Source organism: Liolophura sinensis, chromosome 7, assembly GCF_032854445.1.
Source record: "Liolophura sinensis isolate JHLJ2023 chromosome 7, CUHK_Ljap_v2, whole genome shotgun sequence".
Taxonomy (NCBI): domain Eukaryota; kingdom Metazoa; phylum Mollusca; class Polyplacophora; order Chitonida; family Chitonidae; genus Liolophura; species Liolophura sinensis.
Window position 1 is genome coordinate 51,207,353 of NC_088301.1, and position 288,358 is coordinate 51,495,710.

The 288,358-nt window shown below is 37.1% G+C and overlaps 18 protein-coding genes and 2 non-coding genes across 36 annotated transcripts; 7 read left to right on the forward strand and 13 right to left on the reverse strand.

Moving 5' to 3' along the window:
- Window positions 1–3,930: 3,930 nt before the first annotated feature.
- Window positions 3,931–20,098, reverse strand: LOC135470354 (probable cytochrome P450 CYP44). Of its 6 annotated transcripts, none has more exons than XM_064749238.1 (10): window positions 20,014–20,098; window positions 16,574–16,944; window positions 15,657–15,885; window positions 14,948–15,138; window positions 13,770–13,965; window positions 12,307–12,481; window positions 10,294–10,460; window positions 8,294–8,372; window positions 6,684–6,843; window positions 3,931–4,329 (listed from the first exon to the last, which is right to left on the reverse strand). In XM_064749238.1, the coding sequence occupies exons 2-10, from the start codon at window positions 16,824–16,826 to the stop codon at window positions 4,175–4,177; spliced, it is 1,605 nt and encodes a 534-aa protein (XP_064605308.1). In that variant the 5' UTR covers window positions 16,827–16,944; window positions 20,014–20,098; the 3' UTR covers window positions 3,931–4,174. The 6 variants fall into 6 exon arrangements, with proteins under 6 accessions (XP_064605308.1, XP_064605304.1, XP_064605305.1 ...); XM_064749234.1 differs by having other exon boundaries at window positions 19,942–20,096; XM_064749235.1 differs by having other exon boundaries at window positions 19,834–20,096.
- A 200-nt stretch (window positions 20,099–20,298) lies between these two features.
- On the forward strand, window positions 20,299–57,855 carry LOC135470529 (cortactin-binding protein 2-like). Of its 2 annotated transcripts, none has more exons than XM_064749531.1 (22): window positions 20,299–20,608; window positions 22,591–22,692; window positions 23,843–24,082; window positions 24,902–25,009; window positions 26,059–27,171; window positions 36,500–36,617; window positions 42,416–42,616; window positions 43,207–43,306; window positions 44,426–44,576; window positions 45,353–45,556; window positions 45,866–45,983; window positions 46,378–46,692; window positions 47,407–47,502; window positions 49,407–49,483; window positions 49,837–49,923; window positions 50,407–50,506; window positions 50,656–50,829; window positions 50,990–51,065; window positions 51,486–51,782; window positions 52,108–52,277; window positions 53,309–53,486; window positions 53,858–57,855. In XM_064749531.1, exons 1-22 carry the CDS (start codon window positions 20,498–20,500, stop codon window positions 55,200–55,202), a joined length of 5,481 nt encoding a protein of 1,826 aa, XP_064605601.1. In that variant the 5' UTR covers window positions 20,299–20,497; the 3' UTR covers window positions 55,203–57,855. The 2 variants fall into 2 exon arrangements, with proteins under 2 accessions (XP_064605601.1, XP_064605602.1); XM_064749532.1 differs by having other exon boundaries at window positions 26,059–27,087.
- Window positions 57,856–63,840: 5,985 nt separating this feature from the next.
- Window positions 63,841–66,226, reverse strand: LOC135471537 (BTB/POZ domain-containing protein 3-like). Of its 2 annotated transcripts, XM_064750804.1 has the most exons (3): window positions 65,961–66,226; window positions 64,964–65,655; window positions 64,589–64,764 (listed from the first exon to the last, which is right to left on the reverse strand). In XM_064750804.1, exons 1-3 carry the CDS (start codon window positions 66,206–66,208, stop codon window positions 64,715–64,717), a joined length of 990 nt encoding a protein of 329 aa, XP_064606874.1. In that variant the 5' UTR covers window positions 66,209–66,226; the 3' UTR covers window positions 64,589–64,714. The 2 variants fall into 2 exon arrangements, with proteins under 2 accessions (XP_064606873.1, XP_064606874.1); XM_064750803.1 differs by having other exon boundaries at window positions 63,841–65,655.
- A 14,340-nt stretch (window positions 66,227–80,566) lies between these two features.
- On the reverse strand, window positions 80,567–86,429 carry LOC135471010 (alpha-N-acetylgalactosaminidase-like). Its single transcript, XM_064750057.1, is given in 9 exon segments — window positions 80,567–80,827; window positions 81,389–81,484; window positions 81,486–81,587; window positions 82,193–82,354; window positions 82,980–83,071; window positions 83,806–83,980; window positions 84,431–84,605; window positions 85,550–85,714; window positions 86,340–86,429. Coding segments are annotated over 8 exon segments (1,221 nt in total). The 5' UTR covers window positions 85,708–85,714; window positions 86,340–86,429.
- Window positions 86,430–90,668: 4,239 nt separating this feature from the next.
- LOC135471854 (intraflagellar transport protein 122 homolog) lies at window positions 90,669–112,287 on the reverse strand. Of its 4 annotated transcripts, none has more exons than XM_064751256.1 (29): window positions 112,195–112,287; window positions 109,796–110,026; window positions 109,355–109,431; window positions 108,249–108,382; window positions 107,763–107,833; window positions 106,629–106,658; window positions 105,853–105,928; window positions 103,941–104,132; window positions 103,421–103,559; window positions 102,904–102,962; window positions 102,399–102,542; window positions 101,908–102,045; window positions 101,473–101,637; window positions 100,513–100,632; window positions 100,057–100,175; window positions 99,579–99,732; window positions 99,034–99,195; window positions 98,236–98,402; window positions 97,794–97,965; window positions 97,109–97,211; window positions 96,445–96,585; window positions 95,681–95,778; window positions 94,941–95,047; window positions 94,168–94,333; window positions 93,627–93,738; window positions 92,769–92,900; window positions 92,423–92,505; window positions 91,821–91,982; window positions 90,669–91,476 (listed from the first exon to the last, which is right to left on the reverse strand). In XM_064751256.1, exons 1-29 carry the CDS (start codon window positions 112,251–112,253, stop codon window positions 91,396–91,398), a joined length of 3,594 nt encoding a protein of 1,197 aa, XP_064607326.1. In that variant the 5' UTR covers window positions 112,254–112,287; the 3' UTR covers window positions 90,669–91,395. The 4 variants fall into 4 exon arrangements, with proteins under 4 accessions (XP_064607326.1, XP_064607325.1, XP_064607328.1 ...); XM_064751255.1 differs by having other exon boundaries at window positions 91,821–91,985; XM_064751258.1 differs by lacking the exon at window positions 106,629–106,658.
- On the reverse strand, window positions 98,758–98,883 carry LOC135471982 (small nucleolar RNA SNORD67). The gene has a single exon (XR_010444492.1). It is a non-coding gene; the product is annotated as a small nucleolar RNA SNORD67 (small nucleolar RNA).
- Window positions 100,823–100,951, reverse strand: LOC135471986 (small nucleolar RNA SNORD67). Its single transcript, XR_010444496.1, has one exon. It is a non-coding gene; the product is annotated as a small nucleolar RNA SNORD67 (small nucleolar RNA).
- A 227-nt stretch (window positions 112,288–112,514) lies between the features above and the next one.
- LOC135470211 (helicase ARIP4-like) lies at window positions 112,515–138,910 on the forward strand. The gene is given in 23 exon segments (XM_064749023.1): window positions 112,515–112,620; window positions 119,313–119,946; window positions 120,405–120,611; window positions 120,613–120,697; window positions 120,837–121,015; window positions 121,422–121,529; window positions 122,223–122,521; window positions 123,009–123,345; window positions 124,352–124,519; window positions 124,991–125,105; window positions 125,495–125,722; window positions 126,239–126,416; window positions 126,901–127,095; window positions 127,567–127,685; window positions 128,371–128,474; window positions 129,239–129,338; window positions 129,814–130,019; window positions 130,498–130,571; window positions 131,002–131,103; window positions 132,597–132,784; window positions 133,725–133,885; window positions 134,315–134,542; window positions 134,784–138,910. Coding segments are annotated over 22 exon segments (5,214 nt in total). The 5' UTR covers window positions 112,515–112,620; window positions 119,313–119,429; the 3' UTR covers window positions 136,100–138,910.
- Window positions 138,911–140,377: 1,467 nt separating this feature from the next.
- LOC135471891 (ras-related protein Rap1) lies at window positions 140,378–154,144 on the reverse strand. The gene is made up of 8 exons (XM_064751309.1): window positions 154,100–154,144; window positions 149,099–149,177; window positions 144,423–144,491; window positions 144,065–144,121; window positions 143,690–143,830; window positions 143,174–143,314; window positions 142,493–142,599; window positions 140,378–142,186 (listed from the first exon to the last, which is right to left on the reverse strand). The coding sequence occupies exons 2-7, from the start codon at window positions 149,153–149,155 to the stop codon at window positions 142,510–142,512; spliced, it is 555 nt and encodes a 184-aa protein (XP_064607379.1). The 5' UTR covers window positions 149,156–149,177; window positions 154,100–154,144; the 3' UTR covers window positions 140,378–142,186; window positions 142,493–142,509.
- A 4,009-nt stretch (window positions 154,145–158,153) lies between these two features.
- Window positions 158,154–176,963, reverse strand: LOC135469945 (F-box/WD repeat-containing protein 7-like). The gene is made up of 14 exons (XM_064748604.1): window positions 176,913–176,963; window positions 173,692–174,754; window positions 172,732–172,797; window positions 171,200–171,344; window positions 170,266–170,426; window positions 169,849–169,939; window positions 168,410–168,474; window positions 167,929–168,054; window positions 166,183–166,272; window positions 165,849–165,937; window positions 165,542–165,620; window positions 165,142–165,335; window positions 164,220–164,277; window positions 158,154–163,660 (listed from the first exon to the last, which is right to left on the reverse strand). The coding sequence occupies exons 2-14, from the start codon at window positions 174,619–174,621 to the stop codon at window positions 163,517–163,519; spliced, it is 2,238 nt and encodes a 745-aa protein (XP_064604674.1). The 5' UTR covers window positions 174,622–174,754; window positions 176,913–176,963; the 3' UTR covers window positions 158,154–163,516.
- A 283-nt stretch (window positions 176,964–177,246) lies between these two features.
- LOC135471636 (ragulator complex protein LAMTOR5-like) lies at window positions 177,247–186,944 on the forward strand. Of its 2 annotated transcripts, none has more exons than XM_064750940.1 (4): window positions 177,247–177,361; window positions 180,100–180,161; window positions 183,983–184,100; window positions 186,534–186,944. In XM_064750940.1, the coding sequence occupies exons 1-4, from the start codon at window positions 177,327–177,329 to the stop codon at window positions 186,592–186,594; spliced, it is 276 nt and encodes a 91-aa protein (XP_064607010.1). In that variant the 5' UTR covers window positions 177,247–177,326; the 3' UTR covers window positions 186,595–186,944. The 2 variants fall into 2 exon arrangements, with proteins under 2 accessions (XP_064607010.1, XP_064607011.1); XM_064750941.1 differs by lacking the exon at window positions 177,247–177,361 and adding an exon at window positions 177,526–177,602.
- A 2,673-nt stretch (window positions 186,945–189,617) lies between these two features.
- Window positions 189,618–189,995, reverse strand: LOC135471011 (uncharacterized). The gene has a single exon (XM_064750058.1). It carries the CDS (start codon window positions 189,993–189,995, stop codon window positions 189,618–189,620), a length of 378 nt encoding a protein of 125 aa, XP_064606128.1.
- Window positions 189,996–194,792: 4,797 nt separating this feature from the next.
- LOC135471904 (PX domain-containing protein kinase-like protein) lies at window positions 194,793–213,421 on the reverse strand. Of its 3 annotated transcripts, none has more exons than XM_064751329.1 (15): window positions 213,315–213,421; window positions 212,136–212,324; window positions 211,738–211,834; window positions 211,314–211,391; window positions 210,779–210,852; window positions 210,464–210,538; window positions 209,870–210,113; window positions 209,333–209,463; window positions 208,798–208,915; window positions 207,802–207,880; window positions 206,215–206,341; window positions 205,777–205,860; window positions 204,766–204,874; window positions 199,602–199,645; window positions 196,142–196,272 (listed from the first exon to the last, which is right to left on the reverse strand). In XM_064751329.1, the coding sequence occupies exons 1-14, from the start codon at window positions 213,414–213,416 to the stop codon at window positions 199,632–199,634; spliced, it is 1,521 nt and encodes a 506-aa protein (XP_064607399.1). In that variant the 5' UTR covers window positions 213,417–213,421; the 3' UTR covers window positions 196,142–196,272; window positions 199,602–199,631. The 3 variants fall into 3 exon arrangements, with proteins under 3 accessions (XP_064607398.1, XP_064607399.1, XP_064607400.1); XM_064751330.1 differs by having other exon boundaries at window positions 196,147–196,272; window positions 199,623–199,645; XM_064751328.1 differs by lacking the exon at window positions 199,602–199,645 and having other exon boundaries at window positions 194,793–196,272.
- A 6,922-nt stretch (window positions 213,422–220,343) lies between these two features.
- On the reverse strand, window positions 220,344–227,453 carry LOC135471293 (MICOS complex subunit MIC19-like). The gene is made up of 7 exons (XM_064750464.1): window positions 227,345–227,453; window positions 224,860–224,908; window positions 224,689–224,717; window positions 224,240–224,344; window positions 223,659–223,729; window positions 221,857–221,992; window positions 220,344–220,813 (listed from the first exon to the last, which is right to left on the reverse strand). The coding sequence occupies exons 1-7, from the start codon at window positions 227,411–227,413 to the stop codon at window positions 220,790–220,792; spliced, it is 483 nt and encodes a 160-aa protein (XP_064606534.1). The 5' UTR covers window positions 227,414–227,453; the 3' UTR covers window positions 220,344–220,789.
- An 84-nt stretch (window positions 227,454–227,537) lies between these two features.
- On the forward strand, window positions 227,538–239,483 carry LOC135469598 (rabenosyn-5-like). Of its 2 annotated transcripts, none has more exons than XM_064748091.1 (9): window positions 227,538–227,670; window positions 229,096–229,265; window positions 229,984–230,127; window positions 230,803–230,946; window positions 231,600–231,761; window positions 232,034–232,239; window positions 232,734–232,804; window positions 233,064–233,150; window positions 235,113–239,483. In XM_064748091.1, exons 2-9 carry the CDS (start codon window positions 229,130–229,132, stop codon window positions 235,645–235,647), a joined length of 1,485 nt encoding a protein of 494 aa, XP_064604161.1. In that variant the 5' UTR covers window positions 227,538–227,670; window positions 229,096–229,129; the 3' UTR covers window positions 235,648–239,483. The 2 variants fall into 2 exon arrangements, with proteins under 2 accessions (XP_064604161.1, XP_064604160.1); XM_064748090.1 differs by having other exon boundaries at window positions 227,540–227,670; window positions 229,113–229,265.
- A 26-nt stretch (window positions 239,484–239,509) lies between these two features.
- On the reverse strand, window positions 239,510–244,617 carry LOC135469599 (small ribosomal subunit protein mS25-like). The gene is made up of 4 exons (XM_064748093.1): window positions 244,292–244,617; window positions 242,722–242,828; window positions 241,714–241,801; window positions 239,510–241,346 (listed from the first exon to the last, which is right to left on the reverse strand). Exons 1-4 carry the CDS (start codon window positions 244,426–244,428, stop codon window positions 241,136–241,138), a joined length of 543 nt encoding a protein of 180 aa, XP_064604163.1. The 5' UTR covers window positions 244,429–244,617; the 3' UTR covers window positions 239,510–241,135.
- Window positions 244,618–244,709: 92 nt separating this feature from the next.
- Window positions 244,710–251,224, forward strand: LOC135469597 (uncharacterized). Its single transcript, XM_064748089.1, has 5 exons — window positions 244,710–244,827; window positions 245,076–246,406; window positions 247,676–247,840; window positions 248,161–248,406; window positions 248,882–251,224. The coding sequence occupies exons 1-5, from the start codon at window positions 244,710–244,712 to the stop codon at window positions 249,167–249,169; spliced, it is 2,148 nt and encodes a 715-aa protein (XP_064604159.1). The 3' UTR covers window positions 249,170–251,224.
- A 2,393-nt stretch (window positions 251,225–253,617) lies between these two features.
- Window positions 253,618–258,516, forward strand: LOC135470385 (testis-expressed protein 264 homolog). 2 transcript variants are annotated; one of them, XM_064749295.1, is made up of 4 exons: window positions 253,618–253,964; window positions 254,420–254,632; window positions 254,924–255,191; window positions 256,930–258,516. In XM_064749295.1, coding segments are annotated over exons 1-4 (744 nt in total). In that variant the 5' UTR covers window positions 253,618–253,703; the 3' UTR covers window positions 256,932–258,516. The 2 variants fall into 2 exon arrangements, with proteins under 2 accessions (XP_064605365.1, XP_064605364.1); XM_064749294.1 differs by lacking the exon at window positions 256,930–258,516 and having other exon boundaries at window positions 254,924–255,477.
- A 13,680-nt stretch (window positions 258,517–272,196) lies between these two features.
- LOC135471096 (deoxyribonuclease-1-like) lies at window positions 272,197–278,959 on the forward strand. Of its 2 annotated transcripts, XM_064750146.1 has the most exons (8): window positions 272,197–272,380; window positions 273,360–273,632; window positions 274,380–274,474; window positions 275,024–275,107; window positions 275,364–275,482; window positions 275,875–276,142; window positions 276,391–276,487; window positions 276,789–278,959. In XM_064750146.1, exons 2-8 carry the CDS (start codon window positions 273,471–273,473, stop codon window positions 276,972–276,974), a joined length of 1,011 nt encoding a protein of 336 aa, XP_064606216.1. In that variant the 5' UTR covers window positions 272,197–272,380; window positions 273,360–273,470; the 3' UTR covers window positions 276,975–278,959. The 2 variants fall into 2 exon arrangements, with proteins under 2 accessions (XP_064606216.1, XP_064606215.1); XM_064750145.1 differs by having other exon boundaries at window positions 276,391–276,898.
- Window positions 278,960–283,208: 4,249 nt separating this feature from the next.
- LOC135471012 (monocarboxylate transporter 12-like) lies at window positions 283,209–283,757 on the reverse strand (the record flags this gene model as incomplete). Its single annotated transcript, XM_064750059.1, has 1 exon — window positions 283,209–283,757. A coding segment is annotated over exon 1 (540 nt), but the record flags the coding sequence as incomplete, so codon positions are not given.
- Window positions 283,758–288,358: the final 4,601 nt, after the last annotated feature.

The window sequence follows — 288,358 nt, forward strand, 5'->3', positions numbered from 1 at the left end:
CAGATTTCTGGTGTCCATGGCAACTGTGTGGAAATGAAAAGTTTGAACGACATCAGCACAATAGGAGTCATTCCACTTCTCAGAGGATTGGAGTGAATCCTTTTCTTACTTAATGAAGACTGCAGATTTCACCGTAGAAATCATATGGTTCTACACAGGGATTCCACATTTGGCATTCCAGCCCATGGGGAGAAAGTACGTGTATGTCCAATTTTTCAGATACCTGGGAAAAAAATCTCATGACTTAAAGCTTTTCAACCAGTAGAAGATGAATTCGAACAACAAAACTTTTCTTTCACAAGCAGAAACCTGGTAAACATATACTGTTGCTGTAACTGTTTTATGTAACCATGTCAGCATTTGAGATATGGATTTCATATTATGGCTCTGTTTGGAAGCAGCCATATGTATGTGTATTGGAGCTGACCTGGTTCTCTGTTAAGTGTACAGAAAAAGAGTCGTCACATAATTGGTTCTGAATTAGTTGCACAGTGGACACAAGACATTAGCTAGGATATGGATGTCCAAAATACCCCTCTTTCATCCCCCAAAATCTAAAAAAAAATGAAAGAAAACTTTAAAAATAAATGGCAGGACATCATGTTGCTTAATTTACCTTCATATAGATTATTTCATGTGCCATTCGAGGTGTGCATTGATTGCACTACTGGTACATCAAGTTTGAATGGAGAAATCAGAGAAAATAGTGTACATGAAAGTGCAATAATGGATTAACTCCCTGAATGGAGGTAATTGTGAAAATTATGACCTGATTGTAATTAAACGTATGCAAGCACAAGTTTAGATCATAGGGAAGATGTAGGCTATGCTAAATTTGAATTCATGGAGATTCATGAGTAGGAAGAGTTGCATGGACAAATTCTGAATACATGGAGGAGCACTATTATGCAAAGTTCTAAAATTGGGGTAATTATTCAAATAATCAAGCTTGAACTTAAGTAAGCACAAGTTCAGAAGGTAGGCAAGATGTATGATATAAGTTTTCTCAAAATTGGTGCAGCAGTTTTGGAGGAGATGCATGGACAAAATCCTGTCTACAGACAGACTGGGTGATTGGGGTATACCCCCTCAACAAAGGTATAATAATGACATGGAATGAATGAATTCTTGGGGTTTAATGTCGTACTTAACATTTTTTCAGTCATATGACGATGAGGAGTCATTAGGTGTGTGTACAGACACTGTGTCTTCTTGTGGCAGGCCAAGTCCAAGCCATGAAAGTGCTGCTGCCACTGAAGTATCATCCCAAAGACACCAGACATGACATCCCACCCAATCACATTATACTGACCCGGGTCAACCAGTCCTGTTTCCTTGCTCTGACCTCTCAGTGCCAAGCGAGGCAGCAATAAGTACCAATAAAGTCTTTGGCATGACCCGAATCGGGCTTGATCCCGGGTGTCCCGACTTCGAAACGGACGCTCTAACCATTAGCCCTCAGAAGCGGTATAATAACCACTAGGACAATACTTACTTGTAAGCAAAGCAACTATAAATCTGGTCTTCTGGAAAGGCATATTTTTTGGACTGACGTTGCAACTTTTACCAAAATACACCTTACCAGAAGACATATTTTCTGGATGACTGACAACATCCACTCTCATATAGGATATTACCTCTTGAACTTTTCAATCAAGAAAAACGACATATGAAAGTCTACTAAAAATATGACTTTAAGAAGAAATCTGTGAGCAACTCATATACTTCATTAAAATGGTAATACTGTACTTGTACTTAAAACTGGATACAAACACCATTCAACATTACTTTATCACCTTTTCCATCGGTTTTATGATGTGTTAGCGTTAATGGTAAAAGCACTCAGAAGATTACATGCTTTCTTCTGAAGATTTCTCTCCAGTCATTTGCTCTGTGAACCATATAGAGCTTCTAGAAGTGCATGGTGGTATAGTATAGGAGGGATGGGGGTATCACAAATCAGGATATTCTATACTAGGGTAATATTTTACTCCATCTTAGTCTTGAAATAGTGAATATGCAACCTTGAAAATAATTACGAAAATCAATATCACATGAAAACATACACAAATCTATAAAAAGCCATGCACTTCTTCGACAAACGGCGAAACAATGTGGGCGATTGGTTAATCAAGTATACTTTGGACTTCATGTATAAAGAAACAACGTAACAGTAGATTATGCAGAACTCATCAATAATATCATTTCGACCCTCTACATAGTTAATGAATGTTGTACAATATATTTAATTAGTATATAACTTTTAAAAATTTTTCAATCATAATTCAAGTGATAAATCTTGTGTTTTAAGCTATATGTACCATCATTTGCCAAGTACACGCACCTGACAAACCTCTGCACTTCAAGCGCTATGCATCCCGACAACTGAGAACTGGATGAAGAGAGCACTTCAGTCAGTGGTCAGTCAGCTTAGATGATAGCACTTCAGTAATCGGCCAATCAGTTGAGGTGAGAGCACTTCAGCCCGCGGCCAATCAGTTGAGGTGAGAGCACTTTAGTCAGCGACCAATCAGTTGAGGTGAAAGAACTTCAGTCAGCAGTAAATCAGTTGAAGTGAAAGCACTTCAGTCAGTTGTCACTCAATTGAGGTGAAAGCACTTCAGTCAGCTGTCAATCAGTTGAGGTGAGAGCACTTCAGTCAGCCACCAATCAGCTGAGGTGAAAGCACTTCAGTCAGCAGTCAATCAGTTGAGGTGAAAGCACTTCAGTCAGCTGTCAATCAGTTGAGGTGAAAGCACTTCAGTCAGTTGTCAATCAGCTGAGGTGAAAGCACTTCAGTCAGTTGTCAATCAGCTGACGTGAAAGCACTTCAGTCAGTTGTCAATCAGTTGAGGGGAAAGCACTTCAGTCACCGACCAATCAGCTGACGTGAAAGCACTTCAGTCTCCAACCAATCATTGAGGTGAAAGTATTTCAGAGAGCGGCCAATCAATTGAGGTGAAAGCACCTCAGTCAGTTGTCAATCAGCTGAGGTGAAAGCACTTCAGTCAGCCACCAATCAGCTGAGGTGAAAGCACTTCAGTCAGCAGTCAATCAGCTGAGGGGAAAGCATTTCAGTCATCAACCAATCAGCTGAGGTGAAAGCACTTCAGTCATCGACCAATCAGCTGAGGTGAAAGCACTTCAGTCAGTTGTCAATCAGTTGAGGGGAAAGCACTTCAGTCAGTTGTTAATCAGTTGAGAAGAAAGCACTTCAGTCACCGACCAATCAGCTGAGGTAAAAGCACTTCAGTCACCGACTAATCAGTGGAGGTGAAAGCATTTCAGAGAGCGGCCAAGCAGTTGAGGTGAAAGCACTTCAGTCAGTTGTCAATCGGCTGAGGTGAAAGCACTTCAGTCAGCCACCAATCAGCTGAGGTGAAAGCACTTCAGTCAGCAGTCAATCAGTTGAGGTGAAAGCACTTCAGTCAGTTGTCAATCAGTTGAGGGGAAAGCACTTCAGTCAGTTGTCAATCAGTTGAGGGGAAAGCACTTCAGTCAGTTGTCAATCAGCTGAGGTGAAAGCACTTCAGTCACCGACCAATCAGTTGAGGTGAAAGCACTTCAGAGAGCAGCCAATCAGTTGAGGTGAGCCAGCGAGAACACAATTTCTAATGTTTGCAAAAATACTTCATACATATTTCAATTTCTAACATTTACAAACTTAATACCAGTGCAGGTCGTATTTACGCGAACACATATCACAAAAAACATGAATATATTGTACAAAGTCTAACCTTTACAAAATTACTACATTTAGTGCCATGTATAACATCCACAAGTTTATACATGTACAAGACAAGAAATTCTAACCATCACAAATGTGTTTAACAACACAAATACATATATAGATCAGAAGTAAAAAATATCTGTATCAAGCATTTGGAAGTTATATCCTCCCCCCCCCCCCCCCCCCCCCCCACCCCCCCGCCACACACACAAAAATTAATTTGATACTTACGATTTGGCACTGATTACATGAATTCAAATTTAAATATTTCTTCTGAGTAAAAGGTATTACAATTAGACATGATATGAAGAACCCAATGGCTGATTAGTACAGTATAATAATAACATGTTCAGAAAAAGTTTAATTCATTCTCTGGTCTACAGTGACTCATCGGTTCATCAGTTTAATTCACTTTTGGCTTCAAAAGGATAGATCCTTCCATATCTATTTTCTGTCCACAAATGTGAAGTTTGCAGGTTTCTTTGGAGACAATAATAATTCGTACTTCACAACCATGTCAGAGTTGTGCCATTGAATGTGAAACTTCCTCACAAGCTTTGTCAGCATCACATACAGCTCTTGTTCTGCAAATCGCCTTCCTATAAAACACAAAAAAGATCTGTCAAAGGCATCCTTTTTTAATTACTGAAATAATTCAATACGTGACTTACTTTGTCTGACATTGAAAGTTTCACCAATGAATGTGAATTATGAACTTTGTGAATTACTTGGAGTATCCTACAAGTAAGCCCCCTAAACGGTCAAATTTACATCTAACTTTCATTTCAATCTACAAATTTTAACAAATTAATGACAGGGTAGTCTTTCCAATAATTTCTGTCACTGCAAGATGCTCCATTCAGGTATCCATACAGTGATGGGAGTCTAGACATTTTTTTCAGCTTTCAGTATCATCCTTACTAATACTTCACCAGTTCTGCAAACAGAGATGATGAAGTCTTAAACAATCTTAGACAATATTCTTAAAGGATAAGACAGCATGTGACTAAAACATATTTCACTTGAAAGAAGGATGCTCAACATTTCTAAAAACCATCATACTTTATTTTTCTGAAGTGATTTCAACGAATAAGATGTAAAGCAAAATGATAACACTGAAGTAATGGCTAGTGTGAATCGAGGCAGCAATCTTGGTAATTTTATTCAATCAAACGTGAGTCAATTTCATTGCATGGTCGAGGATGTGACATTGCCTTAACCCATTCACTCCATGAAGTGATAGCTCATAACACCAAGCTACTACACAAGACAGCATTTAGAGATCATTTACAATCATTTAGTTTTGTGTACATTATCCTGTATATGGGGCTATTTTCACACAGTGTTGTGTTACAGGTGTGTATTATTCCCTGACAATCACAGATCTAAATATTAATAGTAAGCAATATTTAACAACTGTTTAAAAATTTAAGCCGAACAGTACTGTCTAAGCCAATACAGCATTCATCTCCCCACTAGGCTCCACCTGTTTATTCACATGTTCAAAATCCACAAATGTATGTAAATTATAATTCACTTTAGTGTTTAGGAAGCAGTTCATAATTAATAGATATCAGAGGATGGAGGTAGAGTTAGTGAGAATGAACCCTTCGGATTCTGATGCTTTACTGTTTATTGTGAACAGAAGACATCTTATCGGATAACGCTAAAATTACATCTTCTGAAGTAATAATTTTTTTTCTGAATTTATCACAATTGACATGGCTAAAGAATTTTTGCTTAGCTCATTCTTCTTTCTTGCAGGCCAAAGATTTTTTTTTTTGTTTGCTATTTCACTTTTAAAAGAAGCAGAAAAATTATTCAAGTGTGGTGTTGGAGCTGGTGTGCTTTCCCTGACATATGCAATAACCAAATCACCAAGTCACTGCACTAGGGATAAACAAGGGCTAATTGATACAATTCTTGACCCATAAAAAGTAACCATACATTCTTACATCTCTAACACTACTTTCATGGTAACTGAGCACAGCCATACTGCTACATGTATGTTTTGATAAGAATATCAATCCTATCTCTCCTCTGTAACATTACATGCCTACAGATCTACTTTAATGCATACGCTATACCCCAAGAGTTTTCCCATTGGAGAAACACCATACAGGCTAATATATTATGCCCTAGAATCCACAAAAAAATATTTATTTAATGCATAAAATAGAGATACTGTTGACAACGAAAGACAAACAAACCAACCACAGTTGTCTAAACCTATGTCATCAGCCCAAGTAGGGCTTAGATTTATTTCCATGTTTTAAAAATTCAGCATAATTCTGAGTACTACATAAGCTTAGTGTACCAAGAGTTATTTTATTTATTTATTTGATCAATAGTTTATGCTGTAGAGACATACATGAACTCAAGAATATTGCAGGTATAAGGAAACTGCCTATGCATTGTTGGTTACTCGGACTTTCATCGCCAACATCCATATATTATCCAGCATTATCTGCCTAGATAATAATCTGTGAAATACCACCAATGAAAATACCGTCACTGTCCGACAAAGATGCATAAATAAATGTTCACTATTTACATACACTGAAAATACACATTACTGATAGCAATAGCTGCTCTGTTAGAATGTTTTGTCTCTGCTAGATGTAAATAAAAATACTTATCTGTGCGGGAAACCTTTGCTGAACATTATTGTATATGTAAGGTTTTAAATTCAAGGAAATAATTATTTATTTATTTATGGACATTCTCCCCCAAAGTGTATTTATTTCTGCCTCAGTCCACTATGTGGAAACACATTATCAGATGGTAAGAAATCTACTTTGTGACTTTTATCTGAATTATTCATAGATTTCACATTATTAAACAACACTAATAAGATTTTAAACCCCAAATTACAAGCAAAGGTCACAATGTAGAAATATAAATGTTATAGATGATACATGGGCGTATAATATGTAAACATGTGAATATTTACCAATACACATCCGAGGGCCATGGCCAAAGGGGATCATGATGAAAGGGTGTATGTTCTGGGCTGAATCATTTTTGATCCAACGTTCAGGAAGATACTTCTCTGGGTCCGCAAAGTACTCAGCTGACATACACATGACAAAGTTGTGCAGATCAATACGTACCTGTAATAAGTTAGAAAATACCTGTATCATGCAAACCACTGAAATAGCCCTTTTGCTTGACTCATGATGGTTAATTAAGACTCAAAGGGCATTTCACTGTTAATGTATAGGCTTTCCAAATTTAATCACTAATCAAGTAAATCAAAAAGGCAACATTAAATGACAAATATCCAATCTCTACACGTAGATGTTTATAGCTAAACATGGTGCGTATGTGACGTGACATTTTATATTACAAGTGTAGCAGACCTTTAAATTTAAGTCATCAGTCTCACTCCATACAACTTTAAATTAGTCCATTCTAACAGATGATAATGTCCATAGTTTTACTTAAACTTCTCATTAAGGTTATTAATATGCGCCTATATCAGCTGTATTTATGATCTCTCCCCAAATGTTGGGTGAGCTGTGCACCAAGACTAAAAATAAATGTAGGCCTGTAGATGAACATGAAATCTGCTCAAATTACAATTTCTTTCACCCCCCGACCCCCCCACCCTAGGACGTTACACTGTAAGTGTTGACAGTGCACAAAGTTTTTTAAAGATTGGTTGAGTACACTGCATTCAAAGTTGACCTTAACTACTACAGACAAAAAATAGACACAGACAAATAAAAAACGACCTAATATTTGGTCCGTGACTAAGTTGCTTGTTTTTTTCCTGATTCTGAGATTTGTACCGATCTTAAATACTGAAAAGAAAATGGAAGTTTGACACCAATAATAATATTTTATGACATTTAGTTGCCTCAGAAAAAAGGTTTTGGTCATTTATAGTAATTTAAGTGAAATCTGCTGACTTATAATATATTCATTCATTAATATGTACACAAAGTTTGACAATGATCAAGCATGCCTGTAGAGTGGAGCAAAATTAGAACTCAACAAAAAGGTTAAAAGGTACGCCACACAAACGTTGGCACAGAGCATAACAAAGATTTTCTACTTTATTTTATTCTGTGCTTCCATCCGAAAAGAAAAGAAAACCACGTAAAGTCAACTTCTGTCAATATGGCACACCACAACAACCAAACAAAATAAATTACTATACATAACTGCATCACCCTGTTGTCACTCCCCGGGATGGAGTGGGTATCAGAGTCCATATAATTATTGACCACTTTCCACATGCTTACTTTTCGTCAGAATTTAAAGCACTGTATTTGACACTATTCTGATTCAGAGAGTTCTACTGATGTTAGAAATTTGTCTGGCTGAATGGTAAGACTATGCATATATGTTTTAAGGAAAAGGACCAAGAGTAGTATTTTATTACATTTACTTACCTCTAAAGATGTAATTTTTGGGTGAATTTTTAGGTCAAACATATATACTGTTCATAAATAGATATAAGTGTTCAACTCATCTGATCTGCACATTTGTATCGGTTAAGCACACTCAGGTAAAAAGTATATGAACTCTTCTTTGCCTTTCTGACAAAAGACTCACCCCCGCAGGTATCTGATAGCCTCCAATCACCATGTCCCTGGGGGCCAAACGGGAGGTTTCAGGTCCCGTTGGGAACAACCTGTACACAATGTAAATACTGCACAATGTACTGAGCTCTTTCTTTGACACAAATACACCCAACCTCTCCCATTGACAAATTATCCTTACACAGCATTTCATCCATATATTAAGTCATATACTAATGTGTCATGGTAATTTGTAAATGAAACAAACTCAGTTTGTTTGAATAAATAAATACATAGCCATGTGAATCAAGTCAAGTTGAATTATTTCATTTTGCCCTTGGACAACACTTGCCAGAAATATCCCTCTCTATACATTGGGGATAAATACAAGTGAATCTTTGGTAAATGACTTAAAGGTTCGCACATGAGTTACTATTGTTTAATTTGCACAATCTGAGATGGCAGCAAGATGACAGAAGAGAGTGATTAGTCCCCAGCCTGTTTCATTGCCCCGCATGGCACTTTGAAGCTCTGCTTGTTAATCCTTGCCACATGGGGTTATGTAATGTGTGCCGGTCTCCAGGCTAGTAAACCTACATAAACATCTCTTAGTATACCAATGAATGAAATTGAAGAAAGAATTAAGACAGGCGATGTCTCTTACAAACCTTTAAATTCCAAACACTGTCTCAAAGCATGACCACTCTAAACAAGGAATGTACAAGCATAATGCAGACGAACCTCCTGTGCGTCCTATTGCCGAAGAGTTCCTTTTCCCACATTTCTCTATAGGGAATCTCCATTTAACACAGAAAACATACTCCACACGAGGTTTCCAAAAATTACCAAGATTTACTTTTACCCCTTTTGGGCAGCACTGTGTGTCAGTGGGGCATATCAGAAGATAGGATTTGTTTTAGTTGTTTTAACATTTGGAGTTTGCACAACACTGTCACTGGCTTTATAAACAAAATGTCTTATAATCTCCTGTATACAGTTTTGCCAAGGCATGATTTATAAGACAGCAAAAATCACATGATTGATGGGCAGACACCTGGAAATTTCTAATCCGGTGATTGTAAATGGCTTGTATCTATATGTAGATAAAACCAATCTGTATGACTAAAATTTCATCTGAAGGGGCTCGATTACATATTAAGTAAATTAAGTATTCATGTTTACAAAATATGGGCGGAAGTTGACAGTCTTTCAAATTATGCCAGCAGAGCCAACGCATGTGTGTACTGTGTAGGTGTCACTTTAATTGAAATCTAACATGTTCACTTCATCTGCTGGTAGGGCTCCTTTGCAAGTATGCATTCGTGGTGTGCTAAATTCTGCAACAGCTTTGAATATGGAGAGCCCTGCAGTTTAAAAACAGATATTTGACACAACATGACACATCACATGCATAAAGGTACTGGGTAGTTACGCTTGATCTCCACAGAGTTTTCTCCTAAATTCCCATTTATTACAAAATAACCACAATAAAAAAATCAACCGGTTGCAAAGTGCATGTACTAAAATTATCATGATTAAAACTGAGGAAAACATGAACTATTGATAGCAGGAGACTAACTGCTCAGTGAAGCGCGAGTTTGTTCATTACATTCTTGAACTGTCAGTACAATTCCCAGACATCTCCTGAAGCTCTCCCGCAGGGCCCAGTCAGTGAGAGCCACAATCAAAGCAATAAATCATGGGATACACTTTCCAAGTTCGAGGGCAAAACTTAAGGTGATTTACCGTCCATTATTTTCTTTACCATAGAGGCCAATCAGCAAAATTTGTTGCGTGCGTGATTACATAGTTATATATACTCGCCTTAGCATTTCTGCTTGTCACCATTTTGGGTTGTCTACTGTCTTTTTTCAAGCCATGTTTATGCGAAATCCTGACTGCCTTTGTTTTAAATTTACCTGTAGCTTAATGGACCTACAGAGTGCTGTATTTAAGCTTTTAAAACATGTTGCCGAGAAGAAAAATGTAACAGCATTGGTCAGAATTTCAAAAGCAGCAAGTAAATTACTCCACCTGAAAGTTTCCTTGACACAGGCTTTGAGATAGGGCATTTTGCCCAATTTTTCCACAGTGACAGGCTCATCTCCAGGGAAAGTCTGCTCAATTTCTCTGGACAACTTATCTTGTACTTCTGGATTCTTTGCTAAACAGTACATGTTAAAAAGCAGCATGGGAGAAGTCTGAAAGGGAATAAAAACATAAAATGTTACACAGATATAGAGTGGAGAAATTTATAATCAATTTCAAATTCAATATTTCTAAGTAAATATACTAGATGAAGAATCAACAGAGAAACTTCCAAGACTTCATGAATGCAAATAGCCAGATCCACCATCCAGACAAAATCAATTAGTGGTAATCAAATGTAACATAGTAATTTTTTTTTAATAGCCCGGATTATTATGACCTTCATCATCAAATAATTTTAATTTTACTGGTTTAAAGTAGTAATACAGTTTGAAACATGTAATCATGTGACCCACATTACAATTCCTATGAGCTGCCAAAGTTAATGGAGTCCTGGTTTACATGATCGCAAATGGGGCCTCCCAATACATCACCTTGCTGAACATGGATCAGAATACCTATCACCATTAATGCCTTTGTAGAATGCATGAGCTATTGCTACAACTGCATATTACATTTCTTTAAGGACTGATTAATGCCACATCGGCAATTCAGCGATGTTGTTGCGACAATTCTTTAATGAATCAAAGTTTTAATTTACCATGATTTGGTCATAAGACTTTCATGAATTTCCATGTATGTGACCAAAACATGTTTTCTCCACTTATAGTCTCTTGAAAATATGGAACAGCTGATTGCAACGTAAATATGCCCTTCCATAAAATGGACATATCAATTTATTGCATACTGCCTCAATTAACTGTTCAGAACATGTGCACTGAACAAAACAACGAAAACTTAACAAAAAGGTCTAATCACTTGCCGACATTGACAACCACCTTTCTCATATCACAACATACATTGTACTTCATCTTACTTCATAATGGCCAGCTTAAAATGCCTCAACATATAATGAAATACTCATTTTTTTCTGTTTAAACCTACATGATAAGTGTACTTGAATTTTAATGTAACCTAATTCCTCAACCTTTTAGCATATGAAAGAGAAACTTTCAGTGTAATTTTTGCACATTTATAATTACATTTTGGACACAAAACCACATTGGTTGGATTGGTGAATTTCAGGGCTTCACAAAAGGATAAGTATAGTGTCTTTCGAATATGCTTGAATACTCATGTCAAAAGGCTGAAAAGTGAATGACTGAGTGATTGCTTGGGATTTGACATCGTACTTAACAATTTTTCAGTCACATGACGACGAAAGAGTCCTTAAAGTGCATGTAATGTGCCTCCTTTTTGCAGGACGGATTTCCACCACTCTTTTATTTAGTCCTGCTTCACTGATAGCCACCCCGCCAGAGCCTTTATTCTGATACGGGTCAACCAGTCGTTCATCCCATTATGTTGAATGCCAAGCGGAGGAAGGTACAACTTCCTCCTTTAAGGTCTTAGGTGTGATCTGACCCAGGATTGATTCTGGATCTATTACCTCCCCACACGGATGCTCTACCAACTGTCCTATCGGGGCCAGCCAAAAGGTTGAAGAATTACAGTATATGCTGCTCTAGGTTTACAAAAAATACCATTATTACCTAGTCAATATATCACTAGTGAGAATGGTCCATCATGATTGTGTAGATGGAGTTCAATGCATACTATCACTTCGAGCATTATCTTGGTTCGTTCACAATGGAGTCTTTGAAGCAGGCCTGTCCTAATGTTGACATATGTAAATGACCTAAAATGTTGACCACAAAAGTTTTAGATGCAAATAAATGTCATAAAATATTACTACTTGTTCTGAAACTTACATTTTACCAGTGGGATAATATCCTACCTTTTAAATAATTTTCTTAGACCAATTCTCAAAATCAGGCCAAATAAGTCAACACAGTCATTGTAACTCTTATCAAATGCTGCATGTTTCATTTTACTCACTGTGCTCTGTGGATCACTAAACAGTGACAGAGTCAGGATGGTGACATCATCATAGCTCAGCCCTTTCCTGGATAGCAGGTAGGACATGAACATGTATTTGTCCTCAGCTAATTGGCCCTTCTTCTGCAGGTCATCAATCGCAGAAATTGTCTGCTCCATGTTACGTAATACATAACTGTCCAAACAAGATGAAGTAAACATAAAATGTTAATTTCTACAGAATAATGCAGCTTTTAGATTATAAACATGATGTGAATCCAACAATTGTCTTAATATTCAATTACAAACTTAATTTTGGTTGAGCTTTCAAGAAACTGTCTGACTATCCAAACAAAGCAAACTATTAAACTATTTAACTGATAAAATAATCCTGGGGGTAAGACTGTTGTTGTTTAACAAGACTACAATATGTTTCTCATCTAAACAAAATGCCTTGAAATGTACTAAAATACCCATTAACACACTTACATGAAATACACTAGTCATGTGTTTCCAAGAATATTGAAAAAAATATGTCAGGGTCTAATAAAACTGGTCATTTTACAAGCCTGTCACCAAAAATTAATGCAAATGACTCCAATGACCTTAAATGGATAAGCCAATGTTTACAAGCCTGTCATAAAATATAACCTACAATGACCTAGAAGATACTGTCTCAGGTCACCAAAAATGAATAGGCTTCTTCCCAATGCAAAATATTTTTCACATAAATAGTGATGGTAGACAGACGGTAACAGACAGACAAATGCTGAGTGCAACAATAATACAACTAGGTCAAATCTGGCCAAGAGGTAATCACCACCATGGAGTCAGGATTATTCTAGCAAGACAAACTCGATACTTTATGTTATCATTACATCCAACCAAAACTATCATTGGGTCAGTTCAACCAGATTTGCAGAAAATCAGTGTGGAATCTCTGGGTGATTGGTCTACACTTAACAAAATGGGGTCAGGATTGTTATTACATAAAAATTACCTTCGGGCCAGGAGTGTTGTATCTACACAAAATTACATAAACTGTACAAGAAAATGGTTTGTTTTATTTCTGATTCTGAGTTAATACAAGCATTTAAAGTATGAAATTCTACAGCAGCAAATTAGGAACATAAACTCCTGAGTGAGATTAAGTTACTTGAATGAAAATGTTTCCATTTTGCAACATTTCAAAATAACCTTTTCAATGGGAAAACTGCACAGAGTCTGCAAAGGTTTATGCACACAACAGGCGAACGTAGAATCCAATACTTCAAAAGCTTATAACTCACAAAATTCGTAACAAATAAAACCAACCTGATTTCTTGGCTAACTTTTGATGGAAATTCTTCTGATGTAAACTTTACTTTTACATATCCCATTTTCTTTTATCTCCACAAAACTACAAGGGATATGATTATTGTACATGTGGTCAGGCTTACTGTCTAAATCTAAACAAGAAAGCAGGAGATAATGCTTTCCATTACCTGTACAAGAAACCCTCTGCAGCCTCTAACTTTTTCCACTTGGGTGTGGGAACAAATTCATGAAGAGGAAGGGAAAACTTCAGCTGTGAAGAAACCTTAAAAATCGTTCTCACTGCATCAATTGCCTGTTGTGCTTCTACATTTCCTTCATCATCCAAGCAACCAAATCTCTTTTCAAAGCATACTAATCCAGAGGCTGAAAAAATTAACACAAACCCCTATGCTTCAGGTGAAAAATATCCATGGGTGAAACAACACTAGATGGATGGCTACATTTAGCCTGGGAACACTCAGCCACTCAGCAGTCTGCCTCAGTTTCGCTCGGAATGCCTTCTGTATTCATTCAAGCAACATTTGTGCCATGCAATAATATTAGTACTTTTAAACACACATTTTTTTTTATGTCATATTCATATGATGCAATGTGCCATATCCATTCTTTAAATCATGATAGAACAAATAATATGTCATGAGAATGGTAATGTGCGACAAAACCCAATGCATGAATGCAACTCACAAACAGAACAGAACTAATTGTCGTATTTTCAATTAATTTGTCGCATTCGATAAATTGCACCTTGAGAATGCAGCTCTGTGATTTCATTATAGGATTTCTATAAGATTGATAACAGAAATTAGTAATTACAGACTAAATTATGCATCAAACTTTCACTGATTGATTCATCTATTGGTATGATGGTAGGCAATCCACATCTCACTGATGTGACAATACTGTCCAGGCCTCAAAATTTAAATTAATTTGCTTAACCTGATACAAGGGTACAGCATAATTGGCACAACCTATTGTTGTTTTTTTTTTTATTTCTTTTTTACTTCAGAAACATCTGGTAAACTGAAGTCTGGTTAAGTCTGGGAAGTTTGAAAGCCGAGAAGATGAAATTCAGCATTGGGTATATGGCAATGACGGGCAATTCACTCCGAGTAGCCATGTTGAATAGAAGCTATAATGGACTGGTCCAATCACTAGCATTTAAAGGTCACATGTTATTTTGGCTTTGATGCTTATCAGCTCTTGATTCTCAGTCATGGTGTAAAGACAAACAACTGCTTATAGCAAGTTTGAACTGAAGTTGGCAAAAGATAACAGGATTGAATAAGAGAGGAAACTTCTGATAAGGTCCTATTATGTTGAGACCGGACAAAAACAAGATACCTACATTCCATAGACCACTTTGCAAACTCATTAAGGGTATTAGGAACTTCTCCTTTGACATCACGGATCTTGCTTATTCGTCGAATGAAGTCATCAGCAACGCAAGCTACATGTGGGAAAAATGCCGAAACTTCTTTTGGTCTCATCATCATCTGCTGAACAGCTGACCTCAGTCTATACCACTCTTCTCCATTCCTTAGAAAAACGAAAACATCACAACTACTAATCCAATACCAGTTTCAGCCGTCAGGTTAATAGCACTGTCATATCCCATAACAGAACAAAAATAAATGCAACTGCCCACAACCTGGCTTCAACAAATGTAAGAACGCTCAACACATATGGTTACATGTATAAACCAGACTAGACTGGACATTAGCTTTGAGAGACCAACAAACAACTCTAACAATCATTCACTATCTGCAAATTCCATCCCATATCCACAGTGCAAAAACTACAAATAACTGATGTGGTAATACCCAAATACCCATGCACATCATCACATGATCTCTTTCATTCCTTCAAAGTTTTATGAAAATCATATCAAAACTGTAGGGGGAAAAGCTAATGATTATGAACAGACGGAAAATCTGATCGTTACATCACCCCTGGGATTAATATAAGATTAGACCCAGATCACTCCACATATGTTCGGGGAATAAAATTCAACTGTTCAAATCATTATTTTTAAAATGCATCAGTAGTTTCCATACATGTTTCCTAGTCCTGGAGAATATTTCTGTTTTTTTCGATACAACTGAGTTGCTTCTACCAGAGGCGGTACATAGGGCAGTTTCTCTTCATTTCTGTAATACTGCTTTACCAACTCTGGATGGAAGAGATGCACAGAGGTGTGGCCGAGTAGAGTCTCTTTCACGATTGGACCATACATCCTGTGGCGCTCCAACAAAGCATCCACATACCTTTCAATTTTAAAACGGCCTGGTAAAAGAAGACAGAGGAAAACTGGAGAAATGTGTCCATCATTGCTATGGAATTGGGTGAACAGTGAATCTATGCTAATGAAACATAAGTTTACACTATTTACCTAAAAAAAAAGTTCCAACACTGGAAAGCATAAATTTGAGATTAACATTAAAAACCTGAAGTCCATCAGCAGAAAACAAAAACCAAATAAAAAAACAATCATATATACAAAATATGATTTAGTACCAAATAAATGTATCCACAAACACAGCTACAAATCAACAGAAATGTACCTGGCGCATCAACAGCAAGCCACACTTTTTCTATTAACTTTTTTGGGAGTCTGAAGTTTAATTTCTGTTTTATAAGTGAACAGAAAGAATATAAGCAGCTACTGTGAAATAAGAAGTCCATCTCAACAAAAGAGTCTTAAACTAATAATCAAAAATGGTGGTTTGCAAAGTTCAAATGCTTCAGAGGATTGCAATGTTATGGTCTTTCTTATTCTCAGATAATGAGCTGATAATTCAGCATTGTTTTGAAAACCGCAAGAAAGCTACTTTCATTTCGGCATTTTGAGAACTATGCAGGCAACTAGAGCAAGTTCCAGATTAGTGAAATTAACTATTTAGAGAAAGGAAACACTGGCAACTGATCTCAGAGTTTACCCCTAACATCTGCACATTTAGTAACAAGAACTCACCCAAACGATATTCAAGCAATGTTCCTATGTAAGGCAACCCTTTGGGACCTGGCATTTCAGAGAATGCTTTAGCATTTCTGAAGTCTATATCTTCTTCTTTCTTGGACTTTCCAAAGCTACTAATAGAGCCAACCTCAGTGCATGTGGATCTACATACAGTCTTCAATACCTCGGAGCCTAGAGCATACTTGCAGTTGAGAAGAGTTCTTTGTGGATAGAATATTTTCAGTGAACATAATTGCATCCCATTCATCTTGTAATTGATAAAAACAGCGCTACAACCAATTTAGTTGAACTTCAGAGTACAATCTAGAGAAAGTTCTTTGGTGACACCAGCCTGTGGACTTTAACCATGGTCATCTCTCTCCAATCTGAAACATACATAAAATCAGAATATACTCACACCTACAAGATCAATCTTTACTTTACAAGTTACAACACTTAACAGTTTAAATACAAATGATTCAACTGTTACAGCATTTCCAGTTTGCACAAACTATAGATACATGTATACATGTAGGTTGACATATTCTAACTCGAAATATTACAAACTGGCTGCATCATATCTTCACGGCAGTTAACTAGCTATAAAAATATATTTATAGAAAACTAAACATCCGTATTTGCCAAAAACTTGAGGATGATCATAGATTTCCCTCCTCTGCTCCCACCAAAATGCTGGCAGCCACCATATAAGTTAAATATTCTTGAATAAAGAGTAAAACACCAATGAAATAAGTAAATGAAACCCACTGAATATAACCAGAATCATTGACAAAGGCAGTCCCTACTTATGCAGACGTAATGGTTGAAGGATGTCACTATGTGGGTCACACCAGGATTCGAACTCGGGTCTTAGCAGCAAAAGTCCAGCGCTCTACCAGCTGAGCTAAAGGGAAATTCCCACTAGCTACTGCTAGTATAAGCACTGGAAAGCTGCTCCTGTACTCTACTCCCCACTCAAATCCTTCCCTTCTCCCAAGGCATATCGACGTTCCCAGGCCCAGAGCTCCACGCTTTTTGCAACCTGTTAGGTCACAGCACCAGTGCAGTTGTTAAAGGATTTCACCACGTGGTTCACACCAGGATTCAAACTCAGGTCTCACTACCTGAAGTCCAGCGCTCTACCAACTGAGCTAAAGGGTAATTTCCACTAGTTAATTCACATAGATAACTAAATAAGCAAATGAAATCCACTGAATGTAATAAGAATCATTGACAGAGCAGTCCCTATTTATGTAGTGCATTCTTCACACTGCACCATGGAGTATGGGAGTTTAAATTAAAACACTAAACCAGCTGGTGTCTATCATGTTATGACAAAATATAGCCATCAATAAAATTTCTTTGGTGGGAGTAACCAAACCTAATCAGAAAAAATGGATCAACTCAAGATGGGAATCTAGAGAAAGACATACAAATTCCATCAAATGCTCTCTAGAAACTTTTAGAGTTCACTGGTCATTTTTTTTAGGGTCCACAGGTTATTACTCCCAACAAACATATTCTTAATAATGGCCTCTACGCCGCCTCAGTTGTAAGGAATGAAATTGCCTACACAATTTTAAAGCAGTCAGAAATGTAGTAAGTTCTATATTTAGGTTTACACTTAAAAGAAAATTACGACAACATCGATAAAGTATCGCTCATGTTTAAAAAGCATAACATTTTATTTTTGTGATATATTGCAATTCAAAGTAAGCAAAATCATGCAAACTGAGACAATCAAATCTCCCCAAGGTTATCAGTTTTATCCAATCAGGCATTAGCTATTTGCGGATGTGTCTCACTTTGTTTTGCCATGATTGTCATTCTATGAAGTGACACTTATCCACTAACTAAACATGGTTATTACTCTAAGTAATTTATGTCATATACTACATGATGTATGATTGTCACATCAAAACTTCAAGAAAAAAAGCACATAGTGTAGGGTTATGGTGTTTCTAGCACAAAATTTCTGTACATCCATTTGTGTTCCTCAAGTTGATCTCTGCTAGAACATAAGGACAGAAATTCTGATTGGTTGCCAGACACCCTTACAAATATATCAGGAAGAAGGTGATGACAATCACGTGTATTGTTCAGCAATATGCCTGCTATGGACAATTCTAATCTTAGAAAACTTGCCTGTTTTTTTTAACACTGTGTAATTGTCAACTGTCCTTTGGTTTGTTAACTACAGAAATTCTCAGATCTAGATTTATGCAATTTGAAGAGAAATTTGAATCAGTTAATGTCCTCGTAAAAAGCAGTAAATATTTCTCACTGCAGTGTTATCTATAATTATTATACTGACTTCCCCAAACAAAAGTTTTTAGTCACTGGCTATCCAAATAAAGTACATGTAATATGATTTAGTATGCTAATTTACTCAGGCATGGTTTACTTGTGGCTAGCGACAGGCAAGTTTACTTTTTGCCTGTCAGTGGCAAAAATCATCTGACATCTAGACATGTGGAAATTTTGGAGCCCTGAAAAAGTAAGGGTCTACAAACTTGTTGCCTTTGACATGTATTTGAAAGCCAAAACTGTTGTCTTAAATGCCTTGCCAAACAAGCGTGCATTAGCCTTTTCAAATAGAGCGTGCTCTGATGTTGATTAATTTGTAACCATCTAGAGATAAACAATATTGGGCTTTGAACTAACATGAGTCGGTATTTCAGGAATCTCATGAGTTCATGCATGTAGAGATGAGAGATGGTGGGACATCTTGCAAACTAAGGTGGCTAAAAGGCTTGATATAGGAGTTACTAACGGCAGCATCGGATCACACACCCAGCTATGCAAGATGTGTGTTCGTCAATCAAGTACCAAGAAATCTCTTCCTTTTGACTGTTAGTTTGTGAGAGCCCCATCCTGCCTCATCCATATCTGCATCAACTTGCAAGACTCCTGAAAATGAAAAACCCTGAATTTGAGGAATCTCACAACCTGTCTCGTCCAGGTTGGTGACGAGACATGGTGGGGGCTAAAACTTGTGATTGTATGGCAGCTGATAACGGCAATGATGCTGTTGGTCAAACAGACCCGGCTATACAAGATGTGTATTCCCTCTAGCAAGTACTATAAAATTTCGCCTTTTAGCTGCGTTAGTGTGCAAGAGCCCCCAACTCGTCCACATCTGCACAAACTGGCGGGACTCCTGAAACGCCAACATTGAGACTTCTGTTGGGCTCTACTATTAAATTAAATCAACATACTACGTTTAGTAGTTCAAAAAATATAACCAAAATCTTTCCATATAGACATGGAGGTACCTCCTTGCACAATTCTAGGGCTAGCCTTAACAGAGTGTTAACTAAGAATTCGAATTGTTGTTAAAATTGTGCTGCTAGGCATAGACGCGAATCGAAACTAGTGTGTACCAGTGCATCTAAAGTCCTCAACTAAGCTCTGACGATCTGCCTAAACTTCCAAAATGCAGGTTAGTGGTGGACCTTATGTCACAGTGACGTGACTGTGCTGACTGTCTTTCTGACAGTAACAGTTACATCCAGCGGGCCCCTTGCACTGCGACAGTTTTAACCCCAGCGCGTAGCAGACAGCGGAAGTACCTAATGACAGGTGTCCGCAGAGAAGAAAATCCTTAATAATCAAAACTATCCATGTGATAAAAGTTGACCAATATTTATTCTATAAGGTATTTTAAAACCAAAAAGAATGATATGTAAACTCAAATGAAATTGACCAGTCACGTGACAGAATTATTTGTGTGACTTAAGTCGACAACAAAAGCGCAATGATGCAGACAAAACAGAGATGCTGCTGGCGTGTTGTTTGTGAGATGTCTGCGATTTGACAGTGCCTAATTTGGTGGTGTGAGAATAGAAGTGAAATGTAAAACTTTCACCTTGACGAACGGTTCTATCGCTGGGCATTTACGGGAGAGAGGGTCACCCGCGGGAAAATAATCTGAGCAAGATGGCGTCGAGAAACATTAGAGGTGCATCACCGACACCGACGGTGTTAAAACACGATCTAGATGCCTCACCGTTTGATCCTACGGACAAAATACAGTCCAATACGTTAAAGGTACAATAGAACTTTACAACTCTAGTAATTGGAGACATTTGTCATATTTATTAAATGTCAGATAGATAAGTGAACTTAATGGTGAAGACTGACTCGCTATAGGGGCCTACTTGCTGTCATACAATGCACATCAGCAGTGTAGTATGTGTTGTACAATTGACATCAACTTACTTTTACTCTTACTAATTACTAACTCGTAATAATTTATTCCTCAGGACATTTAGTTATTATTTTGTACAGATTTATTATATTGTGTTTCTTGAAACTTCTCAATAGTTACATGGCGTTAAGCTGTAATCGTTCATTCATTAGTTACAAGTAGTAAGGTAACGGCTAATCTTCGGATCAAAATGAACATGTCTATAGGATATCAAATGGTGTCTGAACTGGGAAGAGTTAAGTATGATGATTTTCTCTTCCCAGGTATGATGAATTCCAAATTGTGTATGGTATAAGATTTTGACATTATATGACCAGGCAACTATGTAATTTTATTTTATTAAGTTATAAATAAATATATAATAAATAAAGTACTATGGAATATTTTGACAGGACTTAGACTTATGGGTGGATGGAACCTGATTTAGTTTTAATAAATGTCAAAGCCCTTCTGCAGATACCTGACAAAAAACAGTCAACAGAAACTGTATTCGAATAAAACCATATTGGTCAAGGACATGATAATATCAACTCTGGAGATGGTTGTTGTACCCTCTACTTCATTTTAGATTTGCCTACCTTTATAAGAGCCTGTATACATTGTAACACCAAGTAGCTTGGTAGCTCTGAGCCGCAAAGAAGCGATTTATTATTTAGTAATGTTTGAGTGGAAACAGTTGTACATATATATATGTATATGTATATTATATATATATATATATATATATATATATATATATATATATATATATATATTAAAATATATGGTATATTTGAGTGTATAATGGTTATATAATAGTTTTAATTTTATGAACTTTTCAAAAATCACCATGTCCAACATACAGCCACCTATTTGAGCTAGCATTCAGATTTTCCTTTGTCATTTCATTTCTGTCATAGTGTCATTGGTGAAAGTTGGTTGGAAATGTGTAATATATAGTCAAGTGAAGTAGCAATGAGAGATAGCAATACCTCTGCAGAGAAGAGTTTTACTCTATTACCTTGCACCCTGACAGCTGCATTGCTCTGCATAAAAGAAAGCGCACGCAGCGCTGTGTACACGTAGCTGCCATGGCGACGTAATACCTATAGTACTTGTTGCTATGGAAGTTATGTTCACACTTTTTTGTGAAATTTCGTGAAGCGGGCCACTGGGACGTATCCAGAGTCAATTCAGTTTGTGAAAATGCTCAAACTAAACAAGCTGTATTAAAACTAACAAGTAAATTAATCAAAAATATGATTTTTTACGAATAGTTTTTTCATTCACAGACTTACAAGCTTTTAGAAAGCATCATTTTGAGTTGCATTTTTAAAATTTCTTTTTGCATAGTCACAGTGTCACCATTAGACATGTTAAAGTTTGGGATCAGAACTTTAAATGTTTTTTCTAGATATGACCTTGCGGACAGAAATTAACACTTGTGATAGCTGTGCAGAATAATTTCTGTGAAAAAGAAAAAAAAATATGAGGTGAAATTTTATTTATCAGTAAGCCTTCAAATACCACCTATTGCTACCAGTTACAGTTGTGGATGATGTCAACTCTTTATTTGAAGAAATCTTGTGCAAAATATCCTACAAGACATTGAGGCCATCTTCCATTGTGACAGCACCACTTTTTGACATGTTTATAATTATAGTGCCAGTCTAGGACATCAGACTATATCAAGTCATAAATGTGGTATAGCTTTCACCCTTTTAGAAAAAGTGCTGTGTTTCTCCCCAATAATGTGCACTCTGCCACATTTTTTACCTGCCCCCTTAATTTATCCTTTGTGGTCTGCATTTGATATGTAATCGTATTACATTTTTCCTTACAGCGCCACCCGAAAATGGATTTGAGCAAGAGTGATCTGTTAAAGTTGCTGAGTTACCTCGAAGGAGAACTCCAAGCTAGAGATGTTGTCATAGCAACATTGAAGGTATACAGTGTATCTTTGTCACCTGAATTGTCCTAAAGACTGGAAACTTACTGCCAAAAATTGGCAGAGTGAATAATGTTGTTCAGAACTCCTGTAATGTTGAAACACTCTGGTAAATGATAGTCCTGTTAAAATGGGTCATATTTGTTGTCTGTACATAGGCAAAATGTATAGGCTTTAAACAACAGCATGAGCTGCACCTATTCTTAATTCTATCAATGATTGGTTTGACTTTGAATTTGACGTTAAGTTGTCACATACTATTCACTTATGTACGATTTTTTTTTTAAGCAATGAAATAAAAAACTGCTATTTTCTGTATTGATCATGTTAAAATTTTTCCTGGTCTATATGGGGGCCTCTGTTGCTAAAGTGGTTAGTGTGCCAGCACGGTGCAATGACCCAGGAGCCACTGACCAATGTGGTTGCTGTGAGTTCAAGTCTTGCCTCATCACTTCCTCTCCGGCCATATGTGGAAATTGCAGGCCACTATCATATAAGTGAAATATTCTTGAGTAGGGCATAAAACACCAATCAGATAAATAAATAAATCAGCTAGTAAATGTTTAAAGTACAATTTACTTATATTATGGATTTCCTTGACAATGTATTTATTACAGAATGTGAAATAATTTAGAGCTTATGTGTTTTGTTTATTTTAAAATAGAAAATGTGTATATAATAAACAGTGAATCCAGAATATATTTCTGCAATGTTTACACATACATAGCTGTCAGCAGACTGATAGATATGAATTTTAATGTTTATTTGAACCTATTCTGTGTAAAGTTACCAGCAGCATTGACAACACATGTGTATTTTCCATTGTGAATTTAAAAGATGATAAAGTGTATATTTAATTTAAAATAGTTAATTTCTAAAAAGTTTAATAAAAAAAGAGACTTGAAGTTCTGGGAAAGTCCTTGTTTTGAGTCTACATTTAAATATATGTTCAAATCAATGTTACGGTTAACAGGTATTGATAAGTTACTGAATGTAAGATTTGATAAATAAAAATATTAGTACATTCTTCTAGGAATAGTGTCAGTTATGGTGTCTGATTTGTGAATTCATGTGTATATACATACAGGAAGTTCAGGTGTTGGCTGCATCATTATTTTATGTGCTGTTTTGTTCTGTTCTCTGTTAGGCTGAAAAGGCCAAACAGTTACTCTACCAGGCAAAATATGGAAGATTTGGCTTAGGAGATCCTTTCATGGCTTTGCAAAGGGACTCGGACAACATGAAAGACAGCAGTTTTGATGAAACTGCCATTAAACTGATGTACGACAACCAACTGGCTCAACTAGAGAACCTCATAGCAACACAACGAAAAGCTCAGGTTAAAATGAGGGAGCAGTTAAATGCTGCTGAAAAACGATTTCACAAGGTGTGTAGTCAGGTGCTGTTAACAGTATATTTTAAGCCGTTGTTCACACAAACATGCTTTGAACTAACTTAAAAACATAACACAGATGTTAATAGGAAGCTTTCCCTATTGGGCTCTATTCTTTTTTATTCACTACAATGTTGACTGTCATTGTAGAAGTGAAAAATTCAAGATAGTATATGTCATAAAACACTAATGTCATAAATAGATAATAGGAAGTTTTTGTCTTCCTCAGTAATCTGCCACTATTGATTAATTTCATTGGACTGATGTACGAATATTAAATTGTGAGATGGTATCGGCGTCAAAGGCACATGCCTTTCAGTTGCTGGGGTGCATGAGGTGCATGCTCAAAACTGGCCTAGGACAGATAATTTGTAGATTCCCAGCTCTCACTGCTTGTGAGGCTTGGTGACAATAAATGGTCGTTTATATTGTCTAATGTTCATTGATGACCACTTGTCTTCCACCAATATACTGGTACATACCTGTATATCACACATGGAAAAGTTCGTCAGTAATCGGTGCTTGGTCCTTGGCACTCCTGTTTCCTCCACTCATAAAACTGAGCACCATTGCATAAGTGGGAAATTGTTGAGTGTGGCTTTAAAGAAATAAATAAAATAAATGAATAAATTATGTGTTGGTATGTAAGCTTTTGCAGTTACAATCTGTTGAATTTGAGTGAATTAGCTTGACAAAAACTGTAAACCTTGAAAAAGGTAGTTAGGATCTGTCACCTCACCTAAAATATCTACTGAAGTCTACCTGTGTGCATGATGTGTATCAAATACATAACCTGTTTCTGACAAATTGTAGGCTACAGCTGAATTGGAGGATGAAAAACGCAAACATGCTCAGGATACTGCTCAAGGCGATGATGTCACCTACATGCTTGAAAAAGAGAGAGAGCGCTTAAAACAAGAGGTCTGTAATGAATTCCACCCGACTAAATAAATCATAAATGGTAGATGATAACATTGAACCCTGGATGGCAGTAGATAATGGTTAAGCATGTAGTATCAGTTATTCTGTTTAATACAGAAACTGACTCCTTTTACCTCTCACCTGTCTGCAAAATAAAACCAAGTTCTTAAATGTTAAAAATGTAGAACTGAATTTCATGAAAACAGTTATACGGGAACAAGTTTTACTGCTTTAGCTATAGACTATTATAGCTGTCTGAAACCACCTCTGATGTTAATTTTTAGCAATGTTATATAACTCTATTAAATTACATTGATAATTTTATTTTTTAATTGGGGCCTCCATGGCTGAGTTGGTTAGCGCACTTGCGCAGCTTAATGACCCAGGAGTCTCTCACCAATGCGGTCCCTGTGAGTTCAAGTCCAGCTCATGCTGGCTTCCTCTCCGGCCATACGTGGGAAGGTCTTCAGCAACCTGCGGAGGGTCGTGGGCTTTCCCTGGGCTGTGCCCGGTTTCCACCCACCATAATGCTGGCCGCCGTCATATAAGTGAAATATTCTTGAGTACGGCGTAAAACACCACTCAAATAAATAATTTTTAATCAACCATGCGTGGGAAGGTCTGTTAGCAACCTGCAGATGGTCGCTTTGAGTTCAAGTCCAGCTCATGCTGGCTTCCTCTCCGGCTGCATGTGGGAAGACCTTCAGCAATCTGCGGAGGGTCGTGGGTTCCCCCGAGCTCTGCCCAGTTTCCTCCCACCATAATGCTGACCACCATTGTATCGGTGAAATATTCCTGAGTACGGCGTGAATCACCAATCAAGTAAATACATAAATAATTTAATTAAGAGCCCTGCTTCATCTCACCATAATGCTGGCTTCCATGGTGTAAGTGAAATACAAGTGTCCTTGAATACAATGTGAAGGCCAATCAAATAAATAAAAAATTTAGTGAAGCTGTTAATTTATGTTTGTAGATTTTAGAAATTTGCATTTGTATTGGTCTGTACATATTAAAGTAAATCTTGATATTTTCTATTTTAAAATTAGGTTGATTTTGAAAAAAATCAGAACAAGCGTCTCGAGAAAGATTTGAAGAAATCTCTTGCCAGTTTAGAAGAGGAGAGAGCAAATTCAGGCAAACATAAGCAAGTTGCTCTCATGTTGATTAAAGAGAGAAAGAAGTTGGAAGACATCTTGTTATTAGAGAAACACAAGCGCAGCACTGCTGAAAGTCTGCTAAACTCAGACAAGACCAAAATTAGAGACATTGTTGACGGGCTTGAAGAGGAAAACAAAAGATCCCTAAAAATGGAAGCTGTCATGGAGAAAAAGTTAAGTGAATTTGATGTGGAGAGAGAACAGCTTCGAAATAAATTTTCACGTGAAGAAAGCCGCTCATGTGAACTTCAGGCTAGTGTTGAATCGTTGACCCAACAGTTGGAGGCTATGCAGCTCCAGTTGTCTCAGGAGCGAGCAGCATCATGTGCCAAACCACAAAGCATAGAAATAAGAAGCAGTGTGTCACCAAGCAAAACCAAAGAAGGTAGCCGAGAGGGGTCACATGCTTCATCTCAAATGGCAGTTCCTGGCCTTTATGCAACCCCTCAATTACGAAAGCCTGTGACACCTGCAAAACCTACAGACAAACCTCTTGCCAGTAACTCACTTGTGGTAGGCCAAGGAGATTTAGGACCAGCCAATACTGACACGACAAGCCCTAGAGGTGCTATAAATTCAGGAACTACTGGCTCAGCTATGTTCACGATGCCTTCTGGAGGAAAAGTCTCAGTTCATGTTGGGGGCAGTGGTGTAGGTAACTCCCCCCGCAAACCTGTGGCAGCTGGCCGAGGCACCCCTCCTCCAATTCCCCCAAACAAGCCGGTGTTAACCTCCCCTTTACCTGGGGGAATCAGTGTGGCAAGGGAAGGGGTCACCAGAGCTGTCAGCCCCAAACCAGTTCCTCCTCCAAAGGTGGGGATAGCACTGAGCAAGGATAGACCTGGTGGGGTACAATCTGATGGACAGGGAGATATGGGACAAAGGCCTTCCAAACCTGTGCAAATCCCTGTCAATCAGGTGAGCGTAGTCTCTAATCAGCCAGGGGCTGTGCGAGGAAGGAGTCCAGTACGGGACACTTCTCCATTGCGAAAGACAACCCAGGTTTGTGTTAATGCTAAGTGAAGGGAGGGACAGCATCTTTTTTATAATCCAAATTCCACACAAATAGCAGCCTCATGATCATGTCATGTTTCACCCTTGTAGTGGACTTTTTTTTATCCTAAGTTTCAAGTATTTTGCAAAAACTGTTTAATGAAATGAGTGGTCGGAGATTGAACTTTTTATGAAAATACTTCATCTGTCTAGTCAGAGAATTTATTGGTTTGCTCTTCCAGACCATGTGATGTCCTTTAAAGCCAAATCATACCAGATGTTGCGATGACAGGCAATAAAGATTCTTTCTGACAGAAGGCAAACTGAAAAAGTCCTTGTAGTCTTCATTGATGTTGTAACTCTGGTCTTTTTGATTTTCTTTGATGTAGCAAATTTCCATTTTTTTTTTTTTGTTTTGTTTAGACCAAGTCTTCTCCCTTCATAGCATGCTGCTTTCTTTTTTCTGTATACCTTGATTTTCTTTTTTATCCTTTTTTAATTTGGTAAAATCCTCACCTCATGACATCTTATACATGTAGTTGTTCTGTGTGGTTATCTTCACATACTATAATTGAACATTTGGTTTTTGTCTGATATTATCATGGAAAGAAGAGTTGCTTGATGCTGGTCATATGGGTGGTTGGTGAATCATATTGTTTAGTGATATGAATGGCCTCTCACCTTACAATTCATTTGGTTTCATCTCTTATTTTTATCTAAAGCACTGCTTTAGCTTGATATATCTCTATCTTGATTTTGCCATAATACAGCAGATGTGTGGTGGTTAAAGGAACAACCCAAAAGAACAGGATGCATGGTTTTACTTAAGACAGTAACCCTGTTGAAAAAATGTACAGGATTGTGATTGTTGATGCAGTTGTTCATACACCAGTTTTGAACAATACATAATGCAATTCCAGGACAGTATGGGATTGTTGTGAATTGTATGAATAGAAATTGTGGGATAGACTTAATGATAGGGATACCTCTTTACTTTATAGCATTGAGATTGGTTTGCCACGTTCCCAGTTTAGCCTCCAAATTAGCTGCTCTGATTCATTACACCCAAAAACCTGAAACTCGGTTCTGTCGCCTGCGCTGTCCTCAAAGTTTCAAAAAGAGATCCTGTGATCAAATGTAATTCTATATTCATATCACCTGATTATGCAAGAATAATGAACATGCAATTATCACAAATATACCCAATGCATCCACTCAGGCAGCATCCAGACTTTGCAAACAGCCATTTTCAAATCACGTCTCCATTGGTAGAATGGACTCAGCTGATATGAAGCTGAGATTATCTTTTTTTAACCGTAGATGCTTATGTTTATTCTGTTCATTATTAAAATAAAAAGAATGTAAATGTTTCTCAGTAGTCAATCTCTCTTTGAATGGTGTAATCTTATTGTTATTAATCCAAACGTTGCAAGAGTTCACTTTTTTCCGGTCAAAGCCAGCTCCTGCTGAATCAAATAACTGCAAACAAGCGAAATCTGTCTCGCTGTTGATCCATCAGATGCAATGGTGTTAATTGTGATGTTTATGATAAATATTATTCACAAATAACTAGGTGATATACATGTAGTCATAGTTACTGAAGGATTAAAGGAAACATGTTTTTATAGCACAGACCGAGTACCAGGTGGAAGAGTACAGTTACAGCTTCTGTATTTTTGAAAGCTAAGCTGGGAAGAATGAAACAGATCATAGGTCTGAAACAAAATGATACACAAAGATATCTTAATCTATTCAGTGATGATCTAAAAAGAAATGCCTATTACATGGTTTGTAGGACGTTTGATGAAAGGATACATGAAAGTGCTCAAACCCTCTAAGAATCCATTTGGAATAAAAATATTCAAGTTTCTTCACATGTAGCATATACACATAATCAGTTCTTGGTCAGAAATTAACCATAATGGCTGGTATTCTGTGTGTTTAGAGTACACCTCATCAGCTACATATCTCTGCCATAGTAATAACATCTGAAGAGATAAGAATCCCACAGGTACATGTGTGTGCAGTCACGTAAGGTAAAAAAATGTACTGAAAAAATAGCTTCATTTTAGTACAAATGTACATCATGTATATGTACGCTGAGTACCTTGTGGTTTGAGAAAAATGCCATGTATGCTAATTCCCCAAAATAAACGGCAGCCATAAATGCAAATTTACAGAACCTTATCATTATACACGTAGCTGCAGCACTTGTGCAGTCACATAGTGGGACTCTGTGGACATGCGTACTGTCCAACTCCATAATGACATGACCACCGAGTCTATATTGGGGAACATTTATTAACAGTCCAAGGACATCTGTAACCATGTTAGCCTTATTTCATTGCAAGGTGAATATATTTAAAATAGTTGAATGGGTATGTTTCTGTCATCATTGTATAATCAGTGCACACATGCACTGTAGTATGATACAGTAACACACACATTCACGGTGTAGCTGCCTTGTCAGTTTTGGGAAGAACATAAACAAGGTTGTGGGCACATACTTTATGTATATCCAACAGTTCAATTGCTAGCGAGGGGACAAATCACCCCAACAGACCAGTATCAGTTTGAAACTACATATGTGCAGACAGTCATAAAGACATCTACTCACTAACGTGTGTGCAAATGACTACTGATGGAAATATTTTGGATAATGGCTAAGTGTAAATATTTATTATACATGTAGGTATCAAATATCTGCCCATTTTTGACTGTTTCAGGGTACTTATTTATTCATTTATTTATTCATTTCAAGTGAGTAGAAATACCTGCATGCATTTGATTTTTATATCATTCGATTATTTTGTTCTTGTTTTTGAACCAAAAAAAAATTTTCATTTTAGTTACATACATGTACAATATCATTTTTGCTGTTGCACCACACTAACAGTATTAGCAATGATAATGTTTTCTATGTTCGTGTCTGTGTTAGTGCAAAGGAAACATGCATTGTGAAGAGTGAAAGAGTTTGGCCCAGACAAAATCTGTCTCAGCTTCCTCTGTACCTGTAACAAACACATCAGCAGCTGAGAAGGTGGATGGACTTTGCCATCGTCTTTCAATTTTTTATAAACAAGGAAAGAGCCCAGCTCATCAGAAGCTCTGGCTGCATCTAACCTGAAGATGCTCCTAGACAGATTGACATGTTACAAAGCATCCCAAGATGACCTGATATGTTTACAGGGTGCCTGTAAGATTCCTAAAAGTTACACATCGGATTTTTAGAGCAACACCATTGTGCTTTTTGAGTGTGTCATTGTTTATGACATTGGCATGTGTACCTAAGTTTTATTAAGGGAGCATTTCTATATAATGTACACATTTTTCGGTTAAAATCATGAATAAAAAATCAAATAGTGTAGGCCTTACCAGTTTTGACACACAAAAAAAACAAACATAAATATGTATATGGATTGTTGATTGTGATTTTTATAGCCTGGTATGAATTAAACAGAGCATGTAAAGTATGGCTTACATGGGAGGCACTTAGTAATAAAGTTATTTTAGAAGGGGTGTGGAAAGATGTTAAAATCAAGGGTGGAGTTACTCTTATTGTGCAACACACTTGAGAGTTATGGAGAGAAACTGCCCCAAACGTGCCTGATTGACAGTAAGGAACATTTAATGCAGCACTGTTCAGAAGCATATTAAAATTTCCCTATCATAAATTGATATCATACAAATTAACTAACCTGTCCTTAGATCGGCCTAACCAGAAATACAAAATGTAGTCAATGGCAATAACAAAAAAAGACATTTTCAGGGTCTACCCTACTTTGGTCCCTTTCTTGGTGGGTTTGTCCCAGTCACGTGATTTATGTGGCCACTCACAATGTCATGTCACTACCCGGTATGGAAATGTTATCATATTTCATGAACAGATATGATTGCCTTGTACTCTTTTGGTTTGGATAGTGTCACATGAGGTTAATTATTTACATAGACAACACACTTGACCTCAATTTGTGCTAGGGAAATTTTAATGCATGTGTGAACAAGGGTAAATGTTCCTTGCGATCAATCTAACACATTTGGGACTGTTTCCCTTTGTATCTCTCGCAGCTGCATTGCTGGATGAGTTACCACATGCCGCAACTACTAGTAACGAAGGTGTAATCTATTCACGAACAATTCTTCCCAACAATCTCCATGTACAACAGAAGTCATAGCCCAACCTCAGCAGAACATATTGGAACAATTCATTGGCAACAGGGCATTAAAAAAAAAAAAAAAAAAGCAAAAGAAAAAAAGGCTTGCTCACATCTGGTCTATCTACATGTATAACATAAGCAAGCCTTCCACTTAGAGGGTTTACATGCCTGACATTCACCATCAGTGAAATCTTGAAATGTTCCAAGTATTGCCTCAGAAAACTTCTAATCAGAGAAAAGATGTTGTGACAAAGACACCTGTGCTTGGTGATAATTATGGTCTCCATGCAACACTTTCAAACTACCATACGGGTATGATGTTTGTACATTGAAACTCATCACCCATCAAATTGCTGATAAAAAAGCACACAAAATAATCCAATAGTGCACATACATTATGACGACGAGTCAACAGCAAAACAGTGCTTGCTTGAAACCGAGGAATGTGACTAGGTGTACAAATTAAATCACACTCACTTTGTGAGTGGTATGGTATGCACACACCTTCTCAAAATTAAAACCAAAGCCAACATAAATGCAGTTCAGTATTAAATTTTGTACCCTTCTGAAAGGCTCTCTAGTTGCCCAAAATGCAGAGTTGTATTGCTAGCTTGATGCTAGAAAATAAAAATATTTTTAGCTAAAATTTCTTATACAGTTGTAAATAAGAAAACTTTACAATACACTGCAGATTGCAGAACTTGTACTATGATATTTCATGTTTTAAAAGAACATTGAAAGACAGTAACAGAAACATGCTGGCATTGACAGTACTGTTGTAACAAGAGGATACTACATGATGCACAATACACCAGGACCCTGAGCTCATGAGATACATGTACCTTAAACTAGGTGAACTATGGTAAGCATGCGGCAGAACTGTTTGCTGGACCAGTAGCTGCATACGTGTATATGTTTTGGGGGCTAAGGCAGCTATGGTACCTAGGAGACTGGTATTATCAATTTGGCAGCTGGCCAGGCTAGTAGACAGATACACCATATTCTCTGGAGCTTGAACATAAGGCTTTACGACTTCCTATTATTATAAGCTGCCAGGTTGTTTCGCTTCCTTGATACACTGGTATTAGACTGGTGCAATGTTTTGTGCTAAGGTAAACAATAAGACCATCAAGTTGGAAGAATAGCCAGGAAGGCATGTGATTAGTATAATACATGTATGTACAAAGATTTTGAAAAAGGCATCTACGAATAACACATCATATAAAATTAAACATAGTTCCATGCTTGCAGTTAGAGTTGGTAAATTACTACATTTTTATGAACATGTGTAAACTGACTAGTGTTCAAGATCAATATCTGTAAAAGGAGAAAAATGTTTCCACTGAGTTAAAACTTCTCATGAAAGTATCGTACCAGAAGTAGAGAGTCTACATGTACTTCTAGATTGTGCATGAAGATTAAATTTTTTTAACACATTTTGTTCAACAGTCACTGGAGTCTAAATAAATGTGCATTTGATAGGCTTCTCCCGTCATAGAGTACACTGCACATAAAGAATGGTAACATAAAATGATTGACAGAAAGTCAAGTCTGGACCTGCAGTGGTGACCTACATGTATCCAATAGCGAAGTGCAGCTTAAATGGCACAAGACCTCTAACTTTGTTGGTTTCACCTTACAATGACAGTATTACAACGTTTGTATGTTGGTACAGGTACATCATACACTTAAAAGTAACATGTAATTCACAATTCGTTCTATATCTTGATTCATTGCCATCTGGCTAAACAATGCACTGTCACAATTGCCTTGTGAAGTATTTTGGCATAAAACATGTTCATAACTTGCAAACCTGTAGTACTGCAGTCTGCTTGCAGATACACCTTGAGTATTGTATTCCATCTATATTAAGTTATTATAAATGTACTTGGTAAGTATCCACACTTCCATAACTATGCATTGGGTTGTAGTTACAGGACTCTAGTTGTTGTACATGTACCATGCAATAGTGGGCTTGTGTGTACATTAATGTACCATGTGTACTGTGTATGTACTGTGTACCCCCATGGACATTTCATGTGTAAGATAATCTGATTACTGGCAGCCAAAGTGCATACATGTATATGGTAGCCTGTAATGGGGTGTCCCATACAATCAGTATCCCCGTGTTATACTTCATTATAAACTATGCGCATGTGCTACTAGTAATTAGTTGTCGTACATGTAAATGGCTTGTGATGTTTTTGTGTATTGTTCATTAAATGTAAATGTATAAATATAAACCTTAATATTTAATTTACATACAGTTTGCCCTTAATAAAACAGCAAGAAATAAATTATTTATGAAAGATAAAATTGGGATAAAAGTATGTCTGTAAGTTAAAAAAAAAACAAAAAAAGGAAGGAATGATTCTTATGCTAAGCATAGATCATTGTACATGCATGCATGAATATCATGATCAGTTGCATAAATTTTTTTCTGAAGTATTAAATATACTTGAACAAGTATTTAAACTGGGTACTCCTAAAATAAAAGCATTTTTTAGTTCGCCTGTATACAGTATAGGTGTAGCTTATGTCATATGTCTTATGAGCATCAGCGTCCAATAATAGAGAAAGCAATGTTAAACAAAATGTTAGTGGTGGTTTCTCAAGAAGTACTGCATGTATTGAGCTCAGGATTTGCACACATGTAGAGCAGAATAGCACAAGGGGGAGATTCCATTGTTGATTCGGTGTGTACATATTAAGTGCTGTAAATTACTGAATTCCTGACTTAGTGTATTATGTATTAGAATCAGTGTTGTACAAAATGTTGGTGGTGTCTGAAAAAAAAAAAACTCAGCTAAATGTTTGCTCACCTGTAGAGCACGGTAGTATAATGGGAATTTTTCATTGTTGATTAGATGTGTACATGTTAAGTACCATAAATTACTGAATTTCTGACTTCACTATCACTGGTAGACAAAATGTTTGAGTTGGTATATTAACAAATATTTTATGTATTGACATGAAGCTTTACATGCATTCAAAGCACAATGGCACAAGGGGGATGTTCCATCACTGATGCTCTGTGAACATATTAATTACCGTAAATTACCATATTCACGATTTCGGTTCTTTATGCTTGGAGCTTAAGATTTGCATTCATGTGTCTTATTCAGGTGAGGTCTTTGGTAGCCTTGCTACCAGTTTTAAGTTTAGATTTTAAACATCAGGGTTTTTGTCATAAATACAAGAAGTGAACCATGGTATTAGTTAGTGCCCCATTCAATCACTGGGACACTAGATCAGGTAAGGGCTTATTGCCAGTAATAAACACTCTTAAATATCAAAAAGTGAAGAAAGATTCACATGTTAGTGTGATTTATAATTATTTATACTTTGTTTATACAGATATACTTGCAGGTATATATTCTACAAGTTCATTGTATGTATTGAATGATTGTAGATTCAGTGGTTTTAAGTAAACCAGGTTGTAAATTTTCATGAGTTTGAGGATCTAAAATAGTAGGGGGTGTGCAGCCAAAGACAAGTACAAGTTGTCTGTCTTGTACGATCTTTGTCTGAGACTTGTCATTTAATTTTTTATTTCACCATTTGACATGTTGAATAAGTACTGTAGTCAAAAATATGAATAATTTACATGTGCATGTAGTTATATGTGCCTAACACACTGTACTAGTGTAACGGCGACAAGTTCATCCTGTTTAAAACCATTACATGTTTATAAAACTGATGATGCTCCTATCACTTTATTTAATTGCTATAGAACTGTTGTCCATATCACTCCATGTTGTTATTCTCGTGAATATTTTGTGAAATCAGTTGCATGTTTGGTTAATGTTGTATAATGTATGTGCCAATCTCACACTTGGAATATTTCACTGTCATATGCTTTTCGGTAATTCATATATCCAAAGAATTCAGTTTTGGGAGGTGCTGTACATTTATGTACTTATTCATCTGTTGCCCTATTTGTGCATGTATCCCTACTTGTATGTATGTGTATATGACATAGTTCAGGAACATTCCTGACTTTCCCCTATTCTTTCCTGTAATGTCCATGTAGCAAATTAGTGCACAGATCCATAATGATCATGTTCATTTGTGTTTCATATTGATTCACTATTTTTAGCTTGCAAGATGACGCATTAGAAAAGAAAAAATAAATCCCCGATGATCATCTGTAATGTTTTTTCCTTCAGCTCTCCTAGGGTACATGTATGTTAAAATATTGGATGTTAAGGTTATGAAGTTATATCGTGGATGATTCATAATGTGAGAAGACAGCTTAATATTACAAATTGCTTTCTTTTTAAGAAAGGCTTTGTTATGTGTTAGTCAAATGTGCAAGATCCATCATTTTCCATACATACATACAAGTACAGTGCTGCATTTTCTATAAATATCATGGTTAGAGTTTTCACTGTGAGGTAGACAAGTTAGACAGAATGACGTCTTTATACTGTAGAATGCAGTTAAATTATGATGTATCCTAACACAGTCAAATGATTTGGGGTTTTTCCTTTTCCTAATTCTATGTCTTTTAGCCTGATCATATCCACTCTACAAGAACATCTGATTAGCTATGTTCATAGGATTTATTTGGGGAAATTGCTAGAAAGAATTTTTTTTCTGTATTGAGCATGAGATACCATGTAAAGTAAGTCAACACAAGCAATTTGAAACATGTACCAATATACATTATAAGATGTAATATACTTAACTTATTTTGAAGGCCAAATAGAATGCTTCCACAGAAAATTCTGACCTGTTTTATCCACATAATTGAGATACTATAACTTGTTAACAAAGTATGCATACTACCTTTGGCCTTGTTCATATGTTCATATTGATGGTAATGAGACCTTTTTCAATTTTTTTTTCATAGCTTGTAGCTATATTCACTACAAGTACCATGCATCTTCTTGTTTAGTCATGTAGTTGAAGAAACTAGTAGTTTAAAATGGCCATGAGTTATTGAAGTGAATTTAGTGTAAGTGTAAAATAAGACTCGGACCTCTCCCAACTACTGTGTTGCCCCCTGGCAGACTTTTGGAATCTCTGATCTCCCTCCCCCTCTTCCTGATCTCGTTTGTCTCCCCCTCCCTTTTCTGCCCGAAACCTACAGCTACTTTTATACGCTATGAATGTTGTTTGCATCTTGTTGCATTTTGATATTGGCCCTGTAGATTGCGCTCTCTGCTTTGTTCCAGTCCATGACTGTCTCTCAGTCTTCATCTGATGGAAGTGTGAGTGGGTCCCAACCTCACCTGGACTTTTTGGGGCAAGAAATGGCAGACCTCCAACAAGTTCTTATTTCCATGGCATCAGGTAATGTTGGTAACTTTTCTTGTAGTCTTTCTTTCTTGTGCTGGAAGCCTACAATCCTGTATTTGTGTCATATATGTGATACATGTTTTATTTATCAAATCTACATTATTTAGTTTTATTATAATAGTATCCCTCACATATCTGTGTAATTGTTCACACAAAAGTTTGACAGAAAACACAATGTAATTAACCTGCAATCCCATGTATACTAAGAAAACTAAAAAAAAAATATATGTTTATAATTTTTCATTATGGGGAAAGTATTAACTTCAAAGTCCTACAACACAGATCTAAATTGTGTACATGTACATACAAAAAACATAAAATTTTCTAAACGACTACAGAAAATGTGCATGTTGCTGTATGTATACCAGGAACTCACGGCCCAAAAGTTTGGTCGTCTGTCTCAGACTATTATTGGTGGACATGCATACATGGGTGGAAACATTCAAAGCTCAAATTCTGTGTCACATAAAGTCATAACATATACATGACAATACCACATAAACAAAGAAGCATGTATAAAACTACCGGCTTTATGGGTTGTGGGTTGTATCAAGTTTATGGTATCAAGAGCCATTATGTTTGATCTGCAAGTTTCATACACATGTAAACAGACAGATTTCTGAAAGCAACCCACATGTACATTCAGACACTATTTCTTACTGTTTTCAATACCTGTGTCTGTTAGACATCACATATACGTTAGACATTGGTCTAACATGTGACTTACATGTAGTAGGTTACCTTGTACATGTAATCAGCTTGTGCTTTGTAACAAAATATATCATGAAGACCATAGCAAAAAACAAATTAAGCACTCAAGGGTGTGAATAACTGATTAATTTGCTAATGGTGAGATTGCATGAGGTTGACATTTACTGTGTCTGGTTAAACGTGATACGACAATTTGGATGTTGCGACCGGCTGTGAAATGAAGTCAAGCCCACCCACTTGAGTTGCCTGGAAATGTCATCAAGAAGAATTTTAGATTGAACCATTAAAACATGGACATAATTCGGCCCAAGCACAGAACTGTGTTTTAAGGCAATTTGGGTGGATACCCTGGTGTTATGTAAAATTCCAGTTGCATAGCATGTCCACATAAATAGATGTTTTGTACACCCTACAAACTGCTGAATTACTCTGACATTTTATCAGAGCAGCAAGTTAAAATTCAAGTTTTTCTTTGAATTAACTCTGCATTTTGTGGGTTTCCCTACCAATTCAGAAATATATCAAATACATGTATGTATATAGAATACATCAGAGTGTACGTGAATTGGTTTCTTCAGTAATGCTTTTGATCAGCTGTAGTGGCAAGTAAATTGTCAGCTATAAAGATAAAATGGTGATAATAATTGCTCAGTATGTTTTAATATTTTTAGAGTTGTGCAGTAAATACATGAATACAAGACGAAAAAAATAAAAATGGTGACCTTGTGTCTCTGTTTGAACAATAATGGGGTGTCAAATATCAGAGAAATGTCTGTGAAAAAATACTCTTGTTACATGAATTCTGTGGTGCTTACATGGCTGCATGTTGTATGTTGATGTATGTGAGTGTACCACTTTATCTAAAGTTTCTTATCTGCTTGAGGGCTCAGAGCAATAACCAAATTATGACACAAATCGATACAGTGAACGTGTATGCCATCAACCTTCAGCGCAGTGGATGGCATTGAGGATGATTAGGGAAGACAGATAAGAGGTAGCTAATGGATTTCTACCAGGCCAGATTTAGATTTCTCTGTTGGGAGATGAGAGCACTCTGGTGGCGGCGTGACGTCAATCATCATCAACTGGTTTTCCCACATACACATCCACACTCTTATAGCTGTTGAATTATTGCTCTACTGCATATACATGTATATTACAGTCAACAAATATACACCAGTATAATTGTACTGTGCTGCTAGCCCAACTGATCACAGTGGGAAAGTGTGTATTATACTGACCTTTGCTATAGGCATCTCTACACGTGCACAGATTTAAACCATTAATCAGGGTATTATGTTAAAAAAATAAAGAACAAACAAGAATATAACATGCTTATATATCAGGCTTATATGTACTTTGGGAATCATGTTAGACTGGCAAGGTGAGGCTGTTCAGGTGAGAGACTATATACTTGTACATATACGTACGACATGTCCTTGGGTTGATATTCACTGGTTAAGGGCTTGGTTTCAGACACACACATGTATGCATGTACACATACATGCCAGCATATATGTGCCAGCATTTTACAGTACATGTTTGTGTTAGTGTACCTTCACATTGTTCACCAATTATATTATTTATACATATATTATTTACATTGTATAATATAAAGGTCATATATGATCCCTTCCTGCAATTGAAGTGAAAGTCATGTATTACAGTGTGAAAAGGTTACATTTGACTATAATATTGGTTTCAGAGAAAAATGTCTATGAATAACGAATGGTATAGTACTGTAAAATATAAATATAATAAGTTAAATAAGTTGAAAAAAAGTAAGTTAACAAGAATTTCACTTGTGTTATAAGTAGAGTAAACCTACAGAATCTTGTATCAGTCACCAGTGGAAGTCTTCAGGTTGAGTATGTGACTGTAAAATTCAGTGTCTGGATACTCTTAAAATTTCATTTTGTGGTTTGTCAAACATTTTCAGATTAACAGCTGTTTCACTTCCATGGTAAAGAAAAATGTTGTTGTTATATGTTTAGTTTTGGTTAGATTAGAATTAATTTATGATGCGATGGATTATTTTTTGTTCACTGAGTTAATTTGAGTGCATGTGTATGTAACATGTTACAGCACTTTTGATTATGCATGACTGCACAAAATTCTTTTATTTGAATACGTGTTTACAATTAATGTAATGCACAGTCAAAAAATAATCAAAACCTGAAGGCACTGTATCATTTAATTTTTGATGTAATATGAATTTCGAAATTATCCTTTTCGAAAATCTTACTTGTAGCTGTGACCAAATGTTGTCTGTTGTGATGGTTCAAAGTACAGGCATAGCTTATGTCGTACCCCAAGCATTGACGTCTGTGTCCAATAACAGGGGAATCAATGCTAAAGAATATGTTAGAAGTAGTATCGTAAAAGGTACTGCATGTTTTGAGCTCTACATTACTCTACATGTATGTTTTGCATACATGTAGAGTAAAATGACACAAGCGCAATTTTCCATCAAAGATGCAATCTATTTGTATTAATTACCGTAAGTTGCAAAATTTATGACTAAGTGCATACAAGAATCAATGTTAAGGTAAATGTTATCAGAAAAAGTAATGCATGTATTGATCAGAGGTTTTGCATGCTTGCAAAGTGCAGTGACACAAGGTTATGTTTGTTGATGTCCTGTGTGCATATTAATTACTGTAAATTACAAAATTCACAACTTCCGTATGTACTGTATTGATTAGAAGTTTTGCATTTATGTGCTTCCTAAAGGCGAGGTCTTTGGTAGCCTTTGCTATAAGTTACATCGTCACAGTTGTTGGCATCATAATTTCCTTTAGATGATTCCACTAATCTCTCCTATACTTGAGCTGTTCGTATCTTGCATTATCAAATAGTAATGCATCAAAAGAAAACATATTTTAAAGTCAGTTTCATTTTGGCAGTAGTGGTAATTTTGTATGAACACATTCTTGTATGCCTTTAACACTTGTGCTACATTTATTGTGTTTACTTTTTATGTACTGAAAAGTGTGTGGTGGTGATGTTTGTGTGTACATGGATTTTAGATAACCCAGGCAATATTTTATCGATTTTAATGGCCATCTATTGCACCTGATATGTCTTCATAATTTTAAAATTTTTGTTTATATCATGGTTTAATTTTGTTCACATTAGATTTACTCAGAAGGAATCTTCCAAGAGTTTGGGTGACAAGAATTACCATAGGGTTAAATCATTCTGTGGTCACTATGATGTACAGTAGCTATGGGTGTACCATGTGCATGTATATGTACAGGTATTTTGCTCTGTCCCCAGAAAATGCAGATAAAACACACAATGTCTGATGAAAACAAAGGATGGAAAACCATATTATTTAATCGCCGTTATAAATTCCATGTAGAGTGTTTCATATGGTCGATATGTTGTTACTCCTGACATTTTACACATATTGGAATGAAGTTGAATATTTAATCAGCATATCTCATTTATAATGGAGTAAAGGGACACTTTTGTTTCTGCCTGGCGCTAGTCTTGCATGATGTGGAGCGCACTATTACCGACACATTCTGATCAGAAATCAATATATACATGCACATGGATGTTGTACATGTATCTATTCCTATTCACGAAATAATCAGTGCTTACTCTCTCAGCTAGTCCTTGTTTTTTTTTTTTTGATATACATATATAAAGGTCATGCGCATGTACTTGTTTTAACCACCTGATGAGGCACATGTACATTTCTTGCTACTCATCATTCACGATGGCATGTATCTGCACGCTCTCTGCACACCAATCTCCATCGCATTGCGTTGGAACATGTATCAGCAGGCATGGTAGAAGCAGACTTTTGCAAATATTCTATCTTTTGCTTCAAGTTTTGTTGAAGGCGAATTGTGCAAAAAGTTCTCATGGTTCTTTTTTATGTTAATTTTGTGGCTTTACAGGGACCAAAGGCTCAACATTGATTTGAAATTTCCATTTTTTCCCTTCGTTCAAGAAAGAAACAGCATCATCAGGTACATGCGCATGTGTTTGGGGAGGAGAAACAGGGTGGGAAGTGCGCATTTTGTCTCAAATTTTATTCCCTCAGTGCGTGTATTGGTACATGTAGCTACATCTTGTGCAATAAATAGATAATACAAGAAAGAAACAACAGTTTTATTACTGCCTTTGGTGGCCCTTACAGGTGTGGATACATGTAGTCAGCAGCCTGTTTTCACACAGGTGGATTTATGATCCATATTTTGGACATGTGCAAGAAACTCAAGGCAGCTCATTTTCACATTTTTGACAGGATTTACAGTTTATTCATTTTGGGCTAAATACATGTACATGTGTGTGTACGTATCAGTATTTATTACTAACATACATGTATTAATTAGGTGTTGATAGACTTCAATATAGTAAGATTATTCATTTTCTCTATGTACACATGTATGTGTTGTTCCTCATAAATCTATGTAACATGTCCTGTTTACACACAAAATAGACAATCACATTGTCATGCCTTGTGTGGTCTACATTGTCTCATCAACACTTTTCATTAATTTTTAATGAGTTGTGTTGATTTACAGTTTTGTCATTTAATGGATTTTCCATGTCATACATTTTTGCATCACTCCATTGTTTGTTTTTTATCTCATATATATATATATATATAGTTTCCAGTCTTTATCTACTGTCGTAATTTCTACATGTAAATGCTATACACTATGGGAATAATTAACACCACCATGCCATGTTGTGACTGAGTGCTGGGTGTGATCTGTCATCTGTGTGAAGAGTTGATTGGGTAGATAAAATAAGACCCCATCTTAAATGCATCAGACATTTTCCCTTTATGAAATTTAGTCAAGTCCTGACTTACAGGTAAATGTATATCAGGGAATGAAACATGTGAGTAGTTTATGGTATATATCTTACATTTAGTCAATAATTTCAATTTAATGTTAATCTGGAAGTAGATACTAAAATGTGTATTAAGTAAAGAAAACATTAGTATGTAAATATAATATCGGATTAAATTAAACAAACATCATGTATGCCAGAGTGCACCTTTATGTACATGAGCAACTTTCTGTAAGAAATGTCCTTTTTCTGTTTCTTCTTAACAGGTGAAAGTAGTGCATATTCTGTAAATTTGTGTAGTTCATATCCTCCGTCTGTTCATTCCTCGCCACTACATCAGTATGCTGCTACAGGAAATGTTACTCAGCTTTCTGCACTCATCTCCACCTCATCATCCCATGATGTTAACCAACCTCTGCTGGACGGAACCTCAGCACTGCATGCTGCTGTTCAGGGTGGACATGAAGGTAAGGCAACTCCAGTTCAGAAGTGTTAATATAACTCGGTACAAATGAGGCTGAGGTGTTTAGTGCACCAGAATGACCCAGGAACCTCTCACCAGTGCTGTTGCTTTGAGTTCAGGTCCAGCTCATGCTGGCTTCCTCTGCCAGCAACACGGTTGTCCAGTTTCCTCCCATCTTAATGCTGGTTGTTCTTGAGCATGGCGTAAAAAAAACAATTAAAAAAATAAGTAAAGAATCAAAAGTATAAATTTCATGGATCATGGTGCTTTTGGATTACGGTGTATGTTAATAATTATCCAAAGGAGGTACTGCAGTCCTAATAGGAATATGAACATAAAGAACATTTAATCATTTTGAAAACTTTCTGTGACTTTACAGGAATCTGCTTGGATTACCTTAGGTTTATGAGAGTCAAGACGAGATTTGGATTCTCATAGAAAGTACAGCCCTAAATGAATAGAAATGTTTGTATCATAAAGTTGATAAAATTGCATAATTATTTAAGGTGTGCTGTGAGCAAGAATTATTTTTATTAAATTGGGTGTGCTAAGTACCTTAAAAATGATTCAACCTTTGACATCTTTCTTTTGTAGAGTGTGTAAGGATATTACTAGAATCGGAAGGAAACCCAAACTCTCTAAGAGAGGATCTCATCACACCTATTCACATTGCTGCAGGAGAGGGTCATTACAGGTAAAGACGTAGACGTTTTCAATTGTTTGTGTAGTATTAATGTTAGTTGTTGCAGTCGTGCCTGTCTTACTGAAAACAATTGAGAACAAATTCATGGTTGTTTACCAAATGTGTTGAAAGTTGATTATTACCTAAGACCAGAGTAATTTTTTTGTCTGTGTGATAAACCTTTCTTAGGCCACAGGTCATGCAGTATTTTTCTGTGGTAGTCTTGATTTCCATCTGTGGATGGATGTTGTAGCTTATTCATCTGTTTTACTTTGTGGCTATTCTCAAAAACTAATTAAGATAGACAGTTCAAATATGGTACACTGTAACATTGTTTTTTCCCCTGTTGAACAGTTTTTTTGGGGTTTCTAGTAATCAGGTCACAACCACTCAAACAGAATACGGTAAATGACCTGAAGTTTTGACCTGGGATTCCGAAAGTGTATCCCAGGATTCATTACGTTGGTTGTGGTTGTTACTAACTGAGCGCCGCGCGAGGGCATCAAGGGTCGTGATAGTTTAAGAATGTAATAAACAAGCTCATGCTTCACTGAGCAGTTAGTCTATGCTCCTACCACCAATAGTTCATGTTTTCCTCGGTTTTACTCATAATAATTTTAGTACATGTACTTTGCAACAGGTTGATTGTTTTATTATTGTTATCTTGTGATAAATGGGAATTTGGGAGGAAACTATTTCGGATACCTGCACACCTCACTGTCAGTGACTTGACCCCATGTGGCGAGGATTAGCAACCAGAAATGCTAAGTTCCATAAGGGGTAATGAAACAGGGGGGTGGTGGGGTGGCTAATCACTCTCTTCTGTCATCTTGCCACCAGCTCAGATCGTGCAAAAATAAATGAAAGTAATTCCTTACAACAACAAAGAAAAGGTTGGGTTCTAGTTTTATCCACAAACAATCTGAATTATTACTCAAATTATCATCCAAGATGAATCTGCCTTTATGCTGTTTATGTTTGTTTATGACACTGTCATACATGTACAGACAGTAAGCTACTGCAGATCAAGACAAAATTTACAGGTGTAATTCATAATTTTTTGTTCATTTTAGTTGTACATGTAGCATTGTTACTGTATTTCAAAAAGAAGTGGTGTGTGTATATTTACAGCTGCTTGAAATTGCTGATTGAGCACAATGGTGATGTACACAGGACTGACCAGGCTAAATGGACTCCACTTCATTGGGCTGCTACTAATGGATATGAAGATTGCTGTAGGCTTCTGCTGGACTCAGGAGCCAAAATTGACCAAACAACAGATGTAAGATATTTTATCTGTCTACTTAAATCAGTGCATTGTTAAAACTTGTACACGTTGGAGTTTAGGCATTATCTGATAGATGGTGTAAATGATCAATCCCAAGATGAAATAGTGTCCCTAGATCATCTGTGATTCTCGATTGCCATTGGCTGATTAGACGGGTAGAGGTGTTGACATACACTTGTCAAGGCTGCAGGCCAAGCCCAATATGGGTATGTGATATTTATACCCTGCACTGTAATTCAGCTGCATAGGCTCATGTCATTTTTCTCTGTGAAGCTGAATTTACGCCTTGCACATCAAAATTACGGCGCAGGCTACATTCCGTGGCGAATCATTGTGATGTCCCTGTATGATTTTTCTCAGCTCAGTTTACATATATGGGAGACTGACTTTCCATTTGATAAATATTGTAGGGACAAGATCGGTATCTTCGCGTCAGAAAGGATATATGGCTGTTTAAACCCTTTTCAACATGTGGATAACGTATATTAGTTTGTTCATGATAGTATATATTCTAAGGATGTAAGAATTCACTATGATCATCTTCAAAGAAAACATTAACAATGTTAAGTAGAAAATACTTTTATTAAAACAGATGATATGATACAAATTCAGTGCAAGATTTTTTCATTTGTGCAGGCTGATTGAAAAATGAATGTCCGTTGACATTTTGATCTAGTTCCTGGCATTTTAATTTGTGCTAAAATACTAGTAACATGAAGCTCAGCTCAGCTTGGAATAAGTTGCTTTGTACTCATTAAATGTATTTACAGGAGAACTGGACTCCATTACACACAGCAGTGAATTCAGGCCGTGTGAACACGCTAAAACTGCTGCTAAAATATGTGGGGACGGGACCATCTATAAAAGACCACAGTGCTGATAAGGAGTTTTCTGAGTCATCTTACAACCTGGCCAATCTGGTAGACAAAGATGGTTGGACTATCGCTCATCTGGCTGCACTGAGACACAAAGAGGTAATAATCCCCCATCATGTGTCTCAGGATGGTTAACAATGATCAGAAGTTGAAGTTGTAAAGATTGTCTGAAGGTGAACAAGTTAAAAGTGTTAAGATTCCAAGAACTGGTTCATGCTGTGGATCATTTTGAAATGTGGAGGCAAAGCGAATAATAATCAATTGCCAGCATGTAACATTCCTCAAGATAATAGCCTTTGAAGTGGTACAGTGTATTTTAAATTAGGTGTATTTCTTTGTTTATTTAAACAAAACTGAAACTTAGTATCTGCATTTGTCTTAAAAATTGCTTCTCTTGTGGCATTCTAGGATTGCCTTCAAGTGATATTGGAGAGATGCCCTATAGATCTTGACATGGGAGATAACTGGGGTAGAACAGTATATGATGTCGCCTCTGCTGCATGCAAAGAATTTCTGGCACAAATAGGTATATTTTGTATAATGTAGTAATCAGAATACGCATAATCACACTGACCAATTTGTGCTTCGCTTTATTATCCCATACCCTTTAATGTACACTTTTACATGTGTGTAGGTATGTTTTAAAACAGAGGCTTTACATTATATAAAAGTTAGGTTTTGTTTATGGTATCCTTCTAAATTTTTAGCATTTTTTTACCATACTGTTCAGTCGGATATTTCAGTTATCCATTTCAGATGTTGCATTATTATTGTTTAGTGATATCTCCTGAACGATTGAAGGTTTGGCATAGTGAAGGTGTGTGGTTAGGACTGCTTAAGTAGACTGTCTTCATTCACTGGTGATGGTTTGAGAGATTTGTTTTTGTAACAGGACAACAGTGTGATGTTTTATTCCCCAGCCACCCCTAATTCAAGGAGTTGTACAGTGTCCATCAGCATGATGCCTTTGCCAGGCACAGAAGACACATCCATCCAGGTGGCCAGGAAAGAAACTGAGGTTATTGTTGGCACCTTCCACATCAGGCCAAGTACCACCTGGCAGCACTTGGAGGATTGTGTTAGAAGTTTGTTGTCGAACTACTTTAAGAAGCTAGAACTTGGCCTGAAGACGAGGAAGACATCTCGTTTGGAGCCAGATGCCAACTATATTGACTGTCCACCCCAGCCATTCACATTAGGCTTGTCACCGGGCTCTGTCAAGCAATTCAGTATAGGTAAGGCATAGAGCAGCACTTTTTCTGTTAATGAATGTTTGACTTGAGAGTAGTATGCCATTGATAGAAGAAACCAGAATGCTCATTGATTCACATAAATGCGGTTTATGTTTGAGAACACGCTAGATTTGCTTTCAAATTTCATTGATTTCAATCCACGTACATACCTTGTTCGATAAAATGCTGTTGAGTTCAGTTTGGTTATGCGGTATGTCAATGGGAATGCAGTTCCATTCCTCTATATTCATGATTATGACTGCCTGTGAGTGCAAGACACAGATTCCCCAAGTTATACAAAAAGTGTGATGTGATGTCATCAGGAAGGAATTCTTGCCAAACACCTGTCATGGGATTGTGTTGAACTAAATCGAATCTGTCCACGTCAATCCACATCGGAAGACAGTGTTGGGACCGAAAATCTTTTCCAGGTGATTGCAAATTCAATGAAAATAGGTACTTAAGGCTTGCCCATGGTTTGGATCACAAAGCATAGGCAGTCAGTTCAGAACAATTTCTTGAGTTTAATGTTTTGAGATTTCCTCAACTCAGTATTGGCCAAAGGATGTGGGTCAAATACCTGACCCAAAGGCCAATGCTTGGAACCCAAAGCACTTAGTTACAAAGTATACCACATATTATGATAACACATTTTGTGCATATTTGACAAAGTTTTAGATTGGGTTGCACAGTAATGGTTAGCAATGTTTGTTACAGGCCTGTACTGCTGGACTGCTGGGGCTGTGTTTGATCTGATGCCATATGAAATAATGTGCAATAATAACTCCTACCAAATACAAGTTCATCTTGGTGGTAAGTTAAACCAGAAATGTATGACAGTTCTATTCAAAACAATTTTGGAAGATATACTAGTGTCAGAATCTCAGCCCAGTTATTGGGTGATACTAAGGAAGGAATTTGTTGTTTGTTAATACAGTAAATGACCTAAAGGTTAGAACGTGAGTTACCGTCATTCACTTTCGCACGATCTGAGGTAGCAGCAAGATGACAGAAGAGAGTGATTAACCATGGCATGGCACGTGCAGCTCTGGTTGCTAATCTTTGCCACATGGGTCAAGTCACTGACAGTGAGGTGTGCAGGTCTCCCAACTAGTAGGCCTACAGGGGCCGTACATGGGAAGGTCTGCCAGCATCCTGCAGATGGACGTGGGTTTCCTCCGGGCTGTCAGGTTTCCTCCCACAATAATGCTGGGCACTGTTGTATAAGTGAAATATTCTTGAATACGCCGTAAAACACCAGTCAAATAAATAAATAGTATCCTTACATGTACATCTCTAAATATACCCATGAATGAAATCGAAGAAAGTATCAAGATGAGCGATGTCCATTACAAACCTTTAATTTCTAAACACTGTTTAAAAGCATGACCGTGCAAAACAAAGACTGTACATGCACAATCTACACTGCAGATAAACCAGTTATTCGGGAATGGCCTACATGGAAGTCAGCTCACACTGTTACCTGGTGAACGGTAATCTGCTGAGAGCCGTCATTATGCAATGAATATGTGTACAAATGTATTTTAGCTAAAAAGGATTTTCACTAATAAATATCTGTCATCAGCTTCCCATGTCCATGTAATTACAATTTAGCATGTCAGTCTGCGGCGAGCGTTTCGTTTTGTTACAATCAGAACTGCCCTATTGCAGAAGAGTTACCTTTCCTGCTTTTTGAAATCTGGAATCCCCAATTAAACACAGAAAACATAATATCCCCCATTAAACACAGAAAACGGTTTCTGAAAACTATCATGATTAACTTTGAATCTGGTTCAGTAGCATTGTGTGGGAGTCTGGCATATAGAGAGACCGGATTTGTTTGAGTTCGCACAACACTGTCACTAGCTTTATATGTTTTGTGATTTCCTGAATACAGTTTTGCCCAGTCGTGATGTAAATGTCATGAGTGACTGATAAGATTATTGTTATGCCCTTCACCAGCAAAAATCACATGATCGCTTGGTAGACGCTTGGAAATTTTGAGTTCTGTGATTGTGGCTTGTGTCTACATGTAGGTAGAAGCCATCTATACGACTAAAATTTCATCTGAGTGGATTCAATTAAGTGATAAGTAAATTAAGTATTCATTTCCCAAAATATGGGCAGAAGTTGACAGTCTTTCAAATTACACCAGAATGAACAAGAAATGTTGAGCTGCAGCAGTGCAAACGCATGTGTGTAGGTGTCACTTTAATCACAGTTTGACATCTTCATCTTGTCAGTTAGGCCTAGTTTACAAAGTATGTATTGATTTGTGGTTTGCTAAATTTTGCTACAGCTTTGTATAAGCCCTGCAGTCCACATGCATAAAGGTACTGGGTACTTTTTGTAAATCAACAAATTCAAAATGCTGTTTTATCCTAATAAATCTATATTTAAGGCCACATGCAACGGTTAAACCCTCATCATCTTAAAACCAGGGATACATGTAAATGATAAGGATTGAGATCCTCCGGATTGTTTCCCTCCATTCCAAAAAATGTTTTGAGTGACATTACCTTAGAACATATGCCAGATTACACATTCAGTCAGGCAAGAAATTAACACAGATTTGGTTTTTGAAGACTCTTCAGTTTTAAGGAGTAAATGGTATTAGTTATTGTAAATCCTTTTGAACCTGGGTGTTAGCTCTACTTTATAAGGTAGCATTCATGTGGTTTTACTGTTTCTGCGTGATGTCTTATGGAAATATGAAGATGGAGATGGTGCCCATGATCATGTCAGCTTTGAAACTCTTGTCCCAGTGGCCATGGTACAGAATTACTTACGATTGGTAAATATGCATTATGTTTTTGTGTGTTCCCTATATATTTAAGTATTTGATAAGAATGTTATTAAACAATGGTTACAAGATTGTGTATATATGACCATGCAATAAGTGGCTTATACAGTTTCTTCACACAGTTAGTCGCAGAATTTATAAATCAGATGTATTTGAATGATTTTGTGAAGTTACAGTACTGTAATTGTTCAACCTTCTCACATGTTTGTAAGGTGTTTATTTAAGCACATTCGGAAGGCATTATTTTGTGTAGACTGATATAATTGTTCTTTTTCTGAAGTCCTGAAATTGGCCCAACGAACCAATGTTGTTTTGTCTCTAAAATCAATTTTAAAATTTCACAGATCGAGCAGTATAGAAGTGTTGTGTTCTATGGCCCTGTTAGTAGTGGAAAGTCTCTCCTGGCTGACAGACTGGCTAACTGTGTCAAGGTAATGAATACTTGTGAAGTGCATAAATTTTCCATTTAAAATAGCAATATTTTAGTATTACTGAATTCTGTGATCTATGGTTTGTCTTTCTTCCCGGCATCTTTTTCTTACGATTATCTGCACTATTGTAATGAAACTTAAAGGATACATGAAAAGGTTCTATGAACCGTAGAGTATGCTTTCAAGGAAATTGATCTGATATGTCAAGACAGTGAGAAAAAAACTTCCATTTTTGAGGCATATTTAAAATTTTTTAGTAACTCCTTACCTTATGCTTATGTTGACGTCACCACAGCTAAACAGATACTCATTTTCCAGACTGTGTGCTGGGATCTTAGGAAAGATGTAGTTTAAAGCCCTTTTTAAGCCCAAAGAGAAAGCTGAGAAGCGTTTTTGGTAATTTCATATGTATCCTTTATAAAAACTGAAAGTGAGTTACGTTTCATATTTCACCAAACCAACTGTCCTGTGCATTTGTTCCAGAGAAAAGAAGTTGCTCAAGGTCACATGCCAGAAGTGATACAGGTTACATGTACAGAAAGTTTCACTCCAAAGGACCTGGTAACTGTTCTCGTTGAAAAAGGTAAGGCATTTAGCAGAAACAATGAACTTGAGATTTACCTTTATTGTTATGTGTCGCTTTTGCAAACAAAAGCTCTGATTAACGTTCACATGCCACTGACTAATGTCTTGGATATAAATAATAAATTTTGGTTGCCCTCTGTCTTACAGGCTGTATAGTTAATGGCAAATCCTCATCAGCTGATATGAACGTCAAATCTGGGGAAGTCAGGGCACCAATCCTAGTGTTGAATGAACTTGATAAGGTGAACATCTCGGAGGTGTTTGGGGATCTGCTTGACTGTCTGGAGCATAGAGGGGAAAACTTTGCCTTTAAGTTGAAAGGTATGGCTTAAGTTTTGGGGTTTTGGGGGGTTTTTTGTAACTCCAGTCACAAAATAAATATTTGTTGGTGTTCTTCAGAAAACCTTCTTAAGTGAGTTCATATACTTTTTCTCCACTTCTGTATATACTTGTGGCTTATTTTTGTACACATATATTTCAGGATACGAGGACCCAGAGGCAGGCTTGTTCCACTTTGTTGATAACTTTTACCTAATAGCTACCATGGATAGAACAAGGTAATGAGTGAAATTTTCGATTAATAACATACTGTAAATCCTGGCTTCATGATTTATAGATTAAGTGGTTGAAAGGATCAGCTAAAATGGTTGTTTTACATACATGTGTATTTTTACAGTTATATTTGTTGGCAAAAAAAATGTACTATAATTCAAACAGCTGGGAGCATAAGTTTTATTTTGCATTTGAATTGGTCATATGTACATTAGGAATATCCATGTAGTATAGTAAAGGTACTCATAATAAAGTGAGACTGTTGAGTGGTATATCAAAAAGCACATACCAATGCATCACACAGTTGACAACATGAGAAAAGTTTTATGCTGTGTTCATTTATACTTATTTGTCTGAGATATTAGTGTTAATAATGTAGCCTCTATCTTTATAAAATGTATTTGCTTGTGTCATATGTTATCCAGATCTACAGGCCTCGAGCTCTCTGTACAGCAGCGATTTCGCTGGGTGCATTTCCGTGTGGACACGGAGCCTATCCAGCATCTCTTAGCGAGACACCTCCAAAGGCGCCTCATTCATACCTACAAGGGGAGCCAACCCCTGCTGGATGACCCTGTGTACAAGGCTGTGGAATGGGTGGTGTGCGTCTGGCAGAGGCTGAATGATGGCCTCTCCAAACTGGGTCTTCCAGAAGTGGCATTTGGCCCTGGTCTATTTTTCAACTGTCCCATGTTACCCAACAGACCTTATGACACATTGAAGTAAGTACTGGTGAAACAGAACAAACTGATGGAATACTTACTTGTACATCTAGATGAATGACCAGCACCTATGACTATCTTGATAAAAATTCAGTTAACTGAAATCAAACTATGAATAACAATCAATCAATCTATGTATTCAATGACACAAGTATGTCAGTTGGGGATAGGAAACCACTATGATAAGCAGCCTGTTGTCTCACTTCAGTCAGCAGTTTGCCGTTAACAGTAATTTAGCAGATACCTGAATGATGGAATCCTGTATGTATTTGTGTGTAAATGGTGATTTTGGTGATTGAATGTGTATCATGTTGTCTGATCACAGCTGGCTACGAGATGTTTGGAACACAAGGATTGCTCCAGTAGTGACCGATGCTGTGGTCAAGGGGACAGGTGCCGAGGCTTCTCATGGTGGTCAGCAGAAGGTGGCTAACACTGCCCTCTATGTCCTTATGCAGAGATCTGTAGTCTCTGGCTGTCCAATTACAGGATCAGGTATGTCAGATTCACATACACCCACAAAAGCATGAAATAAGACAATATGAAATTTTCTCAATGTTCCAATCCACAAATATCATTTGAATATGTGTTTACTTATAATTTTGGTGGTCAGTATCACTGAAGATCACAGTTGCCTGTTACAACTGAGAGTATTTCCTTGCCTTGCTTTTCTGGAGAGAGTATAATTTTACCTGTAGTTTTGGATTCTATGAACACTAGGAACCTTGGTATCAAGGAGGCAAGTGATTGCTGGGCCATTTAGGTGCTAAGAGTGATTTCTGGGCCATCTAGGTGCTAAGAGTGATTGCTGGGCCGGTTTGGTGCTAAGAGTGATTGCTGGGCCAGTAAGGTGCTCTTCCATGACATTCATTCCATCACACTAGTCATCAATTTCTTGTCAAAGCACAGAACTTCATTGTGGACACTAAAGTTTCCCCCACTGATGAAGATGCTGTGAGCATGTTTGAAATATTCTTGATTATCAGTCTATCATATATTATATTGAACCACAAAGCTCTGGTACATGTAATTTGAAGATTAGAACTTTCCATCAGTTATATGTAGTTTCATCAGCTGTGAAGAAGGTGTTCTTGTCTGATGTCGTGAGTTTAAGATGTTAACTCTTAAAATGTTATGGTAGGCCTTCACATTGCAAGAACAACATTGATTTCAAAATTTACTGTGTTCGTGATGAATCTACAGTCTGACGTGTGTACTTCTTTTTTGAAGTTGTGTAAGTCATTTTTGGACATATCATTTTAAATCAAGACCTCGAACAAAGAAAAAAGATCCCATAGTAAGTGTGCATGAAAGGCTGTCCACTTGGAGAAGAATTTTTTTTACTAAAATTACTAACACATTAAGATGGAATGCTGCAGAATGTGCATTTTTTAAATATATATTTAGTGCAAAACATGTGCCAAAGTATTATTTCTTAAAGAACGTTTGAAAAGGAAAATTTTGCATGTTATTGACTGAATAATTCACAGGCGTGTTACATTTGTTTGTCTACATTTGTATTTCAGAGCGAGAGAAATACCTGTCCACATTCCAGGGGAGTAATGAACTAGATATTCCTATCCGAACTCGGTCACATTCCAACCTAGACTCGTTCCTTTCTCCCAATGCACCTCTGTCTCCAACTGTCCAGCTCAAATGTATTCTTGGTATGCCTTCAGCAGAGGAAGGAAAAAAGCGACATAGGTGAGACAGGATTAATATTGATGCCAGAATAGCACAATTGGGTGTAAACATCTCGTTATTATTTCTCCCTGAACTTTAGGCTGTCTTATCTGCAGGAATTCTGCAGAACTAACGGGCTCAAAATTTTTGGGTTTGAGAAACTGTTTTCCCTAGTCTTGTCCTGAACTGATAAACATCAGTGTGTATCCGGTTGTTAGCTTGAGTTTGACATAGTAGAAAACTATTTACCATACAGGCCTTGTTTTTGTACATAATTACAATGCTATATTTGAAGATACATGTATTGTTGCATTTGTACATCATCACATTGTTTGGTAACATACTTTTAACACGTACAGTTTCTCTATTGTGTCTACTTCTGTTTTCTACAGTTCATTACAAGCTGGTTCTCAGCAGCATGATGCATGTTCCCCAGAGCAGTCAAACTGGGAGCTGCCCCATAAAACCCCCAGTTCACGATTAACTAGTGGTAAATCGGTCTCAGACACAGATTTGACAGCCTCCTTACCAAAGGTTCGAAGACTTGAGATTAGGACCCCAAACCTGCTGAGTCCAGGTTCTGTGGTATCCAGGAGTCGCAGCAGTTCCGGAAGCACTATACCTCGATACAGCTCTTTACCAGTGAAACTGCCAAGTGGCTCTGGCGGCAAGACGCCATCTCCAGGAGAGGGATCATCAAGTTTAAACAGAGGTAGCTTCAAGTTTCCATCAACATCAACTCCAACAGCTTTCTCGTTTTCAAACATTTCCACTTCTCCTACATTCACCACCAAGCTTCCTCGAGCTGTTACAGTGTTCAAAACCACGCTGTCTAGTGTTGGTCAGAATGGTGGCAAGGCACCAGGATGCCAGCCCAGCCAGTTCTCTGGCAAAGATATTTTTGCTAAAGGACATTCTTCAGGATCAAGAAATAAGGATGACCTTCTTGGTGTTGCAAAAGCCTCCCCAAGATTAAGCAGTCCAAGGCGCTATAGTCCGAAAAACAGCTCAAATAGTCCAATTATTGCAGCACAGATACCTTTAAAAGTAGGACATGATGCTGAAAAGGAAACAAATGCTGAAACAGGTGCTGAAAGAATGGATAGTTCAACAGAACCTCCCAATCCGAAAAGTCCCAAAAGGGATAATTCATTTGCAATGCCTTTACATGTAGAAACCTGCTCCCTCCCAATGTGTGAACCAAGAACTAGCCCCTTCAGAATTATTGAACCCAGCCCTACTGTTATTCCCAAGGATTGGTCACAGCCTGACAATGATCTTAAAACATTGGACAGAGGCGAATGGTCACACTATCAGACATCGACAAATATACTCAATGGTCCTGTAGCTGTGTTAAGATCCAGTCCGAGTCCTGTTGTGTCACCAGGACCACATAGTGCTAGAGTCTTTCTTTTAAGTGGTCACAAAACTGTTGCTGATAATACTAACTTACCACAGAGTCAACATTCACCAGACGAGAAGGATGCTCGGGTCGAGTCCACACAAGCTGATCTGGCTGACGTCGGAAATGGTTCTGTAAAGGGTCACAGAACTGCATATTTACGTTCAGATGTTATAGCTGTTGATAGGGCTACAGGGGAGACAAATTCAGCCAGTCTAATTAAAACAGATCCTGGAACAGACTTGGAATTTTCACCGGGGAGATCTGAGGGCAAGTCAGCAATGGAGGCATTAGCTAAGGTTCTTCAAGGTGAAGAACGGGTTTCACTGTGTTAGCAGTAATACAGTGAAAGTCTACTACTGGTAGTGACCATATAGAACTTCTATGTCTTCTGATACATCGGTCATTATCTAAAATCTAAACTCCTAATACACTTTTGAACAACTGGGCCCTCACCACTGTCTTATAGTGTTGCCAATACATGTAGTGACTGTTATGTCACCCGTCCAAATGATAGCCAATGAACAATATTATATGACTAAATCTTCATGCATTCTTGCACCATTGTTCCACATTGTATTCTTGCAACTGTTGTATTTTACAGATCTATGCCTTGTTACCTTCCCTCTTTCATGTGATACACTGTGAATTGAGACAAGTGTGTAAATGGTATGCAATGTAAATAAAAGTATTACACACATTGTGCTCTACTTTTGGTATGACAGTCTTGTGGTCTCGCTTCGTGCTGAAGTCTGAAGATTAAAGGACTGTTACATGAACATGTAGTGTATGGAAATCTCTGATGGTGGATCACATCTTTAGACAGATTATATGAAAATGTGTCTCTTGCCAGTTCATTAAGTTTTTTTTTTATTTTGTCAAAGTTGACCATATTGCATGTGTGTCTGGAAGCTGTTCTAGTAAAGAAGTGAAGGGATGAAACTTAGGTGTGGTAATATTCCTCAGTGATTACTGGTGTGTGAATTAGAACATGTTTGTGATAATCATTTAACAAATGCTGTTATGTAGATTTCAAGTAAGATAACAGGGAATTTATAATCTTGCTCTTAAGCACTTTTCAGTTATTGAGGAATTTATCCTGTGTGCATTTATAAAATGGTGAAATCACTCGTCATTCTCATATATCACTGATGATCCATGCATAAGTGTGTTATGTCTTTAGTATCCATGTACATGTAAGGGATGTACTGCTATGAAGTTGTACAAAGTATTCATGAAATGTCATTGCCTACCAAGTGCTCTGTACCTATATCCAAGAGGATAATAAATTTAATTGGATACACCATTATGTCATACCACATTTGTACAGGGGTATTCTCTACTACATGGACAGTACACTGGATGTACTTTTCCTTTGAAGGAATTCTGTCTCATCTATACATGTGTATGTACTTGTAAGGATGTAGAGGATAATGCGTAAGTTTCACTGGTCTCCACTTTGCATATTTTGCAATTTCCAAACGCATGGGTGCTAATTGCTATTAATCTTGGATTTATGCATATGAGATGCATAAGAAGGTTCTTTTATTCTTGGTGTTTTTTTTCTTGTAGTGAAATGGAGATATTGTAAGTTTGCTTGAAAGTGTTTGTGATAATGATATAAGGATAACATATCTTTGGGTTATTTATTTATGTATTCATATTGCAGCACAAATTAAGAGCCATTTTTATACAAAATATTGTGTAATTTGTGGGTTGTTTTTAATACATCAGCTTTAGTTGTATAAGTATGAATGTACATGAAAGTTTTTCTTTAATGCTTTTAGACAAGGCATGGGATTTAGGTTGTAGTGCTTTTTTGTTATTGGTCCATTTTAAAGTTTTTGTTCTGTTTTTGTGATATATGTGTATATAACAAGATACGTGTAATCGAGAAATTGACCATTGTATGCAATGTGTGTTTTTGTTTGCTTCTTGCTACATGAAAAGCTGTGGATGTGTGAGGTGCATTATTATATTAAATAATTATGAAGATAATCTAAGCCCAGAAGTGTAATAGATAAGCAATACTGTTTAGAATACGTATTAGAACAATTTGTGAAAACATACTTTTCCCTAACCCCTTGCATCAGAATAGATGATTATTCCCAATTGTTTACAACATACCTCAGCCAAGGCATATACCACCCATTTATTGAAATTTCTCATATTTGTAACTCATGATTTACTTCCCACTTCAATAATGTGTCCAATTTTTAAAATTTTTTTCAGCAGATACAATTTTCATATCAGATGGGTGGTAATATTTTACTGTTGCTCTCATCATCAGTCTACATGAACATATAATTTAATGTAGACCAAAGCTACGTGTACAATTCCAAAAAGTAGAGATCGCTGATTGTTAGTTTCTGTGTTTCAATTTCTTAAATAAACAATCAGAAATGTACTGTTTTGTAAGGAACAATAATGCAGGTCTGGTTAAGTTTTTTTAAAACAATTGCTTTTTTATTATAGATTTTCAACAGTGAAGTCTTGAACTGTTGTCATAGTAGATTAAGGTGAATTGATTTGTAGAAGTGATAAATTAGGAAAATCTTATTAGACTAATCCACTCGATGGACGGATAAAAATTTCCAGCAGGTTCGTGTCTGTTGAAGGATTTATCTCAAAATATCTCTTTGTATGTGAAAACTTATACTGCACATTAACGCGTATTTTCCTGCGGAATGGGTACTCGGGTCCAAGCTGCTGTGGCCATTGTTCTCTTGCGCGACACAGGTAATACATCAGTTTGTTTGCAAAAGGTCAGCGGAACGTCAGGCAAGAACAATAGAGTACAAATCTTTTTCGGGCAGGAAAGATTCCCAGTTTTGTTGAGGTGTGTGGATAAAGACCTGATAATGGAATCAACTATACACTGTATTTGTATGATGTGTCCGATATAGTAAGACATTTAGTACATGCTTTGTGTTCAGATTCTTAATTTTTGATGTGTCTCAAAAGGATTGATTATACATTACTTGTAAAGGAAAAGTTGTTATCGTGATTTATTCTGTTTCGGTGTCAAAATGTGACCTTGGGCCGAGTCTGCACACGGCCAGATTACAAACTATCTGTGACCGAAAAATATTGGAATCGCGAGCAGATGCCACAAAGAATGGACGCAGATATGAGGGGTCTGAAGAACAAAATCTTGTGCAGCGTGCAAGGTCCGATCTTCTATACCTCAGACCTGTAGTAGTGCAATGGGGTAATTCTTAATGAGTAACGCAGTTGCTTGAGTTCGGAGACAAACGGCCCCAAATGTATCGGATTGACGGTAAGGAACATTTACTGCTGTTCACATGCCCATTAAATCTTCTCTCGCATAAATCGAAGTCGGCGGCATGTTCCTACAAATTAACTAACCTCTTAGGTTGGCCTAACCATAAATTGTCCGTAGCAGTAACACAAATTGACAATTTCAGGGTCTGCTGTACTGGAGCTACCATCACGATAACTCACAAACTGGTATGAGCTCGGAAAATGTGATTATTTTTTATTAACAGACGTGAATGCCGTAGACTCATTTGGTTCGGCGAGCTTCATAATAGAGAGCGTACGGTTGATGTCTATTTATGCGAGGGAAGATTTCGCACGTGTGTGAACGGTTTAGTCTCGTTTCGCCTACTTCTTGAATTTTAATTAGAAAATGTAAGTAGGCGAAAGGAGACTCTGTCTGCATTTCTTAATCCGTGAACAATAGGGGGGTTATGGATTACCGCGCAGGGAACTTAACATGGGGCGCCCCCATGGTAAGTTAGATAAATTTAAAGTTGTGGTAAGATTAACACAAGAATATAACGTACACTGGTAAACTTTTTATTTGTTTAAAATTTTTAAATAACATATTACAAGTAACATACAATACACGTACACATCAAACAGATACTAACCAAGGTGCACGACTCTGGAAGCACGGTTAGCAAGCTCCACAGCATCAATTTACCAGCTGTCATACCCCTCATCTTCACTTGTCCTAAAAAAACTCATCCAAGTTTCTGTACTTTCTTCTCTTCGGTTGCTGCCTCCATCACCTTAGTGCTTGGTGCTTCAGACACAGCGTTAGCCCAAACGTCAACGTCATAAGTTATATCTACACAAACTGACGTGTCAAGGCACAGGTCATCGCATTCAGGTAATACTAGAGGTAAGGTGACTGCTCGGCGAACAACGGCTTTAATGTCCGGGTCATCACGGTATGGTTGCTGCAATCCATGCATGCTTCTACGCATTTCCCCAAATGGCTTGTGAAAAATGGAAAAAAACAACCTTTGACTTGGGAATCAGGGAAGACAGCGCCGGCGGCATTGTGAAACGGTTTCTCAAAGTCAGCCTGAATTGTGGGTAGACGGAATTCTAAACCAAAATTCGTGGCAATTTGTTTCAGTAATCTCAGCAGAAGTTCATACGTTGATAGCTGTTCAAGGGATGGCATGTCCGACGTGGAAACCGTGGAGGGTGTAGACCTGGTCAAACATGGCCGGAGCGATGTAATATGTTCCATCACACAAGACAGTGGGTGACTGGCAGATTTCGGTCAGGTTTTTTTTAGTGGAAAACAAAAGTATTTTGTCATCTATCATCTGCTTGAGGACTGTATGGTATGGTCTTTTCCCGGTAGACTCTAGATCGAATGATGTAGTTTGATGGAAATATGCAGGCTTCTGTTAGATCTATTTCATTTATCTTCGTTTCTTTCTTTCTGTTTACTCTTTACTTAAATCCATTCCACATGAGCGTCACTCCGCCTCTCTTAGATGTAACGTACTTCAGTCTTGTCTGTTCAGCTGCCATGGTAGAGAATGTTGCACTTCACCATGCTCGAATTATTTATAAGCCACTAAGCCAGAAATTGAGAACTTCACAAAATGACGCTACGTCATGGAATATACTTTTTCTCGTACAGTTATGTATTAAATAGCTATGCTTCGTTATATGCATATAACGATATTCCCAAAACATATTTGCTTAAGCAAAACAACTTAAGGAGTTTCACTACATACAACGATTAGGCTACCATTGGTGAGATGCTTCGTTGTCCACTGAGTTGCTAGACTTTCATTGTTAAGATCTCTGTGAAATTTGGCGAAATCATATATCGGCACTGTATAGGTATTCCAATTGGTACAATTTGTTTACCACTTTCTGGCTGACCTAAATACTGTATGCATAAATTATCGAAGATTTATCTTCACCAGGAAACTACCATACGTGGGAAGGTCTGCCATCAAACTGCGGATGGTCGGAGGTTTCCACCAGGCTCTGCCCGATTTTGCCCCCCTCCATTTATCTTCATGAAATGTAAAACAATGCAAAGAATGGTAAAAGGAGAGGAAGCGCTTGATGCCGTAAGCTGAGGCAAGGTACCGGTACTCAAAAGCTGTGAACTCGAGGACAACTGTCAACGAGAGCATCGCATACCTCGGTATCATGTTTTCACGAAATTATAAACCTAAAAACTTAACTTACTGCTTTGTATAGCACCAAAGAGTTGTCTCGCGTGTCTACAACTGATGCACCTTCGATTTTTCCTAGATCTAGTCCACTCTACATACACCATCGATAACTGGTCTTACTTTGATCCTTTGATTCAACATAACGTCTACCATCACACGAAAAACCCATAACAGAACCAAAATCAAGCCCTTTGAAACATCCTAGACACTGTTATGTTGCATTCTCCAAGTTCCATGGTGGTTAGTAAGACTAGAAAATAAGTTTTGAGGCGAATTTTTCACATTAAATGCCTGTATTTGAATATTTCATTCAGTACGAATTCGAAATCACCGTTCCTCCCACCCTGCAAGTCATCGCGTGACGTCATGGAGATACGCCCTAGATTTATAGATCACAGATTTTGGCCCAAACGCTTCGATAAATAAGCAGTTATGAATGCTGATATTTCCAAGAAAAAAATCAAAGCCCATCGTCTTATAGCACACTAATGGTCTGTGTCATCTTTACTGTTCACACAAATCTCAGATTTTCTCAATGTTTTCTAGACCCACAGTTAAATGTGTGGTTTACTTCCAACCGTTCATATATATCGATATCAATACGCATCTCATTTACATTGTTGTCAAAAAAAAATCACGTTGAACGTCTTTTCCATCAACCACCTAAATCCGTTCAAAATAAATTATGGAATAAATAGAATATGCAATTCGTGATCCATTATATCAAATTTATTGAACTTGTGATGTGATTTTTATTTGTTTATCGCCAAAGGCTAGGGACAAATAACACCACTCGTTTAATAAATTTGGTATAATGGGTCACGAATTGTAGGCAATATATCCACTATAAATAAATCACCAGGAAGCTACAGACTCTCCAGATGGTACGTTTCATCTGGACCTGTATATGGACAAAGACCAAGACGGTTTGCTGTCTGGCAGACTTTACAAGAGGGTCAGTTTCAGTTTTGACATTGTAAATTATCCTTAACTGCTCAATATAACAATATACATGGCGTTTGAATATCTCACCTTGTGGTATATTAGATCATGTGTGCTATGTCACGATTTTAGTCAACGTCATAAGTTATATCTACACAAACTGACCTGTCAAGGTTATTCCACCAAACCTCTTCGCCCCAAGTTTCTCAAATTTTACAATGAGCATGTTATTGTTTCGTAAGTAAACCTGAACAGAGCGTCCAGAATCTTCTTCATAATTGTATCTAATTTCTCTTAATCCTGGGCATGGGGGTGTATATCCATGTGTTGAATTAGGTCGCCATGTTGGGTATATGAACAGTTGAAATAAACGAGCAGCTGTAATAGATTTTTTTGATTATCGACAACATATATACTAGCATGATACATGGACACGGTTTGTATACTGTTTTCACCAATTCACATAGAACATACATTGCGCCTTTCCAACATCACTGAGATCTGTTGCCTGCTTCTCTTTGTATGATTCCGTTCCAATTTCGCACTTGAATAGTTTTTCAGTTCTTTGGTGGTTTGTGTTAAACTTCGTTTATGAATTGACCTTTGCGATTACTTAATTTAATTCTTTATTTGTTTACTGAGGATATCCCACAACCCATGGGTCACTAGGGGGTCTCCTCAAACTTATATACATCATACATTTATATAATCAAAACTTGATAGTGAAGAATAACATATTTACAATACACATAGGCGTCCAATACTGCACACACTCATATACTTCATTAAGTACCGATTATATAACAGATTTAAGAATGGGTTTCAGTCTTAGCACTTTGTATCTTAAAAGGAGCTTGTTTGAACTACTTGTTTGATTACTGACTTGGAAGGTCAAATATAGTACAAATGGTTAACGAATATAACAGAAATGTGTGTTTCGGAACAGAGATTTTTATCTACTCTAGGCATTATGATTACTGTTACATCAATACCCCATTTTTTGACGAAAAGGCTCCTGGTATGACTTTGGTCATGTACCAGTCCACTCGTTTTGTGGATGACATGCCAATGACACATCAAAGATTTGAATTGTCAGCCGTTGTGATTTCAGTGCCTGATTTTGAATAGTGCATGTGCATGTAAGTCGTGTTGGTCACACCGGCGATGTTCATAGAGTATGTGAGTACTACGTCACCGATTGGTCATAGAATTGTCTGGAGTTCCTTGTATATTCCTATATTTCAAGGAGATAATTCTTCTTTATGTTCTTGGGTGTCCGTGGTAAAATAAGCACCGTAGGCCTATAAGCGCAGCACAGTGACTCAGGAGCCTCTCACCAATGCGGTTACAGTGAGTTCAAGTCCAGCTCATGCTGGCTTCCTTTCCGGTCGTGCTTAGGTAGGCCTGACAGCAACTTACAAATGGAACGCCACACCGAAGATACAAAAGGCACGAATCTATGCATGCGTCGAAATAGATATTCGTATACCATGCAGCCGTCAACCAATAGTGGTAAAACAAAGCCTCACCCATGCCCTCACATTATACTCACACGGGGCCAACCAGTGTTTGGGTCCATTCCTCTAGTGCTATTGTGCAAAGCATAATAGTACCAACAATACTCCATGTAGATGGTGCCAGGGGCTGGTTATCTGGATGTATAGGTGTACTTCAAGTCAGCGTCGGTGGATAGCAGTATATCTGTACTCGTTATGTTCTGGTGTATATTGTTTCCTCTACCGGAAACAATGGGACACATAGCGACTGCTTTTTCTTTGGACCCCCTAGGCCAGGTTTCTGTAATTTTCTCATGTCATGAAAATTAATTTGAGAAGAAACGTGGAAGTCATATTGGTTAAAGCAGTAGGCCTATGTGAGGCCTCGGATCAACTTTGGAACTAGCCCCATACGTGTATGTTTGGCGAATTGGGCCGTTTGTTTCTGTATATTGTGCGATTTTCATAAACTTCTGTAAGCAGGTTCATTTTGTGTAACCTCGGATTAAGTTTGAAAACCACATGGATCCTGCATAAAGCTTGAACATTTAACTATTACCTTGATTAGGAGGTAGATGCAGAATCAACACGAGGCAGGAACGTCACTTGCGTCAACACTTTGTGGTAATCCAATGGAATTAGCTTACAGAGGAATTTCAACTGATTACACCAAGTGAAATGTAACCAAAGGCCATATGACAGGCGTATAGGCCTAAAATTTAGCGTGAGTTTCAACTGAGTGGGGTTCACTCGGAATTCCGCTTCCAATGTATTTTCTCCACATATATTTATCCCATTAAAGCAGTTACGTAAAGTAATGTCTTTTTTATGCATTCAACATTCATTCTAATCGCTTCAAATTGTGTTCAAACTCTATGGTGTTCAAATTAACGGAAGATTTTTATATATGGCGTTAATTGGTCCAAACAAATTTTTCTTACAAAATAAGCCAAAACGTAATTGTCTTTCAAGTGAAGAAAGGTAACAGTTTAATAAGACAACACTAGACCAAATGTATATTCACATCGATAAAGTATACCGCATGAAACTTAAAAACGTACCTTTTTATTGTGGTGATGTTGCATAACCAATATACTGCCACACAATTAGCAATAAGCAACTTCAGTGAGAAAATCGAAGAGTCGGCATGTCATCCAGTTCAACTAATCAAACGCGAGTTATTTCTACAACCCGATAACACTCCTTTCATTCCTTTCTTGCGAAGATCTTTTTGTCTTTTAGGCCTATGAGTTTGAGGTACGAGTGACGCCACATCGTGTTTCCGGTTCATCTAACACTACTTGCGTATATCCCAAGGCCTCGTAAGATTTGCAGATTAAAAGTTTATCAGAAGAATGAACAAAATGGATGTGACCCATTTGGTGTGTTTCCAACCCTCTTGTTGTATTACTGGCATACTGAATACACACATTCTGTAATATATCTGTTTCGCAGGTTGGCGTCCAACAATGACCCAATTTGGATTTCGGAACGATATTTTAAATTAACCATTTATATTCTGTGAAAATATAACATAGATTTACAATCAAAAAGCATTCAAGGGGTTATTCAAAAAGCTTGTTCTAAGGAAGGACGCATGAAAAAGCCAGAAATGTCCCTAGGCCCAAATTCACTAGCACCTACAGTAAAAATTAAAATTGTGTGGATAGCGGATACTTCCGGTGTGTCATTTTCGGAATCCACTTGAAATCATCAATGAATCATTCCTCATAACCATAAACACTGAAAGATTCGCAATTCCACACTTTCGTCATTATATTTATCGCCAATAATTAAACAGAAGTTTTTTCACTACGGCTTCGCCGCTGTTTTGAAAAGTTGTGGTCACTTCACCTGCGTGAACTTCCTCTTTAGGGTACCTGTTAGAAACGAAGTCGTAACAATCGCATATCTCATTGCAATCACATTCCTCCAATTTTCTTTCAATTGTTAAATGGACGCCGTAATTCTTCCCAGGTGTGATAAAAATTGAAAACTCTCTGAAATCAATGAAAATATCATATAAGATTTCCTTTGCAGAACTTTGCTGGTGAGAGCGTATTAAAGGATTTTGCTTGTGATCGAGATGTTTTAGGCCCAGAATGACTGACTCATCCTTGTTATATTCCAGAATTTGGACTGAACCTTTCATAAAACCAAAACACCCACAACGCTGAATGCTGCCCTTAACTGTAATACCTGACAGCACAAGTTCGGTGTTAGTGGTGAACTGGAATTTATCTTCTATTCCCTGGCACCAAAATCGACACCGCCCGTCTTCTTCAAACCTAGAAATGGTCAGGGTCATCTCCTCTTTGCGTGGCTGACAAAAGATGTCGTGTGGATTGGACAACTTCCTAGTAAATATCTGGAATAGATTGATTGTTTCCTGGGGTGTTAACAAGTTTAAAGAACTGCCAACAATCTCCTCGGAAAACTTTTGGGGGGAAATCAATGGAAACCGTATTAAATTAACAAGAGGTTCCGCCAGGACTCGCCTGTTTTCGAAAACGGTGCAGTCGAGCGAATGTCGATTGCACTCTGCCACAACCCATGCCTGTATGGCTTGGTAAATGATAAATTCGTCAGCATGGAGGGTATTGGCGGCAAGAATTCGTTCCACAGTAGAGCGAGACAGCGAGAGAAAACCGTCCGTTTTCAACACCTCCTTCGTGTGTAAGTCAATAAAAACTAAACAGTGATGTTGAAGGTCCTTTACCCCGAAAAGCGTGGCTTTCTCCAGAAGTTCACAGACGTTAGTCATGCTGATGGTCCTGATGAGAAACTTTGAACACTTCTGTACCAAACCCGTGATGAAGTACTTGTGAGAAGCACTTAGCACATCCAACACATCCTCTTGACATAGGACAACCTCGTCCGTGTATATGTATCTGTGGAATTCAGATTATAGATTGATGTAGATTAGATGTCAGATTGAACCTTAATGTTATGTTTGCGAAAGAACTGTTAAAACTGTTGCTGCATAGAAAAAGAAATTCCATGTGTCTTTTGCATTCTTAGGTTCAAATAGGGCCTTCTTAAATTCAGTCAAAATCCTCAGTGGCCAAGTGAGCAAAATACTTGAACTCAAGATTTCAAGTAAGGAATAATTTAATATAGGAGATTAGTCAAGGTAAAACATGTTACATCATTAACAGGCATTATCTACGCGGGTCAGTGTGTATTTATGTATTACCTCAGTAACTCAGCAAAGGCGGATGATTCGATGTCATGTATCTCTATTTTACCACATTCCCCAGCCACAGGACCAAAAAACATTGCCTGGAAAACTGGACTCCTCAGCGACAGTATAAGCTTATGAGCCATTAGGGACACAACAGGGTCTTCTTCCACAAAATGAAACTCGACGTCAGACAAATGATTGTTATCCAGGGCATACTCCAAACTGCTCACTATGTTTTTCCCCAACTGCCAGTCTTCCATTTTACTGATTTCGGTGTCCATCACCTATATGAGAGAACTGCTTTAATGAACGAGTTGGAAAACATGCAAGCAATGAATCAGCGAAGTATCTGTCCACCGAACGCTGTCAAGAGGCAATGAGCTTATCAGCCCGAAAACCGCGTATTAGCAAATACCCTGCAAAAGCAAAGTTTCTGATAGACTCGAAAGCAGCAAGGCCATAATATAATTTAATTTTACTAAAATAAAAAGGGTTATGAAGATTTTCAAGTAGGTTTTTACGGAATACGGCATTGTAAGGGAAAAACACAATGTAAAAACCTCAACGTTATCGTCATAAAACAACACTTCTGAGAATTGCATCAAAAGTATCTCCGCTTATTTTTGCTATTTTCTAGAGAATTAAATGCATTTAAATTCTTGATCTTAGTGTAAAATTGGGTTTATGGCTTTTCATTTTTGCTCTAAATCATGTATTCAAATACTGAAAGACTAGCTCTTTATATCTGTCCATGCACATTACATAATGCAGAATGCAGAAGAATTATTGTCTCTATAAACATAAATCTGGCCTTAGAAATCCTGGGAACTACAAACCATAATTTTTGTGCACCACGTCGAAAAAAAAATTATAGACCTCATTAACATATATACGGCAATTATATGTCATGTAGTATTGGGCGTTTACATCTATATACAGTACAAGGGAATTGTTTGATTCAATGAATTCAAGTGAATTTATGATTTTGAGCAAATCATTCTATTTTCTCAGGCTGTATTTTCTCTAAGATAAATTAATAACCATTTATACAAAAAAAAACAGTGTTGTCATTCTCTTTGTTTTTTTTCAAAGGTCTTTGATACTGTAAACCACATATTTTTTATAAAACACATTTTTACAGTCTATATCTTCCACAGAATTAGTTATAAAGATATATACATGTACCTATTCAATTAACAGAACTCCACATCTCTCGTTTTCCTAACCTTCTGCAACCGAAATCTGTTTTGTGGCGCAGTTATTTATTGTCGTTCCCTTTCTCCTCCTCGTGTACATGGATTACATCTAACATTACTAATGTAGTTCACTTAATTTATATTTACAGATTACATAAGTGCAATAATTTCCTCCGCAAATGCTATAGAAACAATGAGTAAGATTCCAAACATTAATGTGCATGAACAAAACAATTCAAATGTTCATCAAACCAAGACAATATCAGAAGACAAAAATTGCACAACATACCTAAACAGTCGCAAGCAGAGAAAGGGAATAGGTAAAAAGCAAATCTGACTCACGCAATCACGCCATATCCAACTAACTCTGATTTTATGTATATGACATTAAATTGCGTATTTATTTCCTCAATTTGTGCCCGAACTTCCTACTTTCATGTAATTTTTATTATTTAGATAAAATATGTCTATCTCTTCCGCATTGACAATAACTGCGTTCCATCTGCTAATGATGAGCATGTAGCGACTGTTGAACAATGGGTTGATCAATGAGTTTTTCTGGAACCAAGTAGCTGAAGAGCATCTGTTGCAAGAACAAACCCTTGTGTGCGAAAGTAAGAGAGAATGCCCGAGTGCGACAAAGAAATTAAACACCTGGACAATGCTTCCCTTTTATCTGCCATGTTTTGTGGGACACAGACTGCTCCTTTTTGAAAACGATGAGTTTCCGTTAAAAATCTTTAAGAAGAAAAAGGCAAAAGTTGAGTGGAAATGTTGGTGGTTATAAGTAACTTTAAACCTCTTCTTGGAGCTAGAGCTGTTAAGCACATGCAGTAATCAAGGTTAAATCTGAGAACATCATGACTGAAAGAAACTCTACTGTTTTAATATTGTCCTGCCTCCCTACAAAGAAGTTTTTCATGTTGATGGTGAAACTCCATTTAAAAGTATTCAAGACTGTGACTGCTGTTAAGCTATCTTGCAGAAAGGTACCGGCTGCTCTCCTGCCAAGGTGACCAAATAGGCATTGTAGCTCCTCTTTCAGTTCCTACTGATTGGATTTCCGCTATAGTGCTGACAGCAAAGTCCGATGGACAGATCAGTTGTGTATCGACTCAAAACCTTTGAACACGGAGAAAAATTGCCACAACGTACGGTTCAATCCTACTTTCCCGAGATCAGTTATTGACAACTTGAGCGCGCAACAAATTGGTTTAAAGATGAAACATTTATGATAAGCCATATTGTGTCGACTGCCTGAAACAAGTATGCAAGTCGAGCTTATGCTGGTTCCCTTCCCTCCTGTAGGTTGTAAGCAACCTGCGAATGGTCATGGGTTCCCAGGCTTCACCTTGTTTCCTCCCACTCTCATGCTTGCCCCCTCGTATAAGTGAAATATTCCTAAAACATCAATCAAATAAATAAGTAAATAAACCTGCCCTACAATATTATGCTTAAATAGTATTCCACCGATCTCCCAAACTTTACAACTACTTTATTATTATTTTATTACCGGGACTGGTCTGGAAAAAAGTGGAAATAGAATCATTTCTACAGCTTTACCGTTATATGTGCACAAGATCATCTGCAGTCACTTTTACATCATCTATTTAAGACCTGAAACTAAACGACTCTAACCACCCTGTTATATCCGTAAGTCATACATAATACATTTTATTTCAGTTACAAAAGGGTGATTACACATAAATGTCTATGAAACATGTGGCCAAAACATTCCTCGCCAAATTGAGGTAAATCCCATTTGTGTTCACGTTTGGCAGCTACTTTTCCCTCTAAGTAAGCATTTTTATATCAAGTTTCTGCCATGATTAAGCATAGCGACTCATACCTTCGATCGAACTGAACAATCAAAATATGGAGGTCTATTAATTCGCAGCGATCGATAGCAGTACAGGTAGAGAGGGAAGACAATTCATAGATGCTATAAACGTTATCTTTGATGTGTTCTTATAAATTCACGCCGAACATTGTAAACCTGTGACTGGTCGGAGCAAAATATTTCTCGCCCGTATCTGTGCACAAAGACTTATGCACTTATTTCTAGATGTCCGTGTGTTACCTAAGCCATAGTACATTAGCTATTCTAACATAACTTAAAACTATCCTTACCAAAGTGAAGCAATTGTCTTTTGCGACCTGCCTGGGATATATAGTAAGTATTTTATTTTAAATCAACGTGTTTTTTCCCTTTACACCAGAATACTGGCAGTCAAAAGTATGCATTCAAAGGGGTTAACAGCGCGGCAAAGCTGTCAACTTACACGCACCAAAATTAAAATCTAACAGCACATTTTCTTTGTGGCATTCACAGATTATGAGAAACATTTCACCAGACTGATGTCATTTTCTGTTGGCCAGGGAAGACACTTTAGTGTGATCCCGTCGGATATCTCGCGTACCAAGATTACCGCGCTTAAAACACGTGGCGAAATTATGCCTTACCAAAGTGAGGCGGTGAAATTTGTAGCTTGACTGACCACACTAGATGGCCACATTCTGAATAAAGCGCTTTCCTCTCAGATTTATGACACCATTCTGTACTTTGAGAGGAAACCCAAATTCACTGACTCATATCCTCTGTGTAATTAAACAACTTATGGAAACATGGAGCTCTTTTCATAAACGACGATCGATAAGAAGACAAGTGAAGAAGGGAGGTAATTCACCCACTTCATATACCTTATGTTTCACGTTTACATTCACGCCAAACTATGTGAAACTGTGACTCGTCCGAATGAGAACGAATATATTTCTCGCCACTATCTATACACAAAATGAGCTGCACTCATTTTTACATGTTCGCTTTTTACGTGAACCATAATAGGCTACATACGTTACATACTCTTACCTACGTTGAAACCACCCTCATAAACTAAAACGAATGTCATACGACCTGGCCGGGGAAATACAGTGATTAGTTCACTTCAAAATCAACCTCTTTTTTCTCTTTAACATCAGATTATTGTCAGTGGAAAGTATCCATTGAAAGGCGTTCTCGCTCGTACCCGACATGTATAGATAAGGCTACCAGCCAACACCACAATAAAAATCTAACAGCACATTTTCTTTGCGGCATTCACGGTTTATGATAATGTCGTTTTTTGTTGGCCAAGGAAATGATGCTTGGGTGGTTCGTCGGATATCTCATATACCAACATTACGGCACTTAAAACATGTGGCCAAAGCTGGCCCCAGACGACTACTTCAACTCCTTTCTTTACATTGGGTTGGCAGAGTATCGTAGCCACAGGGGGAACCAATGGTAAACCATGCACCGATTCACGCCATGTCCGTTAAGTCCTTTCCAAACAATGGCAGCAGTCCAAAAAAGGTGTCAACTTTGACCAGAAATGGTCTGCCGTGTCGTGAATACGGGGCTGGTGTGCCATTACCGAATGGATTTTACCTGGGATGTTGCATGTGCAGGCGAGTTGAGAGGTAACAGCAACAGTTGACACCACTTTTGGACTGCAGCCATTGTTTAGAAAGGACTTATCGGACATGGTGTGAATCGGTGTATGGTTAACCCCCTGTGACTACAACAGCCAGCCCAATATAAACAGAGGAGCTGAAGTAGCCACCTGGGGCTAGGCCAACACATTTGTGGTGAAATTGGCGGTGAAATTTGTGGCCCAAGTAGCAACACGGGATGGCCACATTCTGAATAAAGCGCTTTCTTCTAACATTTCTGACACCGTTCTGTACTTTGAGAGGGACACAAATTCACTGACTCATATCCTCAATGTAATCAAGCAAGTTGTGAATGTATGGAGGTCTTTTCATCCGCGACGATGGACCGGAATGCTAGTAAAGAAGGGAGGTAATTCACCCAGTTCGTATACCTTACGATTCATGTTTGTTTTACATTCACGCCAATCTGTGTATAACTGTGTCTCGTCGGCACAAAACGACTATATTTCTCGCCACTATTTGTGCACAAAATCATCAAAACAAACTTAACAGGTTTTTTTCCCTCTCTCTCTCTCTGAAGTCAAAATACTGTCAGTGGAAAGTATCCATTGAAAGGCGTTTCTGTTTGTAATCCCTAAACGCAAACGTAAGGCCGTCAACTTACACGCACCAAAGTAAAAATCTAGCAACACGTACCACTTTTGTGGCATTCACGGTTTATAATAAGCACTTCACGGGACTAATGTCGTTTTCTGCTTGCCAAGGAAATGAAGTTTGTGTGTGCACCGAAGTAGGTCACTGTAACTCGCTTCTTTAGAATGATTCCTGTAGAACCTTAGATTTTCTTCTTCATTTCGTAAGTGATGCTAGGATCGGGCAACCGTCAGTCAAACACAACAAGTTTTTAATCAAACAGCAGCCTTGTTTGAATCGCTCGACAGTGAAACAGACAGGTTGCCCAAGGGGTCATGTCCGATAATGTATAAGTTCCACTTTGTGACAACGATTATACCTTCATTGGGTATAATATTTTCGTTTAATAGAAAGTTTGATAAAAAGTAACAAGCAAAATGCCCATGTATATGATGCAGCCCTTCGCTTTCAAACGGTATACCGTACCGATAACCGCGATGGATTACTAGAAACCTCGTCAGCGTCAACTCACCTCCTTTCATATCCTGTTCAAACGCGCCTTTATAGGCCTGTCTCTTCCAAAGGAAAGGACTACTGAATGTTTTCACGTATCTGTATGTTTTATTCAAAAACAAGCATTTTGGTACGTGTTTTTAAACCACCAGCAAAAGTGCTCACTACCTTTGTTGAAATGCGGAAATATATGTTGATATACAAGAGAAATATAACTTACTCACTTTCAGTCTTCTGGAATTTTCTTTGTGGATGTGTATACTGATCACAGTTAGGCCTATCACTTCCTGTTCACGAATGTATAGTTTTTGAACCATTTACTAGTTTCGCAAGGTCAACAAACAACAGACTGATGGTTTAGGCCTACATATTTAGAGCCTGATCAGTAGCACTGAACGTTAACACATATTCATAGGAGGTGTATGGAACGAGCGGTCTCAGACACTGTGGGCTGGACTTAATTTATTTTTTGAAGGCACCAGGCAGATTAAATAATTTAATCATATGTCAAAATTTTCAAAACATGAATAATTGTAACTATTGTTCTTTTCATTAACATGTACATAACTACGATATAAACAGAGGTTTCCGACTGTACATAACTACGATATAAACAGAGGTTTCCGACTGTACATAACTACGATATAAACAGAGGTTTCCAACTATGCATAACTACGATATAAACAGAGGTTTCCGACGGGGGAGAACAAACGGTCGTAGTTACTAGGGGTAGCCAGTCTTTTATATGTCCTTAACATTTGTCTGCAAAATGTTTGGTAGAACTTTTGTAAGCATGTTCTATGTGCTGTAGTAACAACGTCCATTTTTACAAATTACATGTTTTATAAATTGGAAGTCCTGCACGTTTGCACGTTTACGGAAATATTTCTTAATTTGGTGTAGTGGTTAGCTTTGAGGAGCTTCCATATTTATTAAACACTCTTTGAATATGTTCTCACCACCACACTAGACTGCACAAAGCTTCTTTTGCAAGGTCCTCGTCGAATTCTGTTCTCGTTAACCAACTCCTTTGTACATAAAGGTTTTAGCAAATAAGGATGTATTGAAAATGTTCGAAGTTACACTATTAAGGTTACACTTCATACGAGTCATGAATTATTGGTATCAAACCATCCATTAGTATTCGGCCTTGAACATTCTGCGTTAGGAAATTCATCATCCCATATAAATACCCATGGAATGCACGTGTATGTATATACTCAGAGTTTGAGTTGACAAGAAGCTTCCGGCTATCAACAGACACCCCTTAAGCATGACCATGTCTTATTCAGTTGCTAGAAAAACAAATTTAAAGTTATTACATGTAGGTAGCAAAACATGTCTTTTACTTTAAATTACACAGTTCACAGTGTCTTTTATAAGGATGGACTTCAGCACTTGTATTCATCCTTATATGTGAGATGTTTTTATATATTTATTCCGTACACATAGTAACCGACTCCATTTGCAACTGCTCGTCCATGCAAGGAAACCATTTTAAATACGTTCATTTCTGGACACATGTAATTTCAAACAATGGAGCACAGATTTGGATTATGAATTACCCATGCATGTGTGCAACCTAGAAGGACATGTTGCCATTTGTTTTAAAGGAAGCCCGATAAATACTTGATCTAGACAAATTCGGTGGACGACTGTGGACGTAATCAGAAGTGATTACATGTTGCTCTCAAAAGCTGGGTTATGTTTTCCTTTGGAAACTCTCATGGCTCTCCCATTTTTTCTATCTATGACAAAAAACTTGAAAGCAATTCCTATGAACGCGCAGACGGATACCGCCAAAATAATTGCGAGGCAGGTAACCATGGCATCATGTGATGCCGTCGACATCCTTCCGTCATTTGCCATCCTTGTCTGCACTTAATGAATCCTACCTATTAAGAAGAAAGAAATATGTTTGCATTTACAATGTAAAATAGGATAAGACATTTTTAGATACCGGTCACTAAAAAGGCAGGAAATTAATTAATTGGCTGATATATTTTGGTTTTCTTTAATTTACACCATTTCTTCATAGATAGACGGTTTTTCTAACACCTTCATTCTTGATTAGCTTTGTGTGCTCCATTGTATTTGTACTGATTTTCTGGGCAATTACTGAGTGTGCGAGCAATGTTAATAAGAAGCTTATGCTTTTTTTCTATAACCACTGAAAAAAGACGCGACTTTTACCTTACAGAACGGGCGAGAACCATCATCTCACTATCAGATAGTGATTAATAAATATGCATGGCCTACTATTAAAACACAACATACTGTAAACAAAACTTACCGTCTGCTTTCGCTGTAACGTCCAGTGGGGGACATGCACGTGAATGAAGGATGGGTATACTATGTTTTTATTGTGACTGCTTTCACAGCTGGCTGAAAATGTACAAGAAATACATGTGTGTTATTTGCAGGAAAAGATTTAACTCGTATACGTCGCGTGGGTATCTGGTAATCGTGGAATTGGGGGCAACATCTCAAGGAATAAACCCTCGCTCAAGTCAAAAAAGAAAGTGTCGAAAGGCATTATGCTTCGTCTCCTTAATAAACCAGGACCGTAGGTGGGAAGGTCTGGCAGCAACCTGCAGATGGTCGTGGGTTTCCCCGGCTCTGCCCGGTTTCCTCCCACCATAATGCTGGCCGCCGTCGTATAAGTGAAATATTCTTGAGTACGACGTAAAACACCAATCAAGTAAATAAATAAATAAGTAAATAAACAAACCAGGATGACAAGGCATCTCCGAGATCACACCTCTTGCGTTTTTTCCATGCGATTGTTTTGAAAGTCTAAACATTAACATCAGTGTATTTTATTTTACCTAAGTCTGCTTAATCCTTGTTGTTAGGATCATTTAAATTGTTACTTTTTAAGCATTTAAATGAACAGAATAAAAGCCTGCCTGATGTAAATTTCCAATACGCCGGATTTCACGTTGTCAACTATCACACGGTTGTCCCTGCTCTACACGGTTTTACTCTGTATGCTGTATTTCAGATCTTGTAAATAATGTTAATAAGGTAACTACATAAGTAGAAAGTTTAAAATAAGACATATGTACAAATATATGCACATATACATTCATATATATATATATATATATATATATATATATATATATATATATATATATATATATATATATATATATATATGCCAACGTGCTACAGACATATATCGGACAAAAACTACATGTGTATAACTAATAACTACATATATATATAATATTAACTGTTCCAGTAGAACATCACTGATATTATCAGAGCACTGACATGGCAGTATACTTTTTCACCTGATATAAGAATGAATGCAGAATATTGTGCAACATTGATCTCTTGTCCGTTTTCGTTAACGTTGTAGATATTTTACTCGATGATATAATGAATACATTATTGGCATTTAAATGTGTATGTACATGTATATGAATGATACACAAGATGATGAATATATATGTGTGTGAAATGTCTCCGAGTAAACTACCACGTACTCAGATTGTATAAGCCTACATTTTGAACAGCTTATTTGGGGAAAAATTGGAATCTTACAACGGATGTATACTCACCTGTAACAGGGACTGGTGTTTGCTCTGACTTGGTATTGCTCTGTATATGCGTACGACCTGTTTTTCTTTTTCTTCAAACGAATATAACCCGTTTTTGCATCGCTGCATGACTGCATGCATGGTATATAAAAACATATCTTAAGGCTTGTAAATACCCAAGCATAAATAGCCTATTTCAGACTGAAATCCATTATACGTGATCTCTCACGTATTTCTACATTGCTGAATAGGACGTTCCGGGTCAACAAAGTTAATCTGTCACCTTTATATATCGCTAGGGTTACGATGGGACTACTTAAATTTCTCGCTGTATAGTTTATATATATATGGGGATACGCGCTCACTAATACACATACTAATACATGTAATTTTTGCTTGGAGTTCTACGTCGTACTTAACAATTTTTCAGTCATATGACGACGAGAAATCTTCAGGTGTGCGTACATATACTGTGTCTTCTTTTGGCAGGTCGAATTCATCCATGCCGTCAACGTGATGCATTTAAGTACCACGCCGAAGACACGAGACATGATACCCCATCCAGTTACATTTTACTGACACCGCGCCAACAACAGAGGCAGTGATTACGATGAATGAGGAATGCATATAGTGGTTCTCTCCACTCTGGTCTTAACGAAACTATTTATCTCTCTCCGCGGTTGAGTCCATTTTAGCCAGAGTATGCATGGGGAACTTAACAGAGTCCACAGACAAACACATGGGTGACTTTTCCATGGCCTGGTGGCGTTCATTAGAGAGGCTCCCAGGATTTGGACCCGACTGTAGTCCTATAGCCTAGCCTACATATAGTTCTCATGGTTGCAGGCTGTTATCATAACAATCTACTGGAGTTGTTCAGTTGTGCTTAAGATTCACGTTCTTGTGGATTCGACACCTAAGTATAAAATGAAGAACTATATCATTAATACGTAACATTCACCCACAAAAAAAAAAAAAAACGACAGGTCTTAAAAACGTAGGAAGGCTCATCCCCCCTGCCCCGACGACCCCGGTTCCGCAGCCCATGACCCTTTGTTAAAAGCAGGAAGTATACTGCCCACAATCACGACTATACTCTCTATCACTATTTTAACATATTATGTACGTAAACACTTTCATATGGATTTAACACAGGTTTGTGTGTTAGCAATACATGTATATATCGTCGATACAGGTATTAAAGGATTAGTGTTCAGATTTTTCATTTACTCATAATTAGCTACCTGTGTATAAACTGTTAAATTGAGTCTGAAAAAAGGGGTACATTAATCGGAGTAATATGGCACTTGAAATCACTAGATAATGAGGCTGGTTTTATGCATTTTTATGCGGACCGCAGTCGATGAAAGCCTCGGGCTTAACTGAACTTAAAACTGATAGACAGCAAATCTATCTACACTAAGACGGGCGTCCACATTTATATTGTACACAACCATATAGGCATATATGACAACAGCAACAGGCATATCGCATACAGATATAAATTTAGAATACCTCGTGGAATAGAATGATATTTATTATGAAGCGGAGAGAGGAAAAGAGTAGCGAATAAATATTACATTCTAAAGATAAATACATGAAATGTACAGTGTAAACTATAACTCACCAGACCGTATTACCAGTGGGGCTGGAAACGCCTTGACAAAGATCAACGTCGTCCATTATGGATTCAAACTGAAACTGATGGAAGGGAGATGTTACGACGTGGATTTAAGCAGCTAGAGGTAGGTGGAGTAGTGATTGGTGCCGTTATCCGTGTCACACCATTGCGACAAACTTGATCGACTCTGACTGGCTGAGCAGCCATGAATATGTCGTATCCGAACATTTCTCAGCCAAGTCAGTGTACTCGGACTAACCGCATTAAAGAAAAAGATGTGGGGTGGTGTATAACTTAGATTTGCCTCTCCTTTTAAAAACCTCACATGATCTGCGCGAGCGGGCTTGTTCACTGTCTTTAAGTGGGCCGCCATGCGAGGCAGTACTTTGGAAGCCTAAAGACCAGGTTACGCGACTAGATTCGATAGATCTGTGAACCAATGCTTTCTTGATATTTTCAAGGGTTTACCTAGAGCGCCAGCTTCATAGATGCGTCGGCTGTTAAAATACATGAGTGTAGTCCGGTCGCTCGCTGCTCCTCTGAATGGCTTTGTCTGACGGAGTTATCACGGGCAGTTTAGGTTGAGAATGACAGAAAAGTCTGAGTCTTCTTGGGCGGTCATTGACGCTGAGCTGTGGCTCTGTTTGCTACCGCGAGGGGGCTCCATTTTTTGCTTTCGCTCTGATTCTAGGTCGGCGTGGAAAGGTACTGCCATGTCAGAAGGTACACCCAGTAAGGGACCTGCTGGGCATGTAATGACAATGGTTGTAATCGGCGTCAATGCCGTTTCCAGCAGAAGTGTAGCAAATGGGGGGGGGGGGGGGGGTGCTTCTGCAAGAGACTGTTATGCTTCAAAAAGGGAGTAGTGGATCCCAAATTACAGATGCAGAAACAGTCATGTCAGTAGACAACAAGGCCATGAATGAGCCCTGGTGTAAATCCATTTTAGGACTGCCAGCTGACGACGGTACACGTAATAAGCATTCTGTGAAATTAACATCGCATTTATCTTAGGTATGTTGTCTCGGCCCTTCCCTTATATGTTGCTCAAAATTATGTGAATATTTAGCGAGCTATGCTAGTTGTCAAGATAGGGTTGTATTGCCAGCAGGGTTTAAGAAAGGTTTTTCTTTCCAATACACTGGTCCTCATTTCCCAACAGATTGTACAAAGTTATTATCTGTGCAGGAGGCCGAGGAAGTAGCTCTACGCAAAATTTAGAAAGAGGTCAGCCTTGGACGGGTCGCAGGCCCATTTTCATTTGAGCCCATATCAATACTGCGCATATCACCCCTAGGGTTAGTGCCAAAGAATCACCAGGAAAATTTCGTCTCATTCATCCCCTTTTCCTACCCAGTGGGGACCTGTCTGAAGGATTTCACAGACTAATCGGTTTGCTCGGTATCATACTCTAAAGTTGGTGACGCTAGTGAGCTGAAAAAGGTGCCTTAGTAGCCTGACATAAAGTCTGCATTCAGATTCCTCCCTGTACATTCGGGCGATTTTGACCAGTTAGAGTTTAAATTTCGCGGGGAATACTACTTCGACAAATGTATACCCAGGGGTTGTAAAATTTTGGAAACATTCAGTGTATTCGTTGAATGATGTGTAAAACGACACAGTGGCTTAGACTCGGTATTGCATTACCTAGATGATTTTTTTCTTTGGGGCCGACGTGCTAGACCCGATTGTCAATCCCAGTTAGCAGCCTTTAGGCAGATATACCATAACTTTGGTTTTCCTTTAACAGAGGATTATGACCACTTGGGATTGCCTTACTTACCTAATGTTAGATCTAGACTCCGAAAAAATGTTAGTTCGCGTGCCTGAAGAGAAACTGGCCGATCTCTCAAGCAAAATTTGCCATACATCAGAGATGGAGAAATTAACTTTAAGGGAGTTGCAGTCATCGTACCAGATAGGGATTTCTGTACGCGGCTAGTCGATACCACGGTGGGCATAGCTAAACTTCACCACTATATTCGTATCACACATGAAATGAAGGCAGATCTTGGGATGTGGAGGTAATTTCTGAGCACGTGTAATGGGCTCTTTCTGAATACATATTGGTGTGATACTGACTCCATTGAGTTGTTTACCGATTCAGCTGGAGGATTTGGTAGGGGTGCATATTTCAGTGGGAGACGGGAATATGGAACCTGGCCCGCAACATCAGCATGAGAACGAAGTGGTGAAGGATATCACGTTTCGGGAGGCCCCGCATGCGGACCGACAACCAACCCCAATGCCGGAATGGCTGTGGGCGATTTGACGAGTGAAGCGGGCCGGCTCTTAAAGGCATCTTATCTTATTCTCCAAATGGAAGGCGTATACCAATCTTGCTTTACGAAGGGATGTGGGTAACTCACTGTGCCCTGTGACAGCTATGCAGAGTTATCTGTCCGACCCATTCAAGGGAGACAACTCTTTCTGCACTATGACAGTACCGAGCTCACCCACTATCAATTTTCAGCTATGATAAGGGCTGTGCTATAGTATTTAGGTATTACGTCTGATAATTACTCCACGTATTCTTTTCGCATCGTGGCTTGGACAACTGCTGCCAGTATGGGGTTCAATGCAGCTGATATTAAACGTTTAGGCCGTTGGCGCACAGATGCATGTCAAAGTTAAATAAGAATCCCCCGCATCAATTGGTTTATATGTGGTTCCTACATTAATATCCCTAGTTATCATGTGCTCCAGTCATGTACTCTGGGCGAGCAAAAGAGCGGCATAGACACCCGGGGGTAAGGACTTGGCTTGTCAATGCGGCTACCCATAGACATCACATGCATGGGGAGGCGAGGTATGAAGTGGGGTCAGCTGCTTTTAAGGCGAACTTGGCCCGGATGAAGAAGGTAATTACAATGGCGCTGATAACAGTATAGTATGCTTGTCTGCGAAAAAACCCAGTGGGCATTTGGGGCCTGCCAGAGTAATAACCCTGGGGACAGCTCTGTTGGAATGTAGGTATTGATTGTCAGGGGTGCAAAATCCCAGGGGACAATCTGTGTGTTTAATTTAACTTATAAGTATCAGTTTGACCTTTTGGGTAATAATTTGAGGTGGGGAATTCAAATGGGGAGCCCGCCGGAGTTTTACCCAGGGGAATCCAGTAGGGGTGGTGCGTTAGGGCATTTTTTTCGACAGCCAGCAATAGGTTTTGTGTTATCCATGAAAGCCCAATGCCATTACAAACATACTTGGCTTTTGCGAGAATACAGCCGTGGCCATTTCTTCCATATCTGATGCGTTCAGTGTTTTTGGGTTTACTTAATAATGCGAGTTATGCGGATTAAATCCTGGTTACAAAAGGAATTTGATGGACTATTCTAGACTAACTAACTAAGTTTAAACATTAGCTAATGCTGTTCAGTTATTTTCTCTGTAAGTGAACATAATGTTTTGAGGTTTATCAGGTAACCCGCAAAGAGCTGTGGCCTACTCATTGTTTTTCATCCTTTTTCTCTATCAACAGATCTGATTGGCGAGGTGTAAGGAAGACATTCCTTTGTATGATGTTTAGCACGGTTCAGACAAATACATTTATTTATACGTGGAAAACCATCAAAGAATGTCAATTGCAGTTTCAAAAAAAAAAAAAGCACGAATATAATGTATTTGACAACAGGTGTATTTAGAGTTATGGCTTCACCAGGAAACAAAAACTCATCAATGATGAGGTTTCGCTACAGCTAAAAATACCCCCGTGGGGTCTACTTGTATCGTAATGGTGTCCTTTGGTCTGAACATGCCAACTGCGAAACCATCGAATGCTTCCGTGACGTTGTAACCCTGTTTATGTGACAGTCCCAACGATTTGAGCGTCAATCCCATTGTGGTTGGCGTCCCTCCTGTGCTTTTACTAAGGACAGCAAATGCCACAGATCCGTGAGGAAGGATAGGCCTCGCCCAGACTTCTATTGCGCCTTCCTGAAAACAAAACCACGTCATATACCTTTGTGCCAGTGTCAAAGTGCTTTTAACAGCTATACTAACTTGCCACGGTTGCCTTGACTTTGCGTGTACGTTTGGATTTGCAGGATTTTATCTTTAACACTGTTTTTGCTTAAAAAAACATCTTTTTTGTCCATGCTGATGTCGTTTTACTCCCTACGTGGTATTCCTGTATAAACTAGGATTCTGTTGGTGGAAAAGGCATTCCCGAGGCCTCGTCCCTTTACATTGTTTTCATGTGCAATGATTCTTTATTAGTTATGAGTAATTTTAGACCAATGATGTCGAGTAAATTACAATGACCAGTTCTGCATTTTTGATACCTAATTCTTATGGTGCAAGAAAATTGCTACTATGTAAGCATTCACATTAAAAGCTAAACCGGATTTCAACGATTACACGTGACCGTTTGCCTACAATCACACGGTCGTCGCTGGTCTATGACGACAGCAAACATGGTGCATGTTAATTTACCGTTAAAAAGCTGGTTATATTCACTTTTCCCCTTGAAAATGACCCTAATATGCTGATTCTTACCGTTACGAGCCGTTTGCCCTGGATCCCCAAAGGATCCTGATTAATCGCTATAACATTGGTGTTAAGCAACAGATTCTTGGACTGGGGGTCAATTTTTGCGTAAATCTGTCGACATGAACAAAGGGGAGGCCATGATTGCCCACAACGCCATCTGAGCTCTCTGCTGTTGGTAGCTTAAGCCAAAGTCACCGAGGATCAACTGAAGTGTGAAATGTCGGGACTCATTTAAAATGAAATCATGTTTATTAAAAAATATTAAAACGCAATAAATATGACGAGAGACAATTGTAAATCTGATATTAAACGGAGTGACTAAAAGACTAAAGGATTTTATATTACTCAGTGCGGTATATGCAGGGCAAAATACAATTGCGATTTCAAAAATATTATTCATTGTCCAGAAACATCATGAAAACCCGGGTTTGATCTCAGATCTGAGTCCGTCTTGCTCTAACCATTAGACCACCGAAGTGGTCATATGGCGCAAGGCATTCAGTGCTATGGATTACGATAAGTAATAGATCGTAGTTGATTTTAATGGAATGATACAGTGAACATTACAAACGAACACATTTTCATGACAGCTTTCTCTTTTCAGCTTCTAAATTGTAATAAAGGCTGGCGGCAGCGGAGGGTCAACATTTTTCTCTTTGGTTAATGAGATCAGGCTGAATCACGAAGTATCATAGACCTATTACTGGAGGAACAGCAGGTACAGCGTAAATGTACAGCACAGTCAATTTCTGTTACATTTTACCTGTCTGCTACATCCCATAAATTGTATATGCTTAATGAAGTGCTTACCATATCAGGGTCGTTGAAATTTCCGGGTCCGGCAACAGCAGAGAAGTTACCAGTGTCATTGCCATAATATTCGATGATGTTTATCACTGAATCCCAAGAGTCCTGGACATCAGCATAATTTCTCCAGATGTTACAATATTTGGCGATTTTCGGATAATTCGGCTAAAAGGCGAGACAGAATATGACATTTCGAATATAGAAATCTTGAAATCCTTGGGGAAATTTTAAAGACGAATTTTTACGATAATAAAAAAGAATTTGGCAACAATTGCATTTCATCATTGTACTTCATGTTTGGTAATATATATATATATATATATATATATATATATATTTATATATATATATATATATTTTTTTTTTTTTTTTTTTTATTTGATTGGTGTTTTACGCCGTACTCAAGAATATTTCACTTATACGACGGCGGCCAGCATTATGGTGGGAGGAAACCTGTGTCACCAACCTGTGGATGGTCGTGGGTTCCCCCCCCCGGGCTCTGCCCAGTCTACTACCAACATACTACTGGCCGCCTTGGTATAAATGAAATATTCTTGAGTACAGCGTAAAACATCAATCAAATAAATAAATAAATAAATATATGGGTGGTTGGAACAATAAGAGATACGACATCATATGGGAAATCTACTCTGAAAATAACGCATACGTACCAGAGCTAGATTCGAATACTCTCACCTGTTTATCAAGTCCTATCGGGGTAACGTGAACCAACCCACATGGCTAGACTCGTGAGGACTATATTTATGGTAATAAATATGCATATACTTACAATTCCAGATCCTACTATATAAGCTGGCCAGCTACAGGAATAGAGTATAGGGCGACCAGTTTTGTTGAGGAACTCAGACATCAAAGGATAACCTTTAAATACATCAAAGGATAACCTTTAAATACAAATTATACATCATGGGAATTTCAAAATCCTTGCTGAGCCTCGAGTTTCTGAAGAAATACAAAAAAGGATTTATATCTGTAAATATTCGGGCGGCTATACCAGGTCGCGGTTGTTTCAAACAGCTGCTTGTCATTGATTGTCTTTCAACATCGATGGTTTTTGTGATACGTATATGTTTAGAAACATTTTGGGAGTAAAATATGAAATAATTACCACTGTGTTCTTTATTGGCATACATGCACTTACAAATGGATTGTGAAATAGCTTAAAAAACCCGAGCTAAACAGTATCGTTTTACGGAAAATGTAAAAAAAAAAAATAAACAGTTTCATTTTGGATGCATATTTTGTATTTCCTAATACCCCTTTTTTAGGCATATTTTCAGCAAATGATGGGAAATATTCGGAAATGGCGTCATCTGTGAACGCATTGGGAACACAGGATCAGCTTAGTTACCCAAATTGGACCTAGCTCTCCCCACAACAGACTTCTTTTGACATCTGTTACCGTTGACGTCATCACAGCAGGCTACTTAATTTCCGCACTGACCGCTGGGATCTTTAGAAAAGTGTGGTTTAAAACCATTTTTGCGCTCCAAGGAGAAAGCTGAGAAGCCTTTTTATGTTAGGCCTCGTAATATATTAAAAATAAATAAAATTAAAAACAAGCATTTCGTGTATTCTTTAAGAAATAATCATACCTACATCCATGTCGGAGAGATCGGAATAGCATCCGTCCAATTTTAGCATATCTACCTCCCATTCTGCGAATGTCTGAGCATCAGTTTGTAGAAAGAATTTGCTGCCGGGATAGCCTCCACACGTCAGGATACCGAAATCACCATATATTCCCAGTTTAAGGCCTTTAGAATGAACCTACAATGGTGGTAAATGTTTGCAATCTAAGTGGCATTTTAAAACCTCCACCTTTTATTCACTATATAGGACACACGAGTGGCGTGTTCGAACATGGTCTTCGTCAAGAAAATTTCCTACTCCTACGCTTTCACGGTTCGTAGGATCGGAGGTGTCGATGACGTTCGTGTAGCCGCATGCGCAGCCGTTATTGACGACCACTTGTCTTCGACCAAAATGGCCTAACATATCAAAGGTCCGTGGTTTGTCCCGAACATAAAACTGACCGCCATCGTATAAGTAAAAACTTTTTTAGTGTATGGTGTTAAACAGTCAAACATAAATCTCCCGCATAAGATCGGAAGCAATTTTCATAATTTATGCCAGAGCGAAGATGATAATTTCTGGATTACATTGGAGTACAATGTATAGGTCCCTATAATAAAAAAAACATTTCTTGAAACCTCTTACATATTTCGCCAAGTTTTTGATGCCGTCTGGAAAACGCTTTGGGTCTGCCTGAAGCCTGAAATTAGCGTCTCTCTGCTTGGATGCCCAACAGTCGTCTATGTTCACATAGGTGTACCCAGCGTCTCTGTACCCATCGGCGACCATTCTGTCCGCCATTTCCATGAACAGAGATTGCCTGTAGACAAATAAGGCAGTTACATGTAGGTTAACGGGCACCGTGGCAAGTCACTATTAAAAGTCTTGATTTGAACCAGTTTAGCAAATGATAATTCGCGTTTAATGAAGATTTAAAATGTATTGTGTAAATAATGCAGTTATATGTTAACAAAATGGACTTGATACAATACTGTACCACAAACTGTTCCTCTCAAAGCCAAACAACACATACAAATTTGACTTCCTGCAGCACGTTAAGTGAAAAGCGCATATATGTCACGAGGCATGCATGTAACGTGGATTTCTACAACTGTTTATCAATATTGTGATCGTGTCATGTACTATAGATTCAAACCCAAACTGCATACTAGGTCGTGTAAAACAATATTGAAGTGATATTGGCTTCCTCAATCGGTGTTCGGCTTTTGCGTGATCTGATCCATTGGTTTCAGTTTTTCCCTCGAAATGCTGTCACCATTGGCAATATTTATAAACTAAATCCTATGGTATATATTGGCACAGGGGCTATATCTGAAAGGACCTAAATATAGTCAAAATAATAATGTCAACTATGTGGCTACTTTCAGACTAACTCATTGTAAAAGTTGTGCCATATTGGTGGCTCCATGTACGTGTTATTTCACAAAAGATAGCGAAATAGTACATATAGACTGATACAAAGTGTGATATAGCCCTCTTCCACAAAATTCATATCGATACATGTATGTGGTAGAGCACATGGCCATACTGTAAAATTTGAATACTTTTATTGATGTGGAAATTCATGTATCACTGCCTTGTGCTTGGCAGTTCATAAATACCAATAATTAATACATAGACCATAAAGTGAAAAATTCTTGAATATGGCGTTAAACAATAATGAAATAAATAAATGAAATAATTAGTGCCGCGCCTATGTAGTGTTTATAATATTCGAAAACTACACATGACTGCATACTGTACCCGATACAGTTTTTAGGGTCGTCGGCACAGTCGATGTCACAACGGAATCTCTCCCAAGCAAGCCACCCCATTGGGGGCGTCAGTGCCAGCCCATTATCCAACCCTTCTAACGCCGAGAAGAGAGCTCCCAGCAGCATACAACAAACGACGACTCGCATAGTTCACCTATAGGTATAAACAGACGGAGACAAAAGCTAATACAATATGCTGATAATATACCGATTTACCCGAGAACCATTAGATATAATTTCATTTTCACCATATCATGTGTTAGATTTATTTAATTTATTTGACTGGTGTTGAAGAGTATTTTTGTTGTACGACGAGGAAACCATTTACCATGCAGATGCCTGACAAAGCTCCTGACTTAAACCGCAGCTGAAGCATGCGGTGAAAGTTGCATTGTTCTATTATTATGAAAGCATCATGTGAAAAGCCATAGGCCCTACATTCAGCCGTCACAATTCTTTATATTTGTTTTAAGCACTACTTGGATTGTGCTGTAAATTTACATGTGCTAAGCCTTTAACCTTATTTGTTTAGTTTTATTTTATTCTACGATGCCTTGTAGGGGCCTATATGTAATAGCTGTTAAGGATAAAACGTATGGCGAATGGTTATGACGCATTGTGATAGTTACCTTGCCTTGTTATTTGGTAAAAATAATATCTCCAGATTGTAAGTCACAACTGGAAAGAATGAGTAAAACTATACATACTTCTGAACGTAAATAAAACGAAACTCGTTTAATTGTCAACTAAACAAAGGAATTGTGCAGCAAATACCTTACCTCAGACAGATGCTGTGTCCGCTTACAAACAGCAGTTTATATATCGCGTACTAGACGATCCGCAAAGTTTGCAGATATGGGCATCTAAATAACTAAGCAATCGTCACAAGACCTGTGTGACCTGGATATAGTCTTTAAAGGGGCGTACAGATATACCAGTAGTTATACATATAAGTGACCCACGTATGAAGAGCAGACTGAGTTCAACATGCATCTGAACCCTATGTTGTTATCTGTGAACATAATCAATCGTTCACATTCACGTATGATACATATAGACAAGAAGCTATACATTTGTGTTATAGCTCCTGGTAGAAGTATGCAAACTTGCCAGTGGAGGATACCTATACAGGCATGAATGGGTTGAAAGATGTCTACATTTGGTTTGCTCTCACACATCGGGTGTGGCTTTTGAAATTATTGTCACAGAAAGATTTTTCTAGAAATGTGTTCTGTTTATTAAAAAACCCGATTAAAGTGTATATAAGCCCTTGGAGTTCATCAGACATTATCAACAATAGAAGGTAAACTTTCGTGTGTAGTAGGGAGAGAACTTGGGGTAGGTATTATTAATTAAATAATTTCCACAGTGTATATTTTTTTTCCGAAAAGCTGATAGAATATCAGTAGTTGAGAATGTATGTTTGGTGTCCCATTGAGGATTCATTTTTGTGGGTTTGAGGAGTCGTTTTTTTGTGGTGATGCCCCGGCTGGGCAGGTTGGTGGTGACGTCACACCTGCCAGCCCGAAGGGTTGGCAGATGTTACAGGTGTGACGTCACCCCTTCGCTGGGGAAGTTTGGTGGGTTTTTTCCACGCCGCGGGGCATATGTGATGTGATGTGTGGAGTACAGTATAACAGTATAGGGGGAAAAAAAGAGAAAAAAAGAAGCAAATCGTCGGCTTGTAAAGTGGCGTGGGACAGCTCGAAAAGAGCTCCCGCGCGCCAAAACGGACCAATGGGCGAGCCGGATTTGCCCCAAAACGGCCCAATGGAGGGCCCGCAAAACGGACCAATCGGCGTGCGAGAAGGGGTTACGTAAGAAAAAACGAACCAATCAGCGTGCGGTTGAGTTCCGCGTGGATAGGATAAAAGCCGGTGAAGACGTCACACCTGCAACATCTGCCAGCCCTTCGGGCTGGCAGGTGTGACGTCACCACCAACCTGCCCAGCCTGCCCCAGCCAGGACATCACCACAAAAAACGACTCCTCAAAACCACAAAAATGAATCCTCAATGGGACACCAAACGTACATTCTCAACTACTAATATCATTTATGAAATGTCATTCAGTTCAAGCATTCGTAACCAATTTTCTGTCGTTAACTACCATTATTCTGCATAGGGTCTTTTTTAGTTTAGTCATTATTGATCAGAGAAGTTCATTACCTCAACGGACCGTTGATATACGAATGTCTGTTATGACACCTCCACTGGCCAACTTTCAGGCACCTATGGTTTGTGAAAAAGTTGTATAATTGAACGTAAAACTCCAATATGGGAATCGAAAGCGTTAGCAAGGATCAAAGCCGCGTAACACTGCTCACACGTAACATAACTGGTAGTTGCCACTTTCTGCCTAAAAAGAACAATAAAAAAAAAAACAAAAAAAAAACCAGAATACTTGGGAAAGAAACAGAGAGGATTCTCAGATTATTAATAATGTTATAAATTTTATGTGTAAAGAAAGTAAGTCACGAGAGTTTGTAATGGTTTATTCGAGGCCTACTGTATGCGATAAGTTATACGTGTCTTTATTTCTTTTGTTTTTCATTTTTTATATTCACTTGTGTTCTGAACTACCTTCTCTGAAATAAAAAAAATTGTCATTATTATATATCGCTGACGCTACCATCGTCCACAAACCGTGGCGTTACGTGAAGCAGGAACTTGAGCCGATGTAACATCAAAAATGGATTGTAACGCAAAGTAGGATTTGTTAATTTATTATACAGTTTGAAGTTATAAGTTCTCTACTGCATTGGTTCCTGCTGCAGAGTTGTTGTGGTGAGCTGGGGAACGAACCTCAATAAAATGGTGTCATGGTCCTACTACAAGGCGTTTGGAAGGTCCTTATTGTTGGCTGACTGGTTCCCTGCCCCTGATGTCAGATGGCACTAATCGCTTCAGCATTCAAGGTACGCGTAATACGTCAGGGAACCATGGCCGATTCCGTAAAGCCATTTCTGACTTAAGTCAAAATTTTAAATCTCATTTACATCGCGTAATTTTTGGTACTGGAAGTACAAATTTGGACACTTTTATCTTTACCTAATACTGGCCAGAAGGACACTTTTAATTTCTAAAACCGACATATAAGCTTTATGGTCGTATTTCAATTTTTGACATAACTCTGAAATGCCATTTTGGACCTCACTATTTATAAATTCGATGTGACGTCAGTAAAGTAGATGTAACACATATGACTTTATTACGAAGACTACAGGTAATTGTTTTGTTGACCGAGACAAAGAAAATGTTTACGATTAACCTTCTGAAATTGATCCGAAAATGCACTAAGTGCCTATAGGCAAATAGCATTGATTAAGGCCCTATTCCGTCATCATCGTCCTCTTTCAGAGGAATACCAGCAATACAACTAGGCCTCCAATGTATATCAAACGATAATACATAGTAATCCTACGCATACACACGTTCTTAACTGCTTTACCACTAAACTATAACTCATTCCTTGCAGGCATACACACACACACGCATATATATTTTAACAATCAACACAAAACTGTGAATTTCTACCTTATCGCTTCTTGTGATATTGGTTATATGCGGTGTAAACAACAAAAGCATATATCTTTAATGCATAGGTTTTGAAGATTACTTTTTTTGTAGATAACATTTATCACGTGATTCTGGCTAATTATTGCCTTAGTCTTACACGGGAAATATTTTATTTCACCAGCTTATTATAGAAAGCTTCCCGAGGCCGCGTCAGTATCAGAGGACAAGATCTCAAACAACAAAATCATGTTCAAAGGACAGAAACTGCAAGAAAAGTTGAGACAATACCGTGATATATTAGTGAAATGAGTTGCCAAAGATCAAAAACGAGTATTTGAGGTGTTTATGAGCAAATTGCGTGGACTAGTTACAGATGTGTTGACAGATATGTTCGTCAGTGTTATTACTTCGAGACAGAGCCTGCAAGACAAGTCGCAAGTCACCATTATACAACATAAAGTCCGACCGTGTGCATACATAACTACAGATACCTCTCCGCCCATACATGTATTTCATTTTTTTTTTCTTTCTTTTTTCAGTCGTGAAACGAAAAAGACAGGTAGAGATTACGGTGGCAATATTCAACAAGTAAGTTCTTTTAGAATCAGAATCAAATTGTGCCTCTCTCTGAAGGTAACCTTCCTCCTGTTGAAGTTCGTTACTGCAGGCTATAGAACTCTATCAAGATCACATGGCTGTAAATAAGGATGCGTCGAAAGCTTCCAGGGATAAAGGCTAAAAAGGTGCATGTGCAAGCAGATATCTTCATATAGGTCTTGCTAGTTCCTCACAGCACCGCAGAAAAGGGAAGAGGTAAAACATCAATCAAATAAATAAATAAATACATAAGTGTCACTAAATCTAAAGCATGTAAGAGAAAGTAGTTCACCTAATGTCACACGATTATTTGGACTTCAAGTTTCCCGGTCAGCTTTGTCGATGAGATCAACATCTACTTTCACATTCTCCATGATATGTAGCGATATTGCAACATGTAGTTTATTGTGATCTGAAGGGCAAGTGTGGGCGGGCTTATCAACTGAGGATTGAACCAGCAATCTTTTGATTTCCAGTCCATGGCTCTACCATTTGGCTTTAGTCTGGAGGTAAAAGTGTATACTCAAAACTCAGGCATCGCTGGATCAAATCTCCATCTCACAAGCCTGGTCACATTAATTTGTTCACTACAAGTATGCTCCCGCAGTGATTGTAACAAAGGCCAATTAAGGCGTCCTCTTCTGAACTCCTTAGATGTTCAAGAGAACACGAAGTCAGGTAATAATGTTACGTTGGATTAAACTTCTGCTGATGAACAAGAATACAACAAAGATTAGTACGATATATGATATCTGAATCCAGCTTCTAGTTTTTATGGCTAGGGACAAGGGGCTAACGTCAACGCATGGTTTGCTACAAATGACTACTTTTAACAAAGTTAATAACATATTTATATATACTGTACTGATCACAGTTATCAATTTTCTGATATTCACTTTTGTGATGAAATAAGTTTGATCAACATTCGATGACTAATGTAATACATGTTATAAAAGTAACTCAAGGCAAAAATTTGTGAAAACAGAATTGATATCTACATTGTTTAATAACATTTAATATATAATTCCTATGGCAAATAAATAACTACATCAAATAACATCTGTACATATGCGTGTATAAATAAAATTAAAAAAAAGACACAATTGGGGGTTTTGTACAAAGCATTAACATTTGGACGGAACTTTCAAGCAAATCAGAGCATAAATTTCAAAACAGATCTATAAAACGGTGGTTGTAAGTAACTGTAGCCATCAAAATTTTCATACTGTCTTCTTCCAATTGATTGCATTGTTTCCAAGAGTATCAACAACCAACAAATCAACAGTAACAGCGATGGTACCTTATCTTGATATCAAAACATTGCCTAAATTCATCGCACATAAGTTTCATAATGATTTAATAAGATGCATATTTTTCAGGCTACAAGGGAAGATCACAGAACACATAAAAGGTGAGAGGATACATTATGTCTGTTGTAATAGTTCACTGATCATTCACACCTCACAATATTTTACACACAAGCTCTTTACACAATTCATCTGGACATATTTACATACACTAATAAGGCATCACAGTAAATGTTATAATCCAGATATTAACAATAATAAGAAAGAATTACTTTTTTTGTTTTCACTATCATTTTCACAAATACAATGTACACCCTCCACAAAAGTGGAAGGTACATCATGGAGAGGACGGATAGAGAAATTTGTGTATTTCATCTGAATTCCTGAAGTATCATAATTGCTGTATCTAAATACTCAATCTTCACATGAACTCCTACAGAATGGACAGTAGCCCTTCTGCAAGTACTGCAGCTCAAAATCGTCTGTGTGGAACATCTGCAAGAAAACAACAGAGACATGTTACAAGTGTGTCTCAAAACTATTTATTTCAAACTATATATACATAAGTACATAAATGTCTCAACCCTAAATTAAAGTTCCAACTGAACTACTCCAGGATACTTTTAATACAAACACTTGTTAAGCTTTTTGCTGAAATGTCAGATAATGAACATTTTCGATAAAAGTGATTTATTTGAGTTAAAATTAAATCCGGTAAAAATTCATCTAACTGATCTGCTGGACAGATATGAAATATTTGTGAGAAACAGAAGTAGTGACAGAATAATCTGCAATGGATTTGGAGTACAATTCACATGGATTCAGAGAGAAAAACTTACCTTATTACAGTATGAGCACTTTGTTATGGAAACATCTGGTAGTAGAGACTTGAAATACTGGTATCTCAAAGGCTTATTCCACTTCAAGATGTATACTTCTCCCCTGTTCATGGTCTGTAGGACAGCTCTGTTGACGACCACCGGGGTGAAATCAGATCCACCCTGCTGTGAAGAAGATCAGGTACAATCAGTAATCTGCAATGTCTGGTACACATCTACACTGTATCTTATCCTACAAAAAAGGATTACCACTTATCCTAACTCTAATTCTTCAACATTTTTAATCACAACTATGACCAATATTTTGAAACATTCTGAGAGAACTACGGAGTGTAGAGAAATCTGCACAGTTTTATGATGCTGACAACTTTTGGTGTCATTTTCATAATAAAAGTATGCATAAATTCCCTTTAAAAAAGTGCTTTACAGGTCAAAACGGCCGAAGATATACAGTATGTCTAGTAAGCCATTCAGATTAATGATTAAAGTGTTAACTGCTGTTTAACCTGTGATTTCTTTAAAAAATGAACCTATATGTTGATATTTAATTTATATTAACATGTATTGTTTAAGCTGTGAGACACCCACAGAGAGGAATTTACCTCAAAAGTCATTAGTCGAGCAGTGAAAGGATCATCAGTGTCCGACCCCTCTGGTTCATCTCCAATTCTCAAGGACTGAAAATCTAACAACAAGTTGAGGAAAAACTGCACTATGAACTGTTAAGTCAAATTTATAACCTGAAAAGTCACAAAGTGTTCAAATGAGAAAAAAGCAAAGCATTTTGTTTAATCTTTATTCAGCTGGTTAAACAGAGTTTCTTTTCTAAAGTTAATATAAACGAACAGATTTCTGGAATGACTGTTTTCTTCCATACTCATCCCTGCAATTAAGTGTATGTTCAAAATCTTGGAATATAAGTTTAGGTTTAAAATTATCAAAGGATACTGTTCATTTTGGTTTCCTGCCATGGCGAGGAAAACTCTTTCTTGGGCTTAGGAATGGACATATCCAGGATCTGAACTGCTTCTACATCAGAGATTCCATCTTCCAAGACAAATTCAACCAACGGCAGCACCTCTGGGAACAAAATGACAGTCATAAGTTATAACATATCTACAGAATGGATTGTGATGATGTGATTCTTTCAGACTGGTCATATTTCAGATTTGACGGCTTTCACTATGCTTTGGTGGCAAGAAGTCACTGAAAGTGCTTTGTAGTGTGCTCTTGTTTGAAGTCTGCTGGAGACTACCTGTTGTGAACTATTAATTTGGCACAAGCTGGTGATTTACAAAGGTTTCCTAAACCCATCAAACTGATTGCTGCCATGTTTTTGAACATGGTATTCAACAACAATCACATAAATAAATAAATATAAAATGGCCAAAACACACTCTATGTCCAAACAAAATCAGAAAAATATGCACCCACGAGGAAAGGCATGAATGCTTGAGGTGAAACAAGTATTACATGCTTAGTTACTTGGTTACTCTGTGATAGGATATGGAAATATATGGTGTCAGTAATTCTCATCATGAAGGTGACTGACACCATATATTTCTGAATATAAATTTACCCTGCAAAAGATTCATTAATTTAGCCCAGAAGATCAATGCATCTGTGAATCGCTTCAGTGATGTAAACTGTTTTCTTAAAAAACACAAACGGAAATAGACTACTCAACAGGCACATTTGACACTCCCTCAGGATACAGGAATATACATGTCCCAAATGTGGCTGTTGTTATTCAACAAAAAGAGGAGTATTTGTCAGATGCGGAATAAAACTATATATGTTACATACCAAATGAGACAAAGGAGTGCACAAATGGCTGTCTACAGTTGATGCACTGATTGCCATTGTTATTCAGAAGTGGATTGGTTGTAGAGCAGCGGTAACACAGTGGTAACAAGTCCTTTAAAAAGAAATACATATATAAATAAATTAACGGACGGAAAATAATTAACAGTAATTACTAATCAAATAATATGACTGAACAGTAGATTTTATAAACCAATTAAAATGAGAAGTAGATTACAGATCAATATTATTATGTGAAAAACTCAATTTGTGTCAAATGTTCAGAAATAAATTACTATTCCGATAATAATGTACAGTGGTGTCAGCATAATGACAGTAAATTCCTCACCAATGATACAAAAAAAAAAAAAAAGATGCAATCATTTGATCCAAATTGAACACTGAATATCTCTGATACGACATCAGTATGTGCCTTGACTCTTCCTTGGGTCACATAATGGTCAAATTAAACACGATGTGTATATGTACTTGTACTGTTATAGTGCTGACTGTAATGTTGGAATGGTGATCTCGTTGTACATACTTCACCATCATGAAAAGGCTTGGACCGTATAGATATACTCCCAAGGTCAATGGCTTCCTGGAACCTCACTGGAATCCTTAGTGACTGCATTTTTTCAAAAGCATACCTGGCCAGCTTGTAGGCACCCAGATGTTTGCTCTGCTTGGCGAGTGCATACAATGTAGCTCTGAAGTTTTGGTTAAGGACAAAAATCATGTTATCATGCCTGTACTAGACTTTGACTCTGGTGTTTTAAAATACCAATATGAACAGATGGATAAAAAAGCCAATGTTAAAGAAACGATCTTAGACTTCAGTCCAAATTTTAATCCCTGAATTTGGTCTGTTCCTTTCTGTTAGTTTAGCGGCAATTTAATGTACTCTGTCAAGCAATATTTTGACCTTGTTACATAAGAAATAACAACTTTAAAGTGATATAAAATTTTGAGTTACACAAAAGTCTAATTGCTTTGTGATCCTGAGGCCTGAACATTATCAAACACATACATGTATCACATTATCATCAAGATGCTTTGACAGATTTCAATCAACAAATCGTGTTAGGTGAAAACATTACTTTTGAATATTACTTGTAGATGAATATGTTCCTTTTTTGGCCAACCAGAAAATGGTTTCAACTGAGTACATTTACCTGTGAATTTCAGCTGATCCTTTGTTCAGGGTCAAGACTGATGTGTCTTCTCAATTGGCCTTTCTTGGTAATAAAGGTAATACTATGCATTAAAAACAGCTGATAAAAACCCTGTTTGCTTATAATGCTTTACAAAGGATACACTTTGGACACTCCATGAGGGGCTTGGAATGCCATGGCGTCACTGTGAATGAGATACCTGGACATATTGAAGAGGGCCTCTGGGAGGTTTGATGTGAAGGGCTCATCCTGAGGAAATAAGCATCATAGTTGACATTACCCAAGATTAAATGTTTTTTTTTTAAGTTTACAATCTGCATATTTTATACATCTTACTTCTTTTTTGATGTATCACACGGCAACAGACAAGTCGTAGGCAAGTCATGATGTTCTGTGGGTGCAATTTTCCTTTAAATACATACAAATTGATAAACTAGGTTAAATATTTAAGCCTCATCAAAATCATAATCTTTATTGTATATTGTGTACAAACAAGTAAGTTAAACACAACCTTAATTCCTCAACATTTTTGCATATGAAGGAGCATCTTTCAGTGCAAATTTATGCACCTATTTCATCTGATTTGGAGAAAAACTACATTGGCTGGGTTACCAAATTTCAGGGCTTCACAAAAGTGTAATTTTATGAGTATACATGAACCAATGCCCTCAGAATATGGTAAAATAATAAACACCTTTCCAACATTTGAAAAGTCTGAAGAATTACAGTAACCCATGACATGTAATCCAACACAAAACATGTATAATAAATGAACTATACATTTAGAGAAAATTCCTTGCATGCATTGTGTGCAAACTTTAGAGGGCTGAAAAAAGTTTACACTCAGGAATGCTTCAGAAAGCCTCAAAATTGAAAACTTACTGTGTATCTCTGTATGGAATGATAAACATAATACAACTCTGCTTTCCGCTGGAAGTCTGCAAACATATGTAGCATCTCTTCCTTCTTGGACGAATCCTCTGTAATAGTAAATGACTGTGAATCACAATGTAGTACACTACTTATGACGAGGTTGAACACATGTATTACAAAATACTTTCAGAAGAAATTGAATGACAATGAAAATCAGGAATCTGGTGCCTACTTTTCAAAAATACTTATTGCATGGAAAATTGCATCAAAATCAATTAAACACTCACTTCTACCAGTAAAACCAACATGTAGCTTCAAATCATAGAAAACAATGTGTAACAGATATCTTTTAAATACTTGAAGATTTAATTAGAAAACAAGAAATTAGAAACTACAAGACCCCTCACTAGGGGATTTGTATCATTAAATTTCACTAAATGAAATATATGTGTGGCGCGACATTTCACATTAAAGGTGGCCTTAAGATTTGACACGAAAGTGAACAATCACACGACATGCAACTCACTTTAAATTAGCCTAATAAATTTATAGTACCCTCACCCACCGACCTTGCATGCTGGCTGTGTACATCAACTCTGAGAATAAAGGATTCAGTAGAAAAGGGTGATAGAAAAAGAACTTTTAGGGCTTGCCATTGCTGGTTATTAAAATGTGTTAAATCTGCTGAAATTGATATATCACTTTTATCATGCCATGACACATGTGTCTACTGACATATGACTCAATATCTGACACTTAAACGTAACACTTACGATCAGCAATGTCCAAGCACTGCATAGAGAGCTTCCAGAAGTAGTAGCCTGCATCGCTGAAGCGACTCTCCATCACAGCGTTGTGTGTCAGCTGCTCCAGCACCTTCACAGCCTCTGCCTGAAGACCTGCCTTGTGGAATGCTGAATGTAAAACACAAACATTATGATCACTTTCAATTTTTCAGCCTTCTTGTCCATACACAAGTATGCTCACTTGTTTCCTTTTTTTGTGATTCAGAGGGGAATGTTATATTGATGAAGCATTTAAACACATTTTAACAATTTTACAATGTTGAATTGTCTTTGATAATATTTCATGAGTAAAAAAGTAAAAATATGTCCAAGCACAACTACATTTGTTAAAACTTAGCTAAATCTGACGAAATTATTTCCAGTATATTCCTGAATACAAAAATAACAGTTTGTGTAATCTTTACCAGGCAATCTCAGTATTATTTCTATTCTTTTGTAAAATGAATAAACCATATGCATTAACTGGTCAGTTATTCATTAAAACTCAATTCTACAATATTATATTAAAGAACAACTCTTATGCAGCCGTCAACACTCACTCAACTGTGCTTGTGATACATTAATTTACACCTGTAAGATATGCTGTAACATGCTGAATTAATTAGATAATCACTGGAGTTGACAGGGTTACCTTGTTGAGCCTCCTCAAAGCGATCATTTTCTGCCAGCCACTGAGCATATGGGATGTACACATCATTCTTGTACTCAGTATGCTTCTCTACCAAAGTGAAGGCCTGGAGAGGAAACAATAACAGCCAACTGTGAACAGTTATTGATGAGATGATTTAAAAGCAGTTTTAAAGTCAAGTACATGTAGGACAGCTAATGCCATTAGGGGTTCAAGAAGGTTATTTCTGCTCTCCAAAACAACTCACAAGTACAAATAGAGTTGATCTGAACAGAATTTCTGATCTAGCAATCACACTTTAAGGGCTATAGTAAAATAAAATTTCAATTTTACAGAATGCTGTAAAATGCAAATGGAACATCCCAAAAATTTCCATAGTTAGCCTATCTCATAATAAAAGAGTGTCAATTAAGAATGGCCAATTATAAAGTCTTAAAACGATCCAACTCATCCTGCTTATTACACAGATCTTCCGATCAATATACAAAGAACTGGTAATTTTAGTTAACATCTCTGACAGTGATAATTCTGCAATGCTGCTAATGTGGCACAAAACCATAATCATCCACAAATTTAAATGAGTGATATCAATGTAATGGACCCTTCTGTTTATTGAATTTGTTCAGTTAGAAATGCTGAAGTATTTTACTTTGAAAAATTTCCAAAAAAGCTAGGTACCAGTACTCACATCATCCCAATGCCTGGCCTCCACATGAAGCTTTATGAGGGACTTTATGTCTCCCATTTTGTTATACACTTCTGCTGCATAACCATACTGCTCTAAGTTTTTCAGGTAAGTGGCACACTTTATTAGAGACTCTCGGTCAGCCTTATCCAGCCGACGGGCAACATCAATTAACCTGTTGGGAGAAAACATTGTAGTTAGATGATCCCATATTAAACACTTCACAGGCATTAATACTTTCAAACTTAAATCAGTGTTATAAATCTTACATCATAAATACCAGCTGATTATTTAGATTCTGAGGTTCCCTGGTGTTAATTAAATTCAGATGACACAATTCAGCTTGAAATCAGCATAGGTATCACAAAGGTAGCTCTTTATGTACAGTAAGACGGAGAAATTTGTAAATACTTCTATATCAGGAGGAACAGTGTACAGGCCTTACATGTCTGCCCAACCATGGTCTCCGATGATGTCAATGGCCTTTATGTACTCTCCTGCTGATATGTACATTTCTGCAGCAGCCTTTGGTTCATTGCTGCTCTTTGCCCAATCTGCTTGCTTTGAAATTAACATCTTCTTATCCAAAGGATCACCCGAGCCAATGAACTCCTACAGATGAATACTCAGTTTCATGTTAATTTATCTCTAAAATGTATCTTCAGTATACATAAAAAACATTCTTAGAAAGGTATATATCAGCCTATATCATGTTACTGGTAAATGTAGTTTTTCATTTTACTTACTAATAAGTTTATTTATGGATGTCATGCTTTAATTTTCTAAGTGTACTCTTCCATTTACTTCACTGTTAATCCAACTTCAAGATGAACAGATCCTGGAATGAATTGTTTAGGTTAAATTTACATCATCTTGGTATACTTGCAAACAATGCATATATTCAAGGTTCAACTGAATTCCAAAACTGCACAGGCACAAATATCAAGTACATTGCAGTGCAAAGTGTGATACTTCAGATGGCCCCTGTGCACCTGATTTGGTCTACACAGAACCTTCAGCAAGGCTTTCAGCTGTTAGAGTCTACACCACATATGTCGACTTCACAGAATGTGCAACTCATCACTAGTAAACACATCGCATTTCATGTACAACTGCAAATCTATGTTTCAATGACACAAAAAACTTATCAAGATGTATGATGATTACTTGTTGCTGCTTCTTTCTGTACAAAAAGCTGAGAAGCTGGACAAACTGCAAGCTATACTACTTTATAGATGCTTACCTTTGCATAGTCAAACATACGTAGATCTGTGTACATATTGAGAGCCTTCTGCTCCTGTCCAGCTCTCTTGTAGAGTTTTGCTGCCTCTTGGAACTTTCCTTGGTAAGCATATACATCAGCCAGGAAAACCATGTTGTCGTTTTCTCCCCTTTTTCTTCTCTCCTGTAAAAGCGAGAAAAATATGTTCATGGAAATGTAATCATGCAAATAATCCAATTTCTGGTACTAGTTCTAATTATCAAGAGGATATTAGAGGTGGTGTTACCATCAGATAGTCATTACCTGTGTCAGTCATAGGTAGTGATATTTCCATACATGAATAATCTGGATACAATACAGATCAGACATAAACACTGAAGGAGCTGACAACATAAAAGAAACATGGATATGTACGGTATTTTTCTTGTTGCTCAACATTAATAATAATAATAATAATAATATCAGCTAAACAACAATAAATTAAAAATTAAAATTTTATCCTTCTTGAAATGACTTTTTAAAATTGGATCACATAAATTTTCAATAACTTTTTAGACTGCACTCGCCTCAATGGAGTGAATAAGCTCAAGATATCTCAGGTCTCTGATGCGAATGAAAGCCTTCTTTGCTGTAACAAAGTCTAGCCCCTCTAGTGCATCGTGAGCTAAGGCTTCCCAGTCTCCATCTGTCACACCTAGGCAGGCTACATTGTACGCCTCTCTACAATCAATAATGTACACAATAATGTATATTTAATATGTATCTCAACAACTAAACAATCTTAATAGTTTTGCAGACTGAATATCTATGGGAAAATATATTTCATACTGGCATAATATTAATTTGGTGAAAAAACAAATGCTTGTACATGTACTGGAATATAAAAGTTAGCTCAGGTACACACAAGTTGTTGAACGACTTACACTTTCCCCCGAAAAAAATGAAATTTGTGGAAAATGTCATAAAATAATGGATAAAATTTTAAGTCATTAACCATAAATCATAACTAACACAGAAAACAATTATAAAATGTACAAAACTTACTTGAAGAGTTTTTTCTCCAAGTACTGATACATTGAAGCAGACTGCGGAACTTCAACAGAAGACATGGCGTATACGTGCAAGCAGAATATTTTAGAGCCACTAAATCCCACAACGAAGCCCTGCAATAGTAAACACAGTAAAAAGACTTCATCATAATGATGTCAAAGAAAAGTTTATAAACTGAAAACATGAAATATGTTTTGTAGAGCTTTCGCACACCTAGATAAAATAAGTATGTCACTTAAAACACTGAACAACTCCATCAAGTATTAAATATTCAATATTAATTATCTCGATACAATATATAATGTTGTCAAATATAGAATGGTGTATGTCATTCATATAACTTTGTACGTCTAACATAATTTTTTAGCACGATAGGTCTTGGGGTTTTAAGCCCCCTCAAAGTATATACAAATATGCCTATACTGAAATCTTTCAGCAAAATTATCTCACCTGTAACTTCTGCTGATGCACCGGAAAATTGCTGGCCTTGATATTGAGAATTCCATTGCCAGAGAAGCACAGCATGTCTTCACAGTGAGTATTCCATGCTACACTGTTTGCATTTGGCTCCTAGGTGACAAATTCACAAGAAATGCATATTAAAATGCTTAAATATGTTTACAATATATCATTAACAAACAAGCTAAACTAATGTTTTATACTGTTCAGTCACAGGAAAAACATGGAAACAAATTTTCAATCATATGTATGCTTTAACACCTGGGATTCTGTGTGTAACGTTTGTCTTTAGGTAATGATGTGATACTTCAGATGGCCCCTGTGCACCTGGGTTGGTCTACAGAGAACCTTCAACAAGGTTTACAGCTGTGACAGTCTAACATCACACATGCCGACTACACAGAATGTGCAACTCATCACTAGTATCGTATCCTATTATACACATCACTTTCACATATAAAACAGTAAAATACACTCCATAACAATAATTTTGCGTATCTTATGTTTAGCAAAGAGAGTTTTTGTGAGGTTTGATTGACTACATGTACTTATCAGAAAAAATGAAGCGTACCAAATGTATCGTTTTAAGCCTTCATGTGCTTCTGAAAGGGCATTTTAACATTCCAAATTTTAGGTGAAATACAGTTTTCATTATTACTTTAACAGAAAACATTATTATTAGGCTTCCTGGCTGAGAGAGTCGCAGTGCTGGGATGCTGCAACTATCAGACCCTTGATCAATGAGGTCTTGTGTTCAAACAGAGAGTTTGCTGTTTTAGCTGCAGCATTAAGTCAGGAGGTTTTTCAGGTACCTGGCAAAGGCTTTTAATTTACTATGAGAAATCTGGTTTCTTCCACCAATAAACTTCAATCCAGTCAAATTAACAAAACAATCTTCAGCATAGCATTAAATACCAATCATTCAATCAATTATAGGGTAGATATGCTAACCTGAAAGAGCAGATCCTTGGATGTGAGATCGTAAACCAAACAGGTGTTGTTTTCATCTACGACTGCTAACTTGGTTCTGCTAGAGCTCAGGTCTAGACACCTAATTGCTGTGTTTTGTTTCAACAAAGCAATAGGGAAGGCATTGTCTACAAATATCTTCAGAATCTGAAACACAAAGCCAGTATCCAACGTACTAGTTTGTATCTAAAAGTCACAGAATTCAAAGCAATAAAGAACATATATGTAATTGTATTCAGAGAAAAAACAAAATCATTTGGGCTCCAAAGCGTACATATTTTGTAAGTGTCTGACGAAATAATATTCTTATATTGAACAACACATAAATTAACCCTCTGTACATGTAATATGCCAATGGTCACAGAACTGTAAAGCAGCCAGAGTGAAATGTTTACACCTATATTTCTCTGTACTCACCTGTCCGTTTTTGAGACCCACAAGCAGTCCCTCACGCCCAGCTGGTCCACCTATCACTTTGATGTAGCGAATCAGAGACTCCATGGTCCATTCTCGCTCTCTTGCTCCTTGGAAAGATAAACACTGCAACTTCCTCTCCTGGAAGAAAGAGTCAAAGATTAGTCAATGCAGGCTTCATATGCAGTTACAATGTACATAACATACAGTTGTAGAAGCAGTCCAAGATACATGTAGTATTAAAGTTACATTTCCAACAATTTCCACAGGCTTTCTTTCAAGCAGACCTAAGTATGGCATTATAAATATGTGTATAGTATTCAAAGAATTTCCAAATGCCACATTGGAAACCATACAGATACTACATTTCACAAACTATTTTGACTATGACTAAATTTCTCACTCTGCTTGAGATTTTGTGTTGAATCAGAATCTTTTCTCTTTGAAATAAATATTTACACATTGCAGCTTTCTGCCACCAAATTATGTCTTACCTGGCAAAGTACGATGTGATTTGAGCATACCACCAGCAGATTACAGTCGTACTTCTTGTTGATCTTCTCCCTCACTTTGTAATGCATGTCTTCTGAGTCATTAGAGTATAGCTCATACACAACAATTTTGTCAGGCAGTTGGACCTAAAAATGGCAGTTATGAAATTAAACATACATTTACTTATTTAAAAAACATAGAACATGTGGCTCAAAGACCCAGCTGAATATATTGTTTTAAATATTTTCAAACAACATCCACATAGCAAATGCAACTGATGAATATTCATGGTACATGAACTTCCATAATAAAATGTACCTGTATCTAATAAATATCCATGTAAATGAAGACCTAAGTGGCAGGTTTCATTTTTTTGGTTACTGGCGGTGTAATTTGATATATTTATTTCTCTTTCTTTACCGCTGTTTAGAACCATGCTTACAGTGATAAGTTTTCATGTTGCTTTCAATATAATTTCAGTAAATTCAGATAAAATAGATCACATACCGCTAGTCTGTGCTTGTAGATGGCAATTTTCTTCACTAAATCTCTGCACTTGATTCTCACTGTAACAAAATTCAAAGAAAAATAGTATGATAATTTTGGGTGTTAAATAATTAATGCCAATTGTAAGATTAACAAAAAATAGTTAACACAAAGAAGAAGGGCAGTTCAACTTGACATCCTCCAGTGTTACGTACATGTACAATACTTGAAACTACACAACTTCAGATTGCTGAAATTTATTGTCCCTGAGCTTTCATCACAAAGATCAAGGTGCAAACTTGATCAAAAAGCAAAGTGGGATGTTATTTTTTTTTTTACAATCTATCAATTAGCTTTGTCTTGACAAAAAATAACTCGCAGTCAAATATGTCCGAGTCAGAAAGTCTTAAATATGACAGATTTCTAAATATAAAAAGTTCTATCAACATTAATCCAGTGTGATTATATGCTTTGTCTAATTGAAGCCTTACACAAGGAAGCACTTTCTTTAACACATTCATAAATATTTTTTTTTTACCTTTCTGTTCTGTTATAAGATGCTGAATAATTATATCTGTCATGTTATCCCTGAAGGCATATCTGTCTTTGTAAAGTCCATGGACTGTACTGAAAATCAGCTGATAATACGCAATTGTCCCATCTTGGCAACCAATAGCCTGTAAATTCACAAAATTGTGGACAATTGTTTCAATGATTACGGGGGATATCATATTTGCTTACAGTATCAAATAAATATCTCTCACAACTGTTCTGAGATTTGCTGTTGCGAATCACAACACTTTATCTTTGGACAATTGTGAAAAACAGTCACTGAAGTCTGTATGCAATGGCATTCTAGAAGTATCCTGCATTCTAAAGGAAAAGCTATGTACTCTCAAATTCACATGAAAGTGAACAATGAAGCTCTTCAGTGTAGTCCTTCACAAAAAGCTGCATTCCCATAGTTATGATATTGTCATACATCATATCACAATAAAGCATACAGAAGTCTTGGACCCACTTTGTTTATAAATAAACTACTTTTGTCCATCACGTACCACATAGTTGGAATCTGGCTTGACAGCAGCACACCACACCCAAGAGTTCTGGTCTCCAATGGTGCCCAGCCTAACCCCCTCCTTGGTATGCAAACAGCACTGTTTGTTACTTCCTGCCACAACGACATACTCTCCTTTAGAAAACCAGTTCACACAGGTAGGATCACACCCCAGCACCCGGTCTTTGCCAATCTGAAACATACACATCCCAAGCATTAGAAGGTCATGTACCAGAACTGGCTTTTACTACTCATACCCCCAAGCAGATCCCCAGATACAAAATCTGATTTCCCCTTAAACTGATTCCGTTGAAAACGGAAGAAAAATGGTAGAATTTGGTGATCTACTTCACCACAATTGAGCCACTCATGAAAATGTGACGCCAGGGCGGCACATATCCTGCAGCCATGTGAGGCTTCTTGTGTATAACACAGACCATAGGAGACCATCACTATACTTTTACAACTAATTTCAACATTATAATTCCATGCCCATGTGTGGCTTGCGACTACAGTAACATAACGATGTATACTGTAAAGTTAAATACAAGGCAAAAAAATACAAATACAAGATACAAGGTATCTCACAGATTGAGAAAGCATGGACCAGATCTTATGAAAAAACACTTTTCGATTACACAGGACTTGATCATAGTTGCATGAGACTTGCTAATTCAGCCAGGCCTACTAAAAGAAAACACCAAAGGTCGAGGTTTATATCCCAATATAAAGCCAAACAAAAAGATTTAATGAAGCACAGAAGTTATTAAGTTACATGTTTGTCTGAAACTGCAGGCTATGACACCGACTGCTGGGAGTTGCTAATCTTTGCCATGGAATAACCACTAGGCTACAGGGCAGCCATCCAGCTCAGTTCACATCTTGCCTACAGACTGCTGTGTGCGCGTGAGATACCACTGCATGTCGTACCTTGAATCAAGTGATAGGAACCCACACAAAATTTAAATGTATATTTCCAGTTACAAATCACTGTTTCCATTGAATATAATTTCCCTACTTATTTTTGATGGTAATACTTTTTGAAAACATGACAGATTGGCTCAACTGCTACTTTCACCAGTGCTGAGCGACAAACTGTTCTTGTCACTGCCACTCACAATCCAAATGCATGGTTCCTCCTGTCTGGACTTTGCCATCGACTGCAAAACCGTGCCAAATTTTCCACTGGTACTACCATGCTCCCAAAGATGTCCAATTTGTGTCAGACAACAGTGGCTGGTGTGTGAGCAGAAATTGGTTGTTGTATTGCCAAGTCGCTATGCTGTACCGGTAAATGTTTTTCAGCAATCTAATGCAACTCATCTTTCAAAATAATTATTATAAAACTGTTTTAATTATGTGATTTTCAGGGTGCTAATTAAGAGGGCAATACATTGCTGGCAGGTCTTTGTGGCATGAAGTCACTCTGCCAGGGATCCACCGCTGACAAGATAGGGGAATTGTCCAACTTTGATGTTTTTTTTTTTTTATGGAATTAGATGTGTAGTTCACAAACTATTTTTTAAACTGCGGTTTAATACAGAGATGCATACCATAAACATTGTGTCTAGGGAACGTTTAGAGTAAAAATAGTCTTTGGGGATCTCCTTTAACCATCCAGATTCAACATGAGCACAGTGATACTACCAAATAACAGAAATACTTCTGGATTTTCAAATGTGCTTGGTTGCTGTCGCCTCCCCTGGTACCATGGATGTCATGTATTCACTAAATGTGTACAAAGCTTCAATCATGTAGTTGATGAACTATGTACAATATGATGAATTCATAAATGAGAGTTTTATACCAACATTAAAATAATGTGTGTGGATCATAACTGTGAGAAATAAGAATCATTTAATTCTTTAAGGTGATATGATCTAGTGAGGTGTATCCAAAAATTCACAACAAACCTGCTTTCCAGAGAGCTGATAAAACGACAGTTTCTGTCCCCAATCTGCCACTGCCAAAACATCATAAGCCTCATCTCTGTGGGAGGAAAATTCCAGATCACATTTTAACAAGTCATAAAATGAGTTATGATCCAGATCTAACTGAATTAAATTTCCATGAAAATTTGCACAAACATTTCTTTTATTTGTTCATTTGTTTATTTATTTATTTGATTGGTGTTTAATGCCATACCTAAGAAGATTTCACTTATATGACAGTGAAGATTTCTTTTATAACTCACTTCTAACTGCAACTCTACATTAATAATGTCCTTCATCAACTACAATACAAATGTTTTTTCCCCAGCTAAAAATCAGTTTTAGTTAGTTCATAGTAGACAATGACATACCTGTATTTTCCAAACATTTATTTGTTCCTTTCCTTTTTTTTAAACATAAATCATATACTGAATCACATATTGATTATATATCTTTATATGTATTATATTCTTTCAGATCTTCCCATACTTGAACACAAACAGTGAATGTGCCTACGTGTGAATAGGTCAATAGGACTCCTTATGATGACTTAAAATTGCTGTGCTGTTCAGAATCTGTGGCCATCCAACTCATGGCTTACAACATGAACAACTGATTTATCAAATATAAAAAAAAAGAGAAAGAACCAGAAAAAAAGCCAAAAATGAAAACATGCTGGTATCAAAATTATACCATAAATTTTCTCAATACAGGTGAAAATTTAGCATATTTAACACATTCATTTAATTTCTGTATACCTGCAGTTTCGAGATTTTCCATACATACAACTGAAAGAAATTTCATAAAATGTGTAAAAATTCAACATTACCTCTTACTTAATATTCAACAAAACTTACAAGGGCATGTTAGAACAATGTGTACTATTACCATATAAATAAAAAATAATTCTCTCCTGATCTAGCTACCTCAATGCTCATGATATACATGCATGTGGCAATTTAACATCTTTGACTGCATGCTACAAATGAATTGAGAAACTATCACTAACATACCTGACAAAATTTTTGACTGTTGTAAATTCTGTTAATGTAATTTTTCCTCAGGGACAGATGTACGCAAATGCTAATTCAGATAAATAAATCCATGAATGATTACAATCCATGAATGATTACAATCCACTCATGACTACAGTCTAAACTTAAATCAGTACTCATCTGTACATCTGTAATGATAAAAGAGGACTTGAAAGGCACTGGTAAATTCCAGTTACACTTAAAAGGCAAGGGTTTTCCTTCTCTTCAAACTCTGCTTCTGTTTTTAACGATTATAACTAATTGCAAGCCTGAAATAACATTTCAACTGATTACATGTAATGGACACTGGATAAACAATATACAAGGAAATATTATCATAGTAACTAAACCTTGACAGGGAATGTGGCTGAAGTTGTACTCTTTGACTAACACAGAATCAGAGTCGACTACCAAAACAAACCAAACCAAAATACATTTCCGGGATAGTTGACCTGATTGTTTCTGGGAATTTTAGAGCCAAGCAGCTCAATACATACAATTGGAAATGGTGTTTACAAGGTATATGCTTTATATGACTGAAGATAGGACCAGGGAAATGACTGTTGATCCAGAAATACATCCCAGAAGCTTTACAACAACAACAACAATCTGCTATGATAAAGTCCAGTCAAATCCTTTGGTCAATGCAAATTATGTTGATTAGATATAATGTCATTGCATCAGGATTTGGGTCTGTTTTGGCAGAGGTACAAGTAGAACAAAGAGTTTTACTATTCTAAAGGCTATTGAGAGTAAAGAAGTGGCTGGAGAATTACTAAGAGGTAATACTTTGCATCACACTTTTCTTATACATGTAAAAGAACGTAAGAAAAGAATGCAAAATTCTGATTTACTCACTTGCTTGGGTTCCAGGATATGGACCATACAGGACCACCAGGCCGCTCAATCTTCACCTTCTCCTCCCCGGACTGAAAGAAAAGAAGATTTCAGAAGATTAAAACATAACATAGAGACGATGAAGAGCTACAGAAAATTTTAACCTCTGATAATACTCTCTGCAACGATGACCAATGGAAGGTGTCCCAAACAGTACAGCTATAAATATGTGTGTAAGTATAGACTAATTTTTTCTTTTAAATTCAAATTGAATTTCACTTGCTTTGTGCCATACCTTCACACATTCGAATATAGCCATTACTCACCTCAAAAAGAAACACATGAAGCATAAAACAACAAAATATACAGGTATGTACATACAACCCTTATTTTAGTGACCTTAACATATTGATGTCTTTATCGATAATAAGAATTAGTACATTTTCCCTTTAAGCCAAGTTTATCAAACATTTTCTGAAAATATTTTTGGAGGTTCTTGTATCTTACCTTATTTCTGATGGTCACAAACCCTGTGAACAATCCCAAGGCTAGGTACTGCCCATCATTTGTCCAACTGCAGCTTGTTATCCGTGCTCCAACCTTGTGTTTGTTTACAGACTTTTGTTCAGGTGACCAAAGGCCTAGAAAACAACAATATATCTAAGAGGGTACTAACTGTAACAAAAACAGCAGTGCGGTTTTGAGATACTTAACAAGTTGATACACGTATGAGAATTAAAGTTTAATATAGACAGTAACAAAGAGACAATGTATTTAAAGGACAAAAAAGCACCTGGCTAAAACATATTTCCATTGAAAGCAAGATACTCAAGCTTTTCCAAAAATATCATGCTTTATTATTTTAATGAGATATCACAGAATAACATGTAGAACAAAATGACAATATTCCACAAATGGCTGGTGTGAATTGAGGCATACATCTTGAGAATTTTCTCCAATCCAACACGTTGCTATCAGATTGTGCAACCAATGCTGTGACATGGCCTTTACCCATTCACCCCATGAAGTGACATATGATAACACAGAACTTTTAATAGGGGTCAAAATCACCACCACAACCCCTCCTGAGGCTGCAACCTGAACGGGGAATACCGCAGCCATGCATCTGCAGACTTTAAACACGGTAGTTGGAGTTCCTTGTAAATGATATAGCAGGCCTTCTGCATTAACAGTTCAAGAGGGGGAAGAAACATCCTTTCAGCATGTCCAAATTTCCAAGACAGCTATTTATGACTTGGGCCACCATCGCCGAAGTTCACAACTTTTATCTGCTACAGACTACTGCTTAGGCAATTATGTGGAAAATACCTTTGATGTTAGAGAGCTAGAGTAATTGTGACGTCCCCTAGCCCTTGATAATGGAGACGTGCTAAAGCTGTGTCAAGACGAAGTTTCATTAACCTTTCACTGGGCTGAAAAAAATCTAAAAATATTTAATGTGGTTTTGAGATACTTAGAATCTTTTGGCTTTCATGGCACATTAACAGTAGTCAGGTGCTGTCTCTCACAGAAATTCTAAACAATTCATGTGACATGATAATGTACCATACTGATTTCTGTTCACAAGTGTTTTCTTTAACAAACATACTCACCAAAATCAGTACATGCACAGCTGGCTAACTGGTGGCTGATTGGGTTGTACGCCATACACTGTATTGCATCATTATGGCTTAAAATTAAAAAAGATTCCATTTATTCAGTATTTTAGAATTACATCACTGAAATGTCAGAGCAAGACACATACTGTAGAGTTACCAAATCTGAAGTTTCATACCAGCTTATTCCACTTCAGGTTATTTTCAACATGTGGGTATCCAACATACATGTTTAGACCCTATGATGTAAAAAGTAAGTATTTCCAAATACCCTATCCTGGCAGACCACAGAAATTCAGATAAATTACATCTATATCCAAACATGAAAATTTAAAGGCCAGTAACAGGAAGAGGTGATATTTCGACCCTCTGAAGTACATGTCAAAATTTAACTTTCTCTCAGGCACAAGCATTGACAGCACTGTACATGGGACTTACGTGTATTTCAAGATTCCTTCCAGTTTACTTGTCCAGATTATAACGCTCTTGTCAGCAGAGCCTGAAGCAAAACGCTTTCCATCTCTGGCATAAGTTACACAATAAACTGTATCTTTGTGTCCCTTCAGAGGTTGAATGAGCGTTCCATCTGTTGCATCATACACCAGAACCCGGTTACCAGCAGCGACCACAACCTGGCTTCCGTCTGGTTTGAAACACAGATCCCAAATGCTGAAAAAAAAAGCAATGCTGGTTCATTACTTTGTTATAATTGTTATATTAAAACTGCCATCGTGAGAAAAAAATACATCTTATCATCTGAACATTTGTTTAGTCTTCTTTTGAAAAAAAAAAAAGAAACAAAAAAAACCCATAAAACAATAACAGGTATCATTAATTCTTGAATAATAATTCAGGGCATGTAGAAATTTGTCCTGATGATACATGAAAAAGAGGAAACTATCTCACACACCTCATCAGTTTGTCATATTTAGCACTTCTATACAATGTGAAATGTTTCAAGTGCACTGTGATTGATCACTAAAAACCAGACAGGCACAGGCAAAAGTAGACAGACTGATCTGGATACAAAACCAATGTCAGAGTACGCTAATGCAGTTAAGGTTGCCTGCCCTTGTCAAATAACTTTGATTATTGAGCATTCAAAGAATCTTTGGCCCATGCATCCTTGGAAATTGATGATCAATGCTGTGCTTGGTGGAAACTGACAGACGAAAAATGTAAAGGAGCATGTGTTGCTGCTAAATAATGCAACATATGCATTCCACAGGTAAGTTTTGTTTCGAACACCCTTGGCTCCCTAAATGCCAAGGGAAATGTATCAGATTTAGTTCGCACTCTGATGCTGGTTTGGAATCATCACTGGCTAAACAGACAAAGGTAACCACATATGAATCTCGGATTAAACAAAATGGTTTTCAGTGGCAGTCACGAGATCTTGAAAAAATCCAGCTCAAAACATCATGAGCTCTCTGACTTTGGCTCAGTGTGTTATTTTAGAGTTCTGACATTCAACAAAGCACTGAGAACATACATATCAAAACACAAAATCAAACAGAAAAACTAAATTTTGAATACTACCTTCATAATTTACTACCCTCACCAATGACAGTCTTATAGACACATTAATGTTGAAGGTACAAAGCGGCTCAAAAATGAGAGTCATTTTGAAAGGTGACTTGATCTATATGCAGTTTCTGAAATGTAACCGTGAATTTTTGGAGTTGAACACATGCACTGAAAACTAGTATGACATGTTCATTGTCATCTGTTGGCACAGTTTCAATCTCTATAATCCAAACAAGGAGGACATGAAGTCAGAACTTGATTTTTTAGAGCAGGTAAGTGTTACCATGAGCACGAACATCTTTGAAGCCAGTTCCAGAGGGGGTAACATTTGGGAATGTGTGGCAGTTTTTTGGCGAGAACGGCATGGATGCATGTCTATATCTAGATGGGCTATGTCTGGCTATGCAATCGTTTGACGATATCTTTGTTATAGCACATAATCTGACCTTGACCTAATGCTTGTCAGATATAAAACAGATCTGACCAAAATCATTTTCACAGCGTTCTCCATTTCAAAATATGAAGTTACTTGCTTGTCAAGTATGCTGAGGATGTCAGCACAGCTGGTTGCTTTTCTTTTTTTTTTTTTTTTTTGACCAGAACTTGAAGCAGATATTGTGATAAGCTGGATGACATGCTGCAGCTCCATTTAGCATGATTAAAAGTTAAGTGTATATGACACTTGTGATGTAAGAACAAGTGAAAATGTAAATGGGAGAAAAAGAGATTGTTCAAAATGACCTTACCAGGCAAAAAACTGTGGATGAGACGAGAATGACTGTAAGTGCTTTGATGTAAGTGAAGCAAGAAGATAAGGTGGGTAATTCAGCATTAGGAATGTTGTTTGGAAACTCTAATCATTCTAAATGCCGCGAATTCTCACTTGAACCGCAGCATGCCATCAGTTTTTCCTTCAAACGTCGTGACAAACTGCCACAGCAACAGCACCATGTTTTTAAATAGAGAGCGCTCTGGCTTTGGTTTGGGGCCTTACCCAGCAGTAACAAAATTTTGTTAAAGCTAACATAAGACCAATGTTGGGCTATTTCACTCGTGGAGTTACATTAAGAGATGTGACGACATAGCTATATACAAACGTATTTACAAGTAATCCATCTGAAAACAACAAGCATGAACTTGACTATAGAATTAAACTATATTTATAAAAGGAAAACAAGACAACATGTGTTGTTGTTGCAGGTCGCACATTAACGATATACGACAGTCTAGGGGGAAAAAACAAACAAAAGCAAAACAGAAACGAAATGAAACCCAAAACGCGAAGAATATTGGGAAGACCGATAATTTACCATTGTTCTACTTTCTCCCTATCGTGGACTTGATCAAGCCAGGTTGGTACAGCCCTCATCTTTACGGTATCTACTGAAAACAAACATTCACAAATATTTGGAATGCAGTTCCGCCGCTAAGCATGCGCACAAGACAAAAGCGGTGCGCGTATAAAGTTTTTAAGAAAAAGAAGACAAAAAAAATATTTACGTCCATGAACACCTGACAAAAATATTTTAGCATGTTTTTAAAATGCATGTATGTACGATATTTTCATCTTTAAAGTATTTGCACAGATCTGTAATGCAGTGCATCACGCATCAGTACTAAGCGGAAGAAAGACACCTAAAGCTCCTTTAGACGTAGAAGAGTTCGTTTGCACTTATCATAAATTGATTGATTTACACACAAAAGAAAATGAGCCGGTAATTGGATATTGTTGTTTGGTGAGTATTTTAATCTGAGGTACTTTTGTATGAAGTATCATTTTAGTTCAAGGCCGGTTGAATGGCCCAGTGGAATCAGAGAGTCCAAGGAAGAACGTTTCATAGTTGACAAGGCCAAGGAAAAATCCAGGAAATACGGCGCTCACGTGACTTTGTTTCGCTTTCCCGTCATTTAGAGACGCGTTTCTTTGAAACGCCTCGATGAGATCATTTAGATTTGTTTATGATTAAGACTTAAACTGATCCAATTATTTCCGACGGCCCATCAACTAAGAACTTCGTTCTGATTATCGGTACTCTGGTTTTATCTGATCGGTCAATTGTTATGTAAGCGAGGGCTGTACACTGTCAAACACATTTTTAGACATATAAATAAATAACCATGGAAGGGTGTTAGTGATACTTATGCAGCCAACTAGCACACATTATGATGTTTGCAAAATATTTTAACTATTCACAATCCATAGGAAAGGTTCTGGATTGTGAACCAATGCTCTACAATACATGTACGTGTTAGTTACACATTACTGGGGTGAACAAATACTTGTTAAATCATTATGTATATCCAGGTACACATCTCCTACACATAAGACACCTTCAGCCACTTGCTTTGTGCTTTGGAGCATCAAAGATGTATGTTCCTAAACCAATAGTATGTGAGTAGCCAAGAAATGTGCTATGAACATTTAATATTGGGTAAGGTCTAGTTTATAGCCAGAGACCTTGGTCTAAGGGTGGGTTATATATACTGAATGGAAGGGACCCCTGGCCACCCGTAGCCAGAGTTATGTGGACTCTGTTCTGATATAATGCTTACAAAGAGCTACCCCCTAGTTCATTTCCGATGTATGCACATTAGATTCCTCCTGAATGCACAGATAACATGTCAATTCGGAAAGCTCAAATATTTATGCACATTTTGCCACAATTACTACTTGCCTATAGATCACCATTCACCTGTAAATCTTATCCGAAATCGAAAATAGGCTCGTATATAGTAGGCTGCCATGTTTTTAAAATCTGGGTCAGCTAGGCCTGCATGCGCAGTAGTGTTGAAATTTAGAATGGAGTGGTTGCTGAAGACAACCCCCCTTTTCTACTGCCAACTTAATTTGACATTTCGCACAAATTGTGGGGTCCGTTATTCTGCTTCATGGCCTTCAGACAGTTGCAAATTCGCACCTCTGCAGTAACATGGCTTTCTATGTGTCAGAACTGATGGCCAGCTAATCAAAACAAGGTATACAATGGATGAAAGGTCAACCACGCATGCGTGTCAAGCAACAACCCGATTTTTTAGGTGGGTATGTTGACATGGCATGTGAGAGTCACAACTGTGAATTATATTGGATTTACCAGCCTTAAAGGATACAGAATGTGGCAAAAATTGCCAGAGGAACAGAGAATATCTTGGTGAACATAATTTATGGGAGTTTTGCCCGGTAAATGCATGTATTAGTTCATTTTGTTTTAAAAATACAACTGTTTTAACCTGGATGACTCATCTGCTGTGATCTATGCTGTACCCCATATCGAAAGATTACAGCTGAAATTCTTGGCTAGTCTAGTTCATGGCTGGGATGACGTCCATAGCAAAATCTGTGCATTGTAATAGAGCCTTCCATCGAGCAAATCAGTGGAAGAAAAACACTTGCCAAAATGTAGAGCGTCCGCTTCAGGAGGCAGGAGGCAATCCTGGGTCGAGTCACACCTAAGACCTTAAAGGTCTCTAACTTCATAGCTTGGCGTTCAGCATGAAGGGAATAATGCAAAGACTGGTTGACCCATATCAGTAAAATGGCTCGGGCAGGGCATCTTAAGTGCCTTCGGTAAGACCTCTCAGTGAAGCCGCACATAATAAAAGAGCGGTGGGAATTCGTCCTGCAACAAAGGGGGCACATTACATGCACTTTAAGCATTCCTTCATTGTCATATGACTGAAAAATTGTTGAGTACAACGTTAAACCCCATGCACTCACTCACTTGCCAAAATTTAAGTCTCGTGTGCAGAAGTTAGGTGAATTACATTTGCTGACGGCTTTACAGCTTTATGAACAATTTTTGTCTCTTCTGGAGTTTATATGGATGGTGATTCCATGACTCCTTTTTGCGCCTTACTCACAAATGTAAGAACATCAACAATTTAAATGTGCAGATATTGTTTTTGTGCATGTGCACACCGATGTTTGAATTTTTAATGTCAAAGACACATCAACTTGCTGTCAAAGGGTCAATTTCTTGTCATTTTAAAAGCATCTGGTACTTCACACCTCTTTTTTCCCCTAGAATAAGCTTTCAAAATGATATTGTTGTCCACCTTTGGATGTTTAGCTGTTTTATAGATTGGAATACTCTATTCCAAGTAAGGTTGCGACATAGGTTTAGATGATGTCAGTTTTAAAGTATGATTGATTGATGCACCAAGAGCTCAGTCAGGTAGACATTTTATTATGCGGGATAGCTCAGAACCGAACTTAGTTCCAAGTACATGAAGTAGTTTTAGAGCCAACCCCCTAAAAACAATGCTGACAGTCTTTTTTGTGCCTTTGTATGTTGCATCATTGTAAAATGCATAAGCCATGAAATTAAAAATGTACATTTCAAAAGTGAAATAATGAGTTCTGATGGGGAAAGTGAGGATGGTGAAATGATATGCTCACAGAGAGTCATTAAATCACAGGTGATCAGAAACAAATACAAACAAATGTGACTGGTCTTATGAAGCATAGAATCAACTGACCATCACAAAATCAACTAACAAGTTGCATTTCACAAAATGACTTCAAGTGTTTCACATTTCTGACCAACTGTTCTTTAATATTAGTGAAGCTTTCAAGAAAAGTTTTACATGTAATTCTGAGATGGGGAAAAAATTCATATATTATGTGTTAGATGTTATGCAACTGACCGTTCAAAAAGGCCCCGACTGAAATTCTTTTTTCGTGTTTTTACAGGTGCCAATTTTTTTTTATTTTACTTCATTGAATTACTGGATTTTTTTTTTGCCAACTGTTTGAAATATGGCTCTGTTTACAGGTGACAGGAGCTCTTTTGAAATATAAAATTTCCTCTCCCACTTTTGAGCAAAGTGAGCATTGTAGCGCTTCAACTATATAACGTATCCGATACTCGGAGATCGAGATACATGTGAAGAGTTTTCACCTGTATCTATTTGGATACCCGTGAAATAGAGTTGCTATATTTTTGAGGTGATGTATACCTTACTGAACTGATGATCAGTGTCGTTGTGTTTCCATACAGTGTTGAGATGTCAAATTAATTACTCATTTTGTGAGATAATTATTGTGAAACTTTCAAGGAAATCTTGTAAACATCACAGGCATCAGAATCTTATGACAGCAAAATATAGCATTCTCCTTGGTCCAGTTCACAAAAACACATCAAATTTCGTGAAATTGAATTGGTGAGAATTGTGTGGCTCTGGTTATAACCAACCTGAAATGCTCACTGATGAAACCTGGACTCAAGCCTACACCTTCAAGGACCAATCACTAAGCCTATAGCTGAGTTCTTCTGGTACCCTACATGCCTAGATCCCCAAGCTTTTTTTGTTGTGAATTAATTACTGGTATAATCATAAACTGATACCTTACTAAATCATAATACATGTACTTGCTGTATACTTGATGATCAAAGCGGAAGATTTTTGTTTTAAAATCTTCATTATCAAAGAACCCCCAACAGAACCCCTTGTATGTTGGCATCCACCATTGTGTTAATCTCATTTCACATATATCAGAAGGCCCCCACACCAGCCCCTTCTGTTGGCAACCTAAAATGCCTTTATTTTAGATCCCAAAATACTGTCAGGGAGATCCCAAAATTTAAAAAAGGTTAGTCAGATGTGTGGATAGTTTTTCTCCCTGTCAAAACTCCATGCTAGGGAGCATGTAGCTGGGAATATATTGGTACATGTATAATTTCCTGAACTGTCATTGATATCACCACTGCCAGATGCTTTGGTGGGTAGAAAATGTATCTATTTACTGATACATTGTGGTAAGGTTGAAACAATGTGACACTGGAAAGGGCAGGTCCCTTTCAGATCCAGTTCACATACAAAGACAAAGCTGATATGTTCCATTCGTAAATCATGTAACACAATATGATTTTGGCTTGCCGGCTCCTCCTCCTCATATATAAATGTTTTGGGCAGTCTATATAAGGTCAAATCTGGTTATCAGAGCTGAGGCTCTCTTGGGTGCTTACACTCTTCATACTTTCAGCCAAGCATGTACATTGAATGATGTATTGAGGATACAGTAAATGTTTGATCCTTCACATGAAGGAAGAATCCCCTAAATCTAATACACTTTAATTAAAATTAGGAAATTCAGGAAAATGGAAATAGATTTCTCAGTATGTGTTACTAGGTCATGAGGTTCTACTTCACTCTGTCAAAGTATCACCTGGACAAGACAGGGGCACAGGAAGCAATTTAAAAGTGGGGCTGGGCCAAGAGTCCCAGCAAAAAAGGCAAGGGTCCAGGGGCTGCGAAGGCCCCAGAAGCTCTGAAGGAGCTACATGTATATCCCTTAAAGATGATTTGCTGTATCTTAGATATGTCAATTGAGGTGGTATTGACTATTTAAGCCTGCCTGAAAAAATTGAAATAGACATTTAGCTCAATTGTTGAAGCTTTTGCCTGGAGAACCATGGGTCAACAAAGAACATTATAACAATTTATCCAGAATTCAACATTAAATTTATGCATGTCATAGAAAGGTTGGTGTAGATTGACTAATACAAGCATTTAACTGGTGTGGAAACCAATGCGGTCGTTGTGAGCTCATGTCCAGCTCATGTTGGCTTCCTCTCCGGCCGTACGTGAGAAGGTCTGTCGGAAATCTGCGGATGGTTGTGGGTTTCCCCCGGGCTGTGCCCGGTTTCCACCCACCATAATGCTGGCCGCCGTCATATAAGTGAAATATTATTGAGTACGGCGTAAAAACACCAATACAATAAAGAAATAAATTAACTGGTATGGTGGAAAGAAACATCCATGTTTTTACTGGGCCTTGGTGGTAAACTTGCAGGCCTATTAGCACTGGTTTGCTTTCGATTGAGATCAATGTCATTCACATGAATACATACACTTTTTGATCGGGCCTTTGGCTCAGAAAAAAGGCGTGCGTCTGATTTCGGGGAATTGTCAGTAACACGCCAAAGTCGGTGGTTACAACGGTCACTTATCTTTCCTTCACTAATGAATCTTGCAACCCGTCCTAAGTGAAATGATCTTGGAATGATGATAAACCATAATGAAATAAATAGCTCAACACCGATGAGTGCATATATTATACAAATATATTCATTATTCTGCTTTTTGGGCTGAATAGAACTGCAACGTCATCGCATTGAAACACAGTCACTAAATAAGATAAATAGATTGTGTTTGGAGACAAATGAGTCCACTTTTTTGTCAAATTACACTGAAGATGATTTGCTCTTCCATGGGAATTGTATACATTAATATATGCTACTTCTGCATGTGTACTGAAAGTTAAAACAAGCAAACCTACATAAACCTATGTAATTTTGGCATATTTGGCACATTATCAGTTTGGAAAAACAGGTATATATAACTGATGATACATATGTATAACTATATCATATGATCTGGAAAAGCAAAATCTTTGAGAAATAATCAAAATTCACAACCTCACCACAATTGCAGCCATGCATGGATGCAGAAAATACAAAACCGACATTGCAGAAAAATTATTTAAAAAAAAGACCGTTATTTCAGCACATGTGGCATTTGTATTTTGTATGTCAAAAACCGCCTAAGCTAAGTAACTCTCAAAAAATGAAAGGAAAACAATAAAATGAACTATATGTCAAACTCCATGAATGTCCAGGTAGTTGGATTTATTTTAAAGTTGAACTCGACGAAGTTTGTCAGGTGGCTCCATTGCAATCGACTGACGAGTCCCATCTAAGGGAGCTAACTCGTAAACATATATAAATATGTAGCCCCAATGTTTTACCATGTTTACCATGTTTAGTTTACAGAGAAAATATATTTGCAATAGTGTGATGTTTTAATCGGCAAAGGGGCCTGTTTGTGTTACAAGTATATATATATTGCGGAACCTGAAAGTGGAGGAGCCAAAAGATATTCTGGCCCTCTCACTTTTGAAAGTAAGTGTGGTGGGGGGTGGGTGGGGTGGGGGGGGGGGGGGTGCATGGTCCACCACCCCACCCCGCGTGATTTTGGTTATATTTTAACATGATTGCCTCCTCTGCACAGAACCTGAAACTGCTAGCACAAACTGTTGACTTAAATTACACGGAGGGCTCGTAACAATGTTTAACAGATGTTTACTTCTTTTATTGTAAAGATGTAACAAAATTTATTTTGAGAATTGACAAATGTTGGGTGACATTTTGAGGAAGTTTAATATTAGTTTAATACAAACTCTTATTAAACAAACAATATTTAAATTTTGACCGTATATTATCATAATGAAGAACCTCAGTCAAATAAATAAATTTGTGAGACTACTGAAACGTCACAGTATGGCTACTGTTCCTAAAGATATCCTTCAATAATGGTTATTAGACATGATTGGGTATTGACATCATCACTACTTTAATGAAGGAATAATATATTGTTGGAACTACGTTTGATATAGATATGTAAGTTATAATTATTTCTTTGTTTCCAGATTTTGACAGAGGACTCCAATGAGAATCTATCACCCAAGTACAGTAGGAGCAGTGAAAACTATGGACATAAAAATGTTACAATGTTAGCAGTTTTGTGAATGATGATGGACTCCACAATGGCAGAGAACAGCTGCCAACTGAGTGATGAGAAGTTTATAGGCAATAACATATTGCAGCAAGATGAAAGCCTTGATTCTTACCTGGATGGTCAGTCAGTATCTGCAACCCCAGCTGGGAGTTTGAAGAGTGGAGGTCTTGCAGAGCTAGAGGAAGAGGGAGACACTAGTTCCAAGTTCAGTTTCAGTGGTTCAGATGAGCAGGACTTGTCTGACATTATATCAGATAGGAACATAATGGATGACAATTCTAATAGTAACATCAACACAGCTCAGAATAGCAATGAAGACAGCAGTAATGGTGCAGGAGAGAATGAGGATTCAAGTGATGATGATGATGATGATGATGATGATGATGCAGAAGTTAGTGAGGAATCAGATCAGTCTGATGGGGAAAAAGATGATGAAGAAGACGAAGAAGATGATGATGGTGGGGACAATGAGGGCAATGAAAATGATGATGATCAGCAGGGTGATAAAGAAGTAAAAAATGAAGGAGAAATGGAAGTTGATAAAGGTAAGGCACTTGTGATATAGCATGTGGACCCCAGACAATTCTGACCTACATGTATTTATTTTTTTAGTTTCCAAAGTATCATTTTAGTTTTACACTGTCATGTTGAATACCTGTGTGGTACCATTACAGACAAAGACAGTTGTCACTGATTTGATGTGATTTGACATGATTTGACATGTGGCCAGACATTGCAGTTGCAGTGAAGTACATGTATTATTATACAAGTACACCTATGTACATGTAGTTGTATTAAGGTGAAAGTGGCACTGAGCACATATATTTGTAAAGCAGAAAAGAAAAAAATGCAGGCTATAGATATTCACAATAACTTGTCTTGTTAGGATATCTGCTAGCTTTTAAATGTGTTTGTCATTATGAAATCTCTGTCTTGCAATCCTTGAAATTTTAATGGATACTGCTAATTTGTCGTTACTATTGTGTTGATTGTTTCATTGCAGAAGAATTACCGACACCAGTTGTAAAAGCAGAAGCTGAAATTGATGCCAGTAAAACTTCTTTAACCTCACCAACGGAGGCAGCACAGGAGCCTTCCCAAGATCAACACCAAGATGTGGATGAGAAAAAGTCATTAGGAAGTGGCAAAAAAACGATCAAATACTACGCAGGATGGATCAAAGAAGAAGAAAAGAAAGGTTACCAAAGATAAGAAACAGAAAAACAAAAAGAAAACGTCACAATCAAAGAAGTCAGGGAAGAAGAAGAAATCTTCACATGAAAGAAAGAACATCAGGTAAAACTGTTGCAAATTCACTGTATATCACATACATTATCGAAATGAAATCATTTATAATCTTCATACAAACTCTTCATTCAAACATTACATGTATTTAATAAAATACTACTAAACTGGTGTGTCTTTGGTATATTAGAGAAATCCTGAAAGAAGATGAACTGGAATCTGAAACGGTTGCTGCCCAAGCTGCAGAATTAGAAAGACGAAAGAGATTAATGGATCTTAAAGGTGTGCAAAGGGAGACCAGGCAATCAGAGAGTGAAGAACCATGTGGTCTGCCTGAGAAGGACTCAGAATTAAGATCTCTGTTGCAAGGTAAGACACTTTCTCAGTTGTCTTTATAAAGTCTTGTGGTTGCATTGTGGAGCTAAGCCCTGAAATGATGCGTGCATATACCTGGCTGGTACTGCATACATATAACATTTCTTTGTGAGTGAACTGTTTACCTGTGGACAAATGTATCTTTACATTGCAGAATTTATTCCAATTGGATGTACTAGCCCAGTAATCTGTAAGCAAAATTGATCTCTTAAAGGAGCTTCCAATGGCCTGTTAAATGTGTCCAATTGTAAGTGCAGTACGGACAGGGCCGTGCATATGAGTATAATTTTAGTTACATGTACATGTACATTTTGAACATATAACTTGCTTTATGTCATAAAACATTTAAAGAGATAACCACATTTAAGTACATGGAATGTGCTTTTTTGTCATATTCTAGCTGCTGAAGCTGAGGTGTGTGCTACTTCCAATGATGATATTATCTTAATGGAGACTGAAGATGAGAAGATAAAAATGGCTCCTAAACCACCCCCACCCCCAGTTCCGCGTAAGTCCACACTCATACTTTATACCAGATTTAGAGATTGCAAGGTTGTTAATATCCTACATTTGTTCACATTCAAAACACAATCACCATCAAAATTTTTTTTTTTTTTTTTTTATTAATTTATCCCACACTTTTGTGAAAAAGGGATGGATATTAAGCTAAGTTTGTCTGTCTTACATATTTCATTTCATGCAATGATTCTTCCAAATATTGTTTGATTTAAATAAAATAAATAAGGTTTGGTTTCCTGGAGCCTTAGATCAAGTTGTAAAACCATCCTTTGTATGTAAGTTTTGCATACTTTACCATTTTCTTGATTGTGTAACCCCAGATTATGTTCCAATAGCATATGAATCCGAGCCTTATTTTGTAAATTTAATGGTATCCTTCATTCCGATTGGTCAGCAACCTGCGGTTGGTCATGGGTTTCCCCTGGCTCTTTCCGCTTTCATTGCACCATAATGCTGGTTGCCTTTGTGTAAGTGATGTATTCTTGAGTATGGTGTAAAACACAAATCAAAATAAACCAAAATAAATAAATCATTCTGATTGTCATTGTTTACTGTCCAATATAATAACTGTTTCAAATATCCAATTTTGATCAAATTTCTTGATATTCATTAAATCCATAATATTTCTTTTTATTTGTCTTTTGACTGATATTGATACTTGTTGTGTCTGTGTTTTCCTCAGATGATGTGATCACCCTGAGCAGTGATGATGAAGAGGAGGAAATAGTTGGACGGGTTGGAAGTCAGGGCTCAACAGCAGCACGGACAGAGGAGGACTACGATGATGAAGATCTGTGTGGTACTCAGGAGGAGGAGGAGGAGGATTCCACTGACGACCCCAATGACAGTGGGTTCCATATCAATGATCAGGAGAACCAGCCAGATGCGCAGGGTCGTGTTCTAGTCAATGTGAAACACCCAAGTGAAGATCCTGATGTGTTTCTGGCTCCTCAGATAGCTCGAGTAATCAAGCCCCACCAGGTAAGTGTAAAAGAGTAAAATGCTGGACGCTGTTGTATATGTACAATATTCGCCAATCAAATAACTCGATCGTCAGTGCAGATACACCCAAGTGAGGGTTCAAAACCATCCTTGAATTGGGAATTTGTTTCATTACTTGTGGAGCCTTGAAAACAATAGTCCAATGTTTGTTGAAGACGGCTTGTCTTCCCCCAATATGCTGTGCATATCTGTACTGTATGTCACTTTTGAGAAGGTTTGTGTGTAACTTGCCAATAGTTGGTGGTTTACCTTTGCCTTGGGCACTCCATTTTCATGTAGACTTAAAACTGATTGCCTGCTTGTTAGTGAAAACATATACTGTGTGCATGCATACCGGTGTGCACACCCAATACCAAGCAATTTTATTGTGCTATTTATGTAATGTGATTTATTTTCCTTTATCATATTTATCATCATTTAACATTACTGATGAGAGAGATACATGTGTGTTTTTTTTTTATTTCAGATCGGTGGCATTCGGTTTCTTTATGACAATTTGGTAGAGTCTTTATCCAGATTCAAATCAAGTGCAGGGTTTGGCTGTATTCTGGCTCATAGTATGGGCCTTGGTAAAACTATTCAGTTGGTAGCTTTCATTGATGTCTTCTTGAGGGAGACAACTGCAAAGACTGTACTGTGCATTGTGCCTATAAACACATTACAGAACTGGATGTCAGAGTTTAATATGTGGCTGCCATCACCTGGGTCAGAGAATTTAAGAAAGGGTGATCGGCCAAGAATGCAGAAAGTGTACTTGTTAAATGACAGTCACAAGACCATGTCCGCCAGGGCTAGTGTAATAGGTGAGACTGCTTTTCAAACACTCTTCTAATAACTAATTCTGCTATTTCTTTTTTATTCGTTTTCACTTTCATTGTACCACCCACATCAAAGTTGGTGGTGGTGGCAGTGGGTGATGGTGTGCTGAAATCTCCTCATCAGTCTCTCTGTCCATAGACAAGATTTTGCCTGCTCAACTGCTCCTGAAGTGAAAATTGGTATACATCTCCCCATGATCCATAATTATTTTCATTTTCTTCACGTCATTATGTACAAAAATTACCCACCTTGAGGTTCTTTGAAGTGTACAGATGTGATTTTTTGTTGTATTTCTTAGTTTTCATGGCAATAAGTTCAATGTTGACAAAGTTTTCCTCTTCAGGTGCATCGAGCGTTAATGTTTTTTTCACATGTATAAATGTAACCTAAAGGTGACTTAATGTACCACTTATAATGACCTTAAAGTTTAATATTTTCATTATCTTCTATCAGTCTGCATAGCATTGTCATTTTCATTTACAGCTATCTTTTCCTGTATGTTGCCTCAACTTATATAGTTTGGCATGAGAATGAATGAATGACTATGACTTAACGCCACATTGGCAATTTTGCAGACATATTTTGGCAAGAAAAAGTTTAAAACCTGCGCCAGTCACTCAACATAAACCACAATAGATATGGTTACAACCACTTCAATAATAACCAAACCTTTAGTTAAAACTCGAAAAACCATTGCAATGAGAAGTAATGTTATCACAGTGACAAAATTAGAGCAATTTGAAGCCTTTTGAATTCAAACATTATCACATTTAAATTGCTGAGTCTGAGAGGCAAGAGTATTTTGATCAAAAGTACTCTTTTTCATATGATCATCTATTATTTATTTGCCTGAGTGTAAAACAGGGATAATTGTAAAGATAAAGTACCTGGTGTAATTTTGCTTAAAGTGACAAATAAGAATCTTGTTAGGGAAGATAAAGGTAAATGTGACATTGTCACTTTTGAACAAATTTTTGCTCAAATTTGTAGAAAACTGGTGTGTCACTGGAGGTGTGTTACTGATGGGCTACGAAATGTACAGGCTTCTTTGCTCACGAAAAAACCCAATTTATCAGAAACCAAAGAGGCCCAAAAAATGTGCAAAGCCAGAAATCATAGACCTTGAGGAGGAGGATAGGAACAAAATGTTGCTTGTTGGTAAGTGAAGGATGAAGAAATATTTTTCTTGTTATTTGCCTGTTCTCCCTCTTTTGGCAGCACAGAAAGGTTGTACTTTAATTAATTCAACTGAAAAAGGCAGCATGTTTTTAATTTTAGCGGATACATAGAACTCCAAATTTAACCAACTGAGATTCAGAAATGGATTTTTTTAACAGGGAGAGGTTGAAAGAAATGTTTGTCCTCCTGCCAGGCATGTGCAAGTATGACATCCACACTGGTACATCATACATCATGAATTGAAAGAGAAATGTACATATAGTGATAAAAATACATGTAGCTGCACTTTCTGAGTGATACTTTTTCTCTGCATTCTGACAGATGTATAGGATCATGTTTCCTAAGCTTTGTGTAGAAAACAAACCATGTTGCACCTTGAGAGAAGGATGGAGGTTTATTATGATCCCCTGTTTTGTTTGTGTGATTAACATGAATGTGTTTTCTTTGCAGACATTCAGTCGGCCTTGGTGCGCCCTGGTCCTGACCTGGTTGTGTGTGACGAGGGACACAGGATTAAAAACAGTCATGCTGGGATTTCACAGTCTTTGAAAAATATCAGGACAAAGTAGGTGGTTTATTGTATATTATTTGTGGGCTATTATAGTTCTTGTCTATAGCACAGTAGATTTATGGAAATATTTTAACATTTATTTACAAAGAAACACACACAATGGTTGGTTATGTCTTGAAATGAAAAGAGCCTTCTTATGTACTTCATTGGTGTTTTATACAGCTCAAATATTTGAGGAAACCTTGGTGAATTATGGAATCTCACTGTGTACCAGGTACACCTGGTCTGACCAGCATCATGAATGTACATGTACCTGTTGTTGTTATGCTTTTTCATGGTTTCCTATAGCTAATGCTGTCATATAAATTACAGATTTGTTTTCGGCAGTCTGTCAGTTTTTTTTGATTTGGATTGTTTACGCTTCGTTCCTTGTTTGTTTGCAGGAGAAGAGTTGTACTGACGGGATATCCACTTCAGAACAACCTTTTGGAATACTGGTGTATGGTGGACTTTGTGCGTCCAAACTATCTTGGGTCTAAGACGGAATTCTGCAATATGTTTGAGAGGCCCATAATGAATGGCCAGTGTGTTGACAGTACGATTAAGGACATCAAGATTATGAGGTACAGAGCCCATGTTCTTCATAGTCTGCTAGAGGGCTTTGTGCAAAGGTATGATTACGTGTATTCTTTGTGCTTCAATATCTCATCTCTGAGCTATTCAAATAAACATTTTAGTTGGAATGATGGTACCTTAATCATCTTCATATAATAAATGGCTGCTGTATGGCTACATGTATATCTAATAAAACTGTTCTCTCCATACCATACTGACTCCTTCTCTTGTCTGACTAGGAAGCTGTCACGCTTGAATCCGGATCTCAAAGTCTTTTCTGGGGCTTTGTGTGGCCTTCTTCAGGTCATGACAAGTTTCCTCCATCCTTAATGTAAATAAAAGTTTTATATCTCATGATCAGTTATGTAAGTGTTTAGAGATACGTGAAATGATAGTGATGCACAAGAGCAGGTAGACAGGAATTATTCTGGTAGCAACTCATGTGCTGTGAGGTAGCCACAAGTTTTACTTTCACTACTTCCACTGTTTGACAAACCTTGATTGTGAACAGTACTGAAGCTGTCACCCTGATGAATTTACATGTATCATTTATACTCTGCTTTTTAATGAAGGCGTGGCCACACTGTACTCCGATACAACCTTCCACCGAAACAAGAGTTTGTGTTCCTTGTTAAACTGTCACCTATCCAACGAGCTGTGTATAAACAGTTCATGGAGTGCATTGAGAGTGGAACTATGTCCTCCTGGGAAACAACAAATCCTTTGAAGGCCTTTTCAGTCTGTTGTAAGGTGAGTTAATAAGGTATTTTCTCAGATGTAAAATCCCGGCAGGCTGAATATTCTGTTGACCTGGGCATCCCAATATTTTTGGCTATATTTTCTTTCTCTGCCAATTGTTAAAACAAAACAGAGGAAGGATTCCTGAGAGACCAAAGCAATCTAAACTGAACATCGAATTCTGACAACAACAAAAATCTTACCTAAATCCTCATGTTATAGTTTTTATTGCATTATATCCTACAAATTACCTTTTACCCCAATGATGAAAGATTGTCTGCTCTCTGCAATAAGTTGTTTCAGTTGATAAGATTGCCTAAGATCTTTTTAGACGCAGGTTCATACTAATCCTGCATCTAATACACAAAAATAAACATTGGGTTTTTTTCTTTTTTTTTTTAATTTTTTTTTTTTTGTGTCTTAGGAAAGGATACACAAATGGGAGTTAAACATGCACATGCAGTATTTGCATAGATTCATCGGTTTGTTTTTACAGATTTGGAATCACCCTGATGTCCTTCACAAAGTTCTTGCCCAGAAGCGCATGAGTGCTGCTGATGACAACGATCTGGACATTGACACAGAGTCAAAAGCAAATGGAGAGGCTGGAAAATCCAAGAAGAAGAAACGGGTTAATAATCTACCTTCGGATGAAAGTTATGGAGAGAAAAATGTCATATCATATGACTGGGTATGTGATCTTGGCTTGGTTGTTTCTGACTTATCCATGTACTTTTAATTTATTTCTAATGATGCTTGCTGGCTGAACAGTCATATGTTAGCCAAAGTGGTCTTGGGCTTTTCTGGGTTGCAGATATATGTTAAGGTGGGAGGTGGGATCAGTTACCTGAAATGCTGTGGATCTTCACGCTCTGTCCAGTTACTTGTTTCTCTTGAGACTGAAGTACATGTGGTACTTTAATATAACAAAACATGCACCATATCTGTGGTTGAATTTGTTAAGGATTTAGGGTTTGTGAGTGAGGAAGTCTAGCATGCATGCCAAAACCAAGTATGAGCATGAAGAACAAGTTCTGACAGCAAGCAGCAGCAAATGCTTTGTACTGCCTCCAGATTGCTTCTCATTCAGAATGCTTTTCACAGATGCATTACGTTCATTCCTTTGCCATGCCTTGTGTTGTGTGATTCCTGTTATTTCCAGGCTGAACCAGTCATGAAAGACTACCGGGAAGGTCTGTTGGAAAGTGGTGGGAAAATGGTGCTGCTTTTTGAGATTCTACAGAAGAGTTTGTCACTAGGAGAAAAGATGCTTGTTTTCAGGTAAAAACGCTGGTCCATGTTCTTGGATTTAAACATTTGTCCACCGATGAACTTGACTATCAGAGTAGAAATGGTAAATTTCTGAGTATGTCATTAAAGTGACATGGTCGCCCAAAATTTTGATTTTTAAGCAAATTCTGAGGGCGACATCTTAACGAAAGTTTAAAGTTCATTCATAAACTAAATCACTCACATTGAAATAAAAAATATTCTTTGATTATTTAGCTTGTACAAGCCCAGAGAAGTCCTGCTGTTATTCGAATTCAACACAAAGAGGCTGGGCCATTTTGCGTCATTAATGTTCAACCGGAACAGCCCAAAGCATTTCCGCAGCGTTTGGAAAGTTTGCTATGATACCAACTTTTGACCAGTCAACGAACTCGGATAATTTTGAATAATGATAAACATAGATACATGCTGAGTACAGCAGTTTAAACAGCATTGAGAAAAGATTACAAATAATCTTCTCATTAAACTAAGAGTCAGAAACGTGCATGTGTTCGAAGGTAAAACCCCTTGATAAACCCCTTACCTTATGATAAACCCCTATGATAAACACTGATAATTTGTGAAACTGTAACTACTTTCAGTACAAAAACTTTTACGTTGAGTGAAAAACCAAACCATGTGATCTGAAATTTAGTAGAAAGTATCTTTACTTTATGCTTTTCCTGTCCTTTTCCAGTCAGAGCCTTTTCACATTGAACATCATTGAAGAGTTCCTGAGCAAACAGAAAGTTGACAGGCCAAACCTTGATGAGTACTGGTGCAGGAATAAGAACTATTTTCGTAAGTACTTTGTAGAACACAACATTGTCATGGATAAGATTTGAGAAGAAATATTATATGTACAGCTGTTATAACTGATTGCATCTTCAAGTAATTACCCTTGATAATTTTACTTTTGCAATTGTGTGACTGTCAGTATGCGCCGATTGTTTAGGGCATTAGGCCTAATTCCTCTCGGCTATTATACGCTCAAATTTTCATGTAACTACCTTTAAAACATGTCCGCAGCATATGTTACCATGGTAGTTAATCAGCTTAGTCTTTGGAACCAGGCCTTTACTGTCTTTTTGACAATAACATGTATTAAGATAGGATATCGTAAAAAGTTCTCATGTTTTCTGTTCAGCATAAACTTCTACCTTACATAATGGAAGAGTATATGCCCACACATGTTTATAATGGGACTGAGTGTCTGTATATCAGAAGCATTTTATACTTTTTCTGTATTTCAGTTGACATATTTTTTTGTTTATACAATTAATCATGTTCTATAAACAACAGTGGGAGCCTCCATGGCTGAGGTAGTTAGTGTGACAAGGCATTGCAATGATTGAGGAGCCTCTAACCAATGCTTCCTCTCCCACTGTACACAGAATCTCTGCTGGCAAGCTGTGGATGGTTGTGGGGTTCCACCGGGCCCTGCGCTGTTTCCTCTCTCACCATAATTCTATCCACTGTCATAAAGGTGAAATATTCTTGAGTACGACATAAAACACAAATCAAATGAATAAATAAATAAATAAACATTGTTGTTGATGTTTCAGGGTTGGATGGCGCCACAGCTGGGACTGACAGGGAAAAGCTGATAAACCAGTTCAATGCGCCTGATAATGACAGAGTTTGGCTGTTCCTGCTGTCGACCAGGTGGGGTTGATTTGTATTTAAACACAACATATTTACACTCTGCAATTAGAGTGAAACTTCTGTGAAACTATTTTGCAGTTTGAATGCCTTTGCCTTTTGCTAGGGAAGAACCAAGTAAGACATATAACATAAGGTTTTTCAGGTGTAAACTGCACAGTCCTCCTGTCTTTGACCTTGTAGAATATTAGTGAGCAGGTGTTTACAGCGAATGACAGGCACCACATGGATTAATACAGCCTAACAGCCTAACCTGGTTCATTGAAACATTAGAATGTTTCTTGTTTTTATAGAATAGTTCAATGCAAGTTGTGATTTATCATCTCTTCGTCAGTAGGAAATCTTCCACATGATGGAATTAGAGTTGATAAAAATTTTGCTCTTTTCTGCCTGTGTGATTCTGAAAATTCCTCTGAATGTGGATTTAGTTTTTGGTGTCCACAATTCTTCATGACATATGTTTTCTGTTGTTGTGTAGAGCTGGCTCTTTAGGCATAAATTTGATTGGAGCTAACCGAGTGGTTGTCATGGATGCATCATGGAACCCATGCCACGACTGCCAAGCTGTGTGTCGTGTGTATCGCTATGGGCAGCAGAAGAACTGTTATGTTTACCGCTTTGTGAGCGAGAACACATTGGAGAAAAAAATCTACGAACGACAGATTAATAAGCAAGGCATGTCTGGTGAGTACTGCTTACTGTGTTTGCTTTGCTTCAAAGCAGTTAATCTCTCCTTCAGTGCAGAAGACAGTATAAATGTTATTTTTGGGACTTACGCATTATATGTTAGCTTTGTATCATTTTATCTATATCAACAGCCTTTTGAGTAGGCGGGTTCCAGCTGGCTATGATGGTTAAAGCATCTGTGCTTCTAGTGTCAGAGCAGCTTTTGTTTTCTTTCAACTGCAATTTTAAATCCAGAGTTTTGCCAGATACCTGACGGAGGTTGGTGGTTTACTCAAGGTACTTTCCTGTCCTACACCCTTAAGCCTGACCACCTTCATATAAGTGAAATATTGTTAAATTCTGCATATTAAAATCAGTATAATGAATTAGTAAATTTTGTGTATGGAATAAATACAAATTTGTAATTAAGGTGTATGTTCAGAGTAATTTGCCATCTCTTGAAATTTGAGTCTTGAAACGAAGATTTTTTTTTTAGACCGAGTTGTGGATGAATTGAATCCAGAGAACAATTTCACCAGAGGACAAGTAGAATCTCTCCTTCATTATGAGGTACAAGAATTTATGTTGAAAAATTTTTGAGTTTACTCCCCAGCAGTTTTTCAGACCTTATATACACCTAAATTACAAGTGATATCATGGTATGGCATTTATCTCCATTACCAGAGTAGAATCCATTTGAAAACATGAAGTGAAATGACTTAAATTTATACACACTTTATTTGAAGTATTACTTTCTTTCTAATTACTTCCTTTCTCTCTAATATGTTAATGGGGTTTTATACCATATCAGGTTGCTTTATAAAATTTACTTACTGACCCTTGACCATTTTACAGATTTCTTGAATAAGTAACAAATAAATAACATTGTTGAACAACAAAATGAGTAATTTAAATTTTTGATTACCTTTTAACCCTGCTATTCAGGATTATGATGTTAGTATAGAATTTACTATTTATTTATTTTTTTTATATCCCAAAGGACAAAGATTTTCCTGCCCCAGATTTGTCCAATGCTGATGAAATGTTTGATGATGATGTCCTTCTCCATACATTGAAGAAACACAACAACTGGGTTACACAGGTATGGAAACCCTAGATCAGTGAGAACAAACTACTTGGCGAAGATCGGTAGTTTACTCTGAGCTGATTTTGCCAGCCATAAAGGAAATATAAATGAAACATCACTCAAAGAACAGAAATCTGTCACAATCTGATGTACTACTTTCTAGCTACAGATCAAAGATCTGTGTAGAGGTACATGTAGTTTTAAGTGTTGTAGTGCATGATATTGCTAGAAATAAGTAATAGCTTTTCTTTTAGGTCACTATAGTTACATACGTGCACTTTGAACTCTCAAAGATGGCAAAACGTACTAAGGATGACAGTGAATCTAGGTGCCGAGTGAGACATTCAAATACCAGCCTTCAGTAATTTGATATACATGTATCTACCATAGTTACCATAATTCTTCAACCTTTTCAACCGCTACTACAACCAACATTTCAAAACATTCTGACAAAACTGTGGCGTGTCGAGAAATAATTTTTAGCACCATTTTCATAGTAATTGTGTGCAAAAATTTCACTCAAAAAAATACTTTAGTGGCTGTAAAGGTTAAAGATTACAGGGTAGTTACCAGTAAGAGGTTTGAAGCGTATACAACTTCCTGTTCTCACTTCCTTAAATGATTTTTGTTGCTTGTGTATATGCAAGAAAAAGTAGGTATTAAAGTTACAAGCAAACTCTGACTGGGTTTTGGAGTATTTGGATGCACAAAGACAAATGCAAACAGCTACATTGAAAGGGGAAAAATGTGGACAGCTATGATTGGATTTGAACTTTTACCTAATGGTTTTGACTGTGCTAACAATCCATGTCTGGGTTGATGAGCGGTCTCTTGACTTAGCCAGGCTCTTGTGTACTTTAGTACGCAATAAATAAGCTTACTTGTATCATAATAACAAGCATACAATTAATGAGAACTTGGCACTTCCTAAATTTGTACTGTAGCACCTACATTGATCTTCATGAAGCATAATTTGTGTATGTATTGTTGGCTCATCTGGCAAAGAGTGTTTACCTGATGGTTTTCTCCACTCATATATCTAATGGTTGGAAAAATTCTGCAGTATGTTGTAAAACAGCAATAGAATAAAACCAATACATACATCAATGCTTTTCTAAGAAAGGCACTACCCTAATATCTCAACCACTACCTTAATTCCTCAACCTTTCCTTTATGAAAGAGCAACTTGTGAAAGTACAATTTGTGTACATTTTTCATTCAGTTATGGACACAAAAGTACTTCGGTCAAATTGGCTAAATTTCAGGGTCTCACACAGAGGATAATTTTATCAGTGTGCACAGTATAATGCTTTCAGAATATGCTTGAATAAACACTTTGCAAACACGAGAAAGGTTTGAAGAATTGCAATATCACACCTAAATGTATTGAATTAACTGAAATTTGTCCATTTTATGTGTACAAGTGCTTTCCTTTTATTCACATCATCCTTTGTAAATTGATAGTGAAATATTATTGTGATTTTAACCCTAGATTTTCTCTTCTCCAGCTGCCATTCACCCATGAATCTCTGTTGATTGACAAGAAGGAACTGAGACTCTCCAAGCAGGAGAAGAGGCTGGCAAAACAAAGTTATGCTATGGAAAAGAAGCTGAATGTGTCCTACTCACGGCCTTCATATGCTGCTTATTACCCAAAATATGCACCAGGAGGGCGCTTCACTCCAAGAGGAGCAAGGTATTACATTTATTTGACATTTTTGTGCCAGCTAATTCCAAAAGTGATGTTCAAATTCTTTGTTATTGTAAGATCAAAGGCTGGTGAAGAAAATTATCCCTAAACTTAATGTGATATTTTATATATGAATTCTGTTTTGTGACGACCTGTTAATAGAATTGCAGCTGGACAGAATGTGCTTGTCATAAAAACTACTAAAGGTGTGTACATACGAACAAGTGACGGGAAGATTTTCGCTGTGAGATCTCGCGCAGATCAACAGAGCATTCAGAGTGAGATCTCAAACCAAACAACCTCTGTAAATTATTTATTTATTTATTTGATTGGTGTTTTACGCCGTACTCAAGAATATTTCACTTATACGACGGCGGTCAGCATTATGGTGGGTGGAAACCGGGCAGAGCCCAGGGGAAACCCACAACCATCCGCAGGTTGCTGCCAGACCTTCCCACGTACGGCCGGAGAGGAAGCCTACATGAGCTGGACTTGAACTCACAACGACCACATTGGTGAGGGACTCCTGGGTCATTATGCTGCACTAGCACGCTAACAAACTGAGCCGTTACATAAAATGTACTTCACGAAATATACTTCAGTATAACACCTCGGGTGTCATGTCTGGTAGCTTTAACATGGTGCTCCAAATTTCACAAGACTGGGATCATCTTGTCCCCAGAATACACTGTAAAGAAGTAAGGAAGATGAGCTTAATGTTTACACAGAGCTCAAGTAATTGGTCTGCTTGTAAACATCTTGAATTTGTGATAAAAACTGAGGCATAATAACACTAGAATGCTGTGGCCATTTTATGTTGTGTGTTGATAAGGAGACATTTTTGGTGAAAAACATCCTACTGAGCCTTCACTGAATTATTTTTTGAGTTAACATGTGAATACGTAAATAATTTTTGTTGCTATGTGCTTCTTGTACCTGTCTCCAGCCCAAAACATGGACGTCCCATTGCCAGTGTTAAGCCAATCATGTCCACTCCTGTACCAGTGCAGTCCCACCCTGTCCTTGGCCCAAGTGGTCAGTCCACTTTCCCATTGCAGCAGCTTGTCCGGCCAGGTGTGTCTGTTCACCAGGTCATTACAACCACAGGTAAGCTAAACAGCAACAGAAACAACTTAAACTTTCAAAATATCTGTTATCACGCTCTATTATGCAATAGAAAGTCGTAATATGTACAGATATATTTTGACAAAATACATTTTTAAATTCAGTTATGTATTATTTATTTATTTGATTGGTGTTTACACCATACTCGAATATTTCACTTATACACTGACGGCCAGCATTATGGTGTGAGGAAACGGGCATCTGCAGGTTGCTGACAGCTTTGATGTATTAAGATATGACATTGGAGTAAGGAGGTCTAATGAAAAGCACAAATGTAGTATTTTGTCTTCTTTTTAGGCATGGGTAGTGAAGGTATAATTAAAAATTTTCCATTCTTGTCTCTCATTTTCTGAGTAATACAGGAAATAAATCATTAACTATATGTCAAAGCCATGTCATTTATTGTTCCAGATATTGTTTTACCTGGGTCCAACACAGCCTCCAATGCACGACCTGTTAATAGAATTGCAGCTGGACAGAATGTGCTTGTCATAAAAACTACTAAAGGTGTGTACATACGAACAAGTGACGGGAAGATTTTCGCTGTGAGATCTCGCGCAGATCAACAGAGCATTCAGAGTGAGATCTCAAACCAAACAACCTCATCGAATATACATATGACCACTCCAACTACAACAAGTAAGTTCATTGATGTGTTCGGTTGTAAATGTAGTAGATTCCATTTGTTGTAATAGATTAACAGTGGGAAAATATTTGTTGTAAGATTTCTGCTTCTGATGAGAAACTCATTGTTAAAAAAAAAAACTATTTTCGATACTGGAGTGATTTTCACCACTGATTGTTCAAGTGTATAACATCCACACTCTGTGCTATTTTCTTGTACTGTATGCCTGTTCCCTTTTGCTTTGTTTACTAACAGACAGTATGGCTGGAAATATCAACCCCCTGGTAGGCATGGCCAAGCAGGTTGAAAGAACTCTTCAGAAAAGAGGTGACCCTTCAGCATCAAAGAACTGTGATCTGTTGGCAAATATATATGCACAGACAAAGACAGTCAACAGTCTTCTAAACAAACCCCTTGAGCCAGACAACACAGCTGAAACAAAGTCTAAAGAGACTCCAGTGAGCACTACACCCTCCATCCAGCTACAAAGGAGTGTCCCTAAAGTTGTACCCACTGTCACAGCAACTCTGAGTAACAAACTAGCAGGGGTAAAAACGTACAGGAAAGAACAGGAAAGTTCTCCAAAAACATCGACTTCAAGTTCTGCTCTAATAGACAGCCTGTTTGACTCTGAATCTGAGTCTGAATCTGAGTCTGTGGGTAAAACTCCAGGAGATGTTCAGTCGTTCGAAACAAACATGAACACAAGCAAAAATTTTAAAATGGTGGCACCCTTCGAACCTAACGTATCAAAGGAAGCAGTTACCAATGGCAACCAGCTTTGGCCTTTGAAGTCTTTTGAAAGTGACTCTCAAGCTAGAGGTGGAACTGAGAATAATACAAGGGCAAATAATCAAATGGGTACTCACATTTCACAGCCGTCAACAACAATGATTAATAGTTATCCCATTAGGAGATTTGAGTCAGATTGGTCGTCTGGGTTGACTAGTTCACCATCTGATGTGTCGAGAGAGAGCCGTGACCTTGACTTTGATTCAAGGACAATGGGAGATGTTGACAAAGTGTTGCGAGTGTCCCCGCAACGCCCAGCCAGCGATTTTCTCAGTGATAGTCAAGATTCTCAGTCAAGTGAACGAAGTCAGGATCTGAGTTCATCGTCGTTCAACATGCCAAGTTTTGACTCCTTACAGAACTACAATTCATCACCTTACCCACCTATCACATCATCTGTTCCATACAACGTCCCATTAACTTCTTCCATGATGATGCCTAGTATACCAGACTTCTCTAGTTTCCCATCCATGTCCAATTACCCTGTCCAGCGAGGCTATGGCCAATACCCAATCCCTAGCTACCCTTACCATATGTCCCACCCAATGCTTCTCCCTCAACCAAATATGGATGTCCCAAGTGACTACCTCCGGTACTCTCGACCAATTTCTCAGCACACGGTGAACATGGACACGTTGTCGGGGTCAAATGTGCTGAGCATGCCCCCATATCGTGGTTCTCCCATCACAGACATGCTGCCGATCCCACCATCTCGTCATAAATCGTCTGCATCGTCCACTGGTAATCTCCCTGTCTCTCAAGACAACTCCATGCTCTGAAGAAGTATATTCCTTGTCATCTTTCTTCAGTCGTAAATCTGCCCTGTATAACATTGGCATTGGTGTGTGTTCAAAACTTTTTCCCAGTCACAAGAATATTTATTTTGGAATACCTGGAAAGTCCTGTGTGAATGTGTTTTTAGTTAACAAAAGTCCATGCGTAGTACTTCTCCCTGGCCTGTTTATAAAAGGTGTAAAAAACTACTGCCAAGCAGTGAACTCCCCAAAACAACCCTATCCATTTCTGTATACGTGTCGATTCATTAATTTCTGTCACTCACGATTGAGCTAATGTTGAGATGAATTGTGTATCATCCCATGTAGTGATATGAAGCAGCCCTTTGATTTTTTTATCTTCATTTTTTAGTTATATCTTACTCAGAAATGAGAAACTTTACCTTGTATCAAAACAAAATGCTGGTTTGCATCATTCCATGGAGAATTCTGGAATGGTACTTTTGTTTAATGGCAAAGTTTGCTTTGTCAGATATTTGCATGATCTTGTCAGTTGGCAACACCCATTAGGCGTAGAGTTCATCAAAGTGGCAGTGGCTGGTTAATTAAGTTGAATCATGTCATGTTAATAGTTTAGGCACATATGAAAGATCAAGTAGATGTAACTCTACGTGCAAACAATGATTCTTTATGGTAGAAAAGATCAAGCCAGATGTCCTAAAGATTAGAAAAGTAGTACTGTCTTTTGAACATGTTGGGAGGTTGTTCATTGTGAATGGTAAAATGAAGAGTACATGTTAAATCAGGATAAACTGGATTATGATGAGTGAAATCATAAAAACACTTGTGTGAGCTAAGACATCGAATACACATATTATCATTTCAAAATGAAAGGGAGTAAGGAGTAACATTTATATGTAGTTTGTTATAAATTCGTGTCATGCCTGCAGTCAACTTTCATATGTCATCTATTAAGTAAAAACAACTTCTTTAGGCTGGTACATGTATATCTTTTTTCAAGGTACCAGTACTGTACATAAACTATGTTAAATGCATATATCTTCAGAATAGTGATGGCATTAATAGTTTCTGTAGGGGGCTTGATTGCAGATAAAAAGATTTTCTCACATTTCATTATATCACTAGGTTCATTGTGTGTCAAAGCTTTTAGATGCGTACATTAACTTGTTCTCAGGAGTGCTTTATTAATTTATTTAACATGTGGTTGATCTTACATAAATTGCACAATTTGGATAGGTGATATAATTATAAACTGCTTATCTGTATGTTTATTCTTTTAAAAAATGTTTACATGTGTATGCTTGTTGATGAGAATTTTGATGTGCCATTTTCTCATTTTTCTGTGTTTCATGTATTATATTGATATGAAACTAGCTGTACTTATGTACATCACGTTAGGATCAGTTATTAATTTGATTAACAATTCACAATGATTTCAAATCATTCTGACCATATGGGAGCTTAACAGGAATCTGGCAACTTTTTATATTAAGTTATTACTCGTTAATAAGAAATATGAAGAATCAAATAACATACTTTTTTTTTTTTGCTAGGTATTTATTTTTACTATGGTAACACTTCTGTTATTGTGAGGATAGATGCTGCATGAAACCTGGTGACAACTTAGTTTTGCCATTTTGGCAATATGACAAAGGTATACACCAGGTGTTTACTGTCAGCTGTTACAGGTACATGTGATCTCAGTGTTTCTGCCCGAATAAAACTATTTCATGACAAGATTTGATGAAAGAATTCATATATCTGACAACTTTAGTTCCTGTAATCTTGAGTCTACAGGCACGTCAGCTGTGTGAAGCAATTTCAGTATTGGAGAAGGTAGCAGGCTTGATAATTATAGGAGTCCTATTTAACCATTGTGCTTGTTTATTTTTTGTGCCATTTTATTTGTGTTGTGTTTTTCTAAAATTTTGATTGTGTGTTCTTGTTGGAAACCTGAAGCTTAAAGGATGTCAGTAGCACATCTAAAATCTTTTTCTTTCTCGTTTTTGTTTAATAATATCTGATATTAAAATTTAACATTGGACTGTTATCTGACACATGCAAAGGTTTTTAGAAACCCACATCTAAACAGTACATACATGCTTCATTATACAGTGTTTTAACTGTCCTGCATTTTGGCATAGGCAGACCTTGGGGGTAAACATAAGGTTTGTACATGTAGATCCCTAGACATACTGGGTATTGCATTGTGATGAAAATATGTTATTGATACGTATGGTATTGGTCATTATGTAAATTTGTTAAAGCAAGATTAGCCCCCAAGTTCATCCAGTTTGCTTAAATACTTGTTTTAGGCTCTTGGTTTTACTGCTTGTAAATTGCTGAGATGTATATTTATTGTGTGATACATAATGTGTAGTATGATTTACACTGTTATTATGAGAAATTCTTTATCCATTGTAGTTTAACCCCCATTGTAGCTAGGTCAAAACAGATATGTCCAATTTGTCTTTTGTACATGTAAAATGGTTTTAGCTTTATGCTAAAATCATCTGTGTTGTTTCAGTACAAGTACACCATTGTATATTAAACTAAATAAATACATGCATATTACAACTTCTTAGTAGTTAATCCAATTGCTATTTGTACCAGCACTGTAAAGGATGCTGTTGAGATTATGTGCAGTGCATAGAAATAGGAAAAAAGTTTATTGGTCCTGGTTTTTTCTCGGGCCTTACGTGGGAATGTGGCTCAGCCACCTGAGGATGGTTGTGAGTTTCCCCCAGCACAATGCTGGCCACCGTCATAAAAGTGAAATATTCTTGAGTACAGCATAAAACACCAATCAGTCAAATTTAATGTAGACCTACGTGTACCACCATACGCATGAAACTTGGTCCTCACTGGATAAGACGTCAAAGTGGTCATTTTTGGTTGGCCTGGCTACTGGAGTTTATTATTTTTGAAAAGATGTGATACATAAATATGTACAAACTGTATTATCCAATCAGTGAAGTAGATAAGTTACCTAAACTAAATCTAATCACTATTTCATTGGAAGTTAGCTATTTTCAAGTTTCATATTTTGCTTGATTCATCTCCCTGATGGTGCCACTTGTGTTTTTCTTTTGTGAAGTTTGATTTAATTTATTATAAGAAGAATTTAGTGTTGGGCTCAAACATATGATTTTAAGGCCTTTGTGCTTGTGGAAGTACATTTTTAAAGACTAGACTTTTGGCGAATTAAAGCATTCCACTGTTAGCCTTGTCCTTCTAACTACATGTATGAGCATGTTGACTCGCACTTGATGGGAGTATTCTGAGGATCCAAAGTAGTGCAGTGCCAAGTACGAAACACTGTATATGCAAGTTAGGTAATGACCACTGCACAAATCTTTGCAACTGGTACTTCCTTCAACCACTTGGAGAACCTTGTTGGCTGTCTTCACACTGGAACTCTGCTTGTTCCTTTAACATACTGTTTGTATACAAAACCTAAATCTTTCTGATCTTCAAAAGACTTTTAGGGCAAAACATTCTGACAAACCTTTTCAATGGGCACTACAGTAGTACAGACACATTGAAATTTAGCATTTAAGGGACAGATGCACAGCTAAAGAAGTTTCCAGCTGTGTGTTAAGCTTACAAAGATGGTCACTGACCCTTTAAATGACATCTGATACTCGTTAGCCAGAGCTACCGTTTTTGATTGCCTAATTTCTACTGAGTTGTAATTGCTATGCAACAACTGTATCATGTCACATTGAATTGCTGATTGTTGATCCATATCAGTGACAATAATCAATCACATCTCTGGTACGCAGAAGGTTGTTTTTCTGAAAGAGAGCTGATAAAAATAGTTCATTTTCTACACCAGCAGATTTGACAATCATTTCCAAGAACTTGGGACAAAAATACCAGGTAACCAAGTTTACCATGCTGGGGCCCAGTTATTGGAAAGTATCGGCCAAACCTGGTATGTGTATCAAGTCATATTTTATACTTAAAATTTTTGCCAATACAGTTGTTTCTAAGTTAAAGCATAACATCAGACATAGTTAATATACTGTTACGTAATTATTTTTGGGCTATGTACAAAAACGAATACTTTTCTTAAAGTTAAGTATGGTATTATATCTTAAAACAGTTTTGAACAACTGGGTTCAGAAAAGTGGAATTCATTATTGGAATTTGAAACCCAGTCTAAGCATGTGCTAATTTTAAGAATGATCTAAAGCCATCTGTTCACTTAATAATTCTATCAAAAAAAAATTTTTTTTTTGCATCTCCTAAACCACAGGACAAGGGACAGAAAAATCTTCAACTGGGTGAAAATAACGATTTGTTTGTATTATATGACTTTATTTCAGAAAAAATGAGAATGAATGGATGCAATGATAGAAAGTACTTAAAACTACATGTAACATGGCATATGTTTTCATGCAAGTTAAAGAACCCAAACTAGGCAAATAATGTCTGACATTACACCAAAAAAGATTTTAATATTAGATTTATAAGAGATGAATATTACATTATTGTAAAATCAACCAGCAAAACATTGGACCGGCAGGGCCCAGTGCAATCCCATATCTACTGCAATGGCATCAACAACATGGGTAACAGTAATATCAAAATTTCTGCACCGGACCAATAAAACAACTTAAGAATTAAGCAATACAATGTACAGCACATTATTCCTGCAATAAAGAGTGTGAAACTGAAGGTGAAGACCACAGCAGGATATTTTCGGTGTCATGATTTTAAGAAAATGAACCATATAATAAACATCTTTACCGTTTACTTCTCTGATTTATCAAAAACTTCAAATTATAACCTCAAATGGCTACAACGTTAAAATTCAACCCTATATAAAAGAAAATATACCATAAACATTTCTAGTGTAAGAAAGAAGGACGAAAAGTACTCACTGTACTCAAAAGTACTCAATAAAATGTAGTACCTGATTGGTGCCTTTAAAAATCCAAATGTTCACCTATAATTATACTTCATAAATAGTCTGATGCTTATGAGGGTGGAGTATAAAATCAACAGTGAAAGTTTGTCACATTACGAGGACAAATCAGTGGACCCCTTTACCATTTGGCTGATGTCCAAAGGCAGTACAATTACAAGCTGCTTAAATTCTTTTATTTTGTAATAATCAGAAAAATATAGCTGGTAAATACACATTGGTGCCCCATTCTTTGCCTGCGTGCCTTTAAAAGTACAAGAATTGAACATAATAGCAATAATAATGTTTAAGTCAAGCACTGACTGACTCTACTGGGCCACCTGGATTTCACAGGCCTGTAACAAGACATTCTAACCATTTAAAACCCAGCCACTTCCAGCAGCGATATCACTAGTAGCCACATAATAATGGCACGTTCAGCTTCTACAATCAATTCTCTTTTTACTGGAGCACCTTTAATTCCTTTTCCTTCACAATCTCACAACAATATTGTTCCTATCTTATAACCTGGTAATCCCAGACATGTTTCTTGAATCTGATGCAAATCTTGCCCAACTTACTGTATTGTCAATGGCAATAAGGTCCTGCATATCATTATCAGTACTTTCAGAAAATGTCTAACTCAGTCCTAAAATCTAGCCATTACTGTTATTACACGTAAAACCCTGCATTCCTGTTGTATACAATGTTGGTTAGGAAATCCATTAACAGAGTCAGTGCATTCCTAACATTCTATAAAAATAGCAAAATGCTCTGCTAGTTTGCGTTAATTCTGTGACTTCCAATGCACTCAGTTCTGATGAGTACAATTAATAATACCTTTAAATGTGTATTTACAACAAGGACAACTTACACGCAAGGAAACTACATATGCACATGCATAAAGAAGGACTAGCCTAGCATTGTACAATCATAAATAGACGTTGAAATGGAAAAGCAGTTAAAAAAGCCGGGGAATTGAGCAGAGAGGCATCTTTCAGTTCATCCTATAGCTAACAGGTCAGAGGGATTAGCCTGCGTTGATATCCTGCACTTCCACAGCCTCCCCAAAGTGGTCTGGCACTTGACTAACCCTCTGAACGAACACATCTTGATACAAGGGGACGTCCCTAAGGCAGACACTTTTTTTTATGACTGACCAACAAATTAACGCACAAGGTCCTTCTTCAAACAAATCACTGAAACAAGAACCCCAAATCAACATATATTACCCTGAAGGTTTAAAAAATAAATTTTGATACCAATATAAATTTTTCACAAAGCTATAGTCAATTTTTATGTGTTGTCAAATCAGGGAAGTAATATTATGTCACTTCAATGTATTTAAAATATAACAAAATCATCTGGGTTAAAACTTCAAGACAGTTTGAAAAGATGGCAAGTACTTTATTTGAAGATTACTTTTAAATGAATAAATCGAAATGATACTTATAAGTTAAACTCATTTTCATCTTCTTGTAGATGAAGATAAAACAAATACTTACATTTTCCTCCAATCTTATTACAGCAATGTGCATCCCTTTTTCTTGTTTTTCTTCAATTTTGTCTCTGGATTTTTCTTGTTTATCAGCCTCACCAAATCACAGAATATCTAACAAAAAACGAATGGAAAAATGAATTACTGAAGCAAATAATGCAATGAAAGTAATGGACAATACCTCTACAAGTGGCTGTATCTACCTTGCACAATAGAAATACATTGGATGAAACCTCCATCTTGCCACAGGCACTAACTTGTTGCATGTAATACATCTCACACTCCAGCTCATCACAATGACTTGGCGGAGGAGGGGGGGCCGCTTCCTGCTAGAGGGGTGAGTGTGCAAGAGCAGCACAAAGACTCAGCACCCTCTCACCAATGTGATTGCTGTGAGTTCAAGTGCACGATGCTGGCTTCCTCTCTGGTCCCCCCACCATAATTTCAGCTGCCTTCGTTTAGCGAGACATACTTAAAAACACCAATCCAATAATTATTATTATTATTTTCACAAGTTACACTAACAAATATATGTAGGCTAGATGTACAACACTCAGAAAACAAAACCGAACCACCTAAATGCATCTCACTATTATACTTAACAATGATCCCTATAACCAATAGCGATACAGTTTCAGTAGACTAGCTAACTGATAAACACCTAAGTATCCACGTATTTATTACTCACATCACTGACGTTGATCTTGGCCTTTGCAGAGGTTTCAAGAAAAGTACAAGTCCACATCCGTGACAGGTTCATGCCCTGGTCCTTGCCCACTACTCTCTCATCTTCCAAATCACACTTATTTCCTACCAAGATCATTGGGACCTGCATTAACAGAGCAATCATAAATCATTTTTTGACACATAAACCAGTAATAACTGAATTTGTCAGTTTTTGTTTCTTAACCACAACCTTTAAATGTAGCATATCCTGAAGGTGTAGATGATATGACATCATGACAAAACGATTTTCTCAAGTTGGATACAACAATCAGATCCTGTTATCCAGCACACTGGTAGTTTAAACAAACAAGTGTGTACCATTTGTCCCCTGTGGTCAATGGGAGAGCTCTAGACATAAGCTTGATTCAGTTCCTGTATCATTCACACCTATATATGTCCCCCATGGCCATCAAGTCTTATTCAATGGCAGAAAACACAGCAGCAAATGAAACATAGAGAACTGTAGAAACCCACTTACATCATCTGTGTCTTTGACCCGTAATATCTGTTCCCTCAAATCTTGAAGGTCGTTAAATGTGGATTGGGCTGTTATGGAGTATACTAAGAGAAAACCCTGTCCATTTTTCATATACAGGTCCCTCATTGCTGTGAATTGTTCCTGAAATGAGATTATGGTATAAATAAGGTGTGAGTGATTGTGTGTATATATATACAAAAAGATTTTCACCATAACTCCCAGAATATTATTTTAAGATTTCAGTACTTACATCAAGGTCCTAAATCAATATATCAAGAAATAACATTTCTGCTTTATCCCTGAGCTAATAAAGAACCCTATGATGCCACAAAGCAACATTAAGATAGGTGAATGATATAAAGTAAAGGTACTTACTGTGCCAGCAGTATCTAGAATTTCCAGCATACATTGTTGACCATCTACCTCCACTTGCTACAATAAAAATCAAATATTACACATGAATTAAACATTCATGACAAATATTACACACAAATTAAAATTACACATATATCCTTAGTTTTACATTTCCAATAATACAAATAAAATTTTGAATAAGCTCAAAAACTAATTAAGTTGATACAAATATCTACATAATACTGAAACAAATACATGTACATGCCAATTCCATCCATGACCTTCCCATCCCCCCCAAACATTTCTTTTTTGTTGAAAACTTGACAATGAAGACACCAACATGAACAATGTACAGTTCTCAGAGTACAATGATGCTAACCTTTCTATAGCTGTCTTCTATTGTTGGATCATATTTTTCCACAAAAATTCCTTGAACGAATTGGACAGTCTGAAATGAGATAATAGATCATCACATAAACTTACAGGATAAATACAATGTGGAAAATACAAAAAAACTGCATATTTTTGATGGTTTTTGGTCTTAACCTGGAAACTATATCAAGTACAGAAATAATTCTTACAGATTTATAATCCTGATGTCAAGGTGAAGTAGACAGTGTGTTTATTTAAGCATTTTAAGCAGTTTTTAGACTTGACCTTTTAAGCTAATTTCATTAGTCAGTTACAGGATAACTTTCAAAGCCAACCCCCACCCCCAACAAATTTTTTTCTTTACAATATAGATACAGCAGACCTCCTAAAACTTGCAAGTGAAATTTCATGAAAAGATCATTAGCTCTTTTACAGGAAAAGATGGTTTAAGCTGATCAATAAAATTCAAAATGGCTGCTAAATCAAGCCACTGAACAGCACAAAACGTCAAAAGCTGCTTCCTATGTTTGTTATTGAAAATGCCAGGTTTTTTTTTTTACCTGTACCGGTCTTGTTTTTAAACGCATTTTAGTGGCAAAACTATCAATCATAGCCGCGGTCCTACAGTTAAAAATGAAGATCTGCAGTTGATCTATCTACTGACCAATTTTCAGCTTCATAGCTATTTCGGTGTCCAGTCACATGACATTTGAAAATGACACTGAAATGAGATTTCACTGCAATTTAATGAAAAACTGTACATCATAGGGAAAACACTAAAACACAGTTCTCTTCAGCAGGTCAAAATACATCTAACTGCTATCTTGTTTTTTCAGAATTCAACCATAGGTCATACATGTAGGTAAAACGATCAATGGCGAGCTTCCACATTTCTCTACAGATTTGCATAAAATCTTCAATCCTGATACCTCCAGTAGTTTTGAACATGCATATCAATTTTCAATGCTATCGGATCAGCGGTTCTGGTGAAGAAGTTTTTTTAGATTTCTATACTTCCCCAATATGGCCGAAAAGTTAGTCACAGGTGGGTAAAGTTTAATACTCCAGCAGGTAGCCAAAGCATTTTGGCAATAAACATGTGTAGAGAGTTACCAGATGTGACATGCAGTTTTCTCCCAAAACAAAAAAAAGAAACAGTTGTCAGAGAAGAAAAATAATCTGTAATGAGAGCAATAGTCTTCCATGTGAAGCCTACTAAACATGAAGTTGTGCAGTTCATCACAATAATCAAAGATTGGACATGTACATGTACATGTAGTAATGTGCATCATTTAAGTTTAGAAGACTATGTTCATATCATCTCCATGGATCACAATACCAACAAGGTACAGGGGATGTGTACATGAAGTTTTATTACATTTGGCTCAGTATTATTGAAGAAACAATGGAAACTAGCTAAAGATAAATTCTGACCTGAGAAAGTAGGTCAAATGCCAGTCAGAGTGCACACAATCTTATCCTACCAGTGAATCAATGTACCTACAGTAGCGTCATTGAATCTGGCTTGTCAGTTCAGGAGATCTCTTTACAATGTTAAAAGGTAAATGAGAAAGCTAGTCTCGGTCATTTGTGTCAACTTCAATTCAATATACTTAAGTGGAACGTTCAGTTAATTCTTCCACTGTTTGAAATTTCATTAAACTTGGCTCAGTAATATTGCAAATATATGTTAATGTACACAAAACAAAATCTTCCGCCAAATGGTTATATGCCAGATTCAAGATAGCCCATAAATGAGCATAACCAAAGGAATTACTCGCACAAGCAATCTATTGGTTTTCTATTAATAATTGGATTATTATGTAAGTACAAGTATGTATGCTTGGGGTTTAACGCTGTACATTACAATTTTTCAGTCATATGATGACAAGAAGTCGTTAGGTATGTGTACATATATTCTATCTTTTTGCTGTATGGGGAGTCCACGCTGCCAAAATGCTGACGCCACTGAAGTATCACGCCGAAGACACCCCACCCGGTCAAATTATACTGACACTGGGCCAAAAAGTCCCGCATCCTTGCTTTAATCTCTCAGTGCAAGATTATAATTAACTGAATTAAATATTAACAAATGAAGGAAATGTAGGAAATATATGAACCTGAGAAAGTTGGTTAAAGGTCATTTGTACTGACCACAATCTCCTGGGCCCCATAATTTGATTTGGAGATTAAAGTTTTAACATCAAATTATTTGCGGATACAAAAAAAAAAGGTCATTCATAAAATTTTATAACAATATATGACAGATATTTTTGTAACTAATGGACAGAAAGAACAACCTTTCAGTTTCAGCAAAAGTTCACTGAGGGATAAAATGCTGAAAACTGAAAGAGTTCAAACCCCCACTCCAGCTAAATTAAAAAATTCTGTAGAGACATATTCAGAAGTCTTTGACACTGATCCTAACACCAAAACTTAACTGATTGATCCAAGGACAACCTGTGCCACAAATATTCATCCCAATTCCTGCTTAATTTTTCCCATAATGTTACAGACAGGCAGACAGACGATCATCGGCAAAAGCATAACCTCCTTTAGGAGAGGTATATACTATGTGATCAGTCATGACATGACTAAAGATTCTCCAATGCCATGATATCAAGTCGCGCACACATTAACATTTTTATTTGGAAGTTAAATATACCTGTCTACATATAATTATATCTTCATACGTTCAAAGAAATTCATGTACATGCATGCACTGTATATTTCACCTTAATTGGACCCTACTTGTATAAATATTGATATTGATACTATCTTATGTTACAAGTAACAAGTATCAACATTAAGATGTGCACATGTACATGTAGCGAAAATCTTAAGTCAATAAAATTGAAATGTAACTATCTCGTTTTCATAAACAATCTTTCTACTTTTTTTTTTAACAAAAACAGTATAAATTTATTTCCACGGTTGTCCTCAGGGATTACAGATATTAGTTTCCCCTGAAATCTAAGTGTCCAGCAGTTAAAGCAACTGGTTAATGTTTATGTTCACTGAAAAACTACTATTCAAATTGTCTTTAAGCATCATTAAAAATGTTTTTAAACTTTAATGAAATTTAATTTCTAGAAAGCTTCAGCACGTCTCCATTTAGAGAGCAATGTGACATCAGATTTACTCATTTTCTGTATAATATTCCAAGCAGTAGTCTAAGATAGAAAAATTACAAATCAAGTGATTAATCAATGATAGATGTTCCCCTGGAAATTAGACACCTTGGAAAGTTTGGAGTGTTATTTCTCCACCGCTTGAAATGTTCATGCATTAGGCCTATTACCATTTACACAGAACACCTGCTTGGTGTTTGCCACAGGTGCTCCTAAATTGCAATGATCAGCCACTGTGGTAGGCTTGAGATGTCTTATTCCCATAAGCCTTCTACATCCCTATGAAAGTTTCCACTGCCATTTCCTATTTATTATTTATTACACAAACTGCTTACCAAACAGTAAAATGAACAATAATATAGGTCTGTGTACCTGTGTATTTTGAACAACATGACTAAGTAGGGCCTAATAATTGAATGCCAACTGAGCCCAGGCAATATGCTACTACATGTGTTGGACAAAATTTTTGATACCGTCAATGAATATTACATAGTTTGCAAATCAACCGGTTTCACATGTAAGGTGGTCAGTGAATGACGCAAAACACTACCACAGCATACTATGAGACATGGCCCTCTGGCTACACTTAACTAAGACGTCGTAAATGATCACAGAATGTGTCACTTCATGGAGTGAATGGATAAAGGCTATGTCACTGCTTATGTCGATGACTGGACAACATGCTTGATTGGATAAATTTATCAAGATGCCTGCCTTGATGCACACCAGATATTTGCTAAGTACTATCATTTTGTCTCACATTTTATTCGGCGAAATCTCATCAAAAAAATAGGATATGTTAGGATATATGTTTTAGAAATCTTCATCATCCTGTTTTGAAATGAAATAGGTTTTAGCCAACTACTGTGTTATCCTTTAAACTTTCGATGTTGTTTAATGTACAAGTTTTCTCTGAAATCAGTATTTTACAACACTCTAGTTAAAGCTTTTACTAATTCTAGGATAATGTAAAGTTCATCATGTGTAAAGTGACTGTTTCAGCATTTATGATTGAACACATGTATGCACAACTGTTCCCACATGACGAATTCAATGTTTTTGCAGGATACAGAACAGACAAAGCACACTAGAAACATTTATGGACATCATTCATAAAAACATCATTGGTTTTCACAATTCTGCCATGCATGGTTATACTACATGTGTATGTAATGTCATCTGAAGTTATGCAATAGCCTTGCTTTGAAGTACAATGTATTCTCAACTTCAAATGCTACTAGAAAAAAATTTCAACCATGAATATAGTTATCTGATTCATCTAGGCAATACTATTACATGAGTCACCCTTCAACTGATGAATACATCATTCTTCTGTAGAAATCAATTGCAACAACCACTGACAAAACGAAATGGCCTCAGATGTCTATCTAAACTGAGACTGCCAATTACATCCAAAGTGAAACAAAAGACAGAATGAGAAACCAATGGAATGAATCATCTATAAAACATGTTTCACTTGCACTTCAGTAACATTTGTTCCTACACATGTATCATCCTATTTTGCACCCAAGCAGTGCTTTCTGTAACTCACCAAGGCACTTTTCCCTACACCACCACTTCCAAGAACAACCAGTTTGTATTCCCTCATTTTCTATCTTCTGTCAGTCAACCTGAAAAAGAAAGAATGCAATCCATCAGTGTGTGTACATCATAAATATGTACTCAACATTCATGCTTCCTTTGTTAGGTGCCAAATGTGTATTATTTTGAAGTAATAAACACTGTTGTCAAAAATGTGTTTTAACACAAGATCATCAGTCAAGGCAATGTATCATCATGGCTGGAATATACAAGACAATGAAGGGTGAGGATATGCATATGTGACATAATTATTTCTATCACTCAAATGCGCAGTATCCTGGAAAATGACAAGGAAATAAATTTGTATTTACAAGAAGCATTTAGCATGTTGTATTTGAAAGTACATGGATATTATTAAATTAAAAGTGTAGCACTGTAATCTGGGACTACAAAAGACTAACAATACACATTTGACAAATAGAACTAAAGTAAACACCACAAATTGTTAACCAACATACATTGTATTTTCTCCATGAAAACTAATACCACCTTTTCAAAACCACCTGTCAGTTGGAGAAGATGACCATCAAATGTGATATATTGGGACAGTTATTTAAAAAATGCACATGTTCTTTATCGTCATATTGGTATTGCAATCGTCATTCATATTTACACTTTTTACGTCACTAGTAATATAAATAATTTCATACATGTATCAAACTGGGGCCCTATTAAGCAGTGTAACCAGGTAATACATTTTCTCGATTATACAATGTATGATAAAGCTGAAATAAACCCTATTCAGCAAAATTAACTTGATAGAAGTGTCCCCTTCTAGTCAGAACAATTGTTTTTCTACATAGCCCCTTTTCAAAATGCACAACCAACACTTTTAAATGTATTCTTTTTTTGTAAATAATACTCTATTCAAAATATCCTAGCAAGTAACTCATATGTACATGAACTGTCATAAAAACATGGACATATTTAAGGAGTGAAGTATATGTGTTATATGTACATTTCTATCCAGTCAGATTAAATGTATTCATACCTGTAAGTATTCTGCTTGCAAGCAGACTGATACCAAGCTCTGATCACGTACTAAATCTTGGTATTTTGCAGTCCTAGTAAAATTTTTCATTCAGAGGCTAGTGGTGAAGTCTGACACTTGGCATCAAGGTAAAAACTACAAAACATACATAGACAACCTCAGATTTGTCACATATAACTCAAGGTTATCTATTAGTCTCCCTTCCTCCCCAGCCATGTCTGCCTAGCATGGATCTCGATCAAACTCAGTATATTTTAAAAGCTTAACTTCAGTTGGTTTGATGGTGTTGTCATCACACTGGAGGGCTACACAGATTTAAGCAGGGGCACTGGCCATTTTTATCCTGTAACTGGGTAGGGAATGTCAGCTCTCATCTTTTACAGGTCAGCACTCACACACATGCTCTCTGGAGAATGTACTCCCCATATATCTATACATGTAAACTTGGTATTTGTAACTCTTGTGGAACTGAAACTTGAAATATATGTACATGTAACTTTATAGCCATACATGTGCTACATGGATAGAGCCAGTTACATCGCTCCTATTTAGACTGAAACCACATACTATGTAAATGAAATAGGCACCAGTGTCTAATCTCTCATTTGATTACATTAGCTCGCAAAGTATATATCAAATATGCAATATGGTAAATGTTCTTTGACTTGGATTTCATCCCTTTTCATGAAAAAATTTCTTGAGTTTAGAAAGATTATGTCTGTCTTAATTTTTGATCTTTTAAAACCTTGCATACATACATGTTTGTTTTGAACAGCTTTTACACTTGTACACACAGTGATCATGAGGAGAAAAAAAAACACACATATTTGAAAATTTACATGAATTTAACTGTTCCCGACATATAAACTATGTCGAAATGTATCTGTTTTGTAAGTAAAACATACAAAATCTTAAGACCTGTATTGTAGAATAGACAGGTCCAGAATTAGTTACAAGTACTTTCTACACAGATTACTCTCTAACATGTGAATACATGTTAACAACAGAGATCAGGTATTTCCAGTTAGACGTGTGGAACACAAGAATCGGGGGAGGACTTCCAATTTTTTTTTCTTAAATAATACTGGCCTTGATGTTTTCTTGAACTTAAACAATACCATAGCAAAAATACATTATAAAAATGAGTCAACACCTTAAAAACTATGAAGGCCTGTATATACACGTAAGCTAAAACAAACATTCTGTGTGTACCGACTTCCAATCTAAACATTCTAATTCAATCATTCAAACCTTTAAGTCAATGATGCATATTTTTACACGTATTTAAACAAGTGAATGTGCAGGCTATGTGCTGATAATCATGTCTGTATGCTACAAAAATTTAAGCACATTCTAATGCAAGGATATCTGACCCAGTTCCCACCCAAGGATTAAAATATCCAGCAGGCAACAGTCAGAAGTATACTCTCCAACTATCATCAGCAGTCTGACCAGACAAAGCCCAGAGCAATTTTCCAACCAAGCTGAGACAACTATTTTAAGCAACAAGGAACATGATAAATGACTACACTGAGCATGTAACATATTTATTTTTAACCCCCATACTACTGCAACCTTTGTAGTATAACAATGCTCTTCAGTCTCAAATGGTCATAAACATCATATCTACAAGTGAATTAAAAGGTTGACTAAATTACATGCAGTAGTAATTAAATGAAACAATGGAAGTGATTTTAAAGTCAGTGTAATAAGGCTCAGATTTTCCAAAATCCAAAAAGAAATCGTCAATATCAATGAAATGGAAACATGCTCTTGCTAGATACTCTGGCTCTAGAATACAATATGATGTACGATGTATATTTTTTGGAAAAATACAGTCATTTACATAATTTCATTCATTGTGGTTATCTAATATATGAGGCTCAAAAAAACAAAGTACTAGTTCGTGACTACAATGAACATTCCTGCAAGACTAATACTGACTACCATTTTCTCACCAAGTGTATGATTTGTTTATTTATTTATTTGATTGGTGTTTTACGCTGTACTCAAGAATATTTCACTGTGGTGGGAGGAAACCGGAGCCCAGGGGGAATCCACGACCATCCGCAGGTTGCTGTCAGACCTTCCCACGTATGGCTGGAGTGGAAAACAGCATGAGCTGGACTTGAAATCAGAGCACCACATTGAAGAGAGGCCCCTGGGTCATTGCGCTGCGCTAGCGCACTAACCAAGTGTATCACATGGTAAAACTTGCCAATAAACTAGAAGAGGGAATACCAAGCCTCAATAACATCAATAAAATTATCACTTACATCAAAACTGCAGAAATAGAAAAAAAGCATACTCAAGTGAGTTCTTACATGTAGCTACAGCATTAAATCCCAGAATATGTTGTAGCAATCAATAATAATGAATCCATTATCTCATCTTCATTACAATAATGCACCAGAGAATCCACTGAAAATTAATTAAAATGCATTAGTCACCTGCCTTGAGTGGTGAACAACTCAAATGTTTTCTGTGCTGCATAGTTAGTAGCTAATAATAAATATGTCCCGTACAGTTTTAATGAAGCTGCACATAATATGTACATGAAATGATGCAACTATTGTCTAACTTGACCATACTGGTGAACGTCTCATCAGGTTTCTGTTTAATTAGCACTGACAATAAAACAAGGTCCACAACTGCTTATCAATCAGAGTGATTCAATAAAAACCAAAGCTGCTGGCGCTAACCTTCCTCAACATCTGATTTAACAAGAAAACAAAATAAGAATTGTGATTTATCACACAAGCCAACAGTCCTATTTACAAGTATGAGCAGTAGAAACAACATATAAAATAAACTAAACAAAATTTACATTATATAAAAGATGACAAATGTGACAATGTGGAGATGACGAAGATGATTCAACTGTGAAAATAGTGCTCTACATCAACAAGTTTTACATGGAGAAAATTTATTAAATCTATTATTAAATCTCAAGATTAATTTAGATGCATACATGTCTTGGATCTAAATTGCAGAAATCAATTTTAGAATTTAGCATCTTCATGAAACTCATTCTTTGTATCCATTTTTATTTTTAACTTCCAAGGTTAGAAATATTTTGTTTACTGAAAGTCACAGTATTAATTTAGGATATATGGGAGGTGTGGTCTGTACGGCCGAGCTGAAAAAGCCACAGTTGACACAGGTTTTGGACCTCAAACATAGTCTAAGAACAACTTACTAAAACTGATGTGTGTATTTTGTCCAAGTTGCACTGGGACTATGATACAGTGTACTACCCTTGCCCAGTGGATTTCTTTTTTAACTTCAGCATTTCTGAATGAGCACTGGAATGGGTGTCAAAATACATTCACCTTACACCATATGACAGTGAGGCCATATGACAGTTAGGCAATATAACCTAATCACCGAAAACATAATATGGAAGAACAATAAACAATATGACAAACATGAAAACATAGTAACAGTGTTCAATATTTGATAAACATAACAACATATCATCACAGGATACGGTCAGTTTTATTATTCACTGGTTTTGTGCACCAAATACATGTACTGCAACATGAGCACTGTTCCCATATTCTACGACTACCAACATTGTAACATTGTACCTGCGAACACAAGATCACAAACAAAAATGTCTTGAAACAGTTGTAAAGACACGAAGGAACCATAGCCACCGTCTAATAAAACACTGCATACACGACAGACAACAAAGTGTGAAAAATAATGAGAGGACGCCGTGGATCACCCTGTCTATGTTAAATGCCTACAACCCGGTCAATCCGGGCACTCCTATCGTCTGCGGTAAGTGTAGATTTTATCCATAAAACAACGACTAGAAAACCAAACTGTGTTGTCATCAACGACATCAACAAACCTTACTCTCATGCAAATAATAAACTTGAGGGTCTATTGAACAGCAATGGTGAAATATAAGCTAACAACGGCAGTAGAAATACTCATTATTTTGTGACCTACCAAGCTTAGACGTCCGCTTATCGCCTCTGTTAACCCAGCCGACTGACGTCACATATATAGCTTATGCCGGATGTTACTATATTTGGTACCTCGTTCCCAAAATGCTGTTCGGCCAGCAGCATGCGCAGTTCTACTTCCGACCGTCTACGCACATTTCCATTCATTTCTCCTTCTGACTCCTACGTCTCACCTATCCTCTTTCTTTCACACCTTCCACACACACCCATCATACACTCACACTGACACACTGTTAGGGTTATTCTATACTGCTTTGATCTTATTTGATCAGGCATTAGCCTGAAATGATGAGAAAATCTGAACGGAGCAGATAGTTGTTACGTCTGCTGTGACTACGGTACGTTGGAAATGATGTCTTGAACGGATATACTAAAATTCGGAACAGAGCTCGCATTCTTTATGTTTGAAGCACTGTTCTTAGAATTTAGTGAGTTAGGACTGTTAAAACTGATCCAACATTGTAGTAAACTTGTAGCCATGTGAAGCCTCCTTGTTTTTGGCAGTCTCTTAAAAAATCTTGATAACCGCCAAAGCGGTACTAATACTATAATAGTTAAAAGAGTTGCTATTTCAGGAGTCTCTCGAGTTCACACAGGTTGATAAGACTGGATTGGGGCTCTCGCGAAAGAATGCGGCTAAAATGGGTAGAGTTAAGGCAGTTAACAGCAGTGTTGGGCCAACAGACCTGGCTATTTGAAACGTGTATTCAGTCAAGCAAGTAGCATAAATATTTCACCTTTTAGCTCATTAGTTCGTGAGAGCCCCAGCCTGTCTCATCCATATCTGTGTGAACTCACGGGACTCCTGAAACGCCAACTTGAATTATTGCTCTGGAGCCACTTTCATAAAACTGCGTAAGGCATATTTCTTGTAAGCTTTTGCCGAGAAAGACATTTGGCTTATAGTGCCATAAAGTGATGTCATTTGCGAGAAAAGTTACGAAAAATTGATTTGTGAAAGTGATTCCTGTTGAGCCAAGGATGGCCGCAAACCAAGAGACTTTATTTGAAACACTGATGCAGTTGGCATGGCAGTTAGCATTTGAGACAAAAATTATGGATCCAACATGTCTCCACCGTCTTAAGTTTTTCGACACTTATTTTCCTTCATCTTTTCATCTGTATATTGTTGCAAGCACAGTGACTATCGTTCATTCCTCAGGCTGTGTGTGCACAAGATTCCTCAGTGATGCTTATAGCAATTCACACTACTGATAGCCTTGACATATTGAAGAGTGACCATTCTTCTGGGAAAAGGTGAATCTTTCGTTTTGAATTCAGGGAAATATTGATATATAACTATACACAAGGAAAAAAGTTAAGCACCCCCTGCTAAGATCAATTATTAAAAATCCCCATTAATTTCAACTGTAATGCCAGTGGTGATGATGACAAGAATGATGTACGGTTGTGGTCATTCATGTTTGACAGTAACGTAAGAACTTAGTGTTCTGCGACGAGAAAATTTTTTTCGTGCAATAAAGCAAAATTCAGTATGCTTGCCCTTCAAATTTTTGTACTCAAGGTTGGTGTTGTGCAATGCGGACCAATCTTCTGTGATGTATATTAGAGGAGCACAGATGGCAAGTTATCCGTATGCACTCCGCTTGGTTGTCGTTCAAAGCTATCGGGCGTCAATTGGGCTACCATTATACAGTGATAAGTCGATTGGTCAGCCATTGGCATTAAGTTCATGTGTGAAGCGACAGCGGCTACCCAACAGACGTCTGTCCACAAGACCTGTGTGAAACGGCTTGAAAGCCGCAGGGCTTTGGGCAAGGAGAGTCATCAAAAGCCCCATATCGTCAGATTGTCATCAATGGATACGTTTGGCATGGTGTTTAGAACGACAAGGGTGAAATTTGAGGACCTAACGTAGAATCCATTGATCGGACAAATGTCGGTTCTTGCTCAATGTTACAGATGGACAAATGAGGGTTTGGAGGCACAAGAACACAGCATACCCATATGTTCCTTATGGAGGTGGGTTCTGTAATGGTTTGGGGGTGCATCTCGCATGACTGAAAACTGGACTTGGTCACTGTACGAGGTAACCTCACAGGAGTGGCAACTGTTGCATCCTTATGGCAGATCCGATGTCTCACTGGAGGGATGAGACGCAGATTGGAAGCTGTCATCCGGACTAATGGGGGCTATACGCACTATTAACCTTTGGCTCTAGGGATGTGTTCTACACACTCAAAGTGACATTTTAACTTAAACATTTACGACCTATGAAGCAAATTGACATTTTACTTAAACATTTATGCCCCATGAAGCAAACTGACATTTTACTTAAACATTTACGCCCTATGAAACCAGATGAACTTGGAAGTTCAGTACTTACAAGCCATGTTTATTTTGTGAAGAATACACTTTTGATTTGGATATCCTGAATAAATTGTAAAGTCTAATGTCATTTATGGTATTTTCTTATTGACTGAAGGTTGCACTTTTTGATCACAATCCTTGCTGTGATATCAGTTTGCCAGTAATCTCCCAACCCCAATGATTTTATTGTCAGTGTGGGCTTTCCAGGGGCTGCTGAACTTTTTTCTTTGTGTATAATTTAACACACTCACTTGGCAAAAATATTGACTGCTGTGTGCAATAGAATACAGTTGGCAGGCCATAATCATTGTCTATTTGATAGCTATGTGCGTGCCATGCTTGTCCAGCATTCCCAGTATGTTCATGGATGACATCATTTCTGAACCCTATGACACCAACTATTGAAATCAGTCAATCAATAAAAAAGTTTGTTTGAAGCTGCATAGACATTTTCAAATTTCATAAAATTTTTTGTCCAGTCTTTTGTTATTATAAAAAATTGTGGAAATTGTTCGTAAAAACAATTCTTTGAGTGTTTTTGTAATATAAATTTTTATGTGCACAACATGTCCATTGTCCTTCTTTGCTGGGGTACAACCACTAGAAGTGGGCTTGAAGGCCCCACGGTTCTGACACCACTGTTACTGTCAATCCAACACATCTGGGGCTTTTTCTCTCTCTAGCTCTCGTAACTCATCGCTGAATAAGTTACCCCCCTCTGCAACTTGTTACAACCTGAGTATACATTTACAAAACAGAAAAATGTAAATCACTGTATTTACTTGATAATTGCCAGTTTCAGATCGAAGTCTTTTGAAGTTCACCATTAAAATGGTATGTAGTGTACGCATGTTACTGTACATGTAGCCTATTCATTGCAACATAAGACCGCACTACAGCTGGTTTACAGTGACGAGATTACCGATAACTTGATGAGGCAGCGTGACCGAGTATATAAGATGTTAGTCGTTCAAAGGGGATCTCGAAAGACTTCTTCCCGCCTGTATCAAGACGGTCCAAAGCTGTGAACCCATTTGTTCTTTCCTTTATTACGTCACAATTATCGGTGTATGTCTGCACATAAAACGTGAAATACACATCCACTGAAACGTCTCAGAGGTAAACCTTGCGTTCTACTGTCATTTGGACCGTCGGTGTAGCTTGTCCTCTAATCTCCCATTGCTAGTAGGCGTGGATTCGATTCCTGTCATTGGCATGGAATTTGTGGATTTACCCCACTCTCACTCTGAAGATTCATTTAAGATTTGTCTCCCACCCACCCCACTTCCTTGTGTCACACATGGAATGATTCATGAATAAGTTTGCCATAGTTTGGTGGTTTACCCTGGGCACTAGTTTCTTTCACCCACATGACTGCGAAGCTTCATACATGTGAAATATTTTTTTCAGTATCGCTTAAACAACAATCAAATAATATAAATCGGTCAGGCAGTGAGCAGATTAGAAACCTCACCTTGCAAGAGGACCTGACAATTAGCATCCATTTATTTCCCGCCCCTCAAATATAAAACAAACATATTTCAAATGGGTAATTCATATTTTATTAAGGAATACCCAGGAACTCTAGATGTTTAACATACATCACAATTACAGTATTTGTATATGATATAAAGGAATGAATGTACATGTACATATATATATATATATATATATATATTTAGCAGCGGAAAGTACATGTAGAACTATTTTACAATACAAAAGCTGTAGCCTACACTTCAAGTGTTGAGCGGACGGTGGTAACGTCCCTTGAGGATCTTGCCCAAGAGATGCCAGATCAAACCATCTTGCACCTTAATTATCATTGACTTCATTACAAATGCCTGACCTCTCCAGTTTCACATATTACATTTGCCTATGCTGACATATTTTCAGCTTTTCAAGTTCCCACTTTCTGAAGTATTTGAAATTTGCTGAAAAGAATAGATTACTTGTCCTGAACAGTGCATAGATATACCACCAAGATAATTACATCTTTGAGAGGTAATAATCCCTTGGACTAATTTGATCATAAGCTTCTTTTTCAAGGTGGGGTATCTTTGATAATACTGTATTCTTTTAGACCATGCAGTAGATCACAACATAAAAAAAATATATGTAAATAATAATGGGTTTCAATTTACCAATGAAGTGAATTTCTTTTTTTCTTTTTTTTGTATTTACCATATAGGTTAATTGGTATACAAGTCAAATGATATATTAAATCAGTGATATTTAAACTATTATACACTGATACCTTTGGAAAACGGCCCCAAATTTTGCCCAAAACCTTGCATTTATATGTACAAATGTCAAAATATTACTGTTGGTGTTAAAACTTACATTGTGTCCATCAGGATATCCTATCAAATAAACCTCAAAATACCTTTCAAAGATCAATGTATCTGTTGGTATTGGGTAAATTGCACTACTTGTGCAATGGTGTCATGGGCAAAATTTTAGATGATTTACACCTACCATAACAATCCACACACACCATCAATTAATCTTCAGGACAAGGCTGAGCACAACCACAATTTAAAATCATACTCTATCATTTTTGTAATGTATGTATAACTAGTAAGCACACCTATCAAAATTGGCAATCAACACTAACAATGTGGCAAAAAGGAAAATCACAGAGAGAAACAGTTTAACCCTGAATGTAAAATATCCAGACACATTGTCTTAATAATGGTACAATTGTTCAGACCATGCATGCATTAAATCTCTAATATCTACATGCAGGACCTACCAAGAATCAGCACCATGCAAATTCACAGCACAAACAATACAACAGAATTCTCGCATGGGTATACACAGCAAAATACTTTGCATTCCATCTTACATTAGATGAATTCCACAAATATACATGTACATAACAGTGACCACATACTGAATTGCTTCACATGATGTTTTCATGGTTAGTCGCTGGACTAACTAGAAAATTCAGTAAAGCTGGATATTATCCAATTTCACTTTCAACCTAGCAGGTCTTAGGCATACAAATGATACTGACGACATAACTTCTGGCTGACTGTTCTAACAATGTTAGGGTAAGGCCACGAAACATATATCATCTTACACTCTGGCAAGTACCAGTACTTAAATTTAGTGTGAAGGAGAGAGGCCGTCATATGCAGACTATGTTCCATGGCAGTCCTTTCTCCTGTTTCATGAAGGATATAATTATGGACCAGGCTGAACAGGGTTAACAAACTGTGGCATTATTAATGAGATTACCAATTCATGTCATCTTACATGGCCATCACATATCTCTAGGACCTGAGAATCGGTTAAAAGTTCTTAAGTAACAAGCAACAAAAAAAAAAAGTCACCTGTTGTGTGACAAAATGAATGTTGCATAATAAAGACCAGTTCATAATGGCCATCTGAGAGAGTTTGTACATTGACCAATAGCTCACTTCCTCTGGAAAACGCACACACACAAAAATTACAATTCGTAATGATCAATTATAATTATGGTGTTTATGAGGCATGTGGGTACATATGCAGCAATAGCATTTGGCCAGCTTATATGATTGTCAGTCTAAATAACCAGATCATTTCTGGTGGGTTGTTCCAATGCTGAAGCAAGGCAATAAATATTAATGCTGACCAATAAAACACATTACCAAACACTTTATAAAACAAACTACAAATATTCCAAACAGTACTATCTACATGTAACTGCACTGGGACCATTTGTAAATATCAAACTGGCATACCAGTTATTCAGAACTAGGAACAACACCCTTGGGAATCTAGGAAATAAAGTTCAGACACAAAACTTGTAAATCTGTAATCATCACCTATCCCAATCAATCAACTCTATGAGCTGCAATTCAAATATTATAAAAATGTACTAAGGCCTACATACATGTACATGTCTTCCAATGAAGTTAAGTACATTTATGTTAAGACTTAATGGATGTCAATACTGCAGTTACAAAGAACTGGGAAAGGCTATGAAGCCTTTAAGGCAATGTTAATTAGGCACACCAACATGCACTTTCCAAGTGACTTGCCACTGTGACAAGATGTCATTTTTTTGGCAGAATGGGGTAAACACAAGCTGGTATACAAAAGAAAAAAAGTATCCAAAAGCGATGACATCCATCTTCCAAGTTTCAGAGTTACAAAAATAGCACAGTAAAGTTACATCTCACAGAGAATTGAAAACATTCCAGGGCTGGAAATTTGGCTCCACCATACCATAAGGTTGAGACCTCATGTCATGACTATAGAATTCTAAACGGGTGATGAAATGGGAATTTTTCTGAAGGCCTACTGGTACACATTCAGCAGCATTAGCATAGATTTCCCATCAGTCAGCAAGCACCAATTTTGTGCATGAAGTATGAACAGGTGTCAGTAAATGAAACATGAGCTTGCCAGCAATAAAGAATGCTCACAATGATAGACCGCCAACACATGAATTTATTAATTTTTTACTTTATTTGGACACACATCCACTCAAGAACTTTTCACATGTACGCTTATGGCCAGTTTAGTTTGTGGAAGAGACCGAAGAAAACCACCAACATTTGGAGAGGTTATGTTGGTGGAATAAGACCTGTGATCTCCTTCCTACATTTTTCCAGTACAATATAATCCAACCTTCCAAAAATACCCCAAAAACAGACCTTTCTTAGGTCAAGTACAGTATATTAACCTGTTAGTATCCAAGTCACTTAATTATTTGAGGCAGGCAGGTTACCATCATGGGCCATTATTTTTAGGGCATGCCAAAGTGGGACATAGCAAAATAATAAGTCAGTGTACATATTACTGGTGAAGCCATCCCTTACTTTAACACAAGCTTGCATGTACATGTAATTGCTGGCTATATCAGAGGATCAAAAACAAGGCCTTTACCACACCTATGTTCTCCAATGTCACAAAGCTATAGACAGCTGCATCCATGGATTAGTTTCATTGAATAAGGTATAAATGTAATCTGCAGAAAATCAATTTATTTATTTATTTGATTGGTGTTTTACGGCGTACTCAAGAATATTTCACTTATACGACGGCAACCAGCATTATGGTGGGAGTAAAACAGGCACAGCTCGGGGGAAACCTACGACCATTCGCAGGTTGCTGGCAGATCTTCCCACTTACGACCGGAGAGGAAGCCAGCATGAACTGGACTTGAACTCAAAGTGACAGCATTTGTGAGAGACTCCTGGGTCATTACGCTGTGCTAACGCACTAACCAACTGTGCCACGGAGGCCCCGCCACATAGAATCAAAGCTTTCGTTTTACTTAATCTATATTTTCTATATCTTCGAACTTAGATTTAGTCTCTTCCAAAGCCATAAGAAGTTACCAGTATTTTTGACAAATGCTACCTTTTATCTTTATGTTTTCAGTTTACATCATGATTTTTCTACTGGGAGGGTTCACAAGGTTTCAGTTGTAAAATGACTCATGTTCAGATATTAAACACAAGTGTTACTGCCAGTCCCATCTTTATCAAATGATGTGACACTCAGAATGACAAAGCCTATACTTCGATGATAATATAAACTTTTTCAGAAATCTGTCTTCAGAAAAGCCAGCACAAATTATTTCTAATGGACCATAATTTTGCTTAAAACAAACAATATAGTGTGTTTTCAAACTTGAGCTTCAACTCATTACAATGAACTGCTATGAAGAGGAATAAACAATTAGAAATTTGTACTGTTAAACTACAAACACAGGAGAAAAAATGTATGCATCTTACGCCCAGATTCCACTGAGAGTGGGGCATCTGACTATACACAGTACCCATACACCAGTTCTATCATTAAAAGATGGATGGTTCTGTTCACTGACTGCAACAGCAGAATGTTCACCGAAACTTATTACCAGCTGGACAAGGGTGCAGAATCAAGATGTGCAGAGTTCATCATGTTACATTATCTGACTATAAAAAAATGAAGAACTGTTGATTTGACAGCTGCAAGTAGCAAGAATAGTCTCTGGAGGCAATGCACAGTGTAGGTTATCCTAAAATCATCAAAATTGTAAATTTCACAAATTGCACAGACCTTATGTACTGTATTTCACCTTAAATTTGGCAGGTAAAAATGCACTTTCAAGTCCATAAAGGCCTTAAAATGGTACTTTTGATGTTTACACTTTTTTTTCTGATAAGAAATCAACCTTTATAAAAAACATTTAAATGGTAATATTATGTGGATGAATCAGAATCAAGACAAATGTATCACTTTAAAAATGCTAAACTTTGGGTGAAATGCAGTATAAGCAGTTACTGTGGCAATCAGGGGACAGTTTCATAAAGTATTCACTGCACATATCTACCATAACAAAGTCATAACATGGAAGGTATGTACACAGAACATTACAAGCGCCCTGCCAAACCCCTGCACAAAAACTATGCTATACCTGTATGGCTGCTTTGTGAATAGCACACTTGTTCTGATTAACAGCAAATGTACTCTCACCACTTAAGGATTTTTTTGTTTACTGTATACAACATGACAGGAGAGTCAAATCCCTAGGAGGTATGATGTCTCAGCTCCAAAGCATGGTAGTGTCCATACATGAAACTAAACTATTCTGTTAAATTAATAATGAAAATTATGTAAAAACAATTACGTTAATGATCTAAACTATGTTATTTTGTGGCACTGTGTGTTATAAAGTAAAAAAAAAGGGATACTTTTTGATGACAGTTCAAAAGGATCCACTATGTGGTCATTATGTCCTAACTCAAAAACTGTGCATTACGGTGGGTGGAACATCATAGTCTACCTTCCACCACCATGTGTTATTTGTGTAGTGCCTGAGATTAATGAGTATACTTCAGCATCAAACCATATACATATACATCAAAAGAGAGGAGCATTTTGAAGTGACATACAGATAATTCGTGAGAACAGAGCAGCACCCATGAATAACGACAACAACACAGAGGTTTGCCTGCTAGCAGGAAAGCATCCCAGATTTCTGCCCTGGCATTACTGTTATATAAGCAGAACAATATGGACGGACAATAATAAAGGTAAAAAAAAGAATTTTTCTGTTGAGTTGCAAATGATCCAATGTGCTGCAGTGCCTTTAGCAGCTACTGAAATCCCACAGTTTGACAGTTTTGTCATATGATCCAGACACAATAAGAAAGTCATTAAACTGCAGGCAGGTCACTCCATCAGTGTGGTTTCGTAGCGTCACCAATCTCTGGCCAGTCTCCAGATTCCACACCTGAAATCAGAATGACACAAATCAGGACTTGCAAGGACTAACTGAATGCAAGGCTTGTATCAACCTCTAAGAGTTCTTTTGTTCAGATACAAAAATGTGTGAAAGTGATGAAACACGATGAATTTACACCGTCCCAATCATTGCAACTGATGGAAGATTCATTTATGATAGACAAAATATATCAATACGCCATATGCATGTACGAACACAACTAATTCATTTCAATATTTCTTTTGACACATATTTTGCAGATATTTCACTAATTTACAAACCTTTTCACACACAAGAAGAATAAGGTCACAAAACAAAATGGAAAGACTAGAATTTTCTGAGAATACCATATTTGCATTTGTGTTAACTGGCAAACTTTATGCCATCATTTGTAATCCCCAGAAAGGACTTTACCTTGGGTATTATGGTTTCAGCTGTGCAGGATGGAAAGGCAAATAATTTGATTATCATATCCTCACACATACATGCCTTGAGGGTTGAAAAATAAAAAAAAAAGTCATGACATGCAGTTTAAGAAATTTCGTCATCATAAAAATCTGAAACTTACCTTTAGTGTCTTGTCATCAGCTGCACTGACAAGCCTCCAGCTGTCTGCTTGAAGGCATCTGCAGAAGATAAAAAACAAGAAATAAACTTTTCATACCTAAATAGCATGTATCATATGTTTATATGGTTATGGCGGAGCAATATCACAACAGCTTCTTCGTCTAGGATTCCTTTTAACAAATATGGGAGATAAACAATCTTTTTCCATCATACAAGAAAACCCTGCCATATTTAATAAACTTTGAATACCCAGTTACTTCCTCTTCAGTCATATCAATAATAACATTACTTCTCAGTAAGGGAATTTTCAATATTTACATCCTTCTATTATTCTCTGGGTGCCTTCTTCATATAGTTTTACATGAAATTGATTGGAGACCACTTGCCTGACCAATATGAGGGTATATGCTACCTGTGCAATCTAGTTACAATGGCAACCATGCAAGGGCTCAACACACAGTAACCTCTTAAAACTGGGGTTTTGCATGTGCTGGGAAACCAAATCATACCTATTTATATAGTAGTAGATATAAGGAAATAGTAAACTGGTTATCTTTTTATCTTTTTATTTATTTGATTGGTGTTTTATGCCATACTCAAGAAAATTTCACTTATAAGACAGCAGCCAGCACTATGGTTTGAGGAAACTGGGCAGGCACCAGTGGAAACTCTCGACCATCCACAGGTTGCTGGAAGGCCTTCCCTTGAATGGCTAGAGAGGAAGCCAGCAAGAGCTGGACTAGAGTTCATAGCAACCGCAGTGTGAGAGTTGCCGAAGCCAGGTATATCTATGTCTAAACAAAAAATTAAATGAGTTAATGGAAAATAATATAGTCTCTAGAGATATAGCCTAATGGCGATCGAATAAAACTTCTTTATTACAGATATGAACAACCATGAAATAAATAATTTAAACTCCATACCTGACAACACCAGTGTGACCTTCTGCTGCCTTCCAGTCTATAGTGTTAATACAGTGGCCAGTGTGGATGTCCCAAAATTTGAGGTTGCAATCAAGGGAACCACTAACAATGCGAGTGGAATCAAACTGCAAACATGTCACTGCATCCTGATGCCCTGTCAATGTCATCATGCACTGACCAGCAAAATTCCAAACCTGTAAAAGGTAAAACACTTGTTAAATGAACTATATCAGGTAAATATTATTTAGACGTCAACATCATGATGAAATCTTAACTCTTGGTCATCATACCCCACAACTGTGTTTTGTAACGATGCAAGTCAAAGGCATTTAGATGGTTATTCTGAGTTATTCTTATGTGAAGCATTTATTACTTTAAAGCATTGTTCAAAATACTTTACCTTTATGGTTTTGTCACATGACCCGGAGACGATCTTAGTCTCATTAAAATGTATACACAAGACTGCTGCTTGATGACCCCTGTAAAGAGAAGATCAAATCACATTTTTATAACTCAAATTCATTTTAACGGTTTCACAAAATATGCTAAAAAGTATCAGAAAATGTAATTATACATAACTGATACGTTCTATACTTTTACCAGCAAAATCCTTATCTCAGTCTGATCCTACTACAAAACACTACTTATCAGGGTGTGTAGTACTCATAAAAATAGCTGCATGTTAAAAGTTTTAATGTCTTTCTCACCTGAGCGATAATTTACATACACCTGTCCTCATGTCCCAGATTTTTAAAGTTTTGTCATAGGACCCACTGATGACTTTATCATCATCAACCTAAAAACAATAAAGAAAAACCATACATTCACAAGCCACGCCTCTGATTTTGAAATCAAGTTTTATTTTCTGTATTCTGCTTAATAAAGAAAACTTGCTGGATGTGCAGATGAGGTTTGTACCGATAGATGGTACTTGACCATATTTGTCTTAGCTGATAAAATAAAGACACGTCTGGCTTCAACTATGACTTTTCATGCAGGTAAAACTGAAATAAGATGTTTACAGACATCTATTTAATTTACCTGCAAGCATCTAACAGTGTCTGTATGACCGATCATGGTAACTTTGCAAGCAATACTTGACCAACTGTCACGAGTAGACAAATCCCACACCTGTAATAAAGCATAAGAAAATTTTAAGAACTATCTGATATATTTATGTATTCCATTGGTGTTTTATGCCGTACTCACTTATATATTTCACTTATACGATGGCAGCCAGCATTATGGTGGGAGGAAACCAGGCTTTGGAGGAACCCAAGACCATCTGCAGGTTACTGGCAGACCAGAGAGAAAGCCAGCATGACCACATCATTGAGAGGCTGCTGGATCATTGTCCCATGCTTAACCACCTCAGCCACTGAGGACTTGAACTACCTGTTTTCTTCAAAGAAATCATTTGAAGGCCTGAAAAGTGACGAATGAACACGGCAAAGAAATAATGAACCATACATCAGACAATCTAGAAATAGTGTGAGATAGAATATCATATATATTTCATGCACACTTTTTTTGCAATATAACACATGTACCACGCTATAAGATTAGATGTCAATTATGAAAAATCAATGAGAGGTCATGGATTGCCTTTACCTTCACAACAGTCATTACTGACTTTCCTTTTTCCACTGCAAACAATGGAAAACTTATTCTTAACAAATGTAAGAAGACAAAAAGCTGGTACGTGTAATTGTACTCACTATTTCATGAATCACGAAAATGAGCAAAACGCTTTGAACATAATGCTGCACATCATCACTCCATACTTTAAGAAGAGATAAAAAAAAGTGCATGTACGTGTAAAGTGCCTCCTTACTGAAGGATGGATTTCCACTGTTCTTTTATCTAGTGCTGCTTCACTGATTCGACCTACCAAAGGCAAGTGAACCGCCCCGCTCAAGCCATTATACTGATACGGGTCAACCAGTGATTGCACTATAACCTTAATGCTGAACTCCAAATGAGCAGGGCACAACTTCCTCTTTTAAGGCCTTAGGTGTGACCCCACCTAGAACTGACCTGGGGTCTACCTCCACCATAGCAGACACTCTACGAACTGAGCCATCAGGGCTGGTCGAACCCTTTGAGAAACAGCCCCTTGGTTTCCCCCCTGTAGGCTCACTGGTCTTAGTCTGATTTCTCAACCGAAATTGCTGAACACTAAACAGAGTGAGTAATGGCCACCCTCAAACTAAAAGACCTAGAGACTTTAAAAGCAAGGGGAAATTCAAATCCGAAGAACTGATCAATGAAAAAAAAGACTAAGCCAAAAACAAATTTATAAACAAGGAGAAATGTCTTGGTACTAAAACATAAATCTTCCCATTCCAAAACCCCAACAAAAGATGATAAGAATACTACACAAATGAGCAAACATACTTCAAAAGGTGATCTTTCAGCTTCAAACCAAAAAAAAAAAAAAAAAATGAATTCAGCCCAGCCGTTTTGGAGATAAAACAATGCAAAAAGTAAAAAAACTGATGAATAACCTCAAAAGCTGACTACAGTTGCAAAGGTTCTCGCCATCAGGCTTCAAACAAAAATTTGACGTACATATATTGCAGAGATAAGGTTATTGCCGGATACAGAATAAAAAGAGACAAAAACTGGCGAAGATGTGATGTATTATAAATTCTAAACGACCCTGACAAGAAGCTTCAAATCTAATTTGGTGAAGATCGACTAATTCGTTCTGGAGATATCATGCAGACAAAGAAATGATCAACAACGAACGAAAAGAGTGAAAAAAATACATCAGATCCTGCTCACCTTAATTGTACGATCTGTTGACCCGCTGACCAGCCTGTTACCTTCTAAGTGAAGGCATCGCACAGTTCCACTATGTCCTACTAATGTCTGCACAGACCAGGGAGCATTTGTACGAATATTCCAAACCTGAAAAAAATACAACCGTATTGTTTTACAATATCATTTAACTGGTGGGTGAGTTATAATGACAAGATCACACTCACTTTACAGAAAACAGGTTTAGGGTAACAAAAAAAAACCAAACATCTTTAGTCAGAAAAGAAGATCATTGCCAAGAGTTCCATGCAAGAAATAACATTTTACATTTACATTTTCTGCATCCAGAGATGGATGACACTCTAACAAACTTTACCTGCCTGCGTTGAGGCAATAACAATTTTAATTGTGATAACAACTTGCATGCTACTGTGACTGTGGGAAATGGCCAAACTACATGTCTTGCACTGCTATAATATATAACTTGTAAACCTGTTAGACTAACCTTAATGGTCTTGTCAGATGATCCACTGACTATTCGTGTATCATCAAACTGGACACATGAAATGCCTGATTCAGGAAAAAACAAATGCATGTGAGAAATGAAGAATGTGAGAATAAAATGGCATTTGACTAGTTCCTCTAACACCAGACTCTTTTGAACTTCAAGCGCAAGAAATCACACTTTCACATGTGACATTTTTAATGGCATTTCCATGCTAATGTTCTCTGACACCAGTTTGAATATGTTTAAATTTTATTTTATTTTTACTCCAATATTTTTCACTGATATGATGTTCAACGATCAAGCTTGTGCATGTACTTCTATGTAATGTAGAAGACCCCAACACACCTCCTAATCAAAAGCTACAAGTGAACCAGCAAGAGCTGAAAACGAACATCACATCAATAGTAGTGGCAGACGAACCTACCCCTAGTGAATGTAATGTGTAAAAACACTAATGTTTTCGCATAAAAATTAAATTTTATGTGTACACAATTGCGATAACAATGCAGCAGATATATTTTTAACCCATCTTAAAAATCACTTCAAATGAAAACACCACTGCAAAAATGTTTTAATTACCATAACCTTTTACTTGTGTCACTAAAACAGAGATCTCAGGAATTTCCAAAAAAGGGGCTAAGGTGCCCCAGAGGGAAACAAAAGACACATTTGGTGTGTTAGTTTGGGTCATTCAGAGGAAAATTCTTCATGTTCTACATGTACTTCAAGATAATAAGGTTATTAAGGATTCAGCATGTTTGACTGGTGTATAATGTTTGATGTGTTCTGTATATTTTCTGTGATCAGGCTTTTTTGACAGTTTGTTCATTGCATGTGTACTGATCATGTGAGGATGTAGGTTTTCCAGTTGTGATGCTGTACTTCTGAGAATTAAGGGATGCTTGTTCAGGAATTTCTCACTGTATGTGACTTTGTGCTTTTACACCCGCTTTCTTTGTGCACATCACCCCCAGGCATTTAATCGCCAGCCATTTTGCTGGGAAAAACATGCTTAAAGACAAGGTTGACATAAAAGGACAGAATAAACGGGTTACCCTTCGGAATCCCTTTACACGCTACATTTAAGTAGTATTAATTCGCAAGATGAAGGTTTCCTGCTAAATCCTTGCTATAATGTGAATACTAAAATAGTGGATCTGATACTAAAAATGGACTTGCATAAAAATAAAAAACCAATTCAGACTATGGATTTTATTTTCTTCTGTGTGTTGCGTATTTTACACTTCTTCGGCGTACGGTTGTACATGTATTTTTTACGTTTGGTGGACAAAATATGCCAAAATCATACAAGTAGGCAGGTCTGTAATGGGCGCTTTCAACAGTAGCCTTCTATCCCCTGGGACAGATAGGGAATGAGTTTAACAAAAGTAAATGTAATCAAGAACTGAAAGTTTAGGTTGAATAGCAACACTTGCCTTGTGTATGACCTTCAAATGTTCGAACTGTACATCTCCCCTTCAACCAATTATTACGAAGGCGAAACCGCTCTGCAAACACGAGCTTCCACTGTAATGTACAAATAACATGTATCAAAAAAGTATGAAAATGTATTCCGGCATTAAGGAAAGTTCAGTGTTTCTTATGGCATTTTTAGTGATAGAAGCATATTTAAAACACTGACAATGCACTGTAGATCATCATGTATATACCCACAGTTAACTGTTTACACGTACCCTAAATAACCTAAAATTTCTTCCATGACTAAGTTGCCCATTTTCCAGATTTTGGGAGTTCTATTGATTTTAAAAATTTCTCCGGTATTTCCGGTATCTTTTAGGAAAATGTAAATTTTAGCACCAGAAGTAATATCTCATCACTAACTATTCACAAACCTGGATGGATCCTTCAGGTGACATGTGACTAATGACTTGCTTGTGTTCTGCTGCCTTTGACAGTCGCCACTTCGGTTGAAAACAGAATCGTCGCCAAAGAGATAACTCTCCTCCCAATTTTTTCCAATCCAGGCACACCTGAGAGGCTTGACAAAGGCTGACTGGAAGATTCCAAGACACAACTTGTACTAATACAGTACCATTCAGATAAAACTTCACAAAACTAGGATTGAGGGAGTTAAGAACTACATGTAATTGTGAAATTAGAGATGTCTATAAAAGCTATCCATCCATCAAAAACCGTATAATAAGTATAAATACATGTTACTACCAGTTCGTGTACTTCTGTATCTGTAGGTTTTATTCAGAACCCAAGATTATTTTGCACGCTTTATCATTTGTGAGAATAAAGCTAATCCCCTATATATATGATTCTGACAAATATTTCAGCTTCATATACATGTAAAACTTCATATACATGTACTATTACACACTGTCTACAGTATGGATATACAGTCAGGTAACAGATTACTCAGAAGTAATACATGCGCTGGGTTCAGTTTATTCATTTATTTATGCCTACTTCATGTTGTAATCAAGAATATACATGTACATCTGTTACCTGAGAAACGAAATCACATGTAATGCTTTATCTCCCCTACTACCAATGTGACGACAAGAAGGTTTACTGGGGGAGATACATGTACCTGTGAATGTCAAGTGTTCGTGACAAACTGGGAGAAACTCAGATATCACCTTCACTAGGGAGGTTGCAGGCTGAATGCAACTGCAACATTGATTATCTTGCTAAATAAGACATATTTTGACAGAACAGACAGACCAAAAGGGGAACTCTATTAACCAAATTAACCGAAGTCTGTAGAAGTAAATAAAGATAATACAGAAACTGATAATGCAAGAGACAACAAATCACCTGGGTCAAGATACGAAAATACTTTTGTGGCTAAATTATCAGGTAACCAGGTGATAATATCCTGGCAATTGGGTGGACAGCCTCGATGTAAGTTAGCCTCCATCTTCACAGAAAGTAGGTGGAACTGTGGCAAGCTGCAGTCCATCTATAAACATAAATAAATGAACATGTTTTCCATGTACAGGTTTTGATGTTATACATAAAGAACTACAATGTAACAGGTAGACTTACAAAAGTTGTCAAATTCATTTGTGAAATGCATGACACATGTACATTGTTAAATGCAGTAAAATTATGTGTGCTGGAAAAATGTGCACAGAGACAGAACTAAAATAACAACTGACAACTGACAAACATTAAAATATTCATTTACAGCCTACATGGATAAGGAAACGTTATAAGTTGATCACAGCGTACCACCAATACTGCCAGTATTTAGTTAGTTTTATTTAGTTGGGGTAGTATTTGTTCCATAAACCAAAAACTGACAGAAGTGTGGAAAAGTACATAAATAAGTACATGTAGGATTGTCATCACTACCACCTTATTCAAGGAGTGAATGCACCAGTTTGTCTGTGCCAAAGTACGTATAAACTTGATCTTATGAGCAGGAAATTAAACTACTTTCAGTCCATAGTATATGCCTAAGAATGGCACTGAAATATTAGCCTTGAAAATTCATCTTACAATCAGGTTTAACTGTTATGTGGAGGCAGATAGGCTGTCGATCAACCAACTACTTCTATTTATCTAGCTGAAAAGTTTCCATATCAAACCAAAATTTGTTACTGGTATGCAGTTACTTGAACATAAAGCACATGGGAGAAAAACTGAATCTCCTCCATTCATATTTTATACAAAACAATGAATGTATACAATTAGTAGATCTTAGAAGTAGTATAATCAAAATCAAAATCAAAACTAGGTATTCCTGCGCATTTACCTTGCTACATATAACAACTTTAAATTATTATATAGGAATTTTTATCACACTTAAACTTCCCTGTACGATTTGTATTCACATTCTGGCTGCAAAAGAAGCTAAAATACATGTACAAGTAGTTCTTATATTCTCACACTTTACCCCGTTAATACTAACAATACTCAAACTTAACATAAATCATTATAATCTCAATCGACCTAATATACTGCTAGCTTGAAAACTCATGTGTATAGCCTAATACATCAACCTTTTTGCAGATGAAAAAGCAGCTTTCAGGGCAATTTATGCAGATTTATTAAACAAAACTACATTGGTTGGATTGGCCAAATTTAGGGTTTCACAAAAAATGTATAATTTTATCACAGGATAATGCCTTCAGAACATGCTTGAATAAACGCCTTGGAGACAGGTGAAAATGTTGAAGAACTACAGTACCGATGGCTAAGCACAATTACATGCAAACCACATGTATTTTAATTCATCACCATGGATAAAATTTTTTGATTTAGTCCTCTATTTTCTTATAGCAACAAAAGCAGGGCATGCATCAATGCGAGTGAGAGTGGAAAATGAACAAGATTTTTCTTACCAAAAGACGTTTCAGGACTATATTCTTTTGCTCATCATCAAATTCTGAAAACCATTTTACTATGGCCTGCAAATACAATAAGCAGTTTGGATCTGTACTTGACATTCTACTACTTGTACATACACATGTACTAAATGTATATTACACAATCATAGCCGAACAATGTAAAATAAACCAAATTATGAATATTGATCAGTATATGTTCTGCACAGTAAAGCACATACAAAATACCTAGTAGGCATGTTTACTACAGTATACATTTTAATTTTAGGTGAATATTTTAATCTAAACTAAATTAAATTGTAAACTCCAGTTCAGCATTACAGCTAGAATTTATATGTATTCATTTGATTGGTGTTTCATGTCGTACTCAGGAATAACTGACTTATACGACAGCGGCCAACATTATGGTGGAACGAAAACCCACGACCATCCGCAGGTTGCTGCTGCCTTCGGCAGGAGAGGAAGCCAGCAGGAGCTGGACTTGAACTTGCAGCGAACGCACTGGACGCTTGAAAAAGAACATGAAAGACTAAAGGCTATATATTTGTACACAAAAGATAAGGTGGAAACTGTTTCCTCCTGAGGAGAGAAATAAATTTAGGTGTTACGTTTTACATTGCCAATAAATCATTGATTTGTTTGATTGTTTAATGTCTCACTTGAGAATTTTCCACATATATAGCAGTCAGTTTTATGGACAAAGGAAGAAGACCAACCTTTCAGAATTTCCCACATCTGACTTACTCACCACATTTGTGTAAGATAAGTGGTTTTTAATGAAAGTAAGCGTGCGCAAATGGCCACTTGTTTGTAGTAGATTGCTTATTATCACAAAGGTCTCACCGAAAATGACAGCAGAATCCATACATTTCCTATCCAAGGCAGGAAATAAACTTGCATCTTGTGTGTCCTAGTGACATAAAATTGAGTCCATGTATACACATATATGAAACTTACCCCAAACCTGTCCTTGAACATGTATGGGCTAATCCCTTCTTTGAGAAAAACACTATCCTGAGAGGTATCTTCATCTCCATCCAAAGACCCCGTTCTATTTGCTGCCACTGAGACCACTGCATCATTGTCAATTTTATCAATAAGGTCTGAGAATGCTGTGCCTAGGGGGTAATGAGAATGGTAAGGTCTGCTGGCTGGATGTGGGTGGTTATCATCCATTGGCAAATAACTACTACTTTCACTTTCAGGACGATCGAAAGTGAAAGTAGGGCAAGATGCTGTCGCAGCAACAATTTCAACTGGATCGGATGTCATTTCTTCATCACTATCACTTGAGTAGTCACTTCGACGATACTTATACCTATTATCTGAAGGCCTGTTATAGTGCGTCCAGGACTGGATTGGTGTTGGACTTGTGCAACTGGCACTATGATCACTACATGAGCTACTGAAGGGCAAGCTACTGACAGAGATTGTTGTGTTCAGGTGAACACTCCGGTGGTGTGAACAGTTTCGAGAGGGCATAGAAAGTCTGTCAGGGCATGCACAACAGGCAGGGCAATGACAGTTTGGTTTGTGGTCCATACTACCTTGTAAAGGTAGGGACACTGTCCTTGAGCGGGCATGACGCGTAGGACTAGCCAGATTGAAGTCCTGTGGATCCAGACGCATGGATGCATCAAGCCGACTAGTACTAAGGCAGGGACTGGTTGACTGTTGACGACTTGGACGTGGCTTTGTCCCAGATTTGGCTACTGGGACAGTGGCATAGGACTCCTCTGGCATATTTCTCACCATTCTGAATGAACCACCGTTACTAAGACAACAACATCTTGATGACGACGAATAAACTGCAGTCACAGTTGGCTTTCTATGGCCTGGCAAACTCCCAGTACCACTGTCTAGGATGCCAGATGATGACTTGGCCATAGGCTGCAGCAAGTTACCCTAAACCTCAACATATGGGTCTTGTCCAACAAACTACACAGAGACACTATTTAATACATGTACACAAAAGAGTTATTGAGCAAGGGCAATACTTGTAGATCTTCTTTCTCAGCATCTGAAATGGAGTAAAACAGGCATGTGTTAAAAAGTGAGCATTCTACCATAAAATTAGTTAACTTTTAGAAAGAGACTTTTGAATCACAGACTTCTGACATAAGAAACATTTGTTGCTTAGCAATTTCAATATTACCACAAAAGTAATATACACACAAAGGTGTAAGACATTCCAGAAATTTGACGTACATGTACATGAAGGGCATACATGTAACCAAATACACAGCAAAATATCAGATATTTATGACTGATAATCTATCATTTTACACAGCAGTTATTCAAATCTACTTGTGCTGGAAGTCATGTGTCACTGTGCATGTAATTTGTGCTTTGTTTCAGTGCATATACAGGTGCACCAACAATACTATACTTCTATTAGCAGCCAAACTGGTAGATAATTCTCCACATTTGTTGTACATGTATTTGCAACAAAGGTTTAAATTACGTTCTATTTTTAATAATGTCTTTTGCTGGGAGGATGTAAACATAAATTATGCAGGTGGTTATATTTTGTCATATCATATGCTTTCTATAAATACGTACAGTTAAAGAAGTTGAGGAAATTATAGTAAGCTTCAGTTGTTTGCTACAGATTTGCTGTATAACGGGAAACGGAGGTGGGACTTGAATAAATGGAGACTGATAGATACATCACAGGACACGTGGAATATCATATGACATGGTATGCTTAAGACTCTCGAAGAAGTTCAATGAAATTAAATGCTGATTGCCAGATATTTCATAAATTGATAATTGATGGATGCATCGATTCTCGCAAGACAATAAAGGGTTAACTGAGCTAAAAGACCGGACTGTTCGGTATTATTTAAGGATGGCTGACAGATCCATCTGTACAAAATGTATACCATGTATGTGTACATTCAATAACCTAATGAATTGGATGTAGTGTGATACAACACCTAACAGAGGCCCCTTCCCAAACGCTGGATATTTTAACATCTGCACTTAGAACCAGTGTAATCTTTCGTTACCATTTTCTCAATCAGCATGCCATAGCCAAGGGCATCACTTTTTTTTTTTTTGCATTGACATGGGCTTCTGTTCTGCTTAAATCAGTCATTTATAGACCAAATCAGGAAAGTTTTTAACAGGCAGCCATTCTGCATTATGGAAATTTTTTGCCATGCTGCTGGATGTAGTTTACAGATAAAAATCTGCAGGAGAAATGAAAAATCCACCACAAGGAGAATAGTCCACTCTGCACCATTCTCTCGCACACAGAGGTAAGAAATGGTGAACATGGGTGCCTGCTGAAAGCTGTGCTGAGTTGTGGGGTTAACCAAGAGCCAGTTGTTATCCAAAAAAAGTGCAATCACCTTGGCTAGGGACTGCCGATTGAGAAAATGTTAAGTAGTTAATGCTGTGGAGGTTGTAAGCAAAATATCCAGCATTTTTGGATTCGACCTCTGTTAGACATTGCACCTGCAAACTTAAGGCTGTGGAGACATATTTGATAGATAATTTGTGTCTCAAATGCTGTGACACACTGCCATGGAAAGTGCATACGGTTTTTAAATGGAGCGCACTCTGACATTAGTTTAGGGCCATCCATCCATGGCCAAACAAAATTTTGCCAAACCTAACATCAGAGCAATTTCGGACTATCACCAGCATACAACATCTGATTCAGCTACTTAAGGTTACACATGTTAGCCACATTACTTAGCATGTCTCATTCAAATCTGCCTGAACTTGTGAAACTCATGAAATGGCTATTTGGCTCCTTAGTCCCAAAGATCACAATGACATAATGTTTTAGTGTGATCCATTCAAAGTCAGCCCTTTAATTAAACATATTAGTATATACTCCTTTCACTTTATATTTCCTGTGAACACCTCAACTGTACGTGAAAGAATATTTTTCCTGGCAGCTTGATGTCGGGTGAACTTTTCTATAGATATTTAATTTTGCCGTGGAAATTAAGTCTTCGATAACATAAAACGTTACACTCCTGTGTGCCTTGTCTGACATTTTTTGAAATCCACAAGTTGCCTTGGAGTTGGAATCCTCACCCAGTTATAGGGATTTTGGTTCACATGCTTCGTAATGCACATAGATATGAATGCTTTTCGTTAACAAGTAATAGTAAAAAAAAGTAGTCTAAATGCAACTATTACCTATTTTGACTCGAAATTACCTGACTCTGTCTTTAGAGGTAGAAAAACTATCACACACGGTGAGAAATCATCTTGATCAAGCGCAGCTATAGGACAATTCCAAAATTGATATTTGGGGGGTAGATACGCGCTTGTCAAAATTTAATGCAAGTGTGTGAAAGTGCATTTTATTACTTCTTCAAGAGCATGACTTCCCACGTGATTAATTTAAACACAGCTTTATCAGTTGCCAGCAGAAATTCGAGATGTTTGTTCCGTGACACAGAATAATGAAATAGAGCAACAGTAAACCTGAAACAAAAACCTTTTCCGGTTAAAAGTGGAAGAGTCCGTCGGGTAGGTGGCGCTGTGAACCACATCCGGTTACTTTTTCTACAGGATGATATTCATTTGACACACGGGACGTCCAAGTCGAGAGTCTTAAGATAAATATTATGGAAAAATCACTGGACAAATTAATGGAGGACTTGTAAGACATATCTTTTTTATGTCCTATTTCTGCCTCATTTGATTTTATTTTAAGCTGGTACAGTTAATGACAATTACTCTGTAATGACTTGGCCTTTGAGTGTGACGCTAGTTATGGTAGTTATAGTGTAAGTATGTAATTCTTCCCACAGGGCGGAAGGGGACCCAGCCATGACTACGTGAGCGTCAGAACAAACAAAAAAAGAGCGTGGTGTAGTCATCCAGGGCTACACCTGAGCAAGGTGCTAGTGTTTGAAGGATTCAACACAGACCCTGCATATCACACTAAAATACCATTTGTTGACTACCTGAATGATTTATGGCTGCATCGGTGACTTTGCAGTATACTTAGTCATACGTCGCTTTGTGGGATTTTTATACGCCTCCGAATCTGGAAGTAGGAGATGAGATAATGTGTATCAATTGATCAATGGCCCTAGTGCAAAAGAGAAAGCGTGGGACAGAACTGGGAGACCATTTGATGATCCCGCAGTTGTCTTAAGTTTCTGAATTTCTCCAGTATAAATTAGCTTTTAATTTGGATTAGTGTGTTTTTGTTAGTTTTGAATGGATTAGAGCCCCCCAAAGAACACTCTGTGTTTTTCTTAAAATTAAAACCCAAGAAACATGTAACATTAGTAGCATTATGTGCATTTAACACCATCTAACTCTTCAGGAACTGTTTATCCTAGTTAATATTCTAGTCTTTAAATGTTCCCTAATTCCTATGTTTTTATCAGAGACTTCTGCATCAGCATTGCCAAGAATGTTCTCTGTTAATAAGATTATGGTTAAGGGCAATAAAGCCATGTAAACAAGTAATATCTTCTAATAATTGTTATTGAGATACTAGTAATAGTGAACTTAACTTCACTACATCACTTCGCAAAAAAACTGAGATACATAGATACTTGGATATTGTCACAGTTGTTGATACATCGTCTTGATATGGGCAAGATAGAAGGATGTTTTTTTATTTCTGTTTTGGTTTTAGCACAGTGAGCAACAAATTTATGAGAAATTCTTTTCTCATAGCTCATTAGAAATTTTCAATAGCTGCATCAGTAGTCACTTTATTAAAACCCTCTGTGTATAATAATGTTGACGTTTTATATCTCTTATATTTCTCTTTGCACTTAAGGTAACTCTAGCACTGAAGTGTATTCCATGTCATTAAAAAGATTTAAATGAGCTTCAGATATTTCTTGATTATTGATGAAATTATCTCACACTTATGTTATCCCTGCTATAAAGTTCTGCATGTTGTGCGTGTTTGAATAAAAGAATTTTCTTTGCATAGGCCTACATTATGATTTCTTATAATTTTTGGTCATTTGATTTTTTGTAAGAGTCTGTATGATGGACACAGTGAGACCCTACATGTACATCGATCCCTGTATACATGTATGTGAAAAATGAAGATTCCAATCAATCTTTATATTCCTAACAGCTGCAATTTTTTGTCCAGAAGTAACCTAATTCCTAATCTTTTCACACTCCGGCCGTAAGTGGGAAGGTCTGACAGCAACCTGCGGATGGTCGTGGGTTTCCCCCGGGCTGTGCCTGGTTTCCACCCACCATAATGCTGGCTGCCGTAGTATAAGTGAAATATTCTTGAGTACTGCGTAAAACAGCAATCAAATAAATAAATAAATCTTTTCACATATTAAAGAGCAACTTTCAGAGCACTTTATGCACATTTTCAATTTGATTTTGGTGACAAAACTACATTGCTTGGCTTGGCCAGTTTCAGGGCTTTGTAAAAAGTATAATTTTATCCCTCAACACAAAACAATGCCTTCAAAACATGCTTGAATAAAAACTTTGCGAACATGCGAAATGGTTGAAGAATTACAGCAACCTAGTTTTTGGTGTTTTTAAAAATATCGCCATAAGAGTGTCTCGCCTCATATACATGTGCATGTACTTCTCATGAAAGTAACCACTATTGTATCATACAAGATAAAGTTATCTAGAGCATGCCATGAAAAACTGAGTAATGAATAAATCATAGATGGCACAACTGAATATGCATGTGTGTAAACATCTTAGGATCATGAAATTAAGTTGAAAAAAATCAACCAGCATTAAGTTGATAAGTCTTGTCATTACATGTATTGCATGTTGGAAGATCCATTTCTGCAATTTTTGTTTGAAATTACTTTGTAACACTCACAGAGAAGAAAACTCATGATTTAAATGATTTTAGTGACTAATCCAAATTCACTCAAGCATTGATGTTGTTTTAAATATATATGACTATGTATTGGGCCTTTACCTCTTAATTTTTACACATTTCAAATAATTAATACTGAGACAAAATTGCTGAACCCTATCATATACTGATTGTGAGGCTATCTCTGTATCCACCATCGCCTTCAAGAATCACACTAGTGTTTTCTGAAATAGACCCAGTAAATTGCGAACCCAATAGTCATTATCTTACATATAATACATGATCTTCTGCTACATATATGTCTTACCTGTATGAGATGTTTTGCCTGCATGTGGTGTAGCTAAACACACCCAGATTTGCATGTTGTTAGTTGGTGGGATTAAGATGATTATCTGATGAAGCATTATTTTTATCCAGGCCTCTACAAGTTAAAAGTTGCTGCAAGAAGAAATCTGTTCAATACAGTTATTCTTTGATCCCCTCACATTTCATGTTTTGAAACTACAACTCCTCTTTTCTATCATGCAATTATTTACATGTGAATCTTATATTTTCTTCTGCAGAATGAAGACTCCAGGAATAAATGGTGTTCTTTGTTCAGACGAACAAGGCTTATGCTTAGGAGGTAATGATGATACTTCATTTCGTTTCACCCCTTTAGGGGGGATTATTATGTCAAATCTGTATTGTTACAAAATGTTCAAGTTACTACATCTTACAAAGTCTTTGGTTGCATCATTCTTGATTTTAAGTGACGTCATCTTCTGCCTACATGGTTAAAAATGTAACGTCAACATAACATCAACGACCTGAATTTAGGCCCTTGCCACATCCATAGGGAAGCCCACTACATATATGTTGATTTAAATGTAATGTCTCCACACAATTAAGATTGTTGATACTGTACTCCCACAATATTTCACACTTTGAACTTACTCCTACAGTGTTTTTGCATGTACATTTTATTTTTTTCTGATCATTTGTGGCCAGTGTGGATGCTGTTTGGATTTTGCTTAAGTCAGTATGGTTGTGCAGTTTTCCAAAAAATCTTAGTACAGCATGAAGTACCAAGTTATGAAATAATTAGGCTTTCAAGTTGAAAGCTGGTTGCCTATTGTTCTTGCTTGGAATACTAAAATTAGTGCCTTCCTTTGTTTTTCCTCTCAATTCCAAGCTGAAGTGATTTCTACCAGAGGGATTGTTTCACAGTGTTCATATATTGGCCACTACAAGCAAGCAGTGGCCATCCCTGCAACTCTTTTTGTCATGGTAGCTAACCCCTTTATATATATAAGGGTGCCTATGCTTGTGAAACAAGCAAGAAACCTTATCCTGACTGAGACTTTATTTTTTTCTGATCATTTGTGGCCAGTGTGGATGCTGTTTGGATTTTGCTTAAGTCAGTATGGTTGTGCAGTTTTCCAGAAAATCTTAGTACAGCATGAAGTACCAAGTTATGCAATAATTAGGCTTTCAAGTTGAAAGCTGGTTGCCTATTGTTCTTACTTGGAATATTAAAATTAGTGCCTTCCTTTGTTTTTCTACAAAACTCTAATCTCAACTATTAAGAATTTGGCAGCAAAATTCTTGTGGATATAATCGTCAAGGCTTTTCAAGTGTGATTTCCTAGGTCAAATTATTAATAGCTTGGTGACCATTTTGAATTTTGAACAAGACCTTTAAACATCTTCTCAAGAACCAGTGGAAGGATATTAAACATTACAATCTGTTAAAAACTTCAGAAGATTGAATTTTTGATGTCACAGAAATTTTTCAGTTTTGATATAACTTTGAAGTATTCCAGGCCTGTGATTCAAAATCTGCTTTGTCTATCTTTGTAACTGTTTGAGATGTGGTAAAAAATGCTAATTTTAGAGTTTTAAAGTTACTTAATTTCAACAGACTTTAAATTGAAAAATTAAAAAATCTGTAATTTCTGCCAACTTGTAGCCCAAGGTAGATACAATTTCTATGGGGTATGAACGTTTTTGAGCTGTGAGAAATAGTCTTTTCCAAACAGATGGCTTAGAAGCCATGAAACTGGAGGCAGTTAGATTTTTTTGTTTTGTTTTTTGTTATCACACTGAAATTGTTTTACGATTTACTTCAAATATTGTATTGGTTAACATAGGCATTGAGAAAGCAAATTATATTGCACTTAAGTTAAATTAAACATTGATTATTGCAATGTTTGACAATCTGATAGTTGGTGGTCAATGTGGCTGTCGACCATCAGGTCATCAAATAATTGCCACAATCGACATAGAATTAATTCAACATAAATGATGGTAATGAGAGAAAATTGTCATGCTGAGAAACCAACAATTAAGTTCAATTTTTTTTTTCTTTGAAGAGAAATTTTTCCTCTCAATTCCAAGCTGAAGTGATTTCTACCAGAGGGATTGTTTCACAGTGTTCATATATTGGCCACTACAAGCAAGCAGTGGCCATCCCTGCAACTCTTTTTGTCATGGTAGCTAACCCCTATATATATAAGGGTGCCTATGCTTGTGAAACAAGCAAGAAACCTTATCCTGACTGAGACTTAGGTGATTTACGATTATCAGAAATCACCAGTGTTGCAAGCTCTGGCTAGCCATTTGTGCCTTTTAAGGTCATGTCCAGAAACTCCACATGATTAGTTAGACATGGCTGGCAACACATGTATTTCTACATAATCTTAAATGTCCCTAGCCTGGTGAAAGCCAGATAGTATAACTTTGGTTACAGAAAGGCTTCTGGCAGATAAAATTCTAGTTCCATGAAATTAAATTGTGGTGACATTTTACAACCTGATTGTTGATGTCCACGTTGATGTGGGCATAAACTGTCAGATCATCAAATATTGCCACTTTCACAATCAGTATTAACTTTCTCCAAAGATAGTGCCAGGTTCAATCTCGCATAGAGTCACGCAGCCACTTATCTTTGTTGCTTTATGCAGAATGTTTAGAAGGGTATTTAACTCGAATATTCCATGTTCGCACACTGTGTCCAGTAAGACTTCTTCTGGGGTTACCATCAAGCAAAGTACGTGATTAGATTCTCAGTGCCATTGGTTAGCACTGACTTTTAATTCACTCAGAATTAATGTTTTGGCGCACTGCTATTTTATATGAACTTTCTGGAATGCAGAGTCAGGAAATTGATGATTGAACAAGAGAAGTCACTGGAGTTTACTTCTGGTTTGAGCGCTAATATTGAAACTTGGTCGTATTGTGTCCGTTCACTCATAATTCTGTGAATCAGGTGGTGTGGCAAACTCCCTCAACACCTCCATAGACCCCTACCCTAATTCCTCAATCTTTTTGCAGATTAAAGAGCAGCTTTCAATGCAATTTATACACATTTATAATTTGATTTTGGAAACAAAACTGCATTCCAGAGCTTCAAAAAAATTGTAATTTTATGAGTCTACACAAAATAATGCCTTCAGAATGTGCTTGAATAAACACCTTACAAACATGTGAAAAAAGTTGGAGAATTACAATACCCACCTCATAAATACCCCCAAAATATGAAATTGCGTGCAACTTAAAATTCTCATCTTCTGTTGTGTTGCATGCACATGTAAGTCTACAGGCTATTTAGACTAAAAGAAAACAAAATACATAAGCAACATTAAAATACAGATGGTGGTATATGAGTTATGCCAGCTGGCTGCATGGGTATATGGACTAAACTGTTAGCTTCAGATTCATATTTCTCAGAGACTCAACAGACTAGGCACTATACCAATGCAGTAAGATGGCACAACTGGCACATTTATTATGCTTCACCAAAACAGTACATTTAATTGGCATTGTGTGATTTTTTTTGTCATGCTGCAAGGACACTGCAGAATGATAATGTTTTGCCAAATTTAGAATCTTGCCAATCCAGATCTTCGTCCACTCTGACTGTTGACTGGTTTCTGAGGACTTCATACTCCAAATTCTGAAATTAAGAATGAACAGATGTTCAGCTGTTTATTAAAATATTAGCCTGATGAGCAAACTTTAGCTGATATGTTAAGCCCATTGGGTAAAGTGGGAAAATGTTGGTCACTTAAAAGAAAATAGATTCAATCTTTTGCCCACAGTAAAATATGTGGAGGTCTTCGATCTCCTTTCCCAAGTTTTGATGTACATAGCAGACTGTTAATCTAAGTATTTTGACTTCACAGGTATACCTAATTTTAGTTTGACATTTCTGTAACTTCCAGACTATTCTTTAAAAACGATTACAGAATATTTGCATTGAATCCTCCAAGAGGACAGTCCAGTGTAAATGTGGATGTGAACATGAAAGAATTTGAGATAATTAGGAAACAAACTCACCTGCTTTGACCTGTCTTCTGATCCAAAGGACAATTGCTTGAAAGTTTCTCATTCTTGAAAGTGCGATATTTTTTTGGTATGATTTGATGTCCCTGTTAATGTCTGAAATGTCCTCCTCTCACCACAGCAAAGGGTGTGGCAGTTGGTCAGCCAGCAGGTGTGATATCCAGGATGGCTCATCAAGCAGAGCAGATCCATCCAGATAGTGGAACATCCCCTGTGATCGTGGTGGAATCTGAAGTTGGGTAGGTGTTCACACAACCAAGGTGTAGCGTCACACCTTTCACAGTAGCTCTCACCCACAAGTATTGTTTTTCTCCACTCCTTCCCTTGAATTATCACTGCTCGACTTGAATATTCTGTGGCCTTCCATGACATTCAACAAACGCCTTCAAAAATCTTTAACCAAACTGCATAGTTACTGAATATTGATGGCCTCCTACTTCTTCACTTTTATATCCATGTGTCATCGATAAAAGTTAATCATCACAAGATGTACCTGTACTCTGTATTTCAGTCACTTGCAGTTTGATTTTTTAAAGTTGATAAACTTTATTACATTTTGCACATTAACTCTTCATTCCATTCAACCTTTAAAAGGCCCTTTAAATTCCATTTACATGTGTAAAAGGATGTGTATTTAAAAATTATTGATTGATTCATGTTAATCTTCCAATACATTAATATTGGGCTTTTCTGTCTGAATCAATATAATGTTTGTATAGGTGGAATGATAATGTATAGTGAAATTAGTGTGTATAATGTCATCAGTAGGCACATCTTCAGACATGCATTGTAATAAAACCAAGCATGGTTTCTGACAGACTTGAGCAATAACTAAACAGTAATTTGCGTTTTATCTGACATAAATTAATTAGTCTTTGTGTGATGATGTTCAGTCTTTAGTGAGACAATGAACTATTTTTGCTTTTGCATTAACGTGTCTTCACTATAATTCAGCTATAAACAGTATTGATTTATTTCCTTCTGACATTTTATACTGAACTATAAATGGCTTGCATAATCCCAATAAAAAAGCTAGACCCACGTTAATCATAGTCAGTGGAATTAGAAATTGATGGCAGACTCTCTTTCACAGACAGTGTTCATGTACTTACAGCAGAAAAATTAAGCTTCCTTCAGGCTTGTTGGAAAGACAATCCCCTACATGTATGTTGATCTTGTCTTTATGATAATGACAGTCTAACTGTCCCCTACAACATACAAGGGGTAAGGGAATTCTGTGCCTGTTGGTTCATTTCTCTTACCTTATGCTGTGAACAAGATATCTTTAAAAGTTTTTAGAATTAGTCAGAGGATTGTTGGGATTGATTATGTTACTCGGATTTATTCTACATAGCAGCTGTTGGTTGTCTTGGATTTCCTAGCCATCATGCAGCGTAACTCTCCTTCTGAACCAGATATCTTGAAAAAATTTTAGGTTATTACGCTTACAGATTACCCTACGTAATGCAGTATGAATGCTGTCTGCCATCTTAGATTTCCTGGCTATCACATGTATCTCTTTATTTCAGTAGCGGTATGTGACATTATCACATGCCAGGATCGTTAGTAGTCACTTGATAATAATCCTTTTATGTGGATTCAAAGCTTGTGAAACCTTTTACATCTATGTAGTGATGCCTCAACTTCATTATTATTAAATATAAAAGTGTTTGTATTTTTTTTGATGGGAAAAATATTCTTTGATAGAAAAGAGTTTTCCTCTAGCTTCTAATTTTTACTGTGCCCTGAGGCAGTATGGCAAAGTATTGGAATATAGAGAGAAAAGTATGAGTGTTTTGGTTGGTTTTCTGGTTATGTTTTTGTGTTTAGCTTAGATTTTAGGTTAGATTTGAGCATGTAGTTAGGCATGTAACCCATTGGCCAGGTAATTATTCAGTTTCAACAATTTGTCAGGTGTAGCTATTTAATTTCGCTTACAAAAGAGACAGGTTGAGCAGTTAATGTTCTATACATTGTAATTTGTCAAACCTCAAACTAAGGAAGACTATAGGTTTTCAAATTTTCTGGTTGTTTACATGTAACATTTAATGTAGTTCGCCAAATGTTTGGTATCTACAAATGCACTTTCAGAAGCAAATAAAGCCTTAAAATGGTGCTTTGGGAGCCAACACTAATGTTTTCTGATAAGAAATGAATTAAAATGCACATAAATCTTTTACGTGGCTGAATAATACAGATGAATCAATGAAAATGTGTGAATAATGCTAAACTTTAGGTGAAATACAGTTGTTTTTCAGGCTTTTTCTTCTTGTTTGATATTAATGAAAGGACATTTGGTGTATGTCATGATCATGATTACAAATCGTATTTGACTTCCTCACTTTATTGTACTCATTTTTTAATATTTACTGTTTATTTAGAAAATGTCACTAATACTGGAGCTTCAGTCAGACAAGTGAGGGTAGTGAAGTGCACTAATCTTAAGATGAACCAAACACTGATTTAGTAAATATTTGTCACTGAATGATGGTAATGTTTGTAAAATGGTGCTGGTGGTGATTGTGATGAAGCATGCTTGTCAGTTATACCCACTTTGGTAAGTTTGAGTTTCTCATTATCTTGTGGCAGTTTAACTACACTTTTGTATGCATCACTTAAATTTTTCATATGGTTTACAAGCTCTGAATGTTTGATTTATTTTATGTTGACAGAAATGTGCTTATAAAGAACCATGATGGGATCACATTGGCAATATTCAAAAGCCCAGTATGACATTCTGTTCATGGAGGATTGACGTAGCTTGAATGGACAAGGGGATATGAGGTGACACCTGGATATGCCTTGAAAGAAACACTCCTTGAGGCACCAAACAGATCTTTCTGGAATGTGCATGCTAAAATATATGGTGTCTCTTTAAGATGAACTTCCAAGGGTTTGTATAGACCTGCATAAAGAAAGAGGAAATATATATAGCGGAATATAAAGTGTGTACATTGTAATAATCTTAACTAAAGGCAGTTCATGACCTTGTTTGGGTGAAGTATGCTTTATTGCGAGTATATGTACCTGACCAACTTGTAAATATTCTTGGAGAAGAATAAAAATGGATTCATGTCTTTGAATGATTGTTGCTAGTAATCAAATTGAGACAATTATGGATAGTCCTTCTTTCACTTTTACAAAACAAAAGATGAATACTTGTTTATCAATGTGCCTAAATCTGTGCTTGTCTTTTAGTTGTCAGGCACATGAAGTATTGGTTCAATCCCAGTGGTGGACAAAGAATGTTTGTAGATTTTCATTCCTCCACTGTTCATAGTGTGGTAATGCTACAAGTGGTTGATAGCCCTCTTATGTGGTCTTACAGAGAGTTATTGTTATTGGTAACTTGTCTTCCACCAATATAGCATGCATAATGTGTTTACTGTGCAGGTGAAAATCTCTGCATCACGTGTTGGTGGAAGTTCTTCAGTTAGTTGCCAAAGTCAGGTGGTTTGCTCCAGTTCCATCCATCCATCAATGAATCTTGATGGCTGTCATTGAGTATGGCAGTAAACATTTACTACCCTAATTCCTCAACTTTTTCGCATATGAGAGCGCTACTTCCAATACAATTTATGCATGTTTTTCTTTTGATTTTAGAGACAAATTTACAATGGTTGAATTGGCCAATTTCAGGGCTTCAGAAAAAGAATAATTTTATCCGTCTACATAGAATAATGCCTTTAGAAATTAATTGAATTAACACCTTGCAAACATGCGAAAAGGTCGAAGCAGTCCAGTCAAATCCTTGTCTACTGACACCATTAATGGAGAGTTACCAGAGAACTCTCTGAATCCAGTCATTTTTACCACTTTGACCAAAGGTTATTGTCATGGTAAACTAGGAACATAATCACATGTCCAACATTTGCATACCACTTGTAAACCATAAAGGGGTACTCCAAGTTAATGATCACAAGACTCATTTCCAAAACAAGCTAAAACACCAGTTCCTAAAGGAATACTTGTGAAGATCATATACATATCTGTGTATATGATATAGTAAGTAAATCTGCAAACCATATGAGTCGTGTCAGTTGAGAAATGTCCCCATCTGCTGGATAGCAACCGTTATTAATTAGACTACATGTCTGCTAGTCCAGGCATCTTAGTTGCATATTTTTCTGTGCCAAAGTTCCAATGTTTTTATTTAACATATTTGCTGGTTGCAAGGATCCCTGAAAGATCATTTACTGCGGGTGATAATCATGTCACTCTTCACGGTTTATGTTCGTACATATTCGCACTCAATGTACACGCCGCCATATAGGTCAGGCAAATGAGATTTTGTAGACGAATTGTGCATATACCCCATGTACCAAAAATGTGATGGGACGAGTATTGTTCACCTGTATGGTCAAAGATTAGTTGAGACTTCTGTGTTTCTTGAATTATTGACATTTATTTCGCTGTGGTAGACACAAATTAGGCCACACTGTCTTACGTTCACAGTGGTATTACATAGTATTTCAACACATACTGTATGCTTCTGATAATATAAACAGTTGTTCATATCACATAAATTTCGGATGGTGTGTAATACTAATGAAACAGGTGTACTGAGATCAACACTTTATGAGGTATATGACTATCCTATTCATACTACAACCGGTATAGGCCTATATGTACAGTTTGCCCGTCACTGGCAATATTGTTTTTTTTTCCCCCGCTACATGTCCATGTACTTCAAACAATCGCGAAGCTCCAGCAACAAATGGATTACAAATGATACTGCCTAACTCTTACGTGACCCCTACATGTTCAGAGTTGGCAGCGGGCCTTAGTCCTTGCACGCCTTTCCATCGCTAGAACGCACGAGGTGCGGGTTCAAAACCGGTTTTGGTCGGGGAATGTGTAGATCCCTCAAATCTTACTTCGTCAAGGGCTGGTTGTCTTGAACCAATATGACGGTACATGTGCAAATGTACGTCACTTGTGGGAAAGTTTGTCAATAACTTGCCAACGATCAATAGTTTACGCGCGGTACTCCAGTTTTTCCTTCAACAACAAAACTGCATAACCGCCAGCGCAATAAGTGAAACATTCTTGATTATAACAATCAAATAAATAAATAAATGCTCAAAGTCATTTCAAGACATCAGATCTGTGGTCTACAAAAAGATGTTTTAGTAAATATTAATTTGTGGAAGAAATGCGACAGTCATCAAGTAGAGGTAACTGCATGCATGTGCCTATATATAAAATGTTATTTTTTTCTCTTGGACACCTTTTAATGAGTGAATAACATGCGATACGGACGTCTATAACCGATTCATCTATATAACCTTTTCTTCATGTTGGCTAAAATATACGGGGGCACGTAGGGCTGCCGCTAAATGCCTTCTCGTGACGGAATTGACGAAAGCATGTATGTAAACGTTTCTGAAAAACGATGACATGCATAACTGTTAGCGCAAAGGCTAGATTAGCTCTATAATATTCATAGCAGGTGACTATAGGAGAACACTTCAAGACGTTTCTGCTAGTTACTGGAGGATAGATGCAGTGTTAAATACTCATTACGAAACCGGTATCATTAATAACTGACAATGCATAAAATAAAAATTCATAAAATCGAATCTGTTATCTGATATTTATGATATTTTTCCATTCACTGTGATCACCTACATGTAAGTGGATATCTTCAAGGTTTCTTCACACTAGCCTTTCGATAAGGAAAAAGAGGCTAACATTTATTTCTGCGCTGTATTCAAGATAAGCATCCCCGTTCATGAAGCGTTATATCCTCTGGTCTAGACAAACATCAAGGCACAGTCTACAAGCAAGAATGCCCCTGTGATAAACCTCGCTTGTTTCGATACCAGGAAAGCCACAGCTGCGCCCACGTCAGAAGGGGGGATAACTTCCTTCATGGGGCACCTAAGCTTTGGCAGCTCCACTGCGTCTATTGGGGGAGATGCGATCCACGCGTCTGTGTCCGTTATGCCCGAGATAACAACGTTCACAGTTATTCTTTTCGGTGCCAGTTCTTTGGCGTAGTGACGAGCCATGTATTCCACTGAAGCTTTGGCACAACCGGGTAAAAAGTAAAATGACCTTGGACTTGCCGCAAAGCTTACACCTGGAGTTGAGAGGCCAATGATCCTTCCACCGTTACAGAGCTTCTCCATGTACGGCACACCTTTCCTGACCGGTCGCCAAAGGCTTTGGCGTACATGGCTTAGCAATGATCGGCAGTTATTTCCAGTTTCACATCATCGACTTTTAGCTATTTTCCAGCACTGTGGATTATAGCATATAACGATCCATCGAAGTGTTTTTCCAATGCCCGTAGAGGATCATCAGAGGTTGAATTATCACTTACATCTCCTATTAATGTAAATCAGAGCACACATTAAATCTTAATTATATTCATTAATTGATTTTCTTGTGCATATATCGCGACGTAGGGTCACATATGATGGTGACTCTTACGACTGTTTCCTTATTAACTTTTACTGTACAGAGCATACGTCGTTGAAACTTGCTCTTTCCAGTCAGTTGTCATGGACACCAGAATTTGTTTTTTCGAAATAGTTCATCATACTGGATAGTAACTTACATAGTCCATGTCTTGATCATTCCGAGCTATGGGCCGTTTTGTCCATTTTGGACAAATGTGTGGCCGTTTTTGTTCTCTTGTGGACCTCTTGCGAAGCAATACTTCCTGAAGGCTTGTTAGCCTTAATGATTGATAGAACTACAATGTAGTTTGTCCTGGGGAAAATTTTAAAGTGTGTGACGTCTAATAAAATGTGATTAACATCACTGCATATTTTTTTCTAATAGTTCCTTAACCCATGGTGCCAGGGGACACGTGTAATTTGCTATACTATCTAAGCATTCACATGAATAGTTAGCTGAGGTAAATCGACAAGAGGCCGTATTTCACCGGTTGCCACTAGCTCTGTTTTTGTTTTCTGTACTGTGAGTCATTCATCATACAATTATTAAACATATTTTATCTCTAATTAGCACAACCCTCACTCCTGAAGTCTCTTCAAGATGCTGCTTTGCCTTTTGAGCCGCATCATCTGAAATATAATATACCGGTATGAACTTTCGGTATCCCAGTCGCACCAGCTCTACGGCGAAAGCTAACCCAATACATTTCGTCCCTCCGGTTATCAAGATGGCTCCTGAATTCTCCATACTCGGTTAGGTATATGCGCAGACCTCGAAGATGAAAATGTGCTGACTAATAAATGCCTTCACAAGGTCACACAGAGGTCAGACCAGTGACATGAAGTAATGTAATACACATATAAAATTGACACTCGAGTGCCCTTGCATTCAGTTTTCTACATGGCAAAGACCTAGACTGTGTGCCTTACACCCGATCTCGATCTTGTTTTTCAGTTGAAATGACGCCTTTATTTTTTCTGGTCTGTGTATGTCGGTAGAGACAGAAACATGTCCTATACTTTAAGATATATACACCCGGTGACAGGAGACTACATGTACAAGAACCAATATTTCAAAACCGATGTTGAATTCTCGCATATCTAGATAGATTCACGAATCCGTCATGAGGCTTCCAAGCTGAAAGACTATTGTTCTTGCTGCGATGATTATATAAAATGTCTACTGCCCCCACTTTCCCACGAAAAAGTGTAATGACTGAACCAAACTACTGAAAAGTAGTCAAAAACAAAAGTTTTATGTAACCAAAGACAAACGACATTTCAGTGTGACCTCTTTTCCCGCCATATCGTCAGCTGATGCAAAATGTTCACATTCTTCTTCTGTAGAATCACTGCACGGATCAAGCTGAAATTTGGTTTGCTGTTACAATACAGAGCACCAACACTTGCAAAGGGCGTTGATGAAATGAAAACTGTAGAAGCGCGTCTGATTTGACTGGTACTGTGTATTTCAGTCTGCCGTACCTTAACATGTAAGCCTGAGACAGCATGTACGTTATTATAACACTCTCTGCAGAACGAAGCCTGAGTCTTTGAGTGGTTAATATCTATAACTTGCTGCTGCCTACGCGTATGTAATTGCTCATTTGTATAGTCTCCTTATGAGGCACAGGTAAATTGATTACGCACGTCTGGGGATCCGGAGCATGGTTTTTCTTTAAGGTGATTACCGATATGCAAAGATAACAAGCCGCAAAGATTTTGTAGAATTCTCAAACTCTATGACAACAACGCGGAGATCCACTCCTTAAAACACCGTGTTTATTTACAGTAAATATACACCTTTAAAGCAATCTCCGTGGCCAAGATGTGTTGTCTATCGTTCGTATCACACCTTCATCGGTCATTTGATGTCACGTGACCTGTTTTTTGAAGTATAAAGTTACAGGTATGCAGTTAATGATGCAGTTTGCCCTGCTAAAATCGAATGTGGTTTTTTCTACGATCTCTAGTTTTCCTCAAAGCAGCAGTTAAAATTTGGAAGCCTTGCTGAAAATTATAGTCGGCAAGTAGATCAACCACTGATCTTTATTTTAATCTCATCTAAACATTTTGCTGTATTGAATAGTAAAGTGGGGTATATTGGGGTCAGAAACATGTTGTGCTCAGTGACACAATACATCAATTTCAACAGCTAACACTTAATTGGCTACGGTGGGAGCCTACCTGTAACTAGATCTAACCTTCCACGCTTCAATGCTCTACCGATATGAGTTTTTGTGTTTCACAAGAGCCTTATAAACAAAAACCTATTTCATTGCTATCCGAGGCCTTGTTTATGCATAAATCACCTGGGTGTATATAATGTCTTGGTTTTAAATGTTTGAACATTTTTTTTTACCATATCTTAACAATTGCATGTTATGTGGAGCTATTTAGCCTACAGCTATAACAGTCGGGTTTTTAACCTTGCCCTACGGTGCATTTAATTATTATCCTCAGGATTGTCTCATGTCTGCAGGAAAAACGACTATGATGTAATTCATGAAACAGTGACAGTACAGATTTTGGGGAGAGTGGGAGGGGGTAGTCAGCGGAAGTAACTCATCAGGCGAGGGTTCAGGGGCCGCCTAGGCCCTGAAAGCCCTCGCCAATTATACTGCCAGAGACGCAGGTTAGGCGAAAAAAAAAAACTGTGAAAAATTCGGGAAAAACTGCACATGACCACTATTTATGTATGCATGGAAGAAAAGTCTTGCTGAACTCAGTCGAAGCCGTAGCGGCACATCCGAAGTACCTATCTCGGCCTAACAGGTTTCCCGACATACTATAATGCCGCAGCCTATATAAATCAGGATTCTGCTGGTGGGTTGGCATCCCTGAGGCCTGGTCCCTTTGCTTTGTTTCGATGTGATTGCTTATTGATGTGATGGTTCTTCAACGGGATGCCTAACAAGAATTTTGATAACTATATGGCTAATGAATATAACTTCAAAGGTATGCCAGGGTGGTTCTGACTAGATTCTGACTATGCATGGCTAGTTACGTTTAAATTTTGGTTGATTAACAACATATAAATAGTTCCTTTCCTATATTATATTTTTATTTATTTATTTGATTGGTGTTTTGTCGTACTCAAGAACATTTCACCTATAGGACGGCGACCAGCATTATGGTGGGAGGAAACCGAGCATTCCCATATTGCAGGCCTACTGCTACCCAGTACTGTTGCCTCAACTGTTCATGGGGATCATAGGAAATTATGTTTTCATTTGGTTGCCCTTGATTAAAAAAATACTATACAGAATACGTAACCTCTCGTGGATTTTGTAGTTTTTTTCTACAGGCCTCACTCAATAGGCCTATAGTGTTGGGATATAATGTTTAGGGCTAACTTACAAATGTTATGTTATACGACATGTACATATTTTAAATTTTATGTATTGATGTGTTCCAGGCAAGACACAACCTATAACCTAACCGCCTGAATGATAAACCAGATTGCGTGCCGTTGCAGTTGTGTCCCGATAATTTTGACATTCTCAGCAAAAATTCTTTCGACTGTGCTACATTATATAGAGCATGAAAAGGAATCGACCATCGGTTTCTGGATCGTGGAGGTTGGCTGAACCAGCACCTAAGCGCTCTCTGTATACCGGTACTTACTTTTACTTCCCTATGACCACAATACTGCAGCCTATTGGTATCACAGTAAAACAAAACAACACAAATTTGAGGGAAATTCCTAATTTTTTTGTCAAATTTGTGACTTTTTTCCGCGACTTTTATCTCTTTTGTCTGATTTGGGATGTCTTTCTCTGCATAATTAGGTTATTCTGTACACAGTAATGACAATGTCAGCTCGTGCAGAACTCAATGTTTTATTTTCATCTGGTGTTGTGTCATATTCTCCAGATGAAAATAAAACACTGTCAATGAGTCAGTCATATCAAATTCGTAATTATCATGATCCTGCGAAGAATTAAGCTCACCTCTCAGTGAAATGTAGGCTTTTGGAGTTTTTTTGTGAATAATCAACTATCTTCATAATCCCTTCCACATTCTCCTGCTGTACAGAATCACTAAGGACCTTAAAAGATGCATAGAACCACAGAATACACCCATTAAAAAGCATGCAAAACTACCTGGTATTCACAATATGTGTGTGTGAGATGCACTGGTTTCTTAAACTTGTAAACCTGATCACATGTGACTGAGCTGAAGTAAAGCATAAAAATTTCAATCTATATGTAAATTTGGTAGCAAGGCTACTAAACAGCTCACCTGTAGGGGATACATGCATGCAGAACTTCACCTGAATACATCAAGTACTTTTTGACATACCAACCTTAACACTGACCAGACAGGTGTGACCAAACCTTCAATGTTGAATCAGGGTTTATGGAAATAATCTTTGAGTATTCACTTCTTCGAATGAAAGAAATTGATACTTTGAAGTCTTGATTAGATCTGTCTAATAAATTTTCATTTTGCTTCAACAGTTATTGGATACGAATGCTGAGGGTATATGATAAGCTCGCTCAGCACTTTGTATAGGTGAGCTAAAAATGCATGAAAGACATGAAGGACTGAGCAAAGAAAGAAACAAGCAGAATGTGATGAGGATGGGGATGAGAACTATATTTAGAGAATATCTTTTTCACATACGCGCATGATACATCACTTCTTTTGTATGACAGTCTCATCTCTAAATATTTAATGCCCCAGAAAAGGACAATGCTTATAATGACATATACATGTAACTATGAGCAAAATATATATATTTACATATACACAAGAATATATGTTAAAATCTTTACTAAACTTGTAAACATATATAGACATAAACACATGCCCCTGAATCTTTATAACAGAAAACTAACTATAGGATATAAAAACAATCATTAATTTAAAAGCGATCTTTAACAAGAGTAAAGTCCTTCACCACAGGGATTCAACAATTTTTAAAAATAACATTAGAACTGACAACTTTGAGTAATTTCAAGACACTAAAATATTTCATCTCATTGTAGTTGTAGGAAAGGAAACAACATTGAGCATTATGTGTGATGTAGTACATGAAGAGTAAATGTTAAATACACATTAAACCATTTAATGATTACAATTAGAAGGCATCAGTCAAGAGTAACTGGGGAAACATTAAAGTTTGTTCAGAATTCACAGTACTGTCACATTCTCACTATACAATGCAATCTCCACAGTGATATATATGTATTACACACTTCACAATGGCGTGCTACTCCCTCTTTGAGGGTTGACATGGCCACATTATGAGTATCACAAAAGTAAAACGTGTGTTTTATTGTTCTTCTATCTTAAACATGTTGAATATCATAAAACTATAATCCATAAATACAATGCTTACAACATGAATGACTTTCACAGACTTAAAAGGGTAATATTAAAATCTTCAATAGTAAGTATCAGTACTTTGTTCAGGAAAATAAAACAAATTATTTTCCCTTTTCTTTCCATTTCTTGTCTCAAAATAAAAGTGTCTGTTTAAATTGCATGTGATCAGAATAATAATTACAACCATACATATACGTAAAATTAGCTTTGACTAAAACTGCATAAGAATACAAAATTTGGAGTCTGAATGAACTAAAGAAACAAAATAACCAGTTGAAATCATGAGCAAATATACACATGTATATGTATCTATACTTATTTACATATCACCATAAAATATTGCTTTACAACACACTGTGAATGTGCAAACACTTAAAATAAACATGGAACATCTGAAACTTGTGACTTAGCACTGTACATACAATTTACCTTTGTTCCAATACCCAAGCATAATTTATATGTTACCTATCCCTCAATGCAGGCTAAATTTTGGGCTTGCTTTTGTCGATGGTCTCCTGTTTCTTGAGCTTCCCCTTGTTAAAGCCTGATATGGAGCTTAGCAATGCCCCTCTTCCCCCAGAGGATGGGGGTGGAGAAGTCGCAGCCGGTACAGGTGCTGGTGGCGATACCGGTGGGGGTGGAGGTGGAGGAGGTGCTGCAGCAGGTGGCACTGTGAAAATAAAAACAGTACATCTACAATCATAATACTGCAAACAAGTGTCAACATATCATTAACCTCAGGTATCCTCTTACAGATTTTCACTTGTTTTAGCATGCTGACAATGGCAAAGCTAGCTGACAAATTTTCAGTACAACCCACAGGAATGTGACAATTGAGGTCAGAGGATTAAATCTGGCTCTTGATAGTTTGGCTATGGTCACGATGTTTGTCAGGTATCTGGTGAAGAGTAGTCTTATAAACTTAACCTATGTCACAATGCAAATAAAACAAAGACATTGTGTTGGCAATGTGAGTTATGGGCGTGAGAGATGTAATGTGCTATTGGTAATAGTATTGTGACTAGCAGTTTAATGCAATGGAGGTGGCAGGATTTGGTGTAATGTGGGTGAGCAGTCTATGACATGGTGTGGGTGAGATGTCTTAGTGTAGTGTGGTGTGAGCAGTGTATGGTGTGGTGTGGGTCAGCAGTCTATAATGTGGTGTGAGTGAGCAGTGTATAGTTTAGTGTGGGTGAGCAATGTGTGGTCTGGTGTGGTGAGCAGTTTATGGTTTGATGAAGGTGAGTAGTCTACAGTGTGGTATGGGTGAGCAGTCTATAGTGTGGTGCAAGTAAGCAGTCTATGGTGTGATATGGATGAGCAGTGTATATTGTGGTGTGGTTGAGTAGTCTATAGTGTGGTGTGGGTGAGCAGACTATAGTGTGGTGCAACTGAGCAGTCTACAGTGTCATATGGAAGAGATGTCTATAGTGTAGTATGGGTGAGCAGTGTATGGTGTGGTGTGGGTGAGCATTCCATAGTGTGGTGCAAGTGAGCAGTCTATAGTGTGGTGTGGGTGATCAGTGTATAGTGTGGTGTGAGTAAGCGGTCTATAGTGTGGTATGGGAGAGATGTCTATAGTTTAGTGTGGGTGAGCAGTGTATGGTCTATAGTGTGGTACAAGTGAGCAGTCTATAGTGTGGAATGGGTGAGCAGTCTATGGTGTGAAGTAGGTGAGCAGTCCATAGTATTATATGGAAGAGATGTCTATAGTGTAGTACGGGTAAGCAGTGCATGGTGTGGTGTGGGTGGGCACTCTATAGTGTGGTGCAAGTGAGCAATGTATGATGTGGTTGAGCAGTCTATGGGGTGGTGTGTTTGAATGGTCTATAGTATGGTGTGGCTGAACAGTCTACAATGTAGTATGGGTGAGCAGTGTATAGTGTGGTGTGGGGGAGCAATCCATGGTTTGATGTAGGTGAGCAGTTTGCATGTCACTATTAACGTACCATTATCCTATATGTGTGATATCGTAAAAGTACATTTGCGAAAGTCAAGCACCTGTTTGAGGTATTACCTGTGTCAGTTTCAGTAAATATAAAACAGTATATCAATATAATCAAACCTGCAAACTACAGAAAACATGTATACCTCGATTAAGTAAATTACAAGCTCAAAAAACAATATATCATACTGCAGGGTGTCCCAGAAGTCGCGCACCATCCAGGATGAGGTTGAATGCTTAAGCTACAGAGCAGTCTGTTGCCCCATCTCTTCCAAACAGAAAAGCCAATTCATTTCTTTCTTGTACCGTTGGTTTATTAGCCATAATTAAAAAAATTTAAAAACAGTGTTAAATCTGAAAAAAAAAATCTGAAAAAATGAAAATCAGGATGGTGCATGACTTCTGGGACACCCTGTAGTAAATAGCATAGCGTATATCTCTATCACAAAGCTTAAAGAATCAAATTAAATTTGCAAAAAACTAAGCATACCTAGAAACACATGCTTAACCCCTGTAACCCTAAAAAAAACAACTGAAAAAAAAACAACTAAATGGTCTCTAGTTAAATAAGGTGATGTAATAGTACAAAAAAAATTGGACTCTCAGTTTACCAGTGTTAACAACAATGTTGTATGAACGACTTATTGACTTGAAATGTGGTTCTATTCTTTATATGAACACTCAAACAGCCCATCACCTGAAAGCTTAACAATTTCTGCAGTAATCCCAGCTACCCTTAAGTCAGGTGATATGGAAGCTTGATGAAGCCTGGTTGTACTAAAACATGCAAACACACCATAGTCACTTGGCCTATAAAAGCTGGATTGTAGAATGACAACATTTTTTCCTATAATATTGCAATATGACAGCATTCTTAGCCTGAGTCTCATAATATGACAGGCCAAAACACAAGAAATTACAAAAATTCATCTTTTACAGATGAAACAGCTCGGCTTTAGTATCCACTTGGATTTTGCGATGTCATATTTTGATATTAGGGTAAAACAGTGCCATTACACTGACAAATTATACATAGCAATGCTTTAATTGTACAGGTCAGATCTTACAGACAAGGTGACTGTGAAGCACACATGATATATCAGTCTTGATTAGACACTACAGTATTCTTTGTACCCTATAAAACATAAAATAGTTTTCCCTACTTCTATTTATAGAATTTTAATGCTACTTATATTTGGCATGAACATTTTATTTTATTCTGACATTCTTGACTCAAAACAGAGCTTTTTCTGTACTTGAATCTGATCTCCCTAAAAGTGTTTTAATTTGGTGAATATGATTTTATTTAGTATGAATGTTTGATGTAACTATATAAACTTTTGTTCAACATTGTTATTATGTAAAAAAATAAAAGAACCAAAAACTGGAAAAGAATCTGAGTTTAAGAGATAGGTGAGTTATGGTATATCTACGAGTAGAAAATAAACTTAGTCAACCCAGGGTCGCTACTGAAGTTTTTAATGGCAGTACTACACATCCACATCACTAATACATGTGCCTTCATGTAGCCTAGCATGCCCAGATTATGTATGTTTACTTAAATATAGATCTACATGTACATGTATCTACATGAATGTGTATGCAATATCAAACACAATGTTACAGGCATAATATATATATATATACATAAAGTGTCCATATGCAAATAAATAAAACACCAGTAAGGAGATTACTGGTGGAAATGAATAAAAGAGAATAACCATTTATGAAGAACTGTAAAGAATCTGCACTGTCTGTCTTATAGCACGTCCCCACATAAAGGAAATTTATGTCTAATTTACAAAGTTAATATGCACATACCCAAAAATCACATTCTGCTTTGAAAAAGCAAGTGAACAGCTGGTGCTTTAGAAAAAAAGGCACCCCTAAAAAGACAGACAATGTCAAATCCTCTGCTTTCTCTAAAAAAATCTCCCAGATAAGAGATGCAGCAAATGGAGCAAAGTTAAAAAAAAAACAAAAAACACACAAACCAAGAAAAAAAAAAATAAAAAAACCCCAAAACAAGACAAATGGCTACACATGGCTTGTACCTTCCCCCATACAGAGAGTACCTGTTAAGCTCAGGGAGGTCCAGCTGAAATAGATGGGAACAGAGGCAGGGGTTTAGTGACCAAGGCCAGGAACATGTACACAACCATACTCAAGTTCTCTTCAGTGTCATTTTATAGGTAACATTTTCTTGTTTATGTTGAAAGAAGCTAGCTAGGTTAAAGTCAAAAGCTGTTTAACCATGGAGTGCAGATCCTACACGTAATTTTGTTTCCTTCTCATCTTTGTTTCATACGCTACTGTTAAAGATATAAGAACTGCCACAACTATACATATACGCACATACCTTCAGAAGAGAAATATGGCTATTCACATACAAAAAAACATGTACATGTCACTGTAGAAACTGTCTCTAGTAATCTAAGTGTTAAAGAACCGGTACATCAGCTGATCTGTTATTATAAAATGATGTGCTTATACATGAGCTATACACAGATATTAGTAGTAACCTATCACGCCTAGATGACGACATCCACACTAGAAATCAAGTCAACAGCATCTATCGGCATTCTGCTTCCCCACCTTTTTTTCTTCACCATGGTATTGCCTCATTAGCAGAACAATGGCTTTCTAATTAACTTTTGAAGAACTAATCCAAGGCTGTTATACCTTGACCTTTTAATGCTCTCCTGAATACTAGTCCATACATGTATGTTATAATTTGTTTCATCACAATTCTCTCTCTATTTCTTTGATCTGCTCCTTTTTTTAAAACTTAAAATACATGTACAATGCCAGAATGCTTAGTAGCACACAAATATGATAATGGCATTATGCAACTGGTCCACTGTGGTGAAAATTTTACAACAAATGTTTAAACAACTTTATCACAAGACTGCTTTGTTTGTTCACTTTTAATAATGTGAACATAAACCAATATGAAAAGATCATGATGATGACATACAGGCATCATGGAATTTATGTCAAACTGAGAAGCCAAACCAGCATTGTAGCATACAACATCATTTTTGCTATTAATAATTCAACATTTTGCATTCCTCTTCAGAAAAGGTAGATCATTTCAAGTACAGAAAATACATTCAAGATGCATCGTTTGCATGCAAGGCCAAGAAGTAAGGCTCAATACTATAACTGCAATAAACTGCAACATGATGTAACATTTTATATGTTCATTTCACATTTACTCTCTTCTTTAATGCGATATGACAGAAACATATACCTAGTCATCTCCTAGTGCGTGATAAGGTTCAGCTTGAGTAAGTTTATATTACACCTTGCTGTGTTATACCTGGATAGCTACATGTCAATAGTTCATGCTGTAACACATTCACACATGATTTCAGTCAGCGATCAAAACTGTCAGCATGCAGACATGCTAACAAACATGCCAGGTAATGTCAATATTCAGTTTATCAATGCTTTGATCAACTTCAGATAGACACATACATAAAACCAAGCCATTCTACAGGGAAACTTGTAAATACTCAATCAGCTAATCTTAAAATTAAGCCAACATTGATAAGATGTGCTACTTTAATAAACGTACAACAATAATTTTCAAATACTGGACATATCCCTGCATGCCTTATACAATGATCCAAGACCACCAGACTGCGAATAAATAAAGGCGATGTATCGCATATAGTTGTGGAGGTCTGTACTTTCACAGGAGACACACAACAAGTACCTCAGGTGCGAGTTGGCAGAACTCTGGCACCACTATAAGAAGAGTAAATATAAGGTTACATGACTATATCGTAGTGACTTCAGGACTACACCTCCTACTACTCTACAATGTAGATCTACACTGATACACTTCCTAATACCCTAGAGTTTATGTCTACATAGATAAACATCATATCACCGTCAAGTGTACGTTTGCACTGGTACACTACCTAACACCCTCCAGTTTATGTCTGCATTTATGTCCACATGCTACCCCTTTCCCCCTTACATCAAAACAATCCTTCCTTATTTATAATCAAATAAAAGCAAAAATACTCTTTGGGTGTGTGACTAGGTGAATACGTGGTACAAGTCTGACGAAAGATTGTTTACAGATGCGACACTGATTAGCTGACAGTATAAACAGGGATTCATGGGTTAAATACTGCAGCTTTGGTCATGCTTCAATTAATCTGCTATAAGTAAACTTCAGTTTAGGTTAGGCACACACTGAACTTGCCTATATCTCACACCATATCATATCAGAAACGATTTTGTATCCCTTTAAAGCACTCAAGGGATACCAAGTTCACTTGCCTCTCAAAAAGTACAAATCAAATAATCATAAGTCAGTGTTTACAAAGTTAATAGAGGCACATACCTTTGTGCCCTTGTAAGTAAAAACAATACATCTTATACATGACCAGGAACAAGTGTGGTACAAATTTGGTGAAAGTTGTTTAAAAGTACTTACAAAGTTGACACAAAATGTAACTTCAATGACATTAAACATTAAAGTAGGTCAAGGCCAATGAAAAAATTGGATTCTTTCACATGACTAGGCACACATGTTGTCCATGTAATAGTCTGATAAGTATTGCTTCAAGATGTCTTGAGATATGCGTTTACATGCCTGTCACAAAAGATAACTTCAATGACCCAATGACCTTGAAGAAAGTGGGTCGAGGCCAATGAAAAACTGTAAGGTTCTTCTACATTACTAGGTGCTCGTGGTACAGGTGGAGAAACAATGAATCAAAATGCATAAAACACTTCATGACATATGACGTTTATAAGCCACAATGGCCTTGAGGAAAGTGGTTAAGGTCACTGAATATGAAGAGTTCTCATACCTATGCCAAAGTGTATATGTGGCGTGACTTTTGCAAACCTGGCTATAAGAGTTCAAGTGATTAAAGTGTACACAAAGATGTGTTCAAACAAATAAATGTTGAGCACTATGACAAAACTCCTGAGCAAACTACTGCCAATAACTGTTAAATCTTACACACTGGCTCCATGCACTGTTTGCCTCAAGCCATTCATCCTGTGTATCCACCAGTTTGTCAGCCGACCACAGGTGTCCAAGTGTCGTGTACCTGGTGTTGGAGTGATGTACCACGTGTCCAAGTGATGAGTACTGGGTGTTCAAGTGACACATACAGGGTGTTAAGTCATGTGTACCAAATGCTTAAAGACTAATCTCGCAGATTCCATTTAAAATCTGGCTGCTTCACTCCACAGGATTTGAAAGTGGATCTCTATGTCTGGTCCTGCTCTGTACCATCTGAGCTTTTAGGTAGTTCTTCTTTGCTGTTGTTAGTATAAGCACTAGAAAGCTGCTACAGTTACATATTTCTGTGGAAGCCAGATAAGGCCATCATAATACATCATACTATCTTTCTCGTACTAACACTTGTGAATAACAACAAAAAGAATGTGATGTCCTAACTATTTAATAGAACTAAAGATAATAATTATAGCTTCATAATATGCAGTAAATGCATCTGGTAAAACCAGTGCAATTAATAACACATTAAGAGCTTTATATAAGATGACATCAACATCACCAATAAACACAGTTCATTTCAACAGCTTTCAAAGAAATACACACACATATATTTCACTTGATATGGTGTGAATGTATAATCACATACATAGTTTAATGCGCCTACATATATATACGTCATATATGTATTAATTAACTTGAAGGCTTATTTTAATATTTAGAAAATTTTGTCTAACTTTAATCACTAAAATAGTCATTTTCATGAAAATGACTCTAGCCAAAGAATGAAACCATTGTGTACGTTACCACCCTTGGTTTCACTCCCCAAGCCCAGTTTTTGCTATCTTCGCCTTGACTCAGTGATCATCTAGCTTGGACACCTCAACCTCAGGCAGTAACTGTTAGTTATTACTGCCCACTACTTTTAGGTAAATTTCATCATTCAGTCTCGTTCTTCATTAAATTTCTTATAAAACCATCACCATGCAGAGACTATAAGAAAGTGCCGTTAAATAAGATATATTGGATAAGAGATCATATTTCATGGTTTGATCATTTACACTATCCTTTTTTAGCTCTGATATGCTGATCTCTAATAGCAAAGACACTCTAAAAGTTTGGGTTATAGCTGAAACCTGATAAGGCAGCGTATATCAGACTTGCTTAAATTAGAATTTTGTAAAAGCATGTGCTGGAGGTGGTGGGCAATACTTCAATGTATTACTAATGCCAACAACATGTAGAGTTCAGAAACGTTTTTGTCACATCTGTCTTTCATTCAATAGAGTTATTTTTATCTGTAGCTTGTCAATTTAGTTGTTCAAAACAGACACATTCTCTCTTTTGAGAAACACAGGACTCACATCACATAATCCTGAACCTAGCTCATGATGATCCTCCTCATGATGTTCTACTACTACAAGAACCATTACCGGCCTATACCAGTCTACACTAGACTAGACTCTACAATTTAAGGATACATGAAAAGATGTGCAAAAAATTTCACATTAAATGTTATATCCGTTAATTTTGACACAGGTTCCTATTCATTGTCTGATGAACTTATGCAGTACTGGTACATACAATCTATCGATTAGCTAATAGTTTTAAGAGTGAAAAATACAAATTCTTCACAATGACAAATATATATATATATATATATATATATATATATATATATATATATATACTAATATTAATTAGTTTCACTTTCTTAGGTATGATTATTAACTTGACTAGCAAAATGGACACATTCTCTCCAACATGATAAATGCAACTTCTCCCTAGAATTAATCTACTATTAATTACCCACTACACATGCTCTATGTACATGTATTTCCACAATTACAAGCATTAGCATAATTATACATAATGCTTTATATGGGAACATAAAAATAATATTACTCTTACATGAATTAACATAATAAGACATTTGTGTGTTTCTCGTAATCCTCCTGTATTATGGACTGACATGCACTTGAAGATGGTTAATTTTATTGGGAATACATAGCATGGGTAACATAATTAAAAGAAGCAAATTAAAGCTATAAAGAAGGTGTTTAGGGTGAAAGTAAACACAAAATTGAAGCAAAACAACAGCAATTACAGCTGGCTCACTGGCATGCATTAATTATGGCCAAAACTATTCAATGACAATCTCAAGAGACAACAAAGCTGAAAAGTGAAGCATTAAGAACACAAAAAAACAACACTGATTGATGTTTTCATACCTGGAGATGTTGGCATTGCTGGAGCGGCCGGTGGAGCTGGAGACGACTCTGCTGGTGACATTGGGGATGTTGGTGAAGTTACTTCTTGCCCTCCATTTTCTAAAGCTTTCTGATTGGACAAATTCAGAATTCATGTATTTATAGATATACAATGCACATAGTTGTGGGCTTCCCCTGGAATCTTCCCGTTTTTCTCAAACCATAATGTTAGCCACTGTTGTAGAAGTGAAATATTCTTGAGTACCACGTGAAACACTAATCAAATAAATAAATAGATAAACAAACACTGCTACACAAAGGGAAGTAATTTCCTGTTAATCTCTCAGTGGATATCTTTTGCACTTAAAAATCAAGCTCACCCCTGGTCATGTAATCATTTTCAGCACTGAACTTTTTTCACAGGAAAAGAACATGTCTATTTAAGCTGTTTATTACCTGGAATATTCATACCCAAGAATGCTTATTGTGGTACCAGCATTCTGTGACTTAGGTAATGATTTTAAATATTGTTAAATAATGAGCATGGAGACTAAAAACTAGTTTTGACCTGTACAGGAAATGTTCACTAAATATGTTCATTTGACTATAAATAGATCAAATTTGGAGATGTATATGGAAAACATAGGTGTTATAAGTGGTGTACATGTATATACTTGTATATACAAGTGATATATATGTAATGAAAATGTAGAGGTGCCATACTGAATGATAAATGAAGTACACACAATGAAAATGTAGAGGTGCCATACTGAATGATAAGTGAAGTACACACAATGAAAATGCAGAGGTGCCATACAGGGTGACAAGTAATGTATCTGTGATGAAAATGTAGCAGTAATGTATATGTGATGAAAATGTAGAGGTGCGAAACAGGGTGACAAGTGATGTATATGTAATGAAAATGTAGCAGTGATACACAGGGTGACAAGTGACGTATATGTTTATGGAAAATGTGGAGGAGCAATGCACATATACGGCATATGGAGAACTATAAATAAAGAAAACCCATACCTTCTTGGATTTCCGCCGTTTCTTTTTCTCCTCCTCAGACATGTGGAATGCTGTTGCTTTGGAAAGCCTGCGATACTGACTGATCTGTACATTAAAAATATGAGCAAATACACATATATCAATCAACAATGTGTACTAAAGATAAATACTTCAAACATGTAAATACATGACCAACAAAACTATTTGAAATCCACTATACATAAGTCTGTGGATATGCAAGCTAATGAAACTCAATCAAAACTCATACGACAGTATCAGGAAGAAACTGTGATTGAAGAAATTAATGTAAAGGAACTTTACTGAAAGAAATCACAAGACACTAGCAATGCAAAATCAAGTGCCAGGTATTCAAAATAAAATACGAGGTAAAGTATTTAACGCAATCTTGTGTTCTTCTGTCCTTATTTACATGTATATCAGGTTGAACTGTCCACATACCAATTTCTGCTCAGCTTGCAAATGCTGCTCCATTTTCTCCCTGGCTAATCTAATTGCCTCTTTCAATTTGCTTGGAATTTTCAGTGATGGTTTCTCGGATGGTGGCAGGACGACATCAGAAAACAGCCTAAAAGCAATTCCACAATAAATCTTTGATAATAGCCATAAAAGAGAGTACTTAAACTGCAACTCTTTCAGCTTTTATTTTAAAGAGAAAATAATTTTTGTAATCGGTGATAACATAAAGAGGATGAATTACTTGCAATAAAAGTTTACGAGGAGAGTGTGTGCAATACTAAATCCTTCTAACGCTATACATGTATTACCATCATGTTATTGATGAGAGGGATATTTAATTACAACTGATTACCCACAACAACAGGACAGTTACGTCTAAACCACTACTGACTTCTAAACTGTTCACAGTTTTTGGCTACGTACTCCTTTAGACCCCACACATTGGGGCACCAATTAACATCAATGGTTGAAATCTCATCTCTATGTCAATCTAGGGTCATGGAGCCATCGTCTAATGCGCTGGGGTAGCTTTTAAAACTCTTGTGCTGTGGTAGTTGCCAATCCCCTCCCCCCGCCCTCCCATCTCACTTTTAATTTTCTTCCAATGCCACTGCATAATTAAACTTTCAGCCCAAATTTGACTTTTTTGATTTTTAATGTTTTGATCACACCCAACAATTCTTAACAAAGGAATCCAGAAATATGACTCCATCAAACAAAAAAATCATGTAAGCATTGTAGCACCACACAAATTCAATACCAAAATGAAAAAAAAATTATTTTTGGTATGGTAGTAAGAATTCAGACTACCAGAAATCTCTGTATTAGTACTTATTACTTTGCCATTATCCTGTTGGATTATCCTGATTGAATTATAAGGATCTAATCAAAAGAACGCCGAAGCATGGGGCGATGTAATCACCTGTAGAACAGAGAACTCAAGATGTTTTACTAAGACATGCTGTCATGTATTGAAAATCGTTTAACCTTCAATTCAATGAAAGTTTTCGCCTAAAACAAAATTTCATAAACCGTCCACAGGCAAATAACGAAACTTCACTTTTTCCAATCTCATCTTCCTGACAACTTCTGATGGTAAGATGAAATTGGTGGAGACACCAATAAGGCTAAGAACAACATTTTAGTTGAAGGTCAGGTTTGTTAGTGACGGAATCTGGAATGCTCTGAGTAAACCACAGCCCTTGGCCAGGTGCCTGACAAATCTCCTGACTTAACGCCTCAGTCAAAACAACTGCTGGATTCAATATCTAACACAGTATCACAGCTTCTATATGATTCAAGTTATCCTGTTAGCTGTATTGATATTCTGTTTCCATGGAAACATAACATAATTAGAATGACCTAGTTTTTAAACAGATGTATCGGTACACATATGATGGAGAAGCAAATATAAAATACATATAATAATACATGAACATACACAGAAACTAGAGCACTTCACAAATACAGTATGCAGAGGCAGCTAATGTCCAGCTTTATAAGGTGAAGGAGTAGGTAGAAGTACATTATGCAAACTGTGTTTTGTGAAGCAGGTCTCAAGTGACTTACGGGTGGAGAAGCAAATCTGATATGCTGGGTAAACCTTTCTTGCAGGCTTCTGTTGTAAGAATGGACTCAAGTACAGACCCTACAAAAGTCCACATCACATATATATATATCTGTAGTGAAAACTAATTCAGAAAATGTGAAACATTCACATAAAACCCGAATGATTTCAAAAAAAAAAAAGAAAAGAAAAGAAAGAAAAACAGTCCTTAGAACTAACTTTACCCTAAATGACCTAAAATTTTGCCCTTGACTAAGTGGCTCATTTTCCAGATTCTAAGAGTTCTATTAATTTTAGAAAGGTGCTTTCAAAGGTGTTTGAAAGGTATGATATCCTACTGGGAAAATGTAAATTTTAACACCAGAGGTAATATGTCACTGCATTTAATTGACTCCAAAAATGTTCTATTGTGGTTGAATTTTTAGGTCATTTAGGGTACACTTTAGTTATTGTGCTGTTTATTTCAAATCTATTACGAGAATATTATATATGCTCCTCAACTATGAAGATCATACAAAATGTGTGGGTAGACTGTGCAGCTATATGTGCAAACCTGTTGGAATACGATAAAGTTATTATAATACAAAAAAAACTGGTGCTGGTAATCCAATGCAGTTTTCAGAATTTGTAGAAATATGAGAGACAGGAACTTTGGTCACAGCACCCCCATTTTGTACTTAGTAAATGAAACTAATGCACAAAATCATTCTTTAACTAAACATAAGTTTATCATCTTTCTTTGGATTCTCGCTGAAATTATTAAAAACAATATATAATCATTGTTGTATTGTGCCAAGTGCAATGGCTTAGGATACAATATTAAAATCATGGTGAAACTTTACCATATTTCAAAACTAAATGGACTCATAAGTCACAGAGAAGAAACGCACAGGACAAAAAGATACCTAGACAGTTTTCAAGCCAATCTATGTACTAAATGTAGATTAACAAAGAAAAATAGACAATGTACAATTAAAAAAACGTTAATGTATACATACTGATTTGAGCAGGGCAATCTGATGGGAACATATCACAGATGGGAGAGTCAAGCTGTTTCCCAAATACCATCTCATACAATAACTGACCAAAGCAATATACATCAATGAGATCCGTAGTCTGCAGAGGGTGAAAACAAATAATCTTTCAATGGAAAATGAGCTATACGAAACATATATTCCAGTTCACATGATGTAAATGTAACCATGGTAACACCAATAAATATTAAGACACAAATGTTTGCAACAGATGATGAATATGCAGTTATCAGTTTTACCAAACATGTGGTACAACTACTGCTAATTAAGTCCTTGTCACTCAGATCGTGACTAATGAAAATTGTGATCAAGAACTCCAAAATGTAAACATTTTTATGCTCCTTCAGGACATATGAAGACTAGAATGGCAAATTAACTTCTGATCTATAGATATCAGAGGCGGTCATGTTTAAAATTCTCTTTATGAATTTACAACAAGATTCTGCTAGGGTAGTTGTTCTACTCCATAAAAATACTGTTGTTTATTTGATTTACTTACATGTATTTTTCTAAATTGACTAAAATATGGCCGATACAGGCTGGGTAGGCCTATTAACCAGTTTTCTACATCCAACAACTTGCACTGCCCAAGGGAGGAGTCTAGTATAACATTACCAGCATGAAGATGGCCTAAGGATGAGATCAATGGAAATATACAAAAATCTATAAGCAATGACATGTACTTTTCTTACAGCCAAGTTTCAGAAAATGTTCTTGCACATTTTATGTATTTTCATGGTCGCAAAGTTACCTAGGCGAATAATCTACAAACATTATTCAAAAACAGTGGATTTATGAAAAATTATGATAGAAAGATAACATATGAAACTAACTTTCAATAAGGGTCAAATGGCCAATGTTAATTCACAATCAAACCAGTTTCATTAAGAAGCTGTTGTAACCATACATGTAGTTTGTTAGTCTACTCAAATAATGAATGAACACAAAATATCGGTAACATCATTCTTGTGTTTTCAAAATGCCAATTTTCTGGAACTTGATGTTGTCAAAATGTTACAATTTCAATGTTACTTACAATATGGCAATCCTTTGTCCTGAAGGAACTTGATCGTGTCCAATATCTGCCTCCCAATAATCTTGACCTCATTCATTTTCATGACTGTGTAAGTTTTCACCTTTCCATACTTTTTGAGGAAATGACCTTTTGGTTTACAGCCACAAATGTAGTCTCTCAATGTGCCCTTCTCAAAAAAGTCACGGATAATCAAAGCTCCATTCTCATTGGCTGTGGCAAAAGCTATCGGATAGATATTAGGATGCTGAAAAGTAAGAAGATGAATGGGTTTAGGAAAAGACTCATCTACTTCCATGTATGAAAGTACCATAAGAATCTGTGGTTGAATCTTGATTCATTCCACTAGGGTATAATAAACAAAGAACAATGAAACAATCCACATGTACAATTCTTCTCAAGCTCATGATTTCACAACGATTTAATTAGTGGAAATTAACTCTTAATTAGATTAACTATCTTTACAGAATTATACGCTTATTATATAAAATCTTGTCCTTTAATTTATTATTAAATTATTAATCTAAATAGCATTCCTGATCAAATAAAAGAATATTTAATATACAGGTAATCCGATTGTTAAACCAGAGGACTTACCTGGATCGCTGGAAAGACCTTAAAGAGGGCAGCAGTTTCTTTGTCAGGCATGAACTTGGCAGGGCCATATTCATTCTATCAGAAACCAAACGAAGCAAAGCTAATCAATGGTACCTAATATTTGTCTGACTTGCATAACACCACTTACCCTACACAACAGAGGGGGTTATGTGATTCAATGTAACCTGTATTTACGCTCAACATGAAAATAGTTATTAAAGATCACTAGTAGCTTTTTTAGTGGATAAGTATCGCTTATCATATAATTGTACATATTTGATTAAAAAAATATTTGTGTCAGAAAGAAATACTTACCCATGTTAGAAACTGTCTGCGCTTGGGCTGAGCTATAGGTTTAACCTGGATGTAATGTTTTCTCAACCTCCATCCTAAATAAATATATAAAATGTATTAAAGAATTGCATTAATATTTTCTCAAAAGGAATCAAATATTGAATATTTCACAAAACTCCTGATGTAAATCACAACTTTATTATTAAAATATTCCCCAAAATATGGAAGGGATCATCACTTAAATCGTCGAAACAGTTTTTGACCTAATGATTCTTTCAAATTTTAGGGTTGTCCTTCTGTTTGTTCATATGTTTATAATAATTGGACATTTTAACATGAAATAATGTTGTCTGTATGAAATCTTCAGAACTGATGAGCTAATTATCACAGAATGTGGTTTGAAGCTTAATGGCAGGACTGAGCGACTGTGCAATATATCCTGAAATGATGAAGCTTTAAAATTCCAGGTCTTGTTTACTAAAAATGTTATCTTCTAGTTGGTCTCTCATTCATTTAGAGCATAATACTACATGCACTTTTTTGATGTGTGACATACCAATTTCCGGCAGTGTTTCTACAACCTCCCAATTTGGTTCTGACCTAAACACCATGGACACGTGCTGGAGAGCAGATTCTACAAACAAACATTCAGAGATTAGCTACACATAAATGTGTTTAAGAGTTATATTTCCAAAATTTACTGGAATAATAATCCTGGACATGCTTTAAATGTTTCTTCTAATACACCAAACATTCGGATGGTCAGGGTGGTCATGGGTATCCCTCAGGCTCTTCCCTGTTTCCTCACGCCATAATGCTGGCCGTGAATAAATAATGAGATCTTATTACACCAAGTACCTAAATTATCCATGTTGTTATCCTTAAACATAAATTATCAGTGGTGCAACATCTTTATGTTTGTTATTACTAAGGACCGCTGATGCCATTAAATAGGAAGCCCTTGTGGAAATGTGACTCACCCCTCAGGTTAGCTGAGTATCCCTCTGGGTCAAAGAACCTTTTAACAATGATACTAGAGGACAGGAAAAGGCTACTCAACAACTGGTTCATAAAATTCTGTAAGAAAAATTATAAAATTTTGCGCTGTATTACAGTGATGCAAACCAAGAAGTAAAGAAGGGTACATGGACACTGAAAGCTCTTAAAGAAAACAGCTGATTAGATCGGTAAGTCTCCCACAACATACATGTATTAAAATACACATGTGAAACAAATATCTGTCATATGCACATACATACAAAGATCATGATTCTTCTGCTGTGATTACTCTTTAATAATATTCATATAACTTCATATAACTTGTTCTTAGAGCCTGATAAAAGTGTGTTAGGAACATGCTCTTGTGAATGTAAATTACCTGTAAACCATGTTGTCTCTCAGCAATAAACTCTCGCTCCTTGTTCCCAAACACCTTTTTTGGCGGTAGTTGAAACTCTAAATTGGCAAATTTAAGCTCTTCGTCTAACTTTACAAAATCACTGTAACGCTTCTGTATTGTCCATGAGTTTTCTGGTACTGGGCCTCTCTGCACACGGATGATGTATTCCTATGGGGTTGAATAACAAAATTTTAATACCAATGACTTATGACTAGCACGTAAATAAATGCAATACATCGATGCTGATCATTTCATTATCTATAAAACGTCATATATTATCTGAATAATGGTTAATTATCAATAACACAGGCCTGTCACACTAATATATGTACTGTATATATAAAGAGGGACAACCACGGAAAAAAAAGTTACACTGATTTTAGAAATAAAGCATTTCTCTACTGTTTTACACTCATCTGTATTTTCTGGTGTCCTGTTGAGTTTAACGCTGCCAACAGTCTGTCAGAATTATCCACAGCGTACAAAATCAAAATGTCAGTACATTAGTCATCTGGACAATGCGCCTTTATTTATTCCATCCCATAATATGACACAGGTGATATATCTGACGAACGTCAAGAAGTACAGGTGAGTGTAAACCTAACGGGGAAATGTTTTATTTTCAAAATCAGTAAGCTTTGTGTCCAACCTTGTTCTTTTTTATCCGTACAGTACACATATGGTAGTGCCACCGGGCCTGTTGGATCCATACAACGACATATGATCTTATTAATGAAGTTAACACTTTACTAAAAACAAAAATTGATGTGAAACCATTTCTCTCTATGGTTCTTGGAGAAGAGGGTGGTGCTCGGAAAAGAGTTCTGTGTGGGTTGTTTTCATGCACCACTGTTTACTAACAAGATTACATGGACATATGCACGCCTTCAAGTTCCTTTCTCTAAAAAACAATTGACTAAAGTTCGAACCAGGTAGCATATGCCTTGAGTAATGAGCAAATCGAAATCAAGATGACATTACAACATCTACTCTGATACTGGCCCTATCATTGAAAATGCTGTTCCATTCTGTCACTTTCACTTTTGGCTTGGTCAGCATATCGTACTTCGCATCAACAACCACCTGTCCAGTGTTTGTGTCAAAACCACAGCGATATCAGACAACTTCACTGATGAATCGTGATTCCTGGGTACTCACAATGTGATCCTTGACATTTTGGGCATTTTCAATAGAGCATGTTAACGTTGTCGTGTCATCTAGTGTCACTTTTGAGCACTTTTTCTGTTCAAACACCGCCATGTTGTCTTCTGCTATGGAAAAGGGGCGTGTCATGTGAGAGGAACTCTCTAGTCAACATCCGGAAGTGTCAAACGTATCAGGTCAAAAATTTTCACAACCCGAAGTTCATCCACAGGTGTTCTAACATGTTCGTTATCAGATTGTAACGAAGTTCTACCAATTCTAATGGCCCAGGATATGACTGCATGTCTGAATTTGTTAAGGGATTTATTATTATTATTATTATTGTTTTTGTGTGAAGGGAGATAATCCCATTGTATTTCAGCCTTTAACACAGTTCTTTCCCTTTACCGTTAGTTGCACTATCACCGGACGAATACGACGAACTCATAACGGTGCATGCGGTGTAGAGACGAACACACATGGACATAAATGTATTTTATGATAAGAAATTAACAAAAAAATCTCACTTGCCTTTTATAGACAAATTGTCTAAAAATTCGATCCTAAAAGTAACAGGAATATTATATTTGGGTTTGATGGTTGGTAAAATAAAACGGAGAATTGGTGGACTGATTTCCAGTGTGTTACATTATAGCGAAACGAGAGCGCTTGCAATAATTAGGCATATTAAATAATAAAAGACTTCGGCATGTAGCACAGAGAGTAAAACCAGAACAGCGACGACAGTGTGGTGCTTGACAAACGGTCACATGTATGACCTAACCTTATCAAAATAAGGTCTCTGGTCAATTTACCTCAGTTAACGTTTTATTCTAAATGTCCATATTAATGCTTAAATAACTACATGTGAATTGTCGAGGATATGACATACAGCGACAACAAATATTCATTTGACTTTATTAATTACGCGACTCGAGTCGTCGTTTACAAGGATGTTTTAATAGCATATGCAGGCCAAGCCTTCAAAATGTCTCCGCCTATAACAGAAATGCGAGTCCCATTTTTTTTTTTTTTTTTTTTTTTTTTAGAGTCTCAAATAAGAGCTTCGGGATAGGCCTGTATATGCTATATGCTTATACAAGCCTACAAAATGGCAAGGTAAACACAAAAGGGTATAAGATACTTATATAGAATATAGATTTAATGATTTATATAGACTTTTTATCACATTATAGGACTATATGGGTATGTGATTTACGTGCAGGCGTGCACACACACACAAGCCTGTATGTCTGTGTGTGTATAGGCCTACTTGTGAAACAAGATAACATACGGAAAAAGAATAAAGAAAATTATTTTGAATTATAGATGATTTGCAGTGATCGTTTTAAAACAGAATTTTCGAATGGAAGCCAGGACTGATCGTCGTGAGTTCAATCCAGATAGAGCCTATCCGCAATATGTCATCGTTAGCTTTATGTCTCTGCCTGTATATACATATATGTAGGCTTTTAGAAACTGAATAGTAAAACCAAGCAAACAAATGGACATTTTTAAAAACAAATTTAGTGTGATGGTCATGACCATCCAAACTTACAAAAACGTCAATAATTCGTAAACCACTTGGATATATACGTTCAATTACTGAAAGAGAATATGGCACATTGAATGGCCGACAAAAGGGCACACATTTGAAAATTTTAATATGTTGGAGTGAATTTCTTTTTCCAGTTAACCCACGGCCCAAGGGTCAGCAAGTTAAAAAAAAAAGAACAAACATAAATATCTTTAACCCAACTTTCTGATAAGTTTTAGTATACCATTCTATTATGCTTATAGCACGTTTAAGGTTTATAAAGCATGTATATACAACCCTATAACAAGGCAGGCATGCACATATACAATAGTTTATACCTTTGTCCAATGATCTTACGCAGATCGAGGGCAGAGCCCTACAGCATAAGACTGCATTTGCTGGTCCATTTGGCATATATGCCCTTAAAAAGAACCCATTATAATACTGACCAAATGAATACCTGTTACAAGGTGTGTGACTAGTTGAGATATGTCTAAAATTTTCGGAATGCAACTGGATTAATTCCTTTTTAAAGACTCGCAAGTGAATACGGCCAGGTGTAAATCTGATGGCCACTGAACTGCTACCTTAGATCTTCAGGACAATTCAACCATGCCTGCTATAGACTAGATCTTAACAAATACGTCCAATCGATTATTCACTACCTCAATGCCACTATTCAATCAGGGACTTTCGAAACATTCCATGAATGGGAAATGGCTGCTTAGCAATAGCCATACACTTACAACATGTTGCACGGTTGAAGTGTATATACCGTATCTATTAACGGACTATGTAGAGAGGCAAAATCGATTCACTAATTGTGTATTGGGATATGGATTGAAATGTCGACACATACATTCACGGTAAACCGTCGGTGGATGTCTCTCCAAGCACTTTGTTTTACTTAGAAAAGGTAGATTTCGTTATCTGATTTGGATTCACGGCGACACTATCAGGCTTTCATGAATTTGTGGACATATTTATATCTGCATTACACACCCTTCGGACCCGTCTGAAGAATTAACTTCAACTGATACCGCGTACTGAACAGTTGACGCTACGCAGTATACTCTTAAAAAGCTGCTGTGTATGACATCATGAATTAAGACCAATTAAGGAACTCCTGATGATGGGATTCCCTAAACTAAGTTACCCTGCCCTAACCACGACTCTTCGGTGTATACTGTGGCTTGGATTTACAAGAGGTAAGTCTCAATTTATTTGCTTGTGTGAGTCCAAAATTAATCTATATAGATAAATGTCTGTGTGCAAAGGTGTAGGACTGTACTATTTGCAAATAACGAGAAGAAATTTTTGACGAAAGAACGCGTTTTTCATGCTTCCGTTATCTTCGGCAAAGTACATTTTCACGGTTTATAAAAAAAGATTCAGATATATGTTAAACACAAACCCCAGTTCCCAGTGTCACCTGCATCTTACATAGAAGCATTATATTCATATACTAAGCAATGGTAAAGCTTAAAACCAAATATTGTAATCCTGAATAAAATTCCAATAACTTGTAAATACAGGCACACAGGCATGTACCATGTGGTTTGTAGGACGCCGTTAACATTGCTTCCACAACCATACAAAATTGTCCCATCAAAAAAGTACAGTATAGTTTTCACAACGGTATATTGGTTTCCATCGATTGTACCATGAACGTTGTTCAGATTCAAAGCATTCTTCAGTTGCACGTGTTTCCCAAAAGTATAATTTGGCGTATAAATTTAGTCAGGGAATCATTGGGTGATATAGGCTATCGAACGCTTTTATGACCTTAATTGGCCAATATCGTGGTACCGTAACATTCAATCAAAAGGGACAACTTTTTTTGCATGGTAAAGTCTTTTGTGACGTGCATGCTTTGCATTCATGTATAGGCCTGTACATAGATCCATATACCGGTATATAGTTTGTGGAGGCTAGGGTTAGAAGTGGAGTACACAATTTTTTATCAACTTCTATACTCAAAGGAACAATATATGTTAATACATTGCTTGTAATACATACGTTTACATATTATTTCTCTGTCCATTCATCAGTGACATCAAAGCAAACTGAGTGTATATTCTATGAAGGTGCCACATTTGTAACAGTCTGTGAGAAAGGATGCTGTGACAATAAGTGTTGTGAGGATACCAACGATTCGTAAGTTTATACGTTAAGCTGTTGTCCAATCTGTATGCATTGGTTTATTTAGTTTTATTTATTTGATTGGTGTTTTACGTCGTACTCAAGAATATTTCATTTATACGACAGCGGCAAGCATCATAATTGGAGGAAACCGAGCAGTTCCCTAGTGAAACTCACGACCATCCGCAGGCTACAGAAAGACCTTCCCACGTACAACTGGAGAGGAAGACAGCATGAGCTAGACTAAAACTCACAGCGACTTTCGTTGGTGGGAGGCGCCTGGGTCATTGTGCCGTGCTGGCATGCTAACCATCTCGGCCACGGGGCCACCTGCATTGGTTTATATCGGGTCAATATTAATTTAACTGCGCATATGTTTAAATATCACCCAATAAAGTCTATGTATACCAACTAATCAACATAAGGTAAAATGTACCTATTTTCACTTCTGCTGAGTTTAATGATTTGATTGGAGCTTAACGTCAACAAATATTCCATTGTGAATAAGAGTTATCATTTGTATCGTTATTTTTGAGGAAACCAAATCCAAGCTTTTATACTCGACGGTTTATTCGTGTTGGGTTAATTTCCGGGACACCACTCATGATTCGTTTGGGGATGGGGATGCCCATTTGAGTAAATGTGCTTAAGAGTGCCCATAGAGTAAACCACTTATCTTTGGCAAATACATGCATAACTAACACCCCAGGTGACATAAGGATTGTCACCATTGGAGCCAGCCATATTTGTGGTAGGCAAGACACCTCCGATGAACTTCATGTAAGACCTCTAAATAATCGCTTATTCCCACAGAGTGCCTGGAAAACAGTGAGGACGGGGGATTGTCAGGGATTCGCTGTATATCCGAATACACGTTCCCTATACTTACAATGTGTTCTTTACGGTTTCAGAACACCCCTTGTGGCTGGCGTAGGTGTTGGGCTGTTTGTTCTGGTAGCCATCGTTATAATTGCCGTTGTGTGCTTTACCAAATCAAGATGGAAAAATTCACGATGTAGACGACGGAAAGAAGTCGACGTGGAAGACAGTAAGTACACTAAAACAGAACAGTTTAGATAGCTGTAGGCCCTAATTGCTTTTATGTTCAGTGTTTTACTTAGGTATAAATGAGGACCGTGATTTTTATGCATGGGTGACGGAAAACGAAAGATAGCAATGGAAGTCACCCGACGAACACCTCGGATACTGCAACCAAATTAGGTTGTGGTGGATTCGAACCTACGGCCTCTATGGTGATTATGCCGCACGGCAGCCTGGCGATCTGTCTCTCTATATTTTTAATCGGGCCTACACGTACTTTAATTCATTACCTTCTGACGCGCTGCTCGGGCCATGTATACGCGATACCAGCATGGCGACTGTGCTTTGCTTTGTTTCCCCGACACCATTCACGATATATTTAATGAATCATTTTGAAGTTAACCCGCTTGATTTGAGCTGGGATTGATAGTCTGTTTTAATCCTAGATTTGAGTACACCGAAGCATTCGTCAAGCAATATATACGGGTCATAAGAGGTGCAGTCTTTGTGTCTAGTAATATGGCTAACATTTTATCAGAGTTATAAACTGATTAACTCTTCTACTGGAATCCACTGGCATCCTTTCACCAGTGTGACACAATACAATACGGTTAAGTGAAATATCTATTAATTAGATATTAACAATTAGATATTGTTTCGCATTGTCATTGTGTGTTAAAACAGGTGACGATGACCAGCCGCATCCTGGAACGTCTTCTAACACGGGGCGAACTTCTACCTAATTACTTCGACAGAGCGCTTTATGGCGACCCAGAGGCGACGAGGTGACTGAAATAATACGGCTGCAAATCCAAACCTCCATGACATAAAACTGCGACGATCAGGAATTTTAAGCCGAATATCCTCCTTGTGGTGATTCAGATGCATGTAAAACTGATATTGTTCACACTGTATGGTATATTTTGGATATGAAGATGAATATGTACATGGTTGTAAAAGGTCGTTGTTAGTCAGGTGTAAGGGAATAGATATGGAAATTTGTTGAAGTCAACAACCTTGCAACATAGAACTTCAGTCAACAGAAAGTGCTAACCACATCTAGGATATACCATGAATGTGAGTAACCGGTGTAAGAAAAACCATTCAAATGTACAAATTAAATGCTATATACATAGTAGGATCTTTGTTATAGTAATATGCATGATAATTGCAAAATTTTTTCAGTTGAGTCTGTCTAGGTTTAATTTCATTCAAGTGACTGTACTATATAGCACACTGCTGTATGCTGCTTTATCTCATTTACAGTTCCACCTTCAGCATTTTATGCTCAAACTGACACCTGCAGAGTACCACATCCACATTATATGGGACGTGTTATAAGACACGTTAAGTTAACCTTTCCTCTATTTTTGATGTACTTTGTTTTATTCACGCAAAAATGCCGACTTTTATTAAAGAGGGAACACTGCACACTAGAGGTGCCACAAAAACTGTTCATGTGTAAGGTAAATACAGCAACGCATTCAAATACTTCTCCCACCATCAATTATGTTTCACCCCTCACTGGTGTCATTCTCTTTATGATTGTTAACCAATGCAATGCAATATCCTCTACGTATTTCTGACTTGATCTGATTTTTGGTCATTGCCCAAGTCAAGATTTTTTCACTTGCATATATACTCACTGTAATGGTCGAATGGGTAAAGAAAATGGAGAGTCAGAAATAAACCACTGACCTATGGCAAGTTACTGATAAACCCTATCCCCCTTTGACAAATAGATATTCATGCCACATCAGTGGAATTTAAGTGTTTATCAATGAAAGACTGTGCAAATGGACACATTAGCAATGTCCAACAAAACCAAAGTTCACAAAAAAATGAGAGCATGTTTCTCACTTGAAATCCATGTATGTATATGTTATCTTTGCAGTGCTCTATCAAAAATTTTCTGAAAATCTAAAATGGTACCAACATATTTTCAGTCATGTGAGGATAAAACCAGACTTTAGAAGTGAATGTGAGCAGTATTTCGACCATGTATGAGTGAAAGAGGCACGTGTCATTGTATACCAACTGTAAGGTTAAGGGCTGAAATATTCCTTCTAAAGAACTTAAGATAAAGATAAATGTTACAAAATTTATATCATTTAGTTCTTATTGCTTTAATTCTTCCTAAGAAGGACATTTTCACATGACTACCAATACTCGTTAGGTGTGTATTTGACTTAATGACCAATGTGTCGTTTAGCAAGCAGGTATTCTCATTCTCATTTCCAATTCAGTCATTACCACAGTAAAGAGAGACAAGGTGGTCAATGTTGACAGTTCACAGATGGTAATAAAGATGACAAAGGCAAAACTTTTTCGATTTTTTATATTAAGATTTCATAACAACTGTAAGTACGGCAGCATGTTGCCAACAAGTTCTCATATATATCTAGCAAGTTAGCACTCTGAAACATGCCTTCTTCTAACATGTGATGTTGTCAAATTTAAATATCTTACAAGATGACAGTAGATGAATTTGTGAGAAATCACAGGATCAAAGGGACTGTCTTGCTACCTTTACAAAAGGTGCCAGAGATGAAAAATAAAATTCACTAGAGAACCAAGTCCACTTTGAAGCCTTCGACTAGCAGCGAAGGTGCTGTTCAGTGAACAGATAACCAATTCATCCTTCTTCATATTCATAGCACTCAAGTTGACAGAAGTCTATCTGGATACATCGCGAAACACAAATCTAGATTTGAATCTAGAAACTTAATTACACACAGCAGGAAATAATTCATCTATACCTAAACCCTCATCAACCTTTTCGTGTAAGTGCATTCTGAAAAGAAAAAGATAAAGTAAACAATCAACTGTTCTTTTTGGTGCATAACAAGTAGATAATCAGTGAAAACTTTCAAGATATTTTTTTATTCGATTGTAGGTAAAAGAATCGTTCATCTTTGGCGACTATTTTTATTCATGGAGGAAATCAAAACATCTTTCTTACTTTGGCATGTAACTGACAAACTTTCTCACTCAAAACCCACAGGCTTTCACCTGCAGAGTGAGCTTAAGGTGTGCACCATATCAGTGGGAGACAAGTGCAAAACCAAGATCTTAACCTTCTCATTGCTGGTTTGTTCATCGCTGTAACATATGATAATATTCATTTACATCATAAATATTTTATGCTGTAAAGGCTATTTCACTACTATTTTGGTTCACAGCTTTATGGATGTAGGAAACCTTTGGTAAACCACTGCATATTTCAAAAGCTACTGATCTAGCCTAAGCTGTATTTCAGCACACAATCTAATAGGGTCACACCAAATTTTTTACAAGTAAGCTGTGGCTAGACATAAGATAGATGAAAATCGACAAGTAGTTTTAAGACAGATTTTAACTTTGTAAACTTACCTGGAAAGCCAGGAAGAATGTTGTTTATATTTTAAATCCATTTGGAGGTAATTTAAAAATCCTGGCCATAATTAAATACAATACTCAACAGACAGCTTTGGTCAACTCTGTTAAATATATGTATAATATTCTAAATAAGCTGAAAAATATGAACTTCATTTATGATCTCTCAACATTTCTGCCGCTTAAACACTGATATCAAGTTTCTAACATTCCACTGCATAGAAAACACTTGTCACTGTTGTGACATAACGGACATGCTACATGCTGTGATAGGCGAGGTCTTATTTCTTGCAGTTTCACGCCTCAAACGCTAATCTTGCAATACGTCAGTCGCTCTCGTGTAACAGGAGAAGTAATTCAGAGCAGGCCTTCTGTAACAAGGTTCAGCTTATAATCTATATCAGCAAATCCAAAACCCCAACAAAACCGAATATCATTGAGAGAACTTGTGAAAAGGCTTACCTGTCTGGCAGTTTCGACACATGATGTAAATTGTCGCACCTCTGGTGAACACATCAGAGTTTTGTCTGAATTAGCTTTGTAGCACTGGTACACTTGTTGTTGGAAATCTTGGCATAGAGCAGATCCAGTGTGCTTCCTGTTAGATATACATGTCTCATATTAAAATGGTGATTTATGCTCTGGTAAAAAATTATTTTTGACATTAAATCAACATTATATAGACTTATGCTGCAAGAGACAGTGTAAAGCTGATATAGTCACATGAAGGCATAAAGAGAGAACATACAGTGATCTCATCTGTAGGCCTATATTAAATGGAGAACTATAGGTTGCATGCAATGATCGTCTGTCTACTCATCGGTCTGGTTATACTGACCATTATATGTAATATTAATATACATGTAGATGTAACTATGAAGAGAGGTTTCTCTGTATTTTAACAACTTGTCCACAAAGAAACAACAGATACTGAGAAAACAGAAACTTTGTGATGTTCTAAAAATATTAAGGGCTAATTGGATGGCAACCAACAGGTCAGGTTATCCACTCCATCCATGACTGCACAAGGATAGAGAGCAGGGAGAGAAGCTAGTCCTGGCTTATCAGTATTTTCATTCAATGTCATTTCTGAAAATTACACACCACTGACAGAAATTTGTATGAAACTGAGGAGCTATTAAGACATGTGCTTCAAAAATGAGGACTCTCTCTCATTTCTTTGGACAAATCCTTCTTCATTTTTCTTAAACAATAATCTACTTTTAATAGTAATCTGTCATGTATCCTTTAAACCATGTATAAGCTATCGAATGTGTTATGAGCAATAGTGACATGTACCTGCAGTAGGTACAGATGTGATCATGATTGCTTTCTACTGGACTGGTTGATAATGGACTGAATAATACTCACTTTAGTCCACAATGGCAATATTTGAAGATGAAATGAAATGCCCAAAGCACAATGTAGTCCACTTCATAACCTTTGTTCACATGGAAATGAGCAATGTCCTTATTGATTTACTGACTGTTATTTACCTATTCACCTTTGTTCCTGAGAATACTTCACTAATATGATGGCAGTCTGTACCACGGGTGGAGGAAAGACGAGTGCCCGGAGTAAGCCACCTATATCTGACATGTAACTGACGGGCAAGCTCATTAATATACATGCCATACTTGTGATTCCCAAGACATTTCCAACAAACATTAAGTACCCTAATTCCTCAACCTTTTCACATATGAAAGGTGCAATTTATGAACATTTTTAATTTGACTTTGGAGGCAAACTTACATTGGTAGGATTGGTCAATAGCTGGAAAATGAAAATACCTACTTGCTAAACATACAAGATGGTCATAAACCTAACTTAGAGTATTTGTAGTACCCTAATTGCCCAACCATTTTGCAAATGAACGAGCCAATTTCAGTGCAATTTATGCACATTTTTAATTGGATTTTGGAAACAAAACTACATTGGTTGGATCGGCCAGTTTCAGGGTTTCACAAGACATATAATTTTATCAGTCAACACAGAATAATGCCTCTACAAAAGTCTTAAATAAACACCTTGTAAACATGTGAAAATACTGGAGAATTACACTAATACCCTATACTACCCTATGAGAACCTGAGAACAGAAAATCTTAAAAAATTCCCATCCAATGCTGAGATTGTGCACCCTTAGCAAATTAAACTCAAGTGCCACAGACACAAGCCACCCACTGTTCTTTTTCGGACCACAAATGACTTATAGGCATGGTCAGTGCAGTAAAACTTTGATACAGAAACTTTCACTTCACTCACAAGAACTTCTGCTCCACTTCTTCTACTGCTTTAGCAAACTGTTCTTTAGTAGTTCGATACACCAGGGCATTCTGAAAAGCAACATAGAGTCAGTTTGAGTTGATCATAAATACAAGCTACATTCTCTGAGGGAATAGAACTGAACTGGCTAAAAATGTTATTATAACCCACTTGTGCAGTTCAGCAATGCAATGTCATACTTGTTTAAAGGAATATATATGTACAGGAACATACTGTGGTAATACGAAACAGCCTGAAATCCAGGTATAACCATGATCTGCAGCATGTCATGGTGAAGTCATGTACGTGTACCAAGTTTCAATTCAACATGATGGACTGCCTGGAAAAATACTTTATGATGGTTTGATGTTCTCAGGGACGCACAAAAACATACAAAGTGTTGACCTAAAGTGTGTACTCTTGTACCGAGTGAGGACTAATAGTTGTAAGACCTGTTCAGCTGTTAAAGGATTCTAATAGCTTTTTCTGAAGCATGCTTATGACTGATGTGCAATGCTGTGGTAAAGAATAATTCATTTATATAATGGCAGTCAAGTTTCAAGAGCAAAGTGCTGTCATACCTTCTCTTCCAATGCTCTCAATTTATCCTGATAAAATGCCTCTAAGTCTCTTGCATGTTTATCTCTTTCAAATCTGGGTAATTTTTCAGGCTTCGGCAAGGGTTTCTGAAAATAAACGGTTTGGGGTAAATAATCATTGAGAGGTCACACAGATCATAGTAGACTCCATACTTGTACATGTAATATTCTTATCAGTACATCTAATTAGGTTAAGAGACTAAACGCCTAGGCTTTGACATTAACTGATTTTACAAATTCTATTCTCAAAAGAGACCATTAACATTATTATTATTTTTTTTAAACTTTTTTATTTCTTGAACTTTTGATTATGTAACTACCATTTGATTTTGTAACTATCAAGTAATAAATATGCTCTTATTGCATCCATAACATCAAGATAATGTGCGTAGCTTTTAACAGGCTGTCAATTTACACCTTAATATACAAACCTCTCTTGGCTCTGGGGGACTTGGTAAACCTACAAATGAAACAAAAAAAGTTTTACAGAGGAGAGTGGAATTTTAAAATTCAATGACAGAATAAAAAAATGACAAAGGTGAAGAGCAAGCCATATGGGGAGTGTACTGATACGACAGCATAATCATTACTGTGTAACATACCTGCAAAATCTCCTGTTTCTTTCAGCCTTTTAACAACCGAATCTGAGATCTGAAAAAAGTATTCAATACCATAACTATTAAAGAAATATAGACTACATATTAATGTACAAATGATTTTACTGGCAGTAGCAAGTCATAATTTAGTATAGCAGTAATCATGAGACGACACTCTTTTAGTTTTGCAATCACTGTAAACCTGCAAATACTGCTCAATCAAAGCACACGTGAACGATGACGTGCACAAAAATATAGGACTAAAAAATATAATGCTTTCAGCTTTTGGTGATGAAAGAACAATTTTCAAAATGCTAAGTTTTCACAATGTTGTCATCATTTCATAATTATTTGAAGTAATATTATACTGTGCTGCTCTTAATAACAATAGCAGTGAGAACTGTGCTACAAGATTGCTCCTACATTAAGTTTGACAAAAATCTGATATACCCACAGATGGCTCCGTCAGAGCACACAACATTTAAAAACTTGATGCAGTTACCTGATCTTGTCAAATATAGCATGACTGTTAAAAGATTAGTGTCCAGATTTACCTGCTCAAACTACTTATAAAGATTACAACCAGTTTTAACAGTAAATTACTGGGAGGGCTTCTGAAAAACATAATAATGACCTTAAATCTACCGAAAATATAGATTTACTCCCCAAGCTGATCTCCAGCCAGCCGCTGGGTATGGCATTTTAGCTCAGTGGCTGATGTCACAGATTTCCAACCCAAGTCTAGCTGGCCTAAATAACCTGGGAATTTGTATCGAAATGATGTCATTTTCGAGATGGATTCTCGCTACACATAAGTAAATATACTACCATATCAATTTGAAGCCATAGAGCATGACGTTGAAGTTCTGAGGTTTTATGACACTGATATTTCTGGTCAGACTTCAGATTCCTACCTTTCACACTTTGAATTTGATCTTTGTCCCAGGTATTTCCAACTACAGTAATACTTAGCTATAGCTTTATCCTGTACTACACTGTACACTTTGTTTTTCTCAAGGTTCATTTTTTATTTACTATTCTTTTCCTCTGTCAACTTCACAATAAATATCATTCTATTCCCTCAGAGATTCTTAATTCATACCTATATTCGATGACAATGACTGGTACATCCCGAATAGCCTATGCCTATAGAGGCATATAATCGCGTACAATATAATTACATGTATGATACAATATATATCACTTTTTAGGTCAGTCAATAGTACTTTGTAACTACTATGTGCAAGTGCCATTGTGGAAATTCAGCTGTATTCCTCTCATAGCTTTCATAGCTGGGTGCAAAAACCTTCTGACTAGTGCAGTAAATCCACACCTTCCTGAGGGACAAGTAAGAAAACTTCCAAAAACTAATTCCAGGGTTCTGTGGCACCACCTGTATTTGCAACCTTATGCAGAACACCAAACCATTTCATGGAGAAATGTGATATGCTTGTTGTCACTCTTGTAGCTTTTTTAACACTGAACTAAATTGCGATGCTCTGACAGCTCATAAAGACTGGACTTGAATGACGTAATTTGGCAGAGGCTACCAAGTGCTGGTGAAAGAAATGCATAAAACCAGCCTCTTTATCTAGTGATTTTAAGAGCCATACTACTTGGACTAATGTTACAATTTTTCACTCAATTTAACCATGTATACATGGGTAGTTAATTAGGAATAAATAATATATCTGGATACTAATCCTTTAAGTCGCTATGAGCATCACCAAGGAATGTCAGGTTCATGTGGCTTAGGATATAAAGGATCGACGTTGTGCTTGCAACAAATCAACAGATGAAAAGGTAAGGAGTATATTAAAGTGTCTGCAAACTTAAGGCTGTGAAGACTTGATTGGTGGGTAATTTATGTCTTAAACGCAGTGCAGCTGCATCAGGCTTTTGAAAGGAGTGCACTCTGATGTTGGCCATCCTTGGCCAAACAAAATTTTACCATACCTGACATCAGAGAAATCATGAAGAAGGAGAACTTACGAATTCTAAATAGGCAGCCTGGCCTTATTTCCTGCCAAAGCTTTTGAAATTGTGCATGAATAAATTTTATATCACAAAGTGACTGTCATTCAGGCACAAGCAGGGTTTTCCGTTGCAGGACACTGTTGAGATATCTTCTCACATCTAGTCTGTGTTTTACAGTGTTCTATCAGAGCTAATTCACCACATCAATGTCACGGTGCACGTTACTTTTGGCTTGTCTTAATCGGCGAGGCTTGCTTTTTTTTTTTTTTAATCAGACACGATTACCAAATAAACCGTGCACCTGTGTTCTAGCGGAAGGAGCTACCTATTTTGTGTGAGTCTTACTTCTATTTTAAAAGATCTGTAGTAAAACCGACCGGCATTACAGCATGTCAATAACACCACGAACACGGCGACAGCTAGGTGACACGAGAGGTCATCTCATGGGTTTTGATTACGCCAGTTGCCAGTTTCTATTTGCCCCTCGCCAGACTTATATATGGATGCTACTTGCCTTAACAACTCCCGCCCCTTCACTATCTTCTTCGACAACAACGCGCCGTGTACTGCCACTTCCCCCCATGTCGATATTTTAGTTGTGAAAACCTTGGCAGAATCGAGAACGGAAGAGCAGGAGGTCATAGCTTACCTCTGCAGAATATGCCCACATGAAATGTGATTGGTTGAAAGTTTGACATCTGTCTGTCAAGGGATGTACGCCGACAGATTGCAGGATTACTGCTGTGGTTTTAACACGGCTTAATTTCATTTGGTAGCTTTTCCCCAGAGTTTATGTGAGGTCTACATTTGAAAACAAGTCCGAAGGGAACTTGTAAAGAGGTAAATATCATTGGGTTATTTTGGAAATGCTTATGAGATACGATATTGAAACCTAATCTCGTGGTATAATGAAGCTACAACAACAACACCTATGGAATATCACAGAAAAGATCAGGCAGATTTCAACACAGGTTCTTCATGTTATCATTGATTAAGAAATGTAATGGCACTTATGTTGTAGCCTTCCCTGGAAAATAGAGTCTTTTCCTGTACGTACATCTATACTCCTATTGTTGCAAACGACACAGTTTAATTACCTTAGCTCTTTTGTGAGTGAAAGCTAACGAAATTAGTTGTACAGCCAGGAATCCTTACTTGAACATTTCAGAGAATAAGTACGGGCTACAGTTTAATAGAAAGGCCAGTTTTTCAATAAAGCTATATCTTGCAATCCTCCACTTGAGGTACTTCACTCTCCAGTGGAATCTACCACATAGCTTCTTTTCGGATTTTGGCTGCTGAGGGGCCCACCCAATTTCGCTGGCTCTCACTATGTAGATTTCTATCCATCAGTTTCTCAGTTAATCCATGTACATGGACTGTTGGTAGAGGAATACATGGATACGCCATATGCATGGCTGCTCAACTTAATGTTGGTTGAGGAATATTTCGGTATGTCATCTGCATGGCTGCTCTACCAACCTGTGATTGAGGAATATTTGGATACTTCATATTCATGGCTGCTCATCCTACTGTATGTTGAGCAGCCATGAATATAGGGTATCCAAATACTCAACCAATAGAGTGTACTCAGACTGTTTTTAAGTAAGAGTTACAGCACTGTAACTAGATATGAAAGTCAAACTGTTCCATTTTTGTTGGTGTACAACTGGATGGACATGATGGACAGCTATCAGGTGCATATGTATGGCTCATCTGAACTGTGGAATGATGGACTTTAGCTAATTTAGGTTAGGCTTCATTCTCTGGTTTGACTGTGGCTTATGTCAGGAAGTTTGCCAAGCTATGCTTTGTGAAGAGTGGTGGTTTTCTTTCAAGCATGAAAACCTCTCTCTTTGTATTGTAACTGAAATATTCCTTCAGAGTTTACCACCATGCAGGTGCAATAAGCTTCATTCAAATAATTCATTGCTTCTGAACATTTTCTGGACAAGCTAATTAAGGACAAGCCCGCTCATGGCTTCAGGTGAAAAGCTACAAAACCTTAACCAATTAACAAGACCTCAAGTTCAAGTCAAGCTCCCATTAGTTTCAGTAGGAATGATAGTCAGGTTTGCCTGGAGGTGTACAATTATTTATTAATAAATTACCCACAAAATAGCTCCAAAAATTATAACTTACTGTGAAGACATGATAGACTGGTAGCTATAGAACAACATCAGTACCAGGATTCCAGGATTATCCATAAAACGGAAGAGATAAATGTTATAAGTGTAGATTTACTCATCACAAGTGTCTTTTCAGATCATATCATGTTTTAGCACTTCCACTAATACATATGGCTAACACGGATATCAGGGAAGGGTTCCTGTGCCCAATATGTCTCAAGGACCTAGGCACAGTAACACAGTTGCAGAGCCACTTTGAGGAATCCCACTCATCTGAGGACAAAGCTGTTTTTCAGCAGTTGAAGGGTAAGTATCCATTGTAAACTATTGGAAGAAAGACAACAAATGATGCATCATTATTTGTTTTGGAAGAGGGGTAGACACAGATCTTTATGTTCACAGCCATTATTTTCTGACAGTCTTGGTAACATTTAATCATTCTGTACTCTGGAGTTCTTGCAATGCCATTGGATATGCCATATCGGGCAAACCTGAAACACAATGTTTTGTCTCTTGTACCCTATATGTGATCTACCTGCGGAAAAAATAAATTTGAATGAAGTTATGTCACAAGGGGCACAAGTGAGTTCTCTGGTTTTACAAATAACTTGCGCTTGATTAGTGAAAACTTAGATTTCCCTTGGCTAAAATGATAAAGTGTCATTGATTTTGACATTCTTGATGTGGGTTTTTGATTTTTCGATATCCTGGTTATACGACATTACAAGGTTAAACTTTTACACCCTTTAAACAATGGGGACAGTTTATTAATACATATGTAATGGCAGTAGCTTTCCAATGTTTATACGAGCACTTACTAGTGGGGTACTAGTGGGGATTTTCGCTCAGCTCAGTTGGTAGAGGGCTGAGTTTCAGAGATGATCAGGGGAGGCACCATATTCTCTGTGTCACAGAGTAAATATCAGTATGTCATTGTTATTGCCAAATATACACATCTGTATTAGAAGTAAATTGTGAATGAGCGCCTGCTTTAATTGTATTTTTATTTTTTATTTTATACCAGGTTTATTTGACAAAGCAAAGAAAAAGATTTTGAAAGCAATTGATGATGAAGATGATATTCAAGGAGCAGGTTTTATTGCATCTGTGTACACAACTACCAGTGTAACAGGATATGACCCAAGCTTTTGGGAGCCACAAGAATTGGGTAATCTTTTGTGGAAAAAAATGTACCTCTAAGTTGATGAATGCGTTAAATGTACTTGTAATTAACTAGTCAGCTAAGATCAGTTATCATTTGCATTTGTCACAGTTAAGTTTTCTGCTCCTTACTTTGACTTGACCTACATGTTATTTCTAGGTCCAGTCAAACTGGCCTGTTTTAGGCATTCCCTCCTTTGTTTGCTCAAGGCCTGCTAATAATAGCTTATTGCTTATGCACAAGAGTCTTCATTTACATGTGGCATGTCAAAGTTAGGCAGTAACATCACAGGATCTTATTGCAGGGTCACATTTTTTATTGTATTGTATTTCATAGGCTTGTAATAAAATGCCTCACACATCGATTTCATTGTAATATCACAGAACTCTGTGTGCCACTCCTGTGGAAATGCAACCATACTATTATAGGTGCCTACCCTAATTTCAAAACTATAAGCAAGTATGGCAAGTTTCAGAAAAAAATTGAATTGTGGAAATTAAGTTGTAATATTTCAAGACGATGGAGTAAAGGTAAGAATGAGTGAAAAAAATTATTTCTAAGATACAATTTTGTTTTTGAAACAACTGAACAGATGTAACTCTGATCAAATCTGGTATCGTGTATATAATGTAATATCATGTATAATAATAAGTATGTTTGCTTTCACATTTTTTCCTTCAGGTGAAATAAGGAGTCATACAGACATGTTCAAATCTATACGTGATGCACGTATAGACAGATATGTGATAGAAACTAACAAACTTCTGATCAGATTAGACAAATTAATTGCAACTGATGCACCAACGGAGCCAAACAAGAGAAAAGGTGAGATTATCAAGAGTTTTTAATTTAACCTAGTCAAGTATTTTAAAGGCCAGTTAGTCAAATTGGGACTGTCCAACTACATGTGTTTCCGATTCAGTACACTATTTAGATAGATACAGGAAATGCTTAAACATGTACGAATATAGTAGACCTAGACATTTTCCCAGTACTGTAAGAAAGAAATCACAAAATTCTGATAATGTAAACTGCTGTGACTGCTTAAATTTGTTCTAAGATTTTGTGTTTAAACATCAAGGTTGACCAATGCATGATGTGGTTTGCCGTCTGGTCAGCAGTTACCTTGGCCATAATTCAATTACTACTTAATCATTATGGCTCTTGGAACTTAGAGTACATGCAGGCATATCAGTGGCCCTTCTGATCCAGAGTAGGCTTTGTTTTCGAGTACTTAATTTCTAGGATAACAGGTTTTATTTGATACAAATACCAATACCACAATTGTGCAAATTTTTTGGTTAATAAACTTACCATTTTAAAATTTAAAGAAAAATAACATCTCTATTCCTGCCTTTCAATACACCAAATTTATGGGATAAATTTGTGTCATGTCTATTATATTTTGTGTAAGATATCATATGATTTGAAAGATGTGATATGGTTACCTATGAACATGTTTTCTTTTACTCTGCAAGCATTTGAAAAGTCTGTTGTACCATGGATACGAGACGGGGATGTGCCATTTTGTGTGACCTGTGGTCGACCATTCACGCTGACTCGCCGCCGTCATCACTGCCGCCTTTGTGGAGGAATCATGTGCGACCGATGTTCACAATTCCTTCGTTACTCTTATGGAAGTAAGTTGTCCACATTCTGAGATAATGTTGTAATGCACACAAGCTTTGTTTTAATATATTCCTTTTTCTGCTATGCTACATTCCCATGTAATTCTACAACTGACATATGCAATGACCAAGAAGCCTCTCACCAATGCGATCGACAAGAGTTCAAGTCTAGCTCATGCGTGCTTTTTCTCTGCCTATCAGATAAAAAGTAAATAAACAACTGACATACTAGTTTACCTAATCTGTTAAATTGAATGTTTACAGTGACTATGTTGTCTCAACAGAAAAGCTAACGAATCCTGCATTCACCTGCGAGAATGAATCCGGATTTCTTCGGAGATCTGACAGCAATAGCAGCCTCAACTCGATCATGAGCCCAGAGGGGGAGCCTCACCTTCGTACTTGTGTTGAATGTCGCAAAATGTTGGAGCGAAGAGATAAGCTTGTTGAGATGAGGAATACAAAGCCAACCATTATTTTACTTTATGATGCAAGTATTGTTCATTGTTAAGAGTTGCCAAGCGTAGTCATATGCAGATTTTATGCTGTACCACAGAAAACATTTCAGCGTTTAAGTTTTGTGTGAAATTTTAGTGCAGAAAACATTGAGCAATCCAGCCTAAATGTTTTATGTGGACAAAGTGAGTTTCAAGCCAGACCTTTAGTGGTGATAGACACAAATGTTGCTTGGTGAATTATTTTTCACTAGTAAGTGGGAAGGTCTACCAGCAACCTGCAGATGGTCGTGGATTTCCCCTGGGCTGTGCCCAGTTTCCACCCACCATAATGCTGGCCGCCGTCGTATAAGTGAAATATTCTTGAGTACGGCGTAAAACACCAATCAAATAAATAAATAAATATTTTTCAATAACATTGAATAAGTAAAGTTAATAACATAAAATTGTACGTATTTTGTATCTATTGATATGTGAAATTTCCTCTTATTGTCTTTTATGTTTCCAATCATTATTTTTTTTTCTTTAGAAAATGAGGTCTTGTTTAGATGAGGCAGAACAACTCCTTCCTAGGTATAACCCAATGGTAGAATCTCTGTGGTAAGTCACTTATCTATTGTTGGTAAAACTTGCTATGGACCTGGAAAGTTGCGTAGCACGTTTGGTTTTACAGTTGATATGAGAGAACGTCATGTTACTCATGACAATAGCAGATATATTGCAGTGGAAGAAAATTTGAACAGTTTTTGATTACATGGTATGTGTTCAGGGTATGTTATTCGAACAAGCTTTGTAAAGGGTGGTTTGATGGATGTAACTAATTCTTAAGAACTTAAAAATCTACCACTTTGGCTTTCAGTCTTGGAGAAGCCACCTATGCATATTTTGAAGCCCAGAAGCTGAGGGTGCAGCTGTTGAAATTGTTTGAAGCTGTGGATGTTCTAAGGTAAGTAAACTTTAATCCATCTCAATAAGTGGAATCCTTCAATCCTTTGAGCAAACCAACTTCCAGACTTCTTTCTTGGAGGGAAATTGAAGGTTTACAGATCACATCTGAGTGTCACTTTTTTCTCCACTTCAGTTTCTGCTAGGTTTCCCCCCACTATTTTCTGTCCACTTGTATTAATTTAAAACTTGTTATATACATGATTTAAGTGTAACAATTTTGTAAAGTTATTGTCAATTTTACATGTATTCCAATGTTTCATTTATTACTTATTTACTTACTGTGACGGAGGTGGTTAGTGTGCCACAGTGACCCAGGAGCCCCTCACCAATGCGGTTGCTGTGAGTTTAAAGTTCAACTTAAGCTGGTTTCCTCTTCTGCCGTATGTAGGCCTGTAGGTCTGTAGGCATCCTGCAGATGGTCAGGGATTTGTTCCAACCATATTGCTGGCCAAAAACATATTTCAGTGAAATATTCTTGAGTTCGTTGTAAAACACCAAATCAAATAAATAACTTTTGTAAACTTTTCCGGCCCGATAGCACAGTTGGTAGAGCGTCCGCATTGGGAACGGTAGATTCAGGGTCAATCTTGGGTCGAGTCACATCTATGACCTTAGTTGTAACTTCCTCGCTTGGCGTTCAGCATGAAGGGGATAGTGCAACGACTGGTTGACCCGTATCATTGGAGCAGCATTAGATAAAAGAGCGGTGGAAATCCTTCCTGCAACAAGGAGGCACTTTACATGCACTCTAAAGATTCCTTCGTCATCATATGACTGAAAAATTGTTAAGTACGACTTTAAACCCCAAGCACTCACTCATTTATGCACATTTCTCAAATCACAATGAAAATCGAATATAGGCAAATCCAACTCCCATTGGACGGGGATGTTGTTCTTGGTTAAACCTTCATACTTAGGTGGCCTACAGTTTGTATATTAGCGGCAAGTTGTTTTTTGATTATTTAAAAATGACTCTCTCTGGTGAAATCTAATTAATAGAAATGCAAATTAACGACATGAAGTTGAGTTTTCTCTGCAAAAGTAACTGTATTGGCAGATAGGCCTATATTTTATCCACATTATTAAAAGAGTTTCCAGGTGAAATGGTCCAAGGCCAAACTATGTACTCCAAATTATTGTAGGGATACAGAAAAAATGGGACAAAAACTGCCATAATTTTGTCGAAAATGAAGATGAAACAGAGAGAAAATTCGAATGTGATTTGTATGCCATGGTGAAACAATGCATAATATGTCAATTCACTGTTTTGAAGCGCTGTGAAAAAAAAATGTCGGGAAACTTGGTTGTGTCCATTGCCGAAAGGGAGCTTATGAATCAGAGAAAAAATCGATCAAAAGTCTGTATATTAGATCTATTTGTAAATATACTTAAAAAACTCTTTTCTACTGATAGGACAAAAGTAAGCAAAGTACCTCCACCTTTGACAATAGGCTTTTGATGTAGTATCTTCATTTGCTTGCCATGATATTAAAATGTAACAAGTCAGAAATTGTTCTTTATCAGGCATACAAACCATGCATGTGCTGTCATTACTATTCATCTACCATTAGCATGTTTTTCTTTTTAATATTATTTACTTTTAAACATGATATCCCCAAGAAAATTGGCAATGTGGTTGGACATCCATTCTGTTGTTCTGTATTCATTATAAGCTACCTGAACAGGGGGTTTCTGTTGTGAGCAAGCAACGCAGGAGGGGGTGCATTCTGAGTATACCTTTTATCCCAGGTGTCAAAAGCTGCTATAGTCTCGAGAGCGCGTATGCGAAGACCTGCTACAGGGCAGTCAGGCTAATCCCCTCTTAAAACAAAGCCCGAGTCTTGCTGCGTCAGTATCGTGCATTGATCGCTTTGAAGAGCCCGAGTTGTTCCTCCTTCTATATATACCTCCATGGTTATCCTCTCTGTGACAAGACAACCGTTTCCGATCTTTGTTGCAGCAAGAGGATTATGAAACTGGGGATGGATGGAGCAGATCTACCTTCACCAAAACAAACACAGCTGCAGAAATCTATCCGCATTCAGGCGAGCAGCTTTCTGCAGGACAACATGTTAACTCTGCAATCACTGCCAAGTGAAGAAGAATACAGCCAACTACAGGAGATCCACAAGGCTAAAGTTCAAAAACGGATTGCTGCTGAAAGACAGGAAGCCATGCTGGCACAAGAGCGTGAGCGAAGGAGACAGGAAGAGCCCAAGTCTTCTTCATCCAATCAAATCAAAGATTCCGGACACAAGCGCAGTGACTCTCGTGATAGTGTAGGCACTGGCTGGAAGCCACATGAAGAGGTGAAACGAACTGTGGTGAGAAATGCTGATGACCCCATGATACAACAAATGGACATTATCCGTGGATACATCAAACAAGCAAAGCAGGCTATGAAATACGACGAAGTTGATATGCTGGAACAAAACTTGAAAGAACTGCAGACAGAATATTGGAGACAACAAGGGGCAGAAAGTTTCCAAGCTTGACAAAATTTGGTATTACTCTTTTATATGCTTTGAATCAAACATAGATTCATTCAGTCATTGCCACATGGATGACAAGTGCATGTGGATTTACATGTGTTTTCCATAAGTGACTTTATATTTCACCATATTCACTAATTCTGTTTAAGTTTTTCATTTGCCAAATACTTTTCTAGCATGTTTTTTTGTTTAGCCATTTGTACACTCATTGAAATATCAAGGCATGTCAGTATTAGATACTTGATAGTTATCAGATCACTATTTAAAGATCCTGTATAAGCCTGCTGAGAATAGTGTATAATTAATACATACACATATATATCAGAAGCCAGTGTAGAAAATATTTTCACAAGTGATGTTCAACTGGACTGTGTTGTACATAAATACTGTGACAAGATGTCTGTTGAGCTCTTCTTGGATTGCTAGTTTTAGCAGACTTTGTACAATTGAATTGTTTTGTACAGTTCAACTCAAGGTGAGATAGATTCTCAGTAGTAAGCAGTTCCTTTGGTGGAACATTTAATAAACAGAACAGTGTTATGCAGCATGTTATATTATCATTTGTACATTAGTCAGTGTAACATATTTTGTGCCACTGAGCCCAGATATGTATGTCATAACTAAAAATGACATTTACAGAATTTGCTACTGCTTGCTTGCAAGTTATTATTTTAGTTTTATTGTTATTATTTTGAAGTATTGCTTTCTTGTTTAAAAAAAAAAGTGGAAGGGCCTCCATGGTCCAGTGGTTAGGTGGTCAAGGACAGTGACTCAGGAGCATCTCACCAGTGCAGAAGCAGTGAGTTCAAGCCCAGCTCATTTTAGCTGCCTTCAAGAGGGTTTTCCCGGGGCTCTGTCTGGTTTCCTCCCACCATAACTCTATTTTCTTGTAGAAGTGAATTATTCTTGAGTATGGCATGAAATGCCTGTCAATTTAAGAAATACACAAAATAGCATGTTTGGAACAGATGCCATGTAGAAGATTTTAGTACATGTTGAAACTAATCCAGACTCTTCGAAAAAAAAAAAGGAATAAAATGTTAGACTAATCTTGAAAAGTTAAAAGGTGCAATGTCTGTATATGTCCCGTGTTTAACAAACAAAACACATGGCCTATAATAATGGATAAGTCAATACAGTCCTTCCTTTAGAAGAATAAACTAGCTTAATACATGTACATTTACCAAGCAAATGTTATAAGAACATTTAAATCCGTATTACTTTAAATTCTGCTTAAAGTTACTAGATGTCTATTCATACATGTACCTAACCGTTTGTAATGACTTAAACTAACCCGTTAGTTCAGGTAAATGTTTGTGTCACTAAGACAGCTTGCAACCGATTTTAGTTAATGTGCACTGATACTGCTGATGTTAAGTTCTACCCTTTTGATTTTAAAGCAATGAATGAAGTACTTCCTTATTTTTACATTCCTGTGGCTTCCAGATATGTTTTGTCCATGGTCATTAGAAATAATGTTTATTAATTTAATTTTGCCTATGTAACTCATTCAGTATTATGCTTTAAGCAGTTGTGATTTTGTAATTAATATACCTTTATGTAGCTTCATCATTATATAGTCTGGTGTTAGATAATTTGTATACATGTATGTAATTAACAGTTTCCTTGAAGGCAATGTGTTGTGTTACAAAACATTATTCATTAATTATGGTCTTGAATTTGTTGATCCCATCATAATATTTTGTGCATGATATTAACTTAAAGGCATTAAATGGCAATGGGCTAATCTGGGCCTGATGGTATTTTTATATCACCACTACAATCAGCAACAGTGCATTATTGTCAGTCACTTGCTTTATATTTTTAACAGAGTTAAGTTTAACAAAGAATGTACAAACATTGAATTATTAAATGATATCAAATGTACATGTAGTAGGAAATATTTTAGATCATACTTGTATCTAAACTTGTTTTATGTCTGTAATTTCTCCTTTACCATTACTAGTCAATTGCTCGTCAGTGTTGTCCTTTCCTATGTGTGCAAAATTGCATAAATCACACAAACCTTTTCATTTTGTAACTTCTAACACACTGGTTTCAGTAGAAAGATCACCTCCAAAGCAGTAGTATGTGTGGTCCATATTACTTTTGTGATCTTGAAAACATTCATGATTCATTGTACTGTAGTTAATACCATGTACTATATCCAAGTGCACGTAAGAATACAAAATATTATTTGAATATGCCTGCCTTAGAATATATCTCACTTTGATGTTCTCCTTTTCATGTATGACATCTGAGATGAGAGATGTGATTCTCTGTAGAGTTCATGGGTAATTAGAAAGTGGTAGGCTATACCTTACATTGTCATTCAATAATTAAACAAATCATCTCCACCATTGTTCAGATCCTTAAGTGAGCAAACGTGAAGATTTGTAGATGGTAAATAGCTTTTAAATGATATAAATTATTAAACTTACCACCCCAGTGTTGTCTTTTCCACTCCCATGTAAACAATTTTTTCATGGATTTACCGTCTTATGCATGTGTAAGTAAACTTGATAACCATGGACATCCAGCAGTATCATTTTAAAAGCTGTTTAAGTTATCAAATTAGTCCCCCAGCCCTCCAAAAAATGTACCAAATTGAAAATACTTTTATGCAACATACTAGTATATCTTTTGTCACCACATAGACCCATACGTCAGTTCATCTGCTTTTATTACTGAATTTTATTACTGTCCTTCACAGAGCAAATCTGACACAGTTGTACATCTGTTTTACCCGTGCTTTATCATGGCGGCAGTGTCACTGTGGTTGGGTTGACCTGTGAATTTGCCTTGCACTGGAACTGAAGGAAAAATCGTCGGTGGTCACCAAGAAGTGAACAGATCTTGCATTATGATTGTATCTTCAATTCTTGATGCATTAATAATTTTAAGTTCAGTGTAATTTATTGCAATTGTATGTTATGTTTTGAGCTATTTATAGAATCATGTGGCATCCCCAAAAGTAAACATATGCATGATGGAAATGTCTTCTTGTTAATTCTCTATACAGACTATATATTATATTTAAATTAAATATTAGTGCTATTCACTAAAATACCTCTCAGGCCTATTAAGCAGAGGTGTGAGAGATGGTATTTTTATATGATAGGGGAGACACAGGCCCAATGAAATTGATTAAAATTGCTTCAACAGGTTACGAGATACTGCAACCATGTTAAAAAACAAACTTAGGACATTGCAGAAACTTACCATTGGTCACTGTAAATGAAAAGGGTTTTGCTCCCTACGCCTAAGTTTACATATGGTATAAGTTTGGTAAACCTGATTGTAACAGATTGAGAGATTGAATACTTACAAAAGTATGGATTGATGAACACTGAGCAATACAATTGTACCCCCATGGCTAAGGGGAAAAAAAATTCGACATTTTCAACTGCCTCTTGAAATATTCTGAGAAAACTGTAAGTGTAGAAATAATTTTAGCACTTTTATGAAGCTTGCACCTTTAGTGACACAAATCATATTTAGCATCATTTTCCTGACAATTGTATGCATAAATTCCCCTGAAAAAGGTGCTTTAAATGTCGAAAAGGTTGAAAATTTACAGTAAATGGTTTCCAGCCACTTTTGAACTAAAATATAAACAACTTTATAACATATATTACACACTCAAAGCTGTACACATCATCAATGGCAGTCTTCCAAGCAAAAGACACATGGTGAAATCAATATCTGTTTGTGTTTTGAATGTTGTATCTAATACAAGCCAAATGTATTTACATTCAGGATAGACTAAATATTGTGTTTTCCTTAATACTTATCCATACTTTTATGATGTAATGCATACCATAAAGTGACACTTTAAGTGCATGTTTCTGTACATCCACCCTCTTGCTTTAATCTAGAACAGATTTCACCTCTCTGAAAAATTTGTGATACTACAGACGAGAGTTAGCAGATGACTTTTGATACTCTTCCCCGATTCGGAGAGTTCTGTCAGTCTTAGAAAAGTGTTTTGTGGTTTGTTTACAAGGTAAAATGATATACTATTGGAAAAATCTTTCATCACCAAAAATAACGTATGATATTTGTTTGAGTTTAATTTCAGGTTACTTACAATAATTTACACAATCAGCCACACATAGATCATCAACTGCTGCATGCTTAGAAAAGTTTCAATCATACACTTAAAACAGGGAACATGCTTCTGTAAAAAGGGTACTTATTCTTTTTTGCTTTTATTTAGCAGATTATGTCCACTATGCACCTCTAAATTTAGGCCTATGTCAAAGTCTGAAACTCTTCTCAAGTAAAGATCAACTATTATGACTTTCAGTGCTCCCATCTTATACGCAAACAATACTTCATTACAATGGTAATACTAATTCTGACAAGGAAGGCTGAAATTCATAAGTCTGCAAATAGCAAACATCTGGGAAAAAATTTACCAATACATGTAGCAGGCCATCTTATAAAAGACGGTGTTCAGGAGTGTAATAAAAAAGTTATAAATACCACATACATGTGTATCATGAACATACATTGTCTGCAGGCTACATTAGTAGTATATTATGAATACTCAGTTGTACCTGATTTCCAATGATCCTTCACCTGTGAGTCACATGAGGATGAACCACAACCAGTAGAATGGATGACCAAAAGGTTGTCCTTCCAGGTGAATTAAAACAACTTTAAGACCAAATATTGCTAAATGTGTAAATAACTTTCACTTGTTACGTTGTTCATGATACATTACTTTGGATAACAATTTGCAAATGACTGGGCCTGTAGCTTTCAGAACCTGCCTTAGGTCAGGTGTAGGTTGACTTGTGCCCTAAGTAGCTGGGGTAAGTTGTTAAAAAGTGTACTAAAAATTAAGCCAGGCTGAAATCTCAGCACGTCTTGTTCTAATACAAAACTAATGGGATTTACTTATTTATTTAATTGGTCTAATGGGATTTAATCCCAAACTAACGATAAAATCGGACTTAACTGCCAATACTCTTTTGAACAACCAGCCTCTGGGTCCAATTAAACAAACTGGACCTACGCATAATGCTTATGTCGGAAAGTTTCAGAAAACCTTGAAATCCTGAGCATCTGATCGTATTCGGTTTTAGCACACCTAGGTCTATGACAGGCGGCAACTGTCAGCTCTGAAGAAGCAATGTGAATGTGATTTGACCTGTTGTATTTTGATGAATCACAATAACCAGCTGTGCGCAAACACATGTAGATAAACACAACTTGATGCTTTGCATCCAAGGAACTGCTGAGAGTTGTCGGTGATTGCAAGCCTCCAGATAAACCAGAGCCCAATTAGATTCCCAGTCGCATGGTCAATCTACAACTGGCATTACATGAACACATTGCTTAACATTGTAAAGTCTCCAGGTGGGCAACTTTCAAGTCACATCCTCTTAGGATAATCCCTGCTTCATTTCCATATACGAACTGAATCCACTACTCCCTTTCAATCAAAAAAAGCACTGAGAGCAAAATTTGACTTATTCAAATGTCACTGCTTAACATCTTCATAGACCGCATCCATTCCCTCTTCTTTCAACTTAGTTTGGTATTTGCCCCTCATGTGTCGTGGCAGGGGTTTGAAGGCTGGACAAGGTACCTGACCAGTTATTTCACACATACATTCTCGAGCTGCTGTTGGCCCAAAATTAGCTGGGTTGTCCTTTTTCTCCTGGGCTATTGCCTCATCCCGCAATGTTTTCCTGAAATGAAATAACATAAAACAATTTTGTTACACATGTAGAAGTATACGACCAGAAGATTATTCTGGGTTTAGTGACTATCTAATGGTATTACACTGATTACAAGTTGGTACGACAATTGTGAGCAGCACGCTTAATCCCATCCAATCACATATAACATGCAAATGACTATAACAGGTAAAACAGGAGCTGTATGGGAACATCTCTTAGTGCTGCTGCACTACACATATAAAAGATGCAGCTGCATTTGAAATTGTTTAGTTTGATAGCCCAGTTTAACAAGAAATAACCCTTCATGACCATATCTGGATGTAGGTGAAATATTAATTAAAGTAAAATAGCTTTTGTACAAATACAATTCACATACTCAGTTTTTCCAAATATCAGATTTACATGTTCTAATATTTCATCTTTGGATCTGCTGTCTGTGTCAACAAGTACTTTTTCATCACCATCTGCAAAACACAGATATAACACAACACTGAAACTGGGTATTCCTACTGATGTATACTGCTGCACTGAAAAAACAAAGTTACTGAGATAATACAGAAAAAAAGTAACTGCATCATTAATGTATATTATAATGTGCCAGACAGTAAGATATTTTTGATATAAGCAATACAATTGTAATCACCACACACATCACATTTTCAGAGATAAACAAATTTATACAGATGTATTTTAAAAAAATTAAAAAATTAAATCTTAAATGAATCAGTTTGCAGTTGCTATTGTTAAAGTTTTACAACTGTATTTGTAATACAACATAAAGCTTAATCAACACTGTCATACATGAACATGTAAGTTTGTGTTCAGCTGATCAGCTTAAGGTAATATGTGTAGTGTAACTCTGAAAAAAAGAGAGACTCATTTTGGCACATTATTTTGTCATCATCAGGAGAACTAAGGAGAAATCACATGCAACTTCCTGTTAAAATATTGTCATGGCACAACTATTTTAATAGTGTAATATGTAGATATGCTTTCTTACAACTTTATAAATTTACCCATTTCATAAGATAGATCAGTAAAAATTTAGAAAATACATTTGCAAAAGTCATTAAGACTGGCCCGTGCTATCTTATGTCTGAATATGAATGATGCTGCCATGAATATGTCTTCCTTAAACTGGGAACCAACGGCAAATGCACTGTTACAGGACAATTCTATCCTTCAGATTGCACAGAGGTTATTAACATACATGTAACAACGAAAAGGGTGAGAACCTCAGTTCAAATTTTTTTATTTGAGAGATCTTTGTGACCAACATAGAATTCCACTTAGTATCTTGAAATAAAATGGTTCCAATTAATGATTTCTTCCCAATCCTCGTAATTTATTTACTGTCAATGAGATATATGGCCATATTTCTTACCAAGGAACACCTGTATGAATGGTGATGGCGTCATATTTTTGAACGTCACACACTGCACAGATGGGTTCTTGTATTGTACTTGGGGTAAATGCCAAAACACAAACTGCCTGAAATTAGAGAAAAGTAAATGTTAGAAATAATCAATACAAGAGTACAATCCGTCATCATTAAAAACATGTTCATTTGGCGTAAACCAGAAACAGGAAATAAAATGTTTGAAACTTTGAACTGATGACTTCTACAAAAACTGAGGTCATCCAATACGATTTAAAGGTGTATCCCATTTATTTCATTGGAAAACCACAAAGGAAGTGGGTAAAATCAATCATTTATGTGTCTGAAATCATGAATAATTATTTGCATGATACAAAATCATGTGATGACCTGGGTTAAATTTTTATTTCAAGCTCTTCAAAACGAGCAAATGACCAAGTATTTTGACCCCTGTTGTTAATATTTTGGGGGATTATGATAAAAAAAGTTGTTTGTTTTTTTTACTTTTTTCTCAATGTTCTCTAAAATTCCCATCGTTTTCGTTGACCAGAGTAATCAAAAAAAAAAAAAAAGATACCAGTTTTTCTAAAATGTTCAAGATTTTTTGAAGGATGGCCTTATTGCTACAGAAAGTTAACGTTATTATGAATGTTCCCACAATCGCTATGCTAAGGCAATACTTGAGCCTTCAATAAAAGTTCCAAAATATTTAACTTCTAACAGATGAGGCAGTCTTCAAGTATTGGGGCATCCGTAACGAGAGATTTTCACACATGGCACAGGAACACGAAGAGGAAGTATGTAATGCATACAGAGAGGTTATCCAGAGCACATTTTATATGGAGAAGCAGATAACTAAACTGAAATAAAACCAACACAGAAATGGACAGGAATTACACATAATCACGTTATTAGTACAAGGATTCAACTTAGAATTATACCATTATCCTGACAGCTTTAATATCTGACTTGATTCTATATCACCTAGAATGATGTACATTTGTAAGATGGCGGTCATATTTTCAGATACCATATTATTAAATCCAGATTTCAGATCTCTTCTCCCTGCAGTTTACAAAGGAAGACTTTGTTAACATCCATTTTGCCTGATTATTTCATTTAGCCAGGCATTTTGCCTGATTTTTTCATTTAGCCATATTTCTATCAACACGTTAACAAACCCTCAGGCAGTACTTAGGACTTTATGTAGATGACAACAGTTTCGTATTGATGACAGCACACTGAGAACAGAGGAATGCAGGATAAGTAAGAGTCTGTAGGATAGGGCTATGTTTGCATGTACATGTAATTAAAGCTGTTGTTGAAATAGTTTGATTGCTCTGACATTAGGTTGGCAAAATTTTCATTGGCCATGATTGCCTGCACACCTCAGACAAAGTGTGCCCCATTTAAATACCTGTATCAATAACTTGCTCTTGTCAAGTATGTTACGGCTTGCGGAATGGCGGATCAATGTTGTGCTTGTGGTAAGTCAACAGAAAAAAATTGGTAAGGACTGCAAACTTTGGGGAATGGATACGTAATAAGACATGAATAATAAAAATTAAAAACTTACTGAGTTCCTTTACTAGGAGGGTGGTTTGTGTTGTAATTAATTGCCAGTATCTTAACCTTCGGTTTAAAAACAATTCGACCTTTCTCCAAGTAATTAAGAGTTCGGCGTATAGGTGCTTTTCCTTTCATAAAAGGCATGATCGATTTGAAATATTGTTTTGACAGTCACAATGAAACGGTAACGTCTTGACTACAGCTCCACTGTAACCATTCAAAAATCCGCTCCACTAAAGTACATTACAAATGATTTTCTTGAAATGACAATATACTTGACATAAACTGTCTACACCTTTGACGTTGCTTGAAGCTCGTACTTTCGAAGACAAATTTTCAGCGACACATGTTTGTCGTAAATCGGTTCCGTGGGTGCCGTAAAGCAAAACTACTGCGTCATGTCGTGATAGCTGCAGACGATAAACATGGCGCCTGTTGAACCGGCACGTGCTGCGGCTGTTGCGGTTGTAGCCACAGTTGGCGTGGTTTTGGCAGCACTGGCAGTTACAAAATTTAAATCGAAGTCGAAAAAGAAAACGAAAGGTAATTTAGGAATATCTTTAGTTTTTTCAGCTCAGTTTACCTTTCTAATGGAACAGACGCTTGATTTAACATTGAAATGTCATTGACCTAACCATGGTCAAAGTGAAAGTCATGCTTCAGTTTGTTATTAGCCTCATGCTTTTAGGAGGCGGTCCTCAACATAGTGATGTTGTCCACTGATATATAAATGTACCTAAATAATATTTAACAGGCTTCTACACATATATTTTCTCTCTTTTTTTTGTTAGGACATTCTGGGGAAAGCTCGGTCAAAGAAGACAAATCTTCAGAAAATACCTACACTTACAGCAAAGATGGAAAACCTGAAATTATATGTGAAGAGACAGCTGTGAAGTCACTGGTTGCAGGAAAGTCAGATACTGAAGCAGCAGGAGTCAAAAATGGAGAAACTAAGTCAGTTACTGCAACAGGTAGTGGAAGAATATCTGAAAAAGGTGCCACAGAAAAATCACAAGTGCCAGTATTATCAAGCTCAGACAGAAGTGAACATCTGATAAAGCAGGTGTACAGAGCAGATGATGAGCCAGCAGAACAAACTCTTGTGTCATTTGCAGAAATCCAGTTTTCACCTACAAGATCTGATAGGAATAACTCTGCTCCTTTAGGCAGTGACAAACCTGCTCCCAGGGCAGTTGTTAGTCCAGGGAGACGGAGAGAGGTCTCTCCTGTAAACTCGTCTGATAGATTAACTAGTGTGAGTGAGTCAGCGTCATTTGAAAAAATTCAGCCAGAACAGTCTTCCAGCTTTGAAGCGATCAATGTTTCAAGTATACGTCGTCATTTAAGTGATAGTGATAATGGGTCTCAGGTTCAGAAAGAGAACTCCAGAGGTCAAGGGAATGGACAGAACTCTGATGGGAGCACAAGTGAGGCGAGTAAATCTGATACTAGTTTTGAAACCGTTGAAGTTAGTCAAGACGGAAATGTTGAATGGGCCGAGTCCGGAAAACAGACAGCATCTAAGCCAGGTGGATCTACTCAGGTGAGCTCTGTGCAGCTTCCTCATGACTTGATAGCTGGGGCTCTTGGTGGAGAGCAACCCAGGTACGGAGAAACAGATGAGCCATCCATGAGAGCAGGAGAAGGCCTGGCCCTTTGTGTTGAGGAAGAAGATGATGGTGCGGTGGCAGGTGTGATGGGTTCAGTTCCTGTGGATGCTGCAGGTGATGCTTCTTTTGTGCTTTTGGACGTAGCTACAGCCCCATCAAATTGTAAACCTGATTTGGACATTGTGGACTCTGTGCCTCTTGATCAGCTTGAGCTTCAGAAATCTGTAAGCTTACAGCGTCTAAAGTCATCCGGAAGTGATAATGACGGAGCAGAGGAGGTTGGGTTGCAGACCACTGATGAATTTCAAGTGACGGTGGAGTCTGAACCTTATCCTGATCTTAGTGAAGACGATATAAGTGAAGCTCTAAATATTGCCTCTGCGAATCCAGAGGCTTTAGAGTTTAGACATGCCCAAACACTTGTGAAGATGCTTTCTACCAAAGACTTGGAACTACAAGAGAAACTACTTGCAGTTATTGCAAAAGTGGCTGCCTTTACAAAGAACCAGGTGATAGTACTTGTTAATTAATGTGACAATTCAACTCATGGTTACTGCTATAGTGAAGAAAAGAAAAGGAAAGTGATTTTATGATTACATGATGAAACTGTATCTACAGTCAGGAGAAAATTTTAAAAGTTTTACTGCTTTATAAAACATGCAAGGTTGTAGTAAGTTAGTAAATTGTACATGTACTAAACTGTACGTAACTGGATAGGCATGCTACATCAACTAAGTAAACATTAGGGCTTTGTAATTGAATTCAGACCCAGATTAGTGTTTAATAATGACCTAACTATTAGAAATGTCATGTCTTGATTCCATGGGGCATGGCAGCTGGATTTACCCCTGGCTCATGTATTCACTGTCACACGTGTAAAAGATAAAAGCCGTAGGATTATAAGTTATCGTTGTTGTACCTAGATTCCTGCATTTTTTCCATCAACATGTCATGCGGAAAGGATATTGTCATGATTTCTGTCCACTTTATATTTGGTATGCAGGTTAATATTGAAGTCCTGGCCCGGGGATCACGAAGCAATCTGAGATTTAGATCAAAATTTAAATCACTTTAAAATTGTTATTTCTGATGTAACCAGGTCAAAATATTGCTTGACAACTAAACTTCTGTGTATGTTATTGTACAAAAAATTTCAGCTAAAACATCAGAAAGGGACATACCAAATTTAAGGATTAAAATTTTGACAGAAATTTAAGATGGCTTTGTGGTCTCGGGGGCCAGGGTGCTATTTGGACTAGAATTTTTCCAATAAGAATTTCTGCTTTTCATGGCAAATAGGAAAGGAAATAGTTTCAGTGACAGGATTGCAATAGAGGTTAAATTGTCTCAGAAAAGGATTTGATATGTAGGCCCATATGGAGATGAACTATAGGTTCCTATTATAATTGCATCTATTGAGATCAAATTTCTTGTTTCCTGGTAATCTGCTGGAAATGGCAAGTTTCATTATCAGATTGCACGTATCAGATTGCAAGTGGAAGTTAATGCGATGGAGATAATGATTTTATCTTTTGCATGTGAGATAGAAATCGTGAGGTTTCATACAAGGATTGCATGTTAGGCATCTACATGTAGAATCATATGGACCAAGGAAAATACTTCAGTTTAAACTAGGACTGAGTTGAACAGATATCTGATTTCTAATGAAATCTAAAGCAACCAACTGAAGGTAACAAGTTACAATTCCTGAGTTTGGCACATACTAATAAATCTACTGATGGAATTGAGTGTGTCACTCTCATGTCTTGTCTTTTTAGGACTTTTTGAGGGATGCTGGCTGTATCCCAAGACTGATCTCCCTGCTGAAAACTCATTGCACAGCTGTACATGTCGGTGTCCTACCACTCCCAGCTTTACTTACTTCTCTCATCAACGCAGTGACCAACCTGGCTGTCAATACCTCCAATAATGCAGAAATGCAGGTATAAGGTAACTTTTTATGGGCTGTGATTTGATATTAAAAGCTTTGGCAGATTTAATAAATGGAACAATAATATGACAATTAGGCCTGAATTAAGGGAAAAAAGAATGATATAAATTAAAAAAGTGACATGTATGTCAGTGCACTGCATATTGTAAGAAAATCTTTACTGTATCTGTATTTTGTATTTATGTAATATTTTATTTAAACTATATATGTTCATTAATAATTAATGTTTCATTTAATATTTATGATTACAGACTAAGGCTACTACATCTGTATAATCTGTGATGCTTTAATATGGTACTATGTTGTTTGTAGGCTTGCGTACCTCCGTTGGTGGATCTTGTCCTCACAGAATCTAATGACAGTGTCCAGATGTCCTCCCTGCAGGCCTTGACAAACCTGTCTGTTACCACTGACCATCATCCTTTATATACCCGTGTTATCCAGCAGTTGTATGGTCTTGTGGATAGCAATGTACAAAATGTTCAGCTGCAAGCCCTTAAAGTTTTGGTCAATATTTCTTGCAATAAGGACATGATCCCTCACTTACTTGCAGCAAAGGTAGAGTACACCTGTATTAACTCTTCAAAGCAACTGAAAGCCCATGTCATTCTACAAAAGTCATTCAGGCTGTAACATAGAAGTATATCAATAGCAGAGTCTTAAATATTTGCACCTAATCTATACAATTTTGACCACTGATTCAATTTCATCCAAGTTTAAGCATCCTTTATGCTTTAAGTATTTTCGTTTTGGTTTTTCGTAGTGGCTTTGAAGAGCAGGCCGCCCTGGTGTTGACACTAATTAGCAAGATTACATCTATTACTCTGACTTAGTGTGTACTGTTTTAACATGGATAGAATTTAAAGTTTTGAAATTACAGTTAGCTTGAAGTTCAGATTGTGTGATAAATTTGTCTGCTATTACGTCTAACCTGCTTTTTTGGAATGTAGTGACTATATCAGAATTGTCTGAAAATGACCTTGGCTGCTGTTTTTCATCATGCTATAGTAACTTCTGTGTTTAATATTTGCAGGCCCCAGATTGTTTGTTATCCCTGTTGGAGCCAGGCACAAGTGAGTCTGCAGTGTTACGGTGGACAACTCTGCTTGCCAATATAATGCACACTGTAAAAGAGCAGAAACTATCTGCTGGACAGCTCCCTGCAGGGGATAAAGCTGCCTCCCCAGAGACAATGTACATCGCGTTGTATGGACTGAACACCTCTGGACAACTGCGCAACAAAGTGTTCGTGTTAAGCAAACACCCTTGTGAGGACATTCGCTATCAGGCTGCACGTATATACAGTGGCCTGATGAAGTAGCATTGCCCACTAATACAGTGGTAATGATAACTGAAGTGGACTCGCTTGGTAGTAATTTATGTATATCATTTTGGTCACAAACTTAAGTCACATGTATACTGAATCTAGATGTTGCCAAAGAAAGTATTCTAGTTTTACCTCCTTGGAATAATAACAATAAATAGTCTACATCCATGCCAGTTATTTTAAGTGCAAATTACACCTCTGTAACTGGAAAGATCAGGAGCATGGTATTTCAGTCATCATCCACAGGAAAAATGTTTCTATGTCTTCTCCAGTAAGACCACACGACACCTTCCATTTCTGTGGCTTGGCCCTTTAAGTCAGATTCAGTGGACTTATTAATTTCTGTTTTCTACAAGAAAGTGTAATGCACTGCTACTTGCACAAGATGCATCCTTGTCTTGTTTCTCTCACATGTTCATCTTTAAATATGCCAGGAAAATCCTGTATTGCCTCCAAATGACTTCTGTATTTTTGACAGCATTCTAACTTAGATTATGGAATATTTTCCATGAATGTTTGTTTTGTGTTTTTGTTTGGTTTTGAAACAGAAGTGTTCATTGATAGTGTGTGTTTGTACTTTCATTAATTTATTTAAAGTGGGTTTATTTGTGAAACACCTGGGTGTGATGTGGTTAGAGAGAGTGATTGCTGTGCCCTGTGTATTATTGGTCTATTTTAACCTTAAGATATAACTTGACTTAGCTCTGCCATGTTCACAGCTTAGCTTCCACATTAACATGTATTTCTGATAGTTAAGCTGGAAAGAATGAAACAGATCTCAGATCTAAACTCAGATCTCAGACTCTACACGTCACTTCTCTGAGTTTTGGTACTTTGTTTACATGTAACATAAATCATCGTTCTTTTTGCTTTTATTTTTGGTGCTTATATGCTTTATATGCATATAAAGTCATTTCTTATGTTGAAGTATTATTTTGTTGCAGTATTCTAAAAGAACTTTAGTTAAATTTACCTTTTATTTACATGTGCAAACACATTTCTGCATGTATTTTGGAAAAAAATGTTTGCTGTTAGAGACAGATATGAAAAGGACTGATTTGGTGTAGTAAACATGACATGCACTGATGTCATCATTGCCATTAGTAGATTCCTTCGTTGTTAGTGAGTACCTGCATTTATCCACAAATGTATGTACTTCCACTGTTGATCCGTACAAAGCAGTGTGTTTGTGTACAGGTGTTATTAAATGGGTGTGTCTGACGGTGATATTGGAGTGCTGAATTGAATCTCATCTGGTGAATGTTTTATTTTGAGAAAACATTGTCTGTAACTTCTGGATGCAGTTGTTGATTTGACAGCCAAAGTTATTGGTATGATTGTAAAACTGTTGGCTGTCAGAAAAATCCTATGGATTTCAAATATTTATTGCTTCCAGCTTAGGGTAAATGAGTCTTTTATCTTTATCTCTTGGCCCATGTTAAATGTAGGATCATATAGGTTTTGCATCTCTGTAATTCCTCTTTGTTGTGTTATAAAGGACCAGGACTAGCAGTTACTAGAGATTTTGTTTTATTTTTTTAGCTTATGTGTTGCGTGTTGCAGTTAAGAAGTACACAGTGCACACCTCAAGTTACAGTTGTTGAAAAAAATAACTTCCCTGTGATAAGATTTTAGTGTCTGCAGTTCAAGTTATGATACTTTAGGCCTCTTGAACATTTATACAAACGTAGCAAACGTTGAACAAAAGAAATAAAGTGCCCGGAGAATGTAACAATGTAGCCATAGCTTGCAGGCCATCCACCATCCTGTTATTGCTTTTGTGCAATATTTGTCACCAAGCTGAATTTATTTTTTAAATAAAATGTCGATCTCTGCTGATACCCCTTTATGATCGTTTACCTTTACAGCACATCGGCAGTGAAAGACACATGAAATCTAGCTGACCGTTGTCGTATAAGATAAACACATGAAACCTATGGTTTTTATTTCTTAATACGTAGTAGATGATGTGGCCTAAAATATAAAGCTACAAAAAAGCTTATCAGCTTTCTTTTTGTGGCATAAAAATGGCATTAAGCTACTATTAGTTAAAGTGGTCAGTCCCGTAATTAAGTAGCCTGCTGCGTTGACGGAAAATATGCATAAAATAGAGAGCTTAGGAAATATAAAACAGAACTCATTTTTTGGAGGCATATCTTTCATCATACGTTAGATGAAATAAATATTATCAAATTTAAACTGTTTCCGTTTTAGTTTGATACGCTAGAAAAGGCTCACCAGAATATGTTTATGTAATAATGTTATAATTTGGTACGCCACCAAGTCGATGCGTACAATTAAGGCCTACCTGTAACGAAAAGTAAGTGTTTATATGCTGCAGAAAAAACATCCGAGAAACTTCATGGCATCAAGCAAAAAATATCGTCAACTCGGGAATATATGGAGCCATGATTCTTGTTTTCTTATCCTACCTATCTAGGGAATAAATAAAAACATCGCTTGATTACAGTAATACAGGTGATAATGGTGGTGAAGAAGGCTGCATGCCATAATAAAAGGTTCGTGGTTAGAAAGTTTCTTTCATTGTTGGAACAATATCAAAATGTTAAAATTGATGTTTTTTATTTGACCGGGAAATGTTTCATTGCCACAGGTAAGTTTTCATATTTCATCTGGGCTAATGATGGATAGACTATTTGTTGCGTATTCATGCTGCACGACAAGCCAAGGGTTCAGAGATCGACTATATATCCCGGAATCTTCTGTTTGGTCCTAAATGGGTGTACATGAATTCTACCACATTCATACCCAATGCCACTGAGTTATCAAGTCATAAATATTTTTTCACGCAGTGTTAGTGTTTTCGTCTATAAAAACGGAACAAAAAATGCCAATATAGTTAAGTGGATAGTTTGTCAACGCGTTTTGCTAGACCTATTTGCTAGGTCTATACCTGGCCCCTTTTTCATTTTACGGACAGAAGAAGTCCATATTGTCAAAATGTTTCGCATCTTTAAGAAAATAACAAACTTGTTCATTCTTTGTCGTGAAGGCGGTCGCACACATATACAGGCCTAAATATGCAAATTGACTGCATACTGCTAATGAAGCCCAAACCTCTGATAGAATGCGCATTTAATTCTTTGATCATTGTTTTTACGCAGTTAGAACACAATTATTTCACAAAAACAAGAACGATAAATTGAGAGATCGAGATAGGGTCTATCTAATTGATTCAGGGACAAATTTTAAGATGGCAACCTGGTAATGTCATTAGAATCTATGCGTTGAGATAGGCATTCGTATACCAACCACCAATGATTAAGGACATTTCAGGTCAATAATCGCAAGGTCAATTCACAAAACGACGTATAACACAAAGAACGAAGAAAGTACCGGTACATAAAGTACGAAAATAGGACGGAATCATGCAAAGATAAGCAGTCAACAATTTTCAGTGATGTTGGAAAGGCCCAAGGTATTTGTTCTAGGTGACTGCATGAGTGAAATCAGTATTCAAATCGTGTACCATGCTAGAATATCAGTTGTCGATAACAAAATATGTATCTCAGTTGCCCTTTGATTGCAACGGAATCGATGGAACAACTCCGACACTCCAGTCTCTGCAGTGACAAATTTGATACGTTGGTTGAAATCGCTACACAACACGTAGGATCTACAAAAGCTACAAAGCGAGATATGTACACGCCATTTGTAGGACCCATACTTTGTATTTTGCCGTCCAATGAACTACAATTTACAATGTCAAAATTGAAACCATCCCTCCCTCTGCGAGAGAGGACATAGGCTAGGCCTACTCGAGCTACACGAGCTAAAAAGCATGTAAATACAAATAGGCGCACAAGAACGGAGATGAACGGCACTGATGCAGAACATAAAAACTTTTTAAGCATGGAAAAAAAAATTACGTTTAAGATAGCCCTATAGCAGCTAGGTAAGTAAACATCACAAGTCACTAGTTTGTTAAGGATTGGGTTTACGTTTCATAATTTTTTAAAATGCGTTGTTTGTGTACATTTTCGAACACTGTCAAGTTAAACTGAAATGCCCCCACCAACCCTACCACCAATCTAACGGTGTATGGCTATGTATATTGGCCTACATGTGCCTACTTACTTTTGTAGTGGGCCGAACGTTATGTGTAGTACTCTAATTCCTCAACCTTTTTGCATATGAAAGAACAACTTTCAGTGCAATTTATACATATTTTTAATTTGATTTTGGAGACAAAACTACATTGGTTGAATTGGCCTGTTTCGGGGCTTCACATAAAGTACACTTTTATCCGTCAACAAAGAGTAATTCCTTCAGAATGTGCTTGACTAATCACCTTGCAAACATGCAGAGAGGTTGAAGTGTAACAGTAGATGGTCAGCAGTGTTGAACTTAGTATATAAAGGTACTGGTGTGGAGTTCTTCTGTGTGTGGAGGTAGAAAGCCCAGCTGTGTTTGAGAAACAGGTTGTGTGACAGCAGATCATTCATCCGCGTTTCATTCTAGATACTATTTAGGTGGTACTATCTTACTGGTACCTTAGAGCATTATCATGGAACCTGTTCATCTCGTATATGTAGGAATTCTACTTTTGATGGTATGTTTGGCTCTGACTGTACTTCTGCTGGTCGTGTATTCAGGACTCTTTCACTCGATTGTTATTGGCGCGGGAAAACCTCCCATTGAAGACGTGCTGGTGGCCTACAAATTCGCACGAGGACCTTACAAAGACTGTGGTCAGCTGTTCACTGAAACCCTTGCTTTGGCACCCGACCATAGAACAATTGGGATATATTACGACGATCCTAAAGAAGTGAGTGTGTTCAGGATGAAATTAATCATTCAACAAACGCTTCCAGTTTCAAACAACAGGGAAGGACACCCACGTGTGCCATGTTTAGTGCCGTAATTCAACTTAAATGACACGAACTTATGAATTTACGGTCAGCTGCTGCTATGGGTTACGGGTTGTAAAAAAAAAATGTTTTTCAATGGTTGGAGACTGGTAAAGTTCAGCAAACATGGGGAAACTTTCCATATCATGTGACTGAGACATTGAAGTCTCTCCAGATTTTCCCACTCGGCTCTTACTACATGTATATTGGGCTTTCAGCTGGATCGCTATTCTTTACTAGAATACCCCTCTAACATTGTCACATTATCCAGATAGTGAATAAAATATTGTGTAATATATTTCTTTTGTTTCATGGAAAGCATTTTTGACATGAGAGCAACAAACTAAATACATTTTACTGTTTTGAATTTTAGGTTAGTCCAAGATATATCGTCGGATCAATTCTAGCTGAAGGAAAATCAGATGCTGATGAAGCTTTAAAGTCCAAGTTGATCAAAGAGGGATATAGTTTCAGGAATTTCCCATCAGTGACAAATGCTGTGAAGTCATCCTTTCCCCATAAGTGCACACTGTCAATATTCATTGCTGTGGCCAGAGTTTATCCGAAACTTTGCGCCTATATAACGGTAAATCTTTGACACTATGATGATGTCTTTTATATCTTCTGGATTAAGATTTCTTCATACGGACTTAATTACATGTTACAGTCACATAAAATTAATTTTCATCAGGGTAATGAATGTTGGTTTCAAGCTGCTAATGATTGGAGCAAAAGTACAATGTAAAGAGCACTGTGCTCTAATTAAGGCCCTGAGCTTTTCTTGCTTGAGTTTGTTTACAACATAATCTTCAGTTCTCAAACCAGTGTTCAAATCATATACATGATGTTTGAATTTTACATGTTTGTGTTTTTGTAGGATAACAAGCTTTGTGCTCACCCCTTCATTGAAATTTATGATGGTGAAACAATTCAGTTCATGGCACCTTTGTCGCGCCAGGAAGAATTCTATGTTCCTGAAACCAAAAATACTTCTAACGATGAAACATTGTCTAGTGATGCAACCTGCACCGATATTTCCAGCCTGAGTGAGCCAATGGAAGGGTCAGTGTCACCTGATGCCAGTGGTCTTGGTAAACCTGCAGGTGGTGAGCCCATGGAAGCCCCAGTTGTGTCACCTTTGCCATGTGAGTTACCGCAGCATATGGAAAACAACCATTTCCCTGACGCCCAGAAATATAGTGATGCATCAACAAGCTTAAATGATTCTGGTATAAGTTCTGAGAATGCCCAGGTGCATGACAGCTCGCTTTCAGATGGACCTGCTAAAAGTGGTGACATGGATTTGGGTGCCGAAACCTCCTTTGAGGAAATCCATCTTGACTCTAATGTGCTTTGATGATGCTTTCTGCCTAGGCAATGGGTACCACTAACAGGGTTTTAACTGTGTTAAATGCAGTCATTCCCATATATTAGTTCAGAAACATTCAGTCTTATTGATTCCACACCCACTCCTACATGTGGAGAAACATACTCGGCATATCGTACATAACATGTACTTATGTCATTACTTCGTTCGCTCGTATTTTGCCATGTGGATGGACTATTCCCTATGACGTTTAGTCAAACCATTGTGCATAAAGTGTAACATTGGTGTTATTCAGTTTAATGTCACTGTATAAAACTACATGTACAACCTATATGTGCATGATCTGACGAAAGAACTATCGTCTCCTCATGATTCCAGTTAATGGAGAGATATACATTTTCTTTCGGATATTTCCCTCTAGATTATTTCATGCATGTTAATATTTCGGCACAGAGTGAATTATACTTTGTGGTAAGTGGCCTGTTTCTTGAAGTATTTATACCCATACATTTACATCACTGTCATAGAGACATGTCTGAAACTCATTTTACCCTTACAGTTACATAACAGGTTAATCTAGTTTAAAGTTGGCTATGCCAGTTTATACATGGTTTCACAGCCTTCGTCCATTTTTTTTTTGCAATGAAAACCATTGTTCATATCATTTAAATAACTATAAGGTGTTGGCTCTATGCTACATGCTTGGAAAAGGCCTCTAATTAAAAAAATATGCTTCCTGCCATTTCATCTTTATGCTTTTGGTTTACCATTTAAAAGCCAGTATGGAGTCTCCGTGGCTCAGTTTGTTAGCACAGCGTGATGACCCAGGAGTCTCTCACTACTTCGGTCCCTGTGAGTTCAAGTCCAGCTCATGCTGGCTTCCTCTCAGGCCGTATGTGGGAAGGTTTGGCAGGAACCTGTGGATGGTCGTGAGTTTCTCCCGGGCTCTGTCCGGTTTCTTCCCACCATAATGCTGGCCATCACAGCATAAGTGATATATTCTTGAGTACGCTGTAAAACACCAATCAAATGAATAAATAAATAAAAGCCAGTATTCGTCCTTTCGCTGGCTCAGAGGGTTACATCTTAGGCAAGTTGCGCTAAGTTTGCAGTTCAAATCCAACTTCTGCTGCAAAAGCTGTAGCTGTAGTTCAGGAGGATTGTCATGTACATGAAGGGTGGTTGTTTACTCTGAGGGCTCTGGTTTATAGAGATACAAGTGAAAAAAAAAGCCATCAAATAAATAAATTCATTTAATTAGTAAAGTGAATCATCCTTTTGCTTTAAATGTGTATAATATAAAAGTAATAACCAAAGATGTTGTAAGGGGCAACAAAGATTCTCAAAATGATAAGCCTTTTGTAAAATACATATATACAAACAATTCAGATTTCAGTGTGTTACAAAGATAAAAAATATACCTAAGGAAGAAGTTGATTTGCTTCTGTATTTTGGTTAATCTAGGAGTATTTCCAGAAAAAGATTTCTTTGACTGTTCTTAAGCAATGTTTTGTATTGCTAATACATAACAATGGTATATAAACTTTGTTTGACAGGAAAGGCATTTTTGAGAATCAGGCAGCACTGAAGACAGGTAGTGCACGACAGAGAAGTAGTTTAAACTCACAAGAAAAAAACATTTTTGTATTAAAGGTATAAGTTGAGATAAACATGTATGGATGTGATTTTGCATTGTTGATTGAGGTTAATCAGTATGTCTGTAGTGACAAGCATTTTTGATGTCTTATACAGATGTTTGTGCCAAAACTTGTTTGGTAAGTGTTCCTTATTCTTTGTTTGTCTATTTTAAATTTGTGTGCGGCAGTTCAGACTGTTTTGTGTTAAATGTGTGATGAAGGAGTCTGACAACACGTGATTCATTTCATTTTGACAACACCAAGTTGGTGGGACGTCAAATGAACTGAATCTTGTGCTGATGTAATTTGGAAAATCTGCACCTGTCCACTGTTAATTGATACCTGCAGATATCCACTGGCGTGGAGGTAGACAAATTGATATTTCTAAGCTCCCAGAATGTATTCAGCTTGCTTTAAGAGGTAGACCTGTCTTTGTTTATGATTTGTAGAACTTGTTCCCTATCTAAGCTACATAATATAGTGTAGCTCATGTGTGACAACTGCTCACATGTGCATTTAGTTAGCAAATATGAATTTGTTGCTCATTGTCTGACATTGTTCCATAACAGCCGACTTCGAAAATACCACATGTGAGGGCAAAGATAAAGAAAAAAAGGTCATTCTTTTCTACCTTTATTTCATGAAAGGATATCTTTTTATGTGTGTCATGTAAGTGAAATTAATATTTTAGTTTCAAACATTCCTTATGCTACGAATTTATGTGTATAACAAAATAATCCTCCCAAGTTTCACGCAAACATTGTAAATATTGTTCAAACATTCCCAACTTGAGTACTCTGAAAAAGAGATGTTTTGAAATCATTTTTGCATTTTGTTTAAGACATTAATCTGTACCTAATCATTTGATTTTGTTTGATATTTTAAAAATGTATTTCTTTATTTGCTCCTATTAACCCTGCTGACTGCATAAATGGAAATTGCTAAGTTTTTTTAAAAAACATTTAGGTGCCTCCCCTAGGGGAGCCCCAGGAGCCTCTTACCAATGGGGTTGCTGTGAGTTTGAAGTCCAGCTCATGCTGGTTTCCTGTCCGGCTGTAACTGGGAAGGTCTGCCAGCAACCTGCGGATGGTTGTGTGTTTTCTCAGGGCTCTGCCTGGTTTCCTCCCATCATAATGTTGGCTGCCGTCATATAAGTGAAATATTCTTGAGTACGGCGTAAAACAGCAATCAAATAAATAAATACATAAAAACATTTAGGATTGAAGGCTGGTCAGGAAGGATTTGTTACTTTTCCATATGAGCATCTTCCAAGAATTAATCTAGGTTTAGGAAAATAATCACTGTGGCTAATTGTAGTCATTTGGGCATACGCTCTGGAAAAAAGATGTAGTGCCTGCGAGACTTTTGGGGGCGCATTTGGTGTAAGGCATCTCGTGAAGGGCAAATTTATATCATGTGAGAGAATAAAATTGTGATTTAGATATAGTGCTGCAGATTTGCTTGAATTTTATCAGTTATGTCAATTTGGAAAAAAAAAAAAAAAAAAAAAAAAGGTGACCAAGTTTTGCTTTGTTTGCATATACAACCAGAATCTCTATATTTACTGGGTTATGGTATATGGTAAAATGTTATATTCAGCAGATTTAAGTGTCGATAGAAAAACTGCTTCTTTGAAGGACTCGTTTTCAGCATTTCCACACAGTTATGTTATTTTCCGTTTCTTAGAACTTTGTTGTAAATACCTACTTTGATGAAAGAATCAAGTAATTTGTTTGATGTGAGAGTAACATGATTTTGTTGAAAATAAAACACATAGCATAATCAAAGAAGGGAAATCCTGTTTTTGCTTTTTATATGCCTGCCATTAAGCAAAACGCAAGTGCAAAAAAGGTGCTATTTAGAACCTTTATAGGTTCTTCAGAGTGGATCATATAAGGAACCTTTTTTGGTTCTTTGAAGAACCTTTTCTTGAAGATTCCTTGAAGAACCGTCAACGTATGGTTCATCAAGAAACCAATAAAGGTTGTTGATGAACCTGTTGCAAAGAACCTTATGGAAATGCTCTGTTACTTCAGACCTCTATCTCTGGTCTGTTATTAGTATAAAAAATGTATGCTGTTCCACAGATACAAGATTTGTTCCCCTTTAGTGCAATGCAAGGCTGTTTAAATCACTGCAATTCTCTGTTGCAGGCAGTTTGTGGGTAGAGGAAACCGGAGGTTCCGCATAAACAACAGACTTTCCAACTAAAGCATTCCCCATGTGACACACGATTTTAATCTGCTCAGCAAGATGAAACGGTCACAATATTTTAGAAAGACATTGTTGGAAGCAAAACACCAGACCAGGTGTCAAACTGCAACTCCTGTGAATCAACAAGCTGAGGGATGTTACGTACACGCAATTCAGTCACCATGTTTCTGGTATATCAAATATTGTCCAGGATGTCTTCATTGAAGCAAATTTTCACCACAGTACTTAAGGTTCGCTCATGTAGGCAATAACAGCATTTTGTTTTTTGGCAACAGATCAAACGTAACAGACAATGAAATGAAAACAAAAACAAGAAAACAGACAAAAATTAAACCTCACAAATGTACCTTCAACAATACATCTACATGTATACATATAACCAAAAAATACGTAGGGGTACATGCAAGTATACCAACTCCAAGAAAACGTGTAAGTATTTAACAATATACTGGGTTAGTATTTTATTTTTTTATTATTGAAAACACCTTATTCTGATTTGTTGCCAAATAGTAATATAGGTTATGATAGTAAATGGTTATGTTAAAAGAGGGCATACAGAAATAAAGGATGTGGTTTAGACAATACCTAAGAATGCAACAGCTTCATACAGGACTCAGTTTTGATTGAAGTAATGTACTTATTTTAAGAAGCCGCATTTGAGTTGTGATCTGAAAACGCAAATACAGCGATACAATGAAAATGCAAATGCTGCACATCAAAGTATACAGTTTTATTTGTAACTTATGGAAGATGAAGGAAATTAGCCTGCAAATGTTTCACCATTTCAACAAATCAAAACCGCATTTGTTATGTTACTGTCCATCTTGTACAATGACTGATTCTGCATTAATTATGTGAGCAATTTCCATACAACGAAGACAGTAAAGATACGATATAAGATATCCCCACTCCACTCGGGGCATTTGTGACGGAAAATCCTATTTCATTTTTAAAGTAAGACAATCGCGTCATTGCCTCAGGATAATAATTAGAATAACATAACAATAACAAATGTTGTGGAATGATCCACTCAGGGCCAAATTACAGGAAAATATGTACCTTTTGACCCGAGGAAACAGCCTAAAGAAATAGGTCTGCAAATGCGTGCGTATTCCGATAAGGCATTAAGTAAGGCAGATAATAGCTCAGGGGAAGTAACTGAATTAAATCAAACATTTTCAATTTACATATGTATATGTACAAGTATATGTATATGTACGTCCACAGTGTGAAATAATTTTCTTCTCAGAATTATTTCACACAATTCAGTACAGAATGTATCTCTTTAAACGAAATGGTCGCATCAAATTTAAACAGGATCACACAGTATTTGATTCGCAAATTATTGCGATACACTACAGACAACCAGAGATGAACATTTAGCTCTAAAATTATGTTATCAACCTTACTGAAGCAGTTAAAACAATCAGCATTAATTGTGTAAAGATGTAACACAATTATATTACACTAACCGATCAGAAAGTAACCAGTCGCCACCGATGTCTTGTAATAAAGATGAGGCAGGCAAATGAAAATCTGTGTGGCGTTTCAAATATGTCGTTCGACAATGGCTGTCTTCAACAGAAATGGCAGGCTACGATGATGACGATCATACACGGTCACACGACCTAATGAGATCGTTTTCGTTCATTCTGAAGAACTGGCCAACTGCGTTATTTTCTTACAAAAGTTCTTGGAAAAGCCTTTGAAACACCCATTTTGTCAGCGTGCAGGCTCCGTTTTAATTATTGGCGGATGCACGAAGACACGAGGATGTGCGGCGCCCTCCAAATCCGCAGTTGCCATGGTAATCGAATTATCCTACTATTTTCCTATATATACTATAGTCTTGCAAAGCGGTATGACTTAAACACCATTTGTTTAGCATCTGCTGTTATAATACAAAGGTACCGATGTTCATACTTCTTACAGCGCATGCACGGCTCCGTAGAAGGTTGGTTTTACATCACTGCCACCACAATTAAGCAGATTTTGTACAGAAATCTGGGACGCCGAGGTCACTGGGGTCACTGGGGTCACGGTTACGAGGCAGAAAGTGATGCTAGAGAACACAAAATATATACATGCATTCTCTTCACCTTGCATATGCACAACATGATTCTAACCAACACTGAAACAATTTTATTGATGAACGTTGGGTAAAAAAAAAAAATTCGTAGAAATTTGCACGTGGGGTAATGAGTATGAAAGGTGTGTCGCGCCTGTTCATTTCCGCGGTTGGAGTAACAGCCAATTTTCCTGTCTGCTATGTAGATATAGCTATAACTGTGCCTGGCCAGCAACTCATGGTGTTTTAGTGTTTAGTGAGTACATACATAGATACAGAGGTAACCAATATGTCGCACCTGAAAGGTTAAATAGTCCATTTTCGCGGTTACCATGCTTGCCAACTTCCTTATATACAAGTACTAAACAAGGGCTCTAGTCTTCGGGTCTTCGGGTTTAACCATTTTCCCACTACCTTTACTTCACTAGGATTTTGTTAATCAATTTTTTTTCTTTAGAATATTCCTTTTTACTATATATTTTGCGTTCAAAAGTTTCCTATCTTTTAATGTATAATTATCTGTAGAAGCATCCAGTTTCTTATGGAAATGGTACATGTTGAATGTATATTATGTGTAATATATTTAATGGCATTTTGATACGCCTATGCACCATTATTATGTATAGATGTATTGTATTGAAATTTAATACATTGCTTCACCACCATACGGATGAAATTCGAGTTTCACGGGCTGCATTGGACGTTAATATCTTTAATTTGGTGTAAGTTGCGATGCTTTGAATATTTTCAGCGAAATTTTGGCTGTTTTTGGTTAGTTATTTCTGTTATTTTCTTCTGTAGTGGATTTGACAAACATGTATGTATTGTTCCGACGGCTCAATCCGGTAGGGGGAATGTATTGCAAAAGCCATATGTACATTGAGAATGCTTGTTGGTCTACTAGCATGGGTTTAGACCTCAGATTTTAGTGCTATATATACGGTAATACAGGACAAAAAGAGATGGCTTGGTGTTTGGTAAATCGAGCCTTCAGGGTGGGTTTCATTAACGTTCAACATAATGTATTTACCCTTTCCGTCAAAATAAGTGGGACCGCTTCGGCGGCCTAATAGTTAGAGCGTAAGTCGGATCAACTGCAGGTCGGATCAAACCCAGGTTGGATCATACAGTATGCTGTAAAAATGATACTTGCTGCTGCCGCCTTTAACTGGCGCTCAGCACTGAGAGATTAGAGCAAGGAAACATGACCGGTTGGCCTGGTGTCAGCATAATGTGACTGGGTGCAGTGTCATGTTTGACGCCTTCTGCATGATACCTGATTGGGTGGGAGCAGCACTTAGACGGCATGCATGCACTTGTCTCGCCACAAGAAGACACAATATATGTACACACACCTAATGACTCTCCGTTGTCATATGGCTCTAATATAAACACTAATTTGTTAAAATTAACGTAAAATGTTGTATTCTGAATGATGCGAGAGTAGAATATAGTACTGCAACGTAATACTGTGTTATTGGCAACACAATACACACCGTTACACCGACAAAAATATTCGTTTGCAACATAACGTAAGAAGTATGTAATAATAGTTTTAACAGTTCCATAACATAATCTATCCCATCAGGCAGAAAACATAGTGTTCTGTGAATTTAACAGATTAATTATGTTTAGAAAGTAAAGTTTGAAATACCTCATAACTTGAAGATGTTTTATAGTGGAAAGAAGTTCATTTATAGTTTATGGTAGTAGTATAGCACATTTTCATTACCACTGCATGATAGCAGGTGTCTATCATATGTCAATCTTCTGTTTTGGAGGGCTCCTCGTGATATGTGAATCTCGGTAAATGTCAGTCCATGTAAGAGATCATCGTAGATATATGTCAATGTATATAGTGCACAGGATACCTATGGGCCTCGTTTCATTGTGAGCAGTGATATCATTGTAGTAACGCATTTTGTTTACCGACGAAACAACTGCGAAAACATGCACACTTTGTCCCTCTATAACCAATCTTGTTGATATTTGCAGGAAGGAATAAAAGCTATAGAATGCCCAGCTGAGGGGCAGTATAGGCTTATTGTGGCAAGTCGTTTCGGTATTTACTCTCTTGATATATAAAACTTTGCATATATATGTACAAAAGATTTTGACCACTTATTTCGACTACAATAAACCGAGACTTACAGACACACGTATATATTAGGCCATACATGTACAAAACAATAGGATATGTGTATAGTTTATTTGCAATATATCAAGTAAACGTATACTGAACATAAGTCCAACTCTTTTCTACATAAAATGAAATTCTTTTCTGAATACAGAAATATTATGTACATATACATACAAATAGGAATTTGCTTTACATTATATAAACACAAAACATTTCCAGATATGCAGAAAAGAATTTCATATTATACGTAGGCCTACAACATGTCGAAAAAAAGACTACTTTTAGACATATTTCAAATATTTATATATACATATATGGGGACATTGAAGTTGTTTAATTCTTTTGCTCATGTATTTAATCAAAACGTAAATACCAGAACGATTTTGTCAGCGGACAAAGGGCCAGATAAAAAGATAACAGGTGGTATTTGTTTAAAGGGATACCGGTAATCGTTTTCACTTTATATTCCGAAGTGTACAAAATACGCTTTACATGAAGGTGACTATAAATGCGATAAATCTGAAAAACTTTAAAATACAAAAGGCCTCAATTCATGACCCCGAATGTCGAATGCATATGTTCTATATGGTTTAAATGTAACCAGATTTGTTCAAATGTATTATATTAATCCTCTAACCCTCCTGATAGAAGGACTGCATCGACAAAGAAACGGTGAGTAGAAAATTGAAAAGCAAACATTACGTGCATGATTATTGGAATGAAAAGTTTTCCCTTTTACAAGAAAACAAAGCAAAACGATCAACAAATAACAAAAGGCATGGCGAATATAATAGTGCAGTGAAAGCATTCATAACGTATAGAGTGCAAAGCCCCTGGGAAAATGCACCGGCGTGGCAAGTTACTGACAAACCTTCTTCTTTGAGACATACAGGCTTGCACACCGTATATTGGCGGAAAGCAGCGAGGGAATCTGCAAATTCCCTTCCCAAGACCGGGATAATGCATGTTTGTAAAGGATTTTTTTACACAGTTTGTTTTGACGTTTTGTGGAAACTAGGAAAAAGTCTTAATCACTGGTAACTGTGCGTGAAAACCTAATGTTCCTGGCCTTGGGATCACGAAACGATCGTAGACTCAAGTTAAAACTTCAACCATTAAATTTGGTAGGTTCCTTCCCGTTAGTTTAGCTGAAATTGGTTGTACAATAACTTACCCAGAATTCATGATTTCAGGTAAAATTGTAACCTTGTATTATAAAAAACAACAATTTTAAAGTGATTTAAAAATTTGAAGTCTAAGACCACTTCGTTGATCCCGGGGCCTGAATATTATTCCAGCACCATTTCATTGGATCGCATATATTTGTGCTGTACGAGTATATAAATGACGACCATTGGTATATATAAACACTTGTTTAACTCATGGTATTATTTCTATTTACTGTGCGTCAACGAAAAAAGACAAACCGTTGACATTTAAGTAGTTAATTTAAGTATAGGTCGATAACTTTAATTCCTTAAAGAATACCTATAGGCCTATATAATCAGAGGGAAGAAACCCAAAAGAAATATGTTTATACTCCTGGTGCTGCTCTAATTGGCTCAACCAAAATTGTCATATGTCATATTTGTCATACTTGCAGATATAATTTACTTGTATACTGAACTCATGGTTAATTAGATACAACGCCAGTGTATATGGTTGTATATATACATATATATCCTTTCAACGTTACCTTTGAAAAAAAAAGCAACATATTCCACTGACAACCCTGTTAAGGGCACGAACTTAGATCATGTAATGATGGAGAAAGTTTGGATAGGGAAAAGTAATAATAATTGTCGGACGCATGAATGAATAAATAAGCGTAAAAGTAAAACCAAACTTCCATGCTAAAGTAATAAACAATTTCATAACAGAAAAAAAACAGATGCTACTCACGTGAACATGATGTTTACAGAGGTACCAAAATCAAAAAAAATTAGATTCTTCTGAAACTGCAGTAATTATTGTTCACCACACTATGTTATCGGATTACCACATTCCGGATATGTTGATTCAAGATGCATTGTATGCATGGATATAGTTGTTCCAGTTGCAATTTTTTCTTACAATGCCTATCGTAAATAAGGCTTTTTACCTGGCCTGAACACTTTTGCATGTCCTGCATGGATAGAAGTATATCTTTTTCCCTATTCATATCATCGGTTGGAATAAAGCATTTACGTCGCGTCTCAATGCTGTGAGCTCTACGCCCAAGGAGAAATATCCGTGTCATGCAGACAGTATTTAAGTGTACAACAGTCATCTTATGCAGAATACCTCTAGGATATTCCATCATGGGAAGGGTGCATACTATTTTTATTTATTTATTTATTTATTTATTTATTTATTTATTTAATTGATGTTTAACGCCGTACACAAGAATAAACCAATTATACGACGGTGACCAGCATTATGGTGGGAGGAAACCGGGCAAAGCCCGGGGAACCCACGACCATCCGCTGGCTGTTGCCAGACTTCCCCACATACGGGGAATGTCCTAAATGTCCTAAAGGGATTAATCAATGTCTCTAGAGATGTCTGGAATGTTACAGTGGCTACGCAAACTGTGAAGGAACAGCTGTTGACTAGCGGCTTCTCATTTAACGGGGTAGATTGTCCAATATATGATGTGAAGGAGCAAAGGCTCCTGGCTAGATCTCGATGTCCGATCGAGGTGCCCGATGACACTATTCGAGGTTTGATGTCCCGGTATGGCACGGTCCATCACGTCAGCCGGGAACATTACCTTTTTGATAGGTCACTTGAGAATGGTATGCGCCGTATTTACATGAGTGGTGTGACCCAGATTCCACAATTAATTTCGGTTGGGAATTTTAGAATTCCTTTGTGGTACAGAGGTCAGGTCCGTGCCTGTCACATCTGTGATAGCGCAGAACATTTCAAGGCCGACTGTCCTTTAAAGGATAAATGCCTCAAGTGTAAACAGGCAGGCCACTTTCAAAAGGACTGCCCGCTGAGCGATGAAAATGACAATGGCGATAATGACGATAACGATTGCAATGCTAATCATGATGATGATAAAGATAGTAATGTTTATGAAGTTGAAGGTGACAATAAAGATGAGAATGAAGGTCGAGGAGATGAGGATGGTATTTATAGTGAGGGACATGGCAATGATATGAAAATTGGGGTTTCTGGCGAGTCTGTTTCTTCCAGTCAACAAAATAAAGGGACTTTGGATAACTCTGCTGCTGACAACGAGGACGCTGGAGAGTGGCAAGTTGACACTAAATCCATGTCCTCCAGCAAAAAGATTCGAAATAAGCGCATTGATGCTACAAATAAGGTCAGGAAGTTAAGCGAATCGCCAGTAGTAGGCGGGTCCCAGAGCCTTTGCGAGGCATCTCAGACGTCAAATAGCCCGGAGTGGGTTGTCGGTATGAATCAAATCTCGAATTCCTCCTCACCCCCTAGATCGTCAGAAATTTCGAATACTACGCCATCCTGCATTAAGGAGACGCAATCCAGTGGCGTGACGCCCTCCAAAGGTGCACTTGGTAAGAGTCCGTCCTTATAGGGTAGCACGTTCAGCCCTGACCCGTCTACAATGTCACAGTTAGACACTAGAGAAATAGCAGATTGCCTTGATCCTCAGGGAAGCTCTCAGCAATCTGATATGTCTAGGGCTGGTGGAGAATCCAATATGGAGGAGTCTCTTTCGGAAATGGATGCACCCGAAGACTTGCCTGCATATACCAATGGCAAGGGTGAGGTCTTGGTACCTGTCTCAACATCCCTGGGATCGTATTATCGCACATTGCGACGAGACTCTAAAGTTGACAAGGTTAAAAAGCAGAGGAAGTTGATAACGTTGTCACAGGAGGATTTTGCTGAGCGTAGGGCAGCGATGTACAAGAAGTCCAGAAAAAAGAAAAAGAATAAATAAATATTAATAATGGCTACTACAAAGATCTTACAGTGGAACTGTAGAGGATTGAGGTGTAACCTCGCAGAGCTCCAGATGTTAGCTCAAGACCTCAATCCTGTAGCTTTTAGCTTGCAGGAAACTCTGATGACTGATCCTAGTTATCAATGTCGAGGTTATGTATCTCATCACGCTGTTGCCACGTCTACGAATGGAAAGGCATCAGGGGGTTCTTCTCTTTTGATTAGGCAGGGTGTAATACACAATAGAATGGCACTGAACACCGATAGTATAGTATTAACAATCTGTTCTATTTATATACCACCTTCTTCTACTCTTCACCAACAAGAGCTGCAAAATTTATATGATCAATTACCTAAACCGTGTCTTCTTTTGGGTGACTTTAATGCCTATAGTGGTCTCTGGGGTGACTCTAAACGTAACCAGAAGGGCTCTGTATTGGAGGATTTTATATCTAATAACTCTCTATGCGTCTTAAATGATGGCACACATACTTACCTTCATCCTGCAAAGGGCATTTATTCGGTCCTTGATTTAGCTCTGGCTGATGCAGGGCTAAGATCGGAATTCAGCTGGAGCGTCCATGATGATCTGTGTGGAAGCGACCACTTCCCCACCATACTTACCCTTGAGGAGCCGGTATCTTCCTCCCTTCCACGCTTTAATTATGATAAAGCAGACTGGCCCCGCTTTGCTGTTCTGTGTGGTGAAACACTTACTAGCGACCTTTTTCTTGATGCAGTTGATCCTATCCAGTTATTCTCGGATCAGCTAATCGATGTAGCCTCCAAATGTATCCTGAAATCTTTTTGCGGTTCCCCGTATTAAGAAACCGTGGTTCACGGACGACTTTAAACGAGCTAGGCGTTTCAGGAAACGTGCTGAGCGCGTGTACCGATGTAGACCATCTCCCGGTAATTTAGATGATGTTAGGCGTACTCGAGCTAAAGTCCGTAGGACTATCAAACAGTCCAAACGTGACTCTTGGAAACGTTATGTTTCTAAGATTAATCATCGTACCCCTATGTCAAAAGTCTGGAATATGATCCAACACATCAAAGGCAAGGGATCCAGTGTCACTGTCAATCATCTTAAAGACGGGAATAATTCTTTGACAGAAAAAATTGACATAGCCAATAGGTTGGGCGCTTCTTTTGCGCACCATTCGTCTTCAGATAATTACTTGCCTCAGTTCCAGCGTAACAAGGAACGGACCGAGGCAAGTCCTCTTGATTTTACATCCTCAAATGAAGAATCCTACAATGCTACATTTTCTCTACATGAACTATTCGCATCCCTTAGCAAGGCCCATGACTCAACTCCAGGGCCAGATGATATCCACTATCAGCTTTTACGACACCTTCCAGAATCTTCCTTGAGGGTGCTTCGTGGAATGTTTAATACCATTTGGATTTCCGGGAATTTTCCTGCCTCATGGCAAAACGCTATTATTGTCCCCATCCCAAAGCCCGGAAAGGATTCTACCGATCCAAATAACTATCGTCCTATTTCCTTAACCAGTTGAGTATGCAAGACTATGGAGAGGATGATTAACGATCGCTTGGTTTGGTTTTTGGAGACTAATGAGTTGATAAGCGACATTCAATGTGGATTTCGAAAGAATCGCAGTACTGTTGATCACCTTGTTCGTCTAGAATGCTTTATTAAGAACGGTATCGTTAATCGTGACCATGTCGTATCTGTCTTTTTTGATCTGAAAAAGGCATATGCCACTACTTGGAAATATGGCATTATGAAAGATATGCATGGATTTGGACTTAGAGGTCGGCTTCCTGACTTTATTCGTAAATTCTTAGACCATCGTCACTTCCAAGTTCGGGTTGGGGCTACCCTATCTGACTACTTTGAACAAGATCAGGGGGTTCCTCAAGGCAGCATTTTATCAGTTACTCTCTTTAGCATTAAGATTAATAGCCTTGCCAGAGTTTTATCTCCTAGTATGAATGCGTCCCTTTTTGTGGACGATCTTGGTATCTCTTGTCGAGGCAAAGGTATGCAGACTATTGAGAGACAGCTGCAGATTTGCCTTAACAAAATCCATGCCTGGGCACTGGAGAACGGATTTAAGTTCCCCAAGTCGAAGACTAACTGTGTACACTTTTGTCGGAAGTACTTCCCCCATGAAGACCCCAAGGTATTTTTAGATGGATCCCCCATCAAGGTTGTGCCGGAGGCAAAATTCCTCGGGGTGATCTTCGATAAGCACCTTACATTTAAATCTCACATTAATTATCTTAGAGCCAGATGCCTAAAGGCGCTTGATATTTTGAAGGTTGTCTCTAGTGCTCGATGGGGAGGGGATCATGAAACCCTACTTCAGCTCTTTCGAGCACTGATTCGTTCTAAGCTAGACTATGCCTGCAGTGTTTATGGAGGTGCGTCACGCTCCCAGTTGAGGAAACTCAATACTGTACATCACCAGGCCCTACGGTTGTGCTTAGGTGCTTTCCGTACATCTCCTGTGGAGAGTCTGTATGTTGAGGCAAACGAGCCTCTCCTGGAGCTTCGAAGAACTAAACTATCCTTACAGTATATCACCAAGCTCAGAGCCAATCAATCCAACCCAGCCTTTGATTGTGTCTTCCATCCGGAATTTGAAGACTTATATGCTCAGAAGCCATTCATTGTTCCTCCACTGGGTGTCCGCATCCAGGAACATGTGCAATCAGCTGGACTTGGGCTGGATACTATCACCCCCATACGCATCCAGGAAGATCCACCGTGGTTATATCCTGAGCCTCAGGTTGATACCTCGCTCTCCTCCCTGAAGAAATCTTCCACCAACCCTTTAGTATACCAGCAGGAGTTTAGTAATATGTGTTCAAAGTATCCATTTTATCACCGCATATTCACTGACGGTTCCTAGAATGATGATGGCGTGGGTTCTGCCGCTGTCCTTGGACCCAGAACCGTTTCAACTCGGTTTCCAAATTCCTGTTCTGTATTTACTGCGGAAGCCAAGGCAATTTTGTGCGCACTTCGGTCCATTCCAGAGCTAGGAGGTAGCAGATTTCTCACCTGCTCTGACTCCCTTTCCTGCCTCCAGGCAATTCGGGCTAGTTCGCCTGTACATCCAGACATTCTGTCTATCAGGGAGATGTTTAAACGACTTAATGAAGATTTTATCATTGTCTTTTGTTGGGTGCCCGGGCATATGGGTATCCCTGGGAATACTGCTGCAGATGAAGTCGCGAAGGCGGCTTTGCATTCCGTTACTACCCAAACTGACGTTCCATATTCGGACTTGCGTTCACTTATTTGCTCCTATATCAAGCGCTTGTTTCAGGCTCAATGGGATGACCAGACAACCAACAAACTGCATGATATTCGTCAGTTTGTTGGTCCAGCGCCTTCCCTTTCACGGCATCGTCTCCGCTCTTGCATTTTGTGTCGTATCGGTCACACACGTGCTACGCATGGGTATTTGTTAAAAGGAGAAGATGCTCCTCAATGCTTTGCTTGTGACGGTTCACAGTCAAGCACATATTGCTTGACTGTGGCGACTTTGCTCCTGTACGAGATTCCTTTTGTCACGTGAGCTCTCTTTCAGAACTTTTCAATTCTGTAGAAAGTGATACTTTTTTTGACTTTCTCTCTGCCATTGGTATGGCAGGAAAGCTGTAATTTTAAACTACCGTCTGTGTTTGTTATGTGACTTCTGGTGTCCTTTTTGACTGAATAGTAAATGAATTATCCGTAGTAGATCGACTACTTGACGTTTTATTGTCGCGATAAAACTGAAATATTGTTGAAAGCGACGTTAAAACTTTCACTCACTCACTCTCATGTATGTATGTATGTATGTATGCTTGGGGTTCAAACTGTGCAATGTATATATGTGTGTATGTATGTATATATGTATGTATGTAGGTAAGTTATATTTAACAGAACAATGCTGCAATAAAAGAATACATTCTGGCATTACTCAGACAACGGATTTTCTGTTCAAATTAACAAATTATTTTTTAGAGTATAAGTTAGCGGTAATAATATTTTTGTTCTACCTAGGTACAGCTTTATTCTTTCATTTGGTAAGGAGTTTCTCACACAAAAAATCACCATCACACACATCGTATTTCATTGTGGGTCACAGTGACAGTTTTTTTTTAGTTTTGTTGATTCTTCCCAAGCAAGATCTTAAACTGAAAAGAAAACCCTAAAATGAAGTATGTATCATAGAAATCTAGTTTTTTCGCGACAGAGTTTAGTGGTCTTTCATCTGACATACACTTCATGATAGTGATATCTTTACCCTTTGACTATATACGATAAGCCTACATAAGTTTTTTTGCTCACCTTTGTGTACTATTATCTGTGACGACAAAAGAAGAATAATATTATCTAAAACTGAAATAATGGTTTTACTTTTAAGAAAGCAAACTAATAATAGCGTGTAACAAAGCACAACGAGTGTACTTACAGAGCGTAATAACTACCTAGAACTTCTTCGGAATTATGAACAATTTCTCAGGACTTTGGAACCCATGTTCTTGAAACTTAAGAGAAGAAACTACCAGCCAAATAATATCAAGATACGAATATCAAGATACGATTTTAAATACGTAAAATCATGGGATGTATGCCTTGCAAGAGTAGTGATTGTAGTGAAAATACGATGTGTTAAATAAAGGGAGGCAACTCTTAAATGTTAAGGTATTCAGAAACAGTAGGAGCACCCAGGGCTGTATTAATACATGGATGACTCATGCAGTCTTCCGTCATTTTTATTTTCCGCAATTTAAAAATCTCGCGGTCTATTTATATACAAACCCCACGCGTAAGAGTTGTCGTGTCATTTATCTGCTGAAACACGTTTGTGTCTGTCGGGTTTCATGACTGAATACTTAGGTGGCTGTATATATGCGACCGTATGTACATTAGCCATCCGTCTAGTTAACCATGAGTTCAGCATACCCGTACATGCACTGGTAGGACTTGCTCTGACAGAAGAACTGTTTTGTTTTACAGCCACCGGCCTGGAACACACTATAGATCACGGCAAGAGATTAATCCTGTAAATACCCATATGTATTATGTATACATGTATACCGATATATACACGGTGCGTGCTATATGGCTCTGAGCGTTATGACATAGGGCCTATACCGTGGTGTCCGACATACATGTATAACTCGGTACACACTGTGTATACATATCCTGTTATTGATTGTGACGTCTCTATACTTACAGGCGTGCATATATGCGTGTATCTATATATAACATATGGTAGCCAACTATATCCGAAACATGCCTGTATGTTATCTGTATCTGCCCGCGGGTATAGGAGGGTGAAGCACAGCCCAACGTGTAAAGCTAAGGAGCTTAATTCTATGTTTCACATCCTCTATGTGGCTGTACTTACTTAAGCTGGGCAGAAACATGTGCACATGTATGTCCTATATATGGCGCGTGTATATAGATGTACTGTGTGTGATTGAAATGCGTGCATGGTTTTACAGGTAACGGTCGTAATGATTGGTGATTCTTGACATCCTCTATACATCATCCCGGTAGAGCAAGAATGACCACCCGACAAGATGCACCATGGACATGAATAAAGAACACCACAGTATAGCTATATGTATCTGAGCTGCGCCTAAGATATTTCCCATTGTACGCGACCTGAATTTATCGACTTACACGTGGCTAAATGTAGGCTACACAGGGAGACACAGGGATACTGTATAAGGGGCACTTTTTCATACTTAGCGTTGTATATACAGTGCGTGTGCTTTGATTTCTATACACAATATGGACGATGTATCCACCAGGTCATGGAAATGTTGATGTTTGTCGATTCCAGTATTTGTTATTGCCATTATCAGAATTGGTGTTGATAACAGTTGGGTCTTTATAACTTTTGTTTGACGAGTGCGAATTTGATGCCTGTAGATAATTGAACACAAGTTCAATGGCATTCAATCACATAAAATAGATTCCTTTGAAATGCTCTAAATTATTGTATAATGCATTTTTGTTTTGTTTTTCTCCAGCACCTCAAAATACCAGTTTGTAACATATACAGTGAAATAGCCTATATATGTGATGGGAAATTTATGGAGAAATGCAACTGCGTTGCAACTTGTTGACAGAGATCAAAAACCATGTCCATCCAAGCAATAACCTTGATAACACTGGCGCTAATCGGGGTGTACATAACCACTTTTACAACAATGGCCGATGGATTCAGAATCGGGGCTTTCAACATTCAAATATTCGGCAAGAAAAAAGCGGAGAATCCGGATGTAATGAACACAATTGCTAAGGTATGTCGTGTGGCCTCATTGTTTTTGTGCTTATATGGTAATAGACAGGGCTTGGCCTTGAACACCACTTCAGGGTCTGTGAATGTTGACGCTTAGAACCACATTTTCAGAAAATAAGTGAATGTCCTCGGCCATATATATATATATATATATATATATATATATATATATATATATATATATATATATATATATATCCCAAGACGAAATTTGATTCGTTGCAAATCATGTCATATGATATCGTTTCACCATTGCAAGCGAAATCTGAATTTTACATACGAAAGAACAATTACTATTGTTACTTCCCATTGTTAATATTCTTAACACAGTCTTAAATGAAGGTAAAAGGGATCCAAGTACACTGGCATGGTATGCAAGGCCTTCAAAATGCTCCTTACCGTGTATTGTGAATTTTTCACTCATAGATGATGACAATATAGTGTACTGGTTGCATATGTCGATTATACCAGGTTTCAGGTTATATACGAGGGTCCTTGCATGGTGCACATATAATGTTTTGTAGTGTAACCAGATTGCTTTGGTTAAACCCCGGTTTAATCAGGGATCGATCGGAAATGGATATTCCTCCGCTTCCGTTCTGCTGAGGCCTTATTACTCCTGTTTATTCCACCCATGAAACCTACAGTCAAACAAAAAATATGAAATTGTTATATTATATATTATTTGAATTATGCACAAAATTTAAATAACGTGATTAACACAGTTGATCCTATTAATGTTTTGCAGATTTTAAGGCGATATAACATTGTTCTTATACAAGAAATTCGGGATAAATCCGGAGAAGCTATCAAGAAGCTTCTACAGGAGGTTAACAAGTACTCGTAAGTCACCGATTCATGATACCAGTAAATGCATAAATATTGATAAAGGAAAAAAACAACATGAAATTTTATCATAATTTTAATTATTGGCAATTATCAGTGAAGGTAATGAAGGTAAGGATATATGTTTTGATATATGCATGTTTAAGGTTTGGCTCATTTAATGACGGCCAAGGGGACTTACAAAAATAACACTCAAAAATTCCATATCGCTACTATAAGGCAATCAACCAGGAAATTTCATGTCCAAAACAATGCAACTTCGCAAATGTCAGATTCATTCACACATTAAGCATGAGACACTGTTAAAATTAAACGCACATAATACGTTTGAACGAAAGCTGTCTGGAAGAATGATCAGTCAACAGTTTCGATGATGTCCAAGCGGGATTATATTAATTCAGTTATTCAAGGACGTCTCTCTCTCCCCATCTCTCTATACATACATACTAGGTCCATTCTGAATTAGCATACCGTATTAGTATAATGAATGACTTGATTAATCATAAACTCTCGTTAATTTTTTTCCGATGCACATTTGTTTTACAGAGGGAAAAAACACAAATTTGAGATGATTATAAGTGATCGCCTTGGTCGGACAAATTCGAAGGAACAATACGCGTTTTTCTACAGGTAAACCGTCTAAAAGTAATTTAATTTAATTTATTTCGTGGATATGTTATCTGTCTTTCCCATCTAAAAGGCAGTGTGTTATTTCATGTTTAGAAAGACATGTGGAATATATTATTTTTTTGTAGCAGCCTATGGTCATATCTGCCGAAAAACGTAGATTTTTAAAATGGCATTGTTATTGTCAGATCTCGGCGCTGTCCTGGTTTCATTCTCTGCGTTTAAAATGATGAACAGGACATATTGTCTCTTTTTGTAGAACAGCGGAAGGAATCAAAGTCGTAGACAGTTACCATTATGACGACGGGAGCGAAGCTACTAAGGAAGACACATTCCAAAGGGAGCCATTTGTTGTACGTTTCCACATTCCACAGCTAGGTAAATGGCCCGTCATGCATCATTTTTATAAATTATCTCAGATATGAAGCTATAAATGATATTTATATTTTGAGGCACTGAAATAACATCGAGACATACACACATCTCTTTTGTCAATCGTCCTTTAATTTAAAAGTATAAGGCCAAAGTTTGAAAATTTAATAAAAGATATTGTGATACGAACCAGTGATTACTGATAGGCCTATAGGTTCAACTTACCTGAATTCCTGATTTTTTAAAATCTACTTCACGAATGGTCTAGCTATGCTTATCTCCATATGATCCTTGCTTTTTAACAGGATAGGCAGCAAATTAGTTGCTATGAGTCTGCAATGATGATGTATTTAACTGTGTCATCTATATATTTCTTTTTTTCTTTTGGCCATTTAAAGTCGTGAAGGACATCGCCATGGTTGCGATACATACAGACCCAGGACAAGCTGTAGCCGAAACAAAGGAACTCGCGCGTGTGATTGATGACGTAATGAACACATGGAAGATCGATGACGTCATTGTGCTGGGTGACCTAAATGCAGACTGCAGCGTTTTTCCAAAAAAAGCGTGGAAAAATCTGTCACTGAGAACCAACTCCAAGTACTTCTGGCCGATTGGAGACTCTGTTGACACAACGACAACCAACACTGATTGCGCGTATGATAGGTATGCATTTAAATTGATTGGGCATATTTTTGGAGAAAACTATAGAGCCTATGAGAGACATGAGCTCTTGTGAGTTCCATGTGGGGGCGCTCGCGCGTATCGCGAAAGGTGGGGGTAGAACTCGTTTTTTTTCATAGGCCATATGCCGATTTATTTTAAATCGAAGTATAGAATAATATACATGAAAATTATAAGGAAGGTGAAAGCGGATTTTGATGTTACTGACCGATGTTTTTTCCAACTGACAGGTTCATACTGACCGGATCACGTTTAATCTCATCATTTGTTAAGAATTCCGCGCAAGTCTATCACTTCGACAAAGCTTATGGATTGGACCAAGAACAGGTAAGAAAATGGAATACAACTAATTCATCGATGAGATATTGTGCTAATAATGGTTATAGTATTCTTTCTTATACCTCACGTAGTTTCCTTCACAGCTCGGAGGCATGCAAGCTGAGTGGAGTGTTTAAAAGTGCGGAGTTGAATATATTTGGTTTTATAGTGTTATTGCCTTTGCTTCGCTGTTGGATGAACCCTTTTTTCTATGTTCGTTTTACTCCAGTCCGGGTGATCCTGTATAAAATAGTATGTTAATTTTCGTTATTAGTCTTCTGTTGTACCAATGTTTCTTTTATAACTTTAGGCTATTGCGATTAGTGACCATTACCCCATAGAAATAGGCCTCGCGCTGGACACTGGAGGGACCAGCGTGGGCGGAGATTCTTCAGACCCTGGAAATTGCTGCTCTAAGGGAGGGACAGGGTTGTGTTCAACACTAATTTCAGCTTTTGTTTCATGTTTTGCGCGGCTGTTGAATGTAAGAAATTAAAGATACATTCACATGTAATGTCCAATATTGCACAATATTTACGTCATTTCGATCATCGCGAACAGTTTAGTGTCGTCAACATTATGGTTTTTTTTTAATTCTAAAACTTATGGGGGCCAAAGAAGTTTCCCAGTCACTAGTTGACACAGCGGTCGAGTGAAGAAAATGGCACTTACATTTAAAAGATTTCCCCTCAGATATGGGAGCATTTTCCTGAGAAAGAAGAGTGCCATTTTTCAGGGGCTTCCGCTCAGCCGTCACCTACCCTCGTAAGGGTTAGGTCAAAGCACTACCGTCGGTGGTATCTTAGAGTGAATAATAGTGCTTCTGTGATTTGTCATATTCATTCATTGCTCACCAAGGTCGTTAATTAACCCCTAGAATACATTAAATTCATGTATTTATTAAAGTGTCGTCGGGGTTATACGATGAGTAACATTTTCAGCCAGACTAGTGGTCAGTTTGTCAGTTTGAAAATAGACTGACCGTTTCACATGAATGAAAATGATATGCAACCCCTCCGAGGGAGTTTGAGGAATAAGAAACACTGAACCTGTTTAGATGATAATAGAGCCTATGCCTAAACCCCGATACGAGGGCTAGGGGAAAAACAACCCATGCCTTTTCGTAGGATCTGTTTGGTTTGATCTTTGAAACATTTTAACGGCTCCGTAGAGCTTTGTTGTGTGCAGTAGTTGCACCTGCTGGGTTACTGTTTACGAGCTAAATCACATGTAAAGAAGCTGTGATAGTTATTTTATATACTCATGCTGAATGCGTTGTGAGAGTAACTTTAAAACTTAGGTATATATGTATTTTTATATCTGTATATGTGGTAATATTTTACACATTTTCATCTATATGTGATCTGATAAATTGACATCATTCCTTGATAAAGGAACGGGCATGGTAAGGCGGGGAATAGAATCCAGTTCACGAAACTGACTATAGCTGTAACTGACAGCTGCTGACACTCTCGTAAGGCTGCTCCTTTTTTCAGTTCTCTTTTACTCTTTTTTATTTGACAGGCATGTGACTTATAAAGCCCCAAATATGTAGTGGAGTAATGTATAGGTCATAAAAGCGAAAAATGTTACCTGCTCCAGTCACACTGAGATATCTTTTTTTTTTTGCATTAGACATTGTAGAGTGGGGAAAATCACTGCACCACAAATCTAACTTTCTGAAAAAAAAAACAATCAATTAAATACATATGTAACAAATATTCAGCCTTATAGTTCCCCTACGCATAACATAGCCAAAGAACCACTTGTGCCCTCAACCAGGATTCACGTATGACTGTTGTTACCACACGTTACGTAATTCCATAGTTTAACAGTTACTCATTCTAATTCATAATAAAACTTATTTAATACAAGATAGCATATATCTTTTCTTACACAAAAATATGTCACCAAAGAAAAAAAAAGAAATACAATGGTTAGAACTCTCTCTAGAGGTGCAAGCTACTTTCAATAATGATTGCATTAGTATACTGTACTAAGAAGGATACTTGACAGGCTATGGCACAAATACGGATTTCAGACTTGTCAAAATATAACAAAACTTATCACATTATAAGTTTCTTTTTTACATATGAGGAAAAATGTTAACCAGAACGAAACCTTGACAGCACGTAGAAATACACACATGAAAGCCTCAGTAAAAATATTTTTCTGGTTAACGTTGATCTTCATACTATAAATTAAAGACACAGTGCCTCGTTAGAGCGGAGTGCTTTTTCGGTGGGTTATTACTAGGCAAAGATCTCTTTTATGGCCATATAACTTTTATGGGTGATTCGACCAAGATTTATGCTTCTGATCTGGACATTTATAGAGCTGTGCTGGGATTTTGAAATTTGAACTTCCTTATCGTACTTCTCTGGGGCAAATTCCCCGCCATGCCTTACCTTACCGGGGCTTTTTGGAAAGGTAAATTTACAACTTTATTTTGTAATGGTTTACAAAAAAGAATATATTTAAAAGGTGTCTGATATTCCGTGTCCTTGTTTTTATTGCTTATACGAATGGCGCCAGGAAGGAGCTATTGCAACTTTCTATGTTCCAGAGGAAGTCACCGCATAGCATAAGGCCGCAAGCGAATCAGTAGGAGCTAGATTCGAACTCGCAGTCATGGACACTATGATGTTCAGAACTGAGACATTGAGGCATGTTGAGCAAGAAAGTGCCTCCTCTACCAGTATTTAGATACATAGGCCCGGTTTCACGAAACTTCCTAAGTCCAGTGAATGGCTAAAGTCGGTGTTTTTTTCAGGGTGGAGTGTTTCTCGACAAAATTTGTCAAACGCTTCCTAAGCAGGCCTATAGTAATATGTTACTTAAACAAAACACTTTTGCTGAATCAAAATGACTTAAGAAGTTTCGTGAAACCGGGCCCTGAGATATTATAACACGTACGATATGCATGACTTGTGCATTTTGTGAATTGCTACTTCTTTGTGGCTACGTATATGCATGTGTACAACATCCTTCTCAGGCCTTTCGCTGACGGAGGGGTATGAAGTACCTCAGTTAAGACGGATATCCTTTAAGCAGGTCACTTGCTTGAACCCATGTATTACCTACTGATGCGACAGTACACTCCAGGCAGTTTCGGAAGTATTCGTCATGTCGTATATTAAAGTGAAATATTCTCAACACCGAAAACAACAAATAAACCAAATCATTTTAACCTGTTGTCTGATCAAAAGAAAAATATACGAAACCTAACTCGATTTATTCCTTCTTTATGGTCCAAAATTGCTGAACTATGAGCCGATTTCACAAAACAATTTTTGACTTAGTCGAAAGTTAAAACCTCCATATCATGAACAGTTTATGGTCTCTCCATGAGGTGGGTCAGGTATGGGGGTGGGGAAGGGTCAAATATTGGACATACTTAACTTAACACTTGTGAATGGGTCTTAATTTTTTCTTTTGTCCTGAAAATAAACGTTGAAGTCACATTTTAATTTTCAATACTAGCTTTGTAGAATTGTCCCCAAATTCACTTGTGTAGCGGCTTATAGTATAGATAGAGTTGTAGCTGCACAGGAGAGGCGTGAATACAATAGTCCCTCGTTTTCGTTGCCTTTTACTGTATCATACCACAGAGATTAAACGATCATGAAAATTGTTGACTGTCCTTTATTAAACATAGCATAGCAAAATAAGAAATGTTTACAGAAATTATATATATACTTGTATAAATAAATTTTCTTGCATTTACAGTTTAAAACTTGCATGGTAGAATAATGTATAACCTGGCACACGTAATATATTCGCCACATTCTAATAGACTCGATGATTATGGCTTTATCCTATTTTCTTTCATAGCAAACGTCGGTTAAGCCATTCTAGCACAATTATAAAGAATACTTTTATATAGCATAGTATTCAATACACCTCATAAGCATATGTAAACATATTGACTCATACACATAACTCTTACAAAAGAGGGTTTTTATAAAAAAACCCTGAATGCTCAAGGCAGTTTAGCTCCTCAAACCTACATGAGAGTCATGTCATATAGCGTCATATAAAATGCATACATAATATAATATCACATTTATAATGTGATAACAGTAATCTGAATTTATTGAGCTCATAGGATAGGATTTTGGAGGCAATATTTCCCTCCGATCTATTTACACTTTAATGGCAAGATAAATCTGATGGGTGAATGGGCGTTGGCACACGTTTATAGTATAACAGTCTTTTAGTTTAAGTACTAGGGTATATATATATATATATATATATATATATATATATATATATATATATATATATATGTGTGTGTGTGTGTGTGTGTGTCTGTGTGTGTGTGTGTGTGTGTGTTATATATATTCTGCTATTTACAACGCTTGTATGTTCTATACGTCTTGTGGTGGTTGATATATATATATACACTGGATATTTGTATAGAACATACGTATAGAACATACAAGCGTTGTAAATAGCAGAATATATAATCGCGTATACATACATCCATATACATACATATACATACGTACAGCCACAGCCATATATATATATATATATATATATATATATATATATATATATATATATATAAGAATTAAAAAATAATTTGTAAATTTGTAATTTTTTGCTGTGAAAGGGGCTCACGTGAAAGAGACTGGGGCACTGGACAGAAAGTTTAACTTCGCGATTATTAATTTGAATATCAATACAAGCATAAAGGAGTTTAATATATAGGGTAGTAGTGTTAGATGAAAATATATGTAGAAATGCAAAATGCCTATTTCTCTTCATTCTCGCTTCACTTTGATGCTGGTCAGGTATAAAAAAGCCACAAAAAAGTGATATGAATGAGACAATCAAGACCTGATATAAATGATGTAAAATATTAGCTAAGAAAGGAATTCACGATTATTTCACCATGACAGCATTTTGTGACTGAGTTACCAGTATCTATTACACACTCTCCTTAGTTTATAGGTATAAATTAAGGTAAAGTGATATGACTATCCGTATCATTACTACCATGAGAAAATATGCATAGTGTTGACAGTATTTACGACTTCAATATAATTAAAGACGTTCAGCATAGAAATTAAAAACCAGAGAAGCGATTGCCGTGCGACAGCTAAGAAATGCTCACACGTAACCGGTGAAATACGGCCTCTTCGATTTAGTAAATGCTTAATATTCGGCAAATTAGATGCCCACTATAGCACCATACCTTAAGCAGAATTGCGTTAAAAAATGCAGTGATGTTAACTGCCAATGTAAGTATATTGTTTGAAGCGGCATTTATATGGGAACTGTGTAGCCTACGCATTAAGTATGTCTGTCAGAGCACGAAAAGAAAAAAAACAAAAAAAACAAACAAAAAAAAAACAAAGGCTGTAGACGCCATTCATCTCCATCACATATCCACATAATGCTGACATTACGCGTGTGTCGATCCTCTCGTTATCGTGTACAACTGCCCCAAAAAACGTGGAATATGATAATACATGTTACCCACATGAAGGGTAAAAATATAGCTGCCATTGATAGTAAGAAGCATGCATGATATTTGTAAACATACTTAAATCTCTTTTGGCATTCCATTTGTCTTTTACAGGGCCAGAGTTCGTTCAGCTGTTTGAAAAATATACCCTGCCTCAAGTACAATTTATACAGTACAGTCCTTATAGCTTAGACATGGGCACAATTAACGTGTAACTTTTTTGTCCCTGAAACATATATCTGATTTTTCAACAGTGCGACGAGTCCTTAAAGGGAAGTTAAATGATGAAATGCACATGTATAGGGTAAACATACATATATAAGGTCTGTGTAGGCCCATCACACATAAAGGCCGAGAGTGTAATGCCATTTGCGCTAAATTTCACGCATCAAAGTATTTTTTCAACTGAAATACCAGGCGTGTAAGGGCTGTTTGGTTGACTTAAGGGCATGGGGAGTTATTTTCAACATGAAATGTATTATTAGGTGCGTAGATAGTGACTGACTGCTTCTCATCTTGTGTTACCATCTCGGCTTCTACATTCAGGGTCATTGCCGTCGTCCGTCGTTTACAACAGAAACCTGGAATTACGACAGCGGCCGATATAAACATTATCGCGGCTGATACAAGGAAGGGCCATCTATAGCTGTTTGTCATGTCGAAAAGAGCACCTAGAAACAAGTAATGAAAAGTAATAAATAAAAGTAATATACTATATTAGAAAATACAAAATGGCATTTCCGGTCATGCGCTATATAAATAGAACTGTATAATCAAACATATAGATTTCATTTAATGCATTTTTGGGTCAACTGACATCTCCCGTACACCCAAAAAGTCACGCCTGACCAATAAATGCCGCACAGCACCACTCTGGTCCCATTCCCCATAGTGCCACCTGGACTTGTACGCAAAACAACAACAATTTAGTTTAAGCAGACAATATGGACTATGCCTTTGATATCGGTTCTTTACGCCAGTACTTCTGTAATAAACGAGATTGATTTGTTCTCCCTTACCAGCAAGTGGTGGTCCCATGACAAGCGCGACTCCGTTAATGAAATAGGAAGCTGTGATGGCTCTTTCTATCTTTGAAGTCTCCACAATAGTTGCTGAAGCAACCGTGTGTGCTACAATGAAACTTCCAAACGTACATCCAAACAAAGACGCTAAGATGGCCAAGTACAGGAACTCCTGCGTTGATGGGAAAAGAGCTATGTTAAATCCTACTACACAGGTTGATATACAATAAAGGACAAGCTTGTCTAAACGCTTCATGTTGCATATAATACCACCGATGAGGCGTCCAACGAGGTTTCCAACGCCGAAGCAGGACAATAGAATGTTTACCTGGAATCCATTCATTCCCATCTCAATGTAAAAATCTGCGCCAAGAATGATGGGGACAGTAACAGCCAGTCCCCAAATAAACGAGCTCAAACAGAACAAGATGAACACTTTATTCAGCAAGAGACTTTTCCCAGGGGTCACATGCAAGATGTTGTCAAGATTTGCGCTAGTGTTGTCCGCTTTCGGTAACTTAACTGGACGCATTAGTGCTCCAGCCACGCACGTGTTTAAACAAATCCCAGCCACAATGTACAGCGATGGTTGCCATGTGTAATGCGAGATAAGCAGCCGCTCTATCAGGGGAATTACCAAAAGGCCAATACCTCCACCAGCCAGAGTTAATCCAGATGCCAGGCCTCGATATTTCTTGAAGTACAGGTTTGCCATGACGATGGACTGCAGGAAGACCATGCCATTACCAATGCCTGCACAACAAAAGTGCATTAAGTCTCTTTCTTTACATTTTAGTCTATAAAAATCAGTTGAAACTGCATAGCAGGAATTATGCACTAGTACTCCGACAGACATTAAACTTTTAAAATAATTTAGAAAATATCTGTTTTTCTGCATGACTTTGTTCAATTCAAACTATTTGCATATGGTTACAAAGACATCTCATACTCTCTTTTAACACGGTTGATATAGTATATAGGAACTAAAATGTCTTGCTTAGTAAATGGAGCATAACCAAAATACTAAAAATATTATGAGGATATTCTTATATAACATATTTGATATGAAATTGTGAATTTTGAAGTCACGCTAATAGTTTTGTTAAATAATACCGTTCGTACAAATTGTATATTTGTCAAAATATTCATGACACACTTTGATGCTTATCACTGAAACACATCTTCTGAAATCTTGCAATGTTTACCTGTTGGCCTTAATGTTGATTATGAAAATGTTCCAACAACTGAACAAGTTTTCTGCAGGAGCTTTGCAATGAGATTACAGCATCGTAATTTATACGACCCGTGAAACTCTTGTAAAGGTTTGGCCTATAAACACAGCAGCATATATCTGAATGGTACATGGCTAGTATATAATACGCTGAAGTATCATGCTTTGTTTAAATACAAGAAACTGGCGTAACTAAGCAAGACTTACCTCCCATCACACTAAATGTACAATAGAGAGGAACAATTCCTTGAACGTTTGCAGACGCCAACAGACCCACAGTGCTAAGTAAACCTCCAGCAATAACCATTGATCGATTTGATGTCTTCGACGCAAGATATGTGGTAATTGGACCTGAAAGAGTTAATATCGTCCGCGAATATATTTTGATTCCAAAAAGAGTACACGAAATACCCATTTGAGGTGTACGTTTGTCGTCTGCATGCTGGTAACTGAGATCGAGCGAAGCAATCTATATCTGTACACAGGATATTAGGATAGCTTTAAGATTCTATTACCGTAATTAAAAGTTTTCTCAAAATAAAGAAATATTTGAAGTTTTGTACTCTTATACTCCGGCTCAGTTTATTCTGGTCCAGTTCAGTTAACAGATCCATGACACAAAATGCACACATTTGTCGACAGGAAATTAATCATAAATAAATAACAGGAAATATGTATTTCAAGTTTTCTAGTCCTCACTGACTGGTTCCGATGAAGTCTGCCAATGGAAAATATATCTACGCCAGTAACTTTTTAAATGTTACCGCTCTTACCGAAACAGAACATGATTCCATATAACACGGATCCTATAAGGGCAGCATTAGCCTTGCTGACTTCCCAATTTTTGATCACCTCTGCCACGTACACGCCAGATCCCAAGGAAATGCCCAGATCCACACACAAGTTAAAGGCTGCTGCAGACAGAACCACCCAAGCCCAACCGCGGTCTTGTACTGTAGTTCTATGGGTACTATGGGTACAGTTTGAGTCCTTTTTACCAGTCATAGTCCTGTGGAAATATATTTAGATATAGTCCTATCTATTACGATCATTTTATTAAAATAAGCCCTATGGTATTACGTCTCCAATAGTACATAAGAGTAAATACGTTTGGCATTAAGTTGAATGCATGGTGTCTTTCACCAATGTAGAAAACCTTTTAATATCAGAGCGCGCGATGTTAAATATCAATAAAATAAAGAAAGAAATACATGTACGCTGACATGATTTAATGAACGCATGCTATTGTAATGGCTCTATAACGTTAGCGATTTTGTTGCAATGGAGTGAGTGAGTGCTTGGGGTTTAACGTCGTACTGTTGCAATGGACGATACTGTACGAAGTGTTAGGTTGTTAATCTAAGTGTCAGGACTGACATTCGTATCCACATGTAACCTACGAAAAGCGTTCTCAGATATGTCAGAAATGAAGAAACAAATCGATCTGAAAGCCTATGTATACATGCCTGAACTCTTGATGGGAACTCCTCACGCCGCGTTCCTGGCATGTTTGCCATTTTGGATGTATTATTTATATAAATGTTGTGCACAAAGATTCTGTTAATTTATGATTTGATACATGATGGCAAAAAGACCAACTGATAGAATAGAAAAAAATAACGACACACCCTAATAATTTCTCACTCACAAGATCTGTTTATGCTGCACGTGTATGAAGAGTGAAATGAATTTATGGCGTATATTCATGACGCACCACTTTCGGAAGCAATGGGTCGTGACTATGGGCTGAAAACATGACGCGTGAATGTGGCCTATCAAAGCCCTCGGACAGCGACAGTTACAAATGCGCGCCTGCAAAACACTCATTCTAAATATACCCTTCCTTCTACTTCAAGGCTACAAACTGGAATCATATCTATGCTCTGGATATATAGGTAAATTCTAACACAAGTTTGTTACATGTACATCAACGACCTTGGATCGTACTGCCCCAGTTCTTTTCTAAAAAAGCTGCCAGTTTTTATGAGGCCATTGTGCCCTAGTTTAATTCATAGGCATCATTTGCATGATAATGAGACTGGTATTAAGATTTAAGCCCGTCATAACATAAATATATTTTTGAACAGCTGTTGCCATTTTTCATTGATGTCTGGAACTAACAAGACAGCTTGAAAAATTTGACATGAACATGCCCTATCGTGTTAAGTTATAAAAAAAGCAAAATATAAATAATAGGTAAACACTTCATTTTAGGTTTCGTTGACAGACAACATTATTAACTGAGACGTTTTTGGGGTCACAGCTCCAACAAAAATAGCACAGCCTAAAAATAATCCACCTGCACTTTCCCAGAAGGGGGCGATAGCATGTTCAAAATACCATCAAAAACTCCGGGGCTACATGGTTTGCTTTGGAAGGATATTTTGCATGATATAGAATCATGATTTCCAGAAATATCGGACATGATGCCATTGCGTAATATGAATGACTCTATGTTGCTCAAGTAAATATTTTTAGAAAAACGCTCGTCTTTGTCGCATATGAACAAATATAAGTTCCCCTCACAGGTACCTCAGGTTGGGCTGCCTGTGGTCTTTTAATAATAATCTGTCTGCTGTAGATATATTACGTGTTCTCACCCCAGGCCTGTATGTTCCTTAAAGCTGTATTAAAATAATTTGACAGCAACTACAATTGCCAAATGTTACATGTTAAAGATATATATCGCCGTGGATGTTACAAATACGTTTGGCCAAAAAATATAGATGTGCGCGCGTCAACGGGGTGGATAAGGATCGACGAGCTCGCACGTCATCTGTCACTGTGTAATCTATAAGACTACAGCTTAGCGGACGAAATCCGAGCAGCGCGGACAACGGACACATTCAACTGACGAAACACGGCCTCTTGTCAATTGTCTCCTCAGTATAGGTTTTTAAGTAGATGATCTAACGTATAGCACCATGACTTAATCGGAATTACGTAAAAAAGGTGCTGATCTTAATTGAAATTTATCAGACGTTAGGTTTAGAATTACTCAAAGTGATGTGCTGTCGTCACATGAAACCATGATTTATACGCAATTTCAGTTTAATAATCCTTGTGAATTTAAGTCTAACGGTATATGTTCACAAAGCGTTATTGAACATGATGCATGGGCATCCCAAGGCCTCTGTTAAGTGGGAACAAGATGAGTCTACCACCATTAGAGCATGTCAACAGAGAGTACACACCTATTCACTTACAGCAATACTCCTGATAACCAGTTTCATGCATAAGAAAAGCATTTTCCTCAGCATTATATTGCTTACAAAATTAATTTTATGTATTCATACATATTTCTATATACGTACCATACTATGTGATAACATTTCTCGGTTGTAGCAGAAAGTGAAGTTCAATACATTCTGTGCAACTCTACACGTGTAGTAAACATTCGGTATAATCACAATATACGCCAGGAGCATGGAAGCAAAAATATGTGCGGGTAATTACAACGTTACTTAGCTCAGTAGGGGCCTCATTCACGTTCACATGTATACCAATAATAGACCTTTCATGGTCAAGAAAAGATTTAAACCGGTATAACTCTACAGGTTTGACCTCAGCTCTGACGACGATGTGGGGAACGGACAGTGATCATCGACCAATTCAGGCGAGAATGTTCACACGACACATTTATACCCATAAATGCACATCTTGGAGTTGTCCATCAACTCACATTGTAATAGTGGCCATTCTTAGATGCTTTTACAAAGTTAACCGAAACGTGCTATGAAGTTACACCCACACTGTTAACATGCCTTTCATCGTATCTTCACAATACCCAACTTATAAAGGTATAAAAGTATAAACTACTGCGAGAGGATTTGCTATGAGGTTATTGAACCATATGTGATCTAATATTACATTTTCATACCATAAAGTCAACTCGACCAAAATTAGCCAATCGGTGACACTGCACCAGGGCAGTAAGTCCTTCAACATTTTATTGAAACACCTCTATGACTGCAATTGGTTGAAAAAGCAGGACGTGTTCGAAACATTGCTAGAGTGTTACATGCATGTGTATATTCACCGATATTGTATAAAGGTTAACAGATACTCCAGAGTGACAGTTTGCTCTGGGTGTAGCGGTAACAGCTTGCTCTACCTCCACACGTGTCCTGTCCTAGACAAATGCTATGAAA

What these genes read in the sequence shown, in the direction of transcription:
- LOC135470354 (XM_064749238.1), bottom strand. Translation starts at nt 16,826, where the DNA reads ATGAATGGGATGCAATTATGTTCACTGAAAATATTCTATCCACAAAGA. An exon ending in ATTGCTTGAATATCGTTTGG is followed by an intron (nt 15,886 to 16,573) that starts GTGAGTTCTTGT and finishes TTCTTTTACCAG; the next exon opens with GCCGTTTTAAAATTGAAAGG. An exon ending in TCTCCAGGACTAGGAAACAT is followed by an intron (nt 15,139 to 15,656) that starts GTATGGAAACTA and finishes CGTTTTTCTAAG; the next exon opens with GAATGGAGAAGAGTGGTATA.
- LOC135470529 (XM_064749531.1), top strand. Translation starts at nt 20,498, where the DNA reads ATGGCGTCGAGAAACATTAGAGGTGCATCACCGACACCGACGGTGTTA. An exon ending in AAATTGACCAAACAACAGAT is followed by an intron (nt 44,577 to 45,352) that starts GTAAGATATTTT and finishes ATGTATTTACAG; the next exon opens with GAGAACTGGACTCCATTACA. An exon ending in TGTCAAGCAATTCAGTATAG is followed by an intron (nt 46,693 to 47,406) that starts GTAAGGCATAGA and finishes TGTTTGTTACAG; the next exon opens with GCCTGTACTGCTGGACTGCT.
- LOC135471537 (XM_064750803.1), bottom strand. Translation starts at nt 66,208, where the DNA reads ATGGAAGACTGGCAGTTGGGGAAAAACATAGTGAGCAGTTTGGAGTAT. An exon ending in GCCTTTGCTGAGTTACTGAG is followed by an intron (nt 65,656 to 65,960) that starts GTAATACATAAA and finishes TGAATTCCACAG; the next exon opens with ATACATATACACGGACGAGG.
- LOC135471854 (XM_064751255.1), bottom strand. Translation starts at nt 112,253, where the DNA reads ATGAGGGCTGTACCAACCTGGCTTGATCAAGTCCACGATAGGGAGAAA. An exon ending in TTGGAGAAAAAACTCTTCAA is followed by an intron (nt 99,733 to 100,056) that starts GTAAGTTTTGTA and finishes TATTGATTGTAG; the next exon opens with AGAGGCGTACAATGTAGCCT. An exon ending in GACCATGGTTGGGCAGACAT is followed by an intron (nt 97,966 to 98,235) that starts GTAAGGCCTGTA and finishes TTCTCCCAACAG; the next exon opens with GTTAATTGATGTTGCCCGTC.
- LOC135471891 (XM_064751309.1), bottom strand. Translation starts at nt 149,155, where the DNA reads ATGAGGGAATACAAACTGGTTGTTCTTGGAAGTGGTGGTGTAGGGAAA. An exon ending in TAGAAGACAGCTATAGAAAG is followed by an intron (nt 144,122 to 144,422) that starts GTTAGCATCATT and finishes TTTTTATTGTAG; the next exon opens with CAAGTGGAGGTAGATGGTCA. An exon ending in TTCTAGATACTGCTGGCACA is followed by an intron (nt 143,831 to 144,064) that starts GTAAGTACCTTT and finishes ATCTCATTTCAG; the next exon opens with GAACAATTCACAGCAATGAG.
- LOC135469945 (XM_064748604.1), bottom strand. Translation starts at nt 174,621, where the DNA reads ATGGCCAAGTCATCATCTGGCATCCTAGACAGTGGTACTGGGAGTTTG. An exon ending in CACCTGAAGGATCCATCCAG is followed by an intron (nt 169,940 to 170,265) that starts GTTTGTGAATAG and finishes TGTACATTACAG; the next exon opens with TGGAAGCTCGTGTTTGCAGA. An exon ending in ATTTGAAGGTCATACACAAG is followed by an intron (nt 168,475 to 169,848) that starts GCAAGTGTTGCT and finishes TTCCTGAATCAG; the next exon opens with GCATTTCATGTGTCCAGTTT.
- LOC135471636 (XM_064750940.1), top strand. Translation starts at nt 177,327, where the DNA reads ATGGAAAAATCACTGGACAAATTAATGGAGGACTT. An exon ending in GACAAATTAATGGAGGACTT is followed by an intron (nt 177,362 to 180,099) that starts GTAAGACATATC and finishes TTTCTTCTGCAG; the next exon opens with AATGAAGACTCCAGGAATAA. An exon ending in GTGGTGGAATCTGAAGTTGG is followed by an intron (nt 184,101 to 186,533) that starts GTAGGTGTTCAC and finishes TTATGTTGACAG; the next exon opens with AAATGTGCTTATAAAGAACC.
- LOC135471011 (XM_064750058.1), bottom strand. Translation starts at nt 189,995, where the DNA reads ATGGAGAAGCTCTGTAACGGTGGAAGGATCATTGGCCTCTCAACTCCA.
- LOC135471904 (XM_064751328.1), bottom strand. Translation starts at nt 213,416, where the DNA reads ATGGCGGTGTTTGAACAGAAAAAGTGCTCAAAAGTGACACTAGATGAC. An exon ending in AAAATGTCAAGGATCACATT is followed by an intron (nt 212,325 to 213,314) that starts GTGAGTACCCAG and finishes TCAACCCCATAG; the next exon opens with GAATACATCATCCGTGTGCA. An exon ending in AGCAATGCCAACATCTCCAG is followed by an intron (nt 196,273 to 204,765) that starts GTATGAAAACAT and finishes TTATTTTCACAG; the next exon opens with TGCCACCTGCTGCAGCACCT.
- LOC135471293 (XM_064750464.1), bottom strand. Translation starts at nt 227,413, where the DNA reads ATGGGGGGAAGTGGCAGTACACGGCGCGTTGTTGTCGAAGAAGATAGT. An exon ending in AGAAACAGGAGATTTTGCAG is followed by an intron (nt 224,718 to 224,859) that starts GTATGTTACACA and finishes TTTCATTTGTAG; the next exon opens with GTTTACCAAGTCCCCCAGAG. An exon ending in GAAGTGGAGCAGAAGTTCTT is followed by an intron (nt 221,993 to 223,658) that starts GTGAGTGAAGTG and finishes TATATCTAACAG; the next exon opens with GAAGCACACTGGATCTGCTC.
- LOC135469598 (XM_064748091.1), top strand. Translation starts at nt 229,130, where the DNA reads ATGGCTAACACGGATATCAGGGAAGGGTTCCTGTGCCCAATATGTCTC. An exon ending in CCTTCGTTACTCTTATGGAA is followed by an intron (nt 231,762 to 232,033) that starts GTAAGTTGTCCA and finishes TTGTCTCAACAG; the next exon opens with AAAAGCTAACGAATCCTGCA. An exon ending in GAAGCTGTGGATGTTCTAAG is followed by an intron (nt 233,151 to 235,112) that starts GTAAGTAAACTT and finishes TCTTTGTTGCAG; the next exon opens with CAAGAGGATTATGAAACTGG.
- LOC135469599 (XM_064748093.1), bottom strand. Translation starts at nt 244,428, where the DNA reads ATGCCTTTTATGAAAGGAAAAGCACCTATACGCCGAACTCTTAATTAC. An exon ending in ATTCATACAGGTGTTCCTTG is followed by an intron (nt 241,802 to 242,721) that starts GTAAGAAATATG and finishes TGTGTTTTGCAG; the next exon opens with ATGGTGATGAAAAAGTACTT. An exon ending in CTGATATTTGGAAAAACTGA is followed by an intron (nt 241,347 to 241,713) that starts GTATGTGAATTG and finishes ATTTCATTTCAG; the next exon opens with GAAAACATTGCGGGATGAGG.
- LOC135469597 (XM_064748089.1), top strand. Translation starts at nt 244,710, where the DNA reads ATGGCGCCTGTTGAACCGGCACGTGCTGCGGCTGTTGCGGTTGTAGCC. An exon ending in GTCGAAAAAGAAAACGAAAG is followed by an intron (nt 244,828 to 245,075) that starts GTAATTTAGGAA and finishes TTTTTTTGTTAG; the next exon opens with GACATTCTGGGGAAAGCTCG. An exon ending in CCAATAATGCAGAAATGCAG is followed by an intron (nt 247,841 to 248,160) that starts GTATAAGGTAAC and finishes TGTTGTTTGTAG; the next exon opens with GCTTGCGTACCTCCGTTGGT.
- LOC135470385 (XM_064749294.1), top strand. Translation starts at nt 253,704, where the DNA reads ATGGAACCTGTTCATCTCGTATATGTAGGAATTCTACTTTTGATGGTA. An exon ending in ATTACGACGATCCTAAAGAA is followed by an intron (nt 253,965 to 254,419) that starts GTGAGTGTGTTC and finishes TTTGAATTTTAG; the next exon opens with GTTAGTCCAAGATATATCGT. An exon ending in AACTTTGCGCCTATATAACG is followed by an intron (nt 254,633 to 254,923) that starts GTAAATCTTTGA and finishes GTGTTTTTGTAG; the next exon opens with GATAACAAGCTTTGTGCTCA.
- LOC135471096 (XM_064750145.1), top strand. Translation starts at nt 273,471, where the DNA reads ATGTCCATCCAAGCAATAACCTTGATAACACTGGCGCTAATCGGGGTG. An exon ending in TAATGAACACAATTGCTAAG is followed by an intron (nt 273,633 to 274,379) that starts GTATGTCGTGTG and finishes AATGTTTTGCAG; the next exon opens with ATTTTAAGGCGATATAACAT. An exon ending in CAATACGCGTTTTTCTACAG is followed by an intron (nt 275,108 to 275,363) that starts GTAAACCGTCTA and finishes CTCTTTTTGTAG; the next exon opens with AACAGCGGAAGGAATCAAAG.